This window comes from Ctenopharyngodon idella, chromosome 17 (genome assembly GCF_019924925.1).
Source record: "Ctenopharyngodon idella isolate HZGC_01 chromosome 17, HZGC01, whole genome shotgun sequence".
In the NCBI taxonomy this organism is placed as follows: domain Eukaryota; kingdom Metazoa; phylum Chordata; class Actinopteri; order Cypriniformes; family Xenocyprididae; genus Ctenopharyngodon; species Ctenopharyngodon idella.
This window is the reverse complement of record NC_067236.1, coordinates 19811836-20055628: the sequence shown is the minus strand read 5'-3', so window position 1 is coordinate 20055628 and position 243793 is coordinate 19811836. Positions and strand designations below refer to the sequence as shown.

At 36.4% G+C, this 243793-nt stretch overlaps 11 protein-coding genes and 2 long non-coding RNA genes across 22 annotated transcripts in view; 9 read left to right on the top strand and 4 right to left on the bottom strand.

Moving 5' to 3' along the window:
- Positions 1-803: 803 nt before the first annotated feature.
- kcnk10b (potassium channel, subfamily K, member 10b) lies at positions 804-18486 on the bottom strand. Of its 2 annotated transcripts, none has more exons than XM_051868551.1 (7): positions 17496-18067; positions 14165-14574; positions 7533-7650; positions 5082-5242; positions 4802-4994; positions 4330-4472; positions 804-2888 (listed from the first exon to the last, which is right to left on the bottom strand). In XM_051868551.1, the coding sequence occupies exons 1-7, from the start codon at positions 17548-17550 to the stop codon at positions 2247-2249; spliced, it is 1722 nt and encodes a 573-aa protein (XP_051724511.1). In that variant the 5' UTR covers positions 17551-18067; the 3' UTR covers positions 804-2246. The 2 variants fall into 2 exon arrangements, with proteins under 2 accessions (XP_051724511.1, XP_051724512.1); XM_051868552.1 differs by lacking the exon at positions 17496-18067 and adding an exon at positions 18079-18486 and having other exon boundaries at positions 805-2888.
- Positions 4532-14297, top strand: LOC127498805 (uncharacterized). Of its 3 annotated transcripts, none has more exons than XR_007925982.1 (5): positions 4532-4599; positions 4765-5022; positions 5106-5270; positions 8558-8691; positions 14153-14297. It is a non-coding gene; the product is annotated as an uncharacterized LOC127498805 (long non-coding RNA). The 3 variants fall into 3 exon arrangements; XR_007925983.1 differs by having other exon boundaries at positions 5106-5353; XR_007925984.1 differs by having other exon boundaries at positions 8558-8703; positions 14153-14288.
- A 3174-nt stretch (positions 18487-21660) lies between the features above and the next one.
- Positions 21661-29968, top strand: spata7 (spermatogenesis associated 7). The gene is made up of 11 exons (XM_051869058.1): positions 21661-21948; positions 22306-22398; positions 22597-22644; positions 24571-24686; positions 24770-25221; positions 25306-25351; positions 26695-26801; positions 27068-27118; positions 27476-27553; positions 27644-27701; positions 27805-29968. The coding sequence occupies exons 1-11, from the start codon at positions 21906-21908 to the stop codon at positions 28222-28224; spliced, it is 1512 nt and encodes a 503-aa protein (XP_051725018.1). The 5' UTR covers positions 21661-21905; the 3' UTR covers positions 28225-29968.
- A 478-nt stretch (positions 29969-30446) lies between these two features.
- ptpn21 (protein tyrosine phosphatase non-receptor type 21) lies at positions 30447-63104 on the top strand. 2 transcript variants are annotated; one of them, XM_051867360.1, is made up of 21 exons: positions 30447-30623; positions 31647-31944; positions 36045-36214; positions 36295-36392; positions 40473-40540; positions 40635-40705; positions 42225-42312; positions 43154-43242; positions 43830-43917; positions 44412-44491; positions 45408-45515; positions 45907-45967; positions 46380-46458; positions 46726-47609; positions 48916-49467; positions 53360-53497; positions 54005-54223; positions 55489-55617; positions 56000-56234; positions 57415-57575; positions 59079-63104. In XM_051867360.1, exons 2-21 carry the CDS (start codon positions 31765-31767, stop codon positions 59205-59207), a joined length of 3627 nt encoding a protein of 1208 aa, XP_051723320.1. In that variant the 5' UTR covers positions 30447-30623; positions 31647-31764; the 3' UTR covers positions 59208-63104. The 2 variants fall into 2 exon arrangements, with proteins under 2 accessions (XP_051723320.1, XP_051723321.1); XM_051867361.1 differs by lacking the exon at positions 45408-45515.
- A 1690-nt stretch (positions 63105-64794) lies between these two features.
- On the top strand, positions 64795-75135 carry LOC127498238 (zona pellucida sperm-binding protein 3-like). Of its 5 annotated transcripts, none has more exons than XM_051867365.1 (8): positions 64795-65382; positions 65862-65980; positions 66058-66161; positions 66233-66410; positions 66535-66652; positions 66736-66818; positions 66932-67023; positions 67090-67184. In XM_051867365.1, exons 1-8 carry the CDS (start codon positions 64834-64836, stop codon positions 67158-67160), a joined length of 1314 nt encoding a protein of 437 aa, XP_051723325.1. In that variant the 5' UTR covers positions 64795-64833; the 3' UTR covers positions 67161-67184. The 5 variants fall into 5 exon arrangements, with proteins under 5 accessions (XP_051723325.1, XP_051723327.1, XP_051723323.1 ...); XM_051867367.1 differs by lacking the exons at positions 65862-65980; positions 66058-66161; positions 66233-66410; ... (2 more) ...; positions 66932-67023; positions 67090-67184 and adding exons at positions 73842-73960; positions 74038-74141; positions 74213-74390; ... (2 more) ...; positions 74882-74973; positions 75053-75135 and having other exon boundaries at positions 64800-65382; XM_051867363.1 differs by lacking the exons at positions 64795-65382; positions 65862-65980; positions 66058-66161; ... (3 more) ...; positions 66932-67023; positions 67090-67184 and adding exons at positions 68910-69489; positions 69988-70106; positions 70184-70287; ... (3 more) ...; positions 71027-71118; positions 71198-71282.
- Positions 75136-76596: 1461 nt separating this feature from the next.
- LOC127498239 (zona pellucida sperm-binding protein 3-like) lies at positions 76597-78923 on the top strand. Its single transcript, XM_051867368.1, has 8 exons — positions 76597-77178; positions 77618-77736; positions 77816-77919; positions 77991-78168; positions 78284-78401; positions 78480-78562; positions 78648-78739; positions 78839-78923. The coding sequence occupies exons 1-8, from the start codon at positions 76630-76632 to the stop codon at positions 78904-78906; spliced, it is 1311 nt and encodes a 436-aa protein (XP_051723328.1). The 5' UTR covers positions 76597-76629; the 3' UTR covers positions 78907-78923.
- Positions 78924-79946: 1023 nt separating this feature from the next.
- si:dkey-248g15.3 (uncharacterized) lies at positions 79947-80664 on the bottom strand. The gene is made up of 4 exons (XM_051867369.1): positions 80570-80664; positions 80416-80445; positions 80294-80317; positions 79947-80180 (listed from the first exon to the last, which is right to left on the bottom strand). The coding sequence occupies exons 1-4, from the start codon at positions 80612-80614 to the stop codon at positions 80055-80057; spliced, it is 225 nt and encodes a 74-aa protein (XP_051723329.1). The 5' UTR covers positions 80615-80664; the 3' UTR covers positions 79947-80054.
- A 4581-nt stretch (positions 80665-85245) lies between these two features.
- On the top strand, positions 85246-127868 carry LOC127498845 (coiled-coil domain-containing protein 9B). Its single transcript, XM_051868645.1, is given in 17 exon segments — positions 85246-85369; positions 86793-86899; positions 100462-100572; positions 102729-102783; positions 102786-102832; positions 103872-104012; positions 106243-106377; positions 111396-111452; positions 114385-114554; positions 123025-123062; positions 123245-123292; positions 123440-123533; positions 124055-124088; positions 124560-124967; positions 124969-125116; positions 126324-126403; positions 126739-127868. Coding segments are annotated over 16 exon segments (1641 nt in total). The 5' UTR covers positions 85246-85369; positions 86793-86851; the 3' UTR covers positions 126766-127868.
- A 7753-nt stretch (positions 127869-135621) lies between these two features.
- Positions 135622-168590, top strand: plcb2 (phospholipase C, beta 2). Of its 2 annotated transcripts, XM_051868598.1 has the most exons (33): positions 135622-136114; positions 138957-139096; positions 142547-142624; positions 145725-145793; positions 146500-146637; positions 147923-148002; positions 148111-148164; positions 148621-148696; positions 148779-148879; positions 148964-149127; positions 150217-150363; positions 150483-150640; positions 150765-150847; positions 150955-151039; positions 152180-152405; positions 152689-152753; positions 154208-154304; positions 154506-154590; positions 154687-154811; positions 154951-155102; positions 155274-155438; positions 155523-155622; positions 157419-157523; positions 157610-157665; positions 158398-158476; positions 158625-158942; positions 159568-159745; positions 160028-160154; positions 162050-162114; positions 163078-163098; positions 163197-163245; positions 165190-165288; positions 167711-168590. In XM_051868598.1, the coding sequence occupies exons 3-33, from the start codon at positions 142574-142576 to the stop codon at positions 167879-167881; spliced, it is 3489 nt and encodes a 1162-aa protein (XP_051724558.1). In that variant the 5' UTR covers positions 135622-136114; positions 138957-139096; positions 142547-142573; the 3' UTR covers positions 167882-168590. The 2 variants fall into 2 exon arrangements, with proteins under 2 accessions (XP_051724558.1, XP_051724557.1); XM_051868597.1 differs by lacking the exons at positions 135622-136114; positions 138957-139096 and adding an exon at positions 141850-142301.
- Positions 168591-196529: 27939 nt separating this feature from the next.
- Positions 196530-199334, top strand: LOC127498965 (uncharacterized). Its single transcript, XM_051868987.1, is given in 2 exon segments — positions 196530-196794; positions 196796-199334. Coding segments are annotated over 2 exon segments (1341 nt in total). The 5' UTR covers positions 196530-196632; the 3' UTR covers positions 197975-199334.
- A 3710-nt stretch (positions 199335-203044) lies between these two features.
- LOC127498964 (serine/threonine-protein kinase PAK 6) lies at positions 203045-235144 on the bottom strand. The gene is made up of 9 exons (XM_051868986.1): positions 234724-235144; positions 219814-220039; positions 213415-214062; positions 211176-211712; positions 209253-209386; positions 206927-207053; positions 206341-206466; positions 206115-206249; positions 203045-204766 (listed from the first exon to the last, which is right to left on the bottom strand). The coding sequence occupies exons 2-9, from the start codon at positions 220015-220017 to the stop codon at positions 204599-204601; spliced, it is 2079 nt and encodes a 692-aa protein (XP_051724946.1). The 5' UTR covers positions 220018-220039; positions 234724-235144; the 3' UTR covers positions 203045-204598.
- Positions 215183-219848, top strand: LOC127498966 (uncharacterized). Its single transcript, XR_007926011.1, has 3 exons — positions 215183-215301; positions 217532-217646; positions 219710-219848. It is a non-coding gene; the product is annotated as an uncharacterized LOC127498966 (long non-coding RNA).
- Positions 235145-239528: 4384 nt separating the features above from the next.
- bub1bb (BUB1 mitotic checkpoint serine/threonine kinase Bb) overlaps positions 239529-243793 on the bottom strand; it is a 4290-nt gene continuing 25 nt past the window's right edge. The window contains exons 1-9 of the mRNA XM_051869051.1: positions 243658-243793; positions 243234-243388; positions 243103-243162; positions 242873-243017; positions 242597-242793; positions 241734-241912; positions 241465-241646; positions 241210-241307; positions 239529-240099 (exon numbers count right to left, since the gene is read on the bottom strand). The exon at positions 243658-243793 is cut by the window's right edge and continues 25 nt beyond it. Of these exons, the coding sequence (XP_051725011.1) occupies positions 239826-240099; positions 241210-241307; positions 241465-241646; positions 241734-241912; positions 242597-242793; positions 242873-243017; positions 243103-243162; positions 243234-243373 (1275 nt within the window). The 5' untranslated portion in view covers positions 243374-243388; positions 243658-243793 and the 3' untranslated portion in view covers positions 239529-239825. The remainder of the gene's footprint in view (positions 240100-241209; positions 241308-241464; positions 241647-241733; positions 241913-242596; positions 242794-242872; positions 243018-243102; positions 243163-243233; positions 243389-243657) is intronic.

The following is a 243793-nucleotide window of genomic DNA, read 5'->3' as shown; positions in this document are numbered from 1 at the left end:
CTCGCAATTCCGACTTTATTTCTAACAATTCTGACTTTATTTCTAACAATTCTGACTTTATATCCCGCAATTCTGACTTTATTTCTCGCAATTCTGACTTTATTTCTCGCAATTCCGACTTTATATCTCACAATTCTGACTTTATTTCTAACAATTCTGACTTTATATCCCGCAATTCTGACTTTATTTCTCGCAATTCTGACTTTATTTCTCGCAATTCTGACTTTATTTCTAACAATTCTGACATTATATCTCGCAATTCTGATTATATCTCGCAATTCTGACTTTATATCCCACAATTCTGACTTTATATCCCGCAATTCTGACTTTATATCTCGCAATTCTGACTTTATATCCCACAATTCTGACTTTATATCTCTAACAATTCTGACTTTATATCCCGCAATTCTGACTATATTTCTAACAATTCTGACTTTATATCCCACAATTCTGACTTTATATCTCGCAATTCTGACTTTATATCTCACAATTCTGACTTTATTTCTAACAATTCTGACTTTATATCCCGCAATTCTGACTTTATTTCTCGCAATTCTGACTTTATTTCTCGCAATTCCGACTTTATATCTCACAATTCTGACTTTATTTCTAACAGTTCTGACTTTATATCCCGCAATTCTGACTTTATTTCTCGCAATTCTGACTTTATTTCTCGCAATTCCGACTTTATTTCTAACAATTCTGACTTTATATCCCGCAATTCTGACTTTATTTCTCACAATTCTGACTTTATTTCTTGCAATTCTGACTTTATTTCTCGCAATTCCGACTTTATTTCTAACAATTCTGACTTTATATCCCGCAATTCTGACTTTATTTCTCGCAATTCACTTTATATCTCGCAATTCTGACATTTATATCTCGCAATTCTGACTTTATATCCCACAATTCTGACTTTATATCCCGCAATTCTGACTTTATATCTCGCAATTCTGACTTTATATCCCGCAATTCTGACTTTATATCTCTAACAATTCTGACTTTATATCCCGCAATTCTGACTTTATTTCTAACAATTCTGACTTTATATCCCGCAATTCTGACTTTATTTCTCGCAATTCTGACTTTATATCTCACAATTCTGACTTTATTTCTAACAATTCTGACTTTATATCCCGCAATTCTGACTTTATTTCTCGCAATTCTGACTTTATTTCTCGCAATTCCGACTTTATATCTCACAATTCTGACTTTATTTCTAACAATTCTGACTTTATATCCCACAATTCTGACTTTATTTCTCACAATTCTGACTTTATTTCTTGCAATTCCGACTTTATATCTCACAATTCTGACTTTATTTCTAACAATTCTGACTTTATATCCCGCAATTCTGACTTTATTTCTAACAATTCTGACTTTATATCCCGCAATTCTGACTTTATTTCTCACAATTCTGACTTTATTTCTAACAATTCTGACTTTAATTCGCAATTCTGACTTTATTTCTCGCAATTCCGACTTTATTTCTCGCAATTCTGACTTTATTTCTAACAATTGTGATTTTATTTCTCGCAATTCTGACTTTATAACTCGCAATTCTGAGAAAAAAAGTCAGCATTGTGAGATATAAACTTGCAATTACCTTTTTTATTTTTTAATTTCTGACTAAAGCAAATATATTGCAGTATGTCCAGAGAGCTCTTTTTCATATTAATAATAATATAAAATTATTAATTGTAAGCTCCACAAAAATCATTATTCACTGAAACCTTCCCCTCCACCACAGATGTGAATCTAATTCAAATGAAATATGGCACCAAGTTTAAAATCAATGATCAATGAAATGTTCTGGTGTGTCTCGTCATTGACCATATTTGACCTACATGAGCACGGATGAGATTTAAGTGGTTTTCAGTAAATAACTTGACTGAAATTTCAGTCTGTTCCTCGTACAAAGCAGCATACGACACATGAGTCATACAGATTACTTTCATGGTGTTTTTGCCATTTTTGGAGCTCCACGGAAGAAAGAAAGTTATGAATGTTTGGAACAACATGCGGGTGAGTAAACAATGACAGAATTTCCACATTTTTGGTGAACTGTCCCTTTAAGGTGATGTCAGTCTGTATTCCTTGAGCTCTTTTCACATTTTTGGCAACTTGTCATTTGTCACAGTGAAAATCAACCGCGGTTCAACGTGTCGAGCCGCAGTTTACAAAACAGAAAGGCACATTTTCTGATGTCAGTCATTTGCCTTCCCGTGCACGTCGTCATTGTCTGCCTACGGTTGATGTTCTTTCTGCTCTAGTCTTTTATTTCGCTCTTGTTCTTTGACCTGAGCTGGTGCGAAACCGTTCTGCTGTTTGGGTTCCTCATAGTGAGGCAGACACGTGAAGCCGGTGTTCGCCTCCTTCGCCATTTTCTCTTCCTCCACCTCCTCCTCCTCCTCCTCCTCCTCATCCTCTCTTCTTTCCTCTCCCAGTGTGACGTTGCTGCTGTTACTGTCACCTACCCTGTTTGCATCCTCTGGGATGTTCCTGCAGACATCTTTACTCCTGTTGCGTTTGGCCAGTTTGGTGAGCGAACCGAAGCGGTTGAGGAAGTTTTCCTCGGAGGACGCCTGCTGTCCGCCACACTCCGCCTTCAGACGCAGGTTGTTCAGTTTAGTGTTGATGCTCTCCTGCGAGGACGTCTTAAAGCGCCTGGCATCCAGACTGGCAAAGACAGCCCGTTTTTCAGGCGACAGCATGTCCAGTGAATGCGCGCGCTGCTCCAGACCCAGACGTCTGCGCTCCATGCTGCGGATGGTGGCCGCCCGCTGAAGTTTGTCGTGGATCTCGCCGCTGAGGCGCCGCCGTGTCTCGCGTAACTCTGCTCGAACGTTTGCCTTCCATTCTGCCGCATGGGCCTTAAACTCTCCGACCTGTGGTGGATGATAGAGAGCACTGTGAGCGTGATGTTTACAAATGATTCAGTAATGTGCTTAACGTGGGCTTAAAAAGGGAGAACGTACCACATTTCAGTCAGTGTAGAACAGCATTTACCATTTAAAGTCAACATAAAACCGCATTTGCCATAAATTTTACCATTTAAACCCAATGTGCAACAGAATTTGCCCATTTAAAGCCAAAGTAAAACAGAATTTGCAACCAATTTAACCATTTAAAGCCAATGTAAAACAGCATTTCTGTCATTTAAAGTCAACGCAATACAGCATTTGCTAAATTGCTACAAATGTTATCAAAGTCCACATAAAACAGTATTTGCTATAAATTTTACCATTAAAAGTCAACGTAAAACCGTATTTGCTATACATTTTACCATTTTAAAGCCAATGTAAAACAGAATTTTATGTAATGCAGCATTTGCTAAATTGCTACAAATTTTAAGTCAAAGTAAAACATCATTTGCTACAAATTTTACAATTTAAAGCCATGTAAAACAGCGTTTACCACTTTAAGTCAATGTAAAACAGCATTTGCAACAATTTTTAACATTTAAAGCCAATGTAAAACAGCATTTACCACTTTAAGTCAATGTAAAATAGCATTTGCAACAAATTTACCTTTTATATCTAACATAAAACAGAATTTACTATTTAAAGTTGATGTAAAACAGCATTTACAACTAATTTTACCATTTAAAGTCAACGTAAAACAGCATTTACACTTTAAGTCAATCTAAAACAGCATTTACAACTAATTTTACCATTTAAAGTCAGCGTAAAACCACATTTGCTAGAAACTTTACAAATTAAAGCCAGCATAAAACAGAATTTACCATTTTAAGTCAACACAAAACAGCATTTGCTACAAATTTTACCTTTTAAAGCCAAAATAAAACAGAATTTTCCGTTAGTTTTATCATTCAAAACTATTTTTCATAATATGATGTATTTCATAGTGAAACTATTTTTCTTTTTAACTGCAGTTGGGTTTGATATTATCATAATGAATTGCTGTGAAGGTGTAAAGTGTTTCATATCAGAATATCAGTCGGCTCTGAATGGAAGCTGAAGGTCAAGTTCGCCCTCCACAGCATCTCCAAGTAACCCAATGGTCACAATTCTTTATAAGATATATAATTATTTCATATTATTGAAACAACCTTTATTATATTAACATTATTAAATTACTGTGCTATTGACAAGAAAGACTGCATTACCAGCAGCAGCCAAATCAATTACTATATGGTTAGCATTAACAAATTGTCTACACATCCTAAGTATCGTCAGCTGTAAATGAAAGACCAGGAATGTGTAGAAAAAAAGTAAGTAAGACTTTGATGCAGTGTAATAATGCTTTATTGGACATCATTCTACTATGATGTTCAATCAAAACTCATTTTCGTTTGACATAACATACCTCCTCTTTTGTTTTCTTGGACAGAACCCTGAGCCAGTCTCCAATCATGCTGAGAACCGCTGCGAAATACGCCAGACCCACCAAAATCCAGAACCAGACCAGAGGCTTGTACCATTTCATATATTCTATTTTGCGATCTCCACCTATAAAACACAGCATTTTTATTACATTTTGTCTTATACTGTATGTAAACAGAATCACAGAAGGCCAAAAGATCAAGATCTGAACATAGTCGAAAGACACAGGAAAAGTATTTTAAGAAGCTGTCAGGTGAGATATGACACTAAAATGTATTAATTTGGCAGATGTTTTTATCCAAATCAATTTACAGTGCATATGTGAGTTCACTAGGAATCAAACCAATGATTTCAGTGTCTCTAGAATCATATTCTGCCAGTTGAGCTATAAGAATTAAGAAACTCTTGAGTTTACTAGGTGAAAAGATGTGAAATGTCCCCATCGCTGCACATACCTGCTACATAATCTCCAATGCCGACAGTCGTGAGAGTGATGACGACAAAGTAAATGGCTTCTAAAGTACTCCATCCCTCGATGTGTTTGAAAATCACCGCTGGGATGGTGACAAAAATGATGCAGCCAGCGATGATGAAGAGTATGGTGGAGGTGACGCGGATTTTGGTCTGACTGATTTGCTTGTGCTTTTGCTGTAAATGGCAGCAGAAAAAAATTCAGGTGAATTAATGTATTTATATAACCAATAAGCAGTTGAAAATCCTCAGTAGTCGACTCACCCTGAAAACTTTTTCCACCTTCAGGATGCTCTTTATAAACATGGTCCCGAGTTGATCACCGATCCCGGCCAACAGGAAGCCAAACAGAGGGATGCCAAATATGGCGTAAAGGATGCAGAAAATCTTTCCGCCTTCGGTGCTGGGAGCGATGTTTCCATATCCTGCAGATGTGGGCGGAGATGACAAGAGGTTATTTAATGGTTCTGATGCAAACCGCTCTAGCTGACCCCCTCCATTAAAACTGCATTCACAGACACACAGAGAGACAATTGGTGGGTTTCATCAAGGGAACATGGCAGTAATTATTGATTGTTGAACACAAGGGAAGTTAAGACAAGGAGAAACTAAACACGTTTTCAGTGAGAGAGGAGATCTGTGCAGAAAGTTGCATGAGGGTCTGTGCAGTTCCCATTTTTAAAGACCTTTGAGAAATCGGTGTGCATTTTTGGTCAAGTTGTCAAAAGTAAATAATTGCATGTAAGTAATATGTAAACTAGGCAGATTTTGATAAAGTTTTTGAATTTTGAAATTTGAAGTGGTTGCTACACTCTAAAAAATGCTGGGTTAAAAACAACCCAAGTTGGGTTGAAAATGGATGACAAACCCAACGATTGGGATGTTTTAACCCAGCGATTGAGCTGTTTAAACCAGCAATTGGGTTGTTTTAGCACAGCGATTAGGTTGCTTTAACCCAGTAATTGGCATGTTTTAACCCAGTGATTGGGCTGTTTTAACCCAGCGATTGGGTTGTTTTAACCCAGTGATTGGGATGTTTTAACCCAGCAGTTGGGATGTTTTAACCCAGCGATTGGGCTGTTTTAACCCAGCGATTGGGCTGTTTTAACCCAGCGATTGGGATGTTTTAACCCAGCGATTGGGCTGTTTTAACCCAGCGATTGGGTTGTTTTAACCCAGCGATTGGGATGTTTTAACCCAGCAGTTGGGTTGTTTTAACCCAGCAATTGGGCTGTTTTAACCCAGTGATTGGGCTGTTTTAACCCAGCGAATGGGCTGTTTAACCCAGTGATTGGGCTGTTTAACCCAGCAATTGGGCTGTTTTAACCCAGTGATTGGGTTAAATGTTTGCCCAATGTGCTGGGCAGTTTTATTTAACCCAACTATTGTTTAAAAATTACTATATGTCTGGCTTAAAATGAAGCCCAAAACTTTATTAAAAATTAAAAATCATATGCATAATTACTAGAGGCAACAATAATAATCAAAAGGTGAACATTTATTAATAAGCAGTTTAATAAATGTTTATTATTTAATTATTATTTATTAAAATGATTAATAAATGTTAATTTTCAACATATTTTGGGTTAATTTTAAGCAAGCAATATAGTAATTATTAAACAATAGTTGAGTTAAATAAAACTACCCAGCAGGTTGAGTAAACATTTAACCCAACCGCTGGGTTTGTCCATTTTCAACCCAACTTGGGTTATTTTTAACCCAGCATTTTTTAGAATGAATTTTTGAATTGAGCTTTTATTTTTATATTTAATTTTTAGTAAATGTTATGTGCTTTTTTCCATTTCTTTTAGTTGTTTTTGATATTTACTATTTAGGTTTATTTTACTTTTATTCCCGTTTTAGTTTTTATTTATTTTCAGTTAGTAATTTTATTTTAGTGCTTCAACTTAAATTTATTTCAGTTACTTGGCAATGCAACATTTTAAATATTTCAAACATTTCAGCATTTCTCTAACCCAATTTTATATAGTAGCAATATGTGGTTTTGTCAAACCAGCATACTAAGTATGAAGGGTATGAACTTTACTGCACAATTTATTTAGTTTGTTATTTTCTATATTGATTTTGTTATATTTTGGGCAGTGGCTATGTGCACTAAGTGAAAATAGTGATAGATTCTATTTACATCATGTAAAAGTAAATAAGAGTAAATAGTAATTAGATGCTATCTATAGCCTACTCTATATTGACAGATACTATTTGCACCTCAGTATTTTTGTACATTAACAGAATGCAATAATATCATAATATGTAAATGATTATATGTATTAAAATTATTAAATGGATGCTGCCTTATTGGAAGAATAAAAACCCTCCCTACACCTTCCCCTAATCCTACCCAATAAACACTTTTAATATTATTAAACACTCGTTCGCAGTTTATTTCTACTTTTAGAACATTATTTTTATTTTTATTGAAAATAAATGCCAGCTCAGCAAAAGGCGGATTTGAACCCGCGTCGATCGCATTAAAAGCCAGGTTTGCGAGTCTCACACACTACTGCTGCGCCACTAAAGACGTTAAGTTCTGTGCATCTTTTTTAAAACTTGAGTGGCCCAACCAGACATTGGTGGGCGGAGCTAGTGTAAATAGTGTTTGCCAACAAGCGACACTATTTGCACTTAGTGTAAATAGACACTCCGGATATTTTGCGGTGCATTACTGCGCACGTTTTAAAGGTTGGTTTATTTTACCTATGGTGGTGATGACGGTTCCAGCGAAGAAGAAAGCGCTGCCGAGATCCCAGTGGCTCGAGTTATAGGACGTGTCTCCAATGGGACTTACTCCAGCGCTGACCGCGTCTACTGCATGCTGGGAAAAGATGCACATGCAGAAAAGGACTTAAAATGGCCATTTTGGAAGCACTACTAGACCAGAGAGTCAAACTACTCATTTCTAGAAGTCTAATTTGTACTAGACACACAGAAATGTGTGCAAGATGCAGATAATTTTCTGAATATTAAATGATTGTTTTGGTATTTGTAATGCCATCTAACAATATTAGCAATTCATTTTAAAAAGCCATCTCCTCCAGTCACCTTTCACAAGGTCAGCCACTCCAAGAAATACAAATTTCTTAGAAAAAAATGTGCCTGATGATGTAAAGCCTCCCGCTTTTTCTGAAAAACCTGCATTGAAAATCAATCGGCTCCATCTGTCAGTAATCTGATCAGGCTTCGTGTCTCTTCTCAAACTATTGAAGGAATGGTATAAATGGATTATGCTGAGTAAATTTAGTCAATATATCAGTCTTGAGCAGACTGTGGCCATGTTGTCTTTTTGATTTCCACCCAAATCTTTATTTTCTTAAAGCATTACAAGATATTTTGTACCCAGAAAAAAGCATGGACATTTTTAACAGAAATGTAGAAGAGTAAAAGTTAACAGTCAGCGATCAATCCATATAAACTAACTATTGCAATAAGTCAGATACACTCTTACAAGTAAAGCTTCTTTATTGGCATCGGTGGTTACATGAAGAATATTTAACATCAAGGATCTTTAGAGTGAAAAAAGGTCCTTTAGGGTTTTAAAATGTTCTTTACACTGAGAAAAAAAAATGTTTTTTAAAAACTGTTCACTGAAAGGTTCTTTGGGGAACCAAAAATGACTGTTCTATGGCTTTTTAAGAGTGTAGCAGAGAGAAAAACACAACAAAACAACAAGCTGTCAGCAAGAAAACCATTTTCTCTGAGTAATATTTCTTCTGCTCCGATAGGACTCGCCAAATGTGTCTCTGGTGGGAAGATTTTTGAGTCAGTCCTGCTCACAGCCAAGAACAACACCGACAACAGCCAGCTGGTCTCGCATGACAGGACGGAGACATGTCAACACGACTGGCATCTAATTCTGGTGAGATTTAATGTGAGTTTAAAGACACTCTTTCGAGCTGAATCTGCAACATTAGGATGCTTTACATGCCCTACAAAATGTTTGTTTCGGAGCCACATGGATGAGTTTGTTGGGTTGATAATGCATTGGAAAGAATATCACTATAATGTCTTAATTGTTGGTCCTACAGCAGTGGGATTAAATGGAAAGTCTCCTCCTTCTCAAATGTTTCTCCTGAGAAAAACCCCCCAGTAATCTCGGTTTCAGAAGAGATATCTGGTGGCTAAGAGAAACAAATCAGATATTAACCCTATAAAGCCTACTGTATTATATTTGATACACACATTTCTAAGGGCTGTAAATGAAAAACTTTGCTGAAAAATCTTTGCACACGGTCTCATACAGTCCTTCTGTCGTCTGATTGATAGTTTATACATTTTTAACAAGTAAAAGATTGTACAATTGTGTAATTGTACAAATTTCCAATTGACGTGTCTTTTTGCTCTGAAATCTTTACTGATTTTTATCAAGTAAACGTAAGAATAACTTTTATATTGTCAAGATAAACACTTACTGGACTAAAGCAACTCCAGTTTACTTGATTATCCATCATTTTTTAGTAAAACCATGTTCAAATATGATTTTTGAGGAAGATTTATTTGTTCATCTCTCAATCATCATTATATTGTATTGCATTATATGTTTTAAAACTACAGCTTTGATCATAAAACGAAGCATTTAAATATCATCTTACTAAGACATATTATTGGCAGATATAGAGCGACGACTGATATTTATATGCATTTTATGTAAGTATCTGCTATATTTGTATTTTACAGTAGATATTCGATATTTCATCTTACTTTTTGTCCATATAAATATCACCATCGTCACCAAATTGCACATTTTTGCTCATTTTGGCCTTTCTTCCTCCATATTCTCACTATATCATACTACATGAGCCATAAAAGCCTGATGCATATGCAAAAAAACACACATGCAAACCTTTCTTTTTAGATTTTGTCTAAAGGTTCATTGAACGGATCCATTTTAAAAAAATTAGATTTTGCTGACTATTATTTCAAGAGATCTCGTTTGTGATTTTTCTGTTCTGTGGTTAGTGCATGATCTGTGTGGGTGATGAGGACATCTGAAAGCTCCAGCAGGGCTTTTCTCTCAGGAGATTCTGCCTTTAGTGGGCCAAACAATAAATAATTGATCACCTCAGAGCCTATTCCCTAAACAGCATGTCGAGGGGTCCGTTTCAACTGTCTTGGCTGGAAATGGAGAATTGATTTTTTTTGGCATGAGCTTAATTGCCAAATGTAAGGCACATTTTGAGTCACAAATGATGCAAAGAGGAAAGGAATGAAGAAGGATAGGCGTGTATCAATGTAAGATCTAATCACTCACATATGTGGGATTGTCAGGTTTTTTTGAGTGAAAACGGAGTTAACTAGGTCAGACTGTAGAATGGTCATGTGAGCACAAGGGATGATTTAAACATTTAACGTGATGTGGTCATGTGACTGACAGTTTATTCATATTTATATATATATATATATATATATATATATATATATATATCTTTTAAAATATATATACATTTTATTTTATTTCCGTTTATTTCCGTTTCAAGTCAAGAAAATGGTTTTTTTAATTGTTTTTGTTTTAGTTAACTGTACTAACCGTTTGGCATACTACTGTTTGAGACATTTACACGCTGCACTGCTGCATATAAAGACTGGCAAACAGTATGCATCAAGTATGCAGTATGCTGCAAGTATGCTAGTGTTCCATTTCAACCATAACCACTGAACTGTGATCTGTTTTGTAAGTGACCATCTGCTTCCTTGTTATTATAGATCCCTGGACACTCATTTGCATGGAAGCGCTTGCATCTGCGAGCCTTAAATAACCTTGAGATGAAAGTCTAATTCGAGATGATATTATAAATCTTGATTATATATGGTAAGACTTTACAATAAGGTGGTTCATGAAGTAACAATGAACAATAGCTATTTACAGCATGTACAGTATTAATACAAATGCTATCAGTGTCACAGTACTCTTTCAAACGATACTAATATGTAGAGTAATAATGTTACAATATTGCGTTACTACCTAAAAAGTAATTAATTGTGTTACTTTGTTACTTTTTCTGGAAAGTAATGTTACATTACTTTTGCGTTACTTTTTCCTCACCTGCGCTGGGCTTGCCTGTTTGTTTGTTTTTAATAGCAAACTTTTCTTCTTTCTTCTATTCTAAGTTCTATTTTTGGCAAATGTAAAGGTCCTTTCAAGTGAACTGAATAAGCCTCAGGCTGAAGGAAATGCAAATTCACACCTGTACAGTAGAGGGCGCCGCTCAAACAACTATAGAGTTACGGTTGGGGTTTGGTTTAGGGTTAGTTACTTGTAATCATGCATAATTTACTGTTATTACTATAGTAAGTACAAGTAGCAATATGTAACTATGCCACCTTAAAGGGGTCATGAACTGAGAAATCCACTTTTCCTTGAGCTTTTGATATATAAGAGGCAATAAGCTTTTACTGACACCAGACTGAGCGAACAACTCATCCCGGATCATAGATAGATGAAACTCCACCTCCACAGAAGAACTCAATGCCTACTTCATCATTGCAACATTAGCCCCGCCCACTGGTGTGTTAGTGAGATGAGAAGGAGAGAAGAGGACTAAAAATAACATTACCTTTCAAAGGATCCTAATGCTAGGAATATGGTTATTTATTTTCAACAATGTGAATGTCTCAGTTGAGCTTTATTTATTTGTATTCAGGCACATTTCACTGTGGATTCTTTGGTGAATCAATCGCATTTCAGCGCAGGCTTTGCAAACAGACTTTTACGATATGGACTCGACAGTAATGCAACACATGTCAGTAACTGTGTTAATCAATGCCTGATCTGATATTAATGATTCATGTACAGTCACATGTTCTTTGTCTGTGTGTCTCAACTTCATGTTGTTTCTCTTAGTAGGATGAAAATAATCTGTTATTTAAACAGTGATTAAATTATATATAGAAAACAATCAAAGAACGCTCCCTTTACAATCGCTGGAGCTGTCAATCAAACAGTGTGAGTTTATCAGTGACTGAGTTCTGGACTCGCACCAAAATTCCCATTTTATTCAACGAATCTCTTAGTTACATCACTGTTAGTTATGATGAAAGCATTCGTTAGTGTGCAGAAATTGAGTTGTAATGACGAGATCACTGCTTTCATGAGCTCAACAACATGTCTGTGATCGACTACAATGTTCATCACTGCAACCTTTCATGCCACGATCTGAATATAATGCCATAGATCTAAATGTAATGCAGCACTTTTGAAGATTAGTTAAACTTGAGAGATGTAATAGTAAAAACGTGCTAAAAGAGAGAGTAATACTTAGCTATTTCAAATAGAAGGATGTCAGCCAATCACAGCAGTGGGCGTTTACACTGAAGACACGCCCCTTAAAACAGAGTGTTCAAATCAGAGGGCTAAAATCAGGGTAGAAAAATACTATTTTTGATGTAAAAAGCATATTAACATTATAAGTGCACCCCAGGAAACATTATTAAACAATAAAACAACACAGTTCATGACCCCTTTAAAATAAAGTGTTACCAGATATTTTGTTGTAAATGTAAAAGAAATGCATTACTTTACTAGTTACATGAAAAAAGCAATCTGATTACGTTACTTGGAAATGCGTTACCCCTAACATATGGACACTTTAGGTATTAATATTCACTGTTAAGTTACTAATATGCACCTTTTAGTGGTAATTAAAGTATAAAGGTGTACCTTTTGAAACGGTACTGCCCCAGTGACAGCTTTTGTACCTTTTTTCCGACGGTGTATTAAACATGTCAACATATACACATACTAAACTCAACAAAGAGTGTTTTCTCAGCGTGTTATATAACGGATATGTAATATATCTCATCCACCCTTCCGGTAATTCCCTGGTTGGCTGTGTAGGATGTGCTGTGAGAAATCAAAGCAAAGCTTTAATTGAAGGCAACTTATTTCCTTTCTATATATGTGAGAAATGTTATGTAACAAACAGTGCTGGTGCTTTATCATGTTCAACACAATTCAGCCTAAAGTGAGTTTATGCTGGCACGAATCAGAGTTGATAATCCTGCGTGATGCCCAGAGGGATTTCATGTCTGTCTTGGAATGACATTTACTGATCAATTAGAGCTCAGCGCCGGCCGGGGCAAACAGCAGAAGAGATGCGTGCTTCAGGAGCTCATGGGGAGGCTGTAGCTGATGACCACAATAGCTGGAAAAGGCTTGTTTTGAGTCTTTAGACATCTTACAGTTAGAGGATCTCCCAAGAAGCCTTTACAATGAACAGTTCTTTCAATACCAACCTATTTTGTAATTATGAACGCTTTCTTAATAGATAAATGTAGTATTTTTATGTCTCAGCTTTCACAACCAACTAACTTCATAAGGGTAAATATCACAAAAACTTATCCAGAGTCATATTTGTAGGGCCATTAAGTCTTTTTGCATTGTGAAATTGATTTCATGAGAATTAAGCTTATTTTAAAATGTTCATTACGGTAATGTTAAAAATGAGCTTTTATTTAAATTATAAATTGTAAAATGTTTTAAAAACATTTTAGTATTATTTGTTATTAGTATTAATTTATTCACAATTATCACAATAATTTTATAAACTTTTTTTTTTTTTCATTTTGAATGGATTATGTCATTAAAATATATATATATATATATATATATATATATATATATATATACACTTTTATATTGTAAATATATAGTGCTGTCAAAATTATCACGTTAACGCATGCGATTAATTTTTTTCAGTTTAACGTATTAAAAATATTTAATGCAATTAACGCAGCATCCAGTTTTTCTCCATCAAACTAATCTATATTTATTTTATAATTTATGCAGTGAATAAGTATTTGATAACTTTATTCATTTTCTGTATATTTCCTACCTGTTACAGATCAAATATTTAAAATATACTGTCTTTATGTTGTTTCTACATTAATTTGGAGAACAAATGTGAAATTATTACTGTACAATATAAAAATATATTAAAAACCTTTAGGTGAGATTAATCGTGATTAATTACAGAAAATTGTGCGATTAATTAGTTAACTTTTTAAATCGATTGACAGCACTTAAAATATAAAATAATAAAATATAACAAGATCTGAGTTAAACTTTCAGAAAAAATTAATCTTAATTATGTCAAATAACGCTTAAGCAAAACATGGTCAGGTGTCTGAATAATTTTTTTTTTATCAGTTTTACAGGTAGTCCACTGTATGAAGAATTTTTGGTTACAATATGTCACAGTTTACTTTATTTTGCTATCCTCACTTACATAAATGAACTATATTGTCCTGCACCCACTAGTAAAAATATATCAAAAATATCAAAAACATCTGAATAATTCAAAATCTCTCTGTCTTCTCCACAGACGTGATCTTACCTTGATGAGGGCCTCGAGCTCGGCTGGAGAAACGCAGGGGTTCCTCTGCAGAAACAGGGCCTTCTCTTGTGTGATGGTGTTCTTCTGGTTACTCTCAAAGGGTTCTTCCAGCGCACGAAACGCCAGACCGCCGCAAACCAGGTACGCCACCACCACCACAAACACGGCCACGACTGTCTTCCACTTCATGACCGAGTGCAGAGCAGAACCGTCCGCTCCAGAGTCCATACCGGTGACCACGCTGGCCGAGCGGGACGAGATGGAGAGGCGCGGGAGAGGACAGTGGCCGTTGGCTTTGACGTCACAGCCCATCGGGTTCTGCATGGTGGCCACGCTGGCCTGAACCAGACTGGACTGCACCGCACCTGACTGAACCTTCTTCGGAGGGACGATGTTTGTCTGAACAGCCACTGAAATAGAGACAGAGAAGATTGGAATTGTGATGAACAAATTTTATTGCTCAGATCTTATTAGATTTTATTGCTTAGGGCTCGAAGCTCAGGAGACCTGAAGGAGGTTGTTGTTTGTTTTTCCTGAAACTTATTAAAATACACACAAATGAGAGAAATAGTAATATAATTTTATGTGGGTGCACCGCAGCTCAAATTATTGCTCTTAAAAGACTTTGAGAAATGTTTGAGGTCATGTTGAGATCTCTTTTGATTGCAGACTTTGGCATCTTGGCACAAACACTGAGATCTTGCCTGGAATTCTAGAGGAGACGTGTGAGATTAATGGGATTGTTTTTCTGAGAAGAAACATCTGAAAAATTCTCAGTTTGCTTTCCGTTTAATCTCATAGAAGAAACAGCTGAGATATTGAAGAGAATCTTCTTTGTGTATTTTTTTCTTCCCTGTGGAAATTTCTGACCTATGCAGAAATATATATTCTATTCAATTCTATTCTACTGTGTGATAGATAGATAGATAGATAGATAGATAGATAGATAGATAGATAGATAGACGGATGGATGATGGATAGACTGATGGATAGATGATGGATGGATGGATGGATAGATGGACGGGTAGACGGACGGATAGATAGATAGATAGATAGATAGATAGATAGATAGATAGATAGATAGACAGACAGACAGACAGACAGACGGACGGACGGACGGACGGACGGACGGACGGACGGACGGACGGACGGACGGACAGATAGACGGGTGGACAGACTAATGGATAGATGGATACGATCAGTTGACTGATTGATTGATTGATTGATCACCATTTAATCTCATTGCTAGAAGAAATAACTGAGATATTACAGAGAAACTTATTTGTAATTTTTCTTTCCTGTAGGTATTTATGACACAAACTGGTGCAGAAATATATATTCTTCTTCCCGGGTTAGTGACATCACTAACCCTAAAATTTGCATAAACCCCGCCCCCGAGAATACACAACAAAGGGGGTGAGGCCATGTTGGGCTGCTTTAGAGAAGAGGAAGAGTTGTTGTAGTAGAGTGTTGTTGACATGCCGTCATTTACACCGGACTGCTTCACAAACGAGGGTCAATTCAACACTGGTTTTGCACAAAAGATTAACATGACGACACATGCTAGTCGATGAGTTGAATCAACTCCACAGCAACTACATAAATTTATCCACTAACCATTCAGAAACGTCTAAAAGTTGTAACTTCTTCCTGAGTCTCTCCATCAGTGTCGACTCCGGTTTGAACAATGTAAGGCTGAACACCGTTACTGACAATCCTCATTTTGGCTGCGTGAGATTCTCCAGCTTTGTTGTTGTTGAGCAACCGAAGCGTGAGCTGTTAAAGCTCCGCCCTCTTCTGGAAAGGGGGCCGGGAGCAGAAGCTCATTTGCATTTAAAGGGACACACACAGAAACGGTGTGTTTTTGCTCACACCCAAATAGGGGCAAATTTGACAAGCTATAATAAATGATCTGTGGGGTATTTTGAGCTGAAACTTCACAGACACATTCTGGGGACACCAGAGACTTATATTACATCTTGTGAAAAGGGGCATTATAGGTCCCCTTTAAGCAATACACAATGCAGGAAAACATACAATAAAATAATCACAGAATGCTGAGTTCTGTGTGGTTCATGCATGAAGACGGTGTTAACTCAGGCCATTATTGGCGTGTGCTATAGATCCTTCAGGTGTTCTTTATGTTTCTCCTGAGAAGCTTTAATCCAATCGTCTGGTTGAGCACTCAGAAAGCCATTTCTGCTTATGACTTTACCACAGTAAAGAGATGCTTTCTTGAGATACAATGAATATCAATATATTCATCTCTTTTTCTAAGGTGATTTTGCATGACTAATGTATTACATTCTAAGCGCTTCATGAACAAGGTGAATGCAACACAATACCAAGGTGAGATTCAGTCCTTCAGTCAGATGATATCTGCTAGACGAGCACATTAGTTGTGAGATGGATTGTATAATATGATTTGGAGGGTGTCAGAGGGGAGACAAAGCCACGGAGGAGTCCCTCATTGATGCATTCACGTGAGCGCAGCTGTGTGCGCTCACCCCGTTTAAAGATTCAGCGCTGCCTTTGTGGGGGACAGTGGGCGGGGCCTGTGAGTCAGAATGATGTAATGCTCAAACCACCTCATAATTTATGCAGACCCCGCCCCTCACCATGCTACAGTGTTCCATCAGTCCCTTTGTAAAAATGAAACAGAAAATGATGCAAGTTTGGGTTTTACCAAACACCACATGGATTAAATTTATTGCTTTAATAAACTGAACATGCATGTTTGTTATAATGTCAATGTGTGTTGTGCACATTTCTTACAGTGAGGCATTGCCTAATAATCGATAAATGCACTTGGACAACCATAATTTTTGACTTTGAGTGACTCAAGGACGCCTATGTCACTACATCTGCTCAGAGATATAAAACCTGTCAGCCCAGCCCACAAAAATCAATATCTAATAAAGTATACAAACAGTTATGGATGTGTCCATGAAAATTCCAATTAATAATCCAATGAAAGGCAAAAGCCATTTCAGATAAATAAATAAAAAACACTCATTACAGTGATTACAACATCTTTTTGAGACTTTTGAAAGACAGACTAGCTAATTATCACTGATTATATGATTGCAACACTCTCCTGGAAAAGCACTTCAGATGTTTCCTCTCAAATCTCAAGCACTATCAATAAACATAACAAAAATTGATGCTTATATAAATACAAACCAGATAATTTTGTTAAAAACAACAATAGTAATCTATCAGACCAAAGTGAAATTAAATGTTATTTCTAATTAAAAGAGTGCAACAAAACAGCAGATTTTCTAAATAAAAAAGCAGAAGTTGAGTGAAATCACAAACTGACACAACTAACCTTGTTCAGGATCCCAGTTCACCTGTTTCCTTGGATTCTCTAACGGGAATTTCATGATGGTCACGTCTTCCCAGAAGGGCTTTCCGTATCAGTGTAAAATAAAGCTATCCTAACTATATACACACAAATCAGAGACTACAATAGTTTACATTCTTGCTTCTCTGTGAGTGTTTGTTTCTTTAGAATGAGCAAATGGTTCAATGCCTAGAGCGCGCATAGGTGGTGATGATGATGATAATGATGATGCGCGAGCACGCCTTACTCTCTCTCTCTACACTGCCCATCAATGTGAGATCACCCAACCAACCATAGCACTCTCATCAGCTTCATCACCATCAGCTTCCCGCTCACATCACTTAAAGGAAAGCCAACTAAGCGCGAAACATCTGCTGGGAATCATATCGTGAATCTGGGAGCGTCTCGGCATCGCGCGTAAATCACTTTCCTTTGTTTCAGCAGCGCCGCATCCTTTGTGTCGTGATTCCCAGTTGCTTTTAAGTCATGAAAAAGCTGTTCAGTCATTAATGTTCGTTATAATCATGGAGATGTGATATTGAGATTGACAGATAGAAGTTGTACTCACTGATCATCGCGTTCGCCCGGTGTGTGTATGCGGCTCAGAAGCGGCTGAAGTGCCGGTGCACATGGAGAGCAGGTGCATCTGGAGCCGCGGAGGGCTGGACTCACGAGCAGCAAATCAACGATAAGAGCACATTATGAATTATTTATTTCAAGTGTGGGCTTTATAAAGTTGTTCAATCCATAAGCACCCTCATAATAATGTAAAAACCATGTATTTACCCTATTAATATGATACTGTATATTTATTCATTATTTAATTATGACAATACCCTTTCATGCATGAATTATGACAACCTCAGTCAGGACTTTTTCCCCCTGTGTGTTTTCATTGCTCTTAGGGCATGAAAAACTATATCTGAACTTTTTTTATAACAGTGTGCATTTTTGGTTTAACAGAAGATATACTGCATTAAACATAATACAATGATAACACAGTAATACTGTGTGTATTTAACAAACCAATGAATAAAATGATATAAAATCATGTGAAAACTATAAATATATACAATATAATACAGCTTCAATTATTGCATTTGTTTTTGTTCAGATTTTTTGTTCCTGTTCAACCAGTAGACAGAGAACTTCATACAAGCTGAACATTGTCTTTGATATCAGAACACGAGGACGTGATTCTATCAAAAATTTGGTGGAGGTAACCCAACTCAGACTATGTAGAAAATGCTCACTCACACTCCCTCCAGTCTACCAGAGTACCATGTTGATTTACCCTTATCAGCTGATAATTCTGATTATGTTAAAAAAAGACACATTTCTACCGTAGCTCTCCTCAGCCTGAAATCTATATTGATCTATTGATGTTTTCAGACTGTGGAAAAACTAGAGATTAGGTGTTTTCAATCTCATCTGAAATGAGCAGTAGCATAATCAGATTACTTTTTGATGTTACGAGTAAAGTAACGCATTACAAGTAACAGGCATTACGAGTAAAGTAACGCATTACAAGTAACAGGCATTACGTAATCAGATTACTTTTTTGATGCTACAAGTAAAGTAACGCATTACAAGTAACAGGCATTACGTAATCAGATTACTTTTTTGATGCTACAAGTAAAGTAACGCATTACAAGTAACAGGCATTACGTAATCAGATTACTTTTTTAATGTTATGAGTAAAACAAGGCATTACAGGTAACGTGCTTTACGTAATCAGTTTACTTTTTTGATGTTACAAGTAAAGTAACGCGTTACAAGTAACATGCATTACATAATCAGATTACTTTTTTGATGTTACAAGTAAAGCAATGCATTACAAGTAACATGCATTATGTAATCAGATTACTTTCTGATGTTACGAGTAAAGAAACGCATTACAGTAACGTGCATCACATAATCAGATTACTTTTTTGATGTTACAAGTAAAGCAACGTATCACAAGTAGCATGCATTACGTAATCAGATTACTTTTTGATGTTACATGTAAAGCAATGCATTACAAGTAACAGGCATTACGTAATCAGATTACTTTTTGATGTTACGAGTAAAGAAACGCATTACAAGTAACGTGCATCACATAATCAGATTACTTTTTGATGTTATGAGTAAAACAAGGCATTACAGGTAACGTGCTTTACGTAATCAGATTACTTTTTGATGTTACATGTAAAGCAATGCATTACAAGTAACATGCATTATGTAATCAGATTACTTTTTGATGTTACGAGTAAAGAAACGCATTACAAGTAACGTGCATCACATAATCAGATTACTTTTTGATGTTACATGTAAAGCAATGCATTACAAGTAACATGCATTATGTAATCAGATTACTTTTTGATGTTACGAGTAAAGAAACGCATTACAAGTAACGTACATCACGTAATCAGATTACTCTTTTGATGTTACGAGTAAAGAAACGCATTACAAGTAACATGCATTACATAATCAGATTACTTTTTTGATGTTACGTGTAAAGCAACATGCCTTACATAATCAGATAATCAGATTACTCTTTTGATGTTACGAGTAAAGCAACATGCCTTACATAATCAGATAATCAGATTACTCTTTTGATGTTACGAGTAAAGTAATGCATTACAAGTAACATGCATCACGTAATCAGATTACCTTTTTGATGTTACGAGTAAAGCAACGCATTACAAGTTACACACATCACGTAATCAGATTACCTTTTTGATGTTACAAGTAAAGCAACATGCCTTACATAATCAGATAATCAGATTACTTTTTTGATGTTACAAGTAACATGCATTACATAATCAGATTACTTTTTTTGATGTTACGTGTAAAGCAACATGCCTTACATAATCAGATAATCAGATTACTCTTTTGATGTTACGAGTAAAGCAACGCATTACAAGTAACATGCATTATGTAATCAGATACTTTTTTGACGTAACAAATAATGTTAAGTGTAAATAAGATGTAAATAACATAAATAATGCTATGCTATCCATGTTAATAAAAAATAATATTCACTCATAATTATTTACCACAGGACCATTTACAGAAAGGATAATTCTATAATTGTGGGTTTTATTAAGAAGTTCAAACCAGAAAACCCTTATAATAATTTCAAAACAATAACAGGGTGTAATTTACCCCATTATTGTTACTGTTGACTACTGTATATTTATTAATTATTAATTCTTTAAATATGACAATAATATTATTATATAATACTTAACATTGCAGATTGTGTTTAATATTATAATGAATAAATATTGTAATTCAGTTAACGGTAGCTTTTGCCACATCGCTCATTTATATTCTGTACTATAAATATGAATTTACTGATGGGATTTAAATGTGGAATGTCTTTGAAATCATTGTAGAACTACACTTTCAGTTAATAAAATATTATAATAATAAATAAGAGTTAAACAAAATCAAATGTCAATAAAACTTAATAAATGTTACATGTGAATAGCCTAAAATTTTATTGAATCTAATACATTTTAATACAACATAATATTCACTCATAATTATTATGCTCTTCTCTCATGCTTAGCTCTGTGAAATCACCTTTACAGGACGGAGAGTTCTTCATCATTCATGATGTGTAGTTAGTTAAGGTCTGGCCTGTTTGCACTGAGCAGGAACCACCCGGAGATTCCTCATGAAATATGGATGAAACTGTACTGTACCTCCTTAAGACTCAGCATCCATTAGTAATGAAGAGTGTGGCATGAGATCATAAACATGTGCATTTTTCTAAATGAAATATCCAGTCTCAGGTGGACACATTCATAGTAAATCCTTTACAGATTTATTTTTTACTAGAAAATGTACGACTTTGACCAGCGGAAAAAATATTGATTTATGTGTTTAAAATTGTCTCTGTAGTCTAAATATCTCAGGGTCATGGAAAGTTGTAAATAGGTTCTTAAATAGGTTCATTTGCATATTACACAATATTTCTCAAACAGATGTCATATTAAGCGAAAAAAACATCATATTATTCTTATTTTTTATTTATTTATTTATTTTAATTATTGAAGTCAGCAGAAAGTGCAAGTGAGAGTGGGACAGATTTGTGTAGTAAGAATACAAAATGTTTTCACAGATATGTTTTTATATAAATATTTTTATTCTAAAACAGCCCTAATGAAGTTGGGGACATGTACGTGATTGCGTATACTGACGTCAGACGCACGCATAGCAACCAAAATGGCGACGGTGAAGCTTCACGGTAGCGAGGACAGATAGCTGGCAGCTAGCAAAACAGCTGTGAAAGATGATAACTGTGAAAATAAATTTAAGAAGTATTATTGAAATGGCTATATTACCTTATGCGTTCATATGAATGTTTAAAATGATGGTTTCCGGTAAAACACGAGTGTTTTGAGCATGAGACTCCAGCCAGAGTTTCTCATCATGGACACTAAACCAGGTAAATGATATTCGCCTCATCAAATATAATCTGACCAAACAGACACGTATAAATTCGTTATGTTTATGACATGTAATTGTAAGAGAAACGTGTTAAATCATGTTACTTTGCAGCACTAAACAAAAAGGTGCCATGGTTGTAATGACATGTAACGTTATTTGGACATAATATCGCGTTAATATACCATAGTTTTTTTTAATATTTACCATGGTAAAATCAAAGTAGCATGGCAATGACATCTCAGACCATTTGATTTGTTGTTTCCTGATTGGGACTGAGCTAGAAACAATTCTATTTTTAGGGGGTTATTTATAAATATTGATGTATAAATTCATTGCTCAAATATTAATCTTTTAGGGTACTGTCTTGGTTCATCTGGCAAACTGATGAATCAGTACATGATTAAAGACCACATGCTGTCACATTACAGAAAGCTGTATTCAGCTAAAGGTAAGTGCCAAATTAAAATGCATGCCAGGATGTCAAGTTTATAGTTTTTACATGTTTATCATCAAGGCAATGGCTATTGGAAAATGTTTTTATTTATTTATTTATTTATTTATTTGTATTTTTTTTTTTTGGAGGTTTCCTTTATGCTTTATTCCTGTCTTCTTTTATATACTCACCACTTCTTTTGTTTTCTTTTAGCTGCTGTGGACTGTTCAGCACCTAAAAGCATGCAGAGCAATGTCAAATGTAAGAGAAAGTCCTGTATTACCAATCCACTTCATTTTAAAATACACAAAATATCATGCATAATATATATTATATATATATATATATATATATATATATATATATATATATATATATATATACAGTATCTCACAGAAGTGAGTACACCCCTCACATTTTTGTAAATATTTTATTATATCTTTTCATGTGACAACACTGAAGAAATGACGCTACAATGTAAAGTAGTGAGTGTACAGCTTGTATAACAGTGTAAATTTGCTGTCCCCTCAAAATAACTCAACACACAGCCATTAATGTCTAAACCACTGGCCACAAAAGTGAGTACACCCCTAAGTAAAAATGTCCAAATTGGTCCCAATTAGCCATTTTCTCTCTGTGGTGTCATGTGACTCGTTAGTGTTACAAGGTCTCAGGTGTGAATGGGGAGCAGGTGTGTTAAATTTGGTGTTGTGTAGCAAAAATGAGTACACCCTCCTAAAAGTTACTAAATAAAATGAAATAAAATTTTATATTTTCTGGTTTAAGTTTAAGGCAATGTTTGATCAACAGGTAAGTATGTTGAGCCAAAACATTTAAAGAGAAGTAATTTCTTGACAATTAAAAGTGTTATATAGCCCACTGAATCATTCTCAGACTTAATGCTGACAACAATGGAAGCACTTGGGAGAGAACTGTCAGGAGACTTATTTCTTAGCACAAAAGAGGACAGTGGTACAAGAGGATTACCAAATCATTGTTTTAAGTGTGAAAATAGTTAAGTGTGAAAAAAGCAAAAGTAACACAGAAATTCAAAAACAATGGACTTGTGACAAGCCCCCTGAAATAATCAGGCCTTCATTTTAAGCTTTCATTTAGGGATGAGGGATTTTTTTGCTAGACAAAGAGCAGGAGAAATACCAAGCGAGTGTCTCAGAGCCAGCAGAAATGACATGCGTGGTTGTTGTTCTCACTGGAACTACCTACTGTAGCCAAAGCACAATAAAGTCAGTTAGCCATTTCAAAAGCCCATATTTACAAAATATAGATTCTAGGAATCAATAATCTGGTCTCATGAGACCAAATCAATCATTTTGGATCTAACAGCATCCAAAATGTTCTTGTGTTGCTAGAGGAGGAGTACAGTGAGAAGTGCCTGGTTCCCACAGTAAAGTTCAGTGGTAGTAAAGCTCTTATATAGGGATGTATGAGTGCGAGGGAGTTGTGCTTCATCAACGCTGTCATGAATTCCCACACCACTGTGTAATTTAATACACAAACTTGAAACAGAAGATGTTACCCTTTCCTCATTCCCTGCATTGTTGGGCATTTTTTTAACATGACAATAAAGATATGCATTTTCCCAAGGTGAAAAACCTTCTGTGGACATGTGTTGCACTCAATCAGGGCATTTAAGGAGCTCATCATCCAGGAGTTAAACAGGACAGATGTGACGATTTGTCATGAACTTGTACAAGAAGGGTCAGGGCACTATATTCAAAATTATGGAGGGCATACTAAGTGCTAGAATATTATACATTTGTTGAATTAAATCTAGGGTGTACTCATTTCTGCAATCCTTAATTTAAATAAAATTGGCTTATTTACTTATTTTATGGCTATTAATGACATATATTTCTCAGTTTTTATTATGTATATGTTTAATACATTTTAGTTTTGCCATCTTTCCATGAATTGTATTAGTGATCATAAAGAAAATACATCTTTTGTGTTTGTTCAAGGAGGGGGTGTACTCATTTATGCTGTGCACTGTATATATATATATATATATATATATATATATATATATATATATTAGTATCAAATACAATATTTTATATATTATATGAAATAAAATATATTTTACATTTTGTTTAACCAGATATAAGTTGCTATACTAGTACCTCAATCATTTAAAATAATTTTTTTCACTCATTTTTACCTCTGTAGATGTTGATCAGAAGCGTCGTGAGCAGTTAAGGAAAGACACTCGGAGTCGGTCGAGAAGATCCGATTCCCAGAGGAGCACGAGGATAAACTCAAGAACCTCCTGCTCTACTAAAAATGTAGGATTTCATCTTGAGCTTCATCATGTCACATTGCTGTACAGAAATTGTGTTCAGAGCTTAAGTTTACTCTTTGTTTCCAGAGCAGACCATCGGTTCAGGGTGACGAGAGTGCCTATCATTACCTGGAGCAATCGCTGATGTCATCACCCAGGATCAGCACCTCGTTTCATTGCAAACAAATTGTATATCCCTCCCAAACATCTGGAACCTCTGCAAACCACTTCCGATCTGCCTCCGAGTTGAGTTACCGAAGCCCAAACCCTCACTGGCAGGACGCGGGTCCGTCCTGTGCCACGTCTGCCAGTCAGAGAGGGTACAAGAGCTTTCAGGATCCCACGCAGAAGACCTACAGCGGTGACGTACTGCTGAAACACGCTCATCGCTTCACTCCGGAGAAACCCTTCACCCCGAGAACGCTGAAATCAGACCACAAGTCCACGCTGTTACAATACCGATATTACACTCCTTCACGGAGGAAAGTGGAAGAGGAGAAATCGTCCTCTGTTATTCGCCAGGAGACGCGCCACGGGAGGTGCGGTGTAATCACTGATACTATTATGTGAGGTTTAAAATGGGCGTCTGATGGTGTAACGCGTGTTTGTTCTGTTGTCTGCAGCACACGGTCCAAACGAGGCTGTTCTCCACCGCTCGAGTCGCTCCAGGCAAGTTTGAAGGAAACGTGTGGGTCGTTCTGCAAAATAAACATCATAATGTCACTTTATGTGTTTGAAATTAACATTTCTGAGTGACATTTATTGCTGATTTACGGTCACGTTATGTACACAACTAGTCAAAAATTTGGATGCCCTATGAAACTACTATCTGTCCGTCCATCCGTCTATCCGTCCATCCATCCATCCGTCTATCATCTATCTATCCTTCATCCATCCATCCATCTATCATCTATCTATACATCTATCCTTCTATCCATCCATCCATCCATCCATCATCTATCTATCTATCCATCTATCCTTCTATCTATCCATCCATCCATCCATCATCTATCTATCATCTATCCATCCATCTGTCTATCTATCATCTATCCTTCTATCCATCATCTATCCTTCCATCCATCATCCATCCATCCATCCATCCATCATCAATCTATCCATCTATCAACCCTTCTATCTATCTATCTATCTATCTATCTATCTATCTATCTATCTATCTATCTATCCATTTGTCTATCTATCCATTCGTCTATCTATCATCTATCTATCGATCATCATCCATCCATCTGTCTGTCTATCTATCATCTATCTATCCATCCATCCATCCATCCATCATCTATCTATCCATCTATCCTTCTATCCGTCCATTCATCCATCTATCTATCTATCATCTATCCTTCTATCTATCCATCCATCAATCCGTCTATCATCAATCTATCATCTGTCTTTCTATCTATCATCCATCCATCCATCCATCTATCATCAATCTATCCATCTATCCTTCCATCTATCCTTCTATCTATCTATCATCATCATCCATCCATCTATCTGTCTATCATCTATCTATCCATCCATCCATCCATCATCTATCTATCCATCTATCCATTTATCGTCTATCCATCCATTCATCCATCTATCTATCTATCATCTATCCTTCTGTCTATCCATCCATCCATCCGTCTATCATCTGTCTTTCTATCATCCATCCATCCATCCGTCTATCATCAATCTATCCATCCATCCATCTATCTATCTATCTATCTATCTATCTATCTATCTATCTATCTATCTATCTATCTATCCATCCATTCATCCATCCGTCTGTCCATCTATCTATCTATCCATCCATTCATTCATCCATCCGTCTGTCCATCTATCTATCAGGATAGTGATTGAAAAGCATCATCATCACATGTTCCTCCTTCAGGATGCGCCTCATGAAGTTTTTTAATGAATGTCTGGAGTAAGCAGAGCTTAAATCTAGACAAAGAAGAAGCTCAAATAGAAACACACTGACATCTTGTTAAATATTTTGCTTTTTTAATCTTTTGCAGACATTAACTCTTGATCACGAGTGGTCTGATGGAGAAACAGATTCATTTAGACATCATGGCAAGACAAACCGGTTTAAGAACAGTGATTTTCTTCTCTCGTCCTCCAGGTAAAAGGCATCTTCCAGATTACTCTATATAACACAAATACCACATGTTTCTATAATAGTCATATAAAGCATGCACATCCTAAAATTATGTATATATATCATTGAAAAATTACAGTCAGCACACTTTTGCTACCAAGAAAATGTAATGAGCTCATCAAAACATATGAGACAGACATGGCGTTTCAAGTAGATCAAAATGTTTGACTTTTCTTTTGCATTATTACACATTTATACTTAAGAGAAAAGACTCTTTTCTTTTGTTTCAGGGTTTCACCAGAAGGCATGAGATCCCCCATAATGAGAAAAGTTTCAGCAGAGTGAGTGTCCTGTATTACACATGAAATATTACACTAGTGTGGCATTTAAACTGCTAATATTCCACTTAATATTGTTAAAGGGGACCTATTATGCTCTTTTACAAAGTCTTGGTGTTGTTTTTGGGCTCTACTAAAAGATATTTTTCTTATACATGCTCAAACAGTAACATTACACACTAAAGAAAGATGAGCATGGAAAAAAGCATCATAGGACCCCTTGAACAAAGCAGAGACGTTTAGAAATAATGATGTATTTGATATGATACAAGAGTACAATCATAACAATCAGTTGTATTTTCAGTTTATTCATGTTCCTGATTCATTCTGTGGACTTTCTGAACTTGTTCTTTTCATCAGGGAGGAAGAATTGATGTACCTGGAGTTCATTACAGACGTGACGAATGAGATCCTGACACAGGGCCTGTACTCTGACAGGTGTGTGAGATCTTGATTCATGTATGGAGACAAACTACAAGGCGTTTTTGTGTCACTTTTTGGTGCTTATCAGTCTAACGGTCCTCACAGGGTGCTGAAGAGAGTGTTTGAACGGCACATTGACATGAACAGACATCGATTAGACGAGGTGAGGATTTTGGATTTTACCTTTAGTCTGATGCTTTTATTCAAAGTGACTTAAAATGAGGAAAAGCACAAACAATTTTCCATCTCTCTAATATTCCCAACAGAACAAAATGCGGCACCTTCTAGACAATCTGCAGAAGGACCTGCAAAGTCCTCCTGCGGCCTCCATCACGTCTCTGGGTGCAGGAGAATCCGATAATCCTTTGAAACGGCCGCCGTCACATGATGTTGATTATCTTCTCCATGACGCGTTTAACGAGGAGCGAGGACAGACGGAGGACGTCACTCCTGCTGCAGCGTCCACACCTGTGAACCTCAGCCTGGACGTGACGTTTAATCACATCCTCCTGAATGATGATGAACATCTCACCTGTGCTGTGGAAAATCCTGGGAACGCTGAAGTGTTAGAACAGGTTGATGAACTTGGGAAAATCATGGCGGAGTCGTTAAGTGTGTCAGAGACGCCGAAGGAAGTGTTTGAACAGGAGCAGACGAGAGGTGACGTCAGTGATGATGAGTTCTAATCAAATCTAATCTGCAAAAACACAAAGATTTTTCTTTGTGATGCTGTAACTGTTCTGCAGAATTTCAGATTTTCTTTTTTGTTTACTTTTTTTAGTGTTATGAAAGTGAGTTTTCCAGGAACTGATAGTTCTCCCAAGCCATTCCAGTATTTTCAGCATGTTATGTGCGGTGTTCAGTACTTTTTTCTGAATTATTCCGCTCCTAATGTGGCCGTTTATTGTTTATGTAGTCGGGTTAAGATTCAGAGCTCATGCTGTGACGTTTATCTGAGTGTTTTAGTTTGTAAAGCTGCAGTGTTCATATTCTCTGATATACTTGATACAGAAGATTATTATTTCAACTTTTATTTAAGCTTTTGAAAGACGTCCACCTTTAGAGCTTTTGTATTTGTTACAGACACACACACACATACTCTCTCTCACTCACTCACTTACACACACACACACACACACACACACACACACACACACACTCTCTCTCTCACTCACTTACACACACACACTCTCACGCACTCACACACTCTCTCTCTCACACACACACACACACATACTCACACACACTTAATCTCTCATGCACTCACACACACTCACTCTCACACACATACTCACACACACACTTTTACACACTCACTCTCTCACGCACACACACACACTCTCATACACACACGCACACACACTCACTCTCACACGCACAAGCTTTCTCACACACACAAATACTCACTCACACACAAATACACACTCTCTCACACACACTATCTCTCTCTCTCTCACACACACACACACACACACACACAAATACACACTCACTCTCTCTCACACACACACACACACACACTCACTCTCTCACACACACACACATACTCTCATACACACATGCACACTCACTCTCACATGCACAAGCTCTTTCTCACACACACACCTCACACACACAAATACTCACACACACTCACACACAAATACACTCTCTCACACTCACTCACACACACACTCTCACACACACACACACACTTACATGCACACTCATTCAGGCACACACTGACTCACTCGCTCTCTCTCACACACACAAGTGCACACTCTCTCACTCACACATTCTCTCTCTCTCTCACACACACACTTACATGCACTCATTCAGACACACACTGACTCACTCACTTGCTCTCTCTCTCTCACACACACACACACACACACACTTACATGCACTCATTCAGACACACACTGACTCACTCACTTGCTCTCTCTCTCACACACACACACACACACACACACTCACTCACTCACTCTCTCTCATACACACACTCAAAATAAAAAAATATATAAATATATGTTTAATTATTGGACAATTGAAAAACTATTAAAAGCCTATTAAGGAAACCATCAATAACGAGAGGTCAACATTTGTTTTAGATTACGATGCACATAAAAAATTTAAAATTGCAGTATTAATTTAAAATGCTTTAGTAAACATAATAAAGCTGTCTTTAAAGTGACCACGAGTGTCTTAAACAGTTGTGTGTACTTTGAATACTTGTTACACTGAAAAATCCAATATAATTTACATTGTTAGCTTTCTTTTAGCACCTGTTGATTTAATTGTTGAGTGTTTTTGCCTTTTTAACTACTGAGAAATGAATAACTTTTTACTTTGTGTTATCATATGTATTTTTATATTTCAAATGACTTTTACAGACTACTGTATTTTTGATGCATGAAATAGCCTATAGATAATAAAATGCTTTTGCGATCACGTTTATTGTTCCATGAGAATTAAATCACATCAGCAAATGCATTAAACATGTTCTCATGCTGTCTGATAGATTACCAGGCACAAATATGACAACACTGTTTTATTACAGACCCGCAAATCCTCAAAAGATGATAAAGTCTTGCTTATCACAGCAAAAACTCTCAACAGAAAGCGCACAGTTTCAGTGTGGTAATGTGCAGCTGCTCTCATTCCACGCATTCCACGCACCTGACGTAACGCGCGACCTGTATCGAGGCGCAGCACAATTGTTCAATTTATTAATCTTATCTCAATCTTCAATCAGATCTGACCATATCTTGCTTCTCCCAAAAAAAACAAAAATGAATTTCTACCCTGGTCCCCATCAAAATAAGTTATATTGAATGTGTTAAAACTGGAAAAAAAGCGATTAGACTTCATGGGTGTGAGAGAAAATAGAGCTGCGGATGAATATGATCCCGCTCACCTTTCCTCTGGTATTCCGAGCGGATGTGACGCAGCAGCAGGAGTGTGACCCGAGGAACCTCAAACATGCGTCAATCCCGAAAAAAACAAACTCCGCCAAATATCGGATTATTATCTTAAACCCTTATTCACACTCCAAAAACTCTCCATGTTATAAATTAAGGATATAATCAATCAGATAACCCAGCAGGTAAGCGGCAGAGAGCCGTTTAAACTACTCTTTTCTAGTTTTACTCAAAAGTGTTAGCAGTGTTAGCCAGCGCGCGCTCTTAAACTATAATTTACGCTAAAACTCTAGACATCTCAATAAATCACATGTGTTTAGACGTTTAAATGTGTGTTTGAAGACTTTGACGTCTTATTTAATGAAGTGTATAGTCCAGTTTGGATGCGTGCGGTTTTGTGGTCACTTGTTGCTCCCAAAAGTTAGTCAGACATTTTTTAGTGTTTGTTTATATTTCTTAAATGCTGAAAACTCATCTGTTTTGAATATTATAAGTAGGATTAAGAGCGTCGATGTATTTTTATATAATAAAGTGCTTATTTTGACACATTTGTGGGCTTTTAAATGGCCTGCTCTGTTTTGTTTATGTTGTTTTTGTTCGGTGTCATTAATATATGGACCATAATATAATGAATAATTGTTCTATTTATAATAAATAGCCCATTTTATAATTATAAATATTATGAATGTATATTAGCATGTGTATAAGGTTAAGTCATTGTGTGAAATTAATTTAGTATATGTTTGCTCTGATTATACTAGTTTTATTTGACTGATTGTTTCATAACTATATGAATTATGTTATTAATCTCTATTATGAATCAAGTTTTCAGTTTATATAAAGGAGCAGGCTGATTGCTGCATCATTTCCTTTTTTTCCATGTAAATTTGTTTCATGTCATGCTTCTAAAATAGGTTTTAATAAATGCGTTTATTAATATTAATTAGCCATGACATGGCATTTTGTAAATCCACAGAAGTGTTGTTTATGGAACACACACTAAGTTAATATTGCATTAGTATTAGTCATATTACTAAATGACAGATGAATTTGGGTTCAAACAATAAAAGATATGGAAAGCGTAAAATTTGGTAACCTTTTTCTAACTACGCATACTTTTTATTTGCATTGTTTTTGCCTTTTATATGTGACCCACCGCTGAGCAGATAAATACTGCTATCACTGTAAATCTGTTTGTCTTTATCCAGGGACTCATGTGTTTGTCTTGTGGAGCCCTGTATAATCCAGCACCTCTCCATGGATTAAGCGCAGAGAAAAGCTGAATCGAATCATTCTGCTCGAGGAAGGTCGCGGCACCGGTTCAACATGCCCCTTCCGTTCGGATTAAAACTCAAGAGAACCAGAAGATACACGGTGTCCAGCAAAAGCTGCCTGGTCACCCGCATACAGCTGCTCAACGGCGAGTATGTGGAGTTCACGCTTTCGGTGGAGAGCACGGGCCAGGAATGTCTGGAGGCAGTCGCGCAGAGACTCGAGTTACGCGAGGTAGGCTGCTGGACGTCCCCTGGCTACTACTTGGTTTAATCTGGTCGAAATCACCTTAACACACCATGGGCGTGTGTTTATTTTAGCTCGCTGGTGCCGTCTGGAGTCTAGGCTATTCTAGGACTGCAACCAAAATGCTGTCAAACACCCTAAATGCGTGTGTGCCAAGAATTCAGCCTGGACTAAGTGCACTTTGTTTGTATGCGGTCTGAATGTTGCTGCAAAGTCAGATTATCATATCTAGATGTAAATCGCCAGATGTTGAATGAGAATCACCCAGTACCAACTCATGAGAGTATATACTGTGGCTTTTAGTAGCCTAAAGTTCACTAGAGATTTAATCAGCGGGAACTAATTGTGTGCTTGCAGGATTTTAAAAGAGTGAGATTAAAGCAGAATTATGAGAGTTGCATATTAGAATTGACAAAATATCAACACGTCCAGTTCGGCATCAAGATTGTAGGTTATAAGTATATGAATGCTAAGGTGAAGTATATTTTGTTTCAGATTTTTCACCCATTTTGGTAACACTTATACAATACGGTTGCATTTGTTAACAGTAGTTAAAGTATTAGTTCACTTCAGAATTAAAATTTAATAATTTACTCACCCCCATGTCTTGAGGTTTTTGAGGAAAACATTCCAGGATTTTTCTCCATATAGTGGACTTCACTGGGGTTCAACGGGTTGAAGGTCCAAATGTCAGTTTCAGTGCTGCTTCAAAGAGCTTTTCACGATCCCAGACGAGGAATAAGGGTCTTATCTAGAGAACCCATCTAAAAAAATTAAAAAAATTATATACATTTTAACCACAAACGCTCGTCTTGCACTGCTCTGTGGTGCTCCACGCATTCCGTAATAACTAGGGCTGGGTATTGGCACAATTTTCACGATTCGATTCGATTTCTATTCACATGCTTTCGATTCGATTACGATTTCGATTCGATTCAATTCGATTCGATTATTTTGGATGTAGTATATCAGATACAATACATGGCGCATTTTCTAGGGGAAAAATCTCTCAACTAATGCTGTAAACTACACATGGGAGTCAGTTGGTACTACATTACTATAATATTGTTAAAATTAACTTATTTATAATTAACTTATTTATATACAAACACTTAAATTACACTCAATGATGTTTTTTATAATAGCTAAAGTTTAGAATTACATAATCATATTTCTACTCCAATTCATTTTTTTGAAATATAAACATTTAAATTGTGACTGTCATAACTGATCTATTCAAACATGCATTAAATATTGAAGAACATTAAAAATGATAATGAATATGTAACGGTGCATAGCTATATTTTTCACATAGCTGACTTTCTAGAGTTCATTTTTCTAGCTGACTAATGAGTTTATGGTCACTGAATATGTTTTTCTGAGGTAAATGTGACGTTACGTGACATTGTTTACAAGCTGTTTTATTGACGTCTTTCCGAGGTTGAAACACTGATTGAGCGATTACACGAGACATGATACGGATTTCAGTAAGTTGTACTGTATATTTTAACATACCTTCAGATGTTTATTCATGTTTATATCGCGCTGTAACTGGTATTAAAGCGGAGGAGAGGATGTTCACATGCGCTCTGTGCTGCCGCTTCTCTTTAACTGAGGCGCTAAAGCGATCTGTCACATCACATTAAGGAGCGCCAAAACGGTATTTATTTTTTGAATTTCATAATAAGATGGATGTCATTTGAAATCTGAGACTTTGCTTCATATCAAAAGTAACAAAGCACAAAGATTTTGCGATTTATTGGATGGGAGGTGCTACATGTTCTGTTCATTCATCAACTGAAAATAGACTAGACTAATCGATTCTTGGGATTTAAGAATCGATATCGGTTCGTAAAAATGAGAATCGATTAAAATCGTGAAATCGTTATTTTTTACCCAGACCTAGTAATAACGTTAGAAAAGTCGGGTGAAAGTACCGCGGTAGGGCGAAAAACTCCATCTCATTTTCTCCTCAAACTTCAAAATCGTCCGACATCGTTGTTTTACCTTTTTTGTAAAGGTCGTTTGACTTAATCTTTGCACGTTCACTTTGTAAACACTGGATCAGTATTTCCGTCTACGTCACGTGTGACCTTTCCCACGCAGCATGATTACATAATGCGTGGCACATCACAGAGCATTTGTGGATAAGTATATAAATTTTAATTTTTTTTTAGAAAATGGCCGATGGTTTCTCTAGATAAGACTCTTATTCCTCGTCTGGGATCGTGTAGAGCTCTTTGAAGCTGCACTGAAACTGACATTTGGACCTTCAATCCGTTGAACCCCAGTGAAGTCCACTATATGGAGAAAAATCCTGGAATGTTTTCCTCAAAAACCTTCATTTCTTTTCGACTGAAGAAAGAAAAACATAAACATCTTGGATGACATGGGGGTATATTATCAGGAAATTTTAATTCTGAAGTGAACTAATCCTTTAACTACATTAGTTGACATGAACAAGCATTCATTAATCTTTGATAATGTTAATTTCAGCCTTTACTAATACATTATTAAAATCAAATGTTGCATCTGTTAATAGCTAACATGAACTAACAGCTAACATTAAAAAAAGATTAATAAATAGTGTAATTAACAAATTTATTGCTCATTGTTAGTTAATGCATTAGATACCATTAACTAATGGGACATTATTGTAAAGTGTTACCCACATTTTAATCATCGTTTAGCTACATTTTTTTGTAGTTTTAGTCCTGTGCTTTATGAATTTTTTTTAAAAGTAATTGCAAATATTGCATGCATGTAGTCTGTGACTAAATATGAGTCACAAGAACTGCATGCACTGCATAATGACTATATGAAGTAATGTGGAAAAAAATGTTGATTAAAATAGTTTTAAATAAAGTATAGCTTCATCACACTGCATGTCAATGGTTGAAGTGTGTGAGTGACTTAATCAGCTTGTTTAGATTTTGCAAGTTTGAGCTTAAAGCAGAATAAATTATAAAAGCTGATTTTAGCATTTAAAGTTAACAGATATAGTGTCCATTTTTTGTTCCACATCAAGATTTTGGGTTAATTGCATATGAATGCATAAGATGTGTAAAGTGTATGTTTTATGTGGTGTAACTGGTCACTCATTTTAATTACCATTCAACTATTTTATGGATCAATTATAGTGCTTTAATATGAATTTTTGAAAGTGGAAATACCACATGCATGTAGTTTAGGACTTAATATGAGTCTGCAGTAAAAGTTTTTGGAGCATAATTAATTGAAAAAAATGGTAACACTTTAGTTTAGGATCCAATTCTCACTATTAACTAATTGCTTATTATCATGGATATTACTAGGATATTGGCTGTTTATTAGTACTTATAAAGCACATATTAATGCCTTATTCTGCATGACCTTATTCTACATCCCATAATCCTACCAGTACCTAAACTTAACAACTACCTTACTAACTATTAATAAGCAATAATTAGGGGTTTATAGAGGCAAAAGTCATAGTTAAAAGTTAGAGAATAGTGAGAATTAGACCCTAATCTAAAGTGTGATTGAAAAATATTTTAGCATATAAAGTTAACAAATAACAAAGTCTTTTTTTTAAATATAGATTTTAGGTTAAATGTATATGAAATCATAAAGAGTATTTTTTTAGATACTGTAGCTGGTCAGTTTTTCACTTGTTTTAGTCACAATTTTAGCTATTTTTGCAGATCAGAGACCATCGTGCTGTGTGACATGAACATAAAAGTAGAAATATTCCATGTATGTAGTATTTCAGTTAGTTTGAGCTCATAAAAACCAGCATGTGCAATTAAAGGGAATTGCATAAATAGTTTTAGATTTAGGATTTAGTTAGATTTAGATTTAGATTTAGTTTAGGATGTCACACCACAGGACAATGCGGTCAAATATCCATTTCCAAACCAATTTCTTGAATTGTTTTAGCTGCAAATCCTTTGCCAAAGAGTCATCTTAGTCAAAGCTTTGAGAGTATGTCCAGTCTTCACCTCCAGAAAAACTGTTTTGAAGTCAAGCTCATGAATGTTCGCCGGCCTCCTGGCCTGTTGTTTCTCATGAGTGAAAGAGCAATCAGTGAAATTCTGTTCATTCCCCAGATAACGTATTTCAGCCTGTGGTACTACAACAAACAAAACCAGCAGAGATGGATTGATTTGGAGAAACCGCTGAAGAAACAGCTTGACAAGTACGGACTGGAGCCGACCGTTTACTTTGGGGTGGTGTTCTACGTGTCGACCGTCACCCAGTTACAACAAGAGATAACCAGGTTAAGGACAAGAGTATGACTGAAAATGATCACATAAGTGCTGTTACAACGCTTTTACTCACTTCCTGTTTTTCACGCAGATATCAGTATTATCTCCAGCTGAAGAAGGACGTTCTCGAGGGGAAAATCCCATGCTCCATTGAGCAAGCCATCCATTTGGCCAGCTTGGCTGTGCAAGGTATTTTTTTTCTCTGATAATATGTTTGGCATTTCAGGTATTTAAATATACTGAGATATTAGAACTGATGCAGGTCTAATGCGGCGCTGCCCCCGTTTTCAGATGATTTAGTTATCATTAATCTTTTGTGTGGGCCATTTGTAATATTAATATTCTCTTCAGTTGGCTCCATTTTGAGAAGTTCACTCAAAAATAAAGAAATGAGAACATACAGTGATTGTGGTGGAGTTTGTCAAAAGTTTGGAATAATTGTGATTTATTAATGTTTATTATTAATAGAAGTTCAATGAACAGCATGTAATATAATCTTAAAAGTGTTTTTACTCTCCATTTTGATAAATTTAACATGACTTTGATGAATTAAAATTATTAATTTCTTTTTATCTTGTCTCAAACCTTTGAATTGTAGTGTGTCACGGTTTCTACAAAAATATGAATCAGCATAAACTGGTTTCAACATTGATAATAATCAGAAATGTTTCTTGAGCAGCATATTAGAATGATTTCTGAAGGATCATGTGACACTGAAGACTGGAGTAATGATGCTGAATCACAGGAATAAATTACATTTTAAAATATATTCACTTGGAAAATAGTTATTTTGAAATCCATTTTATTAATTCACAAATTCTGTTTTATTTTTATTTTTTTCCAAATTCCATTTTTTCTATTTTAATTTTTCTGGATTCCGGTTTTTTTTCTGTTTTAATGTTTTTTTTTGGACTCCATTTTAATGGTTAAATTAAATTTTAGTAATCAAAAAGCATGTCTAATTAATTGAAATCATGAAACTTACACAATTTAACAATTTATTAAAATTTTATCATTTTTAAATTGAAATCCGTTTATTTTTTTTTACCAAATTCTACGTTTTCTGTCAGTTTTTTGGATTCCATTTTAATGCTTTTAATTAAATTTTAATAATCAAAAAGCATATCTAAATAATTGAATTCATATAAATGACAACATTTTATTACTATTATTTTAAATGTAATTTCTATGAAATGTTTTGCTTTTTCAGAAATTCTGTGTTGGGTATTTTAATTTTTCTGGCAATCAGATGAAGACATAAAACATTCATTTATCTTTAAATCATATGACATTAAACAAACTTTTTTTGTCAAACAAAGTGCTGCACAACAGAGCTTTACTGTTAAAATTAAAACATGGAAGAAAAATTGTGATTATTTCTTAAAGAAAATAAAGTTTTAATAAGTTTTTATTATTATTGTTATTAGTGTTAGTATTATTATTAAACTGAGATGACTAAATTCTACTGAGATAGCTAAATTCTACTGTACAACAGTAATGTATTTCTGTCACAATTTCTTCAAGTTAAACCGAATTTTATTTTGATGGGTTTAAGTGAAGACCTTTTGAGTTATGTTATGACGATAGTTTTCTCAAGTGAAACGGTAAAATGCCCATGAAGTGACTCTCAGAGCGGCTCTGGAGATGAAGTTCATGTGTTCAGAAGATGAAAACACCGCGAACATCACGCATGCTTCAGTGTGTGTCGGGTAAATGAAACCTCGCGTCTGCGCCATTCATTCACACAGAGACAAGCAGAACATGCAGGATTCATATTTAAATAGTCTTTTTGTGGTTTAATATTCACAGACACTAGTCTATTTCGCAATTTGATTTAAGTGTACTGACATACTTTTTATTTATTCATCAAAAATTTGACAAATTCTGTGACATTCAGCGTTATCCAGTAAATTCAGTTTATATGACTGGATTACGCGATTCCGTCCGTGTTTTCTACAGCGCGGAAATCTTATGGCCCTAAAATTGTGATAATATTTTGCAATATTATTGTTTTTACTGTATTTTTGATCAAATAAATGCAGCCTTTGTAAGCAGAAGAGACTTCTTTCAAAAAATCGTAATTATTCCAAACTTTTGAAGTCATATTTAGGTATTCGGTCCTCTAAAAATCATGTCTATTTTACTCTTTTAATATAGTGTGAAAGGTGTTATGAGACTCAATCATAACTTGATGTTGCAAGAGAACATTTGCTTTAACATTCTTGAGATAACACTTAGCCAGTGTCTGGTTCATGGGTCCAGATACTCCATCATGAAGGTACGGTTTTATATTACTACAGGCTGTAAGTCTAGAAAATCAGAGCACCATATATCAAGCTGTGCTGCCAGGCTCGACTTTACCCAACACAAGAATCTCGTACGCTGATATATCTGGCAGCACCAGTTACTGGGCCGCTGTTAACATCCCTCACTGTCACAACCAGATAAAATAAATCATGTCCCGACTGCATTTGCACTGTCAAAAGCCCTTTGTCTTCACTCGGTTTGTGTCATTTCGATGAGGCGAGGAGTTATTTTTGTGCACCAACATTGCTGTGTAAGGAGGCTTCACCCGATGGTGATGCTTGGGATTGTCGGCATAGCTGTGAACATTTCTAACGGGCTGATTAGACATGCTGTTAATGTTGAGCTACTACAGTTACAAAGGCTAAATCGATTCCTTTCATAACAAAACGTCTCTCAGCTTTTCTAAATTTAGATGTGCTATTGCCCTGAATGTTGCAGATGATTTTGCAAGAGTGTCAACTCACATTTTACATTTTAAACCCAACATCTAACTCATAACTTCAGTGCATCGTCATCAGTAAGATAAAATAAAATCATTAAAAAAAATTTACTGGTGTTTTTGATAAGTCAAACATCTCTATTACTAGATAGGATTAGAGACTTTTATAAATCCTTAATAGTAAGTATTAAACTCGTGTGCATTTTCAGATAATGGCAGTGTTATTTTAATATCATTGAGATACTATTATAGTTTTCATTAATATTTAGGTATTCAAGTGTGTAGTGCTACTTTTGCGAACTAGTCCCAGGTTTTTGGCCCGATCGGAACCAAACCAGTGCAGCGAGATTCTTATGGTCAATATTATCAAACTAAAGTTGAAATTTCATTTCACGGTCCCTAAGGGCCGCCAAAACATTCAAAGTGAGCCACTTTTACTAAAATGGCTATAACCTGTAAACGAAATGATATTTTCACCAATCTCAGCACACATGTAAGAGCTCATTCTGTGGTCGTGTGAAAAAGGACTTGGAGACGCTATTACAGGAAAAAAACATGAAAATGGCTGTAACTACTTCATCGTTAGTCCGATTGACTTGAAAATTGGCATGCAGTTTCTTTGTTCAAGGTGCCATGATTGTCTATGAGGACATTGATGCATCTCAAAAAACATGTCCGCCATCGGCCAATGAGTTTTGAGCAGCTATCAGATAAGGTTAATGGAGGCTGAATGGAACGAAACTCTGTGGGTCGCGTTTTTCACGTGTGTAAAGGATTGTGTATCACGTGATTTTTCACGCACGACATTCATACCACATGGTAGAACTCCTCATTTTGAGCAACTTTGCCTCTAGGACCGCTGCTGTCCACCGAATCATTCGTTAAATATTGGAGATTATTTCAAAAACCAACTTTGGCGAACTAGTCCTAGGTTTTTGGCACAACCTTGATAACTGTTAAAAAGCTTTATAAACCATGTATTTCCTATAGTAAATTGCCTGTATTGACTGTAAATGGTCATTTCCATCTAGGATTGAGATGGTTACAGGGCTTGCTAAATAAAATATTTAGTAATTAAGCATGTGCTTAAAGGCCTTAAAGCGCTTGAACCCCTGATAATTGCTGCTTGCAGCTATATTTTGAATTGATTTTATTTTTTTAATCTTTTCTGTTTTCATTTTAATTTAAGTTAGTAATTTAGTTGTGTTTTTGACATTTTTATTAGTTTTTTTTTTAATGTCTGTATAGTTTTGTTAATTTTATTTATTTTAGTACATCAAGTTAAACCAAATGAAAAGTTTAATAAAGTAAGAAAGTTTAATATTTTATTTCAATTAACATATATTTCAAGTAACAAATGCTTTTTAGTTGACTATAATAACCCTGGATAATGTACATCTAGTTGCCTTTTTAACTGAAATATTAATATTAATTTATTATTATTAAAGAATCGGTGTCATGTTTAGTTGGAGGGCAGGCTTTTTTAATCAAACACTAAACACAAGTTTATCCATTTCTTTCAGCTGACCTTGGAGATTTCAATCGATATGAATCCCAGGAATTCCTTCAGAAAATTGTGCTTTTTCCAATGGTGAGTAATCACTGAACATTTCGGTCTCTATTTTTAAAAACTACATGATTTTTCATAAGCCCATTCATTCTCTCTGTTTCTCCTCTGTTCTCAGCCATGGATCCAGGACGAGAGGGTTGTGGAGGAGGCCACTCAAAAAGTCACCATGCTCTATCAAAACTATCGGTGAGAGGCTGTAGTCATCTGCGAAATGTGCTTATTTTCCCATTTGGAAAAGATTGAGATAGTTTGCCACAGTTTAAGGAAGGTTCAGTGAGGATGCTTCATGATTATCAGATGTGTTTAGATGGTTCCTGTTAGAGGATTTCAAAGGCAGCTGTCAAATGCCTGACATGACTTATGACCAGACTCTCTGCTTTGGACTCAGAAAACCATAAATGCTCTTGGTTTTCCTGCAAAAGTTCTTTTGAACTATCCTTCAGAGCAGATTTGCATGTGTTTGACAGATTAGGGCTGGGACATATGTTGAAATATTTGCCACATTTTGTAGAGTGTTGTTATCATGCCGTCATTTTACGCCGGACTGCTTCACAAACGAGGGTCAATTCAATGCTGGATTTGCACAAAAGATTAACATGACGACACATGCTAGTGGATGAGTTGAATCAACTCCACAGCAACTACATAAATTTATCCACTAACCATTCAGAAACGTCTAAAAGTTGTAACTTCTTCCTGAGTCTCTCCATCAGTGTCGACTCCGGTTTGAACAATGTAAGGCTGAACACCGTTCCTGACAATCCTCATTTTGGCTGCGTGAGATTCTCCAGCTTTGTTGTTGTTGAGCAACCGAAGCGCGAGCTGTTAAAGCTCCGCCCTCTTCTTTGCATTTAAAGGAACACACACAAAAATGGCGTGTTTTTGCTCACACCCAAATAGGGGCAAATTTGAGAAGCTATAATAAATGATCTGTGGGGTATTTTGAGCTGAAACTTCACAGACACATTCTGGAGACACCAGAGACTTATATTACATCTTGTGGGGCATAATAAGTGCCCTTTAAATGGGTTTTAAAGGGATAGTTCACCCAAAAATGAAAAATCTGTCATCATTTACTCACCCCAATGATGTTTCTTTTTCTGTGGAACATAAAAGTAGATAATTTGGGAAATGTCTCAGTATCTTATTTTTTTGTTGTTGTTCATACAATTGAAGTCAATGGTAACCAGAACAGTTTGGTTACCAACATTCTTCAAACAGCTGATTCATTAAGGAATGAAGTTAATGGCTTTCTTTATGAATTGGTCATTGATAAATTGGTTCTTCACCTGATTGGTTCAAAACGCGATTTCATTCAGAAATGTTGTTCGAAAAGTGCTGCTCGGAGATGCACACATGGTTCTGCTCTGGTTTTATATGTAATATTTTCGCTGGCAAACTTGTGCAAAAACAGACTATATTGTCTAAAATATAACACAATATGAGCTTCTTATTTATGGAACTGTTGTGTAAAATCTTATCACATTTGTACTTATGCTGGCATGTCATGCAGCTAAAATATCTTTTACTGAGTCTTGGGAAAAATCTATGTAAGCATTGCAGTTCTCTGACGTTGTTTGTTTTTGTAATGCACCTTAAGAATGAGGAAGAGTCTGATAATCGTGATCAGATGACAGGCGCATTGTTGAATGTGATCTTTGTATCTCAGAGCTGATGTTGTGTGTGTGTGTGTGTTGTTTCCCAGAGGTCTGTCTGCTCCAGAGGCGGAGTTACTCTACATGCAGGAGGTGGAGAAGATGGAGGGCTACGGTGAGGAGAGTGTCCAAGCGAAGGTAAATCAGCAAATAAGAGCCCAGATCTGTTTTGTGCAATTCAAAACCACACACAGGGAAATATATAGTTTGCCTCGTAATAGATTCCCTTGAGACATTTTGCATTATGCAGTACATGATGTCAAAACAAGAAATATATAACAAGTGCACAAAATTAATGCATATACTTAAAGGGTTAGTTCACCCAAAAATGAAAATTCTGTCATTAATTACTCACCCTTACATTGTTCCAAACCCGTAAGACTTCTGTTCATCTTCTGAACACAAATGAAGATATTTTTAATGAAATCTGAGAGATTTCTGTCCCTCCATTGAAAGTCTGTTCACCCAAAACTCTGACGCTTCAAAACGTTCATGAAGAGATTGTAAAGTAAATCCAGAGTGGTTTAATCCAACACAATCACTTTATGTGATGAACAGATTTAATTTAGGCTTTTATTAAACTGCTTGATTCATATGGATTTATTTTATGATCTCTTTATGAACGTTTTGGGTGTAAACTATCTCTTTAAGAAATGAATGACAGAAACACAGTTCCATAGCAGTAAATGACAGTGAAGGAACTTCTGAACAAATTTATTATTATTTTCAGCACTATTACTGTTTATCACATATAAACAACCTCTAAGAGTTACACTTTGGTATTAATCTGCTTGTCAAGAAAGGTGTGGTATTATTTTTCTAAGACTTTTTTCGTCACGCAAAATTGTAGATAATTTGAATTAACTACAAAAAGAATGGCTAATAATCATTTTAAGCTATTCACAGTCATTTAATTGAATAAATATTTCATGCTACTGTATTTTAAGCTGTTTTTATTTCCTCCTGTATATCTGAACAGGACACTCAAAGCACAGATGTGATTATCGGCTCTTGTCTGGATGGGATTTTTGTCAAGCACAAAAATGGGAAGGCACCTCTCATGTTTCGGTATGTGTGCATGTAACATGCTTTTGTGTATTTTTTGCATTCATGCACAAGGGCTGGTGAATATATTGAATATTTGTGATGCATTTATGATGATGAGCGACGTTAAATCGTATTTTACAATAATTTTTTATTTGGCTGTTAAATTTCTTTGACGTTTCGAATCAGTCAACAATGTTTAAGGAAATCTGTCCATGGCATGTTTAGTAAAAAAAAACAAATATTATGTAGCTAAATTTAGCTGCTAATTACAATGTTTTATATTGCTGCATATAGTAACTAATCTTACTTGTGGTAATGTAGTGAAACAAAGTGTGCAAAACATACTGTAAACTAGATTTTTTTCTGTATTTTACTTACATTTTTTGATTGTCCTCATCAACAATGGCTGGTTGAAATTTTGCTTTCTCTTATTGGGGAATAAATCACCCTTTTTCAGAGCAAAAAAATAAACAAATATAGAGATTTATATCAGATGATGTCCAAACTAGTATTCAAAAGGCCGTTCGTCGTCCAGCTGTATCTATTGTGTTTTTTAGGTCGTATATTGCTGTCGTGTGTTTGACTCGAGCTCTTCATTGTTTCTGCAGGTGGAATGACATTAATAATATGACTCATAATAAGTCCTTCTTTGCCCTGGAGCTCGCCAACAAAGAAGACACAATCCAGTTCCAGACCGTAAGTCTCCACCTCATCTCAGATAGTTCAGATGCTTTTCTTTGTCTGAAATAATTGAAAGGCTTAATCAACCTGGAGTTATGCTGCAGTCTTAAGAATAAAGCTTCTTTATTGGCATCAATAAAAGAACCTTCAGCATCCATTGAACCTTTTAAAAGCACAAAAGCTTGTTTTAATATTGGGAAAAGGTTTTAAAATGTTTTTCACAGTAAGGAAAAGGGGTTTTAAGAACTGACCACTGAACCACAGCTTGAATGCCAAGTATGTTTACACACACACAAGGAATTTGTCTATGGCATCGCTGCAAAAAACCCCTCTTGGAAACTTTATTTTTTATCACAGTGTATCACAATAATGCCCGTGTGTGTCCATTCATTATAATGAATAGATCTGTAGCTGGCCTCTAAGGAACGCCACTCATTTAGGCTCTGAAACACACGAGTCAATGTCCTAGCCTGATTTGATTTAGTAAAAATGTTCTGGCTCTGTTTCAGGAGGACATGGAGACGTCCAAATACGTGTGCAGAATGTGGCTGGCGCGACACAAGTTTTACAAAATTAACAACAGCAGTTTGTAAGTTTATGTGTGTTTTCTGTCGTGTGTTTGTTTTTGTTTGGGATGCACTGATTTTGGCCAATACAATTTAAACAAAAAAACAGCCATATAGATACCACTTCATTTGTTTCTTTCCTCTAAAAACTAGTTTTATTGTTGTAATGTTGTGACTAAATACTCAGTCATTACTAGATTGGATTAAAGGCACAATAAAAAGAAAACGTTTCATAATTTAAGAAAATCATTTAAACAGTGTACACTACCATTCAGAAATTTGGGGTTAGTAAGATTATTTAATGTGTTTTGAAAGTCTCTTCTGCTCACTAAGATGCCGTTTATTTGATCAAAAATAAAACATATCAAAATGAAATAATATTACAATTTAAAATGGATGTTTTCCATGTGAATATATGGTAAAATTTAATTTATTCCTGTGATCAAAGCTGAATTTTCAGCATCATTACTCCAGTCTTCAGTGTCACATGATCCTTCAGAAATCATTCAAATATGCTGATTTGCTGCTTAAGATACATTTATGATTATTATCAAGTTAAAAACAGTCGTGCTGCTTCATATTTTTGTAGAAACCGTGATGCAACGTCTGTTTTCAGGATTCATTGATGAATAGAAAGTTCAAAAGATCAGCATTTATTTGAATTTTAGAACATTATAAATGTCTTTACTGTCACTTTTGATCTATTTAATCCATCCTTGCTGAATAAAAGTATTATTTTATTTTAAAATAAATATTTCAAAAAACAAATGGTTTATGAATAATTCTTTAAAAATTTTGCATTGTATATACATGCATATGGCCAATTGCTGATTATGTTAATGTGATTAGTAATTGGCCGAGTAAAATAATTGGCTGCTACATCAGTGCATCTGTAGTTTTGTGTCTCTTTCTCTCTTTCTGTCCGTTTACTGTCTCCAGAGAGCTGTCTGATGGCCCGAACTCTGAGGGCTCCCAGAGGTCCATTCTCTCTCTTTCATTTCCTCGCTTTCCAACCCTCTCTCGTCCCTCTGTGCCTGCTGACAAGGGGTGAGCACGACTGCATGAGGGCGCGTCACTGCTCAGAGCCTTCTCATGGGCTACAGAGTCTTCTCATGGGCTACAGAGTGGCGGGAAATTCCTGATTTTATTGTTAATTTAAAACAAGATGAATTACAGACACTAAATCAAATACTACAATATTTTATAAATATTTAACTTTTTTTTTTTTTTTGTACAATTAAATATTGAGAATCTGTGTGAAAATATATTTAGTTGTCATGAAAATGTCACAATGCAAAAATGCAAATTCAGTGCAGAATTTACCCCATTGCTTTTGTACCATAGTGAACCGCTGTTTATGTGAAAAATACAAACTTTGAACTTTATTGCTCTCTGGTTTATTTCAGCTTGTCTTTTATTGTTTTGTGTTTTATTCCAGACAAACTCAGCCCGCTCCTGTAAACCCCGTGAGGCGACGGTCCTCGACGAGAATGTCTCTGGTCAGCATTATACCAGTTATTCATGAACTACACAACAGTTTTGCAGTGGAGCTTGTTCTGTAGGATGTTTCTGGAGTTTGTTAGCTCTGCATGATCTCATGTGATTTACTGTAACTCTATTCCAAAACCAAAACCAAAACCTTTTAAGGCAGCATTCTAACTGAAATGAAACCTTATGAGCTTTATGATAATCTAACAAGCATATATATATATAATATATATATATATATATATATATATATGTATATATGTCAATTTTTAATATAATTATGTTGGCTAACTTTGAACGGTTCATGCTCTGGGTGTTCCTATATGATTTATAATACTGTCTAAGGAGGGAGTTCACTAGTTTTGAAGCAGTCTTAATGTGTTCTGCTGAATAATGCTGCTTTTGTTTTGGTTTATGATGCAGCCAAAACCACAACCGTACATGATGCCACCTCAGATGCACTTTAATGGCCATTACACCGAGCCGTACACGTCTTCGCAAGGTAAAACATGCTGAAAATCCTGTCCGTTCTCACTGCAAAATTTGCATTTTTGTCCTCTTTTCCATTACAAATATCTAAACATTCTTCTATCAAGATACAAGCAAAATGACATAAGATATTAAGTCTTGTTTTCTGGAAAATATATAAAAATTGAAGGGTTAGTTCTGTAATTAATTACATCAATTACATGCCAATAAAGCTAATTTGAATTTTACTGAAAAACAAGACCTTAAAATGCTGACTCGACTTTTCTGGTATTTCCTGCAGATAATCTTTACATCAACAACCAGAATGGGTTTTACTACCATTCCCAAACCAGTCTGGACCGCTCTCCGCATGAGTACAACGGACGTATCCGGAACGGCAGCGTTTACAGCGCCCAAAGCACCAGCTCCCTGAACAATCCACAGCACTACTTGCAGCCGTCGCCCATGTCGTCCAACCCGAGCATCACAGGAAGTGATCTCATGCGGCCGGACTACGTGCCTTCCCACCGCCACAGCGCCCTAATCCCGCCGTCCTACCGTGCTACGCCCGATTACGAGACGGTCATGAGGCAGAAGAACCTCGGTATGATCCCGCCCGCCGAGCGCCAGAGCCACTCCATGAGGAACCTCAACATCAGCAACTCGTACGCCTACAGTCGACCCGATCCGCTCGTGTACAGCCAGCCGGAGATCCGCGAGCATGGAGCGGGCCAGTATCCGTTCCACCTCAACTACAGCTTCCACAGTCCCTCTCCGTACCCCTATCCCACCGAGAGACGGCCCGTGGTGGGCGCCGTTAGCGTCCCCGAACTCACCAACGTCCAGCTCCAGCAGGCGCAAGAGTACCCGGCGCCCAACATCATAAGGAATCAGGTGTACTGGCCGCCACCGCCGTATCCCTACCCTCATCCTCGACCCGCCAACAGCACGCCGGATCTGTCCCGTCACCTCTACGTCAGCAGCAGCAACCCGGATCTCATCACGCGCCGCGTGCACCACTCAGTGCAAACCTTCCAGGAGGACAGTCTGCCCGTGGCGCACTCGCTGCAGGAAGTGAGTGAGCCTCTCGTCACGCCTCGCCGTCCTCACATGCACAAGCGCAACTCCATCGAGATCGCCGGGCTGGCGTACGGACTGGAGAACATGAGGCTGAAGGAGAGGAAGGCGAGTCGTGGGACGTTATACACATTTAAAATTATTTTCAATAGCATTTTGTTAATTATTATATAATTTATATAAAATAATTTATATTATTATATTATAATAATCCATGTTTCTAGATTGAACTATATTCAAGAGAATTGATTTTTTTTTTAATTAATTTAATTTAATTCATGTGACGTTACACACATTTAAAAATATTTTCAATAGCATTAGGTTATTTTATATATATATATATATATATATATATATATATATATATATATATATATATGATATTAATAACATAATATTAATATAAAACTTAATTATAGAATTAATGTTTATATATTTATATTAATGTATTACATATCTATGATTCTAGATCAAACTATATTTAAGAGAATTTTTTTTAATAAATTTTATTCATATGACATTGCAAAAATTATATGCATTTTATATAATAGTAGTAATAATAAAATATATAATTATAAAATTTAGCGATCTGATTCTAGATTCAAATATATTTGAAAGAATTTTTAAAATAATATAATTTTTTTAATTTGTGATGTTATACACATTTAAAATGATTTTAACAGTGTTTTGCTGATTCTTATACAATTATACATATTTTTTTATTTATATTTATTTATAATTATATCATAATTCTAATAATTATATAATTCATAAATATTACCATCAATCTATGATTCTAGATTTAACTATTTGAGAGAATAGGTTTTTAAATAAAATTAATTTTGATTTTTGTTACGTAATAAACGTTATTTTTAAACGTATTACTATTTTCAACAGCATTTTGCTAATTCTTAATTAATATCTAATTAAATAAGAATCCTTATAATTATATAATTAACTCTAATTTAATCAACTAGCAATCCTCATGTTCTAGATTGAGTTATACTTGAGAGAAAAAAATTTTTTAATTCGCTGACATTTTTTTTATCCATCAACTACCCATGTGTCCATCTTTTGTATGTCTTTATTCACATATAAACACACAAACATTCTTAATAATTAATTTATAATCTATATAATTAAAAATCATAAATCATATAATTAATTCTTATATAATTATCTAAGATTCTAGATTGAGAAAATGTATGGATATTTAATGTATCAACTTCAGTGAGACATTTAAAATTGCTTTTGCTAATTCTTAAGTAATATATAATATTTATATAATTATATGCTAAAAATTATAATTTTATTCAATTGTTATTAATAATCTAAAATTCTAAATTGAACTATATTTGAGTAAATATATTATTATTTAATAAATGTATTGACATTTTTTGCATCATCTACCCAGGTATCCGCATCTGCGGCCGAGACTCCGCCCCCGGTTGCCCAGGCGATGACCCCTACAGCATCTGGCCCTGACATCAATGTCGTCCTGGATGTTTCGAAGTCTGAGGACGTGGTCATCAAGGAGGACGTGTTCTACGGCCACAAAAAATCCCTGTCTGACGCCACGATGTTGGTGCACAGCAGCGGTGAGGAGGAAGAGTTTGAAGACGACAGCGGCCGTCACACACCCCAGTCTCAGGATGCGGTAGGTGGTCCTGAGCATCACATGACACCGCTGGAACGGTCACTCGTAGATCCGCCCGCTTATCCATTCAGCCACAGTATGGACACGGTCCCGACGGGCCCTCCCGCATACCAGGCCCATCCAATCATCCGCAAACCAGAGGACATGGGGCAGCTACCACCTCTTCGAGAGCCCGGACACATGATGCCCTCGATGTCAGAGGGGGATCTGAGCGGACAGGGACGCTTGAGACAGAAGAGAGACGTCTATAAGAGACCTGTCTCTGATGTACCACCTGCCAGAAGGAACATCGATGGCCTTCCACCAGCAGTAAGTGCACTTAATGATCAGATTTGAATCAGAATCACTTGGATCACCCAAAATTGAAAATTATCCCATGATTTACTCACCCTCAAGCCATCCTAGGTGTATATGACTATCTTCTTTCAGTCAAACACAATCGGAGTTATATTAAAATATATCCTGACTCTTCCAAGCTTTATAATGGGAGTGAATAGATTTTGAAGCTCAAAAAAGCGCATCCATCCATCATAAAAGTACTCCACACAGCTCCAGGGGGTTAATAAAGGCCTTCTGAAGAGAAGCGATGGGTTTTTGTAAGAAAAATATCCATATTTATAACTTTATAGGCTATAATCACTAGCTTTCGGTAACGTCAAATCAAAGGCTGTGATAATCAGAATCCAAATGAGATTTATCGGACCCAGGAATTTGTCTTGGTGACGGGATATATATATAAACAAAATAGGCAAAATAGACAAATTTGTATGTACAAATGTGCTTTAAACAAATTTAACAGGGAAATGTAAATTATTTAAATTATTATAATGTGACTTGTAGTGTAAAATAAAATTTTTGTTATAATTATCAAATTAATTTGTTTTACAGTACAATAAAGTCCAGCTACAAAGTCTAAATAAAATACTAACTAAAAAAGATTAAATATTTCATCTGTTTACTTCATACCTGCAAACTAGTCGCTTTTCAGCGAAATTCGCCGTTTTGAATCAAAATATGTCATTTATGTGAATCGTGTAGATTTTTTTTTTTTCGGAGGTGTCACGGTGAGTTTGCAGGCACAATAAACCTCTCAAGAATCGAAAATGGGCTACTTTCCCATAGACTGGAGTGAGACCATAAATGTGTCTCGAGCTGTCGTGATCTTTTTTGGTGCTCTGTGGTGTGACTGACACATCGCTGTAGCGCTTCAGTTCAAACAGAGGCAGAGCGCACATAAACCGATCATCTCTTCCGCTTTACAACACGAAATAAACATGAATGGATGTAGGATGAATGAATACCGAAGGTATGTTGAAAGATGTAGTACAACTTACTGAAATCCATATCATGTCATTAGTAACGTTAATCGATCAATCATTGTTTCAAGCGCAGAAAAGCGCCAATAAAATAGCTTGTCACATTTTCTGTAACGTTTACCTCAAAAAAGCCGTTCAATGTCAAAAAACTCGTTAGTCAGCTACAAAAATGAACTTAGAGAGGAGCATTTTGATATATATCCACTGTGACTATAGGCCATTGCATATTCATGTACTTAACATGTGCTTCAGTACTGGATGTATAAAACCGTTTTATGACGGCCACCATTTAAATGTTTAGGCCGATATTAAAAACGAGTAGAAACATAATTATGTAATTAAAAATGTATTATAACGTTATTATAAAAACTTATTTATGTGTAATTTATATGTAAGTAGCTTACAAATCAATTAATTTTAACCTTTATTATTATTATAATGATGTACCAGCTGTGGTTCCCTGTATAGTTTGCAGCATTAGTTGAGAGAGATTTTTTTTCTTTGAGGAAATTTGCCATGTACTGTACCTGATAGGCCCCAAATTAATCAATATTGAATTGAAGGTAATCAAATCGAAATCCAATTGCATGCTTCTGAATCAAAATCGAATCCTATTGTGAAATTTGTGTCAATGCCCAGCCCTAGTGTCAATATTGTTTTTGTTTTTTTTACTTGAAGCAAATGTTTTTTCCATTTATTTTCTTGTGGGAGTGCACCAGAATGCTTAGTTTATATGTTAAAATCACAAAAAGATTCTCCTGGGGGAGGATGCCCCCACACCCCACTTTGGAGTTTGCAGGTATGTTACTTGCACGTCATATGACCATTAACCGGCATCAGAGAACCGTGAATAGTTGGGTATCATTTGAATTTTAACTATTCCGATTCTGATTCAAATTCTTATCGATTTCTAATTTCAATTCCAATAATGTTAAAAACAAAAAAAAAAAACTTGGATATCATTCTCATTTATTCTAAGTCTTATTGCAAAACATTTCATTGAGGCTGAATAACATCAACAAAAATCAGCCTAACTAATATACATTTCAAGCATTATTAACGACAAGTAAACACTCAGTAATTAAAAAAGAATAAATAAACAACTGAACAAAGTTGAGATTTTCAGGTATTCAGGTACAGAAACTGTAATCAAATGTAAAATATTTACACTTTATGAATAAAATATACGTTGCAAATATAGTTACAAAAGTTATTTAAGTCAAGAACAGCGAGTCAAGAATTTTCTCTTTGTCTTTTGTTGTTTGATTAACATTATTATAGAGACGGCAGTGGGAATATTAGGCTGCTGTCACTTTAAGAGCTGCACGGATCCAATATACTGTTACACATGCGTTTTCTTTCTCAACCCAACTATTTACGTTCACTTAAGACAACCTCTTGTGTTTACGAGAATATTTTGACATATTTTGTGTGTAAGAGAACTCAGGTCAGTATCGCGCACTATGCAGTATGAGAGGCAGCTTTCTGTGCGCTCGTTTTGGATGTGTGCGCAGTACAGAAAACGAGTATTTTGCGCTTGAATGGTTTAAAATCACTTTAAAATGCTCACACAAGAGCCGACAAGCGGAATCGAAATGCACGTTTCTTATTGAATCACCGGTTCTTCACTAGAATTTCTAAAATGGAACCGGTTCTCAATACCCATCCCTAACCTTGAATATGCGAATGTGGCGTTAAATTAATGAAATATTAACGTAAAATCTCAGGGGTAATCTCAATTAAATAGTTTACGTCTAAAGAATTGAGCCTATTTACTTAATATGTATTCCTGGTCTTATTGTGATTGATTCATCAGTGCAAATTATTCTGAAGAAAATGCTGTTGTTTGTTTGTAATCTGAATGAAAATGAATGACCTTGTACTCTCTAAATCCCACACTGCATTCATGTTAATAAACACATCTATTTAGTCGTTGTTTTAGGCTTCTGTTGTAGGTAATGCAGCGTTTATATAACCTTTCTGAACGCAGTAATATAATGCTGGTTCACATAATTATGGTCTTATTATAGAAGTTTCATGTTGCAAAAAACTACAACATTTTAGGTGATGCTTTACATTTTATTTATAAAATAATATCTATGATTTAAAAAAAAAAATGTATGTAATTAATTTTCCCTTCTGTTTAGTCTGTTACATTTCTACTCTGGTATTTTGACAAATGACATAAATGCAAAGTTGCAAGGTTTCAGTTAGACAAAAGAAGACAGAATAACCCAGATTTAAGGCAGTTATGCATTTAAGTTATGCATGATGTGTTTTCACACTCAATTTCACATGTTTCTTTAATGAGTTTTAACAAGGAACTACCTCCTCATTCCAATAATACCTATTTTCCCACTTTCTTGTCACCTATCTCTGTGTAAGGGCTGTCATGAGTAATTACATGCATTAAATCAGTTGCTTTAATTATTTATTTTAATATGTAATGCATTGTTTTTCACACACTTAATTTTTATTTACGTGTGGAGCACAAAAGAAGTTGTTTAGCAGAATGTTCATGCTGCTCTTCGTAGCACAGAGATCTTATTTGCACATATAAAGATGATCAGTTCGAGTAATTTGATAAAGGAAACTCAAACTGATTTTTAATGGCACATGATCCAACTGGTGTGGCTTTTATTTTCATTTGGTCTGCATGTAGAATAGGTGTTTGTGCAAAGGGGTGAGGCCGGAAACTTGACTTGCGTGTGACATTATTCTTCAACTCACTATACGTGTGACTTGAAGAATGCCGCCCAACAGGTCTTTAGACCCGAACTGCTGCATTCTTCTAAAGAGCACGGCTCTTCCCGTGTGTCTCAGATCCTGATCCTCAGACTCTCTGTTTCCTCTCTCTGTCTCCATCGCTCGCTCTGGGTATGAAGGGCATGAAGAAAGGACGCTCGGAGGTCAAGAAAGTGGGACCCCTGAAGCTGGCAGCTCTCAATGGCCTGACCCTGTCCAGAATGCCGCTGCCTGATGAAGGGAAGGACGACTCGGAGAACGCGTCTAATGATGAGAGAGTAAGTGCTGCTTTCAGTTTGACTGCAGGTGGTTAAACGCTGGTTTGTGATCAAATAACCTGTTTGTTGTTGTTGTTGTTTTTTTAAATGATCGAAGACAATGTTGGGTTAACAGGGTTTATATGCTGCATATCAATCTTGATTATTATTTTTTCACATTTATATATATATTTTCTTCATTTAAAAGTTTTATATCTGTAAGATTATTTTAAATTGTAAAAATATTTCACATTTATATATGTGAAATATACACATGTGTGTATATATATGTATTTTAAAAATTAAAACAATTCTGAAATGTATTTTTAAATACATTGAATTAAAATATTATTACTTTTATAGTTTTATAAACATTTATAGTGAAGTCATCAACTATGAAATAACATAAAAAGTGAGAGTTGGAGCTAAACTCTGCAGGGCAGTGACCCTCCAAGACCAGTTTTGAGGAATCTTGCTGTACGGCATCACGGGCTGAACAGACCCTCACGTCTTGTGTGTTTCCTGCAGTGTAAGATACTGGAGCAGCGAGTGGAGCAGGGGATGGTGTTCACAGAGTACGAGCAGGTGCCCAAGAGGCGGCCCAACTGTGAGTGTAGTATCGCTCAGATGCCCGAGAACAGCGACAGGAACCGCTTCCAGGATGTCCTGCCCTACGACGACACGCGTGTGGAGCTGGTGCCCACCAAAGAGAACAACACGGGCTACATCAACGCCTCACACATCAGGGTGAGCAGTAGATCTGTGCCGATTCAGTTGTGCATGGACGTTTTGCATTGATAAGAATTTTTATGATAATATTTAGTGCTGTCATATGAACACGTTAACGCATGCAAAAATAATTTCAGTTTAATGCGTTAAAAATATTTAACACAATTAACGCAGCATAATTTTTTTTCGTTACATTATATGATCATGCTACCATTCGTTCAAATGCCATTAAACCTTTCAAGCACGAGAAGAAGCAAAAAATAACTTAAATCTGTACTGGCACGCTGTCTGTGAATCTCCAGATACATGCACAGATAGTTCTCTTTCGTGCTTGAATGGACAAAAACACACACATGTCTGCCAAAATGCCTGCTTTGTCGAGTATACATGTAAGCGCATTCTTAAATTTGTTAAATAAAGTCTTAAATGACCGTAAAGAGTTGTGAGATGTGTGTTGCGTGTCAGCTCTTAAAGTGACAGCAGCCTAATAATCTTGCTGCTGTCTGTCATTAATGTTAATTAAACAAGAAAAAACAAAGAGAAAATCACTCACTGCTCTTGACTGAATAACTTTTGTAGCATTAATAAGGATTAATCTATATTTAATTTATAATTTATGCAGTGAAGACTGTGAAGTTTTTGATAACATTATTCAATTTCTGTATATTTCCTACCTGTTAGATCAAATATTTTAAATATACTGCCTTTATGTGTTTCCACATTAATATGGAGATTAAATGTTAAATTATTACAATATAAAAATATATTAAAAACTTAGTTAGGTGCAAATAATCGCAATTAATTATAGAAAAAAAATGTGCGATTAATTAATTTTTTTTTTTTAATCAATTGACAGCACTAATAATAAGGATACAAACCGTTTTATAATGCCCTAAACTGATTGTGCAAATCAAACTGCAATCCTAGGGATCTGAAACAGGTTTAAAGGGTTGGTGAAACAATCGTCTTGCCCTGATTGGCCACATGGTGGCACTACAGTGATCAAAATAAAGCACCTTTATTCTTATGATTCTCAGAAGCATGCAAAACTTGCAAAACGATCAGGCATATAACAGTTATAAATGTAAAAAGCGACATATCTATTGTAAATTAAGGTTCGTTCAGGCTTGTTAAATGATGCATATATTTTTATGCATGCACTTAAAGGTCTTAAAGTGCTTGGACCCCAATAATTGATGCTTGCAGCTATATTTTATACATGTGTTGATTTATATCAGATTAATCAGCCTTCATATTGTGATTTCTGCTGCTGTATTTACCAGGTTACAGTCAGAGGTAAAGAGTGGAGTTATATCGCATCTCAGGGTCCGCTCTCCAGCACCTGCCAAGACTTCTGGCAGATGGTTTGGGAACAAGGAGTTGCCATCATCGCCATGGTAACAGCAGAGGAGGTAAAAATTAAACATATCTGGATGCACGTAAAGGACATGTGGTTGTCGCTCTGGGTACCGACACAAATTTCATGATTGATTTCAATTCACAAGCTTGCGATTTGTTCCAATCCTGATTGAATTAGATATTGATTCATTTGGATATAAATTTGTTTCATATCAAAAGTCACAAATCTTCTTGCAATTTATTGGATGTCAGGTGCTACAATTTACATCAGTTGAAATCAGCATAGACTAAAAGATTGATTCCTGGGATTTAAGAATCAAAATTGGTTCATCAAAAAGAGAATCGATTAAAATTGAGCCCTAGTTGTGTCACTCTTCATTGCCTTATTAAATCTTTGCATCATTGAACTGGCTTGTTTTGTTTCCTGACCTGCAGGAAGGAGGTCGTGAGAAGAGTTTCCGCTATTGGCCTCGTCTGGGCTCTCGCCACAACACTGTTACTTACGGACGATTTAAGATCACCACGCGCTTCCGTACGGACTCTGGGTGCTACGCCACAACCGGCCTGAAGATCAAACATCTCCTCACAGGACAGGAGCGAACCGTCTGGCACCTGCAGTACACAGACTGGCCCGATCACGGCTGCCCGGAGGACTTTAAAGGCTTTCTTTGTAAGTACAACACAGATAAGATCAATTCTTTAGATCAAACGCTACTGATTTTAGCACTCAAGACATCACAGGTGGTGCAAATGAAAAAAAAGTTTGTTTGTAGTTTCCTGTCAAATTGTAGGTTATTCTGTTAGTAAGCCAGAACAAAAAGTGAAAGTATTCTTTCAGAATTTTTAACATGTTCCTGTAAGGAAAGCTGTAATGGGTGAATGTCTCAAAAACATCTCCAGGTCATATTTCAGAGTCATATATACCTGAAAAACTTTTTCTTTCATTCTTGTTTTTTTTTTTTTTGTTTTTTGTTTTAAGAAAAATGTGCAACCTTATACATTATGTATTAAGATTGTATATGAAAACTCTCAAATGTATTCTACGTATCATAATCAGAAAAAGTATTTTTTTTAAAAATTATATATATATATATATATATATATATATATATATATATATATATATATATATATATAATCAAAGTATATATTATAAAGTAAGGGAATACATATCATATTAATTATATATATATTTTTTTTTTTCATTTATTATTTCATTTACTTTTTTAATATTATTATTATTTGATGTTTAAATAATATTATTTGAATTACTTAGGAATTAGGTGTCATAAGAGTTTGATATAAATATATGAATGTTTAAATTTTTTTTATTTTCTCCTATTTTTCATATGTAAAAGTGTCTATGTATTTTATTTATGGTTGTTTATATTATTGTTCTAATTTATTATTATTATTATTATTATTTATTCATTTATTTATTTAATTTAATGTGTTGGTGGTGGGTATTACCACAAAAGGAAAAAAGAGTAGAAGGAACAAAAAGGAATAATAATTGGTAAAAAAAAAATATTGTCTTTAAAGGAAATATCCATTTGTATAATTGTATTAAATGTGTTTAAATTGATTAATTTTATATATATATATATATATATATGTGTGTTTATATTATATAGTCTTAAAGTGCAAAATATAATTTCTAATTTTTGGGTGAAATATGACCTGGACATGGTGAGATGTTTCAGTGATAGCTCCAGCTGCATCATAATAACTGAAGAACAGTATTTTGATGTGTATCATGCTTGACTTTAAGCTGCACAACTGTTTTGTGGTGTGCCTTGATTGTTTTAGTCTGGCGTGGCTCTTTAAAACGCTCTATTTCTGTGTCTCAGCGTACTTGGAGGAGATCCAGTCCGTGAGGCGACACACAAACAGCTCCAGCGATCCAAAGAACACAAACCTGCCGGTTCTGGTGCACTGCAGTGCAGGGGTGGGACGCACTGGTGTGGTCATTCTGTCTGAGATCATGATAGCTTGTCTGGAACATAATGAGGTACATATGTCCTGTGCTTACAGTGGCATGAGTGCATTTCACCAGATTTTCAGGGCAAAATGCTCACGGTTACCAGGGTAAACTACGTGCACTTCTTACCGTTGACATCAGGGCAGACAGAAATGTTAGGAATAGAGATGACGACATTTCTCTGCAGATGTCAGCATGTGGCTGGACAGGTTTGTACTGTACTTAGTCATATACGCCACATTTAATATGACGAAAGAAAGCGTGTCTGTGAGGGACGGAAGTACAGACTGTGGTGCTGTAACAGCCATTCAAAATGCTTTTCGCAGTCTTCGGTTAACATTGTAAAACATTGTGAAAATTTGACCATAAGACAGTTTTAAATATGGTTTATAGGGTTGTGCTGTTATCCTGCTATCCTATGAGAAATTTAATATAATATTAATAGTATAAATCAGAAATTGATTTCTTTTGCTGGAAATTCAAGAGAAAGATTTCTTTATTAAAAAAATAACCATTTATTAATGTATATTTTTGGTTAATCCAAGGAATGAAATAAGATTTACAAATCAAATAAAATGTATTAATTTAAATTAATAATTATTATTTAATCATTGAAATGATATAAATCAGTCTATCGGTGCCAAAATCAAGGAAAAAAGTTCAAGACTTTAATTTTTTTATATATTATTATACTTTAATATGAAATGTTGTTTAATTAAATGTAATTATTAAATTATTTCAATTTAATTATTTATATTTTATTATTTAGTTCTGTTCCTTTTTATATACAATATTTTAATCATTTTTATGTAAATGAATTAGTTTGATATCAGTTCAAAACCAGATTCATGAAACACTCGAGTTTAACCTAAAGACATACAATTATTTTCTTAATTATACTTTAATTATTCTACTTTAATATTAAATGTTATTTAATTAAATGTAATTAATATAGTTTTACTCTGTACTTTTTATATACAATATTTTAATCATTTTTATGAAAATTATTTGTGGCAAATAAATAAATCATGAAACACTTGACTTTAAATTTTTATATTTTATTATATTTTAATTATTATACTTTAATATGAAATGTTTAATTAAATGCAATTATTAAATTTAAATTATTAAAATTTAATTATTTATATTTTATTTTTCTGTTCCTTTTTATATACAATATTTTAATCATTTTTATGTAAATAATTTGTAGCAAATGAATGAATCGGTTTGATTCATTCATTTGATTCAATCGATTCAATCGATTTGTTATAAGTTCAAAAACACAAATTCATTCAAAGTTAAACCTAAAGACATACAATTATTTATTTAATTATATTTAATTATTCTACTTTAATATTAAATGTTATTTAAGTCATTTTTATGTACAACACTTAGAATTTCCATTGTGTATGAAATTTGCTTTATAAATAAGTACACATTGCTTTGCCTGTTTATTTAATATTATAAAACGCATAGTTCAGATTGGCCACGTTCAGAACTGATGGTCACTGATGTGTCTCTGTTTCCTGACAGATGCTGGACGTCCCGACTGTTCTGAACTTGCTGCGGCAGCAACGCATGATGATGGTGCAGACACTTTCACAGTACACCTTCATTTACAAAGTCCTCATTCAGTTCCTGAGAAACTCCAGACTGATCTGAGACCAGCGCTGGCACGGAGGAGACGTCCTCCGTCTCCCATGAGCCCCCTCACAACCTCTCAGTCCGCCGGAGCCGTGAACGCATCGCACCGGCAGCGGCGGCGCGGCTTCGCTTCCTGAGCGCTTCCTCGCAGTATTAGTGACGGGGCGAGACACGAGCCGGGGCAAGTATGAAGGACGCTGCGCCGCGCTCTCTTTAACCAGTATTATTCACAGATTTCACTGTGGGCTTTTACACGTGATCACGGATGGCAGTCCCAGCACTTTTATTTTGCTGTACATAGACGCGAATGATGCAGCTCTGTTATTTAATACGATACGCTGAACTGCAGTGGTTCTTTTATACTGGGTTCCTCGTGGATTTTATTAGTTTACGCATGAAGGTTTAGCGCGCCAAAAACGAAAACAGCAGTGTTTAAAGACGTGTGTGGATTTGAAATGGTGAACTTCAGTAGAAATGATCAGGTGAATCTCACGAAAAGCCAGAAAAAAATACAAATTTGATGGAAAATGTTCTGATGCCAAAAAATGCCTTGTTTCTTTTCATGAGATTCACCTTTTTGCATCATGGGATGGATGTCACAGGACTCTGGGAGTTTGAAGTTTCACATCCAGTGTTACATGGCATGTTAAAGCCAAGCTGTTTCTTGAGGTTTTGATAACTTTATGAATGGGTTTCGCTGTTCAAACGTGTCTCAAGTTTGAATGCGGCCAAAGACGGTTTATCTGATCGCAGACGCAACCTTTAAATAATTTACAATATGTATTAAGATTGTATATGAAAACTCTCAAATGTATTCTACGTATCATAATCAGAAAGGCTTTCTTGTTGCATTAGGGATGTTTTTGTATTTTTTCAGCTCTTTTAGCCACCAGCATTCAATAACCCGACGCACCAAAGAGCGTCACAGACTTGTGGATTGGAGTGAACAATAGTTGTGGGTATTTTGTTAACGGTTTGTGACCTCACTAACTTACACACACCAGCTATGATGGTTTACCAAAGAATTTTCAGCATATATCGAGTTCATTTACTTCTTAAAGTCTTAAAACACTGTGAAATTGTGTTAACCAAGCAGAAAGTGCCATATCAAATCATTTACGCCCTTGGCATTTTAATTCACACAATGTTTGAATTGCGATCAGGTGTTATAATCTTTAATTATGATAAAGCGGCGCTGATCGATGTTACATTCCACCGTAATGATGCTGTTCTTAAACCCAAACGTACCTGCAGTGCCCCACTCAAACATTCATTATGACAGTTTATTAAAAGTATCCAATTTTTGCCATGGGTGAATTTCACAAAAAAAATGTCCAGGTCATATTTCGCTTCAAAAAACAATGCAAAAAAAAAGCAATTTAACCCTTGTGCGTCAATTAAAAACAAGTTACACAGGTCCATAGTGGATAAAAATGTGTCAAAAAAAATTGAAGCTTGGGAGCACAGACTTAAGTTTGGTCTCATTTTAAAGAAGACCCTTGGTAGATTACTGTTGATGTAAAAAAAAAAAAAAAAAAAAAAAAAAAAAAAAAAATTAAAAAGTGAAACCAAAAAAAAGTTAGAGGTTTAAGTTTATGAAAATAATTTATGAACATTATTTTATATAAAATATATATTTTATGAAACATATTGAACTCTAAAACTGCTAGAAAATCTAAGCCATAAATCTAAACAAGTTGTGTTCCAAATTTGAAGTTGATATCTCAAAAAATGAGCTTTCAGTAAGATTTTGTTTGGGCGCAGTACCACATTTTAGAGCCTGTTCTCATTAGAAAAACGTACCTGTGGGAATGTTTTCGCGAGTCGCAAAATACGTACCAATATGTACACATGAAATGTCCACTGAGTGGCGGCACTAAAAGCGTGTTCATTTTTTGCCGGAACAGATAAACGTGAATATGGTATGTTTTTATGACGTTGGTTATTATACGAATCACCGCAGTTCTGATTTGAAATTTGTCCGGTGAGTGCTCCATTACGTTTTAAAATAACGTACCACCAACACTACACCTAAACCTACCCGATAGTGTTAACAAAAGAAAATGTGACATAAAAAGCATCCGTAGTCGTGCTTGTTTTTGATCTCTCATCTTTGAGCTCTTTTACCGTGACTCGTTTTTTTTACGAGATTCATACCCAAGGCTTCCTCGTCCTAAGTCCAACTGCGTATCAGCTGAGCTACCGAGCGAGCTTATGTCAGAAAAGCGAAACATATGGAGCTGGTTAAGCGATGCAGAGTCCAAAATATATTCGTTTACAAATCATGCACTTTAATAAAAAGCGTTTTGAAGTCATAACATAATATTGTGCAAACAAGTCTTTATTAATCCATTATCTGACCCTGTAATCGTAACTGTGTGTGAAAACGATTAAAAGCGCTTGCTGTTTTACTGCCTCTAGTGTTCATTTCTGTTGGAAACTGCAGTGATATGTAGTATTGGTACGTATTTTTGCGACTCCCACAGGCACGTCTTTCCATGAGACCAGGTTGAAATTTTACCAATTAGATGCCAGCAAAACTCCACTGGTACACACAAGCAGTAGAGTTTTTCTCTCTCAAATATTACAAGCACACACACAATTTTTTTAATACACACATATAAACCACACCAACACACCCACACAATCATAGCTGCATAATTTATCTAATTGGCTCTATAATGTGCAGAAGCAGAAAACAGGAATAAAGCGAGTATTGGCTTTATAGGCCAAACCTGAGAATATCTGGTAAAAAATTTAAATTTTGAAGCCTTGCCAACAAAATGAAAGCCTATTAACAAAGATTGCGTCATTTTATAGTTAAAATGACCCTGGGATTAAAAATTGCAGTTTTAATGGGTTTCAATGGGGCCATTTTGGTCCAAAAGGAACTATTTTGTGTTACTAGTGTAAAATAGATTTATTAAAGGAAATGAGGGTGAAATATTAAAATTCCAATAAAAATACACACCTGTACCAAATTTTATGCAGTTGGCATTAACACAGGCAAAATGATCAATAAAACAAAACTGAAAAAGACAGAAATGTCCATAAGGTCGCACAAGGGTTAAGTGCGTGCAATTGTTGTACTGAATTGGATGTTTTACAGGATATTTATAAAAATAATGTTGCAGAAACATTAATTGTCCCAAAATAGGCTTTTTTTTTAATGCAAAATATAAAGTAATTATAATATATTTTTTTCTTTTGATTTTGGGCTGAAATATGACCATAAATTCACTCTGAAGCTCTGAATGGTGCGTAAAACAATAGCAATGTCCTTGTTTTGTTTTTGTTGTTTTTTTGTGAAGGACAATCACTTTGTTTGACATTATATTGTGCATCTGAATTCTGAATATCACTTCATAAATGAACTAAAACCTGTAAAGGTTAATTTAATCTGAACATATCTACAGGGTCGAGTTCCTCCATCCACACGATGGCTTGAATCGGCATTTATCCGTCAGTACTATATGAGGTAAAAGTCATTTAAGTGTTTTGGAGTAAATGGTTGTAAAAGCACAATGTCCTTTTCATAATTCATGTTGAGTTTTATTGCTCTAGATTTAGGCAATCTGCTGCGAGGTTTGCTCATGTTACTATGCGAGCGGACCGTGATCAGTGTTCATCTGAACTGGAAAACGGAAATTCAAGACAATATATGAACAAAGCTGAAAACTGGACTGTTAAAGCCCTTCCCAGAGCTGCTTTTTTGGAATACATGTATATTAATAGCAGATACTGTTTATATTGCTGATTTTAAGTGTTATTAACTTTTAACCACATTAAATTTGCCGCCGTCGTCATGAGTGCGTGTTCTGATGATGTACAGCTGTCAGAAGAGCTAAATTATATCCCATTGTAAACAACTATATTTTTCATTCAGAAAATAAATATTTGAAGTTGTTAAAGTAAGGCTTTGTCTCTCTATATCATTTTACAGGAGTTGATGTGCATAAATAGTTTTTCTCTATAGAGTACAGGGTCCCACTTTATATTAGGTGGCCTTAACTACTGTGTACTTGCATCAGAAAATAAGTACAATGTACTTACTGGGTTCATATGGAATTGCAAAACACTTCTGCTGCTATTGCGGTGGGATATGGGTAAGGTTAGGGAAAGCTTTGGTGGTATGGGTAGGTGTAAGGGATGGGGCAACAGTGTAATTATAAATGTAATTACATGCAGATGTTTTTAAAATATAAGTACTATGTAAAAACATGTATGTACACAATAAGTGCATTGTATCAAATGATTAATTTAAATGTAAGTACATAGTAGTTAAGGCCACTTAATATAAAGTGGGACCGAGTACAGATATGTTAATGTTATTTATTTTCATATTATTTATATGCATTATAGTTTACAATAACTTTATAATAATAATAATTTTTTCACTTTAATTGGTTAAGTTTTAGTAATTTTATTATGTGCTTTTGTCATTTTTACTATTTTTTTTTTTTTTGTTGTTTTTGTTTAAAAAAAAATTATATTGCTTTATTTTTAAGTTTTAGTAATTACTTAAATGAATACTTAAGTGAAAATTAGAAATGTTGCCTTATTATTATTATTATTATTATTATTAATTATTTTATAACACTGCAGTAAAATACTGTAGTATTACTATCTAATTTCACTTTACTACAGAAATTTGTTTTATAAGGGAAGTTTGTCAATGCATTAACTTTAAGTTAAGTTGATGTTTGTTGTTGACAATTCATGTATTATTAAAAAGTCCTGTGGGATAAAACTGTCCAATTCTGGCAATTAACACATTTTATTGTGTGAATATGAAACAAAGTAAATTATACATGTATGTACAATGTATCCCATCAGCCACAAGATGGCTCCATGTTATATGTGATGGTTTTGTGGATGCATTAAAATAACCTTGTTGGAAAAAGAAAAAAGAAAAAAACTTGGAAGGATATTAAGTGAATTTCAATGTTGTCTCAGTATTTCTAAAATGGTTTCGGTCATAAATGTTTAGACTTTACCTGTGATCAATGCAACACACTTGATCCTTTCCACCTCTTAATACTAATAAAATGTTTTATCAATATGTTGATTACTCTCTCTCTGGAATTAAATCAGAAGTCAAGTGTTGTTAGACATCCAATGAATTAAAAATACACATTGTAGAGTAAAAACAGGACAATTATTGTTTAGGCCCACTTATTGTACGTGACCAATTAGAGATGACATTCGGGCTGCTTAGTCCCACCCAGTTTAAGGTGCCAATTTAATGATATTTTCCTTGCGACTCATTTAAGTTGCATCAGTCTATATGCATATATGATGTTCACATTGAGCCCTAGTGATTATACTAAACTAACAACTTTTGTCTATGTGATCTGTTTTTTAAATATGTTTATGAATAATCTCTATTTGTGTGAGTTCAGGTGCTTTGTAGATTATATGAACTTTCTATAATGGACAAACTCAGTTTCTTAATTGTCAAATTACTTTAGATTAAAACCTCAAGCCTTCTATTGGCTAGTGACATTATAGAATTCATAAACTCTACAGGTCCAGAGGAGAATCAAAGGTAATCAATTAAGCTAAAAGGGGAGGAGACACCTTAATTCAAAGCTGTACAAAATGGCAAAGCCCAGCACTGGTGTATGTTGTGGCATTTGTGTTAATGTTTGTTAGAATGGAGCTCCTGCAAGGTCTGTTAGTGGTGTTTGTGCTTGTTGCGTTTGATCTGCCTGATGCATGGGGAAGTTTGAGGTACAGTCAAAGTCCAAGGAGCATGAGGCCAAAATCAGACCCAGCTTCCAGAAGTCCTGCCCGTTCTCCTCTAGGGCTCTGGAACCCTTTGCAAGTGGCTTCTCCGTTTCAGAGTCCTGTCTCCAGAAGCCTTGCACAGGATCCTTTTGGCCTTCAGGAGAAGCAGCTGTTGCAGGGTCCAGTGAAGCCTTTGGATTGGAGGTATCCCGTTGTTCCTGAGGTGCAGAGCGAGGTGGCAGTGGGCTTCCAGTTGAGGCAACCCGTGACTCCCAGCAGTGTAGCGATTCAATGCAGCGAGAACCGGGTTCTTGTAGAGGTCCAGCAGGACTTGTTCAGCAATGGTCAATTGATCCAGCCAACTGGTCTGTCTCTAGGTGGATGTCCTGTTGTTGGTCAGGATTCTGAGTCTAGGGTGCTCATCTTTGAGTATGAACTACAGGACTGCAACAGTGTGCTGATGGTAAGAGCTCCTAAATCTTAATGGGTTATCTGTGGCAGAGAGTAGCCACATTCTCTTTCAAGAAAAGTTAACTTGTTTGTCAGATTTGCAATGACAGGACTTGGTCTTAGCTGCCCTATCTCTTTGAATGGAGAAATCCTGAGTTCTCAAACTTCTTGCCTCTAAATAACCCTTCAAACCAACAATCTGACATGAACTATCCCATAAATGGTATGAACGGTGCTTAAACAAAAATAACTTGTTCTAGTAGTGTTAAAGCTAGTTTTTAACCTGGAACCGCCAATGCACATTATCCTAAGTTTGAGCCATGCACTTTTCTATGGCAACACCGAAGCTTCTAAGGGCAGCTGTGGTGATTTTTACCAATTTGCTATTTAGGAGTTATTCCACCATATTGCACAATGCACTTTGTCCCATTCAAAGTAATGCAAGTGCACTGTCTTTGGGATGACCCTCTTGGTAACCACAATCTCTTACAGATGAGTGAGGATGAGCTTGTCTACACCTTCTCTCTTACCTACACCCCTGAGGCACTTGCTGGTACTCCGATTACCCGGGCCGATGGTGCAGTTGTTGGTGTTCAATGCCACTATCAAAGGTAAGCGGTCTTTGACTTTCTGCACTGCTTCTTGTGCAACTTTGAGACCATTTAATGTGTACCTTCATGAACCGCAGGCTTCAAAATGTAAGCAGTAATTCCTTGAGGCCAACATGGGTCCCTTATGCCTCAACGGAGGTTGGTGAAGAAGTCTTGCTGTTCTCCCTGAAGCTCATGATGGGTTGGTGCAGTTTCTTTGGACCTTTGTTCTTGCAGACGTGGCTGTGCCTAGAGTGTTGCTTTCCTTTGCAGATGATTGGTCCTATCAGAGGCCTTCAAACACTTATTTCCTGGGTGGCATTATTAACATCGAGGCTTCTGTGAAGGTGTACAATCATGTGCCTCTGCGTGTGTTTGTGGACAGCTGTGTGGCTACTCAAGGACCAGATGTGAACTCTCTTCCAAGATATTCCTTCATTGAGAATCATGGGTAAGGTCAAGGCACTTCATGCTATAGGACCTTTTTTGTAACCCTTTTGTCAGTCATGGGTAAGGTTTAGTTGCTTGATGCTATAGTTGACACTCATGAGTTCTTTGTAACCACTTCTCCTCAGGTGCTTTGTGGATGCCAAAACTACAGCCTCCAGCTCCCGCTTCATGCCTCGGTCCCAGGAGGACAAGATCCAGTTCCAGCTGGAGGCGTTTATGTTCCAGGAGGCCTACAGTCCTTATGTTTGTACTAGGAGTATCATGAGTGAGTTTGACTTCTCTTCCCATCTGCTTTGGATTTGTGACTTGTCTGTCATCCCTTGCAGATCTACATAACGTGTATTCTGAAGGCAACCATTGCTTCTGTACCAAGTGACACTCAGCGCAAATCCTGTTCCTTCGCCAATGGGTATGTTTCACCCTTTAATTTATTTTTTATTATTTTTTTTTTTAAACCTCCATGTCTTTGACTTCAAAGTTGACTCTGCTCATGTTGAAGGTGCCATGTCTGTCTTGTTACAGGTGGTTTGCTGCTGATGGAAACCACCAAGTTTGTGGCTGCTGTGACTCAACATGTGGTCCTGATGGTGGATTTGCTGCTTCTACCTATGGAGGTTGGTAGCACTTCCCTTTCTAAGGTTGCTCTTGTTTTCAAGTGTTAAGATTTCTTTTTCTTCTAGGCCTTCAGTGGGAAGGCAAGGCATCACTTGGTCCCGTAATGGTTCAAGAGCGAAAGGCTGTTTCTCAATAAAACTGACATCAATCCTTGCATGTATCTGACTTGTCATTTTGCTTCATGTCTGGCTTAACTGCTTTTGACTCAGAATCAGTGCCTCATTCTGCCAATGTGGTGAACTTGATTGTCCTTCTGTACCTTTGCAAGTCCCATATAGTATGCAGCTGTAGCATTACAGAAGTTTAAACCATTTTCTCAATGGGCAACTTCAAATTCTGAACCTTTTTAGGGACTGCTGTGAACTCCAAGGTTAATTGGTATGTGCTCTGGAAGCTATCAGTGTTACAATTTTCAATGTTAACAGCAGAATTCCTGGTGAAAACATTAAACATATGTTAAGAATTTGGTTGGCAAATTATTCCAGAAGACTTCTGCAGAGAATGTCCCACAAAGCACTATGGATGTAATTGAGCTGGTCCCCCTCATATTCCTGTGCTCTCATATGCCTATTATGACACTTAAAATTTATTTTTTTTTTTTTAATAATCAACTTCCACTGAAGCTTGATCACATTGAGCCCTAGTGGTTGTACAAAACTAACTTTCTGATCTGTACTGATCTCTATGAATTTCTAGACTCCCTTGTTTGAGCTCAGGTGCTTTTAGGTGACATTAAGTTTGTCATGGACAAGCTGTCAGTTTCTTTATTGTAAAATTGGGAAGGAATGTAATTTAAAGCATTCTAGTGAGTTCTCATTTGCTAATGCAGTGGTTTTCTTTCCTGGTCCTAGGGACCCACTGATCTGCACATTTTGTATTTCTCCCTTATTTAATGCACCTGATTCAGATTATCAGCTCATTTGGTGAGAGCTCCATTAACTGAACTAAGAGTATGTTTACACGACAATGTACTAAGAATGGAAACATTTTGCGTACTGTCAAAACAATCCCCATTCACACGGATCTGTGAAAATGACTAAAAACACTATTTTGCTGCCAAGCCAGTAGTTGGCAATAACCCATTGTAAAACACTATGCGCCTATAGAGTGGTGCAGGTATGACATCAGAACCCGAAAGACTAATCCGCTGCTGTTTTCTTTGAGATTTTCCTGTGGGGTTTTGTTTTTTTTTATTTGTGTGGGAAAAAAAAAATGTAAACAACCTGACGATACTTTGACAATTTGTTCTACAATGTAAATTACACACACCCATAGTGAAAAAAGTGAATTTTGAAGCAGTACATTTTTGAGAGCATACATTTTTAATAAGTAACGAGATGAGGCAGTTTGGCATGAGTGTGTTCATTGTAAAACAAAACGTCAAAGTTTTGTCAGTTATGTTTAGCATAGGCTTTATTTTACTCAAATTGAAGAACCCCATTATAAAACCCTGTAGGAAAAACAGCGGCAAATTAGTCTTATGGGTTCTGACATCATACATGCACCACTCTATAGACTGAACACGTAATACGCATGCGCATAACATCACCACTTTCACTAATTCATTTTTTTATAGTTTACATATTGTTTTCAAAAACTTGTACTTTGAAACCCATTTTCAAAAGTTTGCGTTATTAGGCCCCCAAAACACTGCTGTTCTGTAAATAAATGGCCAGAATGCATAAAGTGTGTTCAGTTTTTAGTTGAAAATGGTGTCATGTAAATGCCCTCTCAGTGTGTCAGATAAGAGACATACATAATGTTCAGAGGGATGGGTCTCCAAGATGCTTAAACTCTACAGGTCCAGAGGAGAATCAAAGGTAATCAATTAAGCTAAAAGGGGAGGAGACACCTTAATTCAAAGCTGTACAAAATGGCAAAGCCCAGCACTGGTGTATGTTGTGGCATTTGTGTTAATGTTTGTTAGAATGGAGCTCCTGCAAGGTCTGTTAGTGGTGTTTGTGCTTGTTGTGTTTGATCTGCCTGATGCATGGGGAAGTTTGAGGTACAGTCAAAGTCCAAGGAGCATGAGGCCAAAATCAGATCCAGCTTCCAGAAGTCCTGCCCGTTCTCCTCTAGGGCTGTGGAACCCTTTGCAAGTGGCTTCTCCGTTTCAGAGTCCTGTCTCCAGAAGCCTTGCACAGGATCCTTTTGGCCTTCAGGAGAAGCAGCTGTTGCAGGGTCCAGTGAAGCCTTTGGATTGGAGGTATCCCATTGTTCCTGAGGTGCAGAGCGAGGTGGCGGTGGGCTTCCAGTTGAGGCAACCCGTGACTCCCAGCAGTGTAGCGATTCAATGCAGCGAGAACTGGGTTCTTGTAGAAGTCCAGCAGGACTTGTTCAGCAATGGTCAATTGATCCAGCCAACAGGTCTGTCTTTAGGTGGATGTCCTGTTGTTGGTCAGGATTCTGAGTCTAGGGTGCTCATCTTTGAGTATGAACTACAGGACTGCAACAGTGTGCTGATGGTAAGAGCTCCTAAATCTTAATGGGTTATCTGTTGTGGCAGAGAATAGCCAAATTCTCTTTCAAGAGAATAACTTGTCTGACAGATTTGCAATGACAGGGCAGCTAAGACTAAGTCCTATCTCTTTGAATGGGGAAATCCTGAGTTCTCAAACTTCTTGCCTCTAAATAACCCGTCAAACCAACAATCTTGACAAACTATCCCATAAATGGTATGAACGGTGCTTCAACAAGAACGATACATTTTATGCTCTAATAGTGTTAAAGCTAGTTTTTAACCCTGGAACAGGCAATGCACGTCTTTTAACCTAAGAAGCTCTAGTGTTGCCCTAGATAAGTTTAGACACACACCAAGGGTGATGTGGTGATGAATTTACCAATTGGTGATTGGCTCTTATTTAGGAGTTCCACCATATTGCACAATGCACTTTCTCCCACTCGTAGTAATATTGGTGCACTGTCTTTGGGATGACCCTCTTGGTAAACCCAATCTCTTACAGATGAATGAGGATGAGCTTGTCTACACTTTCTCTCTTACCTACACCCCTGAGGCACTTGCTGGTACTCCGATTACCCGGGCCGATGGTGCAGTTGTTGGCGTTCAATGCCACTATCAAAGGTAAGTGGTTTCTTTGACTTTCTGCACTGCTTCTTGTGCAGATTTGAGAATTTAATGTGTACCTTCATGAACCGCAGGCTTCAAAATGTAAGCAGTAATTCCTTGAGGCCAACATGGGTCCCTTATGCCTCAACGGAGGTTGGTGAAGAAGTCTTGCTGTTCTCCCTGAAGCTCATGATGGGTTGGTGCAGTTTCTTTGGACCTTTGTTCTTGCAGATGTGGCTGTGCCTAGAGTGTTGCTTTCCTTTGCAGATGATTGGTCCTATCAGAGGCCTTCAAACACTTATTTCCTGGGTGGCATTATTAACATTGAGGCTTCTGTGAAGGTGTACAATCATGTGCCTCTGCGTGTGTTTGTGGACAGCTGTGTGGCCACTCAAGGACCAGATGTGAACTCTCTTCCAAGATATTCCTTCATTGAGAATCATGGGTGAGGTCAAGGCACTTGATGCTATAGGATGGTTTTATTTGCTTTTTTGTAACCACTTTGTCACCATAGCATCAAGCAACTATCCTTACCCATGACTCTTAGTCGACATTCATGACTTGCTCTTTGTTATGGCTTTGTCGTCAGGTGCTTTATGGATGCCAAGGCTACAGCTTCCAGCTCCCGCTTCATGCCTCGGTCCCAGGATGACAAAATCCAGTTCCAGCTGGAGGCGTTTATGTTCCAGGAGGGCTACAGTCCTTATGTACTATGAATATGAGTTAATTTGACTTCTCTTCCCTTCTGCCTTGGTTGTGACTTGTCTGTGGTGTCTCTCTTGCAGATCTACATAACATGTATTCTGAAGGCAACTATTGCTTCTGTACCCAGTGATGCTAAGCGCAAATCCTGTTCCTTCGCCAATGGGTATGTTGTACTTTTTATCATTTAAAGTTGACTGCTCATTGAAGGTGCATGTCTGTCTTGTTTACAGGTGGTTTGCTGCTGATGGAAACCACCAAGTTTGTGGTTGCTGTGACTCAACATGTGGTCCTGATGGTGGATTTGCTGCTGCTCCTTATGGAGGTTGGTAGCTTTTGCACTTTCTATGGTTGCGCTTTATTTCAAGTGCTCTAACTTTTATTTTTTATTTTTTCTTCTCTAGGTGTTCAGTGGGAAGGCAAGGCCTCACTTGGTCCTGTAATGGTTCAAGAGCAAAAGACTCGTTATCAATAAAACTGACAAACCAGTCCTTGCTTATCTGACTTGTCATTTTGCTTCAAGTCTGGTTGAACAGCTTTTGACTTGGAAAAAGTGCCTCATTCTGCCAGTGTGGTGAAACTGATAGTATAACTGTACCTTTGCAAGTCCCATATGGCATGCAACTCTAGGGTTCCAAAAGAAACTCTTCATGTTTAACTTTTATTAAAAAAAAAAAAATTAAACAATTGTTAACTCCAAGGTCCACTGGTTAGTTTTTGAAGCCAGTTTATTTTCACAGCAGCATTCTTGGTGAAAAGTGTTACCTGGAATGCAATTGCTTGCCATTTAAGAGCATCACAAGAGCTCTGCAGGGCACTTATAAAGCACAAAGAAACAAATGTTGACCAGTGACATACAATATACTGAGAGTAAAAGTAATGACAGTTTTAAAAACCCCTGCAAAAATGATTCAAGGGTCCTAATATCAGTACCTACAGCAACAAGACCTTCACTCTCACATGATCAAAAGCTAATGTCTGAAATTCACTCAAAGTTGACACTATTTACCCAAAATAATTCCTAAACTGAGCCTATACAGAGAAATGTGTATTAAGATGGATCATTGAGGGATCCCACATGATGGGGTGCTGTGGCTTCCATGATAGTGGTGCTGTGGCTCTCCCATGTGAACTGAAAAACATATTTTTGGAAAATGTGACTTAATCCAGTTAAGGGCATTTCCACGAATGCCCACAATTTTCATAAGAATATGATCAATCGTATCGAATGCTGCTGTAAGATCTAAAAGTAGAAGTACAGTCAAATTTCCAACAAGGGAATTCCTTATCCCATGAAGCATTGCAAGTAATGTAACAGTCTGTTCCCTATCATATTTTTGTGCTCTCAAAGCGTGTATATGCATATTTTGTGACAATTGTTTATTATTTATATATATATATATATATATATATATAATCAACTTCCAATTAAATATTTTAAATATTTATGGATAATCTCTAGTCTATCATTTGTTTGAGCTCAGGTGCGCTCACAGATCCGTGAAACCGATTAAAAATGCTGTATTTTGCTGCCAGGCCAGTAGTTGCCGATATCACATTGTAAAGAAACACTACGCGCCTATAGACTGAACACGTAATACGCGTGCACATGACATCACCGTTTTCACAAATTTGTGTTTTTGTAGTTTACACAGAGACAATAATTGTATTGTTTTCAAAAACATGCACTTTGAAACTTGTTTTCAAAAGTCTGCATTTTTAGGCCCCCAAAACACTGTTGTTTGGTAAATGAATGGCCAGAATGCAAAAAAAGTTTTCAGTTTTTAGTTGAAAATGGTGTAATGTAAATGCCCCCTCGATGTGTCAGATAAAAGAGACACAAAATGTGCAGAGGGATGGGTCCCCAAGATACATAAACTCTACAGGTCCAGAGGAGAATCAAAGGTAATCAATTAAGCTAAAAGGGGAGGAGACACCTTAATTCAAAGCTGTACAAAATGGCAAAGCCCAGCACTGGTGTATGTTGTGGCATTTGTGTTAATGTTTGTTAGAATGGAGCTCCTGCAAGGTCTGTTAGTGGTGTTTGTGCTTGTTGCATTTGATCTGCCTGATGCATGGGGAAGTTTGAGGTACAGTCAAAGTCCAAGGAGCATGAGGCCGATATCAGATCCAGCTTCCAGAAGTCCTGCCCGTTCTCCTCTAGGGCTGTGGAACCCTTTGCAAGTGGCTTCTCCGTTTCAGAGTCCTGTCTCCAGAAGCCTTGCACAGGATCCTTTTGGCCTTCAGGAGAAGCAGCTGTTGCAGGGCCCAGTGAAGCCTTTGGATTGGAGGTATCCCATTGTTCCTGAGGTGCAGAGCGAGGTGGCGGTGGGCTTCCAGTTGAGGCAACCCGTGACTCCCAGCAGTGTAGCGATTCAATGCAGCGAGAACCGGGTTCTTGTAGAAGTCCAGCAGGACTTGTTCAGCAATGGTCAATTGATCCAGCCAACAGGTCTGTCTTTAGGTGGATGTCCTGTTGTTGGTCAGGATTCTGAGTCTAGGGTGCTCATCTTTGAGTATGAACTACAGGACTGCAACAGTGTGCTGATGGTAAGAGCTCCTAAATCTTAATGGGTTATCTGTTGTGGCAGAGAATAGCCAAATTCTCTTTCAAGAGAATAACTTGTTTGACAGATTTGCAATGACAGGGCAGCTAAGACTAAGTCCTATCTCTTTGAATGGGGAAATCCTGAGTTCTCAAACTTCTTGCCTCTAAATAACCCGTCAAACCAACAATCTTGACAAACTATCCCATAAATGGTATGAACGGTGCTTCAACAAGAACGATACATTTTATGCTCTAATAGTGTTAAAGCTAGTTTTTAACCCTGGAACAGGCAATGCACGTCTTTTAACCTAAGAAGCTCTAGTGTTGCCCTAGATAAGTTTAGACACACACCAAGGGTGATGTGGTGATGAATTTACCAATTGGTGATTGGCTCTTATTTAGGAGTTCCACCATATTGCACAATGCACTTTCTCCCACTCGTAGTAATATTGGTGCACTGTCTTTGGGATGACCCTCTCGGTAAACCCAATCTCTTACAGATGAATGAGGATGAGCTTGTCTACACCTTCTCCCTTACCTACACCCCTGAGGCACTTGCTGGTACTCCGATTACCCGGGCCGATGGTGCAGTTGTTGGCGTTCAATGCCACTATCAAAGGTAAGTGGTCTCTCTGACTTTCTGCACTGCTTCTTGTGCAGATTTGAGAATTTAATGTGTACCTTCATGAACTGCAGGCTTCAAAATGTAAGCAGTAATTCCTTGAGGCCAACATGGGTCCCTTATGCCTCAACGGAGGTTGGTGAAGAAGTCTTGCTGTTCTCCCTGAAGCTCATGATGGGTTGGTGCAGTTTCTTTGGACCTTTGTTCTTGCAAACGTGGCTGTGCCTAGATTGTTGCTTTCCTTTGCAGATGATTGGTCCTATCAGAGGCCTTCAAACACTTATTTCCTGGGTGGCATTATTAACATCGAGGCTTCTGTGAAGGTGTACAATCATGTGCCTCTGCGTGTGTTTGTGGACAGCTGTGTGGCCACTCAAGGACCAGATGTGAACTCCCTTCCAAGATATTCCTTCATTGAGAATCATGGGTGAGGTCAAGGCACTTGATGCTATAGGACGGTTTTATTTGCTTTTTTGTAACCACTTTGTCACCATAGCATCAAGCAACTATCCTTACCCATGACTCTTAGTCGACATTCATGACTTGCTCTTTGTTATGGCTTTGTCGTCAGGTGCTTTATGGATGCCAAGGCTACAGCTTCCAGCTCCCGCTTCATGCCTCGGTCCCAGGATGACAAAATCCAGTTCCAGCTGGAGGCGTTTATGTTCCAGGAGGGCTACAGTCCTTATGTACTATGAATATGAGTTAATTTGACTTCTCTTCCCTTCTGCCTTGGTTGTGACTTGTCTGTGGTGTCTCTTGCAGATCTACATAACATGTATTCTGAAGGCAACTATTGCTTCTGTACCCAGTGATGCTCGGCGCAAATCCTGTTCCTTCGCCAATGGGTATGTTGTACTTTTTATCATTTAAAGTTGACTGCTCATATTGAAGGTGCTATGTCTGTCTTGTTTACAGGTGGTTTGCTGCTGATGGAAACCACCAAGTTTGTGGTTGCTGTGACTCAACATGTGGTCCTGATGGTGGATTTGCAGCTGCTCCTTATGGAGGTTGGTAGCTTTTGCACTTTCTATGGTTGCTCTTTATTTCAAGTGCTCTAACTTTTATTTTTTATTTTTTCTTCTCTAGGTGTTCAGTGGGAAGGCAAGGCCTCACTTGGTCCTGTAATGGTTCAAGAGCAAAAGACTCGTTATCAATAAAACTGACAAACCCATACCTTGCTTATCTGACTTGTCATTTTGCTTCAAGTCTGGTTGAACAGCTTTTGACTTGGAAAAAGTGCCTCATTCTGCCAGTGTGGTGAAACTGATAGTATAACTGTACCTTTGCAAGTCCCATATGGCATGCAACTCTAGGGTTCCAAAAGAAACTCTTCATGTTTAACTTTTATTAAAAAAAAAAAATTAAACAATTGTTAACTCCAAGGTCCACTGGTTAGTTTTTGAAGCCAGTTTATTTTCACAGCAGCATTCTTGGTGAAAAGTGTTACCTGGAATGATTTGCTTGCCATTTAAGAGCATCACAAGAGCTCTGCAGGGCACTTATAAAGCACAAAGAAAATGTTGACCAGTGACATACAATATACTGAGAGTAAAAGTAATGACAGTTTTAAAAACCCCTGCAAAAACGATTCAAGGGTCCTAATATCAGTACCTACAGCAACAAGACCTTCACTCTCACAGGATCAAAAGCTAATGTCTGAAATTCACTCAAAGTTGACACTATTTACCCAAAATAATTCCTAAACTGAGCCTATACAGAGAAATGTGTATTAAGATGGATCATTGAGGGATCCCACATGATGGGGTGCTGTGGCTTCCATGATAGTGGTGCTGTGGCTCTCCCATGTGAACTGAAAAACATATTTTTGGAAAATGTGACTTAATCCAGTTAAGGGCATTTCCACGAATGCCCACAATTTTCATAAAGAATATGATCAATCGTATCGAATGCTGCTGTAAGATCTAGAAGTACAGTCAAATTTCCAACAAGGGAATTCCTTATCCCATGAAGCATTGCGAGTAATGTAACAGTCTGTTCCCTATCATATTTTTGTGCTCTCAAAGCGTGTATATGCATATTTTGTGACAATTGTTTATTATATATATATATATATATATATAATCAACTTCCAATGAAATATTTTAAATATTTATGGATAATCTCTAGTCATTTGTTTGAGCTCAGGTGCGCTCACAGATCCGTGAAACCGATTAAAAATGCTGTATTTTGCTGCCAGGCCAGTAGTTGCCGATATCACATTGTAAAGAAACACTACGCGCCTATAGACTGAACACGTAATACGCGTGCACATGACATCACCGTTTTCACAAATTTGTGTTTTTGTAGTTTACACAGAGACAATAATTGTATTGTTTTCAAAAACATGCACTTTGAAACTTGTTTTCAAAAGTTTGCATTTTTAGGCCCCCCAAAACACTGTTGTTTGGTAAATGAATGGCCAGAATGCAAAAAAAGTTTTCAGTTTTTAGTTGAAAATGGTGTAATGTAAATGCCCCCTCGATGTGTCAGATAAAAGAGACACAAAATGTGCAGAGGGATGGGTCCCCAAGATACATAAACTCTACAGGTCCAGAGGAGAATCAAAGGTAATCAATTAAGCTAAAAGGGGAGGAGACACCTTAATTCAAAGCTGTACAAAATGGCAAAGCCCAGCACTGGTGTATGTTGTGGCATTTGTGTTAATGTTTGTTAGAATGGAGCTCCTGCAAGGTCTGTTAGTGGTGTTTGTGCTTGTTGCGTTTGATCTGCCTGATGCATGGGGAAGTTTGAGGTACAGTCAAAGTCCAAGAAGCATGAGGCCGATATCAGATCCAGCTTCCAGAAGTCCTGCCCGTTCTCCTCTAGGGCTCTGGAACCCTTTGCAAGTGGCTTCTCCGTTTCAGAGTCCTGTCTCCAGAAGCCTTGCACAGGATCCTTTTGGCCTTCAGGAGAAGCAGCTGTTGCAGGGTCCAGTGAAGCCTTTGGATTGGAGGTATCCCATTGTTCCTGAGGTGCAGAGCGAGGTGGCAGTAGGCTTCCAGTTGAGGCAACCCGTGACTCCCAGCAGTGTAGCGATTCAATGCAGCGAGAACCGGGTTCTTGTAGAGGTCCAGCAGGACTTGTTCAGCAATGGTCAATTGATCCAGCCAACTGGTCTGTTTCTAGGTGGATGTCCTGTTGTTGGTCAGGACTTTGAGTCCAGGGTGCTTATCTTTGAGTATGAACTACAGGACTGCAACAGCGTGCTGATGGTAAGAACTCCTAAATCTTATTCAGTGGTTGAGAATATCCAGAATCCCTTTCAAGGTGCATCAGTTCATATGGCTGCTGTTTTTGCAATGCTTTGGGACCGCTATTTTGTGCATTCAAGACCAAGTCCTATTGATTTGAATGGGGAAATCCTAAGATCTGAAACCATTTGCTAAATTTAAGTAACATTATTTCAAACCAGCAACAAAATCTGACATGAATGGACCCATAATTAAGGCTTGTTCACACCAAGAAAAACTAAATCGGTGTTCACATCAATGCACAATAACTTTATAAGCATGTGCTGCAGTTTTCTGCTGCTCTTAAGTGTTTGTCCACTATTTTGCACAATGCACTTTGTCCTGTACATGGTAATGAGTGCACCATCTTGGTATGTGACATCTTTGTGAGAATCTCGTTTCAACTACTTTAATCTTACAGATGAACGAGGATGAGCTTGTCTACACCTTCTCTCTTACCTACACCCCTGAGGCACTTGCTGGTACTCCGATTACCCGGGCCGATGGTGCAGTTGTTGGCGTTCAATGCCACTATCAAAGGTAAGTGGTCTCTTTGACTTTCTGCACTGCTGCTTGTGCAACTTTGAGACCATTTAATGTGTACCTTCATGAACCGCAGGCTTCAAAATGTAAGCAGTAATTCCTTGAGGCCAACATGGGTCCCTTATGCCTCAACGGAGGTTGGTGAAGAAGTCTTGCTGTTCTCCCTGAAGCTCATGATGGGTTGGTGCAGTTTCTTTGGACCTTTGTTCTTGCAAACGTGGCTGTGCCTAGAGTGTTGCTTTCCTTTACAGATGATTGGTCCTATCAGAGGCCTTCAAACACTTATTTCCTGGGTGGCATTATTAACATCGAGGCTTCTGTGAAGGTGTACAATCATGTGCCTCTGCGTGTGTTTGTGGACAGCTGTGTGGCCACTCAAGGACCAGATGTGAACTCTCTTCCAAGATATTCCTTCATTGAGAATCATGGGTGAGGTCATGGCACTTGATGCTATAGGACTGTTTTATTGTATTTATTTTTGGTATAACTAGTCTAGTTGCTTGATGCTATAGTTGACCATTTATTTATAACCACTTCTCCTCAGGTGCTTTATGGATGCCAAGGCTACAGCTTCCAGCTCCCGCTTCATGCCTCGGTCCCAGGATGACAAAATCCAGTTCCAGTTGGAAGCATTTATGTTCCAGGGGGCCTACAGTTCTTCTGTATGTACTAAGAGTATCAGTTAACTTCTCTTCCCATCTGCTTTGGATTTGTGACTTCTTGTCTTCCATTCCTTACAGATCTACATAACATGTATTCTGAAGGCAACTATTGCTTCTGTACCCAGTGATGCTAAGCGCAAATCCTGTTCCTTCGCCAATGGGTACTTTTTTTTTCTTTTTTTTCTTTTTTTAATTTGTGACTTTGCCGATTGTTGAAGTTGCCATGTATGATTTGTCTTGTTACAGGTGGTTTGCTGCTGATGGAAACCACCAAGTTTGCGGTTGCTGTGACTCAACATGTGGTCCTGATGGTGGAATTGCTGCTTCTCCCTATGGAGGTTGGTAGCTTTTGCTCTTGTAAGGTTGATTTTGACACTTTCAAGTGCTCAATTTAAATTTCACTTAATTTCTTTTTTTTTTTTTTTTCTTCTCTCTAGGCATTCAGTGGGAAGGCAAGGCCTCACTTGGTCCTATAATGGTTCAAGAGCAAAAGACTCGTTATTAATAAAATTGAGGAACCAATCCTGGTGTCTGACTTGTCACTTTGTCTAGTCAGGTTTAATTGCTTTTGACTTGGTTGTTCATTCTGTCCATGTGGGGAAACTGATTGTCCCAGACAGTACCTTTACAATTCTTATAGTTGACTCTCAAAGTTGAAATTGTTTGGGGTGGGGTTGGTTGGTTTTTTTTTTGGTTTTTTTTGTCTTTCCTGGCTTGTGCTATGTTATAGGAAATGAATGAGGGTGAAAAATATATACTTCTGAAAACCAATGCTGCTAAAAAAAAAAAAATTGGGCTTTCACTCTTTATTGGAATCTTAGGTTGTCTTCCTATTAAAAGGTAGTAAGTGACCTTTAGTCCCATTAGCAGCCTCAAATGGAATTGAGATCGCTGATTTTAAATGTTTCCCAATATGCCCTTGAGTCTCTGGACCGGCAGTGGGGACCTGCTGGTACATGCATTCTTTGAGATGAATGGGAATGCTAAACAATGTGCACTCCAGGTATTGTCAGAGCATTTCCCACTTTTGGAGAGGGGTTTTTTGTGTGTGGGGTGTGTGGTTTTTTTTTTTTTTTTTTTTTTTTTTTTTTTTTCACCTACAAAATGGATTGTTTATGGGGTTTATCTACTTTTAAATGGATAAACACCATGTGTCGCATTTAGAGTTTGGTTTGATATTTAGGGTGCCAAACTTGCAGAACCTGTACTGACGTGAGTGGTGTCATCCATTTGTTGTGCCGTAGCAGCAGGTCAGTTATACAGTAATCCTGAAAAACAGCTGATCATAAGACAAGGTCTTGCATTGAACCTAATTATATGTATTGACTGGAATTTAAAAGTCCCAGTGGATGACCTTATAAAATGTTTGTGCGTCACTTACTATATGCAACATCTCAGGCATTTTGTTTCTTGCATAACACTTTCACAATGAATGTCAGTCTTTTGAGTTTAGGACCATTGATTCTGATCCTCATGTTTATTGCTTCCCAACAGAGATGATTTCCAATAAAAACACTCATGCTTAATGACTAAAAACAGACACAATTTGTTTTTTAATGGTGTTTTAATTTCATTTTTTGGATGCAAAGTTGAACTGAAACCCAGTTTTGTTGCATGGACCATCACATAGTCTCAGGCTTTGAACATTTAGTTTCACTTTTTTCCTTTTTGTTCACATCCCTTTTTCCCATGTTCACCTCCATGACTGTGTCCGTGACCGTGTCCTTGACCTTGCTGACCTTTCCCTTTCCCTTTGCCTTGGCCCTTTCCATGCTTCCCCTACAAGACATAGCAGTAAATTCAAAGTAACAGATTGTCAGTCACTGGATCTGTTAAAAGTGCATCTTTATTTTTAAAAAAAAAAATTTTTTTCACCATTAAATTGTTTTTACCTTTTCACCTTCATCTCCTGAGCCCTATGAGACAGGAAATATGACAATATGATTAGCATAAAATGGAAATGTTATTGAACTGTTTATGTAGAAGTGTAGAAAGAGTGTTATTGTCTTCATACCTCGGAGTGAGAATCTGAATCTACAGCATCCTGTTAATAAACAGCATGATCAGTGTATCATTCTTTAAAATGAACCTCTTATTTAATTAACAAATTCATAGAATTGCTTTGCACAATTAAAAAGCATATTTGATAGGAAATGCAAATATCTCACCTTCTTTTTTGCTGCAGAAGACATGAGGAAAACAAAAACACACATAAACAATTGTTCTCTGATGGCATTTAGTCAAAACAGTTGGAAAAGTGTAAATGTAAAACATCTTGAACATTTAATAAAATGTCTTTCGATGCCACAAACAGACAGATGTCAGTATATTTATATGAAATATCACTTACGTGGGTCACTCATGTTGATATTGTCTGATATGCGAAACGGCAGTAACACTAAACAATAAAGAAGAGCCATAAGTGAATTTTCCTTTGACTGCATGTTGTATTTCATAAGATAAATTCCTTGTTATTATCAGCAAATTAATTTTCTAAATGGACTAAATTATTTAATCTGTTTTGGTATCTGCGTCATCAAACAGAATCATGCATTTGACAAATATCTCTCAGTCCTGTTGCAGCGAGTAAATGAGGAATGTCTTACCTCTTGTCTTGTCTTGCTCCTTCAGTGTGGAAATGTGTTTTCTGGCTGTATTTATACTTCAGATCCGCCCTCAGGTGACACGATACCTGTTCATCCGCACCCAAGAGTGGATAAACAAGTCTGTGTCTGTGTGCTCACATAAAAAGAGCGGATTGATAATTATTTTGTTAAGATTGGCTGTATTTTCTGGATATGCTAAAAATGTGTCTCAGATCACCTCTATTAGTGTGTTTCATGTATTTGAGCGGATGGCTGATGCACTAAACATTGGGTAACACTTTATTTCAATAGTCCACTTAGTCATTCTGTGCAACTATTTGTTAACTAGCAGTCATTAGAGTATTAGAAGACTGTCTGTTTAATATCTGCTAACACTTTATTTTGATGCTCCACAACAGACTAGTAAGTGGACTATCGAAATAAAGTGTAACCAACACATGATCAAAACGTGCAAGTTCCTCTAAAAACAAATGACACAAGACATCTAATCTGTGCATGTATAAACATGTGAGTTTAAATGTAAAAGTTCTGATGCTGTAAAATGGAGTAGATTTTTTTTGCTTGTCATCGGGAGAGGAATGTTATTGTCCTATTAATGCAGTCCGGATGGAGGAACGCCCAAAATATTTTGGCAGATTCACACAAACAGACAGCAGACAGTTGAAGGAATCATAATTATGGCCTGCTTTTCCACTTCACTTCACAAACCAGAAAGTCAACAAAAGTCAGAAAGATCTTTCGAGATGTCAACCAATGCAGTTTACATGCAAAGATGCATAGAAACATTTTACAAAATACACTCTCAGTAAAAATGCGTAAAAATTGTACCTTTAGTGACGACTTGTCACTGGGGCAGAACCCTTAAAAGGACATCTTTGTTTTTTGCTTTTTACCCCTAAAAGGTGCATATTAGAGTAGCAATATATACCTTATTTTTTTACGGTAAAACTCTGGCAAACACAGCTGCTGTTTTTTTACTGTAAATTTTACGGGGATTTTTTTTTTTAGGTACATCCATTCTTATTGGTATAAAATTAATCACTAGTCATATTCAGCATTAAAACTAAGTGAATGAAAAACAGAAAAAGTATATTACATTTAAAAATGTCAAATAACAAAATGTAAAATGGTCATTTATATTAAAGAGAGCAGCATTTGTTCGCAGATGGTGTTTGCTTTGATATTTTATCTGTTCAGACATGATTCAATAGGTCACTGAATGATTTAACTCACTCATAATTTGCCAAATGAGATTAATGAGGAGTTTGATTTGAGTATCTGAAGCACAAAGACAAGAAATGTCACCTTAAAAAGCATTTTTGTTTGTTTGTTTTTACTTTATTTAAGCCATAAAAATGAATTTTGTTGATTTCTTGATTCATCAAGACTTAAATAAAAACAGTTTATTTAGATGTTATCATTTTATAGGTTACCATTTTGTTTCAGAGCATGCAAAAGATAAATCACAATCAAGATATTTTAAATATAAATCTCCTGGACAGCACAGAGATGGAGACTTTTGCTCAACAGTGTCTCAAACTAAGAATTCACTGAAGATTTCCTAAGGATATTGATTTCTGCTAAAGTTTGCATAAGTTCACATGTAATCTGACACTAGATGTTGAGCTTTAGAGCATTGAAAAAAAGTGCTTGAATGCTTTGTTTGTTTTATATTCTTTTGAAACATGAAGCATTGCGGTGTTTGCTCTGTGAATCTGGATTAACTTGATCTGTGTTTGTAAGTGTGTATGAAGAGATGCATAAAGGCTTGAACACACATCTATAATTGATTTAATAAAGCATGTTAATGAGCAGATCCACAGGACAAAATGTGCTTAATTCTCATGAAATACAAAAGAAAATAGGCCTGTTTTTATCTATGCAAAATGAAGGCCTGGTTTCACAGACAGGGCTTAGATTAAAGGGGTCCTTGATTATGGTTTGACTTTTTTACTTTAGTTAGTGCGTAATGTTGCTGTGAGCATAAACAACATCTGCATTTGCACAAAAGATTAACATGACGGCACATGCTAGTGGATGAGTTGAATCAACTCCACAGCAACTACATAAATTTATCCACTAACCATTCAGAAACGTCTAAAAGTTGTAACTTCTTCCTGAGTCTCTCCATCAGTGTCGACTCCGGTTTGAACAATGTAAGGCTGAACACAGTTACTGACAATCCTCATTTTGTCTGCGTGAGATTCTCCAGCTTTGTTGTTGTTGAGCGACTGAAGCGCGAGCCGTTAAAGCTCCACCCTCTTCTGGAAAGGGGGCCGGGAGCAGCAGCTCATTTGCATTTAATGGGACACACACAAAAATGGTGTGTTTTTGCTCACACCCAAATAGGGGCAAATTTGACAAGCTATAATAAATGATCTGTGGGGTATTTTGAGCTGAAACTTCAGACACATTCTGGGGACACCAGAGACTTGAAATATAACCCTAACCCTAACCCTTTAAGCCAGGATTAGTTTAAATAGGACATTTAAGTAGCTAACATTACTGGTGTGCATCTTGAGACAAAACAATGGCACTGACATATTTTAAGATATGTCTGTGCACGTTACTTTCAGTTAAAACAGCTCAAACATGCATTTTAGTCTGGGATAATTTTATTATTTTTTCATTTGATTTTGACTTGGATGCATTGCTGCCAGGTTTCGTGAGATTCGCCTTTTCAAAGTTACTTATGCAATGTTCTTATTCAAACATTGTGCATGTAATTATTTATGTAGAGCACAATACAATGATGTCACATCACTTTTAACTAGGTTAACCAGCTCCATGCCAAGAAGGTGAGAGTTTTAGTTATGATGAACACTACAGGTTTGGTCATGATTATCATCACAGAACATTGACACGCACATCGAGAGGTGGTTACTCAAAGCCCGCTTCTAGGTTTAAACAACAAAAGTTAGTTCCTGACATTGTACCTCCAGGAAATTACATCATTTTTGGGGGGGAAACAGCAGCACATACATCGGTAATGATGAGTTCGGTGATGCAGTGTTATGATGCACCATTATAGTTTTTGTTAACATTTTAAATTACATAAATCAGTTTGATAAGATCATCAGATGTTTAAAAATATGAAGATAAATAATTGAGTAAATTAAGTTGAGGTGCAGATTTAAATTGTCATAAAAATATTCCTTAAAAACAATGCAAGCATATTCTAGTCATGACTAGTGAAAGTTGATAGTGTGGGAGGTGGATTAATGACATGAGTCACTCCTTGAACACCTCACACGCCTCGTCACATCTGATTGGTCGGTCAAAAGGGGCTCGTCTGATCAGCACCAAACCGGCTACTATCATGAGCTTTAGGTTTATTTTTAAAAGTTCTTGGCGTTTCCAAAACACTCGTAATGCAGCATACTTGCCGTCTGATTTTTGACATTTGTACTACGCCTAAAAATGTTTGATACTCATGAAAAGTGGTTCAAATGTGTATTTATTTATGCTCTTTTTTCCTTTAAATACTTGTTTATAATTAATTTTTAGAAAGATCACCTTTTTAAACAATGTAAAAAAAAAGACAATAAAAACATTTTAAAAATCTCTCACATCTGTAAACCCAGTATATCCAGATTTCATAGCCATTTTGCTCACCTTGTTCATTGTTTATGGGTGGTTTTAAAGCTTATGATAGTACAAAACTGTGTAGTGTTTAATACTGAATGCAACTACTATCTTCTATATGTTGTTCAGAGATGTGTGCTTTGCATTTTGGCTTTATGAGAGGGCACAATATATAAAAAATGATATCTCGGAGTAACATGAAGCCACAGTGACATAATGGCCTTCATACACAACTGTTGTGTAGTGGAGATCAGCGGCCATGAGGTAAAACACTGGTTAGTTTTCCCTCGAGCTACAGGTGTGGTTTACGCTCGGTGTTTCAGGTGTGGTCTCTGAAACACAGACTGATGTGACTGTAAAAACATGCGTAATAATTGGCTGCATATTTATGGATAGGACAAAACCGGGTTTCACTGACATTCTATACCCATCTTGAACTAAACCACCACCTAGACAGAAAAACACTCGTTTAACAGTTTCATCCCGCAGGCAAAGTCACTTTTATATGTTGATGTGCTCTTTGAACTTAATGATCAAATAATAAAATTTCTTGGGAGAACTAAAAACGACTCAAATGAGTCAATATTTGTCAGATGAAATGAGACGAAGAGCTATATGAAAGTGCGTAGCAGCTCAGATCACGTGGTTTCGCACTTTCGTTACTGAGCAGCAGGTGGCGCCAGATCTGAAACAGAGCGATGTTAGTCACTCAAGTCAGATTCAGGCCTTCAGTCTGCCAGTTACGAAATTAACATGTGTTTTATACCTCGTTGGCAGGTAAGCGGACCCACATCCACCCTGAATGCGGGTTTGTCTGGTTATTTTATCTCATTTGGTCATCTTTTTTTCTCTTTTAATGTCTGAAGTGTTATAAAAATGCTGACTGACTTCAAACGCGTTCACAGCACAAACAAGCACAGTTATCAGTCTCAGTCTCAGATTAAATGTTTCAGGTGTACACAAAATTCATCTTATTGTTATTTTTGTTTTAAAGTACAGTGATATTTTGAGCAGTGTTAAATCTTTTAATCAATAACAGGTAGTAGTTAGTTGTTAAAGGATTAGTCCACTTTGAAATCAATTTTTCCTGATAATTTACTGACCCCCCATGTCATCCAAGATGTTCATGTCTTTCTTTTTTTCAGTCGAAAAGAAATTAAGGTTTTTGATGAAAACATTCCAGGATTATTCTCCTTTCTCTATTCAATTTACGGAAAGAACGCGGCGCCAGTTCCGTTTTTTCCGTAAGTAGAATAGGAAAGGCGTAGGACACACAGCGTAAGCTTTTTGAAGAAGGCGGAAGCACTCGCAAGGCGGTCGTTTGTGTTTATAAAGCAATAATTTAATTTTTTAGAAAATGAACGATCGTTTCGCTAGATAAGACCCTTATTCCTCGTCTGGTATCGTTTAAAGCTCTTTGAAGCTTCACTGAAACTGTAATTTTGACCTTCAACCGTTTGGTGTCCATTGAAGTCCACTATAAGGAGAATAATCCTGGAATGTTTTCATCAAAAACCTTCATTTCTGGAGGTTTGAAGGTTAAATTATCAGGAAATTTTCATTCAGAAGTGAACTAATCCTTTAAACCATACTAAGTTAACCACAAATTTACCATGGTTTTGTTACACTAGCCATAGTTTAACCATGGTATTTGTAGTAAAACTGGTTATACAAATGGTAATAAATCCGCCAAAAAACATGGTTACTACACTTTTAATATAATAAAACCATGGTTAATTTTCGTAAGGACTTCAAAACCCTGCTAAGAAGACTAATGTGAATTTATATTGAGTTTTAAACATGATTATGTGAGTTTGGTGATGTTTTATTGCTTTTTTTGTGGTTTAGATTTTGAGCAGGAAGGTTACAGCCTAGTACCTTACCTGGTACTGTTGCTTTACCATGGTAATATGATGGTAAATAAATATATATATATATAATATATTTACTGGTACAAAATACTACCATGAAATATAGGGTGAAATCAGGGTTATTGGGACACTTTGACATTGAGATGTCTTGGAAAAAGTGTCCCAATCAACCTGAATTCACCCTACATGAATATACTGTGTCCGTTCAGCTGGGGTTCTTTATGTTTTCTGCCAGTGATCAAGTTTGTTTTTGGATCATTTGGATATATGCTACAAACGCACGTTGCCAGTCTTTCTATATACACACGAACTGTCATTGTTTCTTACAGCTGAGAAACACAGAGCGTGAGGAATCATCATGCAACACCAAGAGCATCTCTTCATGTTCATGGACTTCTGTGAGGACGAACATTATCTGCTGGAGGACGAGCCTCATGTGAGTGTTTGAAACACTTTTTGTTGTGTTCAGATCCAGATTGTGTAGTCATCTTGATTAATGTAACCTTCACTTAAAGTCGGCATGAAATGGAAGTTGCGCTATTCTATCAGAGCGAAACGGCTTCTCAAACAAGAACAAATGTAGGGCGTGGCTTGATTTTTTCCGTGGGGGGGTTGATTGATTGGATGGTTGTGGTTTGCTATTGGTGGATCTCATATGAGTGACAGGTTGCTCCGCCCTCATTATCAGAGAAGAGAAGAGATGTCGCTGCAAAAGGGAGGGGAAGTTATTTTGATTAAAGATTACAATGAATTTAAAAATAATGATGTATAATAATAAATACAAATATTCCATAAAATGGCACGCAAAAACTCGATGGTTCTGCACAAATCGCCTAGGCTGTGTGACATATTTTAGCTTCAAAACTAATAAATTCACCAAAAGACGACAACTTTGGGGCACTGTTCATTCTAAGCTTAGAGTAAACTTCAGTTTAACTTTACCTACGCAATGTGTAGAATATCGGATATCAGTAAAACACGTCGTCAAGTTATATTTGAAAGGATTATTGCCTCTTCCATAGACATCAGCGTATATTTTACAAACTATAAATGTTTTTGCTAGTACTTATCTGTATTTAAATCCATCTCTGGCTCAGTGTGAAGCGAGAACACAGATTTAAATTCAGGAGTTGATCACATGACACACTGAGCTTTTTAATCACACCGGTGTGATCGTACGCTTCAAAGGGTTAATTATCAAATGTAAAAATATTATTATTGGTGTTTTGGAAGCTGTATTCAAATCAATTTGGCTCAAAAACCTTTGGTTTGAATGGGCATGACGGCGACGGCTCTGATTTTGATTTCATGGTGACTTTAATGCCCACTTAAACAGGAGACCATCTGATTTACTTTTTGCACCTACTTTTATTCGTTTTGCAAAAGCTTTTATGCAAAGTGACTTATAAGTGAGGAAAATCACAAACAAATTTTCATAAGAGACAATAATATTTGCAGTACATAATGCCAAGTTTAAAGTATAAGTTAGATTAGTACATGAGCTAGAGCAGAAGACAATAAGTGTTTGTTTATGGTCTTGGATTAGTTAAAGTCCCCTTGTGTTTTTTAATGTTGTTTATATGTCTATGTGGTGTTTTTAATATGCTTTAAGACAAACCATGTGCAAATTCATCAGTCAACACCATTGCTGAGTATTTTTCTATTTAGAACTGTAGTGAAAAAAGACATTTCTGACGTAACAAACTACCGAAAAAAGCAGAGATCCTGGAGGCGTGTCTGCCGTCAGTGCCGTGGGCGGAGCTAAAGAGTCATGAGCGCACCCAGCTTCTGCGTAGAGATCGTCTGCTAGCTCCAACATCATTATAAATAAAAAGGGAACACAAACGTTCGTGTTGTTTACATTATATGCACTTGCGCGCCGATTGCCAACAAAACACAGACATCTGATGCAGCTTTACTCACCACCCGCGATCTGCAAATCCATCGCCGAACTGGGACTTGTTTACAAAGTATTCATCACCGAAATCCCGGGAATAAACAAACATACGTGCACAACTTCGTTGCTGCCCCGGAAAAACAAACTTTATCCTCTGTTCCCTTAACGCTGGGCTCTTTGGGCAGCTGAAAAGGGTAATCATTCCCTCACAACCAAAAACACACTCCTTCGGTGACAGGAGCTGCGTCTCATTTCGGAGGCTGCGTCACGTTTGAAGGCTGAATACTTCATCAAGGATGTCTTATTTAAGAAAAGTAAACGTAATAAAATTGACTGATATTTATTGTGAGGTGTAAAATACTGTAATTTCTTTCTTACGTTGCAATCTAACGGTTATTTTTCTTAAATGAGACTGTCTCGATGATGTATGCAGCCTTCAAAGGGTGCAGCCCCTGAACTGGAACACAGCCATTGTTGAAAAATCTCTCGGCTTCCGTATCCTGAACGAAACGCGTTGATGGCTGTGCTCTTGCTCTTTCTCTGGGTGATGTGTGTGTGCACACTTATCAGGGAGAAGTGCCTATACAAGGAATTCCGCGCTCTTTTGACGTCATACACGACACACTCGGAAAAAAACTCTGAAACCAGAAGTAGTGGATTTGGCACAGAAATACTCCATCATACGCCCAATTCGTGTTTTGAAACTTTGGCCATGTTTAGCATGAGAATGCAACTCTTTAATGGTGTAAATAAGTCAGAATGCATGAAATAGCATTACACCCCCCCTTTAAGGCATGAAGAAATTTTTTTCACAGGAAAAAAAAATGTTTAAATGTGTCATTTTGGTGATCAAAGATGAGTTTTAAAGGATAAAATTATTGACTACAGGAGGACTTTAAGTACTTGAGGAAGAGGCGTGTAGCGGCAAAAACTCCTATTTGTTTACCACATGGGAAACGCCATTGACCAGTGTTTGACTCGTGCTTCCTCTTGAATAAAATCCACAAAGTTGTCGAAAGTGCATTTCTTCTTTATTTTACTTTTAAAACTCAAAACAAATCAGTAAATAAACAAACAAACTTCATGGCCTCTGCTCTTTCTTGTGTTCACGCCAACTCCTGTGAGCGCGCTCAAAGATAATATCCGCTCACAGCGCTTCCACCTGGCACTCCGACATAACGCCAATATATGGCAATGGCGCCACCTAGTCCCCACCTCCTATAGAGGACTCGTACACACAAAACAATACGAGGCAATACTTAAATAAAAATATTATTATAAATAAATTCTAATAAACAACCTACAAGGCGTGTCTTCAGATTTGCATATCTAATGGACATGCACAGTAATTGTTGGATTTAAAGGATTAGTTCACTTTCAAATGAAAATTAGCCCAAGCTTTACTCACCCTCAAGCCATCCTAGGTGTACATGACTTTCTTGTTTCTAATGAACACAATCGGAGTCATATTCATAAATGTCCTGACGCATCCGAGCTTTATAATGGCAGTGATAGGGATCAACGACTATGAAGCTGAAGAAAGTGCTTCCATCCACATCCATCCATCATAAATATGTGCTCCACGCGGCTCCGGGGGGTTAATAAAGGCATTCTGAAGTGAAGCGATGCGTTTGTGTAAAAAAAAATATCCATATTTAACAAGTTATGAAGTAAAATATCTAGCTTCCGCCAGACCGCCTTCCGTATTTAAATTACGGAAAAAACGGAACTGGCGTCGCGTATTTTACACTTTTTCTGTAGGTTGAATAGGGAAGGCGTAGGACGTAGCGTAAGCTTTTTGAACGGCAAGAGTTTTACACTTTCTTCATAAGTTGAATACGGAAGGCGGTCTGGTGGAAGCTAGATATTTTACTTCATAACTTGTTAAATATGGATATTTTTTTTATTACAATCGGAGACCTTTATTAACCCCCCGGAGCCGTGTGGAGTACACGTTTATGATGGATGGATGTGGATGGGAGGCACTTTCTTCAGCTCATACTCGTTGATCCTGCTCACTACCATTATAAAGCCCGGATAATTATTTATTAAAATATCTCCAAGAGTATTTATCAGAAAGAAGAAAGTTATATACACCTATTTCTATGTCAGTGATCTTTATGCATTGGATTTTTTTTTTTTTTTTTTTTAATTGAGATGAATCCACCCAAACAAATGACTGTTATGAGCCGGATCGTCTTAATGAATCATTCGACCTGATTCACAAATTTAAAAAAAAAAAAAAAAAAAAACTTAAAGCATGTCAGGATCACTAATGTGTAATTGGCTATTATTTAGCATTTTTATGATTTCATTTAATTATTAACTTCGTCAACCCTGTTCTATGGGTTTGAAACAACATGAGATTTAATATTATTTATGAACTTAATATTTCAATAATTTTAACAAATTATTTAATCTTTTTTTTTATTTAGCATTTTCATGATTTAATTAATAGCTTTTCATCAACCCTTTACTATGGATTTGAATGTGAATCAATGTGAGTAAATGATTTTTAGTTGAACTTTTCCTTTAAATAGACAAGTGAGAGTGTGAAAAGGGAGTTTTTCAATAGTTCATTGGGCCAAATTTGCCCATAGTTGAAGAAACAGTCTTAAATGTATTGATTTCTAAATCTCATTCCAAGTATTGTTATAATAAAGATGACATATTGAGAGTCATAAAATGAATTGTTTTCAGGGGTATGACAGCAGACGTGGGTGGGTGGGGGAGTGAGGGGTAATTTTAACTATGAGCGAGAGCTTTAGTGAGAGAGAGAGAGAGAGGCTGCAGTGTACGGGTGAGCGGCGGGATCCGTTAGCAGGGCTTTTCTTTGCGTTCGGAGATCTTGGCTCGCAGCCCAACTGGCGTTTTTGTAATCAAGGCATGATCCGGGACTCCATGCGCTTCTTCTCCGAGCCGCGTCGGCTGCCTGCCGCTTGGAAGGATCCCAGATTTCCCTGCTGACATGAACAGAGCTGTGAGTGCCACTGTTTCTCATTTCTCCACTAGCTTTTTTTCTTCATTACTCTTTCGTGCACATCTTTGCTCTTCTCTGGATCCTGCTCGTTCCTTTTTCAGCAGTCTGGATGAGGATGGTAGGCTGCAACTAACATGAGCTTTCTGTCAGACGGGCATTTGTCTGAAGAACGAGGCCTCGGTTTGGGCACAGGAGCGTCCGTCAGCTTATAGTTAGAGCTATTTGACATGTGATCTGTACAAATGAGTGGGAAGCGCAGAAAGCAGCCGCTGGAATGTTCCCTGTCCTTTTGCAGCATTGATGATTCACGTTGGCTCGTATTGCACTGGATTTTCTTGGGTGTTTGTACCTCCGCGAGGTTTGTTTTGGTCCCCTGACAACCGAAGTCACTGTGAGTTCCTTGCGCACTTGCCTTGCAATCTGTTCACTCTTAAAAATTAAGGTTCTTTATTGGAATCAGTGGTTCCGTGAAGAACCTTCAACATCCTTGGAACCTTTCCATTGCACAAAAGGTTCTTTATAATGGAAAAAGGTTCTAAAACACTAAGAAAAAATGTTTCGTTTAAGAAACCTGATCACTGTAAGGTTCTTTGGGGAGCCAGAAATAGTTCTTCTATTTCACTCCCTCATGAAAACTTTAATTTTTAAAATGTGCATCATAAGTGCATTTAATGCCATGCGATTCACTTTCTTATGGCGAACACAAAAGAAGATATTTTGAAGAATGCTTAAGCCACTGTTTTCCATGTGATACATAATTAAGATTATACTTTTCATTACTTACACTGTAAACCCGAATAAGTTGGGCTAACTAAAAAAATTAGAGGTAATCAGCTACATCAAATTTTTTGAGTTATGATGTTCCCGATTTTAAGTAAGCAGAACTGTCAAGTTTGGAGTTTGTAGTACTCATGCATGTTAATTGCTCCCAACTTAAAGTTTTTGCAAATCATACGAGTTATTAACTTCACTGTAAACCCTAATAAGTTGTCAGAACTCAAAAAAGATGAATGAGAATTTTTTAGCAAGATTTTTATTTTGTACTCATATTTTTATTGTTCTTTACTTGAAATATTTGAGTACACAAATTTATACTTTTAACTTAAAATTATCTCAACGTAAATATTTTGCTAGCTAAACTAATTCAGAAAATGCCAACTTGCTAATTTGCTAACATGTTGACAAAAGCATGCTGGGAAATAGAAATCCCAGCCCAGTTTCAGTTAAACTTAAGTTAGTCTAAATGAAAAGAAATGAGTTCATACAACTCAAAACAATGAAACAGTTCAGTTTACTTGAAATATGTTAGTGCTGTGAACTCAAGAGAAAAAGAAAGTTTTAAATACTCAAAATAGTTTAATTAACTGAACTAATTTGTTTAATTTAAGTTTGTCCTAGCGTTAGGGTTTACAATGTATACTATTCATTTATACTGCATTTAAGCTCCTACACTGAAAAAAAAATTGGTGTAGAAACAATTTTCACTGAGAAATTGCTAGTAAATTTCACAAATAATTATAAAAAATGGCAAGTAACACATTGAATTTAGTATAAACACTGAAATGCAGTAGTATTGTCGTGTAAAATGTAAACTTAGTTTTATTTACAACTTCGAAAAAATTATTTTTTACAGTGCACTGTATATTTCAAGTCTTCTGAAGTCATATGATGCTTTGTGAGAAGGACAGACAAAAATTTAAGTCATTATTCACTAAAAATCCCCTCTGCTGTAGTCTCTTGTATTTCAGAGACCAGTTGTATGGCTTCATGATGGTGCTTGTGTGTCATTTTTGGAGCTTTTCAGTAAAAATCACCATCCATTGCATTTTTGCTTTCATGTTCCAAAGAAAAAATAAAGTCAGATGGGTTTGAAACAGCATGAGGGAGTAAACGATGACTGGATGTTTATTTAATGGTCTTAATATAAAGTGGTTTCAGCCACATTTGAATTATTAGTTTGGATGTTTTTCCCACAGAGGGCCTGCAGACATCTCTGTACTGCCCCGCATAATACGCTTACTAACGTGTGCTTTGAGAAACAGGAATGCTGGAAATCTTAACAAAGTTAAGATGCTTGGTGTCATCAGTAGCAGAACTTATTCCGCTGATATTAACCAATCAGAATCCTCCATGCAGAATTTAAAAAATGTCACATTGCAATGAATGGGAATCTGTTTACAGGGGTCATGTTGTACTTGTGTTGCGTTTAAGTTCCTGCACCAAAAGGTTTAGTTTTTCTTTCCAAACTTTTTATCAGGGATGGTCCAGCTGCTGAATAATGAGTGTGTGTTGATATGTAAATTTATGCGATCATATGTTATGAGCTCATGGTCGTGATGTCATGACCGTTTTTGCAGTTTAGTTTCAATAAATGATCTGAAAAATCCTGTTTACAGATACCCAGAAGGCTGGATGGCAGATAAAACGCTGATGTACAGTATAAGGACAGCACAAAAACACACAATTGCTGAGTTTAAATCAACACTTATTTTACACTTTTGTTACCCAGTATTTGAAAACAGAGAATGTGCACAGTTGAAACATTCAGATGACTCAGTATCAGCTGATATCAGACTGTCCAGGTTTGTAAGATGTGCAAACACTCGAGCACAGCGGCTGCATGTGTTTCAGTGCATTTGCATGAGTGTTGAGTCATAGTTGGACTGAATTTCACAGAGAATCTCTTCACATGAAGTGAGCGCAGGATAACCACAATATTGTAATACCGTGATACCGTAAATGCATGCATCAACCACAACCGCGATGTTTTTATGTTTTCTTTTTTTTCCCATAAGGCTATGCCCTTCTTGTTTTACACTTAATGCATGTGTATTGAATGTTAAATAAGTTAATAATGATAACAAGAGTGAAGAATGTAATTTTTCTGCCAACTAGCTCTTTTTTACTTAATTGAGACTCTGTGTATCATTGTGATTTGTACAGAGGCTCGTAGATTTGCACTAAACAAGCCTGAACAGGCAGTGAGTGAGAAAGAGAGATAGAGAGAGTGTGCGATTACCTGCGTCTGTCCTTCTTCAGGTCAAGTCATATATTTGTGAAAAAAAATAAGTTTACCATGCCCAAAGAGGAAAGCAATGTCTTTGTCGTAGCATCATTTCAACGTTTAAGAGTATTTCCCATGAGTGGCGTCAGCGCTGGTCAATGCATTAAAGGATTAGTTCACTTTTAAATGAAAATTAGCCCAAGCTTTACTCACCCTCAAGCCATCCTAGGTGTATATGACTTTCTTCTTTCTGATGAACATAATCAAAGAAATATTAATAAATATCCTGACGCATCCGAGCTTTATAATGGCAGTGAACAGGACCCACGAGTATGAGCTGAATAAAAAGCTTCCATCCACATCCATCCATCATAAACGTACTCCACACGGCTCCGGGGGTTAATAAAGGCCTTCTGAGGTGAAGCGATGCGTTTGTATAAAAAAAATCCATATTTAAACAAGTTATGAAGTCAAATATCTAGCTTCCGCCAGAATGCCTTCCATATTCAGATTACGGAAAAAACAAAACTGGCGCCGCGTTAGTTCTGTAAGTTGAATAGGAAAGGTGTTGGACATACAGTGTAAGCATTTTGAAGAATACGGAAGGCGGTCTGGCGGAAGCACTTGCAAGGCGAGCATTTGTGTTTATAAAGCATATACATTTTTATTTATTTATTTTTTTTAGAAAATGACCGATTGTTTCACTAGATAAGACCCTTATTCCTCGTCTGGTATCGTTTAAAGCCCTTTGAAGCTGCAGTGAAACAGTAATTTTGACCTTCAACCGTTTGGGGTCCGTTATATATGGAGAAAAATCCAGGAATGTTTTCATGGAAAATCTTAATTTTCGACTGAGGAAAGAAAGACATAAACATCTTGGATGACATGGGGGTGAGTAAATTATCAGGAAATTTTAATTTGAAAGTGAACTAATCCTTTAAATCAGTGCCATTGGTCTCTATGAAGTGAAGCTTCAGCTTCAGCATTACCCCGGCGACACATTGCTGGTTGGTTGAGCCTTGTAAAGTGGCGCACAAAGTTAAAATAATTAACAACAAGCTTATTGTCAGGTTTGTTCTTTTATGTGGACCCTTATTTTGACATTTTGTTCTATTTTCTTTAGTTCCTGTTTCCCTGCTCTGTTTAGCTGACTTATCATAACACTTATTTAAATAAAAAAAAATGTATTAAAAAAGATTATATATTTAACAGAGCTGTCAAAATTAGCGCGTTAACGGGCTATTGAGTTCTCTTTCACACTTAAACAAACAATAACACACAGAGTTATGCCAAAATGCCCGTTTTGTCGAGTATCCTCATAAGAGCAGAAAGAAAGTGTAAACTGGCGTTGTGTCAGTTAAGCTTTTTTCGTAAGTTGAATAGGAAAGGCGTAGGACGTAGCGTACGCTTTTTGAACTGCAAGAGATTTACACTTTCTTCGTGTGAAATGAAATGTGCCTTAGATCCGCGTCATGTTTGGCAGCTCTTAAAGTAATAAACCAGTTGCTGTGATGATGTCTGTCATTAATGTTCATCAAAGATAACAATTGTTGCTTTAATAAGGATTAATCTATATTTAATTTATATTTTATGTAGAGAGAACTGTAAAGTGCCTGATGGCTTTATTCAATTACTGTATATTTCCTACCTGTTAGACAGGTAAATTATTCATTACATTTATTATAATGGGTTTATGTGAAGATTGTTTTAAGTTCGCTTAATTTAAAAGTTATTTTTTTAAAGCCTAATGTTGAAATTATTAGCTTTCAGTTATAATGTAATGTTGAATGTCTATAATTGTTTAAAGCTGCAGTCTGTAACTTTTTGTTCAAATTTGACAGAATTTATATAATGAGCGAGTACATCATGAATCCATTTTCCAAACCGTGTTTTGTCTTATTCTGAATCACTATGGTACATCCATAATAAGTGTCGGTACACTTTACAATGTCTCATTTGTTAACATTAGTTAATGCATTAGTCAACATGAACTAACAAGGACAAAATATATTTTTACAGCTTTTAGAAGTATTGTTCATTAATCATGTTAACTAATGCAGTTAACAAATTTATATATGTATTATATCTGTGTTCATGAGATCACATAATGCATTATAAGGTGCATTACAAGGCATAATTAATGCATTAAAATACTCTTATAATGCATTATATATAAAGGCTTCAAGTAAAGTGCTACCACAATGCTTTGAATGTTTTGAAATACACATATTTAGTTGAGCTCAGTGGGCGATTTCACCTCGACCCTCAGTTATCAGAGCTGTAAAGTGACTTAATTGTCCTTTTGGTGATGTGCTGCTCATGTAAACCCTGTGGATGAAGTAACTATTAGCACTAGTAAAGACATGCTTGTTTTAATAAACACCGCTGACAACCCAGGATATTATTTAGTCTTTTTAGGATCAGTCCTGCCCGTGGGTTTGCAGCAGTTTTCCTGTGTTTAGAGGGATAAAAGCGTCTTCCGACCTCGAGGAATCTCTGTTTTGAGCTGAGATCTGACTCTATTCTCTCTCAAATCTTTGCAAGCCTCTTCAGATCCAAATTTACTCCGTGTAGGAGTCGGGCTGGCCTGGAGTCAGTCGGGTTATCTCACCGCAGTGCTGCCGCAGGCGCTCTGGCTTTCAGGCCGTGTCTCTAAAAACCCACGGATGCTGAGAGATCTTGACGTTTGATGCCTGATTTTACTGTCGTATAACACTGACATAGTGATTAAGATGCTGTGCTAAACGTAACACAAGCGTTTTCTCTTCAGCTGTGCAGTGAAGTCTTTATTCCCCTGGCGAGTCCAGCACATGCCCTTCTGCCAGCTCTGCAGCCATTTAAAGCATGATGTGAATGTACTGCTGCATCAAACACATCTCAACCTTCATAAAGACTGAGCTTCAGAAATAAAAGCAATTGACTACATGCACTACACTTCCGTTAAAGGATTAGTTAACTTCAGAATTCAAATTTCCTGATAATTTACTCACCCCCATGTCATCCAAGATGTTTATGTCCTCCTTTCTTCAGTTGAAAAGAAATTAAGGTTTTTGAGGAAAACATTTTAGGATGAACCCCAGTGAAGTCCACTATATGGAGAAAAATCCTGGAATGTTTTTCTTTTCGACTGAAGAAAGAAACATCTTGGATGACATGGGGGTGAGTAAATTAAAATGGCAGAACAGTGATTATTTATTTGTATTAATAAAGGTTCTTACTGATTTTATTCATGAGGTCTCACACTTCATCGTGATCACTAGATTAGACGAGCACTGACCCCTTGTGGTTAAATAATCGCGTACGTTTACCCGCTGACTTTGCCTCAGCAGAGGCTGTGATTGGATAACTGGACTAACCAGCGGACCAATCACATCGCATCATCTCAAATGTTGGTTTGGTGGTTCTGAAACGCCCCAAGTCAAAGTCTGTCATCAGAATGATTTGGTTTAATTCCCTCCAGAAGCGTCTCACACCATCGTGTTCCCAAACACCGGCATCCGAGCGCAAGAGAACATGACAGCGTTTATTGTGTTTCGTCTGACGCTCTGAGATGAAACTCATTTATGATGGAGGAGAAAAGAGCCCAATTGCAGTAGGGATGGGCATTTTTGGCAATTTTTCATTTCTATCGTCGATAGGTTTTGAAAACGAGTAATTGAGTACTCGGGGGGCGGGGCGTGTGCGGGGGGCGGGGCATGGCCGTCATGGAGATAATGAAAATATCTGAAGACTGTTATGAAAATGAATGTTAAAAATAAAAATATGACATGAACACGTGATTAGAACACTGTTAGATTATGATTGTGATGCAGCAATGTTATTAATAAAGAAGCGTCTACAAGGAATAGCTAGTTGAAGAGTGACTTTATGCCAATAAACTGAAGCCCGTTCTATAACACATCCTGTGATATTAATCAGATAACTTAGATACATAACAGACGTAACATTACAACTGGTATCTGCACAAAAGGATGCAAATGCCAGTGAACTTTAAGTTACGCGCTATAGCCAGAGTGAGAGAGAGAGAGAGAGAGAGAGCTCCCGCCGTGATGCGCTTTCATGACAGCGCACTGAAACACACTGAATTTACTATAGATTTTTATAATGTTCTCATTATAATGCTGTTTATGGCAGATTTGTGCTATATTTTCATCTACATTATTAAGTGATTCCATAAATCGCCTGCATGTTTTCAAAGCCATACGAATTAGCCTATGCCATTGAACGAATATGACAAAAAAAAGCACTGCTGCATTATTATAACATCAGTATTTTTATTTATTTATTTATTTTTTAAAGAAACATCTAAAAGCAATATGACTGTCTCAAATAACTCAGATATCGGGCATTGCATTTGAGCATGAAACTAAACACTGATCTGCAGCGCATTCAGCATGTGAATAAATGTTGATGTCCCAACGCATCCTGTAGTGGATTAATCAGATGCAGCTATTACAACTTTCATCGGCAAAAAGTTTGCGAATGCAAGCATGAGCTTGACCGAAAGTGTATCTCCGATTGCGCTTTAAAAACACAGCCGACGAAACGAAAGCACAACAAATTCACAATCTATTAGGCTACATTAGTGTCACAATTGTAATTTTTTTATTTAATTTAATATTTCGGCAATATTTTGGATTCAATTTGCACTTTCTGAACAACCAAAATGTTATTTTACAGTGTGAAAATCACTGATGATTATTGCTAAATTAATTATGAATAGAATTTGAAGGATATTTTCGGCGCAAGATAAAAGCTTGGTGCTGCACAGCTTGCATTGAACTGTATTTTCATCTATCTTGTCAAAGTGAAGCCAGACATCACTACGTGACTTCGAGGCCATTCATTCTCACGTCTTTTGACGCATGCTGTGGCAAGCTAAACAATCAGAGCTCAGGGCGCCGCCCAAAGTGCTGCTAACCAATCAGGAGGGGGAAAAAAACAAACATTTCGATCATCGTTTACATGATCGATCGTCGCTGCCATGGTCGAGTACTCGATCGAGTACTGTTGCACATCCCTAAATTGCAGCAACTTACAGTTTTATTACTGATATTTTGCGCCAATTTCACAGGAAGTGATGATTTTGTTCTCTTGAACACATGAAATGGAAACGCTGCTATATTCGCAAATGTTTTTTGTGATATATTCCAAATTTGTGCATAAATTAAATTTGCAACTTTGAATGGAAACATAGCTAATGAAAAAATGAAGACAACCATAAATATTAGTTTTAAATGTTTACATTTGTAATGTAATTATTACTACAGGATATTATTTTTGTTGACAATAGTAGTATTTCTTATTTAGTATTTTTTTATATAATAATAATCATAATTATTTTTATTTTACAGCCATATTTAAATATAATCACAAAAATCAAAGCCCTCAAACAAGCACAGCAAACCTGGAATTTTAAATCACATTTGCAATTTTTTATCAGAAAAATCGCAATTATATTTCTCCAGAAGTCATGCAGCCCTACCAAAATGTCTGAGGAACATTAAAAGAGAGCTTCTGACAAATGCTGTAATAAGAAATATCCTTGCCAACAGTTTTCTGCTCAACATCTGAGGGTTATGTGTGAGTTTTGAGCTACAGAGTTTGAAATCGTGGTCACATGTGAATGTCAGACGTCTTGAAACAGCTGATGGCATGAGGAGTTTTAGTGCGCTGAGCTCATGTTGCCGGTCGTAGCAGCTGATGCTAATAATGGTGTGTCCATGTGCAGTTAGGCACACAAATGTACACGTGTTAAAGAAACATGTACACTGTAATTGACTGATTATAGCTAATCATATGCCATTGTGTTTATATTCCAGTCCTGGACTGTTTCTCCTGGGTCTCTGGCGTTTTATAGACATTTATGTAATATAAACGCAGCCTTATTCCATTAGATTTGCTTTATGTAATTCTGTTGTTTTTCCTCCAGACTGTTTAAATGTCTGGGCAAGGGAAAACTATTATGTTGCTGTTTGTGAAAAAAGATTTTCATTTTCATGTGAGATGCAGTAAATCCTGCTGGCAGACATAATCTTGGTTTTGTTTCACAGATTGTTTGGATTATTGTGTTTGTGTATGTAATGTTGAGATGTTCATAAACAGTTCTGTGCTCAGAGCCCAACAGAGATGATGATGATGATGAAAAAGGAACACAAGGACGCAGAGCTGGATAAAAAGATAGAGGCCTTACGGAAGAAAAATGAAGCTCTTATGAAACGCTACCAGGTGAGAAGCTGTTTAAAATACGTCAAAAGCACACATCAGATATTTAGATCTCATTCAAAAATCATTTCTCTTGTCTATTATTAAATCGTTAATCTATGAAAAATAGGAACATAATGCCTGATGAAGGTCACGTGACCGAAAATGTTGTTCGCAAGCTATAGCAGTGTGCAGGATTCATCTATTTTTAGGGGTTCAAGCATGTAGCGCTGAAACTATTGTAATTGTTAAACAAGGATGGCGAAATTTTCTGTATTTTGAGTTTTTTGAAAAACCTACTTTTGCGAACTAGTCCTAGGTTTTTGACCCGATCGGAACCAAACCAGTGCAGAAATGTTCTCTGGAGTCTGAATATCAATAATTATAAAACGTACGCCAAAACGTACGATGTGGGCGGAGCCACTTTTACTAAATTGGCTATAACTTGAGAAAGAAATTAGATATTTGCACCAAACTCAGTTTCCGTGTGTATGGGCTCAATCTTTGGTCATGATAAAAAAATCGCATCGATTGGACGCTAGGTGGCGCTATAACTTGAAAAAAAACATGAAAACAGCTGTAACTACGCAACCATTAGTCCAATCGACTTGAAATTTGGCATGCAGTGTCTTGGTCCAAGGGGGCATGATAGTCTATGAGGACATTGGCGTATCTCAAAAAACATGGCCGCCATCGGCTAATGAAGTTTGAGCACCTATTAGACAAGGTTAACGGAGGCCGATCGGAATGAAACTCAATGGGCATGTTTGACTCATGGTCCTAGAGGTCTATAAGAATTTTGAAAGAAATCGGCCACTAGTTGGCGGTAACGCATTTTACGCCTCAGTAATCACTTGGTGTTTCACAGATTCACACAATATGCATCATTTGATAGATCTCCTCATGCTGAACAACTTTGCCTCAAGAACCAATGCTGTCAATCAAATCGTTCATGAATTATTCACGAATAGCTGAAAAACCTACTTTTGCGAACTAGTCCTAGGTTTTTCGCCCGATCGGACCAAAACCAGCGCAGGACAATTCTCTGGACTCTCTAGATCCATAATTATCAAAAAAAGTTGAACTTTACCATTTGGTTTGCTATAACAAGGTCATTTAGAAAATGGGCGTGGCTAAATATACCCAAAAGCCTATAAATCCTAAAAGAAAACTTAGAACTTCACGGAATTAAGGGAGCACATGCAACATATGACTCTAAAGAAGCATGCCAACTTTTATGGAGATCGGACCATTGGTGGCGCTATAACTGTTAAAAAGCTTTTAAAAACGTATGTTTTAATGGTTTTGGCTGAAAATATATGTAATTCTGGGTGTGTTCAACTTATTTTCACTCCTGAAACCTTGCCGAGTCCATCGATACCAGACTTGACAGATTTTGCCTTATGGTTTGTGCAACATTGTGATTTAGCGCTTAACTTTTGCGAATATCTTCTAAACCGTTAGTCCGATCCGTAGGAAACACGGAACCTAAGTTAGTTTAAAAATTATAAATGCCCAAATTACACAATTTTGATAGGAAGTGGCAAAAAAATCCAAACAAAGTCTCTCATGGGTCATTTTTTTATGCTCTCATATATATATATATATATATATATATATATAAGTATCTATAATTTCAAAACGAAATGAGATATTTTCACCAAAATTAACACGCATATGTATGGACACACTCTGAGGACACCCAAAAAAATTGGTGGAGACCAGGCAATAGGTGGCGCTCTAACTGTCAAAAAAACATGTTTTTCCTTACTAAATTGCCTGTATTGGCTGTAAATGGTATTTCCATCTATGATCCAAGTGTTTACATGCTATAATAAAATAAATATAATGTCTTTTTACGCATGTGCTTAAAGGCCTTAAAGTGCTTGAACCCCGATGATTGCTGCTCGCAGCTATATTTGTAATTATTATGCTTTCTATTTATTCCTACTTACCTGCTCATAGGATTTATAAGAAGTTGCGGTGGCATTTCATTTATATTATTATTATTACGAAAACATAAAATGCTTTGAGATGCAGAACATGATCCCCTTATAGGGCCTTATAATTTCTGCGATGCAGAAAATGCGGACGAAATCGTGTTATATAAATTTTAAACAGTCATGGATTTTAACAGTAAACCTACTGTGGAAAGTAACAAGTTTTGTGATGTTTTGCAGGAAGTGGAGGAGGATAAAAAGCGGGCAGAACAGGAAGGGATGTCACTGCCCTGCAGGAAGGGAAGCTTGATGATCTGTCCATCACCATCAACAAATCCTCCAACGTGAGCTGCTTTATTCCTTCACAGACAGACACAAACACCACGATAATGGTTAAACTGATAATCACGATTATTTTGCTCAAAAATTATAATATTTACACTATCTTTGCAACCTAATATGCCTGTAGGTGACACATGGGCTTCATTTAACCAACAGTAGCTGTTTCCATCACCCTGTTTTCATGCGCATTTTGAAGTATCGCATCAGAAACGAGTGATGGAAACGCCAAATTTCAGGGGGAAAATAACACAAGGTGGTTTTTGACTTGCGAAAAAGAGTTAATGCGAATAATGGGAGATGGAAATGCATTTGCCGAATAAATTCTGACGTATTGAACATTAAACCCACGTGACTAATCGGCTGTTTCCGCTGATGGTGTTTTATTTACTGTCGGCTACCAATACCACCGTCATTCGCCCGAACAACTTGATGGAAACAAACTTTTACTTCACGTTTGGATAGACCAGCTTATGATAGCTTCATCACAAGGGAAATTAATAAAAAATATTGTATTGATGAGAGTAATTTGAACACTGCTTACCATTATTAATAATTATGGATAATTACAATGAACTAAATTGAGCTGGATAATTACACTAACTTTGCAACATCATATATATATAATATTTCTATTAGTAATTATTTACAGTGACAGTTAATATTAATAAATATTATATTAAGTATGTATTTGTCTGTGTGTATGTATGTATGTATGTTCATAATAAATCGTATTTCTTTTTTATATTTATTAATTATTATTAAACCAAAACTGAGAAACTAGGCTCAGTTCAGGTAGAAATTGATATAATTTATTTTAAAATATTTATTTTAATTATTCAGTTATTCACAAACAACTGAAAAAGTCATGGGGCCTTCGACTGTTGTGGACAACAAGGAGCTTTGGAGTCAGAAAGGTTGAGAACCGCTGACCTAACGCTGTGCTGTAAGAGTTGAGCTACAGGAACCTAAATGTGGAGAAAAAGAAACAACAGTATATTAATAACAGTAGAGAGATTTAATGTTGTAAACACCTGTGTTCAGGATCAGCGTGTGGTGACCAAGAGGCCGGGAGGGCTGAGAGAAGGAGAGCCGGAGAAGGACTGTGATCCTGGATCCAGCGTCTTCAGCATCGGGAGAGGAAAACGACGGCAGCTGCTCGTCACAACATCAGGAAACATCAAGGTGAGACTCAGTGAACCTTCCTGTAAAGTTATTAGAGATGACATACAGTCAAGACTTCAGACCTTTCGTAGATAATGAATTTTAGATGTGTGTTTTTGTTTTTCAATAAACTACTCGTTTTGGGAGATTCCCATTTTTCTCTCATTTTATTTTTTAAGATGTCACTGATGATGCCAAGCAAAATATTCATACTTTGAACTAGGGCGGCACAATTAATTGAAATAAAAGCAAAATTTTCTCACACTTGTTTTCACAGAGATTTTAGTTAGAATTTAGTATTATTTGTATACTATTGTAGTATTTATTAATATTCTTAATTGACTTTTTTTAATATATATTTTCCATTTTTATTTTAGTTTAAGTTATAGTAATTTTATTATTTTGTCATTGTTATAATTTTTTTATTATTTATTTTTAGCTTTAATTTCTTTTTATTAGTTTTAGATTTAGTAATTTTAGTACTTCAAATTAAAATTTTTTTCAGTTATTTGCCAGGTCAGCATTTATAATTTACATTTGTTTTTTTAATCTAATATTTACATTTTATTGCAGCTTTATTTCAAAAACATTTTTAATAGTTTTAATTCTAGTTTGTTTAATAATGTGACGTTTTTAAAAGAGAGACAAGATATTCAATAAGAACCTCTAATGAGAAGTCAAAATAAAATAATGATGATGATTTTACACTTGTACTGGAAAATAAAATTTTTATTATTACATTATTTTTCTTAGATACAGTGAAATATTACAGTAGTAATATTTCTTATTTTGTTTAATATTTTTATTTTGTAATAATACGTTTAATGCTTAATTTTTGTGCAAATTATGCAACCCTACAAACAAATACAGCAAACCTGGAGCTTAAAAAATAAATATAGCTGCGAGCAGCAATTATCGGGGTTCAAGTGCTTTAAGGCCTTTAAGCACATGCGTAAAAAGATATTATGTTTTAATTAGCAAGCATGTAACCATCTCGATCATAGATGGACCATTTACAGGCAATTTACTATAGGAAATATATGGTTTTTAAAGCTTTTTAACAGTTATCGAGGTTGATTGGTTTTTGAAAGTTGGTTTTTATAATAATCTCCAATATTTAACAAACGATTCAATGGACAGAGGCGGTCAGAATGAGGAATTCTACCACGTGGTACAAATCCCATGGGCACGCATAAAAGATCGCACAATACACAATCTTTTACGCACGTAAAAAACACGAAGGCGCCCCCTGGTGGCCGATTTCTTTCAAATTTCTCACAGGCCTCTAGGGCTGAGTGTCAAACAGGCCCAGTGAGTTTTCTTACGATCAACCTCCATTAACCTTGTCTAATAGCTTCTCAAACTTCATTTGCTGATGGCAGACATGTTTTTGGAGATACGTCAATGTCCTCATAGACAGTCATGGCACCTCGGACGAAGACACTGCATGCCAAATTTCAAGTCGATCGAACAAACAACGAAATAGTTATAGTCATTTTCAAGTTTTTTTCTAGTTATAGCGCCACCAAGTGGCCAGTCACCACATCCTTTTTCACACAACCACAGAATAAGCTCTTACATAGATGTGCCAATTTTAGTGCAAATATCTTATTCCGTTCACGAGTTATAGCCATTTTAGTAAAAGTGGCTCCACCCACTTCGAACGTTTTGGCTGCCCTTAGAGACCATGAATCGAAATTTCAACTTTTTTTGATAATTATTGACAATTAGACTCTGGAGAATCTCTGCACTGGTTTGGTTCCGATCGGGCCAAAAATCTAAGACTAGTTTGCAAAAGTAGTTTTTTCAAAAAATCCAAAATTTAGCATTTTGTTATAAGACGCTTGAGCCGACGCCTAACGGTTTAGGAGTTTTGAGCCATTTCGTACTTTTCACCACTGTAGCGCCCCCGTCAGGCCGATCGGGGTAAGCGTAAGTGACGTTGTAGCCAGTGTGAGCACTACCAGCCCTCAAAGTTTCAAGTCTCTACAACTTACGGTTTGGTCCACCTGATCACTTTTAGAGGAGAATGCTGATCCTTGGAAATTTTAACAATTACAATAGGGTTTCAGCGCTACACGCTTGAACCACTAATTACAATTTTTATCAGAAAAATCACAATTAGATTTTTTTCCCCCCAGATCGTGCAGCTCTACTTTGAACTCTGTGGTCAGTAACTCTTGTCAGACACTTAAAACAGTCATTAGACTGAGAGCGTGAAGGATGTTAGAGAGTGTTTATGTTGTTTCAGGGTAAGAGGGTGTTCGGTGAAAGAAAGGACCGGAACCGGCCCGTGAGTCCAGCGAGGTTGAAGTGTTCTGCTGAAGAAGAGCCGGAGACCAACGCACGAGGAAAACGTCCTCCGCCCTCAAAGAGAGTCCCGGAGGTGAGCAGATGTTCCTGTAATGTCTTGTTTGAGTTTTGACATGTGTCTGGGACGCCCTCTTCATTTTGTTCTCAAGCCTTGATGCTGTAAATAGATTCAGACCTGACGGGACTCATCATAAGAGCCGAGCGTGTGAATGTTCATCAGGCTCTTGGCCGGAGTTCATGCGTCTGTTCAGCTGTTCTGGTAGATTCTAGACGCCTGACGTCACTGGATCACAGGCAGCACTCATTCACACCCTTCCTCTTTCATTGTCATTTGTTTTGTTTGGGTATTTTCTCTCGGCCTGTTTCACCGTTTGCTGTTCTAAATTTTGGGGTTGTATGAATTTTTTTTTTTTTTCTTTTGCTCACCAAGGCTGCATTTATTTGATCAAAATGAATACAGTAAAAGCAGTAAAAATGTGAAATATTATTACTATTTAAAATAACTGTTTTCTATGTGAATATATAGTAAAATGTAATTTATTCCTGTGATCAAAGCTGAATTTTCAGCATCATTACTCCAGTCTTCAGTGTCACATGATCCTTCAGAAATCATTCTGATATGATGATTTGCTGCTCAAGAAACATTTCTGATTATCATCAATGTTAGAATGGTTTTAAACAGCATTGTGAGAAACTCAAAGCCAGAAGCGATGGTTTAGCGTTATGTATGTGTGATTCTCACTGACGTGTGGGAATTTCCGGGTGTGGACAGATGTGACGTTCAGGCCTGTTTTCCACCCAGCGGGGCTGAACTGTCTGGTCGGCAGCTGCTTCTGTCCGCTGAAGTCTGAAAGGGCCCGTATAATGCAGCCCATTGTGTGACGGACTCGACAGGCCGAGCCGAAGCGCTTTATCATCAGAGCTTTTGTCTGATCAGAGCTCACAGACTTACACTGACAGACTGTGAATGATTCTGAGCTGCAGCCGCGTCTTAAGATATACGACGTCAGTATTTTATGTTTAAAAACAGAGACATGTTTTAGTATTATTTATATTCTCTCTCTCTCTCTCTCTCTCTATATATATATATATATATATATATATATACAAAACATGGTCAAGTCAAAGTGTCAGATTAATTTTTGGGTGTATTGTCACAGTTTACTTTATTTTGCTATCCTCACTTACATAAATGAACTACAGTGTCCTGCACACACTAGTAAAAATATATCAAAAATTATATCTAGTGTCTGTATAATTTTTGGTTTGACTGTGTGTGTGTATACTATATAGTATATAGTATACTATATATTTTACAGTGTGTATACTATATAGATTAATATTTTTTAATTAGCTTTTATAGAATTCATTTTAATTTTAGTTTGTTTGGGTAGTTTTGTTATGTGCTTTTTGTTATTTTTATTAGCTTTGTTTAATTCTATTTAGCTTTCATTTTTATTGCAAATTTATTTTCTTTTTTTTTTGTTTTTAAATAATTCTATAATATATTATTTATTAATTAATTATTATATGAATGAATTATATAATACATTATTTATTATTATTATTATTATTATTATTAAAAATTGTTAAAAATAATAATAATGTTTTTTAAATTAACTTTAACCTAAACTATTTATTTCAGTTAGTTGCCAAGGCAACATTTCTAATTTTCTTTTTTTTTTTAATCTAATATTTATATTTTATATTATGTCAGCTTTATTTCAAGTAACAAAAAGCGATTTCTTTTATATAGATTAATATTTTTAATTAGCTTTTATTGAATGAATTTTAATTTTAGTTTTAGTGGTTTTTATGTCTTTTTTATTAGTTTTGTTTAATTCTATTTAGCTTTCATTTTTATTGCAGTTTGTTTATTAATAATTTTATAATATATTATTATATTATTAATCATACATTATTATATCATGAATTATATTATAAATTATGTGTTATTAATATTATTATAAATTGTTAAAAATATTATTAATTTTTAATAATTTTAGTACTTCAACCTAAACTATTTATTTCAATTAGTTGCCAAGGCAGCATTTCAGCTTTATTGCAGTTAACGAAAGCGATTTGTATTGTTATATAAATTAATATTTTTAATTAGTTTTAGTAGTTTTATGTTGTTTTTATTAGTTTTAATTCTATTTAGCTTTCATTTTTATTGCAGTTTTATTTTTTGATTTATTCAGTTGTATTATTTATATTATTATTATAAATTGTTAAAAATATAAATTATTTTTAATAATTTTAGTACTTCATCTTAAACTATTTATTTCAGTTAGTTGCCAAGGCAGCATTTCTAATTTTCCAAGTTTTTTTAATCTAATATTTATTTTATCTCTCTGACCTCTTATGTCAGCTTTATTTCAATTAACGAAACCTATTTTTAATAGTTTTATTTAACAATAACAGACATTAGCTTGCTAGGTTCTTTAAAACGCATGAAACAGGATTTTTTATAAGGAAAAAAGTAGGTCTGGTATGTTGATTGGATGGTGGAAAGTGTCTCTGTATCACAGGTGGATGAAATATAAGTATTTAAAAAAGCAGTTTATGCCATATTTTGATCCAAAACTCATATTTCCTGTAATATTTTCTGGTCAGTCATCAGTGCTGTGCAGCAGATGCTCTAGTGTCTGACAGACAGTGTTTAGCAACGTGAGTGGGAGTCGTGCTTTCACTGAGTCATAGATAAACTGTATGAGATACAGTACGATTCTCCCATAATGCATCAGTGCAGTTGAGTCCTCTGCCCTCCCGATCGCAGCAGGCGTCCAGAAGAATGACATCATGACCCAGCTATAAACGCTGTGAGTTATCGCGTGATGTCATGCTGTGATCATGGAGGCAGAAGCAGAGAGAGAGAAAACAAGGCCACTTTTACTGCAGCCTACTCTAAAATCACTCTCTCTCTGTTCATTGTTTGTGATCATAATTAGCTGTACAGTTTAAACTAATTAACATTTGGCTGCTCTTTCTTCTGAATAGGTTTATTATGCGGCTGATGGGAGTGCAGAGGCAACGTGCCAGTTTGGTGGCAAATGAGAGACACTTTTTAGTCTCGTTCTGTCACATTAGTGTGTGTTTCTCTTTAGGACAGCATTTCTCAGCTGGTTTTGCTTCAGGATTCAAATTTTCATGAACCAACACAGTATCAGATTTGTTTATTTGCACAAAAGTAAAAAAATAAGGTCTTAAAATCAAACACTGAAAATGAACTGCGTAGGCTCAACGGCAACACTACAGTAAGGTCACGTTTGTTAACATGACACTCGCGGTGTTTTCAGCCTCTGCTGCCTCACTATATGAGAACCTGAATGCATGAACTTCATCTCCAGAGCCGCTCTGAGTCACTTCATCAGCATTTAACCGTTTAATTTGAGAATAAACTATTGTCATATCATAAACACACAGAAATTCAAAGGTCTTCACTGCAACCCGTCAAAATGTTCGGTTTAACTTGAAGAAATTGTGATAGAAATATATTACTGTTGTACAGTAGAATTTAGCTACATCTCAATGTAATAATAATACTAACACTAATAATAATAATAAATAATATAATATAATAATAAAACTTTATTTTTTTTAAGGAATAATCAAATTTGTAATTTTTAAATGTTTTAATTTTTACAGTAAAGCTCTGTTGTGCAGCACTTTGTTAGACAAAAAAAGTTTAATGTCATATTATTAAAAGATCAATTAAATTAATATTTTATGCTTTCGTTTGATTGTCAGAAAAATTAAAATACCCAACAATTTTCTGAAAAAAAAAAAAAAAAAACGAAACATTTCATAGAAATGAAATGAAATTTATATAAAAAAAAAAAAAAAAAATTGTTGTTTTTATTAATTCAGTTATTTAGATATGCTTTTTGATTATTAAAATTTGATTAAACAATTAAAATAGAATCCAGAAAACACAGAATTTGGTAAATATGAAACAGAATTTGAGGAAAAAATAAAATAAAACGTATTTTATAGGGTCCTAAATAATGTAATTTTTGTTAAACTTTTAATAAATTGTTGTTAAATTGTATGTGTTTCATGATTTCAATTAATTAGACATGCTTTTTTGATTACTAAAATTTAATTTAACCATTAAAATGGAGTCCAAAAAAAATCCAGAAATGTAAACGGAAAAAAATGGGAAAAGATTAAACGGATTTCATAGGTCCCTAAATAATGTATTAGTAAATGCTGAGATCAAAATGAAATAAATTGAATGAATGCTTAAGTTCATGTTAACTAATTTTAACAAATTAAACCTTATTGTAAAGTGTAAAACATTATTAACATGACATGCTGAATAAGAAAAATAGTTTATAAATTTGTTTAATTTTAGTGCCTCACCACATAAAAACATGATTCGTTCAGCAATTCTCACTGCAGGTGATTTTGTATTTAATTTAGTCTCAACCTGTTCATGTTGACACGCACTTGATTAGGCTAATGTGACATGAATTTGTGCTGAAATACTGTAGAGTTTGACATCAACATCAAATGATATGGGAAGTGTTTTCTCCTCCCTTTAAAAATATGAGTTATTATAATTATAACTATTTATTTTACTTTCCCAGCTACACACAATTACATGGTTTGTTGCATTTTATCATTTGCAGTCCTTGTTTCTTCCCTGCTGTCTGTGAATTTATCAGATTTTTGTTGAGAATTGCTATATTTTATGGCACAGTTTCAAAGCTATACCTCTGTAAGGTTTCTGGAGACTGTATGATGTGTCTCATGGCTCTGTCATTAACAGCCCTGAACTTTAATGAATAGATCTACAGCTGTGATGATGATGATGACATCACTAAAGCACGTGTACTACTTGTGTTTGTCCACATGAGGGCAGCGCATCCCTGCTAGTGTGTGTTAAGTGCTCGTTCTAAATATGGTGATGTGCACAGATTAAGGGGCGTCACATCTTACCCCACTCCCTTTGTAAATATACCTGTATGTAAGTAGAGTGTGTATCATATATGTACCAGTAACAGTAAACTTCAGCTGTAAATTCACCGTTGATCTGTAACAATCTTTTGCCCTGACATTGTCTCTCTCACCTGTGTGTTTATTTAGGAGGACACAGGACAGCAGGATCATTGGAGTCGATGTGAAGGATCTCACGGTGTCCCGGTGAGAGTGTTTCCACCACTCACACACACAGAGCTCAAAACAAAATGTTCAAATGCCACAAATCATGTTGTTAGGACAGCAAAATAAATAATTCATCAGTTTTTAAAGGGGACATCGGATGCCAATTTTCCAAAAGTTAGTATGATTCTTTAGGGTCTTTAGGAAAAGTCTATAACATACTTTGATTAAAATTTCTTAATGGTTGTGTAAAAAAACACCCTTTTTACCTTGTGAAAAACAGCCCTGTTCACAGCGAGCCGTTTCGGTGCATGTCCCTTTAAATGATAATGAGCTACTGTTCATCCCACCCCTGTCTTCTGCGAGCGGGCTGTAAACACTATTTGGCAGGTATTAACTAACACCTTTATAAACCTTATTGTAGTGTTACCATGTTGTCTTTACATAAAATGGACACAGTTTGTAATAAGACAATAACCTTAATGCATTGTTCATTATAAACGTGCATTAATGAATTACAGTGAGAAGGATCTAAATAGAAATTACGACATATGTTTGTTCAAATGTATTATTTTGATCATGAACAACCTGCGATGTCATGTTTGCAGTGCTTTGTTGTGTGTGCGTGAGGCGCCGGCGCGATCACACAGCTGTCTTTGTAAGGGACTTGCCTCATCGTCGTGGCATCGTCTGAGTTTGTTGTCGTTTGTTGGAAAATCATACCACACTGCTAAGACATTCCCCGACCCAACAAACGCTGATTAAACACGTTCAGTCGGGTGAAAACAAACTCCGACCAATGGCAACAGACGCCGACAGGGGTATCACACTAGCTGCGTCCTGATCCAACAAACTCCAACAGACGTGTTTGTTGGCGTTTATCTGTACGGTGTGAACTGGCCTTTAACTTTAGCTGCATTTGTTGTGGAACTTTCTAACTAGCACATTATTAGGAAAGGCGATTTGCAAAGATTCATAAAAAAAACCTGTAACGTTACACACATCTTCTGGAGGCATTGATCCATCCTTCAGGAACTTTTTAACAATTTAGCGCAGACATAAACGCATATAGGTAGATCCAGGGGCGCATTCCCTTCAAAAACAAAATTAACCCACTGCATCTTCAGTGGTACAGATGTCGAGAGTAAAGGACGACTGCTATGTTCATTCTTATATCTAGCAATAAAATGCCTCAGTTGCTTTGCAGACATTCTTGTCTAAACCTGCGCGGCATCGAAACATTGGCGGACTGTTTACAGCTCACTCAGGGCGGGTCTATGCTAAAATGGCAGTGTCCGTCAAGAGTCATGGGAGGGGCCTGTGCAAATTTACGTCACTTTGCCAAGAATCTGTGAACGGCTTGATCTGACAAAGTGCTTATGATTTGTGGGGATTAAAAAATGGATTTTTATCATTATAGGGTGGTTGTGTAGACATACTGCCAACACACATTTATGTCCAAACCATGTAAAAGTGAATTTTGCATCCGATGTCCCCTTTAAAAGGGAGGGATGAAAATATCATTCCATCTTCCCATATCTTTGTGTTGGTCAATCAGACTCAATAGTAATTAGTTACAAATTCATCTGTCAAATTAGATCGTTTACACATGCATTTGACAGACGAACTGCAGATTTTGCAGGTAAGAAACAGGTAAGATTTCTGCATTCAAAAAAATTCATGCCATAGCTTATTATTTAGTATTTGCATCTATTTGGTTTTCTTAATCATATTTATTCAAATCAGCATAAATCTGTTCATTGTGAAAACAACTTTTTGGGCTCTACTAGAACAGGTTTTCATGCTTGACTGTTTATTATTATTATTATTTTCCTCATATTCTCCATTGTTGCAGCTCCTCTCTTTCCAGTCTGTCAGTAACGCACTGTTTAGTTCCTGTCTCTATGAAGCCCCTCCTTCTGAAAAGCACAATGTGCTCTGATTGGTCAGCTGGAGCAGTGTGTTGTGATTGGTGTTTGGGAAATGTCCCGCCCCTTACCATAACCGCCAGTTTCAACACACTACTAACTAACTCAACCAGGCCCCGCCCCTTTATTTTGCGTGTGAATTATTTAAATGAGGAATATTGTAAAAATCTCAAGACTACAATGGAGGCATTTCAGGGAGTTCAGAAACACTGATATAGAGAAGAACTAAAGAAAGATGAACATGTAAATAAGCATAATAGGACCCCTTTAAAGGCGCTGTTTGATTGACAGCTCCAGCGATTGTAAAGGGAGCGTTCTTTGATTGCTTTCTATATATAATTTAATCGCCATTTAACTAACAGATTATTTTCATCCTACTAAGAGAAACAACATGAAGTTGATCGTTTAGTCACTGGTTTGATTTACTGACACACAGACAAAGAACATCTGACTGTACATGAATCATTTTATATCAGATCAGGCATTAGAATTAACACAGTTACTTACATGTTGTTGCATTACTGTCGAATCCATATCGTAAAAGTCTGTTTGCACCAAAATGTGATTGATTTACCAAAGAATCCACAGTGAAATGTACCGAATACAAATAAATAAAGCTCAACTGAGACATTCACATTGTTAAAAATAACCATATTCCTAGCATTAGGATCCTTTGAAAGGTAATGTTATTTTTAGTCCTGTATCGCTCTTCTCTCCTCCTTACACCAGTGGGTGTGGCTAACGCTGCAATGATGAAGTAGGCGTTGATTTCTTCTGCGGAGGCGGGGTTTCACCTATAGATAGGCACATTCCAGTACGAGTCGTTCTCTGGATCTGTTGTCAATAAAAGCTTTTATTGGACTAACAAGGAAGTTTTCAGTTCTGAAACTTACAGGATATTCTTATAGTACGATGACCTCTTATATATCAAAAGCTCAAGGAAAAGGTGATTTCTCAATTCATGACCCCTTTAAAGTTAAAGTGTATGTGATAGAATCAAATCGGATATATTTTGTTCTGTATTTGACACTCAAATGATCTCATAGGTCTCGGCGGCCATCGCTGACCTGAACATAATCACATCTAAGGAAGAACAACTCGAGTACCTGCGATGGAAGAAGGAGCGCGAGGAGATCGACCGAGAGCGTGTGGCCCGACACAAAAACGCCAAAGGCCAGTGGAGGAGAGCCTGGGACATGGATAAAGCCGATCTGATGTAAGCCAGACGTGTGTGCCTGATTTCTGTTCTGACGTGAGATAAACTAACCTGTGTTGCTTTAGTTTGCATCTTGATTCAGTTTGAATTTTGTTCATTTTCTGCATGTTTAACTGCCTGTTACATAAATCAACTGTTTGAATCGTCTCTGTGTCTGCTGTCTTACTCAGACCTTTTCTATACTATTATTTTATTTAAAAGGTTTCTACAATGCATCCAAAGCCATAAAACGTGTTTATTTTCTCATAATATCCACTGCAGCATCAGCTCTTTTCTCTCAGTGTCTGAAACGGTTTGTTCAAGGGTTCGGTCTCTCTAAACCCCGCCTTTCTGAGAGCCTGCTCTGCTCTGATTGGTCAGATGGCCTAGTCTGTTGTGATCGGTCAGAAACCAAACGCTCATTAGAATATGTGAATCTCAGCACTTTATTCACAGTGATACGAACAGTAACAGTTTTACCGTATCAATCTCATCAAAGTGGATTTGCTTTGGCAGCAGAAAACAGCGTCTTCTCGACATGAACAACACGAACCAAACTCTTCCAGTCTCAGAGGGCGGGTCAAAGCAGACGCTGTTTGTCAGCATTATGCAAATTAGTTACAAACCTACATAGGTTCAGCAGGAAGTGAGACTGGAATTACTGACGACTTGTTTCAGGCAGTTCAGAATCACTTCTTTCTTTTGAGAGACAAAAACTCCATTTATCTTTGATCTTTGAAACTTTTCAGCCCCTTTACATTCACAAACAGCTTTATTACACACTACACGAAAAATCATATCCCAAAAAGCATAATAGGGGCACTTAAAATGCTTCATAGATTCAAAAACTTGCTCAGTTTTTTAAATGGCTTTCATTCTGGCCAACACAAAAATTGTCAACATGCCCATCTTGGTATCCTAGCAAACATAGTAGGTTATGTCTTAAGTGACCTCAAAAACTCGAGAGAGAACACGTGTGTACTGTATCCGTGCATTATATCTTAAAGTGACAGCAGCCTAATATTCCTACTGTCTGTATGTGTTTTTAATGTTAATCAAATGACAAAAGACAAGGAAATCAGTCATTTCTCTTGACGGAATAGCTTTTGTAACTTATTTAATAATGATTAATCTTTATTTAATTTAAACAGTGAAGATTAAATGCAATGTTGTTTTACATTTGATTAGCTACTTTATTCAATTTCTGTACCTGAAAACTACTGTTAGATACCTGAAAAAGCACTGTTTATTTTATTTGTACTATTTGCTCTACTGTATTTATTTGTTCTGTTGCTTGTAGTTTGATTATTTGTTATTTTTTTCTTAATTTTTATTTGACAGTAGTCCTTTTTTCCCTGAATATAGCACATACCGAACCATACCGAAACCGTGACCTAAAAATCGGGATAAAAACCGAACCGTGAGTAATTTGAACTGTTGCACCCCTACTATTTAGTCATTAGCTGTTTCCATCCATGTTTTAATGCAGACTGTTTGGAAAAACTGTCTTGGAAACACCAAGATATGCAGAAAATCTTAAAATGCACAAACTTTGAGGCAGATGCTTTTTTTTTTTTTTTTCTTCAATAAGAAGACATGCGCATGAATTATGATGGAAAAACATTCGCCGAATGTGCAACAAAAAAACTTTGCCGCATCGCACAGCATCTCAAATGTTGTTTTAGTCATTTTGAAATGCCTGAGCCAAAGTCTGTTATCAAAATGTTTTGGTATAATAACATTCCAGAACTTTCTCAAACAATTGCGTTCCCAAACATCAGGCATCCGAGCGATGCATTGTGTCATTTATTATGTAGGGGAAAAAAAGAGAGTCAGACTTCACTCAAAAAAGTCCTAAATTTAGGATTCGTGTATTTGAATTACATATAAAATTTCCAGCCATTTGGATTACACAGTTTTAACATAAAAAACAACTAATAATGCGATGCATGTTTGTCATCACTTGAATATCTTGTCTCACTCTTGAGAAATGTCATATTATGGAAGGAAAATGGGTTTCATGAATGACCTTTGGCCTTGTAGCTGCCCACATCTGTGAGCTGGACTCTTGTTTAATGTCATAGTTGTTGTAAAAGGTCCTTATTTTCGCTCAGATGACCATAAATCTTCATAGATACCAAACTGCAGCTGCTTTATTTGTTTAAACATGAGCTGCTGTAGGGAATGAGAGTATAAATAACATGAATTCCTATCAAAATTCCTGTTAAAGCTGAAGTTGTTTTAGAGTGATCTGGGAAAGTTTATGAATCACGTCACTTGTAAAACCGATGGGCTTTTTAAGGTCAAATGTCTCCATTCAGTGAGGTCATGAGACATGGATGACTTTAATTCAAGTAATTGAATCAGACAGCACTAGACGATGAGCTAAATGTGAGGTGGATTATTAGAATTAAAGGTTGTGTATTCTTTGTCTTCTGTTTGTGGCGGAAATTCAGTATATTTATTCCACAGCATGCAGATTGAGTTTGTGTTTGTAAATGTTTTATAGCACATATGCATTCATATGAGTGATCATCATAACATGACTACATGGTTATGGTCAACATGAAATCAAAAATGGACTCTTTTTTACATGTTCATGTTTAATTTTTCATCACTAACCCTTCATAACTAAGGGTTTCCTTAGCACAAGGGCGTTGTGTGTGTTTTTGTGTGTTTTTGTGTGTTTGTGTGTAAGGATGCTGTCGGTAATGTCATCAACAGCGAGTCCTCGCAAGCCTGAACATGCAGTACCACAAACAAGACTTCAGGCCAAATGTTAACAAGTGTCTGGAAGTCTTCAGCGTTTCAAATGGGTTCCTCTGAAATAAATAATCTTCCCTTTTGAGCACTATTGAGCGTACGGGGACAGGGTTATTTTTAGGGTGCTTTGAATGCCTTGCCTTATTTGGGAGAGATTACGAACACTAGAGATTGTTCAGGGCAGAGAGACGCTTCGGGAAGGAACTGGTTTGTGGAAGGTAAAACACTTGATCAGTGAACGTCCAGTACAAGTGTTCATGTCAGAACAAATTCTCCAGTGCTGTTTGGGTAAATCTTGTGAAGAAATGTCCAGATCATATTTGACTCCAAAATCAAGAAAGAAAAATTATCGTTTTAAAAACGATGTAAAGAAATATAGACCTCTAAAGTCTCATTACAGTAATAAACTGAAGAAAAACATCCTATTATTGTTTAAAAATATTTATTTATAATTAAGAGCACCCGTTACCATGTTGCTTATTTTAAACATTATATAGTATTATATTTATGTAATATATTTATGTGTGTGTAATAAATATATATGTAATTATATATAATAAATATATATATATATATATATATATATATATAACATAAAGGTATATGTAATTATATATAATATAAATTTTATATATAAAATAAATACTATACAATATGTAATTTATATATTATTTATTATAATTATTTATATTATATAATGTAACAATAATATATAATTATATTTGTATTAAATAATATACATTTGTAGTTTGTATAATATAAATTTTATATATAAAATAAATTCCATACAATATGTAATGTTATTTATATTATATACTATAAAATAATATATAATTATATATTTTTATTAAATTATATATATATATATATATATATACAGGTGCTGGTCATATAATTAGAATATCATCAAAAAGTGCATTTTTTTATTATAAATTATTTTTAAAAATGAAACTTTCATATATTCTAGATTCCCTACATGTAAAGTAAAACATTTCAAAAGTTTTTTTTTTAAATTTTGATGATTAGAGCGTACAGCTCATGAAAGTCCAAAATCCAGTATTTCAAAATATTAGAATATTTCCTAAGATCAATCAAAAAATGGATTTGCAAAACAGAAAAGTTCAAGTTCTTTAAAGTATGTTCTTTTGTGCACTCAATACTTGATCGGCAGGACATATTACAGCAAATGACTTGCTCCTAGCACAAATTACTGCATCAGTGAAGTGTGGCATGGAAGTGATCAGCCTGTGGCACTGCTGAGGCACTATTGAGCCTTCAGATCATCTGTATATTGTTGGATCGACTGTTTCTCATCTTTCTCTTGAAAATATCCCATAGATTCAGGTCAGGCATATTGGCTGGCCAATTGGCTGGCCAATAAAGCACATATCATGCTCAGCAAACCACTTGGAAGTGGTTTTTGCACTGTGGGCAGGTGCTAAAGTCCTGCTGGAAAAGGAAATCAGCATCTCCATAAAGCTTGTCAGCAGATGGAAGCATAAAGTGCTCCAAAATCTCCTGGAAGATGGCTGCATTGACTTTGCACTTGATAAAACACAATGGACCAACACCAGCAGACGTCACGGCCCCCCCAAATCATTATTGACTTCAGAAACTTCACACTAGACTTCAAGCAGCTTGGATTCTGTGCCTCTCCAGTCTTCCTTCATACTCTGGGACCATGATTTCAACATGAAATGCAAAATTTACTTTTATCTGAAAAGAGGACTTTCGACCACTGTTCACTGTCCAGTTCTTTTTCTCCTTAGCCCAGGTAAGATGCTTCTGACGTTGTCTCTGGTTCAGAAGTGGCTTGGTAGTCCTTTTCCTGAAGATGTCTGAGTGTGGTGACTCTTGATGCGCTGACTCCGGCTTCATTCTACTCATTGTGAAGCTCTCCCAAGTGTTTGAATTGGCTTTACTTGACAGTATTCTCAAGCTTGCGGTCATCCCTGTTGCTTGTGCACCTTTGCCTACCCAATTTCTTCCTTCCAGTCAACTTTGCATTTAATATGCTTTGATATACACTCTGTAAACAGCCACCCCATTCAGTAATGACCTTCTGTGACTTACTCTCTTTGTGGAGGGTGTCAATGATTGTCTCCTGGACCATTGCCAAGTCAGCAGTCTTCCCCATTAGTGTGGTTTCAAAGAACAAAAGATACCCGGAATTTATACTGTAGGGATGGTCATTTAATGAAACTCAAATGTAAATATTCTAATATTTTGAGATACTGGATTTTGGACTTTCATGAGCTGTACGCTCTAATCAACAAATTAAAAAAAAACAACTTTTGAAATGTTTTACTTTACATGTAGGGAATCTAGAATATATGAAAGTTTCATTTTTTAAAATAATTTACAATAAAAAAATGAACTTTTTCACGATATTCTAATTATATGACCAGCACCTGTGTGTGTGTGTATATATATATATATATATATATATATATATAATATGTATATATATGTAATTAAATCATATATAATATAAATTTATAAAAAATTCTATACAATATGCAATGTTATTTATATTATATAATATATTTTTATTACATTTTTTTATATATATACAGGTGCTGGTCATATAATTAGAATATCGTGAAAAAGTTCATTTTTTTTTATTGTAAATTATTTTAAAAAATGAAACTTTCATATATTCTAGATTCCCTACATGTAAAGTAAAACATTTAAAAAGTTTTTTTTTTTAATTTGTTGATTAGAGCGTACAGCTAATGAAAGTCCAAAATCCAGTATCTCAAAATATTAGAATATTTACATTTGAGTTTCATTAAATGACCATCCCTACAGTATAAATTCCGGGTATCTTTTGTTCTTTGAAACCACACTAATGGGGAAGACTGCTGACTTGGCAATGGTCCAGGAGACAATCATTGACACCCTCCACAAAGAGAGTAAGTCACAGAAGGTCATTACTGAATGGGGTGGCTGTTTACAGAGTGAAATATCAAAGCATATTAAATGCAAAGTTGACTGGAAGGAAGAAATTGGGTAGGCAAAGGTGCACAAGCAACAGGGATGACCGCAAGCTTGAGAATACTGTCAAGTAAAGCCGATTCAAACACTTGGGAGAGCTTCACAATGAGTAGAATGAAGCTGAAGTCAGCGCATCAAGAGTCACCACACTCAGACATCTTCAGGAAAAGGACTACCAAGCCACTTCTGAACCAAAGACAACGTCAGAAGCATCTTACCTGGGCTAAGGAGAAAAAGAACTGGACAGTGAACAGTGGTCGAAAGTCCTCTTTTCAGATAAAAGTAAATTTTGCATTTCATGTTGAAATCATGGTCCCAGAGTCTGAAGGAAGACTGGAGAGGCACAGAATCCAAGCTGCTTGAAGTCTAGTGTGAAGTTTCTGAAGTCAATAATGATTTGGGGGGGCCGTGACGTCTGCTGGTGTTGGTCCATTGTGTTTTATCAAGTGCAAAGTCAATGCAGCCATCTTCCAGGAGATTTTGGAGCACTTTATGCTTCCATCTGCTGACAAGCTTTATGGAGATGCTGATTTCCTTTTCCAGCAGGACTTTAGCACCTGCCCACAGTGCAAAAACCACTTCCAAGTGGTTTGCTGACCATGATATTACTGTGCTTTATTGGCCAGCCAATATGCCTGACCTGAATCTATGGGATATTTTCAAGAGATAGATGAGAAAGAGTCGATCCAACAATATACAGATGATCTGAAGGCTCAATAGTGCCTCAGCAGTGCCACAGGCTGATCACTTCCATGCCACACTTCACTGATGCTGTAATTTGTGCTAGGAGCAAGTCATTTGCTGTAATATGTCCTGCCAATCAAGTATTGAGTGCACAAAAGAACATACTTTAAAGAACTTGAACTTTTCTGTTTTGCAGATCCATTTTTTGATTGATCTTAGGAAATATTCTAATATTTTGAAATACTGGATTTTGGACTTTCATGAGCTGTACGCTCTAATCATCAAAATTTAAAAAAAAACTTTTTTAAATGTTTTACTTTACATGTAGGGAATCTAGAATATATGAAAGTTTCATTTTTAAAAATAATTTATAATAAAAAAATTAACTTTTTGATGATATTCTAATTATATGACCAGCACCTGTGTGTGTGTATATATATATATATATATATATATATATATATATATATATATATATATATATATATATATATATATATATATATATATAATATGAGGGCTGTCAATAGATTTATTTTTTAAACGAGATTAATCGCACACTTATTGTGAAATTAAGCATACACCATTTATCTTGTTTTACACGTTTTGCCACCATTGCCTATATCCAGCAAAGTAAACCATCAGATTGAAGTGTGATTTTCACAAAACTGTATTTTTCAGCTTTTTTTCAAGGTAAAGGACACCAAATAACCAAATGATATTTTTTCATATAATTCATACATTTATGTAGGCTGCAGCAAAGCACCCATAAAAAAATTACAGCAAAAAAAAAAAAAAAATGTTTCAGAATTCACAGTGTACAGTATGTGCAACAGCAAAGAGCTTGTTTACATTTTAGGCAAGTCAAGTTGCGATACTGAACAGGGCTTCATGGAGATGCCAAAAAAAACCAAACCAACCGCCTTGACCTGCATATATACTAAAGTACACAGCAACATACACAGGACAAATCCAAACATTATCCTGAATGTGTGTGAAAACAACGTGAATGTACTAAAATGTGTCTGTGCATAAATACAATGCGATCAGTGCGTCGAGAGAGAGCGCTCATACATTATTTGTCTGCACATCAATATCACGGACTCACTCGTGCTTCTATACGTCACTGCAATCGTCTTTACTTTGATTGCTATCCTCATCCATCAAAACTTTCATAGCGAGACGCTGGTTTGCTTTATTCAGCCGAGAAACATAGTTTTCATATCATCTGGCCATACAGCGGTGGGATGTTTCGACGTTCCGTTCGGACAGGAACAGCGATGCAGGAGGGCTCGCGCTCTTCACATACAATGACAGAATATGACAGAGAGTTTTTGTTTTAAAGCGAAACAGACACTGGAATGGATAATTCTCTCTGCCATCTCTGATCTAATCAGCATGGACTTTTAAGATCATCTAACTGCGTGACGTAAATTACGTTATTGCGCAATTTCACATGCTTCCGTAACTTTTTTTGTGTTAAATGCGTCAAATTTAAAAACATCTTATTGGTCCTAAAATATAAAATAATGCAAAATATTTATTTATCATGTTTATTTATAATTGTCCCCCAGACATTTTTTTAAACTACATTCCTCTAGTACCTTTTCTGTGTTTAGGTTTTCCATGAATGGCAGATACAGACTGATAAAATGATCAGTGTCACAACAAAATCTTGAGTTTCTAAATCTGCTTAGTCTTTTAGTCTTTAAACATTTAGTGATGCATCTGGAAGGAAGCTGCTTGCATGTTGACCGGAACGTGTTGTTTTGACCGCTGATCGGCTTATTAACCAATTTAACCCGCAGCACTTTCTTGGTCAACCAGCTTCTTCATAAAGATTCATCTGGTAGCTGGAAATCTACAGTAAATCTGCACCAATAACCAGCATAAACCCATCAGTACCAGCACTAAATTCATGCTTGTGTAAGCTAACTAACACATGTACTTGAGCTTGATTTGCATGGTATATTGTTGTTGTCGGTGATTATTTTGTGTTGATGTTTAGTTGCCGTGTGTGTCTTTTTCCAATATGTTTTATTTGTAGGTTCGCTGAAAAGGAACATGGAGGAACATCAAACAGAGGTGAGCAAATAAAAGAGGAAATGCAGTTTTAATTTTCAGATGAAACTTCATTTACAGCTGAGATCGAAATACTAATCAAGGAGCAAATGTTATATTTATTAAGTTCTCTGTTGAAGATTGTGTCTGACCGCATGTAGTGTGTTAAATACTGTATTTTCTGGGTTTATAATATTTGATTATAGGAGGTCGAAACACTAGGAGAGGAAATCTGAGATTGGAAGAATCCAGAGGTGAGTGTTCTGGCACTGTGTGATTAATAATATTCAAGACTTGAACCGTAGTAAGATTAAACTACAATTAAGATTATAAGCAGGACATAAATCGATAGTCAAGTTGACGACATCACAGTCTACATTGATTTGTTTTGTATTTTCTAGGTCGACACCAAGCGTCAGACAGGAAGGGGAAGAGTGTCCCAGTGACGGGGAGTAAAGCGAAGGGTAAAGACCGTCTGACGGGTCGAGCGAGGAGGTAAACTGACCTCATACTCAATTGTTTATGTGCTGAACCGTTTACAGCAACATCCTGCCACAATTCACCTCAAATCCATTAACCCTCAAAGGCTGATGGAAAAATGCTTTTCAGAGGGATTTATGGTTATGAGCATTTCCACTCCTGCTCAGCTTTAATGTTCAACCACAAACTCATCTGATCACATGACCGGATGATTTAAAATATGTCTTTTAAAATCTCATTAAGTTCAGAGCAGTTCCTTGTGATCATACAGTAAACGCACATTCATTTACTCATTAAACACAGTAATTGAGCAAAGGGCCCAAACAAATGTTTTGTAATCGGAGGTATTGTGATGCTGTTATAGAAGATAAATATATTATTGTAACACTTTACAATAAGGTCTTATTGCTAAAGTTAATGCATTAATTAACAATTAGCAAAATGTTTAAGTTATTAAATTATATTAAATTAAATTATATATATTAATAAAATTAATTAATTATATTTATTAAAGTGTATCTTCATTTTGCCCTCAGGTGGGACGCTAAAGAGCAGGAGGAGCATTTGCAGGTTATTATTATTATTATTATTATTATTATTATTGCTGCCACAGTAATGAGCTGGGATGAAAATGTGCTTAAATTTTGTGAAAATAATTTCACAATAAAATATATATAAATAGTCCTAAATATAAGTTTCAAATTGTTTTTGATTTTGATTTTTTGGGGTAACTTCTGGACATTATTTCCATTTTTATGTGCCGATAACCGATATGCAGAACCGATATTTATGATAACTTTAATGGCGGTCTTGAGAGCATATCTCAAAACACCCACAAGATGACGGCATTTATCGGTGGAACCCATATTACAAAACCGATATCCAATTATGGAAAAATGCTTAAATATCGGGAAAATATCAGTAAAACTGATTATCGGTCTCTTTGTTTTCTTTAAATTTGCTCGATTTTGAGGCTAAAGAGTTCTTAGTATTTTATAGTTTTTTTTTTACTACATGTACTTGTTTATTGATTTCTACTAGGTTTATCCAGACAGCAGTCTGCAGGAGTTTTTAGAGGAACTTGACGCTCTTTGTGCTCCTGAGAGCGTCAATCCAGAGACTGACATTGAAAACACAAAGCCATGTGCATCTGAAGAGTCATTCAAAACAATCGGTACCGTGACCTCTAATGGGACGGCGGACCAGAATGGACGCGTTTCCACAGAAATTGCTCATTTGGAGCCGCATTCTCTGAAGGCCACTGAGAAGAAGGTCCGCTTTTCTGAGAACCATGACAAGAACAAGTCAGAAACCGAGACCAGCGCACTGCAAGCAGGCTTCACTGGTCACGAACGGCAGTGTAGAAGAAAACAGACAAACACTGGCGCAAGACGACGGCAAACGTATCCAGAAAGAGATAAAACCTCCATCTCCGGAGCAGGATAACCGCCTGGACGAGCTCGCAGAACTGAATCCAGTCACTGAAGGAAGTGCAACTCAACCATCGTGTCCTGAACCCGCAGATGTTTGTATATCAGCAGAACCAGGCGAGAACCAACCTGTTGAACACAGCAAGAGCTGCTCTTCTAGAGTAAATGGTACGAGAACATTGGCTGCGTGAAACTAGCTCCAACACTGCTCAGATTTCTGCCCCGATTTGCAGTCTAGAGTCAACTATAGTTGGCGAAAGTCTGTGTTAGTTTTCAGATTTTTGGCAGTCAGAGTTGACTGGTATCACAGAAAATCGCATAGTGTATGATGGGCACTGATTTTTAAGGCTTCAGAATATGATTCCATCCTGTCAGAGAATATCAAAACTGAAACCGAATATGTCCTCTATCTTTCCAGTGCTGCAATAAAATACAATACATTTGCTTTTATTGAAGCTTATTTTTAAAATAATCATGTTTAACAGCGAAATTCCTGGTGGAAAAACTACATTACTCATGATAATGTACCGAAAATTCCACCAGTCAGAGAGTCGCAGCAAGCAAATTGCAACAAAAGTGCTCTGTAACTCCGCCCACTGCCATGAAGCACCTCAAATGATGTAATCAAGTCAGTCTTACTAAGCTATCAAAGGTAAATCAGGTAAAGTAAATATAATGAATATATAAGCTAATATAGTGCATATATTCAGTGAAATGCTCTCTCAAGAGTTCATTTCTCTAGTGAACTAACATGCTGTCGACACTAAATGACTTGCCTGAGGTAAATGTAATGCTACGTGAGATATTATTCTCAAGCTGTTTTATTGATGTCTTTCCGCGATTTAGAGATTACACGCTTACATATCTTTGCGTAGATCGTCTGTTCTTCTTCTTGTGTGCTTTTTCCTGTTGTGGCGGTTAGCAAACAGTGTTGCATTACCGTGTGCGCCCCCTTCTGGATTGGAGTGTGGATCGCTTGTGACTGACTGTGTTCGTTGTCTGACTGTATGCACCGAACCGTGACGTAACAAACTTATTATGTGTGTGTATTACACATAAATGTATTATAACTTAAAACCAAATTTTGTAACAAACTTAAAATATATAGTTTCTATAGATATAATCAACAATTTTAAATTAATTAGTGTTATGGTCACTTATAACGTTTTAACAAAGACTTTTTTTTTAATCCCTATGGGAAAAATGAATGGGAAAAAAATACTTCCGGAACCAGCGCTGCTGAAAAAGTAGGCGGACACTAATACACTCTGTTATAAACTCAAATGACTGTGATGCACAGCAGGTTTTTGGGGTTTGTGCATCCTTGTGTTTTCACTGAGATCATGTGTGTGTTTTCTCTCTCTCTCTCTCGCAGAAGAAATGGACTCGAATCTGTCTGTCCTGAATCTGGAGCCGGGCGACGCTCTTCCCGACCACAGCACCAGCGCTGATATGGTGAGTGTGCTGCATTAAAGCATCAATCTGCGGCTGCACTTTCTCATTTGACTTGCAGATTTGAAGTGTCCCACCTCACAGGATTAAGCGGCCCACTGAAACTCCATTATCGAGCTGAAGTGCTTCAGAAATACCCTAGAAAGCAGCACTACATATGTAACCAGGCCACATATTCAACCTATGAAGTAAAGAACATGGTTACATCAGTTTTAAAGTGTTTAATTGCAACACTGCACTCCAATTCTGGACTTTTTACATTGAATTCTCAGTATAATTAATGGCATGCAGCTATTTAAAATATTTACATTCATTTTAAAATTTCTGTTTTTTTCCAGGCAAGAGAGAATGGGAAAGTTGTTTAGATGGAAATGATGTCACTCACATCTGGAGCAAAACTTCATGCACTAAAACCAGAACACAGAAGAACGAAAATATCATTTGCCTTTTTTATGTGACTCTGACTCACGTGACTCTTGAACCTTCTGTGTTTGGAGTATTTTTGTGTCATTTATTGGATGCTGAACATTGAAAACACTGGTTGGCAGTGACGTCGTGATTGTTCTGAGTAGTTTATCTTCTCGTAGGCTAAAGATTGTTAATTCTTCAACGCACAGTTAACCTTTATCTGAGCCACCAAACCCAAAGGTCCGATGTTATTTTTGTGGGATCTTTGGTGGTTTGGTGGGACTTTAGTCTGAAAGCACTACAAACAACTTGAATGTGTAACTTCATGAAGTTTAGTGGAACAAACCCATAGACACCGTGTGCATTTAGAGCAGGAACTTTAGAGATTTACACAGCACACTTAACTGACTAACCTAGTAGTATTCTTCTTCAGAACTCATACATGTCAATGAAATCAAACCTGACAGATGCTGATCTACTTCAAAAGCGCGTGTCATGGGATTTTGTGTGGATAGTTAGGATCGTTCAAGTATGTTTATTAGCACTTTATTTTTTATGAATGATCTGAAAAGTTACCAGAAGCATAAAACCTTTTGTTTGGTTTTATTATCTAATTAAAATTAAGGACGTTTACAGTTCTTTCAGATTGAATTATTTTGTTTAACTAAAGACTGCAAGAATGTTTTCTAGCTGAACATTGACATTTGTTTTGGTTACAGGTGGGTCAGTTTGAAGCAGGTTTTCTTGCCCTGCTAGTTTAGCACGTTTAATTGTATGTGGCAATGAATTATTATCGTACTGGTGTTCATCTTCTTAACATTTCAGTATTTCTGAGTTGGATGCCATTACGGTTTGAAGAACACATATAGGGTTTAATGTTTAAAGTGAATTAAGATTTGATTTTTATATTTTGCTGACACTTTCATTAAGTATTTTGTGTTCATTTGGTTTTGAAATGAATGTTAAATAGAAATAAGCATTAAAAAACTTTTACCAGCCCTGTGCTGTGATGCTTGCACTGATTCCACTGAACAAATTAAAAAAAACCTTTTACCATCAACTTATGACTCACTTATGATGAATTTTTATATGCTAAAATTATACATAAAACACACCTTTTTATTTATGCATTTATACCAACAATAGCTACCTTTAAAAGTTAAATGTATTTGAAAAATTAAAAAAAAAAAAAAAAAAAGATTTATAGGTAAATAAGTTTAATTACATTTAAATGTCACAATATTAGTTTTTCACATTTAAGAATGTAAGTTTGTAAGTGATATAAGGTTTATATACATGTAAAAATAGTTTGCAGTCACTGCAATCTCTTCAATTCTCTGTTGATAAAGCCTCTATTTTGGTCCATGTCCTGTTTTACCATATAAGGATATAATGGAACTTATACTCACTGCCATGAACATCAATGATGTTTGAAGATCGTCATGCTACTGTGTTAAATATAGTCACATGGGCTTGTAAGTACTGCCGCTGCATCAAAAAATGTAACTTGAATCTGTTACATAAGGAGAAAGCTATACGTCAATTCTATGCAGAGATCTTAGTGCTGCATTTGTTACTATCGACCACAATATTCTTTTGAATAGACTCAAAAATTACGTTTGCTCGAAAATGAGTGAAATTGCATTGGCATGGTTCAAATCAACTTTTCTGACCGTTATCAGTTTGTAGCAGTAAACGAAGAGATGTCATACCGATCACAAGTTCAGTATGGAATACCACAAGGCTCAGTACTAGGACCGTTGCTTTTCCCCCGTACATGCTACCCTTAGGAAGCATGGCATTAGTTTTCACTGTTATGCTGATGATACTTGGCGCTATATTTCTTTGCGCCCGACGAAACTTACCAATTCACAAAATTAATGGAATGCATAGTTGATACAATAAATTGACTGACTATATATATATATATATATATATATATATATATATATATATATATATATATATATTACTTTCAATGAAACACATTAAATGCGTAAATTAATGTGAATTAATTCCTGGCTTTTTGCAGCGATATTTCAGGTAAGCTGACTTGATTCCAGCTATCCACTTATTATTATTATTTTCCAGCCTTTCTTTGTTTTGACCTGATTCTCTCACCTGATCCCTTAAAGGGGACGGAGCTTATCACACCTATACTAATTAATTTGATGCAAGTTGATTTACTCGGTCAATCTATTTGCATGTGCTAAATCAATCATTGCTGTGGAGAGTTTGTACAAAAGTAAAATAACTCACTCCTGCAGCAATTATATTTGTGCAACAGATACTAAAAACAATATGTTGTGTTGTTTGGAACATGCAGCGCTGCTTCAGACCTCTGTGGTCTGTTTAATAGAGGATCTTTTGGGATTAGTGTCTTATTATTTTTAAAAGCCTCCCATCGGCCGGTTGCTCTGGAAATCACTCCCTGTTCTCTTCAAACACAGCTTTGTCTTCTGTTACTCTTTTAATTACCCTTTTCCAGCAGGCATGCTCGGGGACGGCATCATCCTCCGGGACCTTCATCGGGGCCTTTCACATGACTCATGACACATGATGATGATGATGATTCTAGATGAAGGTAGCTTAATCTCCTTGTGTTTGGTCAAAAGTTATTCTCGTGTACCTTTACTAATGCATTTCACATATATCCAATTTAAACTGTTCTGAAACAGCCGACAGTAAGCAGGAGAATTGGTATCATGATTGGGTATAAAAAAGGAGCATCTGTGTCTTTGTAAGCAAAAATGGGTCATGGCTCAGCACAAATTTCATGAGAGAATTGTCTAACAGCTCAAAAATCACATTTCTCAATGCAAAGAATTTAGGTGTTTCTCCATCTACCATACATAATATTGTGAAAAGATTCAGGGATTCCAGAGAAATCTGAGTCCATGTAGGGCAAGGCAGGATACTTCTGTTGTGCGTGATGGCATTGCATGAGAAACCGTCATGCTACTGTGTTAAATATTGTCACATGGGCTCAGAAGTACTGCCGCTGCATCAAGAAATGCAACTTGAATCTCTATCATGCAAGGAAAAAAACTATACATCGATTCTACGCAGAGATCTTAGTGCTGCATTTGATACTATCGACCACAACATTCTTTTGAGTAGACTCAAATTATGTTGGCATTAGTGGAATTGCATTGGCATGGTTCAAATTATACTTATCTGTTATCAGTTTGTAGCAGTAAATGAAGAGACGTCATACCTATCACAAGTTCAGTATGGAGTACCTCAAGGCTCAGTACTAGGACCGTTGCTTTTCACCTTGTACATGCTACCCTAGGGAGATATCATTAGCTTTCACTGTTACGCTGATGATACTCAGCTCTATATTTCTTCGTGCCCTGACGAAACTTAATTCACAAAATTAACAAAATGCATAGCTGATATAAATTAAATTGGATGACCAGTAATTTCCTACTACTTAATTCTGAAAAAAAAAAAAAAAAAAACAGGTTTTAATTGTTTGACCAAAAACCTCCACACGTAATAACCGACACAGTGGTTTCATAGACACTCTACACCTGCAGTCCAGATCTGTCTCTTATTGAAAATATATGAAAAGAAGAATCAGACAAGGATGACCATGGACCGTTGTGCAGCTGTATTGTATCAGGCGGGATTGGGCAAAATTTCCACTTGCGAAACTGCAAGAATTAGTATCCTCAATTCCCAAATGATTAAAAAAAAGTGTAATTAAGTGTAATTAGAAGTTAAGGTGATGTGACACATTAATAAACATGCCTCTGTCCCATCTTTTTTTGAGTGTGTTGCAGCCATCAAAATTGGTTTATATTTACAAAATACGATCAAGTTGGTCAGGGAAGGCATTGGAAATTTTTCTTTGGACTTTTGTCGGTTAAATAAAGGTTCAAGAGAATGAACAAACCACAGATTCTTGATCTTTCTGCAATTTACAAAATGTCCCAACTTTTCTGGAAATAGGGCTATGTCAGATTTCTTGCTAAATTCAAACTTAATTTATGCCGTTTCATCATACTGAGGGTTTCAGCACAGACACATTTTAAGCTCTTTAACATTATGGACAATTGCAGAGCTTTTTACCTTCTTTTTAAAGTAAAACCAAGACTTAAAGCGAACATCAGCCCTATAACGAGGCTGTGATGCTTATCCCACCAGTTATTCTAGAAATGGGCCAAAAAGCCTCACTTCTAGTTTCAGTGCCAGAAATAAGTGCGGATTTGGCCTCGTCCTGCCACGAGTCTTTCCTCGTCTCCTGGCAGTGATTGTGCTGCAGTGCAGTGGAAAATGGCTCCCAGGTCTCTCGGCACACATTTGATTATATCATGCGCACCTGCAGCTGTGAACTCAGACGCCCGTGAGGCTGGTCCCGATCACTGATGGGAAATGAGTGTTGGTAATAGATGGGTTGGGTTACAGCGCTCTTCAGCAGCAGTGGTCTCACAGCTTGATTAATAATGCATTTCTGTCCGGTCTGACTGATGATAATTGAAAAGCCCATTATGAACCTATAACATAATGCTCCACTTTCTTTCAAACACAAGCTTTTACTGTATTTACAGTGGTTCTCAAAAGATTTTGCTTCAGGATGCAGACCAAACACAACATTGTTTATCAAGTTTCCTTAAAATCAAACAGGAGGTTTATTAATAGTGGCATGAACCTGCTTGAGCCAAATATTATGCAATATTAATAACACAGAGAATGCACAAAGAACATGAGAAGATTTAGCAGACGAACACATGGAACAAACATTGGGTTAAATATCATAGAATTTGATTGGACACATGACTTTTGGCATCAATAACATCATTGTAACAGTTGATTTATTTGGCTAACCAGCTATACATAATTTTAAGGTTAATTGTGTTATATTATTTGCATTGAACATTGATCACAACCTTTGGCCCACCAGTTGAGAACCACTGATTTAACTTGCATGCATGCCGTTAAATACCATCTTTGGTTTGTATTCGTACTTGTATATGAAACATTTCAATTGATAATATGCATATGTGATTCTTTTCGAGTAACATGCACATTTGAAATGTAATAAAAAGTCATTTTGATTAAGACTTGCATACAATTTTACGTTTTGGAAGAAACTGTGCATGGTGATTGTCCATGCAAAACACACTGTCAATGATGCTATATGGTTGCTTTGGTGTTCTCAAGTGAAAATGACATTTTCTGTGATCATCTGGTCTCTAGATGTGGCTCATTGTGCATCTGAGGTATTGTTTCCACCTGTTTTATGGTCCAGCGGGACGACGCACACACTAAACTTCAACGCTTCGTGCTGGAGGTTTCATCACATGACTATCAGCACTAGTACTAGCGAGGACTGACATGGTAAACACATCTAATAATTAAATCTCAAGGGGGTTTTGCACAGTTGAACGCTGTGAAAGATCTAAAAACTGACATTTTAACTATTCAAGTCAACATTGATTTGTACCACAGCCGCTGAATCAATTGTCTTCAGTCACAGGACGAATCAAAGAAAGCGTTCAAAACATCTTGTTTACAGGAAGCAGCTGCTTAATAGTACAAGCAGATTCAGTTACACCACTGAATCAACAGATCGGGAGGTTTTTAAATCAAACGCCGCTATTGCGATTACTATTATGGGGTTAGAGATTTGAACAAAAAGCCCAGAATATGTTGTAGACATTTTACAGTTGGAAAAATAAGCAAACCTTGAGAAAAAGAAGTGTACTTAACTGTCAAGGCGTTTGGTTTAATCAACAGAAACTCAAAATATTGTAATCTGAACCACATTAATTATCTAAGTTGATTTGACAAAAGAAAAATGTGGTAAATCATAAAAAATATTTTTTTTTAGTGTATAAATATTAAACTGGGTTACACTTTATTTTAATGTGACAGTTACATTTTACTTAAGTACTGAGTAATATTAATTAACTACATGTACTTACTATAGAGTTACGGTTAGGGATTGTTTTAGGGTTAGTTACTTGTAATTATGCATAATTTACTGTTATGACTATAGTAAGTACATGTAGTAACGTGTAACTTCACCTTAAAATAAAGTGTTACCAAAAACCATACTTGCAGATATAATATTAATGAAATAAGTGTACTTAAAGAGTTAACTTTTACGTGTTTCTTTAGTCCACTTTTAAAAGTTTTACTTTAAATGTACATTTTAAATCATTGTTTTAATAATCTTTTGTCATGCTTTAAAGATGTACGCTTATTTTGATGTGCTTTCTTTAATACTAAAGCGCATGTAAAGTACTTGATTGTGTGGTTTTCAGTATTACATTTAAAGGTTTTAAAATTGCAACTTCATTACAAACTTCATGTAATTGTAAATATATTTAAATACATGACATACAAGTTTCAATAGAAATTATGTTAAAGTATATTTTAGTTTATCATAAATGCTTGTCAGTACATTCAGCAGTAAACTAAGATAATATATAAGTAATTCTGAAATTGCATATAAAGATGTACTTAAGTATGTCAAAAAGCACTCTTAAATTCAAATAATTGCATTTAATATAAATGTAAACTATAATACATTTTCATTTAATTGCAAATAACATGCAATTAATGCAGTTCACACTTAAGTATATTCATATAAAGTAGGGATGCACCGATATTAACATTTTGGCCGATACCAATAACCGATAATTCTTTATATTTGAAAGCCGATAACCGATATATTGGCCAATAAATCTAAATCTAAAAATTTTATACAATTTTTAAAAGCCTGATTACAAAAAAGTTTCACCATTAAAAGCACAAAATTATAATGTTCTCATTATTATATAGCCTATATAACAGACTTGCGTTTTTGAAGTGTTTTCAATCATATTTCAAGCAATTTAAAACCATCATTGCGATCATTGCGCATCTGAATTGACTCAACTGAAGGAAATAATCCATTATTTATCGGCTTTAATATATCGGCCAGATTTTCTTATGATATATCGGCCGATACCGATATGGTGGCCGATGCATCATGCATCCCTAGTTTAAAGTATATTATTTCCTTAATATGATTATTAAAAGTATGCTGAAGTACTTTTAAAGTGATGCTTTTTCACAAGGGAACTGCTATCAGCACACTGAAAACTGTTTAGATCATCTTAGCAGCATCTCATGCACATTAGCACTGTGGTGGTGTTTTCCAGAAGATGTGCAGTATAAATGTGGTTTGGTGTTCCAGTTGCACAGATTTCTCTCAGATATTTTGTAACAGGTCAAAGAGCCGCCGCTGAAAATAGAGCAGGATTGTGTAATGCCTGCTTTTGACTTCAGAACTGTAAGTCAATCAATAAGTCTTCATCACTCACTGTAGAGATACTAATCATGCATAGCTGCAGAGACTGAAAGTGTGTTGTTGTCAACCTTAAAGATCTCTGACCATGACCCTGAATAAAACCAATTCATTTATAAGGCAGACTCTCTTATGAATATGAATCACTCTGAAGCGTCTTATTTGCTCAAAGGTCAACAAAACACATTGATTTTAATATCTGCTTATAGGTTAATCCAGGATTAAACGGTGCGCTCACCTTGACTAAACTGTAATTTCATTATGGGTGTTTTAATCTAGTCAAAGTGATGGATGTGCTGCCCAGTTTTGCTTATATAACACAAGTGCATGTCTTTTTAACCCCTTATCCACGAATGAAATGAGTGTTTGTACTTTTACAAGGGAGTTTATTAACCATTAGGGTGATGTTATTCTACACCTATGGTACATTATTTGCTGTAAAAATGATCTAGTGATGCTAAAAGTTTCCAGAGCATGTATGTACATTACTAAACAGTACATTTACATGGATATTTGCACATACCTGAGCAGGTTCCTCTAACATAAGAATCCTGATTAACTGGTTAACAGGTTTATAGTTGAAATTCATGCAAGCTTTTAGTGGTGTTATTTTAAAAGCTTGCCCCCCCAACCCGACCCCCCCAAAAAATGGCTGTTCAAAATCAAGGCATTGAGCGCAATGGACAGTCTCCGGTTCGGATGAATGTTTCCTATACAACTGAATGACAGGCCAGCCGGTGATTTTGGACTATACGCTCCGAAAATATAAGCCCATTAAACTGCAAACGTCCACCAAGGAGATGCCGAGTATTAAGGCGGAACGAAAAGGACAGATTATATGTGAACGTATAGGTTTCTGCTATATGCGTTGCTGTCCGAGAGTCCGTGCACCAGCTGCGGCCTCGTCTCGCGTCCTGTCAGGCGGCCCCCTGTCCAACATCTCCGAGTCTCAAGGTCTCGCTTAGTTCTTTCTGTGCTGGTTATTTGTATCAGACACTAGCTGAGTTTGTTTTCGCCGTATAGAATCGTCCTCGACCGGCGCTGCGCGCTCCCAGCGCATCTCCGGCTGCGCGTCTCCGCCGGTGTGGGTCTGGTGATCTCTCCGCGAAGACTCTGTCTGACCGTCTGAGCTCTCTGTAGGTATAGTATATGTGTAGAAATCCCCGGACTGGGACTGCGCACTTTTGGAAAGCGACCTTGCCGTCCGGTTGGAGCCAGTGGCGTTTAAATGGATCAGATCCACCAGCGTGCTGTTGCTTTGCGTCCCGTTGCTGTGCGCGGAGATGTTGCTGGACGCGGAGGTGTTGCCCGGCGGAGAGTCTGGTTTTTTTGCGTCGGCCGGTTTCCATATGAGGCTGTAGTAAATGGCCAGGATGATCGCAGCCAGAGACACGGACAAAACATAGGCGAACACGGTGGCCAGTCTTACCCACTTCTTATTGGTCTTTGCAGCCATCTTTGCCTTCTTGTCGCCGGTGTAGGTGGCCGGTTTGCCCCTCTCCATGTTGGGCATGTAGTCTCTGTCCCGATTGACTCGGTTTTTTCCTCGATGCTCCACGACCCCGTCCGTCTTGAAGGATGTTGATGACCAGACCCTTTAAAACCCTTGGATTGCGGTTAAATCGATTCACTTTCGTCCATGGCGCGTGAAACGTCTCAAAAATCCATCAGGATCATGTTGCACCTCGATGTGGATGTTGTTGATGATGATGGTGCTGCTGATGCTTCTGGTGTTTTCCAGCATCCACTGCAGCTTTTTCCCCAAAGGCAGAGATGTTTCTGATCCAAATATCATGGGATGGATTAGAGAGGCTTGAAAATGATGAGACGGATCATGCTGTATGTGTGTGTGAGTGTGTATGTGTGTGCGTGTGTGTTATTCAACTGAAGAAGAGGCTTCATCAGCTAAAAATACAGGAGAGGAGGAGGAGGAGGAGACTCTTAAAGGAGCAGCAGAGACAAGAGAGAAAACACATGATGGTCATCAGTTCATTCAACATCTGGTAACACTTAATAATAACTTTCATCAAAATGCATTCAAAATCTAATGCTTGTCTGTTATGAATACATACATACATACATACATATATATATACAGTCAAACCAAAATGTATTCAGACACCTTGAACATTTCATTCATTATTACAGTTTATTCACTATAGTTTACAAAAAATGGTAATAAAATATGACAAGATCTCAGAGTTAAACTGTGTCAGAAAAAAATAATCTTAATTATGTCAGATAACACTTCAGCAAAACATGGTCAGGTCAAAGTGTCTGAATAATTTTTGGTTCCAAATTTTTATTAATTTACTGGTAGTCCACTGTATGCACATACATACATACATACATATATATATATATATATATATATATATATATATATATATATATATATATATGTGTATATATATATATATATTATATATATGTGTATATGTATATATATATATATATATGTGTGTGTGTGTATATATATATATATATATATATATATATATATATATATATATATATATATATATATATATATATATATATACACTATATTGCCAAAAGGTCACCCCTCCAAATCATTGAATTCAGGTGTTCCAATCACTTCCATGGCCACAGGTGTATAAAATCAAGCACCTAGGCATGCAGACTGCTTCTACAAACATTTGTGAAAGAATGGGTCGCTCTCAGGAGCTCAGTGAATTCAAGCGCGGTACCGTGATAGGTTGCCACCTGTGCAATAAGTCCATTCGTGAAATTTCCTCACTACTAAATATTCCACGGTCAACTGTTAGTGGTATCATAAAGTGGAAGCAATTGGGAACAACAGCAACTCAGCCACAAAGTGGTAGGCCACGTAAAATCACAGATCGGGGTCAGCGCATGCTGAGGCGCACAGTGCGCAGAAGTCGCCAACTTTCTGCAGTCAATAGCTACAGACCTCCAAACTTCATGTGGCCTTCAGATTAGCTCAAGAACAGTGTGTAGAGAGCTTCATGGAATGTGTTTCCATGGCCGAGCATCTGCATCCAAGCCTTACATCACCAAGTGCAATGCAAAGCGTCGGATGCAGTGGTGTAAAGCACGACAACACTGGACTCTAGAGCAGTGGAGACATGTTCTCTGGAGTGACCAATCACGCTTCTCTGTCTGGCAATCCGATGGACGAGTCTGGGTTTGGGGGTTGCCAGGAGAACGGTACTTGCCTGACTGCATTGTGTCAAGTGTAAAGTTTGATGGAGGGGGGATTATGGTGTGGGGTTGTTTTTCAGTGGTTGGGCTTGGCCCCTTAGTTCCAGTGAAAGGAACTCTTAATGCTTCAGCATACCAAGACATTTTGGACAATTTCATGCTCCCAACTTTGCGGGAACAGTTTGGGGATGACCCCTTCCTGTTCCAACATGACTGCGCACCAGTGCACAAAGCAAGATCCATAAAGACATGGATGAGTGAGTTTGGTGTGGAGGAACTTGACTGGCCTGCACAGAGTCCTGACCTCAACCCGACAGAACACCTTTGGGATGAATTAGAGCGGAGACTGTGAGCCAGGCCTTCTCGCCAACATCACTGCCTGACCTCACAAATGTGCTTCTAGAAGAATGGTCAAAAATTCCCATAAACACTCCTAAACCTTGTGGAAAGCCTTCCCAGAAGAGTTGAGGCTGTTATAGCTGCAAAGGGTGGGCCAACTCCATATTAAACCCTACGGATTAAGAATGGGATGTCATTAAAGTTCATGTGCACGTAAAGGCAGGCGTCCCAAAACTTTTGGTAATATCATGTATATACAGTATATTGTATGTTATAAATAGTGTGTGTGTGTGTGTGTGTATGTATATATATATATATATATATATATATATATTAACCCAAAATATTATATTATAGTCAATATTATAAAAAAATTATATCAGAAATATTATTTTATATTTTAATTGTATCAACTGTTATGCATTAATGTAAATAACATTCATAAATATAGTCATAAATAAATTACATAAAGATGTAATATTTTTCATATAAATTAGAACATATTTTACAATTTATATATTGAATGTATTGTTCTAATTTGTGACTATATATACAGTCAGAGAGGAACACATGTGACCTGTCAATCAAACTCTGTCACTGCAAGTTCAAACACTATCATTTTGCTCAAACATAACACGCAGATTATGATATATTATATATAATATATACTGTATTCTAACTCATACAAATAAGAAAATGTTATTTATTTTTTATGATATTCATGATATAATATTCATCCACATCATTACTGTCTTATAGAAATGTTATGACTAGAGCTTTTGTTAAATAATGAATCATTCCTAAATGTGCCATTAATAATTGATATCAGCTGAGGAATTACATAACTTATACATCCAATTAAAATAAACGATCTCCTACATTATGAATATTGTTAATGTATGTTTAAAGTGTTCTGTTACGTCCCAGTGTTGTTATAGTTCAATAAAACTAAAATAAAATAAACATTAACTGAAATAAAATAAAATATTTTTAGAAAATTGCTAATTTTAATTTTTTTTATTTGATGTACTGTAACTAAAACTGGAATAAAAATAATAAAAACTATATAGACATAAAATAAAACCTCTCTATTTTCACTCTATTATATAAAAGTAATCTTTTTTAAGATTTACGCAATTGAATTAATAGTAAAATTCCATCGAATTGAATAATCCCCTCTCTCTCTCTCTCTCTCTCTCTCTCTCTCTCTCTCTCTCTCTCTCTCTCTCTCTCTCTCTCTCTCTCTCTCTCTCTCTCTCTCTCTCTCTCTCTCTCTCTCTCTCTCTCTCTCTCTCTCTTTCTCTCTCTCTCTCTCTGTAGGTACGGGATGTGTGCCGTCTGTCCTCTAATGGCACAGAACCCTGGATCAACACCTTCTGGAGGTGCTGCTGCTGGACCAGCCAATCAGATTCAGAGTTTGGAATCCTGCACCATAATGTCTTGCCGTGATTGGCCGGCTGGTAAGAACCAATCGCTGACATCCAGCACTGATGGTGTGACCTCAGCTCACTGAGTTCACGCTTTAGATAGTTCGTAAAGGTGCATGTTTATATCTGACACAAATTTTGATTATTTATTACAACATTTATGATTATCAGTAACTGATTTAACATTTTGCCAGTTAGCTCTGCATCACAAATTGTATATATTGGTGTGTGTGTGTGTGTGTGTGTGTGTGTGTGTGTGTGTGTGTGTGTGTGTGTGTGTGTTGTCCCCAGATTTGAGCTAATTCCTCAACGTTCCCAAATGTAAATGATTCATAAATGAAGTCAACGGTGTTTTTTGTAGTAATTATGATTTCGGTCAGAAGTCAGTGGAATGTCTTTATTTAGACTGTCAGATAAACGTGTTAATTAGCTGTAGATTAAGGAAAAAAGTCTCCTCAGAGTGAACTCATTTTTGACTGATTTGAGGTTTACACACACACACACACACACACACACACACACACACACACACACACACACACACACACACACACACACACACACACACACACATACTGTATATACACGCAAACACACACACGTACAAACACACACACACATATATATATACAAACAAAAACACACAAACACGAATATATACACACAAACACACACGCACAAACACACATATATATAAACAAATGCACACACACACACAAACACATATATAAATAAACAAAAACACACACAAACACATATATACTGTATATACACGCAAACACACACACACACAAACGAATATATACAAACATGCACATGCACAAACACACACACACATATATATATATATATATATATATATATATATATACACACAAACACACAAACACACATACACGCACAAACACATATATACAAACAAATGCGCACACACACACACACAAACAAATATATAAAAAAACAAAAACACACACAAACACATATATACTGTATATACATGCAAACACACACACAAACACGAATATATACAAACACGCACATGCACAAACACACACACATATATATATATATATATATATATATACACAAACACACACATATATACAAACAAATGCACACACACACACACACAAACACATATATAAACAAACAAAAACACACACAAACACATCTATACTGTATATACACGCAAACACACACACACACACACACACACAAACACACGTACAAACACACACACACACACATATATACTGTATATACACACGCTCAAAACATGTTATATACACACATACACACATTACACACATTGGTGTGTAGTTTGGGGAACAGCCTCATGTTAATGCAGTCCATGATGATTTACATGTGTCAGCGCCGGACAGGCTCATATTTGACTATTAGCCAAACGACACGAACATGATTCTGAACCACAATCCAGCTCGTTCTGCTCGTTCTCTCTCGTCACAGTGATTTCACTCCCCATCAGTGTAAATAAGCAGCTCCATGAACTTCAAATGTCCAGTTTTGCTTGATGAATCAATATAGAAATGAATCTATTAACATCTGTGTGTGCCGCACCATCAGTCAGAATTTACATATTCTAATCTTACACCATTAATAATGTCAAGCTCTCGGTCCTTGTCGTTATGCTCGTTCATTATGATGCTCATTATGACCAGTGAATGACCAATCAAACCCAGCTAACAGGGAACGTTCTGTCAAGGTTCTCTCAAAGTTCTGAACAAACGCTCTTCCAGTAACATTCATTCAAAGTTATCTGCTCTTTAATAATGTTCTCAAAACGTCAGCACAAAAACATTATTTATATGTCATTTATGAAACATTTCAGTTGGATGTTCGTCTAACATTGTTTAAATGTTACTAATTTCGGAATGTTCAGAGAACATTCAAAAGTAACGTTCCCATAACATTTGAAGAATGATACAATGGAATGTTCCCTTAAAGTTCATATAACCAGGAAAAAACATTATCAAAACATTTAATAAACTGGACATTTTGAACGTTCAGAGAAATAATGTTTTTATAACGTAATGAGAACATTAGCACAACGTTCTTATAACATATTTTTGTTAACTGGGTTAATATTTAAGACTTATGTATTTGAATTGCATATAAAATTTGGATTATAGAGTTTTAACATAAACAAACAAATAAATTTAATGTGATGCATATTTATTCATATATAAATGAAACAGGAACAATTTCTGTAATAGTATTAATAAACTAAATGTGTTTAAAATACACAATAACCACAGTTATTATAGTATCTATTATAGTTTTTATTAATAATTGAATTGTTATTTGTATATTTTCTGTTTTGATTTACATTTTAGTAATTTTCTATCTATCTATCTATCTATCTATCTATCTATCATGTAAATCATATATATATATATATATATATATATAAAATTTAAATTAACTAATTTACAATTAAATTTATTCAGTTAAAAAGCATCAACATGATTAAAATATGCTGTGGAACATATTGGATTTAAAATATATATATATATATATATATAAATCCAATATATAATATAATATATACATATATATACATATATTACAACATATTGGATTTAATATATAAATATATATTAAAACCAATATATATAATATTATATATATATATATATATATATATATATATATATATATATATATATATATATATATATATTAAATCCAGTATGTTCCACAGCATATTTTAATCATGTTGATGCTTTTTAACTGAATAAATTTAATTGTTTTCACAATGAACAGATTTATGCTGATTCTTTAATAATAAACTATGAGTGCAGAAAGTTTAATTTATGTTTGATTGACAAATATGCATCACATTGCGTTTATTAATTTATGTTAAAACTGTGTAATCAAACAGATGGAAATTTTATATGCAATTCAAATGCATAAATCTTAAATTTAGACAGATGATTTGATTCAGACAGGCGTGAGTCTGGTACACCTGAACAGGGTGGGTCCGGTCCGCACTTGACACTCATTTGCAATGCATATCGAAGGCTGGACGTCCTGCCGGCTCATTCTAGTCGAGTTTTAGCCTCAAAGTCCTTCATTCTAACCTGGGACAATGAGTTGAAGTGCCAGACCACATCACTGTGGTGATCCGTCCAAAATGAGTCGAAACCGGCACACGCTACAGGAACCTGATGTCAAAGAGTACCTCGTGAAGGGAGACAGGTTCACAAAATGGAAAGAAGTAAGTCCACATCATCATATTCAGAGCAAAAACACTGAGAAATACATGAGATTCTGAGCATTGTGTCCGGTGTCTTCTAAAAACACAACATTATTATGTGACATCAGTGATTTTTTGGGAATATTTGTCACTCAGGTTTCTTTTATATATGTTTATGGTCCAGTTATGATTTTATATTTGTCACAAACCGTCATTTGTAGCATGAGAATGTTTTTTGTGATGTTTTACAATAAAACTCTCGACAGGACTCCAAGAAAACCACACCGGTCACCATGAAGATGGATCCCAAAGGATTTTACCTGTTCTGGATCAATCAGAGCAAGGTCAGATGCTCAGAAAACATGGTTTTGTTGTACCATTTGTTGTAGAACCTTGTTTTTCTTGCCATATAGAAAAATCTAAATGTTCAGTTTAATATTTTGTTGAGAATTTCACCTATTCTTTATGTATCCTTCTCTTTGTTTTACATGGTTTTACTTTTTTTTTGTCAGCTGAATCCATAATTATTAAATTATTTACCTGAAGTCCCACTTACACTTAAAAAAAAAAGCACTGTACTATGGTCCAGTGATGGTAATACCACATTATTTTGACATATACCATGATACTGAATGATTGTCATATTCATATACCACAGTATTTACATGGTGCTTCAAAGAGCACCTTCATATTACCATGGTAAATGTCCAAAAACCACAGTATTACCATAGTACAGTGTCCAAATGAGTCATCTAGTCATGTAAATTATTAGACGAAAAGATGAATTTCAGGGTAAAAGGACAATAAAGTATAACTCTACCACTATACTGTGGATAATTTTATCCACATTAATTTTATATGTTGTTTTATTTTTATATATATATATATATATATATATATAATATACAGTAGTCAACATTTGAAGTGGATCAAAAAAATTCATAAAAGTTGTCCTAAGAAGAAGGTTTTAGGACAACTTTGAAAGGTTTTGATCCACTTCAAATGCTGACTACTATATATATATATATATATATATATATATACTTACACTTTTATTTCACAATATAGCACAATATAATTTTAAAGTTTTAGTAATTTTTCCAATTTTTCCATTTAGCTTCATTATTTCAGTTTCAGTTTTTTAGTGCGTCATCTTAAACAATTATCATTTTAAGTTTAAGTGTTTCATCTAATATTTTTTATATTATTTCGGCTTTATGTAACAAAAATGTTTTTAACAAGTTTTAGTCAACAGTAACAAGTAACGAGAATGCGATTATTCTACAATAATTGCACTAATATGATCATAATGTTCATTTAATGGTGTGTTGAGAATATTTCACCTATTCTTTGTGCATTACGGGTTTTTACACTTACGTATTTGGCAGAAGATTTTATCTTACAGTGCCGTGAAGCTCTACATTTGATGGTTTCATGCATCCTCTGCACTGTAAAAAATTATTTTCACGATTTGTAAACAGTTTTTTTCTTTTGTCAAATCAACTTCAATAATTAATGTGGTTCAGATAACTTAATATTTTGAGTTTCTGTTGATTAAACCAATCGCCTTCAATGTATTAACTCAAATTTTTAATTTCAATGAACTCAAAATGTTAAGGCAACAAGGAAACGTACTTTTTTTAAATTAAACCAACCATTCTTTTTTACAGTGTGGGACTCGAACCCATGACTTTGGCGTTGCGAACATCATTAGTTTGAGCTACAGAAATTCATAGGCTTTTCTATCACAATATAACAAACATTATCTGCTGCTCCATTATGAATCCCCTGGAGAAACTATTAACTCTAACAGCTGAAAATATCATAATTTGATTGTGTAATGATTATGTATATATTTTACATCTTACCCCTGCCTATTATAAAAAATCATCATCCAAACAATATTCATAAAAGCCGCAGGCCTCCAAGCATCTTTCCTCGTGTGTGTGTGTGTGTGTGTGTGTGTGTGTGTGTGTGTGTGTGTGTGTGTGTGTGTGTGTGTGTGTGTGAATATTGATTTGTGCTGATGAAGGTTTGCGGTGTGTCAGATCTCTTCTGTGGGTTGAGAACCGGCTCTGATCTGACAGAATATAGTTATAATGTACACGCAAACACATCGAGACAGAAACCTCAGCTTCACTGTGTAGATGAAGGTTCAGTTCACTGGGGTTTATATAATCCTTGACCTTCAGCAAAAATCACATAATCATTCGAATTTTATTTTAGTCATAAAATCCAGTGTTATTTTAGTATTATTTATATAGTATCATAGTATTTGTGTATGTTTTGAAATAGTATTTATTTTTATATTTTGATTTTAATTTTAATTTGAAAGCTTTAGTAATTTTGTTTAGTAAATTTGTGATTTTGCCATTTTTATTATATATTTTTTAAATAGTTCTATTTAGTTTTAATTCATAGTTTTAGTAATATTAGTACTTCAACTTAAACATATTTTATTTTGGTTATTTATCATTTTCATTTAAGTTTTTAATTTTAAGTTTCAACTAATAATTTTTTATATTATTTCAGCTTTACTTCAATTCACAAAAATTGTTTTTAATAGTTTTAGTCCACAATAACAGTCAATCAGTGTTTATTATAATTAAAATACCAATTTATTTTTATATTTTCTGTTTCCGTTTTAATTTTAGTTAAAGTTTTGTCATTTTTATTAGGGTTTTTTTTTTTTTTTTTTTTTTTAAATATGTCTGCATAGTTTTTATTAATTTCTATTTCAGTTTTATTATTAGTTATTGGCAACTAATAATAAAAGTTTCAGTTTTAGTTCCAGTAATATAAGTACCTCAATTTGAACATATTTTATTTTGGTTATTTATCATTTTCATTTAAGTTTTAATTTTCATTTAATTTTAAGTTTCAACTAATATTATTTCAGCTTTATTTCAATTAACAAAAATATTTTTTATAGTTTTAATCCACAATAACAATCAGTGTTTAGTATCATTGAGATACCAATACAGTTTTTATTAGTTTTTATTTTTTCTGTTTTCATTTATTCATTTATTTTTTATTAGGTTTTTTTTATTATTATTATTTTATTAATTTCTATTTCAGTTTTATTATTAGTTATTATTATGCAACTAGCCGAAATGTAAAAATATATATATTTTATTTGTATTTCAGTTAACTTTTTTATTTCAAGTAACAAAATGTTTTTTTAATGGTTTTACTTTTGGTTTTAGTTAACTATAATAACCCTGTTGAGAATATTTCACCTATTTTTTATGCATTTGGCAGTTGCTTTTATCTAACAATGCATTGAAGCTAATCATTTCATGCATTCTCTTGGGATCGAACTCATGACCTTGGCGTTGCGAACATCATGCTCTCTAGTTTGAACTTCAGAAATTCATGTTATTGCTCTATTCCTGTTCTGTGCTTCACCTGTGACGTCATTTCCTGTGTCTTTCTGTCCTGCAGGAAACAGAGTTTTTGGATGTCGCCACCATCAGGGACACAAGAGCAGGAAAATATGCCAAAGTCCCTAAAGTATGTGCCGTATCCATGTTATGTAATGTGTGTTTTGTTGCATAACTCAGTTTTATTGATGACTAAACAGACCTGCTGGCCTTCAGACGGAGTTTCAGTGTTGGAGTTCATTGTTGCATTTGAGTATTTGTGTGAATTTGCCTTGCAAACAGCAGCGTTCAGCGATCATGCCAGGATCATACACTTCCACAGCAATCACAGTCAACTCATCTATAGATCACTACAGAAACAGAGCATTAAAATAAATCATCTTTCTCACAAAATTACATTTATGTATTTAGAAGCAGATGCTTTCATCCATCAAAGCGACTTATAGAGGAGAAGTTTTGACATGCACATTTTAAAGTACTATTAGAAATGTAAACAAAATATTATTGATATCATATTTGATGTTGATATGATTATATAAATGATTTTCTCCGTCTCTCCCTCCATCACACACAGCCGTTGACCTCGTGTTTCTCCCTTCACACATTTGCATGAAGCCAGATTTGTTTGCCGGTCTGGGTTGTTCTTGTTGATGGGTCATGTATGGAAAGCAGATGTCATGGATGAGATGTTTAAAGTTTCTAGAGCTTTCACTCTTAAGCTTGACTTGCGTTGATATTCTGATATCTGTTTTTTCAGAGATCTGAAGTGTCATTTAAGTGTCCAGGTGCTTTGTCGTGTTCTCAAGTAATGTCTTATGATTGTTTTACTCTTTCAGCATCCTAAAGTTCGTAACATCTTCAACATGGATTTTCCTGACAGCCATCATCTGGCCAAATCACTGACCATCGTGACGGGTCCTGACACCGTCAACCTCACGTATCACAACTTCTTTGCTGCAAAAGAAGTGGCCCAGGTATCATGCTTTATATTTTTATTCATTTTAAAACAATAACCACATACTTTAACACATCCCTGTTAAAAAAAAGATAATCAGCAAATCAGCAAAGATTAAATTGATCAAAAATGATAGAATGACAGAAACATAGATATATATAATGATAGATGGATAGATAAATAGAACGATAGAACAACAGAATGATAGAATGATAGAACAATAGATAGAACGATAGATAGAACGATAGAATGATAGAACGATAGATAGATAGATAGACAGACAGACAGACAGACAAATAGATATATATAACGATAGATAGATAGATAGATAGAATGATAGAATGATAGATAGATAGATAGATAGATAGATAGATAGATAGATAGAATGATAGAATGATAGATAGAATGATAGATAGATAGATAGATAGATAGATAGATAGATAGATAGAACAATAGAATGATAGAATGATAGAACGATAGATGAATGATAGAATGATAGATAGATAGATAGATAGATAGATAGATAGATAGATAGATAGATCGATCAATCAATCGATAAATAGAACGATACATAGATAGAACGATAGATAGAATAATAGATAAAACAATAGATAGATAGACAGAGAGACATATATATATATATATATATATATATATATATATATATATATATATATATATATATATATATATATAAAACAATAGATAGATAGATTGATAAATAGAACGACAGAATGATAGATAGAACGAAAGATAGAACGATAGAACGATAGAACGATAGATAGATAGATAGATAGATAGATAGATAGATAGATAGATAGATAGATAGATAGATGGATAGATGGATGGATGGATAGATGGATAGAGTGAGTTATAATGCACTCATGTTTCTGGAGTACCGAATGAATCCAGCCACACATCTATGAGAACTAATGTTCCATTCAAAGCAGCCTCTGGTCTTTGTGGTTAGGAAATGAGCTTTATGACTTTATGATTTTCATATCCTGCCACTAATAAGCTGCAGTGCAGATCAATTGTGTTATTTCTGTGTGCCTCAAAGCGCTGAAGTTTATCACACGCCCCCTGGTGGAGGAATGTATAATCACATCTGACTAAAATAAACGCTAATTCAATCACCACTATTATTATAATTTGAACAAACAAAGTATTAAACGTCAAACTGCACGCTGGCAACCAATCAGAAACAGACTAGCAATGCCCAGGAAACCACAGACAATACCGTAGTACTTTCTGTAAGGGTAATATTAATGAACTCAAATCTATCATGTTTCTTTCTGGCACAGATGTGGGCTGACGACATCCTTGCTATAGCATACAACACACTGAGAGCAAACGCCTGCAGACACACCTACCTGGAGAAAGTGTGAGGATTTGACACTAGTCATGACATGACAAATATTGAATTATATTCCCAATAGACTCTTGATAATTGTAACATTTGACGTTTTTCTTCATTCTGTCTTCTCTATAGGTATGTTCGCCTCTTATTGCACACCAACAAAGATGGAAAAATCCCTGTTAAAAAGTAAGAAAGAAATATATATATGAGAGCTGTGCGTGTGGTCTTTAGCCTCCTTGTTAGAGCGGCCGACTCCCATGCGGACAGGCCCGGGTTCGAGTCCCGCTTAGAGCGGGCGGTTCGAACAGGAGGGGTTACATTGGTGCCGTGACCCGGATGAGAGTGAGGTTTAGGGGGGTGAGTGTAACAAACGTAGGCTTGCAAGAGCTGTGCGCGTAAACCTCACTCCCCTGATCTCAAGAGGAGCTCTAGCAACAGATGCTAGAGAGTGCTCTCTTTAGCCTCCTTGTTAGAGAGCCCGACTCCCATGCCAGCGGACCCGGGTTCGAGTCCCGCGTAGAGTGAGCAGTTTAAACAGGAGGGGTTAAACCCACTTTAAATGGGTTTAAAGTGATTCTTGTCATATCAGGCTAATGTTTCTATGTAATCTCTACTCATAATGATCTTTGTCTTTTATCTCAGTATCTTTAAGATGTTTCCTGCAGACAAGAAAAGAGTGGAAGCTGCTCTGGCAGCGGCAAACCTCCCGAAAGGAAAGGTGTGTGTGTGTGTGTGTTTTATGTTTGTATACGAGTGTGTGTTTATGCAGCGTTTAACCATCAGTTGTTTTGTGTTGTTAGTTTGACACCATTAAGACGGATGTGTTCACTGAAGCGGCGTTCAAGACCTTCATGCTGAATTTGTGTCCCAGACCTGAGATCAATGAAATCTTCACATCTTTGTGAGTAAAAACACTCCAGCTGCTGCTGATAATGTGACCTCAGCTTCCGTATTATTCATCGGTGTTTGATTATGACATCCACAGCACCAAGGGAAAGGGTTTCATGACGAAGGAGATGCTGACGAAATTCCTGAACGAGAAGCAGCGAGATTCTCGCCTCAACGAGGAGTTGTTTCCGCTCGTGAGACCCGAGCAGGTGAAGAATCTCATTGAGAAATACGAGCCGAGCTCATCCAACGCCAGCCGCGGTGAGTGTTCAGAGAAGCGCTTCTTTCATTCCTTCAGACTCGATATTCAGATTAATTAATTTAGCAGACGCTTTTATCCAAAGCGGCTTACAACTGAGGAACATAACAAGCGATTCATCTTAAAGAGGCAAAGAAGTGCCAGTAATACGATTAAAGGCACACTATGTAATTTTCGCCTCTAGACGTCACTTATTCAAAACAAAGGTGTAGCTTGATGATAGCTTGATTTCGCAGTATCGAAGTATGTCTTCACGTCTACAGCCGGTGGAACAGAATCCGACAGGAATCGGCAGAAATCATGTTCATGGATGAGCTAATGTATTAAAGAGTTATTACCATTACTGTAGAATGAAGCAGGGTGGGGCTGAAAGCCATTGGAGCGGAACGAGGCCGCTGGAGCGATTTGCTAATGAGCGACGAGCGCGACACAAATGAAATGTAGTTCATTGTGAGATAAAGAAGATGGAAGGAGTGCCCTCTGGTGGTGATCCTGGGCACTTCAGCTGGCAGATGTGACAGATATTGGAGGGTTGATTATAAAAAAAAAAAAGTTTGATTAATTAATTTATTATTTATTTTTGGTTTTCGGCCAAATGCATACTGAATTTTCGGTTTCAGCCCATAATTTTCATTTTGGTGCATCCCAAACTAAAATAACTAAAACTAAACCTGAAATAAAAACTAATATTAAATACTAGATAGACATGTTTAGAAAAATGACTAAAATTTTAACTAAAATGAAGATATAAAAATAAAAACCAATTCAAAATATTACTAAAAATATAATAGTATCTCAATGATACTAAAATAATGTCACTTTGTTGCTAGATATGTCTCTAGCGTGATTAACATTGCTAACATGTTAACCCAATTTAACACAGCTTGATTTAACATGTTTCTAGAATGATTTGGCACATTGCTAAGATGTTTTAGCATGTTTCTAGCGTGATTTAACACATTGCTAGCATGTCTTAGCATGTTGCTAGCATTATTTAGTATTTTGCTAGATCAGCTCAGTAAATAACAAAACAGTATTTTTGATCTCAACTGAACATGAGGTTGTATGAACATAAAGTTTTCCTGCTACAGGTCAGATTTCTCCAGAAGGTTTGATGTTTTACCTGATGGGATCTGAAACGTCTGTGGTGAAGCTGGACAAACTGGCCCAGAGTCACGACATGACCCAACCCCTCCCACATTACTTTGTCAAATCCTCCCACAACACCTATCTCACAGGTAACGCCTCTCTCCTTTCAGTTTTCTGACTCATTCTCCAATTATAGCCTAAACTTTAACACTTCAATCAAGAGTTTTGGATACAAAATGCAAATGTTTGATGAAAATGTTCCCTGCAGCCGGGCAGCTGACTGGCGTATCATCACCGGAGATGTACCGCCAGTGTCTCCTTGCCGGCTGCCGCTGTCTGGAGCTCGACTGCTGGAAGGGCAAACCGCCAGATGAAGAGCCAATCATCACCCACGGCTTCACCATGACAACCGAGATCCTGTTCAAGGTCGGTTCCTCCAATCAGAGCTCTCGCTGTGATTATGGGATGTGCAGTGGAGGCTCATTATAAGTGTGTGAAACTCAGGATAACTTCAACTTTACACCAGATTATTCTTATTTCTTCATGACAGGACGTGATTGAAGCGATCGCTGAGAGTGCCTTCAAAACGTCCAAGTATCCTGTTGTGCTTTCATTTGAGAACCATGTTGATTCGTAAGACACGTCCATAATATTTAATTCATAAACACATTTTGCTTCTCGTACTGTGGATTTGATGCTGTGATGTAAACAGGCTCAGATGGTTCATGTATTTGTTTCAGAGTGAAGCAGCAGGAGAAGATGGCCAACTACTGCAGAACGATCTTTGGAGACGCTCTGCTCGTTGATTTACTGGACAAATATCCTGTGAGTTGAGATGTGGAAATGGTTTTGTGGAGTTCTACAAACATTCTACATATTTCTACAGTGGCACGATAAATATTTGAAAGTCATTAAGCAAATTTATACAGAGAGCTGACATGAACAAAGTTTAGAAAGCCAATGTTATAACTTGATTTTGCATGTCGCTAGCATGGTTTAACGTTGCTAACATGTTTCTATCACGATTTAGCTCATTGCTAGCATGTTTCTAGCATGATTTAACACATTGCTAGCATGCTTTAGCATGTTGCTATCATGATTTAGCACACATTGCTAACATGTTTCTAGCATGATTTAACACTGTTAACATGTTTTAACATTTTGCTAATGCGATTTAACACATTGCTAGCATGTTTCTAGCATGAATTAAGACATTGCTAACATGTTTTATTGTGTTGCTAGCATAATTTAGCACATTTGCTAGAATGTTTCTAGCATGATTTAACACATTGTTAACATGATTTTGCATGTTGCTAGCATGATTTAACGTTGCAAGCATTTTTCTAGCATGATTAACACATTGTTAACAAGTTAGCCTGATTTAACACATTGCTAACATGTTGCTAACATGATTTAGCATGTTGTTAACAAGTTTCTAACATAATTTAGCATGTTGCTAACAAGTTTCTAACATAATTTAAGATTGCTAACATGATTTTTCAGTTTGCTAGCATAATTTAACGTTGCTAGCATGTTTCTAGCATGATTAACACATTGTTAACATGTTAGCCTGATTTAACACATTGCTAGCATGTTTTAACATGTTACTATCATGATTTAGCAAGTTGCTAGCATGTTTGAAGCATAATTTAGCACATTGCTAACATGATTTAGCACATTGCTAGCATGTTTCTAACATATTTTGTTAGCTTTTATGTTAGCTAAATTAACTGAGAGACTACAAAGGACCTGAGCAGACATGAAGTAACAAAGAACAGCTGTGTTTTTATTAACTAATTTTAACAACAAATATGAATAAATGCTGTAACAAATGCAGTGCTTGTTAATGTAAGTTAATGCATTAGAGTAATAAAAAAAAAAAAAGTAATGCTAGCAATAAACCTATATTACAATTAGTAATTCTGCTTAATATCTAATGTAATGTTCTGCGGTTTTGGTTTCCAGCTCAAGCCAGGTCACCCGATTCCGAGTCCGTCTGAGCTGATGGGTAAAATACTGATCAAGAACAAGAAAAGCAGTGCTCCTCCAAGCAAACCAGAGCAGGCAAAGAAACCGTCTGTTCAAGAACAAGTGAATGAAGCTACAGATGGTTCTGAGTCCAACCAACCCACTGATCCAAACCAACCCTCTCCAGCCAACCCAGAAGGCAACGACCCTCCTGCCGCAACCGGTGAGTTCATCTGTAAACAAGTCCTGAAACAAGTTTTCACTGTCAGCGGACTGTTCAAGTTAAAGTCGGCATGAAAGGGAAGTTGTGCTAGTCTTTTATTCCCTATTCTGACGTATATCTGAGTGAAACCGCTTCTCAAACAAGAACAAATGTAGGGTGGGGCTTGATTTTGTCTCTGGGGAATTGATTGGATGGTTGTCTAAATACTTTTTTGGAGGCCACTGTGTTTGTAGAGATGATTGGACAGAAAATAACAGCAGTATTTTGTGTGTAACTGATACAGACGACCGTGAAGAACATGACGACCACGACGAACAGGACGAAGAGAAGATGAAGAACTCCGATGAGGTGAAGTGAATTCTGCTGCAGGGTGATAAGAAAGATTGATCAGAAATCCAGAAATGCACAAATAAAAATCAAGTACACTAGCGTTCAAAAGCACATTGCTAGCATGTCTCTAGCATGATTGAACACATTGGTAGACTAACATGATTTTGCATTTTGCTAGCTGATTTAACATTGCTAGCATGTTTTTAACGCGAATAACACACTGCTAGCATGTTTTAACATGTTGCTATCATGATTTAGCACATTGCTAGAATGTTTCTAGCATGATTTAGTACATTGCTAACATGTTTTACCATGTTGTTAACATGATTTAGCACATGTTAGCTGATTTAACATTGCTAGCATGTTTCTAGCATGATTAACACAATGCTAGGCTAACATGATTTTGCATTTTGTTAGCTGATTTAACATTGCTAGCAATTTTCTAGCGTGATTAACACTTTGCTAATGTTAGCATGATTTAACACATTGCTAGCATGTTTTAACATGTTGCTATCATGATTTAGCACGTTGCTAGATTGTTTCTAGCATGATTTAACACATTGATAACATGATTTAACACATTGCTAGAATGTTTCAAGCATGATCAACACATTGCTAGGCTAACATGATTTTTTGCTAGCTGATTTAACATTGCTAGCATGTTTCTAGCGTGATTAACACTTTGCTAATGTTAGCATGATTGAACACATTGCTAGGCTAACATAATTTTGCATTTTGTTAGCTGATTTAACATTGCTAGCATGTTTCTAGCATGATTAACACTGCTAATATTAGCCTGATTTAACACATTGCTAAGCTAACATGATTTTGCAGTTTGCTAGCTGATTTAACATTGCTAGCATGTTTCTAGCATGATTAACACATTGCTAGGCTAACATGATATAACATTTTGCTAACATGCTTTAACATTGCTAGCATGTTTCTAGCATGATTAACACTTTGCTAATGTTAAACTGATTTAACACAATGCTAGGCTAACATGATTTTGCTAGCTGATTTAACATTGCTAGCATATTTCTAGCATTATTAACACTTTGCTAATGTTAGCCTGATTTAACAAATTGCTAGAATGTTTTAACATGTTGCTATCATGATTTAGTACATTGCTAGCATGTTTCTAGCATGATTAACACATTGCTAGGCTAACAATTTTGCATTTTGCTAGCTGATTTAACACATTGCTAGCATGTTTTAACATGTTGCTATCATGATTTAACACATTACTAGCATGTTTCTAGCATATTTTGTTAGCTTTTATGGGGCTAAATTAATTGAGAGACTACGCTGACTATTTGTAATAAATAAATAAATAAAAATTAAATCATTGAAAATGTAATTTGTCAGACCACAGGAGTAGTATATAAAAATTATATTAAAATAAATAAAATTAAGTTAAATAAAAAAATTTTTTAAAAATGGTTAATCTGTAATTATTTTCCATTTCCTCTCAGGGTACCGCTGGACAGGAAGTGACAGCATACGAGGAGATGTCCGCACTGGTCAACTACGTACAGCCCAACAAATTCATCTCTTTTGAGAACGCAGCCAGTGAGTTAGACCAGATTTTATTGGCTTTCTCACATAAATGTATATTTATAAATATGACAAATGCACCTAAAACCTCTGATGTAATATTACACAAACATTTTTGGCGAATGATTCCTGTCCTGCTGAACCTTTTAAGCTATTAATGTGTAAAATCTATTTTTTGGATCTGTGTTTTTACCATCTGATTCTGTCCTAATACAGAAAAAAACAAGAGTTTTGTCATCTCTTCCTTCGTGGAAACCAAAGGAGAGAGTCTGATCGCGAAGAACGCCGTGGACTGGGTGGAGTATCCTTTACATTTACTCTGAATCAGATTAAAATGACTGTTAAAGGTGTTTTCTCGTGTGTCGGTGTCAGTGCTTTCCTATACTGATGACTGTAGATATAATAAGAGGCAGATGAGTCGTATTTACCCCAAAGGAACCCGTGTGGACTCTTCAAACTACAGTCCTCAGCCCTTCTGGAGCGCTGGATGTCAGTTCGTGGCGCTCAACTACCAGACGATGGGTGAGACGCTGATGTCGATTCAATCACAGATGATGAACTGAGACTGATTTTAAAAACTGTCCACCAATGGCTACATCAGCTCTTTTCATAAGACTCTTTCTGAAGCGAGATCTTCTGTTTTGATCATATCGTGCTGTAGATTTCCCCATGCAGCTGAACATGGCTCTGTTCGAGTTTAACGGGAGGACGGGTTACATCCTCAAACACGACGTGCTCCGCCGGAGCGACAAAAAGTTTGATCCCTTTACTGACAGGATCGACACCATTATCGCCAGCACTCTCACCATTAAGGTAACTCACAAATACATTGGTGCTGATATGAAGCTGTGAAACAAAGTTCCTCCTTCAAATCATTGGTGCTTTTTGCAGATTACCGACTGAATGATCTGACTTGCCGTAGATTTGGAAATTATTATATGTCTCATTTTAACTAATCTTTCTTGAATTGTAACCCGTGTTCAGATTTACTCCGGTCAGTTCCTGTCGGACAAGAATGTGAAGACCGGAGTGGAGGTCGAGCTCATCGGTTTGCCGAAAGATCCCAAACGCAAATACCGCACCAAATGGAGCCCCACACCCAACGCCATCAACCCGGAGTGGAACGAGGAGCCCTTCGTCTTTGAGAAGGTCAGCTGGTGTAACCTTCTGCTCGTGACATCATGAATGTTATGTAGGCTTCATAAGGCTGAGGGTCTCTGTGATGTTGAGCAGATCCTGCTGCCGGAGATGGCCTACCTCAGGCTCGTGGTTCAGGAGGAGGGCGGAAAATTCATAGGTCACCGAATCATCCCTCTGGACGCTCTTCAGACAGGTGAGACGGGCCGCGTACAGGTTCTTCACTGGATTCTGGTCGTAATTAGGAATGAAGCAGCCTATTTCTGACTCAAAAGAAAACAAAAGCATATTTATGACATAAAAGTCAAAATTCTGACATACTAATGGATAATTATGACAAAGTTGAAATTACTGTATGACTTAAAAGGTTGACTTTTTTAATCTCATGATTATGATTTAGTATGTTATAATTACAAATTAGTATGTTATAATTATTGACTTATGTCATAATTATGACTTTTCGTCTCAAAATTATGACTTGGTATGTCATAATTATGATTTAAAGTAATAATTTTTACTTTATCTCATAATTTTGACTTTAATCACATAATTATGACTTAGTATGTTATAATTACAATTTAAAATGTCATAACTATTATTACTTAGTATGTCATAATTGACTTTTTGTCCCAATATTATGACTTAGTATCTCATAATCATAATTTTGACTTGATCTCATAATTTTGATATTAATCTCAAAATTATGAGTTAGTATGTCACAATTATGATTTTATAAGTCATAATTGATTTAGTATGTCAGAATTTTGACTCTCAAAATCTCAAAATCATGAATTAGTATGTAAAAATTATGATTTAAAGTTATACTTTTGTCTCATAATTGTAACTTAGTGTCTCACAATTTAGACTTCATGTCATACTTATGACTTTTTAATCTCAAAATTGACTTATACTAAGTCAAAATTATGACATGTCATATGAATTATACTGTCATAATTTCAACATTTTGTCATAATTGACATTTTAATCTCAAAATTATGACTTAGTATGTCATAATTATGATTTAGTTATAATTTTGACTTGATCTCATAATTTTGACAATCTCTTAATTATGACTTAGTATGTCATAATTTCGACTTTTCATGTCAAACTTATGACTTTTTCATCTCAAAATTGGCTTAGTATGTCATAATTATGACTTAGTATATCATGATTGTCTTTTTAAGTCATAATTATGACCTTTTATCCCATAATTATGAATTAGTATGCCATAATTTCTACTTTTTGTCATAATTATGACTTTAATCTCAAAAATACAACTTAGTATGTCACAATTATGATTTAGTATGTCATAATCATGACTTAGTATGTCATAGATTCGACTTTTTATCTCTAAATTATGACTTATTATGCCATAATTTCAACTTTTTGTCATAATTATGACTTTTTAATCTCAAAATTACAACTTAGTATGTCATAATTATGACTTAGTATGTCATAGTTCTGGCATTTTATCTCAAAATTATGACTTAGTATGTCATAATTATGATTTAAAGTTATTTTGACTTATCTCATAATTTTGAATGATTGAGCTGTGGGCGCCATCTTCTGGCGAGACACAGGAATTGATTTGGCATGACCCTCACAGTGCATTATGGGTATTCTCTAGACGCACTCACTATTGCGGTGCATTATGGGATTGAATAAGTGCACTAGATAACGTCCACTACAAATGGCTGTCCCCTCAAATAGTGCTGTATTTCAGGGTGTAGTGGGCGATTTCAGACACAACCAATGTATTTTTGCAGCGCTGAGCAATGTAGCCAATCACAGACATGTTAGAACTGATATGAGTGACAGCTTTTTAGTGATTTTAAATGGAGCGCTCTTTGCACACATTTATGCCAATTCACATCTTTTAGTGCTTTAGATTCTAATATGTTTACGATAACAAATTTTACATTATCATGGCAGACATTGATGTTTGTGTACAACCTTTTTCAGAGCAATCATTCACCCTGTGATCGTTTGCAGGTTTCCAGCACATTTGTTTGCGCAGCGAGAGCAACATGCCGCTCACGCTGCCGTCTGTGTTTGTGCACATCGAGGTGAAGGACTACATCCCCGCTGCGTTCGCTGGTACGTCACTGTCCAAAAATCATACTTTACTGTAGCAACATCAACTAACCACTCATATGAGTGTCAACTATTGTTTTTACTTGCAGATTTCTCAGATGCACTTTTCAATCCAGTGAAGACTTCAAAGCCACCGAAGACAGAGGTAGAATTAAATAACAAACTAATAATAGATGCGCAGACACCATCTGTGTTCAAGTGCCCTTGAAGGACATTAGTGCACTATTAAGTGCATGAAGTTTTTTTGGATTAAGCTACAGTGTACAAACATGGAGGTTCTCCTAAATTAAAAACCCAAAGGACATTATCATTTGAATTTTTGTCATTTTCAGATATATTTACTTGACTATGTCTTGCTTTCAGAGAAATCTAACTACATTTTGTGATTTTTTTTTTTTTGCTTAAAACAAGAAAATGCTGTTTACCACTGGGGTATGAAAAATTATCTAATTCAAAAAAAAGTAAAAACACTATTTTTCTTATCTCAGTGGAAAACATCTTTTTTCTTGTTTTAAGGATGTTTTGATTAAAAAATGCTTTGATCTTTGAAAAATATGTGCATAATATTTTATCTAATATGTTAAGTCAAGAAAATGTTCTTTAAATTTCTACTGCAAGACCATTTCTAAATGTTTTACATCGATCTGTTTTCACAAATCTAATATTTCAGAATCATTTATTTACTTATTTGATAAGTCACCATGTAATGAGTGTGATCATGTACAATCAACCGGTTATTATTGCAAATTAAACAATACAAAACTTCCTCTGCTTAATATTATAACTCTGTTAGGATAAATGACTGTACACTGACTCTTGCATAATCATTTTATAAATGTTAAAATATATAAAAGCATGTCTCTAATCTGTGCTCCAGAGTTCAACATATGTGTGTGAATATGAGTTACCTGTTGCTGACGGAGTCCAGAAGTCTGTCACTCCTGCACCTGCTGCAGGTAAATAACATACACCTCAAAGTTTCATGGTATTAGAATCTGACACCATGCTACGTAATATTTTGTCTGTGTGTTATGAATGATAACTTATATCTATCTGTCCGTCTGTCTATCTATCTATCTGTCTATGAATCCAACGTATTATAAGAACCAAAGGCCACGGAAGAAGCTCCTGTCTCAGCTGAAGCTGTAGAGAAACCAGCAGAGGGCGACGTCGCACCTCCAGCTGAGGCTCCCAGTGAACAGACTGAACAGACTCCAGCTCCAGAACCACCTAAACCTGAACCAGAACCTGAGCCAAAACCAGAGCCACAGCCTGAACCCAAACCAGAGGAAAAAACAGAACCAGAACCAGAGCCTGAACCAACATCAGAAGAAAATCCAGATCCAGAACCTGCTGCAGCTACAGAGAATGTTGTCCCAGAGACCAAAGAATCCAGTGAAGAAACGCCTTCTGATCCGTCAGGTGAGTCACATGACGGAATTTACACGATACATTGTAACAACTTCATCACACTGACTCGCTACTTTAGTAAATCTCAGACACAGCAGTCACTAACACTAAACCACCACTATCTTCACAAAATGACTAACATGTTCATTTTAATATTGAATGCTGTAGTAACCACATGGTGTAATTATGCCCTCATACTGTATAACGAAAGATGACGATTATAGTTGATTATCTGATAAAGGTTAGTTATACATAAAGCATACATAAATTCATAAAGTTGTGCTGCGTTTACTTTTTTAATTGCTGTCTGTCAAACATATTTTATTTTATTTTATAATTTGTAATATTTATAGTCCTCTAAGAAAATTGTTTTATTCTGTTGATACCGTTGAAAAGGGAAAAAAATACATCTGAAATACCTTATTTAGATTCTATTAATAAATACATTATAATAAGTATTGTTTTTTGCCATGAAAATAGCTAAAGAAACTGGCATGGCGGTAAAAAATCAAACTTCAAAGTTGCTAGTTAGTAGTTAGTTAGTTATAGGAATACCTCTGCATTAACTCAATCTGACTAACAGTCTTTAACTGGTATTGGTTGTAGTCCTGTTCACTGTGAGGTTTATTGTTTTCAGATCCCTCCACTGTGACCTGTGAAGAACTGCAGCAGCACAAGAACTTCCTGAAGGTCTCCAAGAAACAAGAGAAAGACCTGAAAGACATGGAGAAGAAGTTTCAGAAGAAACGAGAAGAGCTCATTCAGAAATACAGCGACCAGTTCAAAGCCTTGAAGAAGAAGAACACGGCCAAGAAGTAAAGTTTTAGTAATTTTAGCACATCAACTTAGTTTAAACTTGAAGTAATCTAATGTTTATGTTGCATTTTATTTCAGCTTTATTTCAGTGAACAGGAACTATTTTTGATAGTTTCAGATTTAGTTAATCATAAGAAGATCAGTGCTGGTCTTCAGGTGGAACAGGCTGACCGAGGGAGTTTTGCTGGTTTAAGAAGTCTAGTGCGCGTCCACGGCACAACACATGCGGGAAACACTTCTGTTGAACTTCATGTTTATGTCCTCTGATGGTGTTTGTCCAGGTCTGAAGGATCAGACGCAGGTGATCAGATGAATGAACTCAAGCAGAAGCTGAAGTCGGAGCTCAGAGTGCTGCTGGTGGAGCAACATGATCAACTCAAGAAGAAGAAAGAGCAACACAACACTGAGGTACAGACATTATGATTTACTGTAGCTAATGATTGACAGGTGTTTTGACAGTCACATGACCTAAGTTACAGTGTCAGAACTGAGCTTCATCACAAAGACCATTGATCAGTCATCAGAGAGCATGTCGCAGTACGTGATTTTGCCATACGATGAAAGACATTTGCAGATTTTGTGGCAGAAATCATGGTAAAAATCATCGTACACTCTAAAAAATTCTGGGTTGTTTCAACCTAAATTTGGGTCAGATATGGACATTTAAACATTTGAGAGTGGGTTTTTCCATTTTTGACCCAAATTTGGGTTGAAACAACCCAGCATTTTTTAGAGTGTACACAGTGTAAATCTGCTAGCAACTACCTCCAAAAAGCAAATGAATCAAAATGTGATTGTCATAAAGGGTTTTATTGGCTTATGACTAGGGATGCAAAATTCTGGAAATTTTCAAAGTTAAAGAAGCTTTCCATTGGAATATATGGGAATTAATTGGACAATATGGAAATTAAGGGGAATATATGGAAATTAATGAGAATATAAGGGGAATTAATGGGAATATATGGGAATTAATGGGAATAAACTGGAAATTTGCCAAATTGCAGGTTAACCTATAAGAGGGAACTTAAATGTAGTTGGAAAAAAACATCTTGCAGCATAATCTTGGTTAAAACAACCAGATTTAATATAAATTCAGTTGAATTTCTACCCTGTGCATTCATGCACACTACTAACTGCAGCTCTATTGAAGCCACAGCCCTGAATAAACATAAATGTTGAATATAATAACCATATCCCCTATATGAAAAAAAGTCCCATTAAAAATGTCAAATTAAATCTTTTTTTTTTTTTTTTTTCATATAGGGATTATTTTATTCAACATTTGTTTATTTGTTTTTTGAATCAATTAAAGTTCTACTCACAAATAAATCAATCAAAAATGTCTCTTTTTTAAAATTTGCATTAGTTTGCATGCATGTCTGCTTATGACCAAACAAAATGTTTATATTTATGTGTGTATATGATACAGTTTGTATAGATTATCCCAAATATCCAATTAATTCCTGTAAACCAAACCATTTACGTTTGACCAAACAAATGTAAATCATAATACAAATCATAATCATACAGTGATCACAGTTTTTTTTTTTTTTTTTGTTTCACAATATACAATATATAAATATTATTATTATTATTATTATTATTATAATTATTATTATTATTATTATTATTATTATTATTATTGTTTTATTATTTCTTATTTGATTTCGGCCATACTGGGCATTTTCATTAGCCTATTATTATTATTATTATTATTATTATTATTATTATTATTATTTTATAAATCCTTGTTTGATTTCTGCCATACTAAGCATTTCAATTAGCCGATGATGATGATAATTATTATTATTCTATGAATTCTTGTTTGATTTGGGCCATACTGAGAGTATCAGTGAGCATCCTCACAGGCCTGTGCTGTTCCTGCTGGACTCTCTCCAGGTATTGATTACCCATCAGCACTCAGTTGATCTGCATAGATCAGGAGTCAATCATGTTCTGCAGTGGAAGAGTAAACATGACCGACCCGCGACACTCTCTTACACTCACATCGACCGCAGTCACCTCTGGACTGATCCATGCTCGCGCTCAGAGAAAGCCTCCTGCTTATACAGTCAGACATCACTAGTACTAGTGCAGCTCGTGAGGAGATGTCCATTCTTTGCCTTCTTGGAATTGAGAAACAGACATGTTTTCTTTTAAGTGACAGGAAGTCCTTGTGTTCATTTCCTCCGTGTGGCAGCGCACCAGATCACAGACCGGCTCTGAGGGCCAGCTGTCGGTTCTGTTCTGACATGTACCTGACACTTCCTGTTTTCTTCTCTCCTGTATTTCCTGTGCAACAGCGTTTGACCAAACTCTTGGAAATGGCCACAGAGAAGCACTGCAGTGAGATGAAGGCACTCAACAGGTGAGTGTGTGTGTGTGTGTACCTGGTAAACCCTACGTTATGGGGAAAAATGTGACATTTTTGGTATTCCTTTTCGTTATAAAATGTGTGTTAGTGTGTTTGAGTGAGTGAGTGTGTGAGTGAGTGAGTGCGTGTGTGAGTGTGTGTGAGTGAGTGCGTGTGTGAGTGAGTGAGTCAGTGTGTGAGTGTGTGAGTGAGTGTGTGAGTGAGTGTGTGAGTGAGTGAGTGTGTGAGTGAGTGTGTGAGTGAGTGTGTGAGTGAGTGTGTGAGTGAGTGTGTGAGTGAGTGTGTGAGTGAGTGAGTGAGTGTGTGAGTGAGTGAGTGAGGGAGAGAGTGAGGGAGAGAGTGAGTGAGTGAGTGAGTGAGAGAGTGTGAGTGAGTGAGAGAGTGTGTGTGAGTGAGAGAGTGTGTGTGAGTGAGTGTGTGTGAGTGAATGTGTGTGAGTAAGTGTGCATTTGTTTCAGTGCACTTGACCTTTGAAATGAGAGAAATGAAAAACAAAACTGCAAGAAAGAAAGAGCAAAGATGAATCATTCTGTGCTACAAGCTATCGAGTGTTTTAAATCAGCTAATGCATCTCAGTGTGTGTGAGTGTGAGTGTGTGTGAGTGTGTTCTGTCTAGGGATTTAGAGGTCGTTAACCTTTTCTACATGCAGCACAGTTTGTTTGTTAATTATTTTGTTAATTATTATTGTTCTGTGGGTAAACCGCGCCGTGAGCGTGAGTGGGACCGTTACCAGCTCAACCCCATTAGCGCAGATCACATCTGTTTACTCACACAGACCGACCCGTTCAGAACTAGTCTGCGTCTCAGTATCAGGATCTTTCCAATGCTTTAGTAGCTTTGACACACTTTTAGCTCCTCATACAGCTCAAAATGAGGAATTAACAACTAAATCAAATAAAATACATATTATATTTACAATATCTGTCACCCTCACAGTCTGTTTTTTTCTTTTTCAGCGAGCCCAAAAAGAAGGACAGGTACGATCTCACACACACACACACACACACACACACACACACACACACATACACACACACACACACAAATCCTCATGTTTTCTCATTCTCCTTTTCAGAATGAAGAAATGCAAGAGTACAGAGCAGCTGGACAATGATAACGCTCAGGTAAAACAGCACATGATGAGCATGTCAAACACAGAAGGAAAAATAGACGGACAGCAATTGAACAAGAGAGTGCAATTGAGACGAGAGTCCGTAACCATGACGACGGTGCGACACAAAGCCGTGGTTTGGGTTGAGTTTTAACAGACGCAGACACACGGATCAGATCAGAGCTCCCTGACTAACATGTGGTCTCTCTGGACTCTCTCGTGATGTTTACTGCAGGTGAACGATAAAAACATGTGCGTTATGACTCACTTCTGCTCTGTCCTCGTGCGGCTCATCGAAATTCATTCACTTTTCTGTTTATTTCCTTCACCGCTCCATTAATTCTGCATCTCCATCGCCACAACAGAATGTCACTGGAGTTTAAGACGCAAAGTTCACAGAAAATGTGTTTCAGACCTATTTATAAAGCTCACAATATACAAGTATGTGAACGCAGATGCTCGGCTTTATGCGTCATTGCGTTCATAAATGTGGAAAATTGTTGAATGACTGTTTTAGTCAATATTTATGCTTTTTAGAGTATTGTGTTGTTAAATAATAAAATTAAAATAAATAATTTTAAAATAAAACCAATCAAAATAAAACACTTACAAATAATTAATAAAAATGTAAACAAAAAATATATAAATAATTTTAAAATAAAAACAATGAAAATATAACACTTACTGAGAAATAAATCATAAATATTTTAAAGAATATAAATAAGTTAAAATAAAAACAATTAAAATAAAACATTTAGTAATAATTAAATTATAAAAATGTAAACTAAAATACAATTAAAAATAATAAACAATAAAAAAAACAGTTACTTATAATGAAATCATAGAAATGTAAAATTAAAATAAATAAATAATTTAAAAAGAATAAACAATAAAAAAACTTACTAATAATTTAATCATAAAAATAATCAAAATAAAACAATTATTAATAATTAATTGAATAAAGAAATATAAAATTAAAATAAATAAATAAAAAATAATAGACAATCAAAATAAACACTTACTAATAATTAAATCAAATTAAAATAAATAAATAAATAAAAAATATTAGACAATCAAAATAAACACTTACTAATAATTAAATCATAAAACTCTCAAATTAAAATAAATAAATATTTAAAAAATAATAAACAATCAAAATAAAACACTTACTAATAATTAATTAAATCATACAAATGTCAAATCAAAATAAATAATTTAAAAATAATAAAAAATCATAATAAAATCTGTATTAATAATAATTAATTATTATTATTATTATTATTATTATTATTCATTATTAATAATTAATTTTTGTTATTTACCTGCAAGTCATGTGACCATTAACTGACATCACAGAATCATGAACATGCAAATGTGTTGTTGAATTATTTAAATATTAGCTTTAAATCTCAGTGAGGCTTCAGGTTAATATTTTAGAGAAATAGGTTCGGCTGACAAAAATCCCTGATCTATAAGAACCAACCGTGAGTCTCGTGTGTGCTTCATTTGTTGCTGTTAAATAAGACGGCTCAGATTCAGTCTAAGAAGGTGTTTTGGTCTGATGCAACTGCACAAACCACCTCAAGTTAAAGTTAAAGGTCACAGAGTTTAATTTTCCACATTAAATGAGCTTCTGAACTGAATGATGGAGTCTGTGCGGAGAGTGTCGAGTGTCGGCTCAACGTGATGTACGAACAATAGCTGCACATGGACTCTCTTCTGTCTTCAGTCACACACACACACACACACACACGAACTGGAGATCAATGCAGCCCACTGGTTTAACACCATAAATGTGTTCTGTTACATACATTTTTGAGTACATCTAAGCGCACATGACATCAGGGTGTGTTTCTGTGTAGTTTTGTGAGGTACATTATGCTTACAGATGACTGTGCGTTTGAACACGTGTGTGTGTGTGTGCTGATAACGCATGTAATAGCACACTCTCTTTCAGTCTGCAGATAACAGCAACGCTGACGGTTCTCCTCAGGAACAGAGTCTGAAGAAGAAGCAGGCCGCCACACTCGCCAACATCAGAGAGCTGATCAGTCAGGTAAATACTGACCGTTTACTGTCCTACTGTCAACCATTCATCAGCGCACATTACTGCAGTGAAAAAGAAGACGTGTATATAATCTTACATCAATCTTTCTAACCTCTTCACGCAATTTCTCGTATATGTAGGCCTCCGTTGTCGCTGTAGCTCGCACGCGTTCCGTTCTGTTCTGTTTATGCAGTTTTTCTTTGACTATCTTGTGAATCGACGCCCCCAGGGCACAGTTGCCACCTTGTGGATAAACTAATTACTGCAAAAAAATTAAATGCGCATGTGCGACCTGTGCGGTTACAAAAATCCGACTGTGCACGTACAGTACACGCGTACTCTTCTGATGACGAAATTTGCATCACGCGCACTGTACGCTGACCCTCGTGTGCGCGTAAAAAGTGAAGTGTACTTTGGCGCAGCGCTCAGGAATGGTTTTAAAAAAACAGAGTGTCTATTTACACTAGGTGCAATTAGCGTCCCTTGTTGGCAAACGCTATTTACACTAGCTCCGCCCACCAATGTCTGGTTGGGCCAGTCAAGTTTTGAAAAAGACGTACAGGATTCAATGTCTTTAGTGGTGCAGCAGTAGCGAGTAAGGCTCGCAGACATGGCTTTTAACGCAATCGACGCGGGTTCGAATCCGCCTTTTGCCAAGTTCACATTTATGTTCAATAAAAATGAAAATAAACTGCGAACGAATGTTTAATGATATTAAAAGTGTTTATAGAGTAGCATCTAATTGCTATTTACTCTTATTGCAAAGAACTGACACTTTTACATGGTGTAAATAGCTATTGTCATTTAGTGTAAATAGCATCTATCACTAAGAAAATATGCTATTTTCACTTAGTGCAAATAGCCGCTGCCTTTTAAAAAATGCAGTGCAGAACGCGAGGGTCACGAGACACGCTTTTGAGATGTGATGCAATAACGAACGAATAAAACATTTGCCACGTCAACTTGCTACTGTGAACAGAAGCTCGCAACCCTTGCCCCGCCTCCGAGTTCTTCTGATTGGTCCACTGTTTTGGAACTGACATTGATGAGCGGCGCTGCGTGTAAAAGTTAAAATTCTTTTAACTTGAAATGGCGTCTTAAAAACATGACGCTCATGTGAGAGGTGCTGCAAAACACGCGAGCGTAACGGTCATACGCATCCGTCTAGCGCGTGTTTACATAGAAAAACAATGGAAAAGCAGCGCATTGGAATAGAAAAACGTGTTCTGTGTGAACGGCCCGTAATACGCACTAGCAAAGATGCATTAAATTGATCAAAAGTGACAGTAAAGACATTTATAATGTTACAAAAGATTGTATTTCAAATAAATGCTGTTCTTTTAGAGCTTTCTATTCATCAACAACATTTATTGGTTTCCAAAAATATATGAACAGTTTTTAACATTGATAATAATCATAAATGTTTCTTGAGCAGCAAATCATCATATTAGAATGATTTCTGAAGGATCATGTGACACTGAAGACTGGAGTAATGATGCTGAAAATCCAGCTTTGATCACAGGAATAAATTACACTTTACTATATATTCACATAGAAAACAGCTGTTTAAAATTGTAATAATATTTCACATTTTTCCTGTATTTTTTTCATGTCATGAATTCAGCTTGGTGAGCAGAAAAGACTTATTTTAAAAACATTAAATAATCACCCAAACTTTTGAACGGTATCAGCTTTTCTTCTGACATCGACATTCTGACATCGAATCCTGATGGATAAAATCACATGATTTCCCACTGAATATTCAGTTTCAGTGGGAAATGCCATGGAAATGCCGTTTCATTATGTCAGATTTGGCCTAGTGTTCAGGAAAGAATTAAATAAGGTGATGACTGTAATAACTGGAAGAGAAGCCTATGACTAATTCAGCAACTGAATCATAAGCTGAGATCAGAATTATGAGTTTATCAGTGAATCTCCTGTTAATGGTCCAGATGTGCTGTCACTAATAACATCTGGATTGTGAATTGAGTCCTTATGCAGATATATTTTAGTTTCACATGCTTTGGTCTCAAAGATCTCAGACTCTTGCTGACGTGAGCATCTCTGTGACAGGAACAGACGCTCATGTTTAAATAAAGCGCTCGAATCTCTCAGGACTTGTAGATCTCTGGTTGGTCGTGTCACTTCAGATAAACCATCTGCCACAGTGCGCTTTAAGCTTACAGTCACAGTTTGTGTGATGCTGAAAAGTCCCTCCAATGGAGAATATGAGGAGGATAATGAACATTCAAGTATGAAAACCTGTTCTAGTAGAGCCAAAAACAACATCAAGACTTTGTAAAAGGGCATAACAGATCCCGTCGAGGCTAGTTTTTGCTGTGTCACAGCTTTAACGGTCTAGTTACATGCTGTTGTTGTAAGTTTTGTCTTTAGCTGTTCATTGGTGTCCCTTCTTCTCATCTGTGTTCAGCTCAACAAAGACGCTGTGGCGGAACACGCTAAGAAGATGTGGTCGCTGCCCAGCGATCTGTCCGAGGCCGTGAACTCCTGCGTTAAACCTCATTTCCCGGAGCACGTGGACAAGGCCGGCGAGAACCGCTCCGAACACGCGGGACAGTACAGTCACGTTTTTGTTGGATGATGTCCGTATGATGATCCTAACAATAGTTTAAACCAACTCTAATGTAATATTTACCTTTTTACACGTGTTTATATTTTATGATATATTGTGCTCTTCTTTGCTGTAATACACTTTAGCACTCAACCTGACAGAAAAATCAAGTGAAAGTTAGTGTATAAAATGAAGGGACATCTCATGAAGACTGTCAAGATCACATCAGGGATGTCATTCACTCCAAAATAAAAAATACAATGGAAAAAAATAAGAAATTAAACATTGTATAAAGAAAATGAAGCCTTAAGGATTTTTTGCATTTTGATATATTCAGACTCTAATCCAAATTGTCCTAAAGGCTTGATTTTCTTTCTATATATATATATATATTACTAAATACTAAATTTTTCCACCGATAGCCGATTATTCAGAGTGATATCTGATAGTTTGGGGGGTTCTGCCTTTTATACCTTCTTTTAAATTAATGATAATTTCATTATTATTAATAATTAATCATTATATTTTTAATTATTATCTTTTGAAAGAAATGCAAATAAAAACTTTATTCTCTCCATTTCATCAACTTGTTTCAGAGTAACTGGTATCGGTTATAAGCAAACACATTACTCAAAATAAAATCAACACCCGTTAACTAAATTCTGAAGATTTAATTAATATTTCTTAATTTTCTGGATGTTATTAATTCATATAATTACTATTAAAATTGAACATCAAACTGGTTTCTTAGCATTTTCTTTACACAAATCCCAAATTCAGTGCATTTTCCTGCCCTCTTTTGATTGACAGAATATATCGGCCCTGACTATTGGCTGTTTTTATATATATTTATATGTTTTTATATATATAGAAAGAGAGATTTTTGGGGGGATTTTATTATGGGGTGAAATATAATTTTAAAGGGAATTAAGTGCATCTTAGAACCATTCGAATTTGTTTCAGAAACATTGCATTGTGACATTATATATATATATATATATATATATATATATATATATATATATAATGGGTTAAATATGATATTGAATTAAATTAAGCCTGTTTTAGAATCTTAAGGTTTTTTTTTGTTTGTTTGCATTTTGACATTTCACATTTTGCCCACCACATGCAAATATACTATATACACTACATATATACAGTATATATACAGTTCATACTTATATGTAATAGTTATTACATGGGGGTTCAGTAATCAATAAATTGTAATTTATAGCTATATGTCATTGATATTTATTTGAGTAATTCCAAATTCTAATGATGCACACAAACCAAGATTTTAGGTGTTTTGTGGTGGTGATGATAAACATAAACTCATTGGCACTGACAAACAAGATCTGGTCAGATCTGCTTTTAGTGGCAAAACTTGTAAACAAGTAAAATGATATTGAAGAAGAGAGTGTGGTAGTTTGATTGAGCTGAAATGAATTCAGTACTTGTGATTGAAGCGTCCGCCGGTGTGTTCTGGATCCTGTGAAGAGAGGCTGGAGAATGACAGTGAGTCAGTCCATCCATCATCCATCAGCCCACACACAATTATTCAGATGGGTTGGTGAAGCCCGTCTCCTAGATAACAGTTACAGTTCACAGTCGGCCGGTCGATGTCACTAAATAAACCCAGACAGGCTGATCAGCACGACTGATTGTATCTCGCTCCTTACACGCATACTTACCCAATAAATAAATATGAAATACTGATACGAGTGCCAATGATTGTATTATGTAAGTACAGAGAGTGTGGAGAGATACTTTCCGGCTCTTCATTGTTTCTGTTAAGATTTCAATGATGGTCTTGAAATAGCTGATGATGGAGCGGATGGAAGAAAATATTAATTTTTGGCTCAACCAGGGTTGTTATAGTTCACAAACACTAATAACATAAAAAACAAAAGTACTTATGAAATAAACTTTAACTGACGTAAAAGAAATATTCAAAAACTTAAAATTTTATTTCAGTCGCCAAGACAGCATTTCTCATTTTCATTTAGTTTAGCTTAATGTAATAAAATAGATGAAAATAAATACATCATTAGTAAATAAAACTGTATAGACATTTTAAAACATGACAAAAACACACAGCAAAATTACTAAAACTTTAACTAAAATTTAAATGAAAACTGAAAATATGAAACTAAAAACTAATTAAAAATATTAATAAAAACTATAAAAGTATCTCATTAAGTTTACAATACAAAAAAAAAAAAAAATCTCCCTCAGTATTTTTGTCTTGTTTTCCATCACAAATGTCTCACTTAATTTTGATTGTTTTCAGAAAACAAGTCTTAATCAGACTTAATTGTTAGTTTTATCATTATTATTTTTCCCCAATGGGAATCTATGGCAGCCCTATGAACTGTAAGTAGGAAAATTATGAAAATTGGCACACTTGTAGTGATGGTAACGAATAGTAATCTGACCAACTTTTGGGTCTCTAGGACTAACTCTATAGCGCCACCACCAGTTGACCACTGCATCAGAGCCATGATCTGGAGGGTCCATGCCAAAGTTGGGAACAGCGCCACCTACAGGTCATGAGATATGAAAAATGGCTATTTTTGTTCATAACTTTTGAACAGTTTGTCAGAATCATGATCTTGGTGTTTATGTATTCCTTGTGTCATGCCGAATCCATGAATACTGATTTTGCCAGGACTGGATGAACCACATGTCCGCCATTTTGAATTTTGTCAAAAATTGCAATATCTTGTAAACTAATTGACATATAGACACAAAATTTGGTAGGGTTCATTGACAGCATGTCCTTAAGGTACCTGAGAAGTTTAAACACAGCGTCACGTAGTGTTCTAGAGATATAGTTTTTTTTTGTAAAAACGCTTATAACTTTTAAAAACAATGTCCAAAATTCCAGTGATATCTCATTTGTCATTTTCCATCATTTTTTGTTTGTCTGCCATATTGAAGTAAATGAAAAACAGTTTTTTTCGCTGCTACTCCTACAGTTTTTTTCCAGTTTTCTCCAAAATTGGCTCAGATGATCTATGGACCGAGCCGGACAGACATGACTGAACAAATTTTTTTGATATTTGCTGCTGTTCCTGAGAAATAACTTTCTGAAGTCAACTGTCACTGTGTTTGTTGTCCTAAGTAGATTAGCATGCCAGTGAAATAACATGTTAGTCAGAGGCCATTCTTTTAATGTGGATTTTGGCTATCAGGTTAAAATAATTTATGTTAATGGCCAGGTTGTCTTAGCTTGCTAATTGGTTAATATGCTAACTAATGCTTTGGTGTGCTCATTCTCACACTGAAAGCTCTCCTCGGCAGCCTGGTGAATCAGCATCCATTAAAATTTTCAGGTCATGGGTTTGAATCCACATACACAGACTACAAGAGGTATTGTGGCCAGAAATGGTGCAAGAAGTTGCATGTGTTCCAGACATTACTTCTTTCTGAGAATGATCTAATCTGAACTTATTAAACACAACAAGCAGTGCAATTATATACAAAAAAAAACTTAATAGTGTTTTGTGCTTTTGAGATTCACAATGTAGAGCCTTTGACTGTTCAGTGTGACGCTTGCGGTGCCTTCAGTGCTTGACCCTGCATTGTTGCTTGCAGCTATATTAGTAAAAAGTAATTTTGCTTCTCAAGTTAGCGTGTCTTGATTTAATAATGTTTAGATATTTGTACTGGAAAGCAAGATAAAAATAATGATTAAGAGCATCATATTTATCTTATTTTTTAACATTAGTTAATGCATTAAAGGATTAGTTCACTTCAGAATTCAAATTTCCTGATAATTTACTCACCCCCATGTCATCCAAGATGTTTATGTCTTTCTTTCTTCAGTTGAAAAGAAATGAAGGTTTTTTTGAGGAAAACATTCCAGGGATTTTTCTCCATATAGTGGACTGCACTGGGGTTCAACGGGTTGAAGGTCCAAATGTCAGTTTCAGTGCAGCTTCAAAGAGCTCTACACGATCCCAGATGAGGAATAAGAGTCTTATCTAGAGAAACCATTGGCCATTTTCTAAAAAAAATAAAAATGTATATACTTTTTAACCATAAATGCTCATCTTGCACTGCTCTGTGATGCTCCACACATTACGAAATCACGTTGGAAAGGTCACACGTGACGTAGGCGGAAGTACCGATCCAGTGTTTACAAAGCGAGCGTGCAAAGACTAAGTCAAACGCCCTTTACAAAAAAAGGTAAAACAACGATGTCGGACGATTTAGAAGTTGGAGGAGAAAATGAGATGGAGTTTTTCGCCCTACCGCGGTACTTCCGACCTTTCCAACATGATTACATAATGCGTGGAGCATCACAGAGCAGTGCAAGACGAGCATTTGTGGTTAAAAAGTATGTAATTTTTATTTTTTTAGAAAATGACCGATCGTTTCTCTAGATAAGACTCTTATTCCTCGTCTGGGATCGTGTAGAGCTCTTTGAAGCTGCACTGAAACTGACATTTGGACCTTCAACCCGTTGGTAACTGTTGAAGTCCACTATATGGAGAAAAATCCTGGAATGTTTTCCTCAAAAACCTTCATTTCTTTTCGACTGAAGAAAGAAAGACATAAACATCTTGGATGACATGGGGGTGAGTAAATTATCAGGACATTTTAATTCTGAAGTGAACTAATCCTTTAAGTATCATAAACTAATAATCTCTCCAAGCAATAGCATGTTCTCCTGTACAATGAAGTTTCTCACTGCGACGTGTGATTGAATGTCCTCACACACTCACACTAGCAGTGATTCTCCTGCCCGGCTGTTATGCTCATCAACAAACTTTCTCAAATGCGAGTGTGCAAGAACGAGTGTGAGAGAATGAAAAATGAGTACAAAAAGAGGACAGCTTTGTTCAGAGTATACTAGTATTTAACCACACGTTCCCTCCTTAACCCTATAAACATACTCTATCATATTTGATACATGAATTTCTAAGGCCTCTAAATGATCAACATGATCTCAACCCTCAGTCTCCTACAGTCCTTCTGTCGTCTGATTGATCGTTTAGAGTTTTTTTAGTGAGTAAAGTCTTTTAGTATAATTTTTTGATCATAAAACTCTGCATTTAAGAATCATTATGCTAAGACATTATTGGGAGAATTTCATCTTATGTTTTGGACATATAAATATCAGTCTTAGGAGGAAGTTAGGAGTGAAAATAGGTAGGGTCAAAGGTCAGTCTACAACACACAGCTCAGTGTGTGTGTGGGAAGGCAGTGATAGTCTGTAACGTGCTGGAATCTGTTGGTTTTGGGCTTCACATGTTAATATTCACATGCACAGAGGGGTGAAGTGTGTCATGAACTAATTAGCATGTCCGTCTGATCGGTCTGCCCACACACACACACACACACACACACAGATCTCCCATCTGCCCGTGACTCATGTCTCTTCTCACTCTTCTCACGGGCCGTTCTGATCTTCTCAATGAGCAATGGCATCATTACGTGTCACAATTCCTCATTATGAATGTACATTTGCAGGGTTTACTAAACAATACTGTGCCACATCCATGACTGAACTAGATGTAACACTTTTAAATCTCACTATTGTTTATGTGTCCTGTAAAGCGCTAAACAATCCACAGGACTGCTGTTCATTTTCAAATGTTCAGTTACTGTAAGCAGACGATGACACGTTTAATTAATAGCAATTCATACGACTTAATCTATTAATCAGACTCTTAATTAGTTGCTGATGCAGGCGATTATTAATGAATGGTTTCTTCACGAGTCATACATGAACGCAAGATTATCTGTGTATTACTTAAGCATGAATTAATGGATATTTTTCACCGTATTGTAAGGCGTTACTGAAAAATACTGTACACCACAAAAAAGAGTGTTTTTCCCTTTTTTACTTGATTTGAGAAGCAACACTGCATAAGATATTAAGACTTATTTTCACTTTAATACAAGCGTAATTTTTTACTTGTTTTTATCTTGTTCATACATGTGAATAAGTGGGAAGAAAATCCACCAGTGCAGTAAGACAACAAAACACTTGTATTCTCTGGAAACAAGTTTTAACATCTGTGTTGCTTCTCAAGCAAATTCAGTTTTTACCCCCAAGAATTGTTAGATATTTTAACTGGAAAACAAATAAAACTTGCAGTGTATGCAGAATTGAAGAATATGTACGACAAATGAGATTAAAGAGCTCCAGTGAACAGGAATATATTCTGATTATAACTGCTTATAAATGCATGTTTGCTTTTATGGTGCTTAAATTTGAACATTTATTTGATCAAAACATTTCTTATTTAGTATTTATGCAAATTAATGAGCTGCATCAGCCGTCTAATGAAACCATTAAAAATGATTTTTAGTATTTTTGTCTTGTTTTCCCATACAAATATCTAAACTTTCTTAAATCAAACTTGAGAAGCAAAATAACATGAGATATTAAGCAAAGAAAAATCAACAAAATGAAGTGAGTTTATAAACAAATAACTGAAAAATTAACTTTAGTTAAGTTTATTTTTCTGACCCCATTGGCAGATATTTGTTCTTGTTTTAAGCATAAACTCACTTGATTTTGAAACATTTCTTACAGATATCATGTAATTTTGCAAGTCAAGTAAATGTATGTTGATATAAAGGATTAGTTCACTTTCAAATGACAATTAGCCCAAGCTTTACTCACCCTCAAGCCATCCTAGGTGTACATGACTTTCTTCTTTCTGATGAATACAATCAAAGTTATATTAAATATCCAGCTTTATAATGGCAGTGAGCGATACCAACGAGTATGAGCTGAAGAAAGTACATCCATCCATCATAAACGTACTCCACACGGCTCCGGGGGGTTGATAAAGGCCTTCTGAAGTGAAGAGATGTGTTTGTGTATAAAAATATCCATATTTAACAAGTTATGAAGTAAAATATCTAGCTTCCACCAGACCACCTTCCGTATTCAAGTTACGAAGAAAGTGTAAATCTCTTGCTGTTCAAAAAGCTTACGCTACGTCCTACGCCTTCCCTATTCAACTTATGGAAAAAGCTTAACTGACACGACGCCAGTTCCGTTTTTTTTTTTGTTTTTTTTTTCCTTCATAAGTTGAATCCGGAAGGCGGTCTGGCGGAAGCTAGATATTTGACTTCATAACTTGTTAAATATGAATATTTTTACACAAATGCATCGCTTCACTTCAGAAGGCCTTTATTAATGGGATATTTCACCCAAAAATGAAAATTTGATGTTTATCTGCTTACCCCCAGGGCATCCAAGATGTAGGTGACTTTGTTTCTTCAGTAGAACACAAATGATGATTTTTAACTCCAACCGTTGCGGTCTGTCAGTCGTTTAATGCATGTCAATGGGAACACAATCTATAAGAGTAAATAAAACATGCACAGACAAATCCAAATTAAACCCTGCGGCTCGTGACGACACATTGATGTCCTAAGACACGAAACGATTGGTTTGTGCGAGAAACCGAACAGTATTTATATCATTTTTTACCTCTAAAACACCACTATGTCCAACTGCGTTCAGCATCCGGTTAGTGAGGTCTGATCGCGCTCTAACAATGTCTCGCGCTTATACTTCAATGAGTGAGAGACATCACTTCCGTTGATCCCGTTAAAAATCATCATTTGTGTTCTACTGAAGAAACAAAGTCACCTACATCTTGGATGCGCTGGGGGTAAGCAGATAAACATCAAATTTTCATTTTTGGGTGAACTATCCCTTTAATTTGGATTTGTCTGTGCATGTTTTTTTGACTCTTATAGATGGAGTTCCCATTGACATGCATTAAACGACTGACAGATCGCAACGGTTGGAGTTAAAAATCATCATTTGTGTTCTACTGAAGAAACAAAGTCACCTACATCTTGGATGCCCTGGGGGTAAGCAGATAAACATCAAATTTTCATTTTTTGGTGAACTATCCCTTTAAACCCCCGGAGCCGTGTGGAGTACGTTTATGATGGATGGATGCGCTTTCTTCAGCTCATACTCGTTGGTATCGCTCACTGCCATTATAAAGCTCGGATGCGTCAGGATATTTATTAATATATCCCTGATTGTGTTCATCAGAAAGAAGAAAGTCATATACACCTAGGATGGCTTGACGGTGAGTAAATCATGGGGTTGAAAGTGAATTAATCCTTTAAGAATGTTTAGATGTTTGTACTGGAAAACCAGACAAAAATGCTAAATAGGAACATCTTCTTTTGCAGTGCATAATGTATGATGAGAATCTGATAGCCTGTGTAGTCAATTCAAGAAATGCAATAAAAACTAAACTAAAAATTCTTCATCTTTTTGTATCCTTTTGGGAATATGTTCAAATAACTGCATGTAGCGCGGCACACTCTAAGCTATTAGAATAAGTATTTTCTGGGAAATGTTATGTGTTAATGCTATCCTAATTTGCGATGCGAGGCAACGCTGACTCACCAGCCTCAGTTTCCCTGTAAACACGTGCGATCTGTTGCTCCTGATGGCACAGCCAGAACTCCGGCCACCTGCCCAGATCTTCTCCTGCCTCCTACGAGCAGCTCCTCTTCCTGCCCGCGGGCCTCCGCCGTCTCCTGTGACTCTAATGCAGGGTTTCTGCCAGATTGGCGCACGTCGAAAGGGTTTGCCTCTTCCATTAGAGCGGCCGCCCCGGTGCCATCTGCTCCCTGTGTTGCCCGCTGATGCCTCGCAATTCACTTCATCTCTGAGGCAGGAAAACAGTGAAATTGCATCGAAAAAAAGATGCTGCATGATTTCAGATGGTGGTGGATTGACAAGAGGTCAGATACAGGGAATGTTCTCAGAACTTCCCTAACATTGTGGTTCTCTCAAAGTTCTGACAGGAACATTAAAGGATTAGTTCACTTCAGAATGATAATTTACTCACCCCCATGTCATCCAAGATGTTTATATTTTTCTTTCTTCAGTGGAAAAGAAATGAAGGTTTTTGAGGAAAACATTCCAGGATTTTTCTCCATATAGTGGACTTCACTGGGGTTCAACGGGTTGAAGGTCCAAATGTCAGTTTCAGTGCAGCTTCAAAGATCCCAGACGAGGAATAAGAGTCTTATCTAGAGAAACCATCTGCCATTTTCTAAAAAAAATTAAAATGATATACTTTTTAACCACAAATGCTCGTCTTGCACTGCTCTGTGATGCGCCACGCATTATGTAATCACGTTGGAAAGGTCGGAAGTACCACAGTAGGGTGAAAAACTCCATCTCATTTTCTCCTCCAACTTCTAAATCGTCCGACATCGTTGTTTTACCTTTTTTTGTAAAGGGCGTTTGACTTCGCTTTGTAAACACTGGATCGGTACTTCCTGCTACGTCACGCGTGATCTTTCCAACATGATTACGTAATGCGTGGCGCATCACAGAGCAGCGCAAGACGAGCATTTGTGGTTAAAAAGTATATAATTTACATTTTTTTTAGAAAATGACCGATGGTTTCTCTAGATAAGACTCTTATTCCTCGTCTGGGATCGTGTAGAGCTCTTTGAAGCTGCACTGAAACTGACATTTGGACCTTCAACCCGTTGAACCCCAGTGAAGTCCACTATATGGAGAAAAATCCTGGAATGTTTTCCTCAAAAACCTTCATTTCTTTTCGACTGAAGAAAGAAAGACATAAACATCTTGGATGACATGGGGGTGAGTAAATTATCAGGAAATTTTCATTCTGAAGTGAACTAATCCTTTAACAATAATAATAAATAATGCTCTATAGAGTCGATGATTTGAACAAACAGCAGCGATTTGTGCTATAGAAAACCCAGAATTTATTTAGAAGCAGAGACTGAACCCTACAATCCTCCAGAAAATAACTTCAGTTATCTGTGGCCCGAATTGTTCAATAATTGTGTCCTTCAGAGAAGTTGGAGTTGAAGATGTGTGAAATGACAGGGTCTGTGAGGGAATAAAAGCTATTTTACACGGACAAGCTTTTAATTCTTTGTTCAGGGTTCTGTCAGACTGTGAAAGTGAGTACTTCTGCTATAAAAAGCAACTCGCTTTTGTGTCCGAACTGCTTGAGTGGCTCTCAGGCGAAATAACCACAGCATCTGGTCTCAGCGAGGGTCCTGACGATCCAAAAATACATCATCTACCGAGAAAAACATCATATTCACCATGACAACATTCCTGGTATTCTTCTGGACTGATCTGAAAAAGTGAATTCATGCTTTTCATCCGTCACTCAAGGTTTCAATGCCGCTTTTTGTTTCTGAAGGCCAGTATCGCTTTTATTTTTGCTCATTGTGTTTTAAATAAACTCTTAACACTATGTATTAAACTTAATTACATACCTTGTTTCTGAGAAATTAATTATGACTCTGAACGGTGAATTTACTTGGTTATTCAACCAGTGAAACTTATCTAGGCCATATCTACAGACAAGAATATCACTCTCTTAATGCTAGACATCATGAAACCACCTTGTATGGAAGCCTATTTCTGCCACATAAGAGCAAAAAAGATCATAATCTTTGGTAAATCAATTATGAGATTAAAAAGTCAAAATTATGAAGTAAAAAGTACATTATGACTTTAAAAAGTCAAAATTGAGATAAAAAGTGACAATTATGACAGTATAATTATTACATAGTCAAAATTGACATAAAAAGTTATAATTCTGAAATACCAAATCATAATTATGAGATAAAAAAAGTCGAAATTATGATATGTCATAATAATGAGATAAAAAAGTAAAAAATACTAAGTCACATAAAAAGTCAAAATTATGACAAAAAATTATTATTATGAAATACTAAATCATAATTATGAGATAAAAAGTCGAAACTATGACACTAAGACAATTATTACTTAAGTTGAGATTATGACAAAAAAGTTATAATTATGAAATACTAAATCATAATTATGAGATAAAATGTCAATTATGACATACTAAGTCATAATAATGAGATAAAAAGTCGAAATTATGACACTAAGACAATTATTACATAAGTAGAGATTATGACAAAAAGTTATAATTATGAAATAGTAAATTATAATTATGAGACAAAGGTCAAAATTATGACATACTAAATCAAAAGATAAAAGAAAAAAGATAACGAGATAAAAAGTAGAAATTATGATATTAAGACATAATTATTACATAAGTCGAGATTATAGTTATAATTATGAAATACTAAATCATAATTATGAGAGAAAAAGTATATATTAATGAGATAAAAGTCGAAATTATGACACTAAGACATTACAAAAAAAGTCAAAATTAATACTAAAAAAAATACTAAATCATAATTATGAGATAAAGTAAAAAATGACATAGTCATAATTATTACATAAAAAGTTGAAACTGACAAAAAGTTATGATTATGAAAAGCTAAATCATAATTATGAAATAAAAGTAAAAATGTTTGATAATTATGATAAAACATGATAATGATATAAAAAAATAAAAAATGACATACTTTTATTACATAGTTATAATTATGAAAAGTCTATAAAAAGTCTAAATTATGACACTAATACATAATTATGAGATAAAGTTGAAATTATGACATGTTATCATTATGAAATACTAAATCATAATTATGTGATAAAATTATGACATGAATACATAGCTAATTATTACATAAAAAGTCAAAATTATGACAAGTTAAAATTATGAAATCAATTATGAGATAAAAAGTCAAAATTATGATATGCTAAGTTAATTATTGTAAAATTGTGACATACTAAGCATAATTATGTCAAAGTTGAAATCATGAAATAAAAATTATAATTATAACACTAAAAGTTCTTATGAAATAGTAAGTCAAAATATTACATACTAAGCCATAATTCTGAGATAAAATGTCGAAATGATGTCATAAAACCTTTGACATATGTCATAATTTAGATTTTATGATGTCATAATTATGATTTACCAAAGCATGATTTCTGTTTCTTATGCAGCAGAAATTGACTTCCATAACACTGCAGTATGGACGGACCTCAAACCTCTGTAATATCAGAGAGAATATCTGCTGCATCTCTGCTCGTGTTTGTTTTATGTTGATCAATCGTTTGCTTTACCCAGAATCCCGCCTGTTTTTAATAGCTCAATAAGATCGCTTTATTTGTTCTTTTGGATGCACCTGTTGCTCTTTGGCTCCGTGCGGGAGCCCTCATCCCTTAAGTGTTCATTTCCAGTTGCATCACCCCAGTGGCTTTTTCCTTAAAAACAATTTAGCGTCCCCTATGGCTTTACAGAACAAAACAAGGCACTGAGCCGTAACTGCGCTCTGTTGCTTTATGGCCAATTATAGTTCATTTTTGCATCTATAAACAGCAAGTGTTACATGAGTTCAAACGCAGGTAGAGCCGAGAGAGAAACGTGAGGCCTGGAAGTGTGTTGCATGGAAATGTCAGTCATGGAAACGGCACGTGACTCGTTCAGAAGGTCGACTGTATACTGCATAGTAAAGATGGCTGATACCACTTATTGTATTTCTGATCAATAACAAGTACTTTCAAATGTATAATGTATAGTGCTATCAATTCGATTAATCACGATTAATCCCATCTAACATAAGAGTTGTATGTATGTATGTATATATATGTGTGTGTGTGTGTGTGTGTGTGATCGGGTATGATCACATATATATACAAACTTATGTTAGATGCGATTAATCGTGATTAATTGATTTGATAATAATCGATTAATCACGATTAATAATATACAATGTTACAAATATTGTCACATGACCTTATAACATCTCGTTTAATTCCGTGAGCAGCATCCAGTTATCATCATGTAAATTAAAACAGCTATTTTGCATTTTATTAAAAAAATTTGTTAAATGCCTTAACTTTTGGCAGTCTGACCAAATAACACATTATTAAAACGTACAACATTCAAAACTTTGGGGTTGGAATCATTTTTTTCAAACAAGTCTCATATGCGCAGCAGGGCTGCATTTATTTGATCACAAATAAATAAAAGTAAAAATAGTTAAATATTATTGCAATTTAAAATAGCTGTTTTCTATGGAGGCCCACACATGACATGCAGGGAAAAAAAGTAAATCGTGCACATGATAGATTATTTCGTTCCCTCAGTTTGCTAAATCGTGCGTGCAATTTACTATTTCATTCCCTCGATCTGCTAAATCATGCGCACGATTTACTATTTCGTTTCCTCAATTTGCTAAATCATGTGCACGATTTACTATTTTGTTCCCTCGATTTGCTAAATCGTGCACGTGATTTACTATTTCGTTCCCTCGATTTGCTAAATTGTGCGCACAATGTACTATTTTGTTCCCTCGATTTGCTAAATCGTGCACGTGATTTACTATTTCGTTCCCTCGATTTGCTAAATTGTGCGCACAATTTACTATTTTGTTACCTCGATTTGCTAAATTGTGCGCACGATTTACTATTTTGTTACCTCAATTTGCTAAATTGTGCGCACAATTTACTATTTTGTTCCCTCGATTTGCTAAACTGTGCGCACAATTTACTATTTTGTTCCCTCGATTTGCTAAATTGTGCGCACAATTTACTATTTTGTTCCCTCGATTTGCTAAATTGTGCGCACAATTTACTATTTTGTTCCCCTCGATTTGCTAATCGTGCGCACGATTTACTACTTCGTTTCCTCGATTTGCTAAATCATGCGCACAATTTACTATTTTGTTCCCTCGATTTGCTAAATTGTGCGCACAATTTACTATTTTGTTCCCTCGATTTGCTAAATTGTGCGCACAATTTACTATTTTGTTCCCTCGATTTGCTAAATCGTGCGCACGATTTACTACTTCGTTTCCTCGATTTGCTAAATCATGCGCACAATTTACTATTTTGTTCCCTCGATTTGCTAAATTGTGCGCACAATTTACTATTTTGTTCCCTCGATTTGCTAAATTGTGCGCACAATTTACTATTTTGTTCCCTCGATTTGCTAAATCGTGCGCACGATTTACTACTTCGTTTCCTCGATTTGCTAAATCATGCGCACAATTTACTCTTTTGTTCCCTCGATTTGCTAAATCGTGCATGTGATTTACTATTTTGTTCCCTCGATTTGCTAAATCGTGCGCACGATTTACTACTTCGTTTCCTCGATTTGCTAAATCATGCGTACAATTTACTATTTTGTTCCCTCGATTTGCTAAATCATGTGCACAATTTACTCTTTCGTTCCTTCGATTTGCTAAATCATGCTCACGATTTACTATTTCTTTCCCTAGATTTGCTAAATCACGTGCACGATTTACTATTTTTACTATTTCGCTCCCTTGATTTACTAAATCTTGCGTACGATTTAGCCTACCATTTTTTTCCTGCATGTCATGTGGGGCTCCATAGTTTTCTATGTGAATATATAGTAAAGTGTAATTTATTCCTCTGATCAAAGCTGAATTTTCAGCATCATTACTCCAGTCTTCAGTGTCACATGATCCTTCAGAAATCATTCTAATATGATGATTTGCTGCTCAAGAAACATTTATGATTATTATCAATGTTAGAAACTCTGTGCTGCTTCATATTTTTGTGGAAACCTTGATACTTTTTATTTTTCAACATTCTTTGATTAATAGAAAGTTCAAAAGAACAGCATTTATTTGAAATAGAATCTTTTGTAACATGTTAAATGTTTTGATCAATTTAATGCAACCTTGCAGTATAAGCTTTTAACTTCAAGGCTCCTGAAAGCTGCGACTCAAGGTTTCTGTTCTGGCGTCTGCTGTCACTGCACACATAAAAGACAAAGATCCAGCAAGACCATTAGCTGAAAAAACAGGCATGAGAAACATACATCTGTTATCCAATCGTCTGATTTATTGAGCTGTCAGTGGAGAGCAAGTCAAAATGGCCTGGATATGGCCGTCAGCAGATTGAAAAGAAGCTTTCCAGAATTCTGCCTCTGATTCAGAGCACATCCAACCACCGAATCCCAATGAGATGCTCTGACGTGGCCTGATCTGAGGGTCGAGGCGACAGGTAGCTCTTCTGACGCTCCTTTGATTCCTAGTTATGTTTGTTAAAAGAGATGAAACTGCTATAGAAAACTATTGATATGTACATGTTGCTCAAATATCTTCACCTCTGCAAACACAATATTAACATTCCTTTTTCTAATCCCTCGTGGAAAAAGAGGTAAACTTCAGCATGCTTTTAAAACAAGTACTTATTACGGACACTCTATACAATTAAGTGCACTTCTTTAGAAACACTTGAACTCAAAATAAACTGCTCATAGAACATGCATTGCTATTAGTTTGTGGGACATTTAAAAAAATTTGAGGCATTATCTTAACAAACTGTTTTGGAAATGTTGGTCTTTCCTCACTCTGTATTTGATGAAGCCAAGGCGTTTTAATAAGGACAAACAGCTGAGAAGTTCCACCGGACAAAAATCTCACGTGTCTGCGAGCTGAACGAAAGCAGATATTAGCGATGACACACAATGCCAATCGTCCCAGCTGTGGGAGTTGTTAATTGATGGGTTCAGAGGGGAAAAGACAGTCTTTCGTCTCTCTTCTGTCTCTTACATTGGCACTTCTTTTAAAGTTGGCAGCGTCTCCCTCTCATTCTGTGGGATTGTCCTCCTGCTGGGATAACAGCCACATCACTGATGGACTCAAGCTCAGATTGTTAGTGTACTTGACTGGCTACTTATAGACTGCTTTTATGTGTTGCGTCTCAGCTAACAAAAATATGTTCCCATTGAGTTATGAAAACATTATTTCTGAATGTTCTCTGAACATTCTAAACGGTTATATGAATGTTAAGGGAACATTCCATTTTATCAGTCTTCAAACATTATGGGAATGTTACTTTTGAATGTTCTCTGAACGTTCTGAAACAAGTAGTAACATTTAAAATGTAATTAGTTACTGTATTTAAGTATCTTTTTGGCTACTTTAGTTTGACTGAATATCAATATTAGATATTAGAAACTTTTACTCTCTACTTGACTACATTTTTGAATAGGTATATGTACTCTTTAATCCAATACATTTGTGATGAGTAATGCAGTTACTCATTACATTTTTCAGGCACCTAACTTTTTCTGCAGCAGTTTATTTCTGCTACAAAAGAAGTGATATCACCATCTACAGGGCATCGAAGGTACTATATCTTGTGTGTTTTGCTCTTACTCGCCCAAACTTGTCAACATGGCAACTTTACATGAACGTGAGTGCATAGTTGTGGATCGCAGGTGTTTCATATATGGGATGAGGACTTGCCTGCAGCCAGTGATGAGGAAGAAACCAGCACGTCCAGTGCAAGTAAGCTTTGACTGTTTATCTTAATTAACATTATTTTATTTATCTGTTATTTTGAAGAGACCTTTTTTGAAGGATTTTGGTTTACTTATTCCCTTTTTGAGCACTTGAGCTTGACTGAGACTTCTTTGTAGACATTTAAGTGGCTTTAGTGTCAACTTTGATTTATTGAAATTTTGAGGCATTCAGTTTAATTTTGATTTTAGAAACTAAACATGTGATTGCTCTCTTCACAAATCAATGTCTCTTAGGTGTCAAGGACTAGTGCATTTTTGAGCCTACATTCAGTACGGGTAAAATACTTAAGTGCTGTTAAAATCAGACACTTTAAGGGCCCTATTTTAACGATCTGAGTGCATGGTCTAAAGCGCATAAAGTGCTCTTAGGGCGTGTCCGAATCCACTTTTGCTAGTTTAACGACAAGTAAAATGGTCAGTGCGCCAGGTGTATGGTCTAAAAGGGTTGTTCATATTCTCTTAATGAGTAATGGGTGTGTTTTAGGCGTAACGTGCAATAAACCAATCAGAGTGTCATCTCCCATTCCCTTTAAAAGCCAGTTGCGCTCGTGCCATGGTGGATTCGCTATTTACATGGCAGAATTTGCAAGCGGAAAAACTGAACGCTTCTCTAGCGAGGAAACAGATCTGCTGAGCAGACCATCTACAGGACAAGCCAGATTCCACCAAAACATTTTTATCTTTATGCACACAATAATAATCTTTTACATTGTAATCCTTTTATTTTTAATATTTGGCATGTTTGTGTGCTGCTGCGCGTCACTGTGTGTATAATAAGCAGAGTGTATGTGCTTTGTGCACCTGTATATAGGCACATATTACTAACGCGCCCTTTAAATAACAAAAAAAATACTGCGGCATTGACTTTAGAGCAGGTTTCAGTTGGTCAATGGCGCAGTCTATTTCAGTTGCCTCAAAATAGCAACGCACCTACAATGCGCCTGAACACACCTCATTTTCAGACCAGCACACCCATGGGCGAACAGATGGGCTTGAGTCCTGCACCACAACGTAAAAATGATAACTGCGTCGGGCTGAAACTAGTAAAAAACACTTGCGTCGCGCCTGGCATCACATTGCGTGATGCATTGTATGATAGGACCCTAAGACTTTTACTCAAGTCATATTGGAATTGGTGACTTGTGACTTGTAATGGAGTAATTTTTGCAGTAAGGTATCTGTACTTTTAATCAAGTATGGTTTTCAGGTACTCTTTACACCTTTGCACGGTAGACACGTGTTTGTACAACTCTCACACTTTATGACTTGAGAGACAACTATTGTCCAGTCCGGTTCCGTTCACACAGCGAAAGTTTTCAGAGAATGCAGTTGTGAGTTCGGTTATAGAAATCGGTTGTCACTCCCTTAAATAATTGTACTGTGTGTGAACGTAACCATGTTATAAGGACTTAAATACAGGACTGACAATTCTGCTGCTGTGAGAACGTGGTCATGTTTAGATTGTCCAGTTGTTTGTGATCTAATGCCCAATTGATATCTTGGACATAAAAATGGTCATTTCATTTGAATTTACTTTTGTATACATACTATACATCACAGAAACAGCATGTTAGTGTGCTATTTTGAAATATTTTCTGTTTTCTGAGGTCTAGAGAGGCCAGTGGGTATGTCCTATGGGGGCGTGGCCTGTGGGTAATGAGGGGGCCAATTACTGAGCCTCACTGACCAATGACAGCAACATTCTCATTATTATTCTCAGTCACTATTCCTCAATTATTATTCCTCAAGTCTTTCAGAGATTGGAAAAATCCAGTGATTAGTTCTCCCTCGAAAGTGTTTGTTGCATCAAACTAGTAGACAGGGCTTCCAGGTGGTAGCTAGTGAACTGAACAGATTATATTGAAATAAATGTCTGTCTGACCTGGCCTCTCACGACTTTATAGTTCCTGTGAGGACACACATGAGACTGTGGCAATGACCCAGCTGCCCGTTCTCATCCAAAATGACAAAGTGTGAAGCGTCCACTGAAGTCAAGCTGTTGTGTGTCCTTGAATCAAATCAAAGGACAGTAGAGATGGAGAGAGTGTGAATGTGATTGAGTCTGTCAGCTGCTTACACACACACACACCAACTCCTCAAACCTGTTGAGAAAGAAACTGCATCAAAGATCTGCCTGATAATACAACAGAAATCTGAATTATAACCCATCCATTAAGAGATGAGAATGGCTGAATCTTTCTCAAAAAGTCAGTGTTTTCAATTGTTCTGAACGTGCACAAAGCTTCTCTGTATCCTTGTCTGTTCAGAAAGACTAAATGACAGATGCGACATGAGGAAATTGCTGTAATGCAGTCGCTCGCCTCAAAGGACTGTATTTTATAGCGATTGTGTTGCCTTCAGTCACGTCGGAGCGATTGTATGAGACGACTGCATGTGAAAGTCATAATTATCAGTGAGAAACTTTCTTTGAGTTCAGAGTTGAGGGCGTCAATTAATGAATCACAGCGGAAGCTATTAGCTGTAATGGTGAATGTTGATTGTACATTTAGTTTGTTCACATGCTTTTGTGTGCTGTTGCTGAAGAATGAGGTTGTGACTACATTTCCCATCATTCCTTGAGGCAGAATACAAAAATACACAGATAGCTCCAATTATACTTAATGCATTATCTTTGCTTTTGGTTTTGTTAGATAAAACTAAGACTGTCTACCAACTGGGTGTGTTATAGCTGCTCTGTCTAAATCCATCACATTTCCAATTAAATTTGATTATTACTTCCCTTGCAGATTCATGTATTTAAAAACTGCTGTAACTGTTTCAGCTTTGCGTTTGGTGCCATTTTTCTACAACTTAAAGTAAAATGATCAACTACTTTCTTTCAGTTTTCATTTTCATTTTACACACTCCAGTGCATGCTTTTTATAACTTTCAACATCTGTTTTTATGTTTTTAGATTCATATGTTTTTTCAACGTTTTTGAATGCATTTTTTTTTAACATGTTTTGGAGGCATCAATACTGATCATTTAGGATGCATTGCGTGCAAATTAGGCTTGAGTTTTGCATGCAGCTTTTATGTTCTTATATGTTTTTTCTTAAAACCTTTAAATATAATGCATTATAAAAGTATTTATGTCACGACAACTCTGAGTGTTTGGCATGGTAATGGATATGACAATGTTGATATGTTTGGTCTTGGTGGAATAGATCTGCTACTCTGCTGTTATTGCTGCTGCTGTTGATTATTGCTGCTGCTGCTGCTGCTGTTATTGTTCCTGCTGTTATTGCTGCTGTTGTTGGATATTGCTGCTGATGCAGTTATTGCTGCTGTTATTGCTGCTGCTGTTATTGCTGCTGATGCTGTTATTGCTGCTGTTATTGCTGCTGCTGTTATTGCTGCTGCTGCTGCAGTTATTGCTGTTGTTGTTGGTTATTGCTGCTGCTGCTGCTGCTGCTATTGTTGCTGCTGTTATTGCTGCTGTTGTTGGATATTGCTGCTGATGCAGTTATTGCTGCTGTTGTTGGTTATTGCTGCTGTTTTTTGCTGTTGATGCTGTTACTGCTGCTGTTATTGCTGCTGTTGTTGGTTATTGCTGCTGCAGTTATTGCTGTTGTTGTTGGTTATTGCTGCTGCTGTTATTGTTGCTGCTGTTATTGCTGCTGTTGTTGGATATTGCTGCTGTTGTTAGTTATTGCTGTTGCTGTTATTGCTGATGCTGTTGTTGGTTATTGCTGCTGCTGTTGATTATTGCTGCTGCTGCAGTTATTGCTGCTGTTGTTGGTTATTGCTGCTGATGCCGTTACTGCTGCTGCTGTCATTGCTGCTGTTGTTGGTTATTGTTGCTGTTGATTATTGCTACTGCTGCTGTTATTGCTGCTGTTGTTGGTTATTGCTGCTGATGCTTCTGTTATTGCTGCTCCTGTTGATTATTGCTGCTGCAGTTATTGCTGCTGTTGGTTATTGCTGCTGATGCTGATGTTGATTATTGCTGCTGCTGCTGCTGCTGTTGATTATTGCTGCTGTTGTTAGTTATTGCTGCTGAAGCTGCTGTTATTGTTGCTGCAGAGCAAGTACAGAACTTGCTACTGCCAATACATACACAACATGCTGTGAGCAAGACATGCTGCTGCTGCTGTACAATATAGCATCCATGAATTACCCATAGCAGATATATACAGGTGGAGCTGGCGAAGATGGAGGGTTTCTGAAAGCATGCTGCAACTGCTACAGCAAATGCTGACCAAGTATTTGACGGATGAGCAGCAAGTTCATTGGCTACTGATACAGCAGGAACCAATCAGCTGTGCCCTATAGAGAATGATATGATTGCAAGCAGGTTGAGTAATGGACCTATCAGCCTGTGCCATCTAGAGTTTCATGAGAGAACCTTGTATTCATTGAACTATTTTTGCTATTTTCTGTTAGCTATTTTCTGTCTGCAGATGTGGAACTTATTGAACTGATTAATGTTTTACATATGAAACAAATTTCATTCTCGGGACAAAGAGAAATTAGTATGTGGTGGATTTTGTGTAACCTAAAATATTATAATGTCAATTTACTTGCTAATCCATGTTTACATTTGACCTTCACATTAATATACCCAGATAATTTCTCTGTGGAAATGAAAAGGCCAGGTTATTCCGGTAAGATGTTTTGAAGTCATTTCAGTTCGGTTCACATTTATGTTTCTATAAACGTCTCCTCTCAGAATCAGTCATTGGTCTCTCTGAGCAGAAACCTCCGATCCTGACTGGCGATCAGGCATTAACACAGAATCAACGTTAATTTCTAATCGGCTATTCAGAGAGGCGAGCTCGAGGTCCGATCCGCGTAGGGAATGAGACACGGGGTATTTATGTGGGCATTTCTCATTTCTGCATCCATCTGCCCAATTATGCCAAACCAGCGACACCCCATCAGCCCACCGCTGCGCACCCACCCTCTTAAGATGTTTGCATAATAAGCCATTTATTTTTAAATCCTGATTTACATGGTCTCCCCTCACCAGGAATTAAAGAACAAACTGAAGAATTCTTCAGTGGAGTTTTTACTGAGTCGATTAAATATGGGCTTTAGCTGCTCTGCTGTATCAAACTGATTAGTCACAGATATATTTAGGCCAAATCTGAAACCATGTTTCCCATTCTGGTGATTTTATTTATTTATTTGCAAATTTAGACATTTTGTTCATTCAGAAATCTATTTAGACATTTTAGACAAACTGCTAGTCCATACTGAGTGACGGATATATTTAGGCCAATTTATTTATTTAAAAATATTTAGTTACTTAAATTATTTATTAAAATATTTATTTACTTATTAAAATATTTTAAATATTTATTTAAAATGTATTTATTTTTTAAAGAATTATTTAATGTTTATTTTTAAAATTATTTATTTAACACTTATTTATTTCAAATTTACTTATTTATTTAAAAAATATTTATTTAAAAATTTATTTAGACATTTTAGACAAACTGATAAGTTAATACTGAGTGACAGATATATTTAGGCCATATCTGAAACCATGTTTCCCATTCTAGTGATTTTATTTATTTATTTATTTAGAAATGTATTTACATTATGCATTATTTTGGACAATTACATATGCATTTATATATTTAAGCATTTATTTATTTTAACATCTATTTTGAATTATATTTATTTAGAAACTTATTTAATTAGAATTTTTTCAGTGTTTTTATTGCTATTTATAATGGGTTGGGTATATTTGGAGATCTACCACTGAATCTGAAATAGTAACAGACTCTCCTTGAGTCCGGGGCGGTCAGACATAGATTATCTCCTGTCGTCCAAACCGACAGAACCTACACAATAACTCACTTGAAGCCGAGCGGCTGAATGCAAAGATTCAAAGGTCTTTTTTTGGACGAGTAAAAGGCTGAAATAGGCTGCGAGAGCTGTGAGCACTTCACTGAATACAGTCTTATAATCACACCTTCAGTCCTGCTTTCAAATGGTCTTCTTTCACTGCAAAACATCGGCTCATCTTTGGCATGTATTTGTCTGCAATGTTGTCCAATGCATCACAAAATTAGCCTGTATGATGATGGTGGCATATTTTTGAACCATGCAGCTTATTCTGTGGCCCTGGGTTTAAAAACAGAAGTAATTATTGCACTAAATGAACCATCTCAGAGACGACATGTATTTTTGGATGCACTGATTTAATGGATTGTGGACAAAGTGGGATTGAGTTTTGCAGCTTTTGTTGTTGTTGTTGTTGTAGATGTAGAACTTATGAAACTGATTAATGGTGTACATATATTTAGGACAAATCTAAAACAATGTTTCCCATTATGGTGTTTTTATTAGTTTATTAATTTATAAATGTATTTATTTATTTAGAAATATAAATTTTTGTATATTTATATAGAATTTATTTATTTACCATTGTTTATTTTTTTTATAAATGTAGTTTTATTTTAGAAATTTATTTATACATTTTGTTCATTCACAGATTTATTTAGACATTTATTTATTTTTGTTATTTATTTGAAGATCTCCTTTGACCTCTTTTTTAAAACAGTTTCAGAACATAATATATGTTTTTGTGTATGTATATAGAACTATGTATTATTTATTTACTTTATTTACTTTATTTTTACTTTGGAAGTGTATTTAAACATTTACAAATTTATGTAGACATTTATTTATTTTCATATTTATTTAAAGATCTTTTTTTTTTTTTTTTTTTTTTTTTTTAAAGTTTAGACCATCTTCTTGGAAAGTGCTTTCCCCAACAGAGTTCATCACAAGTGGAGCCGGATGTGACGATGGAGCAAAAATCTGTCCTGGGGCACAATATTAATCAAACTCACTCAATCCCTCTGGTGAATGACATATTTAAACATTACATCAGTAAATCAGTGCAGGAGAATCGACTCACTTTAACTCCTTCATGGCTGTATTTTAGCAGAGGCAGCAGTGATTGATTGATTGATTGACTGACTGATTGGCAGAATCTTTTCTGAAAACCTTTGTGTTTTATTGCATAATATCAGTAAATATAGACTGATAAACACAACTCTCTCTCTCTTCTGTAATCGGCTGTGCTCTGACTCACCAGTCATTGATTTCTCGTTCAGCGACGTTCAGAGCAGGTTCGGACCGTATGGACGGATGGGAGCATGTGCAGATCCTGCTGGTATTTTCACAAGCACAGCTTGGACCTGCTTCATTCTCACAGTGATTTATATTAAAATATAAAAGTGTGATTAAAAATCAGTGAGTGTTCAGATCACAGTAGCGAAAGCGGCTCTTGATGATCCTACAAATATAATCCTTTCATTTAGGAATCAGCGATTCATACATGATTCAGACTATATAGAGTGATATAGAATGTATGATATATGAGAAATGAATTATAATGTATGATAAATTAGATTATATATGATAAATGATATATGTATGAGATATGATGTATGAGAAATGATATATGATATTATGAGAACTGATTCATGATTTTGTAAGATGTATGATGTGAAGGTCATGGGTTTGAATCCCAGGGAATGCATGAACTGATCACATGTATATTGATGTCAATGACGTGACGGGTCATTTTTATGTCCAAAGGCCTTAATAATAAAAAAACAAAAAAACAAGATATGACATCCAAAGTAGTATAACTAGATCTCTTTTATTGAATCCAAAAGGTTTTAATTATATTTTGCTACATATAAAGGTATTTTAAAGATTTTTAAGTGTCAAAAGGTCACTCGGTTTAACCGTCCAAAGGCCAATACAGCCATTTCATTTGTGATTAAAATATCTTAAAATGTAATAAATGTATATATTTTTTTATTCTGGCATGATTTTATAACATCATATATCAATATATGCAAAATGGTATTAAAATTATGTGTAGAAGTCGTTGCTTTGTTATGAGAAAGAATGTCCGGAAAAATGAATTTCATTGATGTCATTTGGAGTAACCGATATAAAGGGACCATTATCCAAGTCATGCGGTCAATATCATGTGACAGGATGTGACATCATTCAGACGCCTGCAAAGGACCACATGGTCGTGAAGCAAAGTTACTAACTCTCTCTTAACTATTTGAAAAATTCATGTTTTCGCTTGCTCATACACATGTCCCGAAACATCAGGTCATTCGGTACAACCGCTATAAAACATGGAAAATGTTGTAATATTTTAAAAACTTGTACTAAATATAAAATGATTGATTGTCCTTTTGCTAGCTAGCTAGATATCAGCCTGTTAGCATTGTTTGAAAATATTGTCATTCGGTAAAACCAAAAGTGTCAATCGGTAAAACCAAAATTTTGGTTAAACCAAATGACTTTTTTGGTGACAAATTTTGTCCATCTTGATTATAAAAACCACATAATCTCATTGTTAACACTTAATAAAACTTCAAAATTAATTATATCTCCATTGTTTTTTACACTTTTAAAAACCTTATTCGTCAATGACCCGAATACAACATTGTCACACTGGATTTGTTGGCCTACTTTTAACTTCATCTCTTAATGGCAAATCACTGCTCCATTCTCGGAACCAACTGATCTAAATCCTCTTGAATCTCAGAGTTTCTCTGGTTTTTCATGCTCGGTGCATTTCAAGAGCTCACAGGTTGCGAGATTTTCAAGTGGAGGTTATTTTGATCATAAATTGAATTACCCAGCAGTGCTTCTATGAACCAGCGGCCCATCCACGCCACATGTGCCATTAGATAGATAAAATCAGTAACATCCAAGCAACAGGTCATCCTGGTTATGGGAAATGCAATAACCCACAAAGAAGAGACTCAAGTCTGGTTTTGGAGTGATCAAAGTGACCTGAGATGCAGGTAATGCACTGGTGACTCTTGGTCAGATGGATTTTCAGGCTGTCTTTGTTGACTGGGTCGTATTTATGGCTATTTTACATTTATGCATTTGCCAGATGCTTTTCTCCAAAGCGACTTCCATTGCATTCAAGATACACATTTTTATCAGTTCATGCACTGCCTGGGAATCAAACCCATGATGAGCGTGAGGCTCTATGTTTGAGCTCCAGGAATGCTGTTTGGCTGCACTGATGTCAAATACACAATGATTATTTCAACAATATGCTAATTGTTATGAAATGTATGAGTGAAAACCTAGACTTTTACAATTGCCTGTGCAAAACTCTCCTCCGCATTACTAGAGAGTTGTGGACGGTTGCTTACAGGCCCGAATCAAAACCCATGATATACTACACCGATCAGGCATAACATTATGAGCGCTGACAGCTGAAGTGAATAACACTGATTATCTCTTCATCACGGCACCTATTAGTGGGTGGGATATATCAGGCAGCAAGTGAACATTTTGTCCTCAAAGTTGATGTGTTAGAAGCAGGAAAAATGGGTAAGTGTAAGGATTTGAGTGAGTTTGACAAGGACCAAATTGTGATGGCTAGATGACTGGGTCAGAGCATCTCCAGAAATGCAGCTCTTGTGGGGTGTTCCCGGTCTGCAGTGGTCAGTATCTATCAAAAGTGCTCCAAGGAAGGAACAGTGGTGAACCGGTGACAGGGTTATGGGGGGCGAAGGCTGGCCCGTGTGGTCCGATCCAACAGACGAGCTACTGTAGCTCAAACTGCTCAAGAAGTTAATGCTGGTTCTGATAGAAAGGTGTCAGAATACACAGTGCATCACAGTTTGTTGCGTATGGAGCTGCATAGACACAGACCAGTCAGGGTGCCCATGCTGACCCCTGTCCACCGCCGAAAGAGCCAACAGTGATCATCAGAACTGGACCACGGAGCAATGGAAGAAGGTGTCCTGGTCTGATGAATCACGTTTTCTTTTACATCACGTGGATGACCGGGTGGGTGAGCGTCTCTTACCTGGGGAACACATGGCACCAGGATGCACTATGGGAAGACGACAAGCCGGGGGAGGCAGTGTGATGCTTTGGGCAATGTTCTGCTGGGAAACCTTGGGTCCTGCCATCCATGTGGATGTTACTTTGACACGTACCACCTACCTAAGCATTGCTGCAGACCATGTACAGCCTTTCATGGAAATGGTATTCCCTGGTGGCTGTGGCCTCTTTCAGCAGGATAATGCGCCCTGCCACAAAGCAAAAATGGTTCAGGAATGGTTTGAGGAGCACAACAACGAGTTTGAGGTGTTGACTTGGACTCCAAATTCCACAGATCTCAATCCAATCGAGCATCTGTGGGATGTGTTGAACAAACAAGTCCGATCCATGGAGGCTCCACCTCGCAACTTAAGGCGGGTGCACACTGCAATTTTGGCCACAATTTGGTCGTCTGAGACAAATTTTGAGCATCCTAAAAGATTCCTATAATCATAGGCTAAAATTTGTAGTCTTTGATCGCTAGTTTGACATGTTTGACAGCCAATTAATGACCGTTGCGATCAAATTTTACCTATAAATTCTGGCAGTGTCAGAAGATTTGGCGCACAATCCTGCAGTGTGACCTCTCCTACAGTGAACGTCAAATTGACTTGTTTTTTAAGACAAGCCATGATCAAAATTAACGGTAGAGATTTCTTTGTTAGCCACCATTTCAGTCCCGTGTGTAATGCAGCTCACAGTCACTGAACGTGTATGGGTTGATGAAGTAAAACTCCGGACAAGTTTTTATGTGCGCATCCGTTTTTAATTCGTATTGACTGTCGTACAGTCTGACATAAATGACAGCTGAGATCCCACAGTGTGACATGAGGATCATGTTCATACAGTCTGACAAGGAATAATCATAAAGGACTATTTTAAATCGCACGGTGTGCACCCGGCTTTACAGGACTTAAAGGATCTGCTGCTAACATCTTGGTGCAGATACCACAGCACACCTTCAGGGGTCTAGAGGAGTCCATGCCTCGACGGGTCAGGGCTGTTTTGGCAGCAAAAGGGGGACCAACACAATATTAGGAAGGTGGTCATAATGTTATGCCTGATCGGTGTATATGAGAAATGAGGTATGATGTATGATATTTGATGTATGAGAAATAAGAGGATGTTTGATATGTGAGAAAATTATATATGTATGAGAAATGATGTATGTATGTATAAGATATGATATATGAAAATAAAATATATGTATGATGTATGAGATATGATATATGATGTATGAGAAATGAGATATGATGTTTGAGAAATTAAATATGATGTATATTATGTATGAGATACTGTATGATATGAGATGTGTGAGAAATTATATATGACATGATATATTATATTTGAGAACTTGTATATGATGTATGAAATGTGATATATGAGAAATTACATATGATGTATGATATATGACGTATGAGATATGATATATGAGATATGATGTATGAAACATGATATTTGATTTTTGAGAAATATTTTATATTTGACATATGATGTATGAGATACTGTATGATATACGTGATATAATGTGTGAGACATGATATATGTATGAGAAATTATATTTGACATAAGATATGATATATGTATGAGATATGATTTATGAGATGATGTACGATATATGAGAAATGAGATGAGAAATTATATATGTATAATGTATATGTGGTATGATATATTATATATAATGTATGATATGAGATACGAGATATGATGTACTATATATTAGATGTATGAGAAATTACATACGATGTATGAGATATGATTTATGTGTGATAAATTATATTTGACATTAGATATGATGTATGATATTTGAAATATTATATATTATGTATGAGAACTTGTATATGAATGAGCTATGATGTATGAGAAATGATAAATGATGTATGATATTTGAGAAATTATGTATATAATGTATAAGATATGATGTATGAGAAATTCGATATGATGTAATGTATGATATGTGGTATGATGTTTTATATATAATATATGAGAAATTATGTATTATATTACATATAAGAAATGAGATATGATTTATGAGAAACCTATATAATGTATAATATTAAATTAGATATGAGAAATGATTTATGATATTATATATGATTTGAATATGAGCAATGGTTACAGTGATGCTCGACTTGGCAGACACCCCTAATATTAATATATTCTGAAAAATTAAAGTAAATTATGTTCTATTTTTTTGTAAATGACTTTTGAAGCAGATGTTTCATTAGATCTGATTGGTCGTGTTAGCTGGACTGTAAATGTGTATTAATCTGCATACTAACGAACAGCTCATCAAGCATGACTCAGGGATTTAAACATCCATAATAAACTGTCTTGACCTTTACAAAGCTCTCTGTTTCAACCTCTTCTGTAAATGTATATATATTTTTGATATACCAAGGGGAATGATAAAGAGAAGGCCGTTAACGCTGTTGCTCGGGCAACGGATCCTTTCATATCCAACCTTTCTTTCAGACAGGAGAATAAAACAAACCACTGAGTAATTCTTGTCACTGAATTAGTGTATCTCTCTCCCCTCCCGGCTGAGAAAAGAGGAGGTGATTGTGAATGGGCTCCATAGCAGCATCTCCGCTCTCGGATGGCTGTTTCCGTAGCAACACAGGGAGGGCGTGCAGAGCGCTGAGGTATAAAAACACAGACGCTTTCTCAGACGGGACTCAGAAACTCTGAGCTGCCTGCCAGCGCGACAAACTCACCATGCTGCGGCCGAAGGATTTGTGTCAGGGATCCGGCACCAAAACCTTCCTGGAAGCAATGCAGAGTGGTAAAGTCCACCTGGCTCGCTTCGTGCTGGACGCTCTGGACGGGCGCATCATCAACGGCAAAACCGAAAACGGCCGTACGCTGCTGATGCACGCCTGTGAACCTTCAAGACCCCGGGAGCAGATCCAAATTCACCAAGCTTCTGCTGGAGAAAGGCGCGGATGTGAATGCCCGGGACGACCACGGACGCACAGCCTTGAGCTTCGCCTGCGAACATGGACGCCTGGATTCGGTGAAGCTCCTGGTGCAGTTCAACGCCGACCCGGAGCTCACAGACACGTGGGGAAACAGCGCCCTGATGTACGCCGCCTGCGGAGGACACAATCAAGTTTTGGAGTTCCTGGTGCGGGCGTTCAAGAAGCTCGGATTGCGACTGGACCGCACGAACCACGCGGGACAGTCAGCCGCACAAGTTGCTGATTTCTTCGGGCACAACCAGTGCGTTCAAGCCCTCAGCGGTTGCGGAAAGAAGACGGTGAGTCCGACGAACAGCACGGGAGAACCCGCGGAAGACCTCCGTTGGCCCAATCGCCTTCCGAAGCATGTTCTGGAGCGGTTCTCCAAACAAATCCAGAGCAGACAAGAGGAATTCCTTCCGGCTTTGTTTCAGAGACAGCTGCGCGTAGGCGACAGCGGCAACAACCTGCGAACCCGCTTTAGACGTCCACCGCCGTCGCCCGACAAGGACCGAGATCTGCTGTTTGCTTCGAAACAGATTCAAAACTCGGTGTTGAAAGAGGTCGGGAGTGCAGAGCGCGAGACGGACATTGAAACGCCGCTCTGGGGAAAAACCCGATCGTTCAACCTGGACCTCAGAAAACAATCCTACCAAGGCGACGTTCACGAAATCAACAGATCCGCCAGCAGGTTCAAAAGAGCTTCGCTCCAGGACGAAAAGCCTCTAGTGGCAAAGTTCTACAGCACAAAAATGAGCGATACCATCAACCTCGAGGAGTCACAGAGCAGAAAAGTTCCCAAAACGTCCAGACAGAGCAAACTTCTGTTCAGTCGGGAGGAACTGGAACCCGAGAGGATCAAACCTCGCACTTCAGGGATCTCCGGACTCGGGACCAGGCTGCTGCGCAGATTCACAGCTCCTGAATTCATGCGGCACATCAGAGACTGTCCGAGCGACGCTGGACACAGTAAAGGGAAGATGTCCAGGTCCGAGACCTTCCCATTCTCACACACACACATGAGAGTGAACAGCCAGCCCAGTGTGGACAGCATCAGTGCGGTGAGATGCGAGTTTGAGAACAATTCAGCTCTTAAATGAGCCGATAAAGGCATATTTAGATGAGGTAAACACTATATTGGGCATTTAGAAAGACCTGGGAAATGAATTCAAAGATGTTTATGACTATCACAGAGACTACACTGCAAGAAATGATGTTCTTCCTTTGTTTTTGTCTTGTTTTCCAGTACAAATCTAAGCATTCTCAAATCAAGATACAAGTACTTGTGAAGCTATTAAAGCTAACTTTTTTTGTGTTCAGTATCTACAAGATTTATATAATGAGCGAGTAGATCATGAATCCATTTTCCAAACCTGTGTTTTTGTCGTGTCCTGAATCACTAGAAATATAAACACTGAAATGTATAATTTTGCAGTAAAACGAGAAATCAGTATGTAGTGCGCGTGCAGCTGTGACGCGCATCATTTATACAGTAACGGTCGAAGAGGCAGATAAATCGAGTGATTAATGTTGTTTAACTTGTTAAAAGTGCATTTAAAGGCTCTAAAGAGGACGAAATAATAATACTTACCTCACAATTTTGCTGTTAGTCAGGTTTTATGTTCCAGTTATAAGTTCATATTCGGACTATTTTAGACCGGTCGGTTCGCCACCGCCGCGGATTAACACAGTACCTGCGTGACTCGTCATAGACATAAACAGAGAGAAGTAGCTCCGGCTACAATGTTCTTCCGCAAGACGCATGCAGTTCTGTTTATTATTAACCGCTATTATTACGGACTTGTTTCTGAATAAATAATCAAAACGTTTTCACTTTGAATTAAGATTATTTTTCAGATCCCCCTGGCAGATATTTGTTCTTGTTTTAAGCATAAACTCACTTAATATTGATACACTTTTCTTTATCTGTATCTTTATCTAAGAATGTTTAGAAGTAAACTGGAAAACAAGACAAAAACACCAAGTAAGAACATTTCTTTTGCAGTGTAGAGAGATGTTTGACACTATAAATAGCTGTGTACTTCATGAATGTAAGAACTTGAACTCTCTCACTGCTCTCAAGGTCTGTTACTGCCTCTGTAGATTCATTAATGTCCTTCAGCTAATAATGAAGTGATTTAATTATTGCTGACATTATTATGCACTGCTAAAGTGTATCTGCATTAAGCTATTATTACTATAATGCATGCGTGTTATATTTTTATAAGCATATTTTGTCTTGAAAGAAAGAGAGAAATGTGGAGTAAAGTACATCAACTGTTTGTGATTTGTATGCATTAAAATACAGTTTTGTATATCTTTGCATATCTATGATGCCAATAATTTATACTGTATAAACTCAAAGCATCTGTCTGTGTGAAAGAAATTGTATTTTGTTTTCTTTTGATAGACATATATATGAATAAAGCACTTATACGCTTAAAGCAAAATAAAACTTGATATCGGTGTTCTTTTATATGCATGATTTATTCTTAAAAAATGTAAATGTAGATGTCTCTTTTCATCAACAAACAAGCACACAGCACACAATGTTGTGGAAAGAAAGTTTGATTATGAGTCATGTGTCCTCGGCTGCTGGCATATACACAAACACAGAGCTGTGCACACTAACAAGGGGCCGTTCACACCAGATGCCCTCCTGCATTCAAACACAGATGGAGTCACACAAAACACAGGAGTTCGGAAATACTTTTGTATGACATGGTTTTGGTGGGGAACAGCCTGTTATTGTTCACTTCCCTCCACTGCAGGTTTCAAATCCCATTTCTATATTCATACTGGCATACTGGGTCTGTTTCCTCACAAAAACCATCATGTAACTTCAGAAGACTTTGAATATAGTTCTACTGTTCGGTCTTAGAAAAAAAAGTTTCAATGGGGTTCCATATAGAACCCTAGGGTTCTTGACTCAATTTTAAAGAACCCTTTATGACAAAAGGTTGTATATAAGCAGAAATGATTGCATCAAACTTACATTAATGAGTTATTTCTTTTTTTTCCAGTGATAAAGTATGTTTATGAGCTGTTTAACTAAAATTAAAAATTAACTAAAACTAAATCCATAAAAAGATCCCATGATGGGAAAAGGTTCTATATATGAAGTGCCTGACGGAAGGTTCCATATAGAACCTGTTCTTCTAAGAGTGTTGATCTTTTGTTTTGTTTTTTTGTCATGGTATCTATAAACTTTTGTAAAGGAAAGAGATGCAAAAAGATTTGTCAAAAATTGCTTAAAAATGTTACACTGAAAAAATAATCGTATGTGTAAGGGAGGCAAGCTAGTATGAGTTGTGCGTGTAAATCTCACTCCCTGGCCTCATGAAGCGTGCTAGTAACTGACACTAGAGGCTTTGTTAATGCGCCCACCTCCCACGGCGGAGACGTCGGTTCGAATCCCACTCGGAGCTGGTCGAGTAGGACCAGTTACATTTGGTGCCGTGACCCGGATGGGAGAGAGGTTTAGGGGAGTAAGTGTAACGGAGGCAAGGCTAGTAAGAGCTGTGCATGTAAACCTCACTTCCCTGGCCTCAAGAGGCACACTAGGGACTGCAGTCTTTAGCATCCTTGTTAGCACGCCCGCCTCCATGCTGGAGACGCCGCTTCGAATCCCACTCAGAGCGGGTCGAGTCAGACCGGTTACATTTGGTGCCGTGACCCGGATGGGAGTGAGGTTCAGGCGGGTGAGTGTAACGGAGGCAAGATAGTAAATCTCACTCCCCTGGCCTCAAGAGGTGCGTTAGCACCTAACGCTAGGGACGGCGGTCCTTGTTAGCGCACCCGCCTCCCATGCTGGAGACGCCGGTTCGAAACTCGCTCAGAGCGGGTAGAGTAAGACCAGTTACATTTGGTGCCAAGACCCGGATGGGAGTGAGGTTTAGGGGAGTGAGTGTAACAGAGGCAAGCTAGCAAAAGTTGTGCGTGTAAACCTCACTCCCTGGCCTCGTGCTAGTAACTGACGCTAGAGTCTGTGGTCTTTAGTGTCCCCATGCCGGGGACGCCGGTTCAGAGCCAGCTGAGTCGGACCGGTTACATTTGGTGCCGTGACCCGGATGGGAGTGAGGTTCAGGCAGGTGAGTGAAACGGAGGCAAGCTAGTAAGAGCTGTGCGTGTAAACCTCACTCCCCTGGCCTCAAGAGATGCGTTAGCACCTGACTCTAGAGATTGTGGTGTTAGTGCGCCCTCCTCCCATGCTGGGGACGGCGGTTTGGAGCCGATTGTGTCAGAATGGTTACATTTGGTGCCGTGACCCTGATGGGAGTGAGGTTCAGGCGGGTGAGTGTAACAGAGGCAAGCTAGTAAGAGCTGTGTGTGTAAATCTCACTCCCCTGGCCTCAAGAGGCATGCTAGTAACTTACTCTAGAGGCTGTGGTCTTTAGCATCCTTGTTAGCACGCCTGCCTCCCATGCCAGCGACACAGGTTCGAAACTCACTCAGAGCGGTTTGAGTAGGACCAGTTACATATGCATAATTAATGATCTTCATTTTCAATTGATTTTCATTTTGAATGTGATGCATGTGTAGGCTACATAAACATTAAAGGTACACTATGTAACTTTTTTGTTAAAAATTAACAATTTTTTTTTTTTTAAACATGTTTTTGTCTTACCCTGATTCACTATGGTAAGCCTATTATAAGCGTTTAAATTTTAGACCTGACGGGATGTTTTTTGTGGGAAATTGCGTACATGCGCCACTCGCCTGTGCGCGTCTCATCAAATCCGTAAATAGAGAAAAGGGCTGTGTCTAAAATCGCACACTCTCTTGAGTAGATACTTATTTTCAATAAGTAATTACTTTGCGACTGCTAAAAAAAGTATGTTGTATATAGTATGAATGTAATCCGGGCATACTACATCTGCCATGTTGTCATATTGTCAACTGACCAGTGTCAGTTGCGTTGCTTCACTGCCATTCATAAATCCTCTCCCATGGCCTCATGGGATAGTAAAGTGTCCATCATATGCACACTTTGGAATATTGCCTGAAATAGTATGTCACTTTTGCCTACTCTTTTATGAGTACTGTGAATTCGGACATACTTTTGTCACATACTGTTTTTCACCTACTGCATACTAGGGAAGTATGCGATTTCAGCCACAGTTTAAGCGGCACTGTGCCGACCGATTGGTGTACGACATCAAAGTACCGCAAGAGCAATTAGAAAACCGCATGCTTTTGAAACGCTTTTGTATTGATTGGTTTGTGTGGCGCCTCTTTAAAAGGTTAATTCACCCAAAAATGAAAATAATGTCATTAATTACTCACCCTCATGTCGTTTTACACCCCTAAGACCATCGTTCAACAAAACAACTTTTTAACAATATCTAGTGATGGCCGATTTCATAACACTGCTTCTTGAAGCTTCGGAGCTTTACAAATCAAATCAGTGGATCGGAGCGCCAAAAAAAAGGTGATTTCAGCAGTTTGGCGGTTTGATATGCGATCCGAATCACTGATTTGACTCAAAAGATTCATAACGCTCTGAAGCAGTGTTTTGAAAACACTGCGGATTTAATCAAAAATATCTTAATTTGTGTTCCAAAGATGAATGAAGGTCTTATGGGTGTGGAACGGCATGAGGATAAGTAATAAATGACATTATTTTTGGGTGAACTAACCCTTTAAGTTGAAGTTGCTCCGCCTACTTTGATGCGTGTCTGGTGTGGGAGTGGCAGAGGTTAGTTGTCACAACAAGTGAGAAAGGTTGACATGGAGCCGCTAAACCTCCAGGGAGTCACCCATTTTAAACAAACACCGAACAGAGGAGAGTCTGCTGGCAAAAAGATAACGCAACAGAGCTCGTAATAAAACAAGAATCAACATTGGCTTGGCTTTTTTTAGAGATGATGAGAACTGAGGGATATGAAATGTTGTAAAAGCGATGCAGAGATGGTGTTTTTATGACTTAACAGGTGTGTAAGGTGTTTTATTGATAAATTGTCATATGTAGCTCATTGTAAAGCGTTATCTATTGTGAAGCTTCATATTCATCCGCACAGTAATGTAGAGCCAAAGCACAATCAAAACAATGTTCTTCCGCAAAATGGATGCAGTTTTGTTTTTTAACTGCTAGAGGGCCAAAAGTATACCTTTAAAAAATAGTGCATAAATGCGTCATGTGTGAACGGCCCCAAACACAAATCAACATCTCTCTCTGACTCACTTTTAATCTGTCAGTATGATAATTTAGGAAATATCACAGTACAACAGGTAGGATGCAAAAATATCACAATGAACGCTGCATCCAAAATGTAAACGCACACACACACACGCACACCAACAAACTTTTCCTTTCCTCTCTCATCATTAAATAATGCGAACAAATGCAAACACGGGTTGTTTCCCACTCTGATTATGTACATTATTTGTTCTTCTGACGCCTTTACAGTAAAATCAGCCGTTGAAGAATCTCAAGCTCAGATGCAATATTTACACGGTTTACAAACCATTCACAGCACCCTTTCCAAAAGCAGGTGCTTATCGATCCATTGACAAAAAATAATAAATAGGTCATTAAAATATATACAATTGGTTACAATGGCTCATAAAAACATTTTGCACCCCTCAGTGCTGACAACAAATGACATCATTTCACCGCCTTTTCTGAAAAAACGTGTTCGTTCCTCAGATTAAGATTCAAGCGTGTGCCACTGTTTAGCCATGCAAGCCAGTCTTACACAAGCTTTAAAACGCAGGTGAAATATATGCCTACAGTGGCGTAAGATCTCAGTTTCAGCAGGCCCGGACTTTCACATTTTCTGTGCTGATTTTGGGTAAATATTGCAGTTTAAAAATGGTAAAATGTGTTAAACGGTTAGTTGTTGAAAGTAAATGTTGGTGATATGACCAAAATCATGGTGCTGGAAAATCAACCCAAAAAAGGTTTAGGTTTCAACTCAAGTAACAAAACATTAAAATCTGATTGGATGAGCCTCATTTGAAGCTTTTGAAATTTAGCCAGTATACATAAAACTTGTGACGCACATCAATTGAATTCTATATAATTCCAGATTGTAGATAATAAAGTAACACTTTAGAATATGATTCAATTAGTTAATGTTGGTTAATGCATTAAATAGCATTAAATAACACTGAGCAACACGTTTGTTAACATTAGTTAATAAAAACACAACTGTTAGTTCATGTTAGTTCAGGTCCATTAAAACTATATCAACAGATACAACTTTTGACTTTAATAATGTACTAGTAAATGTTGAAATTAACATTAATAAATTTTTCCAGTGTTAGTTAACTAATGCTAACAAACGGGACCTTATTGTAAAGTGTTAAAACTGTTTAACACAGCTGTAAAAACCAACAGCGAGATCAAAATCATTATATTGAAACATGATAAATTTAGCCAAAATATCTGATAAATGAACACAAGCGTGATGGATGTGTACAAATTCAGTAGTTCCAGGTTTCTGTGGCCGCAGATAACACTGAAAATGAGCAGCTTCAAACAGAACACAATAAAACCCAGTGGCGTTTTCAGTCAGACGCACTTCTGCTCTAATTCACTGCCTTTTAAGCACCAATCAGACGTCCTCGGGTGGAAGAAAATGGCTGTGTGAGTTCATATCTCGTAAAACAGCCCTCTCAGTCCTGGTCGCTCTGGGTGCTTTCCACTCTGGCAGGCCGGAAAAGCCGCTGCTTTTCTGGTTCTTTTTCACTCCGTAGGCGACGGGTGGACGGCGGGGACTTCAGCAGCGGGACATGCGCTTGCGGTACTGCTCCACTAGGGGCACCAGGCACTGCGGAGAGCTGGCCTGCAGGAGGAAGGGATGCTCCAGGAGGTCGGTGGCGCTCGCTCGCTCCAGCGGGTCTCGCGTCAGCATGCGGTCCAGAAAGTCCTTCAGCACCGGGGACACCTGCAGACAAACAGGACATTTAGATGAGACAAGCACATGAATGTCCTACAAATGAACACCTGATTATGCTGCCTTCATGTGCTATCGGAATTATTGTAAATATGAGTTTCCTAGTTGAAAACTGGACATGAATGCTCTTGTTGTTAAAGTAGTGTATATTTACATATATGAATATTTATTTGAAGCGTATTGTATTTTTTTATACACCGCGAAAACTGCATATATTTGACCGAAATTCCAGAATCATCAGCAAGCTGGCTCGCGGTGAATGTTTATATGGTTATCAATGAATGAGACGCTACATTTTATTCAAAATTAAATATCTTTACTCTCTAGCAACATAGTGGTTTTGCACTTCAGAAAATGTCAAAATCTAGTTTTATTCCTGCTGTTTTCAACCACATGTGACAGATAAAAGATTGTTTTGAGTTCAAAAACACATTTTATTTGTATGGAAAAAAACTTTTTGACATGCAGGCTTATTAATTTATTCATGTCAAATAATTTCTTGTCAAAAAACAAATGGGTTCAAATAAGTTTTAATATTTTATTTTATGTTTTTATTTTAATTTATTTTATTTTAATCTTTTATTTTATTATTTTATTTTATTTTTTATTGTTTTATTTTAATTTATTTTATTTTATTATTTTATTTTATTTATTTAGTTATTTTATTTTAATTTATTTTATTTATTATTTTATTTTATTGTACTATTTTATCATTTAATTTTTTATATTTCATTTTATTATTATTTTATTATTTTATTTTGTTATATTTATTTTGTTATTTTATTTTATTTAAATTTTTTATTTTAATGTTTGATTTTACTATTTGATTTTATTTTATTTTAATATTTATTTTATTTTGTTATTATTTTATTTGTATGATTTATGATTTATTATTTAATTTAGTTTAATTTATTGTATTGTTCTATTTTATTATTTTATTATTTTATTTTATTGTACTATTTTATCATTTTATTTTATTTAATTATAATATTTTTTATTTTATTTTAATATTTCATTTTATTATTTTATTTTATTGTACTATTTTATCATTTTATTTTATTGTTTAATTGTAATTTTTTATTTTAATTTGTATTTTATTTTATATTATTATTGTATTTTATTGTACTATTTTATCATTTTATTTTATTATTTAATTGTATTTTTTATTTATTATTTTATTTTATTTTATTTTATATTTTTTTAATTGGCCCATAATTATTTTTCATGACATTACTTTGAGCCAAGAACGCTTAACCGTCTGTCCTTCTGTACACCGTGTGTTTCTTTCTGTCTTGATGTCTGCCTCACTGTGATGAATGGAGAGATGTATTCCTCTAACCTGATGAACGTTGCGTACGGTGGGCGCCGGCTCGTCTCTCAGCCGCTTCATCGCAGCCACAGGAGTTTCACTGAAATACGGAGGTTCTCCATCCACCATCTCCACCACCATGATGCCCAGAGACCAAACATCCACCTGCAGATTCCAGCACACATTTTCTTTTCTGTCTTTCTTTTTATTTACATCTGCTGTCAACGAGTTAACATGTCTTTGTTTTGTGCTGTACCTCAGTTCCATATGGTGACTTAGAGATGACCTCAGGAGCCATCCAGTACGGAGTGCCCACCAAAGACTTCCTCTTAGGGATATCTTTACTGATCTGAGCGCAAAATCCAAAGTCTGACAGCTTGATCTAATGTAGAAACACAGAGACAGGATAAGAGCTTAAAACACATATTTCACTCGGTCACACCTGGAAATTGCACAGTATCTCTTCAGTAAAACTCTTCTGCTCACTGAGACTGCATTTACTAGGTAAAAAATACAGTAAAAACTGTAATATTGTGAAATATTTTTTGCAATTTAAATCAGCTGTTTTCTATGTGAATATATAGTAAAGTGTAATTTATTCCTGTGATCAAAGCTGAATTTTCAGCATCATTACTCCAGTCTTCAGTGTCACATGATCCTTCAGAAATCATTCTGATATGATGATTTGCTGCTCAAGAAACATTTATGATTATTATCAATGTTGAAAACAACATTTTTTATTCAGTGGCCGAAACAAGCTTCCATATTTCTGAAGATCGTATCATATCAGAGGCTGAGGAAGTGAAGATGAAGGCGGTTAACAGAGAGACAGATGGACTCACGCGGCCGTCCAGCGAGAGCAGGATGGAGTCGCTCTTGATGTCTCTGTGGATGACACCTTGTGAGTGGAGATACGCGAGCGCCTGCAGCACGGCCTCACACACCGTGGCGATCTGCTCCTCGCTCAGCCTGGACACAATATCAAGGACACACTTACATAACTGTGCTTCACAACAGCTTTAACTGGGGATTTCTTAATGCATCTTTGTTTTCAGTTTACTTTCTTTGGCCACACCAGAATAATCATGTATATCACAATAATATTAAAAGTTTCACTTATACAGACAGAAGCCAATTTCCCTCTCCGTTTTTGTCTCACGACTATGACAGCTGATGATCGTTTTGAAACGGTTTCTATTTACAACGTGTTTTTGCACTGCAGCCAATCACAGTTCAGAGCGTGTGAATGAATTGGCCAATCAGAGGTCTTTAAGTCAGTCAGTGAATCATTCACTCAATCAAAATCGATCAAAATGCTGGAGTTTTCCAATATTACCAAATGGCAACATATATATTGAAAACAACACAGGGCCTAACACAGAGCCCTGCTGCACTCCATAATTTACTGACGTTATCTTGAATTTTTCCCCATTTAAATAGACAATATGGTGACAGTCTGATGATCTAAACCACATTAATGCCTGTCCCTGAATACCTGTTAGTAGTTTTGTAGTCAGTCTAAGAGTATGTCATGATATTGAGCTTTCATGTTTTTTGCACAATGATGAATTGGCCAATCAGAGGTCTTTAATCAAAAAAAAAAAGAAAAATTCCAATTTATATAGCATAACATAGAGATATAATTTTCTTTGCTCTATCACCTAGCCCTATTTTGCTTATTAATTTATTATTGTCATATAATTTCTTGTCAATCAAAATGTCTTCAAATCAGTTTGAATATTTTTATTTTATAATTTATTTTTATTCATTTTTTATTACTTGGCCCACTTAATTTGTCGACTTATTATTTTTTATATTTTTTTTCTTTTGTATATTTATGATATTAGGTTTAGCCTGCCGTAAAGCAATGTTTTGGTTTATTTATTATTAGTATTATTTATTATTATTTATATTTAATTCAAAAACAGGTTTTGTTTGTCTAGAAAAAAACTTTTTGAGAAGCAGACTTATTAATTTATTCATGTCATATAATTGCTTGTCAAACAAATATGTCTTCAAATAAGTTTGAAAATTATTTTATTTTGTTTTAATTAATTATTTGGCCAATTTAATTGATTAATTATTTTTTAAAATAATGATTTTGTGGATTCATGATATTAGGTTTATCTTGCTGTAAAGGAATGTTTTGGTTCATTTATTATTATTATGTATATATGTATATATATGTATATATATATAAATAGTTTAAAAACAGATTTTGTTTGTCTAGAAAACATTTATTCATGTCATGTAATTGTTTGTCAAACAAAAAGTCTTCAAATCAGTTTGAACATTTTATTTTTTAATAATTTATTTTATTTTAATATTTGGCCCATTTAATTTGTTGACTCATTTTTTTTTTTGTATATTTATGATTTTAGGTTTAGCCCTGCTATAAAGGAATGTTTTGGTTATTATTATTGTTATTATTATTATTATTATCTATATATAGATTTTGTATAGAGATGTATATATAGATTTGTATTCACAGATTTTGTTTCTCTAGAAAACAGAGGCAGGCTTATTAATTTATTCATGTTATATAATTGTTTTTCAAATCAGCCTAATTCTTGAATCCTAATCCTGCTGATCTGAACTAAAGCTGCTCTGCTGTCTTCTGGCACTGTGTGCAGAATCAATCATGTTTGTGAACGTGTCCTCTCAATGCTCAGGTCAGATCTCGTCCTTCTGCGATGCTAATTCCAGTTTGCCGTCTCGGGCCTGAGAGGACGTGACATAGAGCCGCGTTTGTGTGGATTCATGTAAATCTAGTCCTTCATCAGACAAAGAGAGAGATGCATTTACCAAACTAATTACACCACTAATCAAATCCCCCTGCATGTCATCACAACGTCCTCTAATCTGATTGTCTGATCAAATTAAAGTCCGAATACATGCAGGAGGTGCACAGCCAAACCTGAGCAGATCAATGAGTTAACTGTACATCTCCCTCTTGTGGTATGAATAAAACACTACAATAACACAGCATGGGATTATATGCTTATAACTACAAGCAGAGCAACCTGAGCTTGTCTCCTGCTCATCCTTTCAGCAGAACTGCAATCACTGAAAACATGATCTAAGAAATTTTCTTTGCTTTCATGAAACAGAAGGAAGAGATAAATGATGAGGTTGTCGCTACTTCACCTAAACGTTCTGCTTTCATACCTGGTTTCAGACACGATGTTTGTTAAAGCTCCTCCCTGCAGATACTCCATGATTACCCAGAGTTCCTCCTCCACCAGAGCGCTCTTGAACATCTCCACCACGTTCCTGTGCTGGTAATCTCTCATAATCACCACCTGTGAACACAGACCGACACAGTCTGATCAATGCAACTCACTCGGAGAGCATCATAGTGAATGTACAACTTGGTCATTTAAGGGTCATTCATGCTTTTATTTTATTTTGATTTAATTTCATTTACTGTTAAACTTTCCACAATGCATACCTCAATATAAGTGGTCAACACACACACTATGTATCTATATATTAAAACTGAATAGATAACTAAATAGATCTATCTATCTATCTATCGTCACATTAAAACATGCTATGTTAAATCGTGATAGTAACAGGATAGCAACATGTTAAATCAAGCTAGCAACAAATTAGCAATGTGTTAAATCATGTTAGCAAACATGCTCACAATGTGCTAATCATGTTAGCAAAACATGCTAAATCATGCTAGCAACATGGTAACCATTCTAACAACATGCCAATCATATTAGCAACATGTTAGCAATGTGCTAAATCATGCTATCAACATGTTAATCATGTTAGCAACATGTTAAATCATGCTAACATGCAAAATCCTGCTAGCGACATGTTAGCAAAATGCTAATCATGTCAATAGGGGCTAGCTGCAGACTTAAGGGGCGAGTGGAGCTCCACTCAAGGGCGGAAATGCGTCACCTCCACTAGCGGAGCTAGCTACAGCTATGGCCACTGGGTATGCGCACATCAATATTGCGTCATTTAATTACTGTATTTGCATTATTGTAAGGGTAGGTGTTAGGTGTTAGTAAAACACAATCTGATAAGTAGTAATTTTATTAATTGTTATTTTATCTGCCAGTGTAGCTTTTCTAAGGTAAGATTATTCAAGAGGAGGTGACGTATTTCCTGTTCGAGAGTGGAGCTCCACTTGCCCATGGTCTGCAGCCAGACCCTCCTCAATCATGTTAACAACATGCTAATTCATGCTAGCAACATTCTAAATCTTGTTAACAAATGCTAATCGTGTTAACAATGTGTTAAACATGTTAGCAAAATGCCAACAACATGTTAAATCATGTTAGCATTATGCTAGCAACAAGATAAATCATGCTAGGAGCATGTTAATCATGTTAGCTATGTGTTAATCATGTTAGCAACATGTTAGCAATGTGTTAAATCATGTTAGCATCATTCTAGCAATGTGTTAATCATGTTAACAACATGCTAGCAATGTGCTAATCATGTTAACAACACGCTAGCAACATGCTAAATCATGCTACCAACATGCTAAATCAGGCTAGCAACAAATTTCCCCAAATGGTTCAGCGGAAATCCCTACCCTGCAACCAATTTCACTGGCTGAGGTTACAGTGACGGGTAGGTTTAGGGATCAGGGTTGGGTGTAGGCAATCGTTATTGTGATTGACATGGCAAATGAAATGTTTAGAATCGGCTCCAGGGCGGGATTTCCACTGAACTGGTTTAGGGGGAAAAAATGGCAAATTAGCAACGTGTTAAATCATGTTAGCATCATGCTCGCAATATGCTAATCATGTTAGCAACATGCTCACAATGTGTTAGCAACATGCTAAATCATGCTAGCAACATGCTAGCAAAATAATAACAAAATGCTAATCATGTTAGCAAAATGCTAATTCATGCTAGCAACATGCTAAATCAGTTAAAGACCTGGCTGTTATATTAGACAGCAACTTAATCATATTTCATATGTTACAAAAACAGCCTTCTTCCACCTCAGAAACATTGCTAAGCTACGAATATGTTATCTGTTTCTAATGCAGAAAAGTTAGTTCATGCATTCATGATCTCTAGATTACTGTAATGCATTACTAGGTTTATTCTTAGCTTCACCTCGTTGAAGAGCAGTTCTCTGCGCTGTTGTCTCCTGAGGTCCATCATCTTGACGGCCACCACACGTCCGCTGTGTTTCTCGCGGGCGATGCACACCACACCCGTGGATCCCTCTCCGATCTTCACGAAGTTCTCCAGATATGAGCGTGGGTCTCCTTTATCCACCACCATCTGCAGGGCAGCCTTGAACTGCTCGTGGGTGACTTTCGGGGGGTCAGGCGGTGGGCGCGGCGAGGGATGCAGCGGGGGTCTGAATGCAGGCGAGCAGGTTCCCGGAGGGCTGTTGGCCAGAGAGCCGGTGGGGGACGGCCGTGGCTGGGACGGACTGTCCTGTCTAGGGTAGAGTCCTGGGTTCGGGCAGCCCGAGTGTCTCATAAAGGGGTCTGGACCGGTGGGCCGATAACTAATGTTGGGTGAGAGTCCGATCGTGTAGCTGGAGGATGAACGGACGGTTTTGTGTGGCCTGGTGCCGCTCATGAGTGGACTGCTGGTGCCACTGTGCAAATATCCTGGCTGGTGTCTCATGGCTGCGTCGGCCTGAAGGACAAACAGAAATAAGGCAGTGATCTTCAACAGAACATCACATTTCTGCATTAACCTGCTTCTCTCATTAACATGCATTCGCACTACAAAAACTTGAGTGACTTTAATGCATCCTTGCTGAATGAAATTATTAATTTCTTTTTTTTAAATATCTTTTGAATGAAATCAGAGCAAATCAGCATATCAGAATGATTTCTGAAGGATCATGTGACACTGAAGAATGGTGTAATGATGCTGAAAATACAGTACCTTCTGAAGCTTTAGAATTACATGAAGACTTCTGAAGACTTATAATTCGTGACCAGTGTTTTGTTTTGCTCTATCATCTGCGCTTCCATGTTCATCAATACGTCATACGTTGGCTCAAAATTCACTCTTCCGCCATTATCGACTCGCATGCGGAAGCCAGTGATACTAGTTTATAAAGTTTTAAATATGGATATTTTTCTTAAAAAAACGCATCACTTCACTTCAGAAGGCCTTTATTATCCCCCTGGAGCCGTATGGATTACTTTTATGATGGATGGATGTGCTTTTTTGGGCTTCAAAATCACGTTTCACTATTGTTTAAAAATTACTACATCGCTTGCTTAAAATGAACCCAAAATATTTTGGAAACTAACATTTATTAATGTTTAATAAAAGAACATTTATTAAATTGCTTATTAATAAATGTTAACAGTTTGATTATTATTGTTTCCTCTAGTAATTATGTGTCTGATTTTTAATTTTCAAACTATTTTGGGTTCATTTTAAGTCAGCCATATGGTAATTTTTAAACAATAGTTGGGTTAAATAAAACTGCCCAGCACGTTGAGCAGACATTTAACCCAACCGCTGGGTTAAAACTTCCCAACCGCTGGGTTAAGACATCCCAATCGCTGGGTTTGTCCATTTTCAACCCAACTTGGGTTGTTTTTAACCCAGCATTTTTTAGAGTGTAGGATGGCTTGAGGGGGAGTAAATTATGGGATAATTTTAATTTTTTGGGTGAATTAACCCTTTAATGTGAAGCTGCTTTGAAACAATCTGTATATTCTGAAAATGCTGGGTTAAAAACAAGCAAAGTTGGGTTGAAAATGGACAAACCCAGTGATTGGGTTGTTTTAACCCAGTTTGCCCAACCTGCTGGGTAGTTTTATTTAACTCAACAACTGTTTAACAATTACTGTATTGCTTGCTTAAAATGAACCCAAAATATGTTGGAAATTAACATTTATTAATATGTTTAATAAATTAACATTTATTAAATTGCTTATTAATAGATGTTCACCTTTTGATTATTATTGTTGCCTCTAGTAATTATTTTGGGCTCATTTTAAGCCAGCCATATAGTCATTTTTGAACAATGCATGTTGGGCAAACATTTAACCCAACCGCTGGGTTAAAACAACCCTATTGCTGGGTTTGTCAATTTTCAACCCAACTTGGGTTGTTTTTAACCCAGCATTTTTTAGAGTGTAGGATGGCTTGAGGGTGAGTGAATTATGGGATAATTTTCATTTTTAGGGTGAATTAACCCTTTAATGTGAAGCTGCTTTGAAACAATCTGTATTGTGTAAAGCACTGTAGAAATAAAGGTGACTTGCCTTGATTTGAATTCTAAAGGGAAAATGTTTTTTCATATGTTTATTCCATGGCAGAAATACACTTCCATAAAGAGCCTGTTGGCCACAGACGTTGGACATGTGTTTACCTTCAGGTCATATGAGGAGAATGGTCTCCCTGGGCTGTTTTGCGGGTGGACCAGCAGTCTGTTGGCCGTCCTCATGTCCGGAGTGAGACTGTCTCCTTGCGGATGCTGCATGGGCATCGTGGGGCTGTAGAAACAGGTGATGGGCCTCTGGTTGTGTGCGAACACGATGGGAAACTCTCGTCTCATCATGAGCCTCTCGGTGGGGCTCCCCACATCTCCACCCAGATACATGGATCTGGGCGGCTCTGGGACGGGGATGGGGGGCGGCGGAGGGGCCGGAAGGGCCGGAGGGGGTGGAGGTCCCTCCAGAGAGCTCATGCTGACCTCATAGGTGGATTTGGCCCTGGGCAGGACGCCGTTGGGCTGGAGTGTAATGCTCTTCTTCAGGCCCATGTACGGAGTGCCGCTCTCACTGTGAATGTTTCGTGACCTGTCGCCCCAGTGCGGTTCGGCTTCATCCAGTCCTTCATACTGATAGGCGTCAGCCTCGTTCACTTCCCCCAGGCGGCCGAGCGACTGCGCTCTCTTGCGTGCCGACGGGCTGCTCTTGCGCAGGGAGTTGGAGCTGGTGACGGACAGCCGGCTCATGTCGGACAGCATGGCTGAGATGTAGTCTCCGTGGCCGATCATACTGCCTCGCACGATGGTCTGGGGAGGAGGAGAGGCGGTTTGTGATTAATGCGAACTGAAACACGGCGCTATTTAAAGAGCGTGTGGATTCACCTGGGTGCGGATGAACTCAAAATCACACTTTCCTCTAAGGAGCCTATTTCTGGCTGATTTGTGTTTGAGAAACACTGAATGACTCGTCTGAGCTTTTGCAAATAAAGACCAAAGTGAAGTAAAACCTTTTTAACAAAGAGCCTGTTTTTTTAATTTACTTTTAAGAATCAGTGAATAAAAATAAATATGTATTATAAATATACATAATATATGTATGTACAGGTGTGTTGTATACAAATGCAAGGGAATGTGAATAAGAAGTATGTATGCTTAATAAATATGCTTGACATTAACTTTTTGTTCACCAGCAGCTATGGTTTTCCACTCAGCATTTTCACTGGCCACAATTTTGACATTGATACCACGGGGAATCACTGCCATATAGATATTTTTAATATTATCTCATAACTTGTCAGCAGGTTTATTAGGCTGCTGTCACTTTAAGACCTGACACACAGATCCATTACACTGTTACACATGCGTTTTCTTTCTCAACTGTTTACATTCACTTAAAACATTACTTGACTGGCATTTTGACATTATTTTGTGTGTATTTGACCGCTTAAGCACAATAAGCAGCGAAAAAAAACTCAATTTAGTACTGAGAGGTGGCTTTATGTGCGAAAACTTTGGGTGTGAGAACAAAATCTGCAGGAATGAGGAAAATTCAAGCCCTGTAACATCAACAATATTCATTCGGAGCAAATGAAAGGAAGCAGGTTTGTGTGTCGACTCGCTGAAAGAGCAGCTGGTATCGTGTATCTATTCTGTGGAAAATGAGTACTGGAAGCATTTCAGATATTTCAGTATTGATATATATTGAAAAATCAATATTTTTGACAACACTACATTGCACTTAGTTTATTATTCCAGATGCCTTTTAAAAAGAATATTGAAAATGTATACATTATATATAAAATTCAACCCGCCAAAGTGTCTAGTAGGAGTAACTGCGTTACACGCCACTGCTGAAATACACCCGCCTGTACAATAGAGGGCGCAGCTCAAACAAACCTTTCAGCTGTGCTGCCATTCTGGATTAAAGAAGAAGAAAGTTCAACACTCAATTTAGCACATGAAACACTAATGTGATGTTTAACTAGAGTCGTTTTTGCTTATTCGTATGGTTGAATTGGATCATCAAGCTCAGCAGCAAAGACATTGGTAAGTAAAGTGAGATTAAATATATAAACACCCAGTTTCACAGACAAAGCTTAAGCTAGTCCTAGACTAAAATGCATGTTTGAGCTGTTTTAACTGAAAGTAACTTCCACTGACATGTCTTAAAATATGTCAGAGCCATTGTTTTGTTTCAAGATGCACACCAGTAATGTTTTTTACTAGGGTATGTTTATAAAAGCTACTTAATTGAAATAAAACCTAATCCTGGTTTAGCCTAAACCCTGTCTGTGAAACCGGGCCATAGTGTATTTGTATTACTTAACCTACTTAATTATTGCAGGTTTGCATAATATTCTGAGTTTGCATTTCACTGTTTTTATTCATTTTGAGGAATACTGAATCTGTTTTTGTAAATGCTCACGTTTAGTCTAGAACTGCAATAACCATTATGTTCACACATGTAATTTGCTTTACTTAATTGAAAATATTAATATTTTGTGGTAAATTTAAAGGAATGTGTTACTTTACTAGTTACTAGAAAAAGTAGGGGAGAGTGGGGTAAGATGAGCCATTTTTTACTTATGTGGTCTTCACAATAAGGGAAAATGAGGCAGAAGTACAATGAAAGTATTTAAAGTAATTTCAGGATGTTTCCTATCATTTTAAATTATCAGAATAGTTCTATGACAAAGGGCTCTAAAAATATGGCTTCTTATAAAAAAGTGTTCCTGTGGCTCAATTTGCCCCAGGTTAGGGGTAAGTTGAGCCGAGTCAGTAGGTGGGTGTAAACTGACCATCTAACTGAATCTGAATCCATGTGAAATTGTAAAGATAACCTCTTTTAAAAAATTATCTCTTTTGAAAACTAATTTAATAATCAAATATCTGTTTACAAATATTTATATTTCTTTTCTTAAAGCTGCCTTAAACAACATAAAACCAACCAAATGAAGTTGAAATTTCAATATCTTTAATTGTTCGCATTTCTGAAACAATATGTTGAACACCAAAGTTGTAACTTTCCCAAAAACAGACTAAACAGAGAATTTGAGTAAAATTAAATAAAAACTGAATTAGAATGAATAAATGTTACTGAAACTAATAAATATTTTAGTCAAAATGTTCTTGACATGGTAGTTTTTCTGCAATGTTGACCATGTTAGGCCATTAGGGACTACTGGTGGAAAGATATATATGATTAAACATCCTCTGGTTCATATCAGAGAAGGATTTGGTGGACTTATATACTGTCCCTATCAAATAAACTACAAATAAATAAATAAAAATAACCCAGCTGCATAAAATTACATTGAAATTATAGCAGTTTATACTTCAGAGATTTAACTTGCACTGTAAATTCAGTGCCTTATGGTGGGGTAAACACTGGCTCAATTTACCCCACAGCATTTGGCTCACTTTGCCCCATAGCTGCCATTTTGGGAAAAACAAGCTAGCTTACCAATTCAGGATAATATTTAGCTAAATGATTTGCATGGTTTTATACATTGTTAAATCACCAATATGATTCATAAATATTTTTAGACATGGATAAATTTGCTTTGATGTAACAGCCATTACATCGGTTATGCTAAAATGTTACTTTGACAAGCCAAAAACCGTTTTTAAAGTAATCTGGCGCCTTCCACTCCTCCAATGTGCTTCTCCTTTTCACAGTCTGGCAGAAATAATGGGTAGTTCCAAAATATATGGTCACATGGCAATAAAAGGGTACGGTTGCCAAGATACAGGGGGTGGGTCAACTTACCCACTGGCTCATCTTACCCCACTCTCCCCTAATCTAATTAAGTAACTTGTAATGCGTTACCACCAACACTGGTTTTGTTGCTGTTTTATTTCCATTATAATAAAAAAAAGAAAGTGAGCTGCAAAAATGGCATTTCTGCTAAATGGATGGATGGACAGATTTATTTTCTTGCAAATAAAGACCAAAGCAAAGGAAAAACCTTTCAAACAAATAGGCTGTGACAAATGTGAAGAGCAAAAATGTGAAAGGTAAAAATACAAATGAGTCCATCCTCTTTGCAGAAATGCCATTTTTGCAGCTCACTTTCTTATTATAAGGAAGAAACATTAATAACAAAACAAAAACAGGCACTGCTTCCTAAGAATAACCCAATAAATTATATCAAATACAAGTTCAAACTGAGGACACCGCACACTTTGCTTATACTTTTCAGAAAAGACTTGACATTCATGTGTCTGTATTATATTTGCAGCATTTACTGACAGCTGTCATGTGCTTTATTCACAGAGGTTTTGACGGAAGTGACACGAGCTCAGGGCAGATATTCACCAGCAGACAGAGAGAGAAAATAAGACGGAGAAGAGAAGGGACAACTGATGTCTAACAACGTCCGCAAATGAAGGTGCACAGCACATTTTTAAGACTTAATATCCTAAGTCACTTTGCTTTTCAAGTAAGTTTGAAAATCATTCATTCAAAATGCATTTGATTTCCCCATCAAACACTCTGACATCACATTCATGAAGTAATTCAGAGCAAGCATATGTTCACGCATAGAAGAACAGAGATCTTTAGATGGCTCTTTTGCTTGGAGTTGCAGTTTTTACGCCTGAGCTTGGCAGTGGTGGCGGCCCGCATGCATCATTATTAATTGCCAGCGTGAGGTAATAAATCTTTTCTCCCTCCAAGGATTCGGCGCTCTGAATCGGTGTTCACAGCAGGGCTGTTAGTTGAGGCCTGTGATAGATAAGAAGCCAGTGTGACAGAGGAAAAAAAACATGTGTTTCTGAGCGCCGTTAGCTTCCCTCGAGGGGAAACGCACCGCCGCAAAGCCTGGAAAGTAAGTCTCTGAAATAAGATTAAGACCTGAATTCTCTACTTAAATTCAAGCCCTGTCCCAAGTGAGGCAAAAGCCAAAATGGGAACCAACGATAATGCTTTGCTGACAGATTAAGGAGGGTGTTGAGATTAAAGGTGCTGGCAAAATCATTATGAGTCAAGAGTCAGCATGCTATACACTGAAAACAAAAAAGCAACTACATATTTTCCAGTTTATGTGCTTAAAACCCCATGTTAGACCAACAGAATCCTCCAAATGTTAGTCTCCGAGTTTTAAATTGAACAATATTGCTGAGATGTTAAGGGTTTGTGAGTTCCCAGCATGCATTGCAGCATGAATAAATTATGCAGTTTCTGTTATAGGATTATTGTTTCGCTGTTTGCTGACTTTTGGTTGCATTTTTGTAGTTGTTTTGTCGTTATTGTTAGTTATTTGTTGTGTTGTGATATTAAGAGCTCATCTTTTTACTTTTGTTGATTGTCACCGTTCTTGAGGTTTGTATGTCGACTATTGCGGTCTATGTACAATCTTCGAATATTACATCCCAGATATCTTTGCTGTGTAAAATAAGTGAATGTGTCTTTAGAAACTAGTGATGTGAGAAACGAAGCTTATTGAACCAATTGCTTTACTAAATGATTCAATGAAACGCCACATGCTAGTGACGCCTGCTGGTCAGAACAGTGTAAATACAGCAAAAATAATAGCTTTATATAATAATAATAATTTTTATTTATAAAGCACCTTTCCCAAGCTCAAGGTCACATAAACACAGGCATAAAAACACCTTTTACCGACTTGTATCTATTAAATCTATTAAATGCAATTAACAAATCATCTAATACCATTAAATATGAAGTGTCTCACAGAGATCATCGCCCCCTAGCGGCGAACCACTGCAATTTCAAAACCATTACCACATAACAGAGCCTTGTTTACTGAAATCACGTGACTTCGAATCAAAACAAATGATTCACAACGGTTTTGAAGCTTCACGAAACTTAAAGCTTCAAAATCAAAAAACTAACATGGACTGAATGTCCTATAAAATATGGTTACCAAATGATAGATCATAATGTATTGTGATACTAATTGAAAATTTGCTGAATAATCCAGTTGCCTTGATGAATTTATTGGCTGAATGAGACATTTTGCATTTAGTGAATTAACCAATTCAAAGTGACGGACCATTTTTAAAACAGTAGTTGAAATAACCTAAAAATTTGAGTGTTTAACTTTTAAGTTTTCTCAACAATTCCTTTTTTTACAGTGTAGAAATGAAGCTTCTGCATTAATATATGTCTAGTTCAGTCATGAAACTCTAGAGGGCGCAGACTGATAAGTCCTACATGCAATCTGTAAACAATCACATGGCACAAGCTGACTGGCCTCTGCTTATCCAGCAGCCAATGAGATTGCTTGCTCAACATTTAAATAGTCTGGTTCATTGTTTGCTGTAAGCTGGTGCTGCAGCAGTTCCTCTGAACCCCTCCACCTCCCCAGCTCCACCTGCCTAGATCTGCTACGGGACTGATGTATGTCTATTTATGCAGCATTGCCATTTTCAATAATTATAATTATTATACACATCTATCGGCTCATGCTCATAATGTTTTCTTATGCAGTTGCTGAGGTGGTATGGATGGTTTTCCAATCAAATGAAAGTGAACTGAAGTGGTCTATCGTGGCATTGTGGGATATTTCTTAATATACGAGATGTAATTCTGACCTTCTTTGGTTTGAGCTCCACCGGTGTTATCCTGGAAGGGTCCACCATTGGTTTGGGTCTCCGGAGGTTTTCGATTAAACTCTGCCATTGTGTCGGAAGGCCGACGAAGACCCCTCGCTTGGCATCAAAAGACGTATGAACACGATGCTCGAAGTTCTTCGGTGCTGAAATCTCTGGCCTCTTCTTCTTCTTTTTGCGAAACATTGTCAGATACTACAGCAGAGACCTTTCAAACACATGAAGAAATATGAAGAAAAATAATTAGGTGACACTAGAGCTGCATGATTCTGGAGAAACTGAGAATCACGATTTTCTTGCCAAGACTCTAAATGGAGAACGAAACAAAATAACGAAATTAACTAGAAGTTCTGACACAATGTTTTTTTGCTGCAATCTATTTAAATAAGTGAATGATTCAATGACTCACTTATAAAGACTTCACTTGTTTCATTACTGGATGAATCAGTGTTTTTTAGTGAATCTCTTGAGTGAATGATTCAATGACTCACTTATAAAGACTTCACTTGTTTCATTACTGGATGAATCAGTGTTTTTTAGTGAATCTCTTGAGTGAATGATTCAATGACTCACTCATAAAGACTTCACTTGTTTCATTACTGGATGAATCAGTGTTTTTTAGTGAATCTCTTGAGTGAATGATTCAATGACTCACTTATAAAGACTTCACTTGTTTCATTACTGGATGAATCAGTGTTTTTTAGTGAATCTCTTGAGTGAATGATTCAATGACTCACTCATAAAGACTTCACTTGTTTCATTACTGGATGAATCAGTGTTTTTTAGTGAATCTCTTGAGTGAATGATTCAATGACTCACTTATAAAGACTTCACTTATTCACTCATTACTGGATGAATCAGCGTTTTTGAATGAATTTCTTGAATAAATGAATCAGTGATAAATACACTTTTTTAACAGTCTCTTGTTCGCCACCTACTGATGTAACAATGTAAGTGATACAATCTTTATTTAAAGAGCCAAGTTACTTTCAAAAGTTGATTTATAATTATAATACATTATAATACTTCTATTCATTGTAACACAGAAAATATAATTCATTAAATCATCACAAACAACAAATTTCAAATGTAACAAGGAATCTGCAAATATACTTATTTATGACCATATATAATGCAGTTCAATGTACATTATGAATACCTTAAACTGTTACCAAAAATTGTTTACAAATTGATATAATAAAATGAATACAGATACAGATCACCATATTACTTTATAATTTGCTGTAATTTTGGATCCAGACTCTAGAAAACAACACTATTGCATACTTTATATGCATACATGTCCCTGAAAGATCACTATATTCATGTACGTTTAGTTCAAAGAATACAATACTACTACCATGGATCAAAACCTGTTGAAAGTGAAATGTATTGCGTTATTTTTCAATTAAAATGAGCAACACTATACTACAGAATACACATTTCTATTTTTGTTCCTTTTGTTGCATAGTTGCACTAAATCTGGCTAAAATGTGTTGCATTGCCTCAAAGCAAAAGAAATATCAAGTCATCTTTGTTCTTAAAATAGAAAGCCCAACACAGACATATCTACTGATTCACTGTCAGCATTTTTAATCAGCAAAGAGAACATTGTCTGTGACACGCACATATTCTTTTGTCTGCTCCTCCTGTTCATCGAAGGCTATTTTGTGCTTGAGAGCACCGCTATCGGCAGCCGTTTGGATGTGTGTGTGTGTGTGTGTGTGTGCTCGCATATGAAATGAAGTATATCTGCTCAATTAGGGCTTACTCATTCTGCCTGCCCTTTAAATGACAGACAGGGAACGCTGAAGGCCTCCGGCCCGTGCCTTTGGGTTCAAAGTGCATTAACTTGATAAAAGACCAGAAAGCAGCTGACCTCCCATCAGACTGAAGGACTGCGCTGAATAACTCTCTCTCTCTCTCTCTCTCTCTCTGATGTTCAGGGAAACATCCATTCATGCCATTGTCTTCTTGCTGCTGAGCTTTTGGAAAGGCAAGGACGGTGACTGACCTTGTATATTTTATGTCGTTTTTAGTTTCTAGTTTAGTTCAGGTAATGAATCTATTGGTCATTTTAAAATGATTTAATAATTCATAGCATTTAAAGGGGTCACAATCTTCTTCATTACTTTTGTTATGAACACTGTGAATTGGTAAGTATAAAACAAAGATTATTGGGGTGCGTTTTACAAGAAAATATTTCAGTCTTTCTACTTCAAAATTTCATGTTTAATCCAATGTGTAAATTGCCGTTTCTTTGTAGTTATTTGTGAAATTTACAGGTGAAAATGGGTTGTTTTAACCCAGCAGTTGGGTTCATTTTAAGCAACCAATATAGTCATTTTTAAACAATAGTTGAGTTAAATAAAACTACCCAGCAGGCTGGGCAAACATTTAACCCAATCCCTGGGTTAAAACAACCCAATCGCTATCGCTGGGTTAAAACAATCCAATCCCTGGGTTAAAACAACCCATTCGCTGAGTTAAAACAACTCAATCACTTGGTTAAAACAACTCAATTGCTGGGTTAAAACAACCCATTCTCTGGGTTAAAACAACCCATTCGCTGAGTTAAAACAACTCAATCACTTGGTTAAAACAACTCAATTGCTAGGTTAAAACAACCCATTCTCTGGGTTAAAACAACCCAATCACTATCGCTGGGTTAAAACAACCCATTCGCTATCGCTGGGTTAAAACAACCCAATCGCTGGGTTAAAACAACTCAATCACTGGGTTAAAACAATGCTATCGCTGGGTTAAAACAACCCAATCGCTATTACTGGGTTGAAACAACCCATTCACTAGGTTAAAACAACTCAACTGCTGGGTTAAACAACCTAATCGCTATCGCTGGGTTAAAACAACCCAATCGCTGGGTTAAAACAACTCAATCGCTGGGTTAAAACAACCCAATCGCTGGGTTAAAACAACGCAATTGCTGGGTTAAAACAACCCAATCGCTATCGCTGAGTTAAAACAACCCAATTTCTGGGTTAAAACAACCCAATCGCTATCGCTGGGTTGAAACAACCCAATCACTAGGTTAAAACAACCCAATTGCTGGGTTAAAACAACCCAATCGCTATCGCTGGGTTAAAACAACCCAATCGCTGGGTTAAAACAACTCAATCGCTGGGTTAAAACAACTCAATCACTGGATTAAAACAACCTAATCGCTATCGCTGGGTTAAAACAACCCAATTGCTGGGTTAAAACAACCCAATCGCTATCGCTGGGTTAAAACAACCTTTTCGCTGGGTTAAAACAACCCAATTGCTGGGTTAAAACAACCCATTCACTGGGTTAAAACAACCCAATCGTTATCGCCGGGTTAAAACAACACATTTGCTGAGTTAAAACAGCTCAATCACTGGGTTAAATCAACCTTTTCACTGGGTTAAAACAACCCAATGGGTTTATCCATTTTCAACCCAACTTGGGTTATTTTTAACCCAGCATTTTTTAGAGTGTAACATTTAAAAAATCTTAGACGAAGGTTCAACACTTCAGAAAAAACATTCCATGAACAATGTATAAATAACGTTTTTGTGCAGACTTTTTGAGAAGATTATTAAAGACCAGACAACTTTGAACGAACGTTCTATTAACGTTGCCAGAACGTTAGCTAAAGTTCTGAGAACATTCCCTGTTAGTTGGGTATATCTCAAAAATTGATTCCTTGTAGATATACTATCTTCAAAGATTGCTTTGAAGAACAGCAAAAGTCTTAATCTTTTCTCCTGAAAAAGAGAAGAGCATGTTTTTCTAGGAGCCTGTAAGATGATTGAGCAAGAACAGAAACACAGCCTGGAGGAGATCGACCTGACACGCCTGGGAAGAAACAAGATGGTTTGTGTGAAAATCGACAAAACCACTACCCACCTCGGATTCTCTTTGACTTGACTCGAGCCCTCAACATGCAACAGCATTCAAACCCATTTTACTTCTGTAATATGACACGTTTCGGTGAAACAGTTTATTCAATCAGACAGAAATGTAGCTACAGGGTTGATATGAGTTGATATGAAAAAATGGGTCTCATTACAAGTACGATGGTTGTCAGTTTGCTAAAACAATACCTAAATAGCTATTTGGCTGTTTAATTAGTGACATCTGACAGGGACATTATGAAGCTGATGAGTTTACATGAACATAAGGAGACCTTTCTCTCTTCAAGTGTTTCAGAAAATATCTCAACATTCATTTATCAGTCTATATTTAATCATTTGTGTATTTTTATTGCTCCCAAGAAATTTTAAGAGAAACATCTCATACAAGATTGATACTTTAGTGTTACATAACTGAGAAACTCCTGAGCAAACTCTGAGCATTGACATTTTTCCTCTGTTTCTTTATAAGCAGCAGCACTGTATGATGTAATAATTGCAATCACACTGTCTATTACAAACTGACAATAACAATAAACGCCATTTAACTAATTGTCCTTGAGAATAAATGCTTCTCTAGACAGCAAGACTATCTGTTTCTGTTTGCATGAGGGCTCGGGGCGAATATTGATCTGTGTGTGTTAACTGAATCCAGGAACTTCATCCATCAGTCGGATCCTTAAAACAAAGATAGCGGTGTTGAACATGTAACGTTTGTGTTTAATAGAACAGAACTGATGTAATTGAGCACATTTCACATCAGCATCAGCGCACTCAATATTACTCTTCATATGTTTCGTCAGTCTGTGTTTATGGTATAATCTAAAGCGTCTGCTTCCTACTGCCAGGTGAAAACAGCCTTTTATATGGGAGTCTGTGGTCGCTAAATGGATTGTTGTTTTGTTTTCACAGCCATTGGTTTTTTTTAAGGACTTCATGGTCACGTAATCCAAAACCAAAGCTATCGCTTTTAAAACCTCAGCCAGACTAACATTCCAGTTAACAAAAATACATTCTAAGAACGTTTAGCTAATTAAGTGCATTTATTGGTTATGCAATTGTTAAGGGAACATTCTGCAAACATTATGGATTTGTTACTTTTGAATTTTTCATAAACAAGTAGTATGTTAAACTAAAGGTCCCGATATACTTAAAGCAAATTCGAAGAACGAATTGGTGTGACGTCATTTCAAACAAAATAAGGTTTAAATGAATTTCGTTCACTTTGGGAGTTCAAAACAGCTTGCCAAAGCAAACTCTCCTGAATAGTTCGTTCTGGCTGGCAAACACCTTCGAACTACGAACTCGAATTACGTAATAGGTGGGTGTGGCTCTGAGGCTCCGCCTTTTTTACGTGGAAACTTCTCCGGTTCAGTCTTGAGGTCAGATGTCCGCGAGTAAAAACATAAACACACTAGAGAACAGCTTTGTAGTAGAAAATGAAGTTGTAAATCTAATTGAAAGGTATACTGACACTGTTTTTTTCTTGTTTAATATTGTAAAGCTGCTTGCTTTTAAAGGGGACCTGTTATGCACCTTTTTACAAGATGTAAAATAAGTTCTCTGGTGTCCCCAGAATGTGTCTGTAAAGTTTCAGCTCAAAATACCCCACAGATAATTTTTTATAGCATGTTAAAATTGCCACTTTTTGGGTGTGAGCAAAAACGGCAACAACAAAACAGGACAATCTCACGCACTGAAAATGTCAGAAACTGTCAATAACGGTGTTCGGCCTTATATGTTCGACACTGATGGAGAGACTTAAGAAGAAGTGACAACATGTAGAATGCAACAGGACGTTTCTGAATGGTTACTTGATGAATTTATGTAGTTGATGTGGAGTTAACTATCTTCAAGTCATCGATTAGCATGTTCCGTCGTGATAATCTATAACTCGCTGTACAGATGCTCGTGTGGGAACATTTGGGTGAAAAGACAGCTTGAGCAGACCCTCGTTTGTGAAGCAGTCCAGCACAAAATGATTGGCACAAACGTATAAGACTTTACCGATTTTCTTCAGGACATTTCCTTCGAAAATGAAATAAGAGTCTATGGAGACTCTTATGTGCATTTGGTACATCCCAAAACACAACATTTGTAATGCCTCTTTGGCGCAGACATCTATTTGAATATTTTATCCCAAAGCGAAGAATGAAAATGAACTTTGCATGAGTATATCAGAGCCTTAAAATGTTTTAGAAAAAAAATGGTTGTAAAATTGCATTTTTGTGCTGTTTTGGGTACATTATTAAAGACCAGATAACTTTGAATGAACATTCTGTTAAGGTTACAGTTTGGTCATAACTTTGAGAGAACCTTGCCAGAACGTTTCCTGTTAGCTGAGATGCATGAGAAATCAGATTAGGATTTCCAAACATAAGAGTTTAATTCAGCTTCACTTGTAGTGTTTCAAAACTTTCTCGATGACACACTCAACTCCACCAAGATGTAATCAGATTTTGCATGTCCTTTGGTATTAATCGGATATCATTATTGAAAGCTGTTGTCAACCTTACTTCATCCATTAATCTCAGGAAAAGCACAATGTTTATCTATCTTAATATTGTTCAGCACTTTATCCCATGTGGCTCATAATCCATTTAAATACTGCAGCTAAAGCAGCAATATCAGCTTTCAAAAAGACTAATCCGTTTTCACTGTCACAGCATTTAATCCAGATTTGATATGATGACAGCATTTGAAATGGAGCAGTGGCCGGACTGAGTGACCCAAGCAGTTTCAACTGGGGAAAAATAATGTTGCAATCAGTCCAAATCGCTGTATGTTGAGAACAGAATAGCGCATATTATCTGTCTTTTGTATTAGAAAATGTAGAAGGATTATTTTAGATTGTTTGGCTTCATTGTGTACTCTTTATTGCATTTATTTAATAAGACTTGGAAAAAGTCAAATTCTTCTTAAAGGTAGATTTTATTTTTCAGGTTCTTATTCGTGCCTGGGAAGCATTTCACATTTCTGTGCATGTTCTCAAGAGCATAAAATCCTCTGTGTGTCCCACAAGTCTCCGTCTGAGGCCCGTTTGTGTTGCCCTCAGGTAATATAATCCATTATCATTGAGATAACACTCATAGTTATGCTGATGTTCAGCTTTCTGTGAAGACAGACTGATGCATTGAACCACAGGGGCTTTTTGTATGCCATGTAAAACAATTTACATGTTTTTTTTAAGATTAAGTGCATGTAAATCTTAAATTGAATCTGAGAAGGCGTTAATGCATAGCAAAACATATATGTGAGTGTATGCGTAAGGATGCAAAAATGATACTGTGCTCATGATGTTGCTCATGGATTTGAGTGTTTTATTAATTTATGTCAACATTAGTGTTACACACACAGTCTGGGACTCTTAACAGAACACACGCCTCTTCACCGATCCAATTTTGGCGCTCGGCATTTATGCAATAATTGTGTCAGGTTTTTCACTGTGGTGGTGAGACACGAGCTAATCCTCTTTTTGTGTTTGTCAATAGAGGAAAATCATCACAGGTCGCATGTTTGAGATGATGAAAGTCTCTGCTTGTGTTTGTGGCTGCAGTGCAGTACGCTGAATCCTGCATTAGATTCATTATAGTTCGTGTACAGCGTCCTCTCTGTGGCTCAAACAGTAGAACAAGGTCATGGGAACGCATATAATATACAGCTAGAATGTAATGAAAATCACTTTTGAATAAAGTATCTGCCATATGCATGAATGTAAATCCTCTCACAGATGCTTTAAAATCAAACACATAAATAAATAATATGTACTGAGTCTGTTATGGTCATTTTTGTTCCTCCTATTTAATTTTGATTGAACATACAGAATTTAAAATAATAGTTCTAAAAGCTACAGAATATAACCTAAAAATGCATGAACATGCTCTGCATATCTGTTAAACATCTCACTTGTTATCTCATAATAACGTACTGGAAAAGTAAGCAGCATTATAAATTTAAAGGTGCAGTAAGCAATTTCTGAGAAACACTAGTGAAAGTGCATTGGACGGAGCACCATAACACACTTGTAGCCAATCAGCAGCAGGGGTGTGTCCTTTTTATGATGGGGGAGGAGAGAGAGTGAGCCAATCAGCAGTAGGGGGCGTGGCTCACTCTCTCTCCTCCACCATCGTGAGTGTAATCAGTAGTAGGGGGCATGTCCACTCATGATGAGGGAGGAGAGAAAATGAGCCAATCAGCAGTAGGGGGTGTGTACACTCATTATGGGGGAGGAGAGAGAGTGAGCCAATCAGCAGTAGGGGGGTGTCGACTCATGATGGGGGAGGAGAGAGAGTGAGCCAATCAGCAGTAGGGGGCGTGTCCACTCATGATGGGGGAGGAGAGAGAGAGAGCAAGAGGGAGATTTGAAGAAAGACTGTAGAAAGAGTGATGGCTGAGAGACATTGCAAAAGAGAAAAGCTCTGAGGAATATCACTGGAAAAAGAAGGGTTATGATCAGGCTAGAGATTTAGGACCAGCATTAATATTAGAAAAGCTTTCCAGTACTAGAGAGACCTAAGCAGTAAGGCCTGAAAACGGACACTGAAGTTGTTTCTACTCCATACGTGAGCACTGGTTTTGCTGTTTCACAGAACCAAGATATGCCGTTGTTGTAATGTTAGTATATCTGTGGCTCCCTAATATATGCTAATAGACAGATCCACAGATAGACGCTTGCTTTCAAATGCTCCCGTGTATATCTGTGTACGCGCTCAGTGAAGAGCATCAAAGATGTCTATTTACAACATGTCTTTGAAGCGCTGATCATTGTAGCCAATCACAGACATATCTGTTGAGCATGTGAGCTCAATGGCCAGTCAGAGGTGTTTAAGAATCTGCTCAACAGTGCTCAAAATACTAGGAGGAAATGCTGGTATTGTCACCTTTTTAAAATGGTACCGAAGTCGGTACTTTTGGCAACTCTAGAAGGGAGGGGTGTGTTCGTTTTTTTTTTTTTTTTTGTTGATTTCAAATATCAACAGTGTTTCTCAGAAATTGCTCACTGCACCTTTAATACATGTTCAGTATTTTATTAATGCATTATGCAGCCACCATCTGCTCCTCATTGATGAATCTTTCTGTATTACTCATGTCAAATCACCCAAACAGCAGAAGATCTAAATTAGCAGAGAACCAAGTTTACACAGCTTTATTTTTATCATATTCTGACAGCTGACTTGCAAATAATTTGTTCTATTTTCTTTCCTATAATTGCCGCTCTCTCGATATCACAAACCTTGTAATGTGTGAGATAAGAACATTTTACATTCGAGTCAAACAACACTTCAGCAAATGCATTGTGAAATGTTCCTCTTAGAAGAGACAAAAGCCTTTTGATATTTTAGAAATTACAATTCTGGGCAATTATATATAGAACTTAAAATGTGTGCAAAGCAAACGGATATTTGTTTTTAATGATCCTACATGTTCGATTAAACCATCAAAATATGACTAAAATATTTTATATTTTTTAAATATTTTAAATATGAAGGAAGCACAAAACACTAAACTTGGGTAAGGTATTTATCTCAAAATTATTTGGCAAAAAAGGCAAACTACAGCTGCAGGTTTTATTTTACTATGCAAAAAAATGCATAGGAAAAACAAAAAGCTCACAGGAAAAAGCAAACATTGACTACAACATAATCGGTTATTAATATTTTATTGGTTCTCATTTGTTTTTGCATGTGTTCATAATTTCTTTCTATGACAGTCTGGACAAAAATAATGTCGGCACCATTTGGCATGTTTCATTGTGTTATCATCACAAATAAAACAATTGACTCCAAGCACAACTAGGCAATATGCTTACGAAATCTTTAACGCATTTTCATTAATATTTGAATAAAGGGTGAAGATGTCAATTTTCATCACTTTTGGCCACAGTTTTGAGTTCTTGAAAATGGAGAAGTCAAGTTCTTTTTTGGACCAACAACACTGAAAGTTTGGTATTGACCTGAGAAGTGGATTTTGAAGGGATTTTGTGGGCGAGGAGCGTTTGACAGCCTGAATCCCAGTGACACGGATACGGCTTTCCAGTAAGACAACTGAAGAGAGATCGTGTGAGTTTAAACAGCTGAACTAGAGAGATAGAGATGAAATAGAGATATTCTTCTGAAGAAACATGTAAGAGCATCATTTTCACAATTAGGAAAACTGACCCAATAAATTTTAGCCCTAGCAACTCATAGATCATGATTCGATTGAAATGGCTAATGTGCAATTCGCTGAAATTTACTAATAACTATAGTTATTTTCACTAATAACTATATCCTACAATATAATGTACTCGACTTGACTCATTTTATCAGACTCATTTTTTTATTTCTGAGATAACTGGATTCAGTTATGACATTTTGATTAAAAATTACAAGGTAAAAATTGAAAAAAAGATATGGATGAATCATTCACAATAAGATCTATAACATATTTTATTAAAATATGATGAATTTTCATTTCATATGCACAAAAGGACTGTGTTGTTCATGCATTAGCTGAATATTTATGTCTGCATTTTCATGCTTGTGTAGAATATGTTTCCGGGCAAATGATGGAAGTAACATTATTCTATTTCTGCATAAAGATCCATAGGGGAAAAAAGTTCATTGGGTTCTATATAGAAGCTTAGAGTTCTTGAATCGATTTTAAAGAAACCACATGCCAAAAAGCCTTTATATATAATCCATTATAAGAGTACTTTAATGCATTAATTATGCACTGTATGATCTCATGCATAACAGTTATAATACATTATAATACTGATCTATTCATTGTTACACCTTTAGAAAGTATAATCCATTAAAGAACATGATAAACAACCAATTTCAGATGTAACAAGGAATCTGCAAATAGTTTAATGCATTTACAATTATTTTTGAAAAGATATAATGCATTATAACATACATTATGAATACCTTTATAATGCATTATACATGAAGGCTTTAAAGTAGTGTTACTGAAAAATGTCTAAAATGCATAATACTTTAATGAATTAATAAAAATGAATTAATTAAAACTGAATCCATGAGAACCTCTAAAAGTTCTATATAGGAACACTTTAAGGTTCTAATTAGAACCTTTTCTTCTAAGAGTGCAAAAGCTTCTGCTTGTTCCAAATCCCAAACCAGGATATATTGTTGTGGCTGTTTGCCATGTTCAGCCTTTCATGAGAATCTGTTTATTTTCTCTTCTTTCTGCCACCTCATTCTCCAGGGAATGTTTGGATTCTGTCCCGAGCAGAATCCAATCCCCTGTTCCCCGTTCATATTTTAGGCCGTTTGTCAGTCCCATCACAGTGACGGCAGTGAAGTGAAGTGTGAAGCAGGACTTCAGATGTGATACGACCAGCTCTAAACGCCTGAGCCGCGTGTCGTCTGTCCTCATCCACAACTAAAGCACTCATCTGTCAGTCTGACCGCTGAAGAGGGAAGGAGTTTAAACGTCTCAAATACTATCGTCACTTCTCTAGTGCTCAGGAATGAGGCTGTAATTATTTTAGAAATAATTACAAAGAGACATTGAAATTTTGAAGTAGAAAGACTGTAATATTTTCTTGGAAAAACATACTCAAATAAGCCTCAAAAAAATTGGTCGGCTGGAGCAGTGTGCTGTGATTGGTGTTTGGGAAATCTCCCGCTCCTTACCATAACCGCCAGTTTCAACACACTACTAACTAACTCAACCAGGCCCCGCCCCTTTATTCTGCATATGAATTATTTAAATGAGGAATATTGTGAAGAAAATTCAAGACTACAACGGAGGCGTTTCAGGGAGTTCAGAAACACTGATATAGAGAAGAACTCCTGTTGGAGGGACTTTGGAAACCTTTTACACGCTCAAACAGCAACATTACACACTAAAGACAGATGCAGATGTAAAAAATCAGAATAGTTCCTCTTTAATTACCTCTAATATTCTCATCCCAGAGAGAAATATCTAATAACACTGGCAGTCCCTTAGCATTGGGCTGTTTCTGGCGTCTGTGTAGCTCACTGTCTAATAAGATCAGTTCACATGATCACTCGAGTACGAAGGAGAATAAACACAGTCTGACAGCAGCAAACGGCCCAGTTCTGAGCAGCAGCCGCCCGTGAGGACCTTCACTTCAAAACATGTGGCACGAGAAGCACTCAAACCCTCCAATATCTCACCTCAACGAGGTCAAGGCACAGATCTTCACTTGCACTGATTTTTGGCAATCTAGATCAAATGTCATATTTATATGAACCCTAAACACTGCAGTCTGATGAAAGAAGTATGCAATTTGAAATCTGATATTTTTGTTCTGTTCAAGCACATCATTTTTTTGAGCCATTCACCACAAGAAGACACCATTTCGGAGCTGAAGTCACAGACAGCAAACAAGATAAATATAATATGACCATAACACACTTCAAACAGCCTCTAAAAAGAATCTGTCATTGGTGAAACATCTACTAGAATATGACGAAATATTTGCAATTTATATGTTGCTTGCATCAAATGTAATTTTGTCAGAATACATGGTTACTTTTTCTGCTTTTGCCTCAGTAGATAATTGTTAGTTACAACATAGCAGATGCAAACTAACCCTGCTAACCAGCCAAAGCTACAGGAGTCAGCCATATTTGTGTTTGCTTTTCTAACATATCTAACCTAGAAAGTAAGATTTCTTATGTTGCTAATTTAACAAACAAGACAAGAATTAGAAGTGTTGCAAAATTCATTCTTGTAAAGCCTCAGGCTCTTTCTCTCCAAAACACATTGGTGGGAAAGAGTTGCATTGCACCACACAGATACACACTGATCGTGTTTTTAATATAGTATGCATTTCAAGAATATGAAGATTTACAATTTTAGCTGTGACGATCATTGAGATGATTCCACGAGATCTGCAGAATTATGCATATGAGTTCACATTTTAGATTCTGTCAGCATATTATTGTACATTTAAATGCCTGAAAATGCATATGCACATTTTACATATGCATACCTACGAATACAAATGAGATCACCCTAGTATTTTTGAAACTCAAGTCAAATTTATACAAAGTTCTGTCATGAAACTCTAGATGGCACAGGCTGAAACGTCCTAACTCAATCTGCTTGCAATCACATCATTCTCTATAGGGCACAGCTGATTGGTTCCTGCTGTATCAACAGCCAATGAGCTCGCTGCTCAACCTTCAAATACTTAGTCAGCATTTGCTGTAGCAGTTGCAGCACGCTTTCTCCACCTTCCCCAGCTCCACGTATAGATCTGCTACAGGTAATTCATGTGTGCTGTTGTGTACAGCAGCAGCATGTCTTGCTCACAGCAGCATCTTGTGTATGTATTGGCAGTAGCAGCAATAACAGCAGCAGTAATAACAGCAGCATTAACAGCAGCAGCAATAATAGCAGCAGCAGAAATAGCAGCAGCAGCTGTAATAACAGCAGCAGAAATAGCAGCAGCAGCGGTAATAGCAGCAGCAGAAATAGCAGCAGCAGCTGTAATAGCAGCAGCAGAAATAGCAGCAGCAGAAATAGCAGCAGCTGTAATAACAGCAGCAGCAGTAATAACAGCAGCAATAATGGCAGCAGCAGCGGCAATAACAACAGCAGTGGCGACAATAGCAGCAGCAGCAGTGGCAATAGCAGCAGCAGCAGTGGCAATAGCAGCAGTGGCGGCAATAGCAGCAGCAGCAGCAATAGCAGCAGCGGCAATAACAGCAGCAGCTGTAATAACAGCGGCGGCGGCAATAACAGCAGCAGCGGTAATAGCAGCAGCATCAATAATAACAGCAGCAGCAGTGGCAATAATAGCAGCAGCAGCAGTAATAGCAGCGGCAATAACAGCAGCAGCAGAGTAGCAGATCTATTCCACCAAGACCAAACGTATCAACATTGTCATATCCATTACCATGCCAAACACTTAGAGTTGTCATGACAGAAATTTGTTTAGCGCTTTTCACAATACACGTCGTTTCAAAGCAGCTTTACAGACAATCATGATAACGATTAATATCTTCATATGTTCATGCCTTATAGTTGCATTTTGCAGATTAGAGCTGGGGGATAATATAGTTTACGATACAACCAATTAAGCAGTCGAGATTTGGTATACTGCTTTTACTGTATGTATGCAGATGAAGTTGGATAGGCTATACATATATCCAACTTTATATTAATACAGCTAGCCAACATTTTGTGATGATACAAGCAATCAGATGAGATTTGCTGTTTAGTAGTTATATATCGCCTTACACAAGTTGGACATGTATATCCAACTTTATATGAAGAATGGTGATATTGTAGGTTCATTTTGCGATGAAATACACATTTCAAGCAGTTGAAATTTACTATATAGTATAAATCACTTCACATGAGTGTACTGTAGGTATGTGGATAAAGTATATTATATAGCCAACTTTATATAGAGAGAGCTGTGTGATGACATAATCACACTGCCTGCTATATTGTGAAAGTGAATGTGAGAGTATTCATATTCAAAGATTTAAAATGACAGAGTAAGATCAGTAGCAATCGAAAAGAGATGTCATTATTGGTCCATGTGAGGTTTTCATTCTGATCAAGCTATCCTCAAATTGCCCTTTGGAGAACATCTAGGCATGCTTTTGAAGGTGCCTCAAATGTCCTATTATTAAACTTTAATATATCAAACCCTCATTATAACGGTCAACTGCTCAGATTTTGTACGTTCCTTCCATTTTTGAAAGGTTTGCCTTGTGGTTGCCCATCTTTGCATGCAAATGTAGCGCGCGCGCGAGAGAGAGAGAGGAGGAGGTGGGGTTGGTGAGGGTGAGGGAAGGTAAAAGCATTTCCACATCAACGCAGTCCTTCAGAGCTTCACCTTCTCTTGAGCCTTTTCATTGTCGTCTAGGCTTTTGTGCTTTTGCTTTCTCCCATCACCCGCTCTCTGTCTGTCGTTATCCAGCGATGCAGCAGCACAAAGCGGCGCTCAGCATCATCACAGTGCATGAACACAGCTTGCGTATAGATGTCAAAACACAGGTTTTCTTACCTTGCCGTTGTGCGGTGATGAATTTAGCAGCCTCTCCAGCTGGGAAGAGGCTTTGTGGGGCTGTGTGAACGCACGCACGCGCGCGCGCGCTCTCAGTCAGCCTCCCACTGCAGGCTGCCGTTCGCCTGAGAGAGCCCGATGCATTTCTGCCTCCAGCTGCACGCGTGCACGGCCATCTCAGAGAGATGATGTTTGAAGCCGCGCATCTGATCTCCCAGCAGCCCCTGCTACCGGTGCCGTGATGGTGCCATGGTGAAAACAAGGTACAATCCACATCTAGAGGATGCAAAAACAGCCTGGCCTGCCTCCTCTTCCCTCTCTCTCTCTCTCTCTGTCTGTCGCTCGCTTCTGTGGGTTGTCTTTGCAGTGTGTGTGTGTGTGTGTGTGTGGCAGCATCACCTAGGAGACAGTTCACGCCCCCTTTGTCGCCTTGGTGAAGCGTTTCCACGTGAGCGGGTGATTTGAGATGGCAGGTAGTGTCGCGCGCTGATAAACCGGTCAGCTCATGAATAATTCATGAGGTAATGAGGGTCATGTCATGCTACGAAATAACAGCAGTCAGATGACAGAGGCTGAATACCACGGTAAACATAGTTTCCAGCAGAAATTGCTTCATGTAGCAACATCTAAATGTGATTTAATATGACTGATAAATCATAATACATTAATAGCATATGGGATAAACATGAAAACATGTTTTATTTATTTCTTGACTATTAAATACTAGTGTAAATATTTCTAGGTTACTTTGTTTAAATAAAGAGTTATTTAACATGCTGAATTTATTAAAGTAATCTGAAATCTGAATTTTATTTTGAATTTGGTGGACAAATGTTTTTCCAATAGCCTATTAATACTATTTTAAAACAGAATCAAACTTTTATTGAATTTTAATCAGCATTTTAATGCAGTTTTCTTCAGACCCACATAAAAATAACCCAAATGATTTTCTATTCAAAAAATAAAACATTCATGACATAATTTAGTAGGTTAATCATGACATCAAATCATGAAACCTTATTTTACCACTGACTGCACCCGCCAATATAATCAATAGCTTTAAACCATTTATCTAAAACACAGACATTTGAATTTGAGAGATCTCAATTAGTATAAAGCTCATCTATGACAGCCAGAGCAATTCAGAACTATCAACACATAAGATCAAATGTAAAATTGTTGCAAAATTCCCTAATAATCACATTGGGCTGGTCTGTAAGTTAATCATCTCTAGTGTGATTTGCTCTCCTGCTGTTGTCTTTCAGAGCTTTTGTTACGCAGCATTAGGATCAGGGCAATTTAAGTCCATCCCTAAACAATGACGCCCAATGAGCTTTTGTCTTTTGACTTTAGCATATTAATAGGTGAATGATCCTCCATATTCACTGAAACACTATACAGCTTCAGATCCTCATCACGCAGAAACCAGATTCCACAGTCTTTAACCTTACAACACATGGAGTTATTCATATTGAGCCTCTAGAAAGAAAAAGCGAAATGTTTTTGTACCATGTAAGCGCTTGACTATTTTGTCAAGAATTTTTAAATACATTAATACATTGACTAAAGTTATTTTAGTTGCAGTTTAATTTGCTTTAGGTTGATCTTAAAGGGGTGTTTGAATTATGATTTCACTTTTAGCTAGTGTGTAATGTTGCTGTTTGAGCATAAACAACATCTGCAAAGTTATGACGCTCAAAGTTCAATGCAAAGGGAGATATTTTCTTTTACAGAAATTGTTTTTTAAACGGCTGGTAGGGACTACAGCGAGTTTCTTCCTGTTAGTGACATCACAAACCCCAAAATTTACATAAACCCCGCCCCCGAGAACACGCAACAAAGGGGCCGGGGCCATGTTGGGCTGCTTTAGAGAAGAGGAAGAGTTGTTGTAGTAGAGTGTTGTTGACATGCCGTCATTTTACACCGGACTGCTTCACAAACGAGGGTCAATTCAACACTGGATTTGAACAAAAGATTAACATGACGACACATGCTAGTGGATGAGTTGAATCAACTCCACAGCAACTACATAAATTTATCCACTAACCTATTCAGAAACATCTAAAAGTTGTAACTTCTTCCTGAGTCTCTCCATCAGTGTCGACTCCGGTTTGAACAATGTAAGGCTGAACACCGTTACTGACAATCATCATTTTGTCTGCGTGAGATTCTCCAGCTTTGTTGTTGTTGAGCGACCGAAGCGTGAGCCGTTAAAGCTCCGCCCTCTTCTGGAAAGGAGTCGGGAGCAGCAGCTCATTTGCATTTAAAGGGACACACACACACACACACACACACACAAACGGAAATGCATTAAAAGTTTCTGGATTTTTCTGTGTATATTAGTTTAGTAAAATAGAGACATTTTTTAGATAACGCATTGCTTATTGAATCTACAGAGGCTTCAAACTTACTGACTTTTCTTGAAGTTTATTGTTATTAACATCAAATTAAGAAGTTTCTCAGCCCAACTTTTGGATCAGAAGAGCAGCAATGATGAAACGCTACAAACTTTAATCTGTCTGCACTTAAATCTTCTTCATCTAAAAATACCACCAACACTGAAGATCAACACAGTTTTAATGGATTTTTGACAATCAGAATGTTTTCAAAAACAATATACTAAAGCCTCAACCAAAAATGTTTTGCACTGGAATTGTTATAGCAATGGGTGTCTTTTAATATTGTTTAAATATTACTTTTTTTGTTCAAAATGAACAAAATTTAAATAATGATTCAATAGTACATCATCAATCCTTCTTCCAAAACGTGTTGTTGTCTTTCCTAGATTCACTATGGTAAGCATATTATAAATGTTTATCAGTGTTGCCAACTGCTTTCAATTGAAAGTTGCTAAAACATTAGCTAAATGTCACTAGATGACATCATAATGGCAAATTCTTCGATCTATATAAATATGAATATAGATCAGTGGGCAAAATAAGAATCTAGAAAAGGTTTGTCCAAGAAGTTGCTAGATTTGTCGCTAAACTTTTGAAGAAAAGTCTCAAAAGGGGCAGGGAAGTCACTAAATCTAGTGACAAAATCGCTAAATTGGCAACACTGGTGTTTATATTTTAGACCTGACGGGATGGTTTTCGCGGGAAAATGCGCACATGCGTCACTCGCCCGTGCGTGTCGCATCATTTCCGTGACCCCTTAGAAAAGTTGCTCCTGCTTTAACGCGTGTCTGATGTGGGAGTAACACATGTGTCACAACGAGCGAGAAAGATTGACATGGAGCCGCTAAACCTCGAACCTCCCCGGGAATCAACCGTTTTAAACAAACGCTGACAAAAAGAAACGCGACAGAGCTCGTATAAATCAACAACAATCAACTAATGCTAATCAGGAATTGATTAAGATACCACTTTTTTATTAAAATCACGTTTTTTGTTACCACTGTAACACAAAAGTTACATAATAAAGTTAAGTATGTTAGTAAAGCAGGTCAATTACATCATACTAAAGCATGCCATTCTTCATCAGTATGTAGATGGACAAGCTGCTGTGTTACTATTTTAAACCACATCGAGATAAATAAGAGCACTTGAAAGTTCTCACTTGATAGACACTCGAACATCAGCAGCTTTTAGAGGCTCGTTTCTCAACCCACATCACCCTTTAGCGCCACCTGCTGACGCATCAATGAATTACACGTTTAGAGGTTTGTTTAAAACAGGTCAGATAATCTGTGTATGCATATTAAACTTAAGTGTCTAACTCACCCTGCAGCATTCATAGAGATTCACTATCATATTCCACATTAGTGTCCTTGCCCAGTTTCGTTTTGCATTGTTTGGATATGCACTGAATTGGGTCAATGACGTGACGGGTCATTTTTTTGTCCAAAGGCCTTAATAATAATAATAAAAAAAAAAAAATATGACATCCAAAGTATGTACGGTAGTACAACTAGATCTCTTTTATTGAATCCAAAAGTTTAATAATATTTTGCTACATATAAAGGTATTTTAAAGATTTTTAAGTGTCAAAAGGTCATTCGGTTTAACCGTCCAAAGGCCAATACAGCCATTTCATTTGTGATTAAAATATCTTAAAATGTAATAAATGTATATATTTTTTATTCTGGCATGATTTTATAACATCATATATCAACATAGTGCAAAATGGTATTAAAATTATGTGTAGAGGTTGTCAGAAAAATTAATTTCATTGATGTCATTCGGAGTAACCAATATATAGGGACCATTTTAGATCAAGTCATGCGTTCAATATCATGTGACAGGATGTGACATCATTCAGACACCTGCAAAGGACCACATGGTCAAAAAGCAAGGTAACTAACTCTCTAACTATTTGAAAAATTCATGTTTTCACTTGTTCATACGCATGTCCCGAAACATCAGGTCATTCGGTACAACTGCTGTAAAACATGGAAAATGTTTTAAAAACTTGTACTAAATATAAAATGTTTGATTGTCCTTTTGCTAGTTAGCTAGATATCAGCCTGTTAGCATTGTTTGAAAATATTGTCATTCAGTGTAACCAAAAGTGTCATTTTGGTTTAACCAAATGACTTTTTTGCTGACAAATTTTGTCCATCTTGTAAAAAATGACAAATGCAGTGTTAACTGATTATAATCTCATTGTTAACACTTAATAAAACTTCAAAATTAATGATCTCCATTATGCTTTTTTACACTTTTAAAAACCTTGACCTAATTACAAGTTACATTAAACTCAATGCAATTAAAATACCTTTATCCTCTTCCAAATAAACTCTGCTGATAGTGTAGTATAAATGAAGTGCAAATGCAGTTCCTGAAATCAAAGTACAAGAGCAATTTGATGTTATGGAATCAGTTGCATTTATTGAAGCATTAATTACCACATCTACAAGCAATCACAATATTAAAAAAAAAAACTGTTGCGTTACAAAAAGTATGTATATACAAAAAGAAAAAATGTATGTACAAAAACACAGGAACAGTTATACACAAACACAACTACAACAAATATTTGTTGTGAGCAGCCTACAGCATTTTTAGGTGTCATCAGCGAGTTTCAAACATGGCTAGATAGAAAGCTTGCTGCATTTTCAAACAAAGCCCATCTGTCTCCTTCAGTTTGTGCTGGAATCCTCAGGCCTTCCGTCGTCTTTCGTCTGTAGTTAGTGAGCAGTGTTTCTGCCAGTAGCGTTCGGCCCGCAGCTCCTCGAAGCAGAACTCTGTGGCTCCGCTGTCGAGCAGCTCTCTGCAGTACATGCTCTGTTCTCGGCTCTTTCCGTCTTCCTGCGTCTGGAGCTGCATGAGCTGCTGTCTCTCCTGCAGCTTCTTCAGTGGCGTCTGCTCTGGTCTGCAGGGCTTCCTCGCTGACAGCACCGGGTTCACCGCAGGATTGATTTTACAGGGAGTTCTGGAGGGGGAGAATGAGGTGAGTACATGGAAATAATAAACACATTAGTTCAGATCCAGAAGAACAAGACCCATTTAAAGTCAACATGAAATCAAAATTCATCCTATTTACTATTCTACTTTCTCTGCATGTGCTTGGTCTTATTGTTTATGATTCATTAGTGCAGTTATTATTGTTATCCAAAACTAAAACCATTACAAATATCAACTGAAATAAGATTTTTATTTGCTAAGGCAACATTTTCGTCTAGTTTAAAGTCCGCGTGAACTGACTTCAGTACTGACATATTTTCAGAGAGAAACGAATAATAAATGAGGAAAAATAGAGGGCGTGGCTTGTTTTTTCGCCCACTGGGAATTGATTGGATCTAGAAAAAAGGGGAAATACATATTCAGATTTTGATTAAAGATTATAAAGATGAACATATTTATATATATATTTGTGAATTAACTTGCACGGATGAATTGTTCACTACAAGACTAGTAATAATGTGCACTAATAAAGTAAATAGGGTCAATTTTGATTTCATGCCGAGTACTAAAAAACCTAAAACTGAAATACACACACTAGTTCCTGATAGAAATGACAAACACACACAACAAAATTACTGAAACAGAAAAGCATAAAATAAATGATAAGAACTTATTCAAAATACTAATAACAATTATAAAAGTATATTAATGATACTAAATAGTACAAAAAAAATGATACCATCGACCCAAAATATGATCATCTTTATCCTAAAATTTAAAAGGCATCTATTTAGCTTCTCATAGAAATACATAATTTATATTGTAAGAAAAAAAAAAGTTTATAAAATGTCTAAAATATGTTTTGGAAAATATTTAGTTTCTACTAGTTTGTCACTTTTTTTTCCTACTCATAATACTGTAAGATGTTATTTATTTTAATCTTATTTTGTTTATTTTAACAATTTTTATTTATTTTAAACTTTATTTATTTTAATAAAATGATTTATTTGTTTTAATCACATTTGTTATTTACTCATTTTTCAGATTTTTTATGCTGTTAAAACCTGATGTTATTATACAGACTAAAAGAACAAATGTTATTGTAAAGGAGCACAAAGGCTTAAGAGATGACACTCACACAGTGGGCGGCTGGTCGTCCTCTTCCACAAACGGCTGGAAACTGGGTTTAGGAGGCGGAACTGCGACACTGAGGCCCGATCTGGACTTGAGGGGCAGCTGGAATAAGAAACAAACCCAATCAATGCTGATCTATCAGATAACAGCCTCCATTCTCCTTCAACTGCCTCCAGACACAAAACTGGCACTCACTAGAACCAGTCAGGTGACCGGTTAAACGGGTAATATTAGCACACAGCTCAACACCGACTCGCACCTTCACATTGCTCCATTTCTCAGGTTTCTGTTCATTCTCTTTGGCTCTGGCAGTAGGTGGCGCCGTCCAGATCTCAAATTTGGGTTCTTGCGGCTCAGTTTCAGCTTTGTTCTCATCAAATATCACAAGGCGACTGTTTTGTTTGGGGCCCAACGGCTGTTTAAACTGCAGCCCACGGGCATCTGTGTGTCAAAGCAAAAGAGTGTGACTGAACTGATCTGTGAACACAGCAAACATTCACAACACGTTTGAAGAAAGTTTCCACTCACATCCGGCAGATGCGTTCACTCTGTTGATGGGAACGACAGCCTTTTTCTTCCCTCTGGCTTTGAGCTCAGCCAGTGACGATCGCTGAGGCTCTGAGGGTCCTTCATCATCATCGTCTTCATCTCTTTGTTGATCTGTCATGGATGACATCATCTGTCTGCAGACTCGTGCCTGCAAAGCTCTGGAGATCAACACATTTCATTATGAGATGGTCTGAACCCTGAAAACACTGCAGTACAGTAACAGCAGTTTAAAGTCAACATTCACAACTTGCATAACGTGATATTTCAGATTAAAACACTTTATTTTGTCAATGAGGAATTTATTAGATGGTGAAAAGTACAGAAGGACGCAATTCTGACTTTATTTCTCGCAATTCTGACTTTATATCACGCAATTCTGACTTTATATCCAGCAATTCTGACTTTATGTCCCGCAATTCTGACTTTCTATCTCGCAATTCTGACTTTCTTTCTCTCAATTCTGACTTTCTTTCTCTCAATTCTGACTTTCTTTCTCTCAATTCTGACTTTCTCTCTCTCAATTCTGACTATATATCTCGCAATTCTGACTTTATATCATGCAATTACCTTTTTTTTTCCAATGGCGGAAACAAGCTTCCATAGAAAAGTGCCTTTAATGTTTAAAATAACATGCACTGACTTAACCCTGTAAAGCTTGACAGTCATAAAAATGTAATTAAAAAAAAATGGAACGGTTGTTTCAACCAAAATCTAAAAAAAAGTTGCATATGTTTTACTTTTTGCATCATATTTAATACACCAGGCTTTTGTGGCTCATATAGTCTGATATAGTGAGAAGATTAATAGACTAAAAAGTAAAAATTGAGTGTAAGTTTCCAGACCTGTGAAACGCATGTAGTTTATCTGCAGGTTCTGCTCCACATTTGACACCATCCTGAAAAACGCTGTCAGCCATCTTTAAATTCCCCCTCTTCTCGTGCTCTTCAGACCAGGCGATGTAAAGAGCCGCTTGCATGGTTCCGATTCCTTGAGCCTGCATGTAGCGGAAGACGTCCATCGGGTCAGAACAGCCCTCAGCCTGCAAGCAAATGGAAATAAACAAGTTAAAAATGATGCAATCTGAATTGCTCATCTAAAATCTAAGGTCTTTCACTTACAAATTCGATCCAGAGTTCAACGTAGCGAACGTCATTGTGATATTTTTTGTCGGCTGTGAAGCGCGTGACTGTTCTTTCAAGAAGCACTGATAAATTACTCTCCTTTCCACCCTGAGGGAATGTCTGCTTCGTCCATTTTATGTACCTGCAGAAAAAAAATAAGAAAATATGACTTCCTGCAATTTGCATATTAAAAGTCAACATGCATCTACTTTTATACTAATCCATACCTGACCCAAACGTCGAGAGGGTCGTCTCCGTCATACAGCCGCAGCTCAGACTCAAACGCTCTGAAAAAGAAAGGTAATATTTATGAGTTGTTCTGGAACATGCATTGTGTTTTATTATAAAGCCCACTCACTGTTTCTTCTGATTGAGGGCCGTGTGGTTCCCCTCCTGCTGCTGACACAGGGCCTGGTGCAGGGCCGATATGGTACGGCCTTGTCTCAAAGGCTGGATATTTTCTTTACATAATTCCCATTCGGCATCACACTCTGCCATGGCTGGTGATCTGATCTAGAAGTGAAATAACAGATGCCACTTATGATACTGAATGGTTACCATAATCCCTATACAATGCAATGGCATCTAAAAGGTACTCCAAATGTAAATATAATGTTCTAAAAACCAAGATATTACTATGGTGCCCCACATATTAAAGCTCTTAAAGAAATAAAGCAGTAAATGATGGAAAATGCATTAAAAGTAACAAAAACAGCAGAGAAACACATTTGATCAGGTGATATTGTACACAGTTGAAATCTAAGAAAACAAATATAACTTACATTTTCCCAACAGTAATCTCCTTTAATATTGTTCTCTTCGTCAAAACAAGCTTCTTTATATAATAAAAATGTTCTTATGATCTTGATTTCATAAATCGCTCGCTCCTGTGTTGTCTGTTCGTGTTGTTGGAGCAAA

Excerpts from the sequence above, each read along its gene's own strand:
- si:dkey-248g15.3 (XM_051867369.1), bottom strand. The coding sequence starts at position 80,614 with ATGTGTGTTTTTGTTTTCCTCATGTCTTCTGCAGCAAAAAAGAAG. Across the intron at positions 80,318-80,415 it reads ATTCAGATTCTCACTCCGAG|GGCTCAGGAGATGAAGGTGA; the intron begins GTATGAAGACAA and ends CCTGTCTCATAG. Across the intron at positions 80,181-80,293 it reads CAGGAGATGAAGGTGAAAAG|GGGAAGCATGGAAAGGGCCA; the intron begins GTAAAAACAATT and ends TATGTCTTGTAG.
- LOC127498238 (XM_051867367.1), top strand. The coding sequence starts at position 64,834 with ATGTTTGTTAGAATGGAGCTCCTGCAAGGTCTGTTAGTGGTGTTTGTG. Across the intron at positions 65,383-73,841 it reads ACTGCAACAGTGTGCTGATG|ATGAATGAGGATGAGCTTGT; the intron begins GTAAGAGCTCCT and ends AATCTCTTACAG. Across the intron at positions 74,142-74,212 it reads CTCCCTGAAGCTCATGATGG|ATGATTGGTCCTATCAGAGG; the intron begins GTTGGTGCAGTT and ends TTTCCTTTGCAG.
- plcb2 (XM_051868597.1), top strand. The coding sequence starts at position 142,218 with ATGAGTCGAAACCGGCACACGCTACAGGAACCTGATGTCAAAGAGTAC. Across the intron at positions 146,638-147,922 it reads CTGCAAAAGAAGTGGCCCAG|ATGTGGGCTGACGACATCCT; the intron begins GTATCATGCTTT and ends TTTCTGGCACAG. Across the intron at positions 150,641-150,764 it reads CAACCGAGATCCTGTTCAAG|GACGTGATTGAAGCGATCGC; the intron begins GTCGGTTCCTCC and ends TCTTCATGACAG.
- kcnk10b (XM_051868551.1), bottom strand. The coding sequence starts at position 17,550 with ATGAAATTCCCGTTAGAGAATCCAAGGAAACAGGTGAACTGGGATCCT. Across the intron at positions 7,651-14,164 it reads AGCTCGAGGCCCTCATCAAG|CATGCAGTAGACGCGGTCAG; the intron begins GTAAGATCACGT and ends ATCTTTTCCCAG. Across the intron at positions 4,473-4,801 it reads CATTGGAGATTATGTAGCAG|GTGGAGATCGCAAAATAGAA; the intron begins GTATGTGCAGCG and ends TGTGTTTTATAG.
- LOC127498239 (XM_051867368.1), top strand. The coding sequence starts at position 76,630 with ATGTTTGTTAGAATGGAGCTCCTGCAAGGTCTGTTAGTGGTGTTTGTG. Across the intron at positions 77,737-77,815 it reads GTTCAATGCCACTATCAAAG|GCTTCAAAATGTAAGCAGTA; the intron begins GTAAGTGGTCTC and ends CATGAACCGCAG. Across the intron at positions 77,920-77,990 it reads CTCCCTGAAGCTCATGATGG|ATGATTGGTCCTATCAGAGG; the intron begins GTTGGTGCAGTT and ends TTTCCTTTACAG.
- ptpn21 (XM_051867360.1), top strand. The coding sequence starts at position 31,765 with ATGCCCCTTCCGTTCGGATTAAAACTCAAGAGAACCAGAAGATACACG. Across the intron at positions 53,498-54,004 it reads ACGCGTCTAATGATGAGAGA|TGTAAGATACTGGAGCAGCG; the intron begins GTAAGTGCTGCT and ends TGTTTCCTGCAG. Across the intron at positions 56,235-57,414 it reads GGACTTTAAAGGCTTTCTTT|CGTACTTGGAGGAGATCCAG; the intron begins GTAAGTACAACA and ends TCTGTGTCTCAG.
- spata7 (XM_051869058.1), top strand. The coding sequence starts at position 21,906 with ATGAGACTCCAGCCAGAGTTTCTCATCATGGACACTAAACCAG. Across the intron at positions 22,645-24,570 it reads CATGCAGAGCAATGTCAAAT|ATGTTGATCAGAAGCGTCGT; the intron begins GTAAGAGAAAGT and ends TTACCTCTGTAG. Across the intron at positions 25,222-25,305 it reads CAGGAGACGCGCCACGGGAG|CACACGGTCCAAACGAGGCT; the intron begins GTGCGGTGTAAT and ends TGTTGTCTGCAG.
- LOC127498964 (XM_051868986.1), bottom strand. The coding sequence starts at position 220,017 with ATGTTTCGCAAAAAGAAGAAGAAGAGGCCAGAGATTTCAGCACCGAAG. Across the intron at positions 211,713-213,414 it reads TCTCCTCATATGACCTGAAG|GCCGACGCAGCCATGAGACA; the intron begins GTAAACACATGT and ends TTTGTCCTTCAG. Across the intron at positions 209,387-211,175 it reads GAGAACTGCTCTTCAACGAG|GTGGTGATTATGAGAGATTA; the intron begins GTGAAGCTAAGA and ends CTGTGTTCACAG.